The 288,358-nt window shown below is 35.6% G+C and overlaps 23 protein-coding genes, 10 long non-coding RNA genes and 1 other non-coding gene across 47 annotated transcripts in view; 15 read left to right on the plus strand and 19 right to left on the minus strand.

Moving 5' to 3' along the window:
• Positions 1-1,204: 1,204 nt before the first annotated feature.
• Positions 1,205-2,256, plus strand: LOC143259142 (uncharacterized). The gene is made up of 2 exons (XR_013032947.1): positions 1,205-1,516; positions 1,637-2,256. It is a non-coding gene; the product is annotated as an uncharacterized LOC143259142 (long non-coding RNA).
• Positions 2,257-3,803: 1,547 nt separating this feature from the next.
• Positions 3,804-41,212, plus strand: LOC117229421 (uncharacterized). The gene is made up of 3 exons (XM_033485855.2): positions 3,804-4,291; positions 32,789-33,001; positions 34,450-41,212. The coding sequence occupies exons 2-3, from the start codon at positions 32,817-32,819 to the stop codon at positions 36,620-36,622; spliced, it is 2,358 nt and encodes a 785-aa protein (XP_033341746.2). The 5' UTR covers positions 3,804-4,291; positions 32,789-32,816; the 3' UTR covers positions 36,623-41,212.
• On the minus strand, positions 7,387-8,014 carry LOC143259143 (uncharacterized). Its single transcript, XR_013032948.1, has 2 exons — positions 7,862-8,014; positions 7,387-7,773 (listed from the first exon to the last, which is right to left on the minus strand). It is a non-coding gene; the product is annotated as an uncharacterized LOC143259143 (long non-coding RNA).
• An 88-nt stretch (positions 41,213-41,300) lies between the features above and the next one.
• LOC117229423 (hexuronate transporter) lies at positions 41,301-61,082 on the minus strand. The gene is made up of 10 exons (XM_076520080.1): positions 60,893-61,082; positions 48,383-48,494; positions 48,011-48,134; positions 47,321-47,473; positions 46,433-46,543; positions 46,189-46,351; positions 45,485-45,683; positions 44,262-44,540; positions 43,962-44,159; positions 41,301-43,064 (listed from the first exon to the last, which is right to left on the minus strand). Exons 2-10 carry the CDS (start codon positions 48,486-48,488, stop codon positions 42,862-42,864), a joined length of 1,536 nt encoding a protein of 511 aa, XP_076376195.1. The 5' UTR covers positions 48,489-48,494; positions 60,893-61,082; the 3' UTR covers positions 41,301-42,861.
• On the plus strand, positions 48,438-53,862 carry LOC117229424 (uncharacterized). Its single transcript, XR_004492552.2, has 4 exons — positions 48,438-49,270; positions 49,680-49,930; positions 50,060-50,240; positions 53,438-53,862. It is a non-coding gene; the product is annotated as an uncharacterized LOC117229424 (long non-coding RNA).
• A 5,389-nt stretch (positions 61,083-66,471) lies between the features above and the next one.
• Positions 66,472-69,351, minus strand: LOC117229563 (uncharacterized). Its single transcript, XR_004492582.2, has 2 exons — positions 69,071-69,351; positions 66,472-67,973 (listed from the first exon to the last, which is right to left on the minus strand). It is a non-coding gene; the product is annotated as an uncharacterized LOC117229563 (long non-coding RNA).
• Positions 69,352-69,448: 97 nt separating this feature from the next.
• On the plus strand, positions 69,449-81,443 carry LOC117229562 (UNC93-like protein). Of its 2 annotated transcripts, XR_004492581.2 has the most exons (9): positions 69,449-70,268; positions 75,004-75,375; positions 76,522-76,946; positions 77,364-77,569; positions 77,768-78,159; positions 78,280-78,412; positions 78,493-78,630; positions 78,755-79,345; positions 79,713-81,443. XR_004492581.2 is itself a non-coding variant. In XM_033486114.2 (8 exons), exons 2-8 carry the CDS (start codon positions 75,184-75,186, stop codon positions 78,973-78,975), a joined length of 1,707 nt encoding a protein of 568 aa, XP_033342005.1. In that variant the 5' UTR covers positions 69,449-70,268; positions 75,004-75,183; the 3' UTR covers positions 78,976-81,443. The 2 variants fall into 2 exon arrangements, 1 of the variants encoding a protein (XP_033342005.1); XM_033486114.2 differs by having other exon boundaries at positions 78,755-81,443.
• Positions 73,441-74,701, minus strand: LOC117229564 (uncharacterized). The gene is made up of 2 exons (XR_004492583.2): positions 74,286-74,701; positions 73,441-73,942 (listed from the first exon to the last, which is right to left on the minus strand). It is a non-coding gene; the product is annotated as an uncharacterized LOC117229564 (long non-coding RNA).
• Positions 81,444-81,871: 428 nt separating the features above from the next.
• slgA (proline dehydrogenase slgA) lies at positions 81,872-124,642 on the minus strand. Of its 2 annotated transcripts, none has more exons than XM_033486023.2 (11): positions 124,082-124,642; positions 95,654-95,862; positions 92,135-92,316; positions 86,709-86,773; positions 86,284-86,468; positions 85,923-86,097; positions 85,585-85,695; positions 85,367-85,498; positions 84,630-84,829; positions 84,454-84,542; positions 81,872-84,297 (listed from the first exon to the last, which is right to left on the minus strand). In XM_033486023.2, the coding sequence occupies exons 1-11, from the start codon at positions 124,385-124,387 to the stop codon at positions 84,092-84,094; spliced, it is 1,860 nt and encodes a 619-aa protein (XP_033341914.1). In that variant the 5' UTR covers positions 124,388-124,642; the 3' UTR covers positions 81,872-84,091. The 2 variants fall into 2 exon arrangements, with proteins under 2 accessions (XP_033341914.1, XP_076376196.1); XM_076520081.1 differs by lacking the exon at positions 124,082-124,642 and adding an exon at positions 122,333-122,377.
• Positions 124,643-125,691: 1,049 nt separating this feature from the next.
• On the plus strand, positions 125,692-127,370 carry LOC117229469 (uncharacterized protein F58A4.6). Its single transcript, XM_033485958.2, has 3 exons — positions 125,692-126,580; positions 126,653-126,767; positions 126,932-127,370. The coding sequence occupies exons 1-3, from the start codon at positions 126,204-126,206 to the stop codon at positions 127,226-127,228; spliced, it is 789 nt and encodes a 262-aa protein (XP_033341849.2). The 5' UTR covers positions 125,692-126,203; the 3' UTR covers positions 127,229-127,370.
• On the minus strand, positions 127,367-131,092 carry LOC117229456 (bleomycin hydrolase). 3 transcript variants are annotated; one of them, XM_033485938.2, is made up of 4 exons: positions 130,901-131,092; positions 129,147-129,460; positions 128,245-129,069; positions 127,367-128,032 (listed from the first exon to the last, which is right to left on the minus strand). In XM_033485938.2, exons 1-4 carry the CDS (start codon positions 130,902-130,904, stop codon positions 127,817-127,819), a joined length of 1,359 nt encoding a protein of 452 aa, XP_033341829.2. In that variant the 5' UTR covers positions 130,905-131,092; the 3' UTR covers positions 127,367-127,816. The 3 variants fall into 3 exon arrangements, with proteins under 3 accessions (XP_033341829.2, XP_033341830.2, XP_076376201.1); XM_033485939.2 differs by lacking the exon at positions 130,901-131,092 and adding an exon at positions 130,235-130,372; XM_076520086.1 differs by lacking the exon at positions 130,901-131,092 and adding an exon at positions 129,668-129,810.
• Positions 130,070-130,895, plus strand: LOC117229459 (uncharacterized). Its single transcript, XR_004492556.2, has 2 exons — positions 130,070-130,209; positions 130,346-130,895. It is a non-coding gene; the product is annotated as an uncharacterized LOC117229459 (long non-coding RNA).
• Positions 131,093-131,825: 733 nt separating the features above from the next.
• On the minus strand, positions 131,826-133,900 carry POLDIP2 (DNA polymerase delta interacting protein 2). The gene is made up of 6 exons (XM_033485940.2): positions 133,658-133,900; positions 133,167-133,322; positions 132,974-133,073; positions 132,511-132,852; positions 132,207-132,412; positions 131,826-132,127 (listed from the first exon to the last, which is right to left on the minus strand). Exons 1-6 carry the CDS (start codon positions 133,750-133,752, stop codon positions 132,016-132,018), a joined length of 1,011 nt encoding a protein of 336 aa, XP_033341831.2. The 5' UTR covers positions 133,753-133,900; the 3' UTR covers positions 131,826-132,015.
• Positions 133,901-134,087: 187 nt separating this feature from the next.
• On the plus strand, positions 134,088-139,561 carry LOC117229455 (glutathione synthetase). Of its 3 annotated transcripts, XM_033485937.2 has the most exons (5): positions 134,088-134,563; positions 134,953-135,067; positions 138,464-138,683; positions 138,809-139,166; positions 139,253-139,561. In XM_033485937.2, exons 1-5 carry the CDS (start codon positions 134,273-134,275, stop codon positions 139,412-139,414), a joined length of 1,146 nt encoding a protein of 381 aa, XP_033341828.2. In that variant the 5' UTR covers positions 134,088-134,272; the 3' UTR covers positions 139,415-139,561. The 3 variants fall into 3 exon arrangements, with proteins under 3 accessions (XP_033341828.2, XP_076376199.1, XP_033341826.1); XM_076520084.1 differs by lacking the exons at positions 134,088-134,563; positions 134,953-135,067; positions 138,809-139,166; positions 139,253-139,561 and adding exons at positions 135,946-136,583; positions 136,648-137,054; positions 137,134-137,595 and having other exon boundaries at positions 138,464-138,680; XM_033485935.2 differs by lacking the exons at positions 134,088-134,563; positions 134,953-135,067; positions 138,464-138,683; positions 138,809-139,166; positions 139,253-139,561 and adding exons at positions 135,946-136,583; positions 136,648-137,054; positions 137,134-137,595; positions 138,203-138,280.
• On the minus strand, positions 138,015-139,785 carry LOC117229458 (uncharacterized). The gene is made up of 2 exons (XR_004492555.2): positions 139,597-139,785; positions 138,015-139,389 (listed from the first exon to the last, which is right to left on the minus strand). It is a non-coding gene; the product is annotated as an uncharacterized LOC117229458 (long non-coding RNA).
• A 69-nt stretch (positions 139,786-139,854) lies between these two features.
• On the minus strand, positions 139,855-141,081 carry LOC117229460 (uncharacterized). Its single transcript, XR_004492557.2, has 2 exons — positions 140,945-141,081; positions 139,855-140,462 (listed from the first exon to the last, which is right to left on the minus strand). It is a non-coding gene; the product is annotated as an uncharacterized LOC117229460 (long non-coding RNA).
• A 153-nt stretch (positions 141,082-141,234) lies between these two features.
• LOC117229454 (rabphilin-3A) lies at positions 141,235-147,131 on the plus strand. The gene is made up of 10 exons (XM_033485934.2): positions 141,235-141,374; positions 143,562-143,720; positions 143,802-143,940; positions 144,059-144,535; positions 144,610-145,094; positions 145,156-145,340; positions 145,416-145,675; positions 145,770-145,916; positions 146,154-146,577; positions 146,833-147,131. The coding sequence occupies exons 2-10, from the start codon at positions 143,641-143,643 to the stop codon at positions 146,958-146,960; spliced, it is 2,325 nt and encodes a 774-aa protein (XP_033341825.2). The 5' UTR covers positions 141,235-141,374; positions 143,562-143,640; the 3' UTR covers positions 146,961-147,131.
• Positions 147,132-147,303: 172 nt separating this feature from the next.
• eIF2Bepsilon (eukaryotic translation initiation factor 2B subunit epsilon) lies at positions 147,304-149,989 on the minus strand. The gene is made up of 2 exons (XM_033485863.2): positions 148,997-149,989; positions 147,304-148,646 (listed from the first exon to the last, which is right to left on the minus strand). The coding sequence occupies exons 1-2, from the start codon at positions 149,684-149,686 to the stop codon at positions 147,429-147,431; spliced, it is 1,908 nt and encodes a 635-aa protein (XP_033341754.2). The 5' UTR covers positions 149,687-149,989; the 3' UTR covers positions 147,304-147,428.
• A 530-nt stretch (positions 149,990-150,519) lies between these two features.
• On the minus strand, positions 150,520-154,263 carry egh (beta-1,4-mannosyltransferase egh). Its single transcript, XM_076520085.1, has 3 exons — positions 153,983-154,263; positions 152,355-153,163; positions 150,520-152,255 (listed from the first exon to the last, which is right to left on the minus strand). The coding sequence occupies exons 2-3, from the start codon at positions 153,156-153,158 to the stop codon at positions 151,689-151,691; spliced, it is 1,371 nt and encodes a 456-aa protein (XP_076376200.1). The 5' UTR covers positions 153,159-153,163; positions 153,983-154,263; the 3' UTR covers positions 150,520-151,688.
• Positions 154,264-156,293: 2,030 nt separating this feature from the next.
• RpLP2 (ribosomal protein LP2) lies at positions 156,294-157,646 on the plus strand. The gene is made up of 4 exons (XM_033485862.2): positions 156,294-156,435; positions 156,951-157,123; positions 157,297-157,398; positions 157,476-157,646. Exons 2-4 carry the CDS (start codon positions 156,952-156,954, stop codon positions 157,544-157,546), a joined length of 345 nt encoding a protein of 114 aa, XP_033341753.2. The 5' UTR covers positions 156,294-156,435; position 156,951; the 3' UTR covers positions 157,547-157,646.
• LOC117229687 (small nucleolar RNA Me28S-Am982) lies at positions 156,815-156,889 on the plus strand. The gene has a single exon (XR_004492615.1). It is a non-coding gene; the product is annotated as a small nucleolar RNA Me28S-Am982 (small nucleolar RNA).
• A 337-nt stretch (positions 157,647-157,983) lies between the features above and the next one.
• On the plus strand, positions 157,984-169,085 carry Chc (clathrin heavy chain). Of its 2 annotated transcripts, none has more exons than XM_076520083.1 (16): positions 157,984-158,040; positions 158,225-158,496; positions 159,630-159,837; positions 160,110-161,068; positions 161,490-161,924; positions 162,039-162,492; positions 162,563-162,882; positions 163,026-163,291; positions 163,388-163,622; positions 163,726-164,108; positions 164,197-164,494; positions 164,608-165,048; positions 165,143-165,705; positions 165,806-166,028; positions 166,132-166,207; positions 166,339-169,085. In XM_076520083.1, the coding sequence occupies exons 2-16, from the start codon at positions 158,455-158,457 to the stop codon at positions 166,476-166,478; spliced, it is 5,043 nt and encodes a 1,680-aa protein (XP_076376198.1). In that variant the 5' UTR covers positions 157,984-158,040; positions 158,225-158,454; the 3' UTR covers positions 166,479-169,085. The 2 variants fall into 2 exon arrangements, with proteins under 2 accessions (XP_076376198.1, XP_076376197.1); XM_076520082.1 differs by having other exon boundaries at positions 158,034-158,149.
• Positions 169,086-169,472: 387 nt separating this feature from the next.
• On the minus strand, positions 169,473-170,856 carry Pop4 (ribonuclease P/MRP subunit POP4). Its single transcript, XM_033486011.2, has 4 exons — positions 170,680-170,856; positions 170,457-170,596; positions 169,832-170,222; positions 169,473-169,751 (listed from the first exon to the last, which is right to left on the minus strand). Exons 1-4 carry the CDS (start codon positions 170,693-170,695, stop codon positions 169,615-169,617), a joined length of 684 nt encoding a protein of 227 aa, XP_033341902.2. The 5' UTR covers positions 170,696-170,856; the 3' UTR covers positions 169,473-169,614.
• Positions 170,857-171,375: 519 nt separating this feature from the next.
• deltaCOP (coatomer subunit delta) lies at positions 171,376-174,634 on the plus strand. Its single transcript, XM_033485933.2, has 8 exons — positions 171,376-171,528; positions 171,711-171,750; positions 172,369-172,592; positions 172,672-173,063; positions 173,138-173,305; positions 173,382-173,695; positions 173,788-174,104; positions 174,176-174,634. Exons 1-8 carry the CDS (start codon positions 171,526-171,528, stop codon positions 174,263-174,265), a joined length of 1,548 nt encoding a protein of 515 aa, XP_033341824.1. The 5' UTR covers positions 171,376-171,525; the 3' UTR covers positions 174,266-174,634.
• Positions 174,635-175,288: 654 nt separating this feature from the next.
• wtrw (ankyrin repeat domain 61 water witch) lies at positions 175,289-186,995 on the minus strand. Its single transcript, XM_076519470.1, has 7 exons — positions 186,676-186,995; positions 182,085-185,611; positions 176,227-176,562; positions 176,031-176,163; positions 175,736-175,956; positions 175,527-175,674; positions 175,289-175,441 (listed from the first exon to the last, which is right to left on the minus strand). Exons 2-7 carry the CDS (start codon positions 185,046-185,048, stop codon positions 175,386-175,388), a joined length of 3,858 nt encoding a protein of 1,285 aa, XP_076375585.1. The 5' UTR covers positions 185,049-185,611; positions 186,676-186,995; the 3' UTR covers positions 175,289-175,385.
• Positions 176,715-179,611, plus strand: ArgRS-m (arginyl-tRNA synthetase, mitochondrial). Its single transcript, XM_033486284.2, has 5 exons — positions 176,715-177,303; positions 177,586-178,744; positions 178,875-179,002; positions 179,076-179,299; positions 179,394-179,611. The coding sequence occupies exons 1-5, from the start codon at positions 177,268-177,270 to the stop codon at positions 179,542-179,544; spliced, it is 1,698 nt and encodes a 565-aa protein (XP_033342175.2). The 5' UTR covers positions 176,715-177,267; the 3' UTR covers positions 179,545-179,611.
• LOC143259144 (small ribosomal subunit protein uS9m) lies at positions 180,530-187,187 on the minus strand. Of its 4 annotated transcripts, none has more exons than XM_076520090.1 (3): positions 187,026-187,187; positions 181,246-181,408; positions 180,530-180,686 (listed from the first exon to the last, which is right to left on the minus strand). In XM_076520090.1, exons 2-3 carry the CDS (start codon positions 181,379-181,381, stop codon positions 180,595-180,597), a joined length of 228 nt encoding a protein of 75 aa, XP_076376205.1. In that variant the 5' UTR covers positions 181,382-181,408; positions 187,026-187,187; the 3' UTR covers positions 180,530-180,594. The 4 variants fall into 4 exon arrangements, with proteins under 4 accessions (XP_076376205.1, XP_076376202.1, XP_076376203.1 ...); XM_076520087.1 differs by lacking the exon at positions 187,026-187,187 and adding an exon at positions 182,067-182,206; XM_076520088.1 differs by lacking the exon at positions 187,026-187,187 and adding an exon at positions 181,811-182,060.
• A 3,494-nt stretch (positions 187,188-190,681) lies between these two features.
• On the minus strand, positions 190,682-196,195 carry LOC117229631 (water witch). The gene is made up of 2 exons (XM_033486218.2): positions 196,056-196,195; positions 190,682-194,426 (listed from the first exon to the last, which is right to left on the minus strand). Exon 2 carries the CDS (start codon positions 194,386-194,388, stop codon positions 191,488-191,490), a length of 2,901 nt encoding a protein of 966 aa, XP_033342109.2. The 5' UTR covers positions 194,389-194,426; positions 196,056-196,195; the 3' UTR covers positions 190,682-191,487.
• Positions 196,196-196,437: 242 nt separating this feature from the next.
• On the minus strand, positions 196,438-200,532 carry mRpS9 (mitochondrial ribosomal protein S9). The gene is made up of 10 exons (XM_033486285.2): positions 199,866-200,532; positions 199,641-199,773; positions 199,433-199,536; positions 199,175-199,348; positions 199,001-199,086; positions 198,856-198,931; positions 198,645-198,770; positions 198,526-198,568; positions 197,733-197,848; positions 196,438-196,572 (listed from the first exon to the last, which is right to left on the minus strand). Exons 1-10 carry the CDS (start codon positions 199,953-199,955, stop codon positions 196,564-196,566), a joined length of 957 nt encoding a protein of 318 aa, XP_033342176.2. The 5' UTR covers positions 199,956-200,532; the 3' UTR covers positions 196,438-196,563.
• A 432-nt stretch (positions 200,533-200,964) lies between these two features.
• LOC117229662 (tyrosine-protein kinase Wsck) lies at positions 200,965-204,514 on the minus strand. 2 transcript variants are annotated; one of them, XM_033486283.2, is made up of 5 exons: positions 204,331-204,514; positions 203,969-204,242; positions 203,732-203,886; positions 201,913-203,651; positions 200,965-201,830 (listed from the first exon to the last, which is right to left on the minus strand). In XM_033486283.2, exons 2-5 carry the CDS (start codon positions 204,133-204,135, stop codon positions 201,750-201,752), a joined length of 2,142 nt encoding a protein of 713 aa, XP_033342174.1. In that variant the 5' UTR covers positions 204,136-204,242; positions 204,331-204,514; the 3' UTR covers positions 200,965-201,749. The 2 variants fall into 2 exon arrangements, with proteins under 2 accessions (XP_033342174.1, XP_033342173.1); XM_033486282.2 differs by having other exon boundaries at positions 203,969-204,514.
• Positions 204,515-205,944: 1,430 nt separating this feature from the next.
• Positions 205,945-212,404, minus strand: LOC117229661 (serine/threonine-protein kinase VRK1). Of its 2 annotated transcripts, XM_076520092.1 has the most exons (12): positions 212,100-212,404; positions 211,997-212,033; positions 210,405-211,858; positions 209,788-209,958; positions 209,482-209,607; positions 209,190-209,386; positions 208,855-209,098; positions 208,573-208,776; positions 208,269-208,492; positions 207,930-208,186; positions 207,714-207,847; positions 205,945-207,625 (listed from the first exon to the last, which is right to left on the minus strand). In XM_076520092.1, the coding sequence occupies exons 4-12, from the start codon at positions 209,951-209,953 to the stop codon at positions 207,558-207,560; spliced, it is 1,620 nt and encodes a 539-aa protein (XP_076376207.1). In that variant the 5' UTR covers positions 209,954-209,958; positions 210,405-211,858; positions 211,997-212,033; positions 212,100-212,404; the 3' UTR covers positions 205,945-207,557. The 2 variants fall into 2 exon arrangements, with proteins under 2 accessions (XP_076376207.1, XP_033342172.1); XM_033486281.2 differs by having other exon boundaries at positions 211,997-212,404.
• A 302-nt stretch (positions 212,405-212,706) lies between these two features.
• Positions 212,707-222,182, plus strand: LOC117229660 (uncharacterized). 2 transcript variants are annotated; one of them, XM_033486278.2, is made up of 12 exons: positions 212,707-212,901; positions 213,618-213,760; positions 215,088-215,442; positions 215,528-215,722; positions 215,802-215,917; positions 219,547-219,758; positions 219,832-220,468; positions 220,588-221,005; positions 221,084-221,305; positions 221,386-221,561; positions 221,643-221,789; positions 221,867-222,182. In XM_033486278.2, the coding sequence occupies exons 2-12, from the start codon at positions 213,653-213,655 to the stop codon at positions 221,957-221,959; spliced, it is 2,679 nt and encodes an 892-aa protein (XP_033342169.1). In that variant the 5' UTR covers positions 212,707-212,901; positions 213,618-213,652; the 3' UTR covers positions 221,960-222,182. The 2 variants fall into 2 exon arrangements, with proteins under 2 accessions (XP_033342169.1, XP_033342170.1); XM_033486279.2 differs by having other exon boundaries at positions 215,118-215,442.
• A 15,359-nt stretch (positions 222,183-237,541) lies between these two features.
• On the minus strand, positions 237,542-287,375 carry LOC117229654 (uncharacterized). Its single transcript, XR_004492604.2, has 6 exons — positions 286,983-287,375; positions 242,081-242,289; positions 241,848-242,021; positions 241,440-241,630; positions 240,052-240,177; positions 237,542-239,441 (listed from the first exon to the last, which is right to left on the minus strand). It is a non-coding gene; the product is annotated as an uncharacterized LOC117229654 (long non-coding RNA).
• Positions 287,376-287,417: 42 nt separating this feature from the next.
• LOC117229658 (uncharacterized) overlaps positions 287,418-288,358 on the plus strand; it is a 233,565-nt gene continuing 232,624 nt past the window's right edge. Inside the window, exons 1-2 of the long non-coding RNA XR_004492607.2 lie at positions 287,418-287,551; positions 287,693-288,092. This is a non-coding gene — a long non-coding RNA (uncharacterized LOC117229658). The remainder of the gene's footprint in view (positions 287,552-287,692; positions 288,093-288,358) is intronic.

Genomic DNA, 288,358 nt, shown 5'->3' on the forward strand with positions numbered 1-288,358 from the left:
TGACTCAAATGTTGAATTGATAAGTAAGAACTACGTTTCACGTACCGAATACCGGACAAGGTATTAATTAACATTGTTAGTTGATGCATTCCGAAAAAACTACATAATAATTGAAGACGAAGTGTTGGAATCTTGAGAACATCTTTCGAAATGAACATCGATCATGAGAGATTTGTGATACTTATCTCTTAAATACTAAAGACATTGAAACTTATAGAAGTACGATATAGAAGGACAGGGGTCATTAATTTATTACGTTACCTTCCGTTACAAACGCGTGCCAAATTAAATATACCTGAAAATGAAAGTTTTTTGGCGAACGTTCGAAGAACGTTGAAGAACATAGCCTAAAAACGATGTATTATAGTTAATTTTCTATTGCTGTCGATGTCGGATATGCAAGATCGATACTTTCTCTATTATCGTTTGTTCTGAAGCGTTGCTCCCAGAGAAACTCAAGGGCGTTCCCAGGGCAGAAAGCACAGAAATCGAAAGTAACGAACCTATCACTATATCGAGGGCTCTCTATTCAGAGAAAGAGTAAATTGGTAGCCGCCTGCCATTGACCTTCTATCGGTTTCTTTGCCGCCATTTACAAGCGTTGCTCCTGGAATAAATTAAAGACCCTCATGGAGCAAAGGCATTTGTTATTCATTTTGTAAAACAACATGCGATGATCTTGCAGTGTCTCATTTAATTTTTTTTCACTTAAATTATTTTTGACTTATTTCTAAACGTAAGAACAAATAGTTGATACTTTCACCACATTAAGGATAAGATTATAGTTCCGGAACTTCATTTTGTTTATTTCGTACAGTCAAGCGACAGCACTGTGCATTTATTTATTTTTACTTCTTATTTAGCGGTTGGAATAAACCGCCATAATCATATTGGAAGGTAGATGGCGCACTTGACCGTGCGCACTGTGGCGGTAAATTTGAATGAGATTTTGAAAAAAATCCATAGTATTGTATTTGATATTTGAATATTTCTATACTAGTAATGTTCGTAGAATGATGGATTAATTGGAAAGAAGTTTTAATAATTTAGTTTCGGTTGCTCTTTTATGATTATTTCAAGAGGTCGCTACCTTCTTGTACGACTTTTTTGATTGACTAATTTTAACATAGATAGCGCAACGGAAAGACTCCTCTATTCTCTTTAATTTGTTTCTATGGAAGTTTATTCACTGTGCAGCATAAAACCGTGATGTGTACTTAGCCTAAGAGGTGCATCAAATTCAAAATGGAGATACCGCCATTATCGTTGGAATAATTCATGGCCATAGGCTACCCTAACCTAAATCTAACGAATGGATTTATTTTATTCAAAAGAAGAATAAGATTTTTAAATGTGCATTTTAAGTGCAGATAAATAGCAATTGTGGACAATACAAGTAAAAATATTATTTTGTTGATGCACATTTTTCATTAACTAATTATTCTTGATATAGAGTTACCTATTTGTGGAAAATACGATGTCATCGATAAAATAACCTTAAAAGGAACGTACAATTGTAATATTTCATACTTCAAGGGTGACAATTTTTACTTTTGTGTCTTTTCAATGACAATTATCTTATATTACGTAACTGATTATCTGCCACATAATTTCTGTTTATACTTTTTAATTGTAGCAAAAGTCGGAAGATACTGGATGAAAGTATGCACAAAGACAACAGCGAACAAATTTATAAGAATTAAGCAGGTTGAAGTGGAAAATAAACAGAAGGCGCTAAATGGTTTGAAAAACTACAATTCGTTGAAAACAGAACTAGCTAGAACATGTCGTAAATTAATGTGAAAAACAATCTAGGCTAAAACCATAAATTTAGATTAATAGCAAAAGATATAGAGGCAAACAAAACATGGACCAAATTAAATATACAGAATTTACTGAATTTACACAATGATTGAATTTTTTAAGTATACTACAAGAAATAACAGATTTTGAGGTTATCTAATCAGTAATATGCACAAACGAGATTAAAAACAGCATACCTAGTAATAAATAATTTGCTAATAAGTATAATCAATATTAAGAATTAAAAACCAATTAGGAAATAAAGTCTATAGTTATCTACACATGGACCAGAAAGTAAATTATGCAATAACAGAATTAATATTAAGAAAATTGGAAACAATACAAATTTTATGGCTGAATGGTATCATCAGTGGCATTGTAATACATATAGATAATCTACTGTCTGAAGGATAAGTACTGTTGAGTTGAATAAACATTAATATGATAAGCCTATATGAGAAAGGTAATTGATTAGCCATGAATGAAGCATACAATGAGATAACATAGTTTACATAGTTATATGCCTACAGCTCTTTCAGTAAATTCTTTTTCAAATCATACTGAGCTCTTTCAGTAAATTCTTTTTCAAATCATACTGAATGAACAGCTATAAATGAACTGTCCGAGAATAATAAATAATCTAAATATAATAAAAAAAAAACTATAGATGATAATAATTGCCAGGCACAATTTCCACCATCAGTGATGCCAATTTTGTCATTAGATTGCAGACGCGATAAGTATTGCTTCACCCAATATCACGGGTGACACCCGATTCCATTTGTAAACGTAATCGCTGCTTGATAATACCTTCAATTCGTCATATATTTTTTTCAAATAATATAAAACCTTATTTAAACGAACCAGATTCATCTACAGGTTCCACCAGAATAAACGACTACTTTTACGTTAATACAATCGTCTTCGATTATTAATTTTTCATTATTTGCCTATTAAACAGAATGAAATTGGGTTGACTGACGATAGCTAAGGCTGTGCACGAAGTTTCCAATTTCATAATCTATTATGTCATTTTAATGTAGATAGACTACTATTTTCCAAACACTTCATTATTTCGAGTGACTCTAGGATTTACATAACTAAATGTTTCTTGCATTTTAAAGAGGAAAGAGACGTATTCAAGACATATACACGATTACCAAAGTGGGAGAGGTATAAAATTATTCAAATAGAACAATATTATATATATATACTCAATTACTATGAATTGGATGGAATTCGTTCAAACAAATTCGAAAATAATAACATTATAATATAATTAACGTGGACTACGTTATTTTACGAATATTTTTAAAATTTTTTTTACGAAATAAATTAACGTTCTAGAGATATGCTTTCTATGTAAATAATACATTCATAGTTACATTTTACATTCTTGAATTTTAAAAAATATATAATTCGCTTGAATAGGCCTTAATACTCGGATAGCCTTCTATAATTTTATGTAACTATTTTCCTCAACATAGTTTTTGCCGTACGTCTCCTAACAAGTTAGTCTGTGTTTTGATTTGAATGAAGCATGTAAAGATTCGAATTAATTGTCAGAAAGACGATTAAATGACGCTGTTTATGCTGTGGGTAAAAGTGGACCCACCCAAGTCTTAAACAACTAAGCGAGGTACTTACGACTGGTAGAAAAATGAAAAGAATCGAAATTGTGTAAATGGAACGGATCAAGTGCAGGGCTGGGTGTGTTTCTACAGAGATATTTACACTCTGTTTCCCCAAGTATCTACGTCGATACGGAGCGTGTACTATTTATACGACGCGAATCGAGAAAGAAACAAAACGTAGAGGAAACAGAACGAAGGCAAAAGGAATCAGGCAGGGATCGCCGAGCATTGTGGACACTTCGAAATTATCAAAAACGAGCCCCGTTGACTTTTATCTCATAGTTCCGGGAACCATGGGATTAACAGGGCTGGTGGGATGAAAGGGGAGGGGGGCGACATTTCGTCCAGTCGAGCTCGAGGGATAAACGGGCCAATCGCAGCGCCGCGTGGTGTCGGTGGACGGGAGAGTTCGGCCGCGACGAGGTAAGCACGGTCCGGTTCGTGAATCTTTCGCAATTCGCTTCTGTGTCCGACCAGTTGCCGAGAAACGCTGGCTGTGCGATGTGAGCGTCCGCGCTGCAGTTTATATTTATCGTATATAGGCAGAGCGGTCCGTTTCGACGAGCGTTTTTCGTCGACGGCGTGTTTCTCTTTGGTCTCGTTGGTCACGGAACGCGTGCACGCCGCGCCACACGGTCCTCCACGGGCCCTCGTAACAGAAAATATGCCAGTGATGCGTTGGATTTTGGGAAAGCCAGTGCCCAACTGTGCCGTTTGACAGTTTCACGTTAGCCAAAACAAAAGCTCCCCTCGAACCAAGTATCGTGATCGAAGGAATCCAGCGCGAGTCGATCCGGGTCCACACGATCCAAATGGAGTGAGCCCAACTCACTTCGCTCGAAGAATTTCGTTCGGTGAGTGTTTAGGCATTTTTAATTAGTGCGCGTTCGCCGGGTGGGGGATAATCGATTTTCGATTCGATATCCAGGCGAAGTGTAAGCACTTACACGTTTCTTCGGTAGCTCTCGCTTTATGTAAGACGGTTTTAGCGATTGGGAAATATGTAGTCGGAGATAGGAGAGAATGGCACGCTGTTTAGTCCTGTGGCCCGAATAGTGTTCCTCGTTTATGTGATTTCAAATTATTTGAATAGTTGTTTGCTCGTTGTAAAGGTATTTCATCGTTGGAGCATGAGTACATGGTTGTACTTAATTTATATTTGAAAAATCTAACTGTGTTAGGGACGTTTTTATCGATAGGAACTAGGAAAAAGGTCAAACAAAAATATGGTTCCCATAACTGTCATCCAAAAGATCTTGCAATATCAATACCATTTGAAATTGATGTGAGAAAGTGGATATTTATCACAACAACTTTTACTTCCGTATATACGTCATATTACATGGTTTCTTTTATTCGAAAATAATTGTTCAATCATTTTTAAGTCAGAGATAAATCTAGGTCTATCTTTCCTTTGTTATGAATTATAAATAACGTATAACAATACAACAAATATCAAAGTTCATCAATAAAGGAAGAATAATTAAAACTTCGGTCCGCCATAATTTAAAAGTAAAAATGCAAATTAAATCAGTAAACCTTCTATCTGTCTTAAAATACCGGTGACACGGTTTAAATTCAAATGTTTTCCCGCCCTTTGCTCGTTTTAAAAATGGCGGATGGTAATGAAGAAAACGGACAGAAATGGAATAGATTAATTAATAATTATGTAGATACACATACTTAACATTTTTTATCTTTGTGAGAATATACATGGTTTTGCATTTTTTCCTTTGACTAAACGATACTATTGTTCCTATGTTAAATTTTCACTTTCTTCTTTATTTCATTTCAAATTGACACCCGCAAACTTAATTATTTTTAGAACGGTCGTAATATTTTAACAAGTGACGATTGCTTTATGGAAATTTCGAGTGCTGTGGCTGCTTCCGGCGATGACTTTGTTCTGAGAATTTCATTTTAAAATGTGAAATACGCGCAATAAGCCAGTCCGAGAATAAAATATTTTTGTCGACGTATTCGAATGCGTTATTGAGGCTAATTATCTGATTTCTGTTATTGATAACTGAATCGAAGGAGAGATGATCACATTTCAAGAAATAATAAAAAATGTGATCTAATTATTGTTATAGTATAAAAATACAACACACGCTTCTTAAATTCTAATTATAATTGAACAATTCTGCATGGATTTCTTTTCTTAAGCCGTAATTAGAATTAGAATTTAAGAATATTCCATACATTTTCGTCCAACATGAGCTCATTCACTGTTACTTGAGAGACACGTGTTTTCTGAAATGGATTTTGGAACCAATTAAACCATTCAGCGATAGACGAAAATTCCGCTACAAGCGAGTATAGCTGACGACATTCTTTTCGTTGACGTCTTCAGCACATACAATGACTTTCATTCTACTACCACTCGTGCATGATGGAACCTCGATGACCATGTACATATATCGCTTTGCGAACTCACCGTTGCCCGAAACGATGATGGAATGTAGTTAATTGTGTATAACGATCGATTTCATTATTCACTGGCCGTGTCGCTACCTGGGCAGATTATAGTATTGCTCATAACCGTTTGAACGACTTAAATCGTTCGTACTTGGAACATAAAATCATTTCACACGATAAATTTATAGCGGGTAGTCGTTAAATTATTTATAATATGCTCGTCTTCTTCCCTGTTCGTTGATCCGAACAATTTTTACGGCATCTTATAATTTCTGCACAATAGGCACACTTTGCGTGGTATTTTTTGTCGGCCATCGAAAAGAATTTCCTGAATGTCAATCATGATTAGACTGCGGATTTTTATGCAAATACAGTCTTTTGTAGACTGATTTATTGGAACGTGAAATTCAAGCAGAATTTCGCTTGCTCTATTGTAATTTCATTTGTAAGAAAATCCTGCCAATCTATAATTCATTTCTTTCGTGGAATTTTCCAAAGCAAAATTACTTACGACTGAACGAAGTAAACGTTTAATTGACTATCTTTTATAATTAATGATCTTTTCAATGATAAAGGTATATATTAAGTCAGCTGTAACATTTAAATCTTCCTCAGTCGAATAGCTATATTTTTTTACAGATGGACGAATTAATCCTTTAATTGTATATCTTTCTTAATTACTCGTTCTTTCAATGTTAAAGGACTTTTGGGACTATAAGCCTTAGATTGTAGCTTCAAGCCTCAAAGTTATGCAATCCAATAAATTAATTGTCCATCTTTTTTAATTACTGTTCTTCTCAATAATGAAGGATTTTTGGAACTAGACACGTTAGATTGAAGCTTCAAGCCTCAAAATTTAAATCTGCTTCAGTACATAACTTCGATAAAAGATGGACTTATATGTGTACTCTTCAGTTAACACGGTATAAGGTTAGCGCAGTGAAAGCAAGCTTGAAAATATGAAATAAAATAGAAATATTATGCTTCGAAGTTCTGAAATGTTTGTGTGCACGGCGCACTTCAAAATACATACGTATGTGTAAACATGCGATACAGATAAACTTTCTTATAAGCATTCGTGCCGAATAACGGTTGTTTTGAACGTCTCGAACAAACAATAACAATTATTATGTGCATGCAACTTATTTGTTCTGCATTTACGTCCGCAGAAATCCTGAATTTATAAATCATTTACTTGCACTGCCTATGCTGTTCGAAACTTTTGCATGCCAGTGTAGCCGCTCGTGCAAGGGAACTCTGACAAACGGCTATAGGCCCGATTTCACATCGCAGGAAACACAGTAATTGCGTTAGAGATTCTATCGTGTTGCGACTGAAATAAAAGCAGTGTAATGAAACCGCGGATACCTGTGCAAAACGAAAATTTACTTGGGAGTCATTGCACTCCGATAGAAATGTAATTCGTTATTTCGCAATCTCGATTATATAAGATCGCAATTCTTCGAATCTACCGCAGTGTTAACATCGCCGAATTGTGTTAGCGCTGAAGATACATTTACCAAAACCGTCGTCGTTGTAAATCCCTCGTTTTACATTTATTGAAAGTAGAACACAATTGAATGCTTCATTCTAGAACATAGAGAATATAACATTCACCGTGGAAAATTTATGAAAAATTGAAACAGTTTAAACGAACTCAATTAAAACGTCTTAAACAATTTAAATCTTGAGGCACACGCTTTCGTGAGACACAACAACAACAGCGTCCGCGATGTTGGCAGAATTATTTAAACTTTTAAGTGCATGTACGGCAGCTGTTTGTATGTACACGTGCACACGTTACCCGTCGTTTAGCAATGAAACTTGAGAATCGTTGTGAAAGGTTGGAGCTCGAATCCTCAGATCACGGTAAATTGTGCCGATAGATCATCTATCATAGCGATACATTGGACTTCACCTGCAAAAATAGAAAGGCTAGCTCGATCGATGATCTTAACCGGTGATCGCGTTCAGCGTTAAGAAAGTTTAAATTTTTGCTGTCTTACGTAATCGATCTACGACCGAATCTTATACGAGCTTGCTGTAGCCGATTGGATTTCATTGTTTATAATGTCAGCGATATCGCGAATCGGATGAACACGGTTCCATTGTCCTCGTAGGTGAATACTCGGTGCAGGTGTCTTTCATTTCTTCTTACAACCGCGGTATTCTATTGTGAAAGAGTTGTGCAAAGAATGATACTTGTTTCGCTTAACTCTAGACGATTATTTAATTAATTACAGCAAAGATTGACAATTAATGAGTGATGCTTACGTGGCGGGTTAATATGCATGCAATTAGACGGAAACAATTTTAACATATATATATATAAATACAAACATAATGGCAACTATTCTCAAGTAATTACATATTACATCATTCGTCCACGGTGGTATAATTATTATGTCATCCTTCATAAATATACATCGTTTGACCAGTGGTAAATCGAAGAGTTCCTGGAAGTGAAAATCGCAAACGAAACGTGTCAGATTAGCGAGCCAGTAAAAATTAAAATGGTAAATCTTTGAGAATTAAAATACGTTTAATCTTTAATCTAGTTCTAGAAATGGCTGAACTAAATGGTATTACTTATTTATTTATTACTAATATTATGTAGTAATATTATGTACTAAGAACATTGATATCAACATATATAGTGTATTGGCACAACAATAAATAAATAAATAATACATTGTTCAACCATTCCTAAGAGAACTAGATTAGGAATTAAAAACGTATTTTAATTCTGAAAGATGTGCCATTTTAATTTCTACTGTACCCTATCGAAGTTGTACACATATTTGTTCGTTCAGATTTTGTCCATCGATATGGATTTATACGGGATGAATCATGATCGCAGCGGATTTTAAAATTAGATTTTAAAACTACTTTGAAACGATACAGTTTGCGAATAAAAGTCGAACATGATTCACGACGATGTCGAGCACGGGAGCAAACGTGACTCTACTTAGGCGAGCGTCGGCCGTCGACTATGGTCTTAAAGAGTTCTTTCACTTCGGTAATTTTCCTTTCTTCGTTCCCGTTTGTTGACTTTGGAAGCGAGGGAAACAATTATCGGGATCCGCTCGCGAATTCCTTTGGTACACTGCAGAGTCGAAGAAAATTTTCTGAAAAACACACCCTCGTGACCGGCGATCGTGACAATTGCTTCGGAACATATTTAAACCGTCCAATTTGGTTTCACATTAATATCGTGCTCGGTGTTCTAGCTCAAAGGTAATTAACATACGAGAGAATATAACCGCTTCCGATGAATTCCAGCTGCCTTGGAGTTCTTGTTAGCACTTGCAATTATATATATATCTAGACTTGCCGTATTTTTATGCGGACTTGATTGCGAAAGGAATGTACCAAGAAATACATATGCTATTTCTGCAAAGTTTCATTCTGATATTGCAATCAGTTGGAAGAGTGTTAGAATGTTGAAATCGGATGACTTTAAGATTATAATTTATTGGAATTGGCCTTCACTACTGTCTTATCTCTCTCTCTCTCTCTCTCTCTCTTTCTGCTAGAAATACTAAACCGAGTGGTTTTCAACATTTAAACATTTATGAGCTAGGAATTTTCCAACAATCATCACAATTTCAGTAATCGTAAAATAAAGTATCTGAAGTGGGTCATTTTGATTTATTTGTCACGTTTTATGTTCAAGTCGGCTATAAATCTTAGGGTAAATAGTTAGCATAGTAAACCAAGGATTTTTGTGCTGAATAAAATTCCCCTCATCAGTCGTAAGCTACATTTATTAATCATTTTAATCCTTTCGATATATAGTGGGAACAACTGTATTGTTTAATTTGCAATATTTAGGAAGTATTTGATCTATCATGATCTTATATGATTTATAATATAAATATTAATGTAAGTACAAGCAATATGATCTGTATGGTATATACAATGTAAAGTCATGAAAATAATATAAAAAGTACATTTTGCATTTTAGTCAGCATTGAAAGGGTTAATAACGCTTTGCTTAAATACTTGTCTTAATGAAGAAACGAATTTTTAATTCTTTAAATGTTTCTACTTTCCCGCACTTGACCTCCTTTCTGTGTGTCGTAATTTTATAAAATCTTGTGAAAGAAATTCTTTGAAAGAAATTTGTGATTTTATCATCAAGCATTACCTACACTTTTCTTTCTGAGATTTGTGAATGATCCCCGTTTCGAAATGTTTTTTCAAGTGTTTCCTGAAGATTCGAAAACAAGAACATAAAGTCTGAGACTTCGGATCGTCGAAGAGAGACCAGAGAGTTTCGCGGGAGGAAGGAGACTCGAAATAAAAGTACCGCCGCGGCTTTATTATTAGGATAGATTGCTGGAAATCGAAATAGCTTGGAAAAGTACTGTTTCGACATCCGTAGTATAGTTCTGTGGAAAAGTTTCTGCCATTCTTTTGCGGACAGTGCACCAGCTAGTGCTGATATTCGATAGAAATCTAACCCGGTCAGCAGTGTATCTCATTCGCCTGAACTTGAAACACACCGCCTCATGCCGGAGCTGATTCATGCGGCAAAAGCCTCGGCAGAAGTCTCGGCAGACGTCCGACTAAATGGCATTTTCAAATGAAACGTTATCGGCCATTTAATACTGCGTCGATAAAACTATAACGGTCGCCGAGCTTCCTGGAAACTTGGACGGTTTTCAATGCTTTATATTTAATCGCGGTCAGTTTCCTGCGCGATCGTAATCGATATCGAAGAAAAACAAATACAAGTCGTTTAGTTTTATTTTGAGAAAGTTGCTGCGCTTCGAAAGGTATTCGAATACATTTTTCAGAATGAAAACAACCCTCGATATTGTCGATGGGAAACGTAAAGTATTCGGAAAACTGGAAAACATTCGCATGAAGGCGGAAATATTCTACAAACGGACTTCATAAAACATCGATATACAATCGATGAGATATTTAGCAACGAAGAATTAAATTCAGTCGAACACGAAAATTTATGTTATCGCGCTTCATATAATACTATGCAACTCGCTTGGTGGTCGATACATAGTTTTGCCCAGCTAGTGATCGCATTCCATCCCCACCGACTATTACGCTAGTCCTTATCTTACTAAATAAGCTCTCCACATATGTATCTTATTCGTACTGGTGTTGTTCCTAGCACTATCTCTCGAGCCATTCGGAACAGAACTGCGATCGAGGTTTGAATTGGTCCGAGCTTCAACTTATTGCTTCAAACTATCGATTTGGCATTACCGTTTGGACGATGTACAATTTCTTGTATTATCATGAACGTCGTTACGAACGGTTATTAATAGACTGCGGATTTTTACGGAAAATTCCTTTAATTTTTCTATTGTTTGAAATGGCAACGACTCGTTTTTGTCTTAAATGCATAAACGCGTTTCTAGGCTAATTGCCAGATAAAACAGTAAAAAGAGAACACTATTTAGTTATTCTTGGACAAGTCTTCTAGTAAACAAAGTTCCTCTATTACATACCTCGAAAGAAGTTCAAGTCGTTTGGTGAAGTTTTAAAGAAGGTTACTGCACTTTGACCCCTTGCCCTATGGTATCAATATTTAAATGTGAAAGTGAAAACGTCACGCAATAGATATAAATTATCTTTCGTTCTGTAAAACGAAAAAGAACTCGTTCTGATAATTTGTACTACTATTAACAATATTTAAAAGTCAAAGTAAAACGTCGCGCAATAGGTATACATTATTTTTCACGTGTAGGAGTTTATTAGAGACAAAGAAATGCTAACGAACGTAGCACTAAAAGAAATCGTAGGGGTTGAAGGTGTACTTTTGGAGCGGCTGTAGAATGTAAACGGGCTTGTCACCTGTGATTTGAGAATCGCTGCCTAAAAGAGGGTAGGATGTTCAAGGTGCTCAAAAACGGGGACGACTCTTTGCGCATCTGGTGAGCTGTTATGTTTGTTTCAATGTGGTTTTATGACACGGCTATTGAGAGGGGAGACGATCAGGTTGACGAACACATGAGCACTAGATTTTAGCGATCGTAAACTAATTTGGTGAAGTTTGCTCACGGTAGAGCTGCCATTTTTGTATACACTGTACGATACAATGGGCACGATAGACACGGTCCAGCCTGCAGGTGTGAGAAAGTTCGCCAGTTGTCATCTGAACAAAGGATTGCCAGGAAAGCTGAATAATATTTGTCGGGGCAAAGAACGGTAGCAGAATTATGGGAAAAGTATATTGTGTCGAGAGCTTGGGAGCGCTATGATACTATTGATATAATTATTAACACTAGAACGACCAACCAGTCAGACATGGTTGGTCCCTGATCGTTTTCTTTCACAGTTAATGAAATTATAGAAACCTTTTTGTGAGAAACATGTTGCTCTAACTTCTCTATTCAAACATATATTATAATTAGACTGCGGATCTTTGTGCAAAATAAATCTTATCTGCAGCAATTTCAAGAAATAGAAGTTCAATCGAAAGTTGTTTTTTGTCATTACAATTTTAATCAATTTATAACAATGTAATCATATCCTTACATTATTTTGATGTTTCTGTTATTTTATTATTCGCCTATGCATTTGTATCGTAAATGCACAAAATCTGCAATCTAATTATATAAGAAATCATGCGATGTTTGAATAAATGCAATCTTGTCGTTGTTACGAAACAGTATTACATATTAGTCGCGTTTGGGGCTGTAGTATTAAACATAAATTAAGAATAAGTTCGTTTTATTTTTTAGAACATTAAAAATGTAGGTCGAAAAATAAATTGCAAATTTTGAATAACCTTAAGAAATATTCTTTTTCGATTGCGTTATTAACACACTTCGATTAGAATTAACTGAAAAAAACTTGGAGAATCTGGATGTAATACTTGACTTGTACTCTGATTAATCTGGTTGGGCCTCTTCACGGACTGGTTTGATAGAGGGACTCGGACAGCCGTAAACAATTATGTGTACGCTCTGATTCCGTTTCTCTTATGTTGTACTAATACTGTCTGGCAACGTGAACACCACGAGAGACGACATAACTGGAGTCAACCGATGACCGAATTGTGAATCTGTGAATGAATCATTAGTAATGATCTCAAAGTAAGCGTAGCGTATTGCTAATTGTAAGTTATAAGTAGATTTGTGTATGTAGATTTTATGTATCTATAATAAAAAAAGGTTGAGTGAATTTTTAAAACAATGAGAATATTGAAAAAATTTAGGGACATCTATGTATTATTTTCAACTCATCGAAATTATTTAATGAAGAAACAAATTTCTGTTTGGCTCACGTTTGTTGCGGTCGATAAAAATAATTTATATCGCGTATAGAGCCGCACCTTAGTTACAAGAGTAACGCTAATTGTAAATAATAAGAGCAGCACTAACTGCAAGAATTTTTAATTTGATCTGAAAATTGGCAGTAGGTCAAGAGTTGCTCTCATCTGCTGACACTATCCTCATTAGGAGTATAATGCGATAAGAGTCTGCTGACTACAAAATATGATCACTTGGGTCAAGTGGCATCAGGTTAATTGACAATTCGTTACGCAGTTGCTCGCCGATGTTCCTTTTACAGACAAATGCATAATAATTATTTAGTGACATGAACCTGTCGAAGAAGTTGAAGGAAACTTCAAGGCAGTTTTTCATAATTTCAGAAAACACGTTTCTAGAAATTACTGTATAAATACATATATGGAAAATGATGAATCAATTAAGAAATGTTAAGTTTTAAGTACAATCAGGTATTGCTCGACTAACAGTTCTTAAGGTTAATTTAAACGTCTAATGTTCGTGAAGATAGTTAAGAATTGTAGACGTATTTTTTTGAAACAAATACAGAAATGCTAGAACGAAATTCTCGAACCTCCCAGTGACTCACAATGTCGAGTTTTAACAGGCAATTGCTCAATTAACGTCACGAGGAGAAGCGTTGGCAATCATAACCTGGACACGTGTACGAGATCCTAATCATTTATCGGTCTCATCTACACATTACCTAACGCTTGAAACATAAATCATATTTTAATAATTAAGCCACGATCCACTTGCAGGCATTTAATGGTTAATTGAATATGTATCTGTCATAAAAATGAAAGTATTAATGGAACGTAGCAGTGGTAGACCGGAATAAATATGTATAATTCATAGAAAGAAATTATAGCAAAAATGATCTCACTTACTTATGTAAAACGAATTAAAATGCAATTGATCATAACTGCATCATGCATATGGATGAAATCAAGATAAGAAATGTTAATGCGAGCATGTGTAAAACTGTATTCTGCGCATAAAATAATTTCGCAAAAAGCTGTCGAGTTTTTACACTGTCGCATTTTCTTTCGATTCAAAATGTTGTTCGTTCGTACTGTGTTTTCACAGGAAGAATTAATTTTGATCAAAATCTGTCGAAGATTCGATCATTATACGTAAATACTATAAGATTAGGTCGCTGATGTAACAGACGCAAAATAATTCGAAGCATTCGTTACAGTATTGCCGTCGATATCGATATGAACGAAAGAATGTGTCATTTAGATAATATTCGAGCACTTTGAGTTGAATCTAATCAAACGATACTAATATGTACTATTAGTAAATTATGCAATAGTTTCGTAACAAGCACAGCTCGATAGTATCACATTTTATTGATAGAACTTATGAAGCTCAATATTTTTATCGCTTGATATTCCTAGTATCTTCGAAATATACTTCCCTCTATTTTAAAGCATTAATCTACAATCTTGTAACTAGTTATCATAAGTAGACTGCGAATTTCTATGCAGACTAAAACTTTTCCAAGTCAATTCTATCAAATAGAAATAAATTGAAAATGTGCAATATTTTTATAGTTTTGTGTTTCACCTATCGGTTTTCCTAATAAATCGAATCTGTAATCTGAATGTAACTGATATTTACGTTTTGTACATTTAACGTTGTGCAAGAATCGTCTACTAGAATTAACGCAAAACTGGTATAGTAACAAGACGGCAAGAAAACAGCAATTTAAATATTTATGGTAAATAGCGGTTTATCAGTTTTCACACATTGGTAAACACATAAATATTTGTCTCAGTCACAGTTATTATGGCGTACCAAATGATTCCGAAGTGATTAAACAATCCCTATTTAATAGTAGAAACGACAGACCTGTCCCAATGATTAATTCATGCCGCCCATATCTTTCGACAGCACGGAAGGACTTTGAAACTGCACGTGTGCGCCGATGAGTTGCCAAGCCAGCAGTAAAATTTGTTTATTGAGGTTGTAGTTATACTTTTTTTTTTATTGCCCACTGGTTACGTGTAAACGCGCGCTTCTGTTTGTTTCGAATCAGGTCGTTCTAGATAGAAAACCACAAGTGTCTAACTCGTTCTTTATCGGCCTATAAAATCTGTATAATTTACATACGAAGCGAAACTTTTTATTAGAATTTATGCTCATATTGGTCGTTACAAGTGTACATGTATTTATTTTAACATGTTCAATGTAATTCCCGTCATTCATTTTGCTCTGTCTACTTAACTGTGTAAAGCGCAATTCGGGATAAAATATGCCATTTAGGAAAGGAAGTTAGGAAAGGATCGATCAGTTCATATTTGAAAAGTTTTCTGGAAACTGATTTAGTTTTTAAAAGAATTAAAAGTACAAAAATACAGGATCAATAAAGTTTGGAAAGGATTTATTCCTTCATATCTGAAAAATTGCTTTGAAATGGATTTATTTTTAAGAAGAATAAGAAGTGAAGAGAAAATATAAATGTTTTTTGCAGATACCAATGTCAATAAGTGTGTAATAAAGAGGTATCAGGTTCACATTTACGGGTGTAATGATAAAGAAGCGTTTTGTTACACATATATGTATTTATAGGCTAGAAGCTATTTATATCCGACGCTGGAAAAGTTGTTTCAATTGATAATTTTATGCATAACGGAGAGTCATGTTTTCAGGCTTTTCGTGCGAATTGATAATACAGAATGGAACACGGCTTAATTAAAGCAAGCGGAGATTAGATCGGACTTATGCGTCGATGTGTGTCAGCGTGAGTGTTAATCGGCGGGCTCCACTCGAGTCTTAAAAATTGTATTAATACTACATACATCTACGTTGTGTCATTAATACTTTAAATTTACAATCGGGCATTATCTTGAACAAATATTTGTCTGCAAATAATAAATTTCCGTGGGATTGAAGTCACGCTCGATCAGAAGTTAAGAAAAATAGTGTTTTTTGAAAATTTTTTCCTCAAAACTTTTAAGATCTTTTTCAGCCAATGTTCCTTTATTTGAAAGATCAAGCCTTGTATTACTAATTGTTCTTTTTTTTTTTATTTAAGAATGTGTAGAAAGTACTTCTGCTGACGTACTACTCTCCAAAGCATTTATTTGTTGTTAACGACGAAACATTTTACCTTCGTGAGACGGTTGGCTGTCACTTCATTGCGAAAAGCTTAGTTCAGCCGAAACAAATTATTTCAGGCTAAGACCCTGGAAAGTTCCTGACGGCATGCATACAGTTGATGACCTCGAGTAATAAAATAATAACCATAGAGAACCAGGTCATCAGCAAGACCTGCTGGCGCCCGTCCGGGAGCCACCCTAAGGGGCCTTTCCACCGATGAAAAGCCCGTCTAGGGGCCATTTTCTGACAGCTTTGATTTTTTTTAAAGATTCTTGACTGAGCATGACCCCTTAAAGTCTATTTTTTCGAAAACGGAGTCCTAGATAAAAAAATATTACACCAAATTTGTTTCTTATTTTTTCACCTAAAATCACCTTCTGCTCGGTTGTATTACGAATTCCGGCCCACCCTGTATGTATTAGAAATAATAAGAAATAGTAATATACGAATATGGTTTTTTTATTAAGTTCTTATTTAAATGTATTAAATAATGTGAAAACTATTGTGAATCTATAATTATTCACACAACTGTAGTTACAAAATTCGCATTAATTCAACTAAATCTATTTATTGCTTTCTGCTTTTGTTCTTCCACGTGTACATACTTATTACCTGCTGCTGTTTGGCTCGCCGTATTATGAAGTCAAACAACAGTATATCACGTGCAGTCACCGACTAATCATTGGGTCTAATGAATGTGCAACCTGCGGGTCGAGTTTACTTGTAGAATACAACAGTCTTGCGCGTGGTTACCTGTTCCGAGTGGTGCATCGTGGTCATATATTCACGCCCAACAAAACCGACACCTCTATTATTGTGATTTATTGTTATACAGATGTTTCACGTAGGAAATTCATCTTCCGACTTGACAATCTCTAAATACTTCTGAATCATCTTCTGCATGAAAACAACTCGTGAAGTTGCACTGCTTTAAATGGTGCATGCATTACAAACGATATCGTTATTCTGAATGATACTTGAATCATTCATTTGTGGAAGGTTATGGCAAGTGGATAACAATACAGGTATTGAAACCAGGTGTTAGAACTTTTAACAATCAATCGGAATAATAAGAACGATTCATTCGAAACAGAAAGGAACAGATTCAAAATTCAGATGAAAGTTTCTTGCAAGCCTTTTGATTTTTCAGTTAGACGCGCATTCTTTCTGAATTCGAACTTCTGCACCAGTCATTTTAAACAATAGTCTTGAATGGTATGCAGATAATTGAATAGCTCAGAAATTAAATCATATTTTGATTTTGTAAGAACATTTTTTTTCATACCGTTTTCATGTTCAACCTATTGTAAGTTCCTCCTAGTCATTGAAGTTATGCATCGCCTGTTTCATTGAAATTGTTTGTAAAACCGTTGTCAAAGTGAGCGTGGACCGTCGGCAACAAAACGATTCATCCGGTTGTGGGTTTAAATAAAACGAAATGGTAATTTCTACGAATATGTGGCGCTGGTAGTGAATATGATACGATCGAAGTAGGCGATTCGCAATGATGGTACAATAGCGATAGCGTAGGGCCATCGACCGATCGTAAAGTGTTAACGGTACCTTACTGTTCCACACATCCACACACTTCCTATTATCATAATTATAAATCGACAATACCTCTTACGAGCCACATCGAATCTTTTAAAGCTTTCCACGTTGTTATGAGTATCAAAGTAAATTGGAGCGGGAGTGACCTACATAAAAAGATGCTTCATCAAGCTCGAATTAAAACTCGTATTTGAAATTTACTTCTTGCGTTCGCATTTTTTTTTAAATTACTAATTTAATATAAAATACCATTTTCTTTTTATTTAGATGGGTACTATGAGCAAAGGAATAGTATTTCGGGAAAATTAGTGAGACGATAATTGCAGTGTAATATAAATTCAATTTTGGATTGTTTAGGATCGGTTTAATGTTTGAGTTTGCCACCGTTTTAACGTTATACGGACGGTTCAGAAGCCAGTCAGTGTGTAAACAAAGTTTATGCGCAAGAAATTCAATATTCATTACGAAATTGTTCCACACATCTTTAAGCAATTTCAGTGTTCAGCAGCGTTGCCGGACTATCGCGTGGATGTTGTAGTGCGCGAAATACGCTTCGGTTGTGTACAAATGTGATTCTCATCTATTCGGTATGCGTTAGGTACATAACTCCGGCGTAAAATTAAAGTGTGAAATTATTTGGAACGTCAGAGCCGTCTAAATAGAGAAATTTACGTCATTAACCACGGTTTGTGAACCAGGAACCCGCATATAAAACCCGGCACACGATGTCCGCCGGTGGTATTCTTTTTTTCATTCGTTACATGCCCGTGTTACGGTGCCATCACGCAGCCGGAAGTAGATATTCTAACAATATCGTATGCGTAGACACGCATCTATGTACTTCTATTTCAAAACTTGCAGGTTGCGAACGTAACCATGGTTCAGGCGCGCATGAATCGATTATTCCGGCGACAGCAATGAAAAAAAATATGACGATCAGATTTCTTTGGGCAATTCATCGATTTTTGGGTCTTTGATTACTTGGGTTTTTCGACGTACTAATTAAGTAATACATTTTTACATAGATCTATCACAAAGAGCAATCTTTTAGCTTCAATTCGTGACCACAAAAGTTAAAATATTCCCACGGAAACATACTTTAAAATTGTTTCGAAGTAACCATTTAAAATCCGATCATTGTTCTCCGAGTGCTCAAACTTAAATTAATCTGTCACGAAGTGCAATTTTCTAGTTTTAATTTGCGACCACGAAAGTGTATAAATGTTCACAAGAAAATATTTGAAAATTGATTCGAAGCACCTCTTTAAAATCGGTTGACTTTTTAGCGATTGCTCTATGTATAGTCATTATATTTGGACGCATGTGACACAAAGTGTTTGCGACGAGCACACAATTTACTGGCAAAGATGCTATGGACTCTTCTAATTGTCAGATGAGGTTTATCTTCGGGTACGAGACTCTCGTAAAACATTGTGTGTGTGTGTGTGTGTGTGTGTGTGTGTGTGTGTGTGTGTTTCCACACAGGAAAATGTATTAAGTTAGGATGAGATAGCATTTTAATAACGGATCGAGTCTCACATTCATTTAGCTCGTTATAATTATTGATCAGCAGCTGTTGGGGAGAATACTGAACGGTCCGATCGTACAGTTACATCATTACAGCGAGAACTATTAATGATAACTATACAGATAAGCGTACAACTTACGAAGTTCGTTAAATTTATTAATACATATATTCTTCAGTCTTAGAAATTGTAAATTTGTCGAAATGACTCACCTTAATTAATCCGATGTCTCAGATCCGCGAAAACCCGATTTTTTACACCACCGAATATTGTTTTTAAAAAGAGGATCAACTCTTTGGATGCGTGTTGAAATTAATTTGAATCTTTTGGTCGCATAAAAGATTTCTCTCGGGCAATTCTTAGATAATTTAATTATGGACAGCAATCCCGCGAAGCTTTCTACAAAGAGTAAGTGTCTTCGTTCTCTTCTGCGTACATCCTTATGGAAAAATACCATTTTCATTTCGTGTGTGTTAACTTGATACACTTCGCTCAATGTTATAAAATACTTGATCCCGGAGTCACGGATTGTAAGAAACCGAGTTGCTTTAATCAACGGTTGTTCCTTCAATTTTATGCAACATTGACGCAATGTCCTCGAAGATATTGCAGTTTCTACGTGACCAACGTCAAAGGAAATTCTTCGACGCATATGTCGCAGACAGGTTCGATCGAGCCGGCAGCTATATTTAAATGAACGTACGATACACTTGCCTTAAAAAAAATTTATCGTTTGCCTAACTTACGCAATTTTATGCTTTACAATTTCATAGAATGCGGCAGAGATTGGCAGCGTTCACCTGCAAATGTACAGTATTTGTGTGCACTCTATTATCAATGCAAAACTGCGGAAGAATTGCAAAACTTCTGACAAATTATAAATTGATGCGCTTATTTGCAGTTACTTCGGTTTGTTGACAGCATCTGACGATAAATGGCTATGAAAACTAGCATTGATTGTTAGAATGATACTTGCGGTTGCAACTGTATAAAGAATAAAGATTGAAGTTCAAGGACGACTATACAACACTGAGATGATTAATAGCTCACTGATTGCGTTCTCGATGATTACACTCGAGTTTGAATCCTTACCTGGTAAGATAATTTTCATAAAAATGACTATAGTACACTGGGGCCATGGTGGACGTCGAATAAAGTGCCGAACTTGCGAAACATCTCCAGAAATTCGCAATTTGCCTCGACGTGCGTCAGCTGATATTCGCGCGAGGATATCAGATATTTTTGTGCGCGCAGAAAAATTCTTTCACGCTCACGGGACTCGTCATGTGACACACAATTTTCACGATTATCGTTCCGGGCGATTTAGTTAGAATGATTTGCATACGTGACGCGGGAATCGATAATGAACGACAATTTCAGCGATCCGACAATAATATATTGTTGAGCGCACTGAAGAAAATCGCTGTTTGCAAACTAAAGATCCGTACGCAGATGCAATAAATTGCATTGAACGGATTGTCATTAGTGTCAACACGGATTACGCGGTAGATAAAGTGTGCAGTGTCGTTGCTTATTCGAACAGAGATTTCGCGCTCACCTCGCTCTTTAAACGCGAGCGTAAATGTCTCAGGTTTTAACAATTTTTTGCACATTCCCAACAGAAACAAATTAATTTGAGTAAATTTTAAATTCATTCTCGATTTTATATGTCTTTCTACGAACTGAACTTCTTATGCAATATTAATGTAAGCACCGGTTTAGATTGCTTCGTGCGCGAAACAAGCATTTAGAATCATCCTTAGTGCAAAATAATTCAAAGAAGTTAATTTAATCGCGAAGTCTTGGTCATAGAAATAAATTTAACCTTTAACAGTCGTGATAAACCTCAAGCAGAAAGTTTAAAACGATGTGCTAATCTAATTCTAGATGAACCATCCATTTTATTGTATTCTTAGCTAGTGAATAAAATAATAATAATAATAAAAAGAAAATAATCTGGAAAATTAAACTTTTACTACTAAATGAAATAGAAATATACAACATTGGGGTTATTCTTGATCAATTAAGGGTTAAGAGTGTTAGTTTCTTTCGAGGCTTTTATGAACAAAAATATATTAATTTTGCACTTACACCAGGCAGGTAAATACAACAGAATTTCGACATAATTTTATTAGTTGAACGAAGGTACGAAGGTACGTCGTATGAAGGTAAAGAAATTTCGTTCACACGAACATTCTTTTCTCTTGATCCTCGCGATATAGTGACTGAACCCGCAAATTAAGTGTTCGAGATACACTTGTTTGTCGCGATAAATATTGAACGCAAAATCAAAGAATTCGCCCGCTCTTTGATATCTGTGATCTCGTTATCTCCGGTAGACTCGCGGTCGGCTCGCTCTTTCTTTTCTTGAAAATATCCGCTAATCGTTCGCCCGCCTACGCGCAAAAGAAAACAGAGATTGTCTCGACGAAGTACGATTTGGAGATACACCTTGGCATTTCGTACCTTGACACACTTGTCTGAGAGACGGGATGCGCAAGAAATTAGAATTTAAGAAAGTAAAAACTAATTCTGCCTCGACCTTTTCGCCCGAACATTTTTAGCACTGCTGAAACAGCATTGCCCACCGCTCAAATGTGCTTAATGTTGCTCGAAAGTGTTCGCGCGACAAGGATGGTCCCGTCGATCACAGGTTTTCGAACAGTTTCATTGAATCGAGCAGCTAGAATTCCATCTAGCACTGTAACTGATCAACTGCTCTGCTATCCGAACATCCATGTCGCCTGATTGGCTCGATATTGTCGATATTCTCGTATCGCCAAGAAATATTTTTACCACTTGTTATTTGAGGCATTCTGAAATCTCACTTCCTATTTAAACTATTGTTTGATGTTGCTGATACTTAGACTTCAGATTTTATGCATTTATAATAGAAATGAACAGAAGAAATACAAAACAGTAAAAACATTAAAAGAATTTAAAAACATTCTTATATTATTTTCATCCTAATAAATCTACTAAGAAAGCGAATCACTTTCAATTTCACTCGAGTTTGTAGCAAGAAAAGTTTTATTTTGCATATAGGTTCGCAGTTGTGTATTACTTATAAATATCATGCAAATCAACAAAATAAGTAAATATTAGTAGCAGTTTATTGATAACTTACTAAAATTATCTAGATATTAAATAATCGCTCATGCAATTCCTGAATCGTGCAATCGATGCAAAAAATGTATATTTCGCATATGAATATCTTCTTGCTAAGCCTGGTGATTATTTATGTTTAAAAAAGGACGTTTCGTTCGAAATAGACGGGTCACAAAGACACCGTGGAATTAGTCGTTCGTGCTTCCAAACTTTTCGTCTTATTGCTTTTATGTGTCGCGTTCGTCGGCGACACGTGTCCCACGCGCTGCGAGACAACTTGCACGCCTATCACCCAACAGAATTTCGTCGAAATTAACATGGTACAGCCCCAAGCTTCCCCTCGGCGATGGCAGCGAACAATGGTTAATCTATAGGACTCGTGGCACCCTCCACGTGTCACGAAATACGAGAAATGCGGAAGCACGTGTGAGTCAGATCTAAGGGGAGCCTATTTCCCCTCAATTGGCGTAGAAATAATTCTGCTCGCTCAGCGGCTAGCAAAATACGGTCTTTATTGTTAGCTACCTCTTGAAATGGCGATCAGCGAGCCGTGAGTCGAACGCAATCGATCCTATAACAATAAGAACGTGAAATAGAAATTTGTCGTGTCAACTGCAAGAAGTTGAAATTAATTGAATTTCGATTTTTAACCATTTGCACTCGAATATGCCATCTTCGGCGAGATAACAAAATTACTGACGATCACGGTACTTTCGAAAGTAACAATTTTTGTCGATACAATCTTTTATCAAATTCTATCTGAGCAGTTTATATTAATGAATTGATTGATTTAATTTATTTATCTACTAAAAAATCGATCACATTTAGAATCTGTATCGATGCAATCTTTCATCAAATTTTATTTGAACAGTCTAATCATTTCCAAAGTTTTATCATTTTGTATTTTCTTTAAAGCGTTGCTTGTTACTTTGCGAATAAATATGATCGAATTTTTGGTAAATAAATAAATAAATAAATAAATTGATAATACTATGACTAGACCAACAACTAGAACCCCAGTTGCTTTTGCCATTGAAATCTAAACCTCCCCGCACAGTTTCATTAAAGTCGGACATTGTTTCTACTTGAGCACTTCGTTTTGCATATTTGCATTCACTTCGCGTTATGCATCGATAACCACCATACAGTGTTCTGGATCGATCAAGGTCTCAAATACTGATGATAATCGTCGATAGGAATCATTCGAGTAGCAAATAATTTGGCATCAAGTAGTTCTGTGTCCAGTGGACCGTAAAATTCAATACAAATGGTAAATTGAGGATCAGAACCTTGATCGTTCGTTGCAAAAAGCGGCTAGAAAGGTCTAGTACGTTCAAGGACACGTGCGGGACCTTCAACGACCTTCTTATCAATATACCACCGTTTGAGACGATTTGTAAGAGTTTACTGGACCGTACAGTAAGCAAAATGGAGCACTGTTCGCACCGTCGTTTCCTTGGGTAAGCATACACGTTTTTATTTTGATTCATCGTTAACTGGTGTGCAAAATAAATGAAAAAATACGAGATGATTTTTACGGCCAAGCAAACGATCCAGAAACAGGTTGCGGAACAAAGTTAGAGCTTTAAAAACAATGTATTTTTAGAATAGGATCTATTTTACGTTGCGTATTTGTTCTGAGGTTGCGCTATTTAAAAAGTGAAAAGATCAGTTTACTAGATAATGAAAAATTCATGTTCTTTCTGTTAGTTGATTAATCAAATTATTTCACAGTACTGTAACGCACGAATAAATTGCCAAACTTAATTTTAAGAGTCCTTGAATGAATAAATGTTGATCACTCGATTTACTGAAACTTCTTGAAATTGCAGCAAGAAGTATTGGAAGGAGAGCTAAAAAAGGGAGGGGAAATTCTACGATTATTGCTTTGTCTGACTCATTGCGAAAATGTTCTACCTGCAGAGATAGATTTGTTATCGCGCGAATGAAATTTACACGTTTCATAGATAGACTTTTATGGGACATCGTAACACGTGTCGCGAGGATCTGTGTAACCGGTACGCAAACGAGATCCTCCTTGAAGTTGCCAGCGTTCAGATAATTGGTGATGCTCGTGTCTTCCAACAAGCATCTGCAATTCGCACGATAATCTTGTCCACGTGAACACCGAATCAATGTAATCAACCCGTTTATAGTATAATGGCATCTGTTTCGAATCCATCCGCGGCGTCACGTGCACCGATCTACGCGAACTTGATTACTCTGATTAACTTCGCAGCTATATTCAGCACCTGTAACTTTATGCAACCTGTCGCAATTGCAACCGTTCGACTGCGAATGTTTATGCAAATATCTGTTTTCGGAACAACACTTTCAGGAAAGTATTTTACCTTCGGAATTCTATGCCCGTGACCATTTCGTAGAGGAAACTCGAACGGTTCATTCCCAACGTATTTCAATTTGTAATTTTTAACTGGAATAGATAATATTCATTGCGAAATCGAGAACGATTAGCGAAGGAATATATTTGAATGAAAAAGCGTTTAACATTGGGTTTGTAAAAAAGTGTTTTTAGAAAATGTTCGGTTACGAAGTCTTATTTTACACTCGGAACTCTGTGAACGCTGCGAAAGAATAACAAAATTTGTTGTAAATGAACGAGACCGAGATAACAAAACGTGTGCTTTTCGAAACTCGCAAATGTTTTGGCACACGCTATTAACAATTACAATGTATGGTATTAGAATAATACAAACGAAAGCTGTAGATTTACTTTTGCAAATGTTGAATGGCCGCATTCGTCAGAGAATCACCTCGTGAATTAGTAACAATGAAACGACTGTTTTATAGTTGAGTCATTTGTGCGTACGAATGAATCGCTAATGCGTCATCTAATCGCACGGGACTTTACCTGCTTTTTGTATCTACGTTAACTCTGTAATTACAGTCTTAGGTGTTTTACCTGACATCCTGTTATCAGCTGCTAGCTTCTTTCAGGAAATTTGTTTTTAATTACATTTCATTGTAAATAAGTCGAACAATCTAACCAAATGATAGATCGATAGCGTTTAAACGATGGTTTTAATTTGTTATTAAATTGATGCAAATCGGAGTGCATGCAATAATTAATAAAATGCATTCTATTTCTTTGACCTCGACACAAGGTAATCAGGACACAAGGAAATATGAACGACGCAAATTTCAAAGGAAATAGTTGTACTAGAAATGATCACTTAGAAAATGTTAACTTATTATCATAATGGTCTTCATAATTTGCAATTCGGACGTCGGAAGCTTCGAATTTCGGATCTACCTCCTTAGGAAGTTGCAAAGCTAACAGGATGTCGAACACTTTCGTATTGCGCTCGTAACTGAAAATCTGTTCTCTAGAACTTTATTTTTACGTGCTGTATGTTTTTTATGTTACAAAAAGCAGTAAAACTCGCAAACATGGCTCGACGCAATTCGAAAATAATCGACACTTCGATTAAACAAGCATACAAGTCAAGAACTGCGAACGGATTCTCTGTTAGTTTAACAGTTTAGGGGACGTGCGTGTTCGAAATGATAATGAATTATTGTTTCCGGGGAATTATACGCGTAATAGACGGCGTCATAATATCGTTATTATATTTTCTTGTTAACAAGATCAATTTAAATCCTCCCTCTTAACTGAGCACAAGGCATATGTCCTGTCGCTTACCTTTCGAACGCAATTTCATCTTGAAATACAGACTTCATCGCTTATGTGTTTCATATACATTCATATACAGATCGATAGCCTCATTTCTGCCGCGTCAGACGTGTCGCAGCATTCCTCATTCAGTGTTACTAATTAGCGACAGATTTTCTACATTAACATTATACATCTACCGCAGTGCAAGTTTACTCTGTGTATACAAATGTTCTCTTCCCCTCTTCTCACTTCAGCTATTCGTCACATTTATGACAATTTCTTCTTAGGATTGAATTCTGCAGTTTCGGGAAGCGATGACTTCACAGACTAGTATGATGTTTGTACAGAAACTGCAGAAGAAACAGCTTCAGCAAGAATTTGTTCAACTCACGATTTACGTACATTTATTTTAGTGAAACATTTCAATAAGGCTCGTTTAACACGTACAATTAGATCTACCGAGCCCTAAACGCGACTAACGTGCATTGTCTTATAACAATAATAAGATTGGGTTTACTTAAACTCCACACGCTTCCTATTATAATATGTATATGTATACTTCAGTTTATCGAAATGTTCACCAAAAAATTTCCTCGTAAAGATGTTTCTATAATATCTATGAATGTGAAAGAAAAAAATCAAAAACACTTTGGTTCCGTAGTGTTAAACATACATACAAAAATTACACATTTGTCTACATTCCTCACTGTTAATAAAGCTCTTCGTTTAAATTACACGAAACGAATTGTTGCCGTCTAATTCTTATCTCTGAATTCATACAAAAATTCTCTTCGAATGCTTTCAATTTTTGAGAGCGTTGAAAAAATCGAGCTGAAATTCCGACGTCAGCGATTCTACTACAGTGACGTTCGTTTTTGCTTCAGGTCTGATCGTAAGGTGTTGAAGTTACAGATAAATACAACGGTAAACGTTCAATAGTAACCCTCGGGGGTAGGCACAATTACGACTTTAAAATGTTTAAAAAAAAACGTTAGGTGACGTCAACCGGTGTTGACTTTTCTCGTCGAGACGTGTACAACATTTGTTTTCGATGCCAAAGCTGAGGCCACCCGCCGTTTCTCCTCGTTTGTTACGTTTCGAGCGGGCTGTTTGTTCGCGCAGATGCGTTTTCTGGAGCAGGAAAATAATTGTTATCTATATATGTGCCGCGCCGCCTCGCAATTGCAGTCCAACGGCAAAACGAACCCGCAAAAAATGTTTACGTAAAAATCACAAAGTTCTTTTTCGCAAACGTTTGAAATTCGTATGATCGCCCGACTACCCATGGCACATTATTTTCAATTTCAACAAAGCAGTGATTCCAAAAGCCGAAAATTCTAGAAATTCTGAGCTTGCAAATGCATCTACGAACTTGCAAGAGTCTATAAATATCTACTAGCTATTTCGACGATTTGTAACTTTCGGAAATCAAATTATAGATGATTACGTTATCGTATTAAAAAAATTTTAACTACGTGACATCGTATCCTTATCGAATCGTTTATCTTTTAAAATGATTGAACAGATTCTGGGTTCATGAAGACCCTCGTTCATCAATTCCTACTTTTTAGTGTGTTGTAAACAACTGTCCACTTAAGTCGGTTGCCACAAGCACAGAAGTCACACAAGGTTTCAGAAAACCTAAGTCAAAATAGATTTTAGCATAGTCGACGCGACAGAGGGGTGAAAGATTCTCGCTCCATTAATTCCCGTTCACATTAGTCAAGCGGCTTGACTAATGAATGTCCCAGCAACAGATGGTCCATCTAAACGAGTTGTGATAATTACGATTTAGTATAACGTTCGATGAACCTGCTGAAAAATTGGTGAGGTTCGATTGCTGAAATATCTGTGACCCCTACACACTTAACACATTATATTTATTATCGAATATATGATCTGCAATATTGTGTATCCAATGTTACGCTTTCAATATTCTACATTCAGTATTATATTTTCAATATTGTATTATATATTCAATATTATATTTTCAACATTCGATGTCCGATATTATGCGTTCAGTATTCGTGATCCAATATTTAATGTTCAACGTACAATCGTTTAATATTTAAGTTTAATATTTCTAACTTTTACGTGTTTAATGTTTAAATTGTGAGAGATATTTAAATAAATTTCAACGTTAACTATAAATAGAAGAAAAATCCAAAACACAGTGGCCATTTCGGCAAACGTTCCAACGAATGTCAAAAGGCTTTTACATGTATTTCGTTTCCGAGGAGACTAAACTATCGTTTCGAATGACACTGTCGGCCAACATGCACGCTGTCATCGACTATAAAATCCGTGTTCGCGCGGTTGACAACACTTAGTTTCGAAGCATCGGCGACTTTCGTATTTCTGTTCCGCGACGCGTGGTGCAACTAAATTTGCACCCCGTTCGACAGTCCAACACGACTGCATCGCATCTCAATTTCATGAACAATTGCTCGGTCTACTTGGGTACACGTTTCTATCGCCTTACGCGTTCTTTGACATTATAGCTATCCTTGGCGTCACGCGACGCCGCAGAAGCAACATTAATATGTATGCAACGACAATTGTCCTTTCCGGAATAAATGCTAGTTTTTCACCTACCAGCGACTTCTTTAGTCATAACTCGAAATGTTCGAGGATTTCATAGAATATTGCGGTTACCGTTGTCTACGCTTTGGATGTATAGTTTGACAGCAGAGACTGTGTTGGTTAATTTTACAAGATTGATTGCCATCGTTCTACCTTTGTCAGTGCCAGCCAAGTCGCGACGGTCGTAAATTAAGAAATGCGCGGAGTTATCTCCCGGAAAATCTAACGGAACGGGTACATATGAATATCAATGTTTGATTGTTTACCGGTCGTCCTTTTGGCTGCGTTTCCAGTGTCGCATTTTTTACTTTGCCGCGAAAAGTAACAGTTATTTGCGAACACTGCCCACGTTAAACGCCACGTTCCCGCGACTTTGAGCTTATTCTCGCGGACATTAGCGGACGGAAATATGTGAGCCACGAGTTTAGAAAATATCTGCACGTGCGAGATTGAAATCGACAGAAAAATTAAAGGTGCTATTTTTCAACACAGCGTAATACGATTGAGTGAGTAAAAGTAAATCGGCAGGAAGGAAAGAAATCTTTTCGTAAAAACATTGTTCATTGTCAATGCCACAAAATTGTTAAAAGAGGAACCAAAGAATTTGATCCGCAATGCTTGAAATTATTGCACGAATCGTACCTGTTCCTGACAATTACGCAACAAACGTTAATTGATTTCTATTCTATAAAAGCTGCATATTGAACACATACATATATGCGTTTCACCCCTTGGGCACATTTGACGACTGAAACTCGCCATGCACTTGTTTTGCCTAAGTTACGGATGACGAACCTAATTCGTCATTTAAGCTAGTTATTCGAACTTCTAACTACTTCGTATATTACATCGCTCAATTGAATGAATTGAACTTCTATACTATTCCGCGCATCAGCGAATTAAATACGTTCCAAACGCGAGAATTTTTTCAAAGAAATCTGTACCCAAGTGATTAAAGTTGAGTTTATCGAGAAAGAATTTTATTCTTCGTCACTGACTCATCTTTTACATAAGACATTTTTGTATATTTCCCTGCGCCGCAACAGAGCACAAAATGATCTTACATTGACGATGATTTTCCTTGTTCCAGCATACATCGTAACGATATAATGATTCAATGTGAATCGAGTATTCAAATAGTTCGCGTTTTATTTGTTACTTGAAACGTTTTCTCATCGACGTCGTAAATCCTCCGTCACTTATACAATATGTATAACGAGTTCGAAGAAAGAATCGCAATTAATTGTTCCAGCCATACACGGAAACCGTAAACGCGCTGGAACACGGAGGACGAACGTCAGCGAATGAATTTTAAATATCTCGCCTTAACTGTTACCGTATATCAGCGTTATGGGAGCATCCATTAGTCGAAATGCAGGAATAATCGACCGCAAGGCGTACCGACACTCTACACAGATATTTTCATAGCGTGTGCCTACGGGAAAATCCGTTAACTCTAAATATAAACCGACGGGCAGCACTTCACTGCAATATATTGAGGTCACGCAATTTTCTTTTCATCGCAAAAATCGGCACGTTTCGCACGCGCTCGATTTTCGGCCATTCAGTTCGCCCCGGTTGTGTCACAGAAATTTTATCGTGCCGTTTTTAATCGTAAAATGACGTCCGTCGTAATTCGCCATCGAGTTTTCACTTGGCCGCGGTCCTAAGTAGAAATTCGAGAAGCTTCATTAATTGCGCGATAAAATTCGGCAATGTTGAAGGATACGTATTTGGCACAGTTTGTGCATGCAAGCAGTGTTGCTATATTTTTTGGGGAGCTCCTGAGGCGAATTTTAATTTCCACAACTCATTTGGTGAAAGGAACGAGGCACTTTATTTTGCTTCGGTTGAGTTTCGTTAATGTGCGGTTGATCAATGAAATATTGTGCAATCAATTATTGCAAGAATAATTAATAATCATTAGCGTCTTCGGTCTTTAGTGGCTTAGCATAAGAGCGCTAAATTCTTGCGAACGACTTACTAATTTTTGAGACGTGAAATGCACTTTGTTTCGATTGAATTGACTTGTAAAAGTATAATACGGGACTGAATATTGTAAAATCTTTTGAATTATAATAAATGCAATAGGTAGATTTTACGAGTTTAGCGTAAAAATAGGTAGGTGTAATTTGAAATAGTAACACGATTAAAGAAATTTATCAATCTCGATATATTATATCTTATTGAAATTATTAAAGGAAGAGCAAAATTTCTATTTTTATTTTGCGTAAAAATCCACAATCTAATAATAAGAAATGTAATAAAATACAAAGTACAATGAACTTTATTAATTTTCGCAAGGATCACAAGTGAGATACGAAGTATAATAAAATACAAAGCGTAATAAAATGCAAAGTGTAAGAAAATACAAAGTGTAATTGAGCTACACATGGTTTCGTGTAGTTTCCATTGTACGAGATTTACTGCAACATGAAAGGCATTCGTGCTAAACCCCATTTACGTCGAATATACGTTAAAAGTGAAAATTACATAAACATCCGCAGTTTGCTTGCCATAAAACTAAATTTATCCTTGCGCTTTGATTCACAATATTTAGTTATGCGCTAAAATATTATTAGATAAGCTGCGGGAACGTTTGCACTCAGTATACGTCGCATAAAGTATTCGAGATTTTTTCTAAAAGTCATCTTGAAAATAGAAATCGAGTTCTTTTTGTTAATATTTCGAAATGCGTTCTTTGACTGACGCAAATAATACCGCGGGTGTGCCTGATTCACAGAACGCGGTTGGAATTTGTCCCTATCGTATCGTTATTCTGATTGGATTACTAAATGACGGCGATAATCATAGATATTTCGACAACAGGCAACGCCTACCGAAGATATTTTGTCCGCGAGCAACGTAGCTCGAAAAATGCACGCTTAATCGATTTCAAAATACTAGTTTTCAAATGTATGCGTCCTAAAAGTTGCGAATTATTAAATTCACAGTACTATTTAATACAATTTGATATAATTTCTTGTTATTCTTAATTCGTGCAACTTTCATAAAAAGAAAAAACAGGTATAAAATGTCTTCCCCAATCTCAGTTTTTCAAAATTTACAAAAACTTCTGTGAAACATTTCTATTTTACAGCAAGTAAATGTATTAATAGTTGCTTCGAGTGCATTTTCAATGAAAGATGCACAAAAGAAGATGCTCGCAAACAAAATCCGCAAATTGACGAGTGTCAAGAAATTCTGCAATCGAAGATACGTTTCGTCGGCTGTGTCCGCACTTAACGATCAAAGAAAACCCGGAATTCAATACGCGTGCCAATAAAAACAATCGCCGTGCAGATTTTAATTTATTGGAAACAGTGGCAGACAGTCGTCGACGTTTTTTATAAATAGCCAGCCGGGAATCGGAGCCGTTCCCTCGCTTCAAATTAGAGATCATTGTTAACAAACGAAAGGAACGTTCCGCAGTCATCATTACCCGAGGAATCGGTTAAATTCTCATTAAAATGCGCATTGCAATACTTTGTTTAACCGGACGGCCTTCGATTAAAAACTGCTCGAGCTCTGTATAAAAAGCCGGAGCAGAAGAAACATATTACCGATGACAAATTGTTATATGATTAAGCCCGGTAGGACTGTCGCAGGTTTACTTCGAAGTGTCTTCCGACACTCGGTTAATTAATTTCTCCGCGTAAAAAGGGGAATGTATTACAGAAACGTGTCATTAGAAAATTAAAGGAATCATGATGCTGCAGCTTTCGCTATGGTATAATAGATTCAGAAGCGTGACTTACAAATAATCGACTTGTACGCAGTGTTCTCCGACGAATTTTATAAATTAAGAGAAACATTAACCCGTGAATTGATCGAACGTTCTTCTCGTATATTATGTGAAAATATTAAGACGGTGCGATGACGTATACAATTCTACGAGGACGACAATCGTTCTCGAAGATCTGCGTTCAATATGGTTGCATAAAGACCTGTTATGCATTTACGGGTTATAAATTATATAGCGATCGGCAGTCTACTGTGACAGCTTTTGAACGACTGATTCGAAACTTCTTCAGTCTCGCAAACCGCATGCTTCAGTCGAGTGCACGCGCGTTGCTCCTCATAATCCGATGCTAATCAAATCTTCGAAACGTCTTCGAATCATTCTCGCGTGTAACAGTGGGATTGTTATTGTTCTAGGTCTCTGTGTGACATTTAGTATACATGAATGGTTGGAGATTCGCCAGACATCGTCGGAGAAGGACCGGTCTCAGATCTAGGAGATCTAGAAGGATGGTGGGATAATCCTAGTATCGTGATCTGGAGTTTCGCCCTATTCGGCTGTTTCCTCTTGAATGTCACGCTTCTATTGGCATTCCTCGTGCGTCCGTCGTTGCGGACTATATCCAACAGGTTGGTGCCCGTTTCGATTATTTCCAACGGCTTCATTTATGCGTTTCATTCATCTCGATCGTATTAATCACACCCCGCGAATTTCGTATTAACCGTATTAATCACCCATATCTTTCCAATGTGGCACTCAACTTGTTAATCCAGAAACACTATAAATATTTAATTCAGCTCTCTATTTTATTTAGTTATTAGATTTCAGTTTTTATCTATGTATTCAGTGTCTACACATTTTAATAGACATTTTAGTTTAGTTGCTGTTGTATATTGGTATTAAACTGTCTCTATAATCTTGATTTGTGTATTCAAATTAATTTGTAAACACTGCGAACATTTTCTGTCGCAATTTTGTATAATTATCGGTCTACGTTTCGAGACGAAAAAGAATACAGATATGTGAATCGACTTGAGAAGTAAACATTGCTTTTAATGCAATCGAAAACAATGTTGCAGAATTATCTGTATCACTATGGTTTGCGTTCATTCGAAGTCCACAGACTTATTTCACCCGATAAAAATGTTGCCTGTGGTCTCCAGTAATTTTAATTGCGCAAGGATATCGATAGATTTGAAGAATTGAGAACGACAGGACGATGTATTATTCATAAAATACCGATATTCCTCTAATGGAATTGTTCACGAAAGGAGGAGGATAAAAATACCTTCCGATAAATGGAATGCCACGATTGGATTGCGGATCTCTATTATTTACAGTTCAGAAACAGTTTTAAAGCTCAATCGAATGCAGATTTCAATTATTTTTACTCTGCGAGAACTGCTGCTATAAAAATTGCATTTAATTAAGGTCAACAATGATCGAAACGTCGTTTTAAAATGCGACCCGTACGGTACGCCTGCAGAACTATTGCACAAATGTATAGTTCGAATCCTGGATTGGGAACGCAATTAAATGAAGACAATATTTTTATAACTTGTAACTTGACTACGGATTTTATGCATTTCTAACAGAAATGAGTAATTGAAATACAGAGTAATAATAAAGATATTGGAAGAATTTAAGAATATTATTAGACTATTTTCAATTTGTTTAAACAATTGGAAGAATAGATACACCTTCATTTATCTTCTTTTTTATACAATAGATGCAACAAATTTTTATTTTCCATAAAAATCCATAATCTATATAGCTGGATTCATCTTATTATGTATTAATCAAGTAAAAGATAATAGAAAAGTGGCATATTCTGTAACGTGATGATATACCAAGTGGCCTAACATTTCTATCTTCTATTCTTTCTTCTGATGTTTCTTGACCAACTTCGCGAGCCCTCTAACATTATTATTTGTCATTCTTTCTTCCAAATATCCATGTTTCTCAAGTATCTTTGCAAACCCTCCAACATTTCTATTTTCCTTTCTAAACCTTCACATTTCTCGATCATCTTCGCAAGTCCCCCCACCCAATTAACAGCCAATGTCGTCTGTTCCAGATTCGTCATGAACCTAACCGTGTCGAATCTGTTGGTGTGCGCGATCATGAACCCGCTGCTGATCATAGACGCCTCCTCGTCGTCGCCCAACCCGCAACTGGTCGACGGATCTTCCATGGGGAACGTTTGCGCGATGTCGGATGGTGCGGTGGCCATCGTGACAACATCATCGGTCTTCTCGGTCCTGTTGATCGCTGTGGATCAGTACTTCGCCGTGGTGGATCCACTCCGCTACCGTGCGCGGGTGGACAAACTGAAGTGCGGCATCCTGATCATATCCACGTGGGTGATCTCGATCATCTTCGGCTCTCTGGCGTTCTTCAATCCGAATCCTCGGGGATTTTGGCTCTCTTGCGCACCAACAAGCAACTCGTCAGCTTCCAACAACTCTTCCTTCGATCTCATAACCGAGCCCACGATCGCGATCCTAGAGACTGAAGCCGGCGAACTCAACGCCACTACGATCCCGGAGATGCTGGAGTCCGTGGCGTCTATAAGGATCAACGAGGACATCGATCTGATCGAGAATACCACCGTGATCTTGGACACATTCATCAGCAAGTCGATCACCTACGGTTTCGTGTACGCACTGGTCTACAGCATCTTCGCCTACATTCTACCCTTCGCTGCGGTCTGCTGGATCTACGTGAGCATCTACGTTGCAGCGCACAGGAATTCGGAGCGGGCCAGACGAAGCGGATCGAGGCCGATCCTCTCGTCAGCCAGCTTCAGCGAAGAACAGTACGGTCCCGGGAGGCTTCTGCGTCTGCAGGCCGAGGTAATCGACGATCTCCGCAAGCTGCCAAAGATATCCAGTTTGTCCTCCATCGACGAGACCAGCGAGACCATGCAGCCGACGGGACAGGTGTCTCGAAGAAGGTCCTTCTCTCCGCAGTTAGAAATCGAAATATCGCAACCCGTCGAGAACGAACAGCCTCCATCCGGGATCGTTTTCACGGTGGGTTCGCAGAGAGTGAAGATTTCCTCGGAGGACATCAGTCAGGAGCCCTGCGACGGAACTGGTGCCGAGGATCTAAAGAGAGATGCAGAGAAGCCTGATCAAGATGAGATCTTAGAAGACGCCACGGCGATGGAGAGCAGGCCGGTCACCTGGAATCTGAAGAACTTTGCGGAGACCAGCGATTCGGAGGACGACGCTCGCTTCGAGTGCTACGAGACCTTGGATGTCCTCGGCAAGAGTTCGTTCCAGTACGACCGGAAGCTCTCGTCGCCTTTCTGCGGCTACCAGTCGACCTTGCTGCACAGCTGTCTGAAGAGAGACGTTAGAGCGGTAAGGGAGGAGGAAGATGATAAAAATGAGTCGAAGCTGGACGGGATTATTGTGCAGGATCAGACCAGGGAACGCGTAGCAGACATGTGCCGATTGGACGATCCCTGTGTTGGAGAAGGAAAACTGTCGACGGTGTTCACCAGCGAGGATGTCGGGCCAAGCAGACGCAACAGCTCCAGCACCATCTACAATAAGACTGAAGGAGGCTGCAATAATGCAACTGAGCTGTCCTCTTGTCTGCTGGCGCCGATCGTGACGATCACGCCGGCCCCGAGCAAGAGCGAGGCTCTGCATCGCGTGTCGAGCGTCAGAAGCACGTCGAGCTACATAAGTTTGCTAAAGGACAGAATCAGCAACGGAGCCATTTTTAGACACCGCGAGGAAACCAGGGCGGCTAGAATAAGCGCCCTGGTCATAGTAATGGGTCTAATTTGTTGGTCGCCGTATGTGATACTGTTGGTAATGAACAATCTGCCTCGACCCACTGACCAACATCTGCCACGCAAATACGACGCGTTGGCCTCCAGCTTCTTAATTTTGGCCGCCTACATTAGCCCGTTGTTGTTCGGCTATCGGTCGCGACGCGTGAAACGCGAGCTCAGACGGTTCTTCTGCTTCAGGCGCGAGCTCTCCTACAAGAACAATAGGAGCCTAATGGCGAAGAAGGTGCTGAAAAGAAGGCACAGCAGCACCCTAAGCCATCTCGAGGTCGACCACAAGTACAACATCTTCAACTGCATGTACGGCCGGAATCGGTGGCCCAAGGAGAAAGTGCAGTTCGTGCAGGTGCCTGATACAGCTCTGGCTGTTGAAACTTGCAGAAGCAGTTTCTCCAGCGGTGCCAGCACTCAGATATCCAGCACGTCCACGGATGATGGCTGAATAATTGTGCTAAGACTTGGACAATGTTCCAGGTGGAATTTCAGACAGGATTTCGGTTCTTGAAACGGCGCGAAGAACTTTTACCCTGAGTAATTGTTAGGGAAGAGATTTCCAACTGCTATATGTTTCTGTTATGGTTCTTTATGTGCCAACCTTTGTGCTTTAAATCGATTCTAAAACTATAAGTAATTGTTGTAACTACAAATTACTCTGTACATGGAGAAAAAGAGACATTTCTACATATTATTGACTTCTAATAAAGCATTGAAATAATGCAGTTACAGATTTTTCACATTCACATACAGTATGTGTTATTCAGAACAGGATGTTAACAAATAGAAGTTTTAGTTTCCTGTTTTCAATTTTTACTCCATTTTGTATTGTAGTTAATGCAAAGAATAAAACATAAAAATACAACATGAGTTCTTGCAGTGTTAGTAGTGATACTAATTGCATATGAGTTGCGAATTAGGTCCAACATAGGTGCTGGTCCAAATTTGGCTACCTTAATAAACATGGTTGTGCAATTGTACTTCGGTAGAATATCATTTCTGATGTCCGACATTATTGGACTAGAACCGAAATAGAACCGTAAGTGAAACAGATAGTACTTGAAAGAATATGATACAACTGATAACAATTCTATCATCTTGATAGAATTATTAAGAATAAAGATTCTTCGTATCAGTTATTCAAAATAAAGGATAACTGTTTTAATCAGCATAAAAATTCTTCGTAACTGTTTTAATCAGAATTTTTAGTTTTTCTGAATAGTTTGAAGCCCTGGCTTCTGGTACTGATCACAATTGTTCAGAGTACTTAATGCGCTGTGCCTCCTGTTCGGTGAAAATATGCACTCGTCCGTTACTTATTGAAAGTCTGTACAGTTTCTGGCGTCCATATTATTCTAAGCTGAATGAAAATTGGAGAAAGAAACTCTCTGTTTTTTGAAATTGGAAAGGTTCTCATGGTTCAGAAAATTTCATAGTTTCTGTTACTAAGTTTGCGGTGCAATATTAAGTCAATTTGCATACAATTGCGTCCAAGAGTGGACACGTTGTCGTCAGAAATGTACACAAAGCGCTTGGCGTTGACACTAATTTACATGGTACATCGTATACAGAGTGACGCTAATATACTGTCGAATAATATAATGTGACAAACACAGTTGTAACAGAGTTAGAGAAAGACTTCGAAGATATAATCGGTAAATGTAGGAAAATCAACGTTGAATATCTAACATTTTAATCTAGACTTCGTGTTGTCAAGAATCACGAAAAGTGTGTTGTATGTTAGATATAAATCATATTTAATCACACATTTTTTACTTTGGATAAGAGAACGTGTAACGACGTTTTTATACACTTCGTATTGTTATGAAGTAGAAAAATATCAACGTTTCTTGATTCTAACTCTAAGACGTTAAGATAACTAACTCTCTTTTCTGTTGCTCCACGAGTATGCAGTGTTTCATTTGAATCGGTGCCAAACACTTTGCGAATGTCATTTGTTGGCACGTGTATGCATCTATGAATGAATGAATTGTCAAAAAAATTGGCTATCCGTTCATTCATTTTTCGATTTTAGTGAATTGAATCGTCGACGTTCTGTGAGACGTATTGATCATCTCGGTATGAAAATAGATCATTGGTCACATCCGTTTTCCATAAATCACCTGAGAAAGAGCGAAAGAAAAATGACACTGTCTGCAATAGATAAATACTCTCTTTAACGTATTTTGTCGTATACGTTTCATTGTAACAGAAAATGACAGAGACAATAAGAAATCAATAGGTAACATTTTATGAGTCTGTAACATGTTGATCGCCGCTAAAGTAATTACTTATGTAACTAATAAGTTTTTACTGTATGGCAATCATCATAAGTGACTGCCAATTAAATTAAAAATAATGAAAAATTGTTTCAAGGGATAAATGTGGATATCGCGTTCTAAAAAAAATGTACACGTCCAAGTGAACTAACAGATTATCGAATGTATTGCTAAAATACAGAAATCGGTTGCTATTTTCGAATGTCAGAAAATACGCGAATACATTATCGTCGACGAATTGTTAATCCCGCAATGATCCGCTTATTCATCTTCTTAATTAGTACGTTGAAAAACTCAGCGTTTGCAGTAGCGCAAAATACAGAGTTACGTAATTCGAGCATTCGTGTTCCTACACACACGAGTTCAAAAGACTGCATCGTAAATTTCTCGTTCCAGTAATTCTTTACAAACTTGTCTCCAAGGCTTTTGACTTTTTACATTGATGAAAAGCTTGATAAGCTTCGTTTTTACGACTGCAACCGGACGTTAATGAGGTTGACCGACTCAAGGTTACTTTACGTACTTAAGTGGCGTCGTAAACTACCTCCTGTCGCTCGGTATCGCAAATGGTACCAATTTTTGTAAAACTTAAAGGAGGGAATTTCGCTTGGATATTTAAAAACATCCAAACAATGTACTAGAACTCTCCTTTAAGACAGTTAAAATTTCAAATTGTTTGATCCAGTATTTTCTTGTTAATAATGTGAAACAGCCAGAACATTGATCGAAGACAAGATCTTCGAAGTTTGAAGTTATATTTCGAGATAATTTTGACAATATTGCAAGTTTTAATTACGGATTTTACAGAGTCGTTACTAAAAAGTTGAACTGCAAGATTTTGAAAAGAAAAATCGTTTTTTTTTTCACTAGAAAAAGTAAATTTCCTCCTTGAAACGACTGCCTTTCAGCTTTCTGGAAAGCTGATAGTGAAAACTGTCTGTGAAAACCTTTTATGTATGTAGCCTTTTAGTCACTTTATTACTCTTCTCCCACCGATATCAACACTTCAACCACTCGTATGGCAGCAAACGTATTAACAGTCGCCGTTAAATTACAGTTCAATGATCATATTTCCATTCCGAAAAAATTGCCAATCTAGTCACAACATTTCTTTCACGAACAGGAACCTGAAAATGACTTCACTTGATCCATATTTATTTTCTGGTTGTATATCGAATGCGCAAACAGTACATATGTAGGTGTTTACGTTCATTTGTTATTAGCAATCATTTTATTGTATCTGTAAATTGTTTCGCTCTTTTTCTGTGGAAGATAGCATGTTCTGGTTTAGTAATGCTACAATTTTACTGTACAATGGTTCAAAGTCGTTTTAAGTGGAGAGAGAAAGAGAAATTATTTTATGACATGGATACAATGAACTCTATTTGCAGCGAATTATATGATCGATTCGCAATATTTTCTGCGAAATAAATTATTATTTTATTGAAAGAGCTCGGAAGTGAACGAAAATACACTACGATTGTGTAACATGAATGAATTAAGGGACTTTAACATTTACAACGATATTTTATGTTGTACGTTGTTCTAACTTATTGGACGTTTTTGTAATTAGATTACGCAACCGCTAAAGTACGTCAATATTTATAAGTCTGTACCGATGGTGTATTTCTTCTGTTTATTTATGTGAGGACGTCGAGCCCGCGATGTTAATAATTATTAAATCGTGTAGGTTTATGTGTAGACGTTTGAAAACTTCAGAGAATTGAAACCGTAATGAAGAACCTTGTTCAATTTTAATTATTACTATTCGAAGGTTTGCAAAGCAAACTGGGTATTCATTTATCACTTCTAAAGTACATTGTGAAAGTCTTAAGAGTGAATGGAACTTGTAAAATGGAACAGAGAAACATTGAGCATTGATGAACGAACCAATTGTGCTATGGGTGTCCTAATTGTGAGCTTTGTGTCCACTTTTTCTGGACAACTAAAATAGCCAACGAGGTTCCGATATTTTTATTTCAATCTACGTTCATTGTGACTTTCTATTCCTTTTTGTGGGTTTACGAACAAGCTGGATGCGCACCGGTTGTTCTGAAACAGTTTGTGAAATCGTAGACGTGTATTTAGTGTTGTGAGACTTTAAAAAGTAACTGCGATTGCGGATCTTCTTGCGCATTGCCATCGATTAGAATCTAAAATCTAGGGGAAATAATCTTTGGTCTACTAAACAATTCAATTGATTGAACAATCCAATTAATTCAAATTGGAGGATACAATTGAGAAAACTGCTCATGGGAACTCGTAGACTACTGTCCAAACCATAATTTCCTTAAACTTAAATGATCTAATAGTGATTTCACACAAAATTTCAATTTCTGCTTATCTTATTTTTTCTGTTCTCTCTCGAAAAAAAAAGTTTTGTTAATGCATACATGCACAAAGATCCGCAGTCTAATGATAGCTCTTGGATGACCTATTTATTGATGAACGCGGCGAGATATTTCCGCAGGCGCCGCCGTGTAAATATGTATACATTTCGTGACAAATCTCATGCGGATCTTTGAAATGTCAAGGATATTTCACCACTATTTTGTACATTACAAATACAAGTACCTTTATTTATATTAAATAGACTGTACATACAAAAGCGACGCGATATCGATTCCGTACATCGCGTCGCTGTTTCGGTTCGTTATTGTGTCTGTGTGCGTGTGTTTTGAACATGTACCTTTCCATATCTCTCTGTGTGGACACATGTATACATGTATATTAAACAAGTTATTTTTAATACACTAAAATCGTGTTACGAATTTTTACACCCTTATCTCTCGTAAATGAAACAACCGTGAAACGCACACAAGCGTTTCTTTTATTAAAAATCATACGTCTGGACAATGTAGCTTTTATTGTGCTTAATACAATTATCGGAAATTGTTGCTTGAATCGTTTTGAAAAACGCTTGAAATTATGTTATATGCAAATCGTTCGATTCAAACATATATGTATATATATTTGGTGTGGCTCGTAGAAACATAAAAATGATAGTTCAACCCTTACACTATCACTTGTTTCTTACTTTCGAATTCAAGATAATTTTCATGTTACGCACTCGAATAATCTGATAAGGATTAAATGCGTGGTAAAACATTTTTTGAATTATGTTAAGGGACAGGGTGCGATTGAAATTAGTGGCGAAACTTTGGCATCGTTTCCCTAAGGGGTATAAAAAAGATTTGAAAAAACTTCTCCGACAACTATTCCACCCCTATTGTTTCTTTAAACGCTTTAAATATTTCTGCAATATTCTGCCTTGAACACAAATGATATATGTATATCCTGGAAAGTGAAGTGATCCATTTGCATTTTTAGAAAGGGTAGAACATATTATTAAAATTTTAATATGGCATAAGGGGTGTTAAGTTCCAACTTGTAACAATCTGTGCAGTTAAAGTAAGTCTTAACTGCCAGAAGTATTAAGTTGGCGAAAAAGTTTTGACAGTAAAATCGTATTGATCTTATAAGCATAAATCTCCATATACTTTTCGGAACAGATTCGCGTGATTGTGTTGGATTGAGAGAAATAAACGAATGCACTACACACGACCGAACAGAACGAACCTGATTTTCAACTTATGCTATTTAATCGAGAGTACCCTAAGCTTATCTTATGGATACCGCTGGTCTCTTATAGTAGTCTAAGAGCTGACATTCATCGTCGCATTTAACCAATAAAGAGTCAGTCTAGCACGTTACGCAGAATTCCACAGTTTCGAAGGTCATAATGAATCCGGACCAAAGCATAGTCTCCGAAAGTTGAATTCTGCAGGTATTATACATTAACGAATTCATAGCAGCTCGCCTAGCCGGCGTAATGACGATCCTGCTTTTCTTCTCTCTTGCCGTGATTATTTTCATTCTCGTAGCCCGTACAGTCCAGTTTCCTTCCATCAAGACCAATAGCAAGGAGTGGAAATAACAATTCTTATATCTCTACCCACATGTTTATGGAAACGTTTGTTACACGTTGGCGAGGTGCTTCCGATGAAAACGAGACTAAATGTAAGCCGACCCCCGACTTATTTGCATTTCCAAGCTGTTTTCCAGCGAAAGCAAAGTAATTTCATCTGTGATACGAGCACTGGTACCGAAAAACATGCCTGAAAATCTGGGTGCTTCAAAATTTTCGTTCTCGTCTGATCTTATTTTCTCTTGGCCGTCTCTTTGTTCCTGCCGAGTAAATAAATCAGCTGGCATCCTCCGCAACGACTAACGCTTTTGGACAAGATACGATTCGAGCTTCTGCTGTACGATGCTTCGATCAACGTATTCTGACAAACTGTCATGTACTCTGTCGCTTTTGTTTTACTGCTGCAATAGACAGCGAATCGTGCAGTAGTTCGAGTAATTCCGGATACTATTTACAATTTATGATACGCGCGTTTCCCCGCTATAGCCTAGAGTTCTCGATCTTGAATGGCCGTTCCGGATATAATCGGGGGAGTTCTAGGGTAGGTATGCTCCCTTCGTCGTGCGTGAACATGCTATTGTCGTAGCCTAATGTTGGCTTGCTGGTGATTACCGGCGTCGGAGGGTCCTCTACCTTCGTGGCTCCGTCCATCAAAAACATCGTAAAGAAGAACATGATGGAACCTGCAAGAATGGAAGAGGAATCTGTACTATGAGACATCTTCGAAACCATTCATGAAACATTGATACAGTAAATTCTTCCTAATTGACTCTCAGTTTGGAAACAAAAATGGACAATTTGGGAAGAGGAGATACGATTATTCGAGCCTTGCGATTCCTTTTTATAGTTACCGATTGTCAAGAGCTCTAAAAACGAGGATTTACTGCATTTTAAAAATTTCTATGCTTGTTTCCTTATTTTAAAGACGTGTTTCAGTCTTTCAAATATTTTATCATCGCTAACTGTAAACTGCAGGAAATACCTATACATTTATTTCTGTTTGTAGCAATTTTAACGAGCTGAATTCAGCATAATAGTATTTTTGAATTCTTTAAAATTTGATCTACTTGTTTTTCTCATAAACGCATAAAATCCACAGTCTGATCGTCACTTACCGACGTAACGATTTTGATCCGTGTACACTGTTCGAAAAATTCTCGTATTATTGCTTCGTAAATTCAATTGGATCGGAATTGGCATCGAATTGCAAGAAACATAATGTGCGGATCGCGGATTTTTATGCAAACGTGACAAGAATGAGTAGACGAAACACAAAAGAATATCGAACGAATTTAAAGCTCTATCTTCAACGCGTCAAAATTATCGACCGAAGAAACCAATGTTTATGCAACTTTTATTTCTTGCAATTGTCAGAAATTATATTTATGTTGCGTAGATATCCGCAGTGTCGTAATTGGGAGAACAATTTGTAACAATATTGATGCGACAGAAGGCGAAATAAGGATTCGCGTTCGGACAACATTGATCCAATGTGTACGAGGATGAAATCGATGCACGCCGCGGTTAAACGATCCGCGAACTGTGTTACGGGTTATTGTTAACTGTTCGCGATTACTCACTGATGCCATAGAATCCAGCGTAAAATATATAAAGGGATTCTCGGAAGCCAATAGCCGTTCTGGTCGGCTCAACGAGTATCGGCAAGTTTCCGCCAATATTGTTCATCACGAATAAGAAAGCACCGATAGTCGTTGATCGGAAGTGTAGCGGGACTATTTCCACCACTACGGCGAAGACTATGCCGAACCACATTTCGGCTGCAATTCAAAGAACGTTTGCGTGTAATTGTCTGTTCAGAATACGGTGGCAATTATATGTATGTATCCATGAAGCTAAAGAACATCGAATGAAAAACTTACCGAAAAAGTAAGAAATACCAAGAGTGATCATTGCCCATAGAGGGTTGAAGTACACCGAACCAAATGCGAACGGTGTCGCTACTATTTGACTGATGGCCAGACAGGCCACCCTCGATCGGATTCCCATTTTCGCCACGAACTTGTCACTGACAACACCACCGACCACGACACCGATGCTGCCTATCACAATCGTCACGGCGAACAACCACCAGCCGAGGTCGTAGTCGGGGAAGTAATCCCTGTAGTAAAGATCGCAATTGTAAGCGAAACACATGCCACCTGGAAAGGAGAACAATGGTGTGAAGTGATAGAAACACTTATATAATGCTTGAAAGATTTACACAAAGAAATGATCGATCTGCCAAACCAGAAATTCTGACCTCGGACCTTCGAATAATACATTTTTCTCGAAGTTTCTTGAACCAGAAATATTTCAGAAGATGTATGCAGAACGATTTGTTCGAATTCGTAAAAGTGGCGAAGTCGAAGATGTTGAAATAACCGACGAGAAAAACTTTGAACGCGTTCTTCGCGAAACCTCATTTTCGAAACTATTGCCACGATACCTTAAGTTCTAGTGAATCAATTGACTTGAAATTTCTAGAACATCTGCAGTATGTATTCTGTTATCTTGTGAACCAAAACTTTTTAATTCCGTCGCCTTTTTCTTATTCCATGAACATGCTAGTGGCGAAAAAATATTTAGAGAACCAATAATCTCTATTCAAAATACTACCATTTTGTAAATAGTCAAGATTACTACACTATTTTGGTTCAGATCATAACGAGATTTATGTTATACAAGATGATCTGGTAATTTCTTGCGTTAGATAAGCGGGGAAGGCCAAATTATGACATTTTTACAAATTTTTGTAAAACACGTTGAACAAAATATAACTACACTACTTTGTATTTCTCTTATCAATTTCTGTCATAAATGCATAAAATTCGCCGTCTATTAATTACCTATACATACATGTATCAGGACCTAATTTATTGATTAAATTTTAATAGATCTCCATCTTTAATTTCTATCATTTGATAACGGTTCAAAAGTTGCAACAATTTATCTGCAAAACTTTCAACTATCCACGCGTTCGAAATGTTTTGCATTCGAAATTATGATAAATAAACGAGTAGTAGTCGAAGTAAACTAGTCACGTGGACGCCAATATAACCTGCGAATGTATCTCAATCCTTCGCGCTAAGGTATTGCCGTTTACCGCAATGTCTGATGCTCGCAGCCAAGCAGAGAAGTATGATCCTCGGTTGCAGGATCACTTTCCAAATGGGTGTTCTTTTCCCATCCTTGTTCGTTTCCTCTTCGCCGATCGTCTTTCGCTTCGGTTCGGATAACGTCAAAGTGAAAGCTGCTATAATCAGCCCGATTATTCCAGCTCCGTAGTAACACGCCCTCCATCCCTGTAGAAATCAATTTTAACGCAAACGTGTACGCGATGCGTTTATGGGGGCAAAGTGTACGACGCGCAAGCGAGAGAAGCTTTCCAACTTTTCATCGGTTTCTGTCGCGTAACGCCGTCTACCGATAATTTATTGTTTATTCGACGAGAATGAAGCTTGGACCATTCGATGGGGCAAATAGTAATGAATATTCTAACTTTTGTTACGGATGCTCTTATAATTGATCACTGCGGAATTTACGCACTTGTGATCAAAATGAGGAGGTGTCTAAAAAACTAAAGAAAGAGAAAACAGGAAAAAGAGGAAGAACGAAACGGAATTCTGTAATGTTTGCAAATTTTTACTTACTATTTCATTCTTGATATTAACTACGCAGTGGGAGAAATATTTGGAGAAATTACTGTACTATGTTATTGTACTATTTGAACAACTGGAATTTTTCTGTTAATATAATTATTAACTAAATGGATGAAAAAGAATGTCCCTGTGACGTAACGGTGCTTACCAAATCTCCGATGTTCAGTTTAGGCACGTAACGACCAACGGGAAACGCTATTCCGTATCCTCCATAGATTCCCCAGTTGAAAATCGACATAACAAGCCCTCTTTGCTTTTCTGGGAACCAGTCTGAGAGTAGCCCCGTTGCCAGAGGATTGCATCCCGCCTCTCTATACGAGAAACACGGAGAAGGATAATAGGAACCAGAAGAAAAATTGACTACCTCGTAGATCAAATTGCATTTGTCTCACCCTGCAGCCAATATCATCCGAAGAACAACCAACTGCCAGTATTCTTTCACCGCTCCCATCAGTACTATCGCGATACTGAAGATGAGGGTGCATATTGTCAGCAACCTTACCCTGCGAATCAAAGGTACGTTCATTATCTGTTCTAATCGGCGAGCTCATATTATTCGACGGCTATGGAAACAGAGATTAACTTGCAAACATGTTTGCTATCAGATACTGTTCTACTTCGGCGAGTTTATATTAGTCGATGGCCATGGAAATTGAAGATTAACTTGCAAACTTATTTTAAACAGACCGCGTGCACAAAACAAACTCGTAAAAGAGCGAAACAGTTACGCAAATATCTTACAATTGCGCAGATAATATCAGAGCAGAGGATGCGATCGAAAATTTTATAACTACTGGAAGCTCCAAGTTAGGGTGCTGCATTCTTTTATGCGCCTCGATCATGCGATAGCGATCTTTGTGCCATTGGAAGACCGGATCGAGACTCGTGCAGATAATTTTCTACGATTCGACTCGGTTACGTGTCATTCATTTGCTGGAACCAATAGGGACGCGGATAAGATCGCATTCAGGATTTCAATTCCTGCAAATATTTATATAGAGTCGGTTCGTCACCGAGCAAATACGGAACAGTTACGTAATATGACGAAAGATACACCGGTTGTCTAACGGTGTGTGTAATATGCAGCAGTTTTTCCTTCTGAACGTAGATTAGTAGCGGTGTCAGGCGCATCTAAGCTGGTAAGACACAGCGACAGGATCTGCGTACGGCATTGCCAAGAGGCGTTGCAACGGTAGTGGCAACCTCAGCAACGGTATAGGTTGTGTAATTCCCGGAGAAGTAATTTAATAACGATTCGAGAGAGAAGCTAACAGATTTACCTATTATATTTATCAGCTGCGACACCCAAGACGACGCCGACTATCGTGAACACCGCGATGAAGCTCGGGCCCGCCAGGATTTGATAGTCCAGACCAAGGCCGTTGTAGTTCCATTCGCAATAGCGTGTGCCGTTCAGCTCCAGGGACTCGCAGCTGCAAAACAACGGAACACCTTCAACGATCGCGTTCGATTTGGAGCGAAAGTAAAGCGAATGTATTCGGAGTTTATTCTATTCGCAGTAACCATTGTCGGCGAAAGCCCCGATGCAAGTCCCGCTAACAGGATAAAGTTCTTGGTAAATTCTACAGATCACGTGCATCGAGAACGTCTTCATCGGCTTGCAATTTATTCGTCATAGCATTAACACTGTGATGGAAGGAATAAATCACGACTCGATAAAGGTGTTGTTCATTACAGTTATTTACTAAAATATCTTCTTCGTAATTGCACCGAATGACTTGAATTTTTCGCAGATTTTTGAAGGAATAGTTTACTAGACAATGTTCAAATTTCGTATAAAAATGCTAATTGATTGGAATGAGAATGGAATTCAAAAGAAGATGAGATACAAAAATATATTAAGTCATTTAGTGGCAACAAGTTACTAATTGCGAGGATATTTTTGATTCGATCAAGACGTCAGTTTTTCGGATGATATTGACATTTAGAGCTGAAGTATCGAAACTTACTAGCTCTCGTTCTTGGCAGCTTCGCATTGAATCGGGAGCTCCGCGATGGATAGCGTCGTCGAGTTTAATTGACAGGAAATGTCACCATAGTGTAGATCTTCCGCCGTGGCTTTGCTGGTGACACCTTGGAAACGAAAATAGGAGAACGCTGTTAGCCTAGTTGGTCTAGAAATGCCCGATTAAAATTGACCAGCTGCCCAATACAAGGAAAATAAATATACATTGGTTTCTTACAAGCTGGAAACTTCTACGGAATTAAACCAAATTAGGTGTCTAAAGAGAAAGAGGGAGAACAATGATGGATGAAGGACCAATTTGCAAATATTTTCTTAGGGTAGAGGAGGTACGACCAGTATCGCATGTATCACTTACCGATTAAATAATGACCTAGCTCCCCGAGCACGTACCCGATGGAAACTACACCCAACGCGTATGGTTTGTACAGGAATTTGATCTTCTGGAGCGCCGAACTTAACATCGTTACCTGGAACAAGCGTTATTCCAGCTTCACGAGAAGTGCTAGAAACGTTTCTTTCGTTGGCTGAAAAATGTATCATATTTTCTTTAATTTCCCTAAACAAAGAAAAGTGAATTCGTAAAGAACGTTCAATGTTGAATTTGCATAAACAGTTTTTTATTAATCAGCTGTTTTTATTAATCATTTGCATAATCAGTTATTTTTATAAACAGTTTTACAAATCCGATGTTGAATTTTCTTTTCGAAGAAATCCTGTCATCCCTTAGAATAGAAGAGCTCCTAGATGGCGGACAGGGGACGGTGGGTGTACATAAATATTTATTTCGGTGAATGAATAACGTTTAGTCATCAACATGTCGGTCAAATTTAATGGCAGGCAGCCCGACATGTTAATAGCTTGCTGTAAAATATGGATTGCGCAACGCGCGGAATCATGACTCCACGAGTCCGCATTAATTATTGGGAGAATTATGCGAGGCAAGGCGTTTACATACTTGTTAACGTTTACTCAATCGTAAATATACCGTGGCCGATTGCATCTCCGAACGTTATACGAGGGGGAGCCGTCGTTATTCCGTTTTCCGGCGATCCCGCCGCGTCGTTGCGCATTCATGTTTAATATTGACCACGCAAATTTACGGCTCGACAACTGTAAATCGCATCCGGCGATGCTTCCAGCGGGAATCGGGCCTGCAGGAAGTAACCTGTGTTTTTGGATCAACAAATTATTGCACCGATAGTAAAATCGTTGACGACGCAGGTTTAAAATTACTGCTTTCAATGTAAGTCGACCGACATTAATAACCTTGACATATTCTTGCACGATCTTCAAATGAATGCTCTTGGTCCATCCTCTGTTTCCAGTAATACACACTTATCATTTCTTTGTGATTCTTTCGATTCGATGTATTTGTTTAACATATGGGGTTGGAAGTGGAATACGATTGAATGGATTGAAGTGTAAAAGGAAAATAAATGATTATTAACCTTCGTGTAGCTGTTTTTGAAGAACGTATGAAAGTTCGTGGAAGTAAAATACTATTTTGGAAACAGAGATTAACTTGCAAACATGTTTGCTATCAGATACTGTTCTACTTCGGCGAGTTTATATTAGTCGATGGCCATGGAAATTGAAGATTAATTTGTACGTGATTGAAGATAAACGATATCTTTCTTTCTTCTATGTTCTAGATATTTATGCAAAGTAGAAATTTTCTGTGTCGACGACACGAGACCAGAAGCTAAATGGAATATTTCTTTCTTCAATCACCTATAGATACTTATGCAAAATAGACATTTTCTGTGTCAACTGCATGAATGGAAGCCAAGTAGAATATTTCTTTCTTCAATCACCTGTAGATACTTGTGCGAAATAAAAATTTTCTATGTAAATTGTACGAGAAGCCAAATAGAATCGATTTTTCTTCGATCATTTAAGAAAGGTAAAAATAAATCTATTGATGCACCCCATTCTTTTTGTCTTTATATGTTTTAAACAAACAACTATTTACTTAAAAATTCTGATACGATAATGCAGTTATTAATTTAAGGATATTTTCTCAAATTATTAGAACGAGACGAATAAGATAGAAGATGTAGCAAATATCAATGAAGACATTTAGAACACGTTGGATTGTTAATATTAGCTCAATAAGCACAGTCGCTTGGAACGTCATGGATTTCATTGTTTGCAACGTTACACGGCAATTGGCTGGTTTCAGTCGACACGGAGCCAATGAACTAATAAACAAGGTAAAACCTCGATTATTACAATCCGCGTAAGTGGTAAATGCTGGATAGAAATGTTGGCGTGCATTTCAGTAGGACGTCAACACGCGTGCGTGTGACTCGGTTGCCTTGAACCAAAATCATTGAGACAGAACAGACATGATCGTTTTAATCATGTTAAGCACTTTGTTTATATTAATAACGACGAAATCGTTTTCACTTGTTAAGCGAAACCAGTTTACAGATTATAATGCCACATAGAATTCATTTCGATTAATCAACTTAACAAAGATGATCAGAGATTATGCAATGTTATAAACATTATATCCGCGATTAGAAGAACGTAATTTATCGATCGAACACATTTGTTTTCACACGCGTACTCGCGTAGCTATACATGCAACGCACACTACTGATTATTTTACAATTAACAAATTACATCGACCGAAGAAAATACGAAATTAACGCACGAGCCAATGAAATAGTACGGTGTAAAAGTTAGCAATGATTCATTGTAGCAACTACACCCACGAACAATTTCCATGATTCCTCGTCTTGTACGACGCGCGATTTATGATCCTATCTTTTACAAATCATCCTGCGGCCTGCAAATACTCGTGACGTATAAAAACGATAATGCAGCGGCAATGTAACATGGCTAATTACAACAATGTATGTCCAATGGCACTTGTTATCACTCGAAGACCTGTTACTCAACGCACGATAATTTGCCGCAATTAGGATCCATTAGCGGAATCGGTTTTCGCGAAATTCCGAATCATGATTTCAGAGACGGTTGCCATGGAAACATCTAGTTTGGTCCATCTGCAAATAACTATTAACGTCAATTCAACTTCCTTGAACATTATGTAATCCATGCTTTGCTGATTTTTACAGTGTTGAATTCACTGTGTGTTCCTTTCTCTATGCGTCGTCACTAAGCTGTTCAACTGCATTTTATTTTTATCTGATTCAGTAATAGATTGCTTCGTTACTAAGCATTATTTATTGTTAATATCTCTTTTGTTAAAAACATGGACTATCGAGGCTGTAAGTATTTTTTTCATCGTGCTAATGTAAACATTCTTCCCTCTCAAAAAACTGACGTAAACAGTTGATAAAATAGTGAGTTTCTAAACCCCTTCCACCTCGTAAATTGATTCTAAAAAATTATAACTTTTATCTTGATAATAGTAAAATTTATTTCATCCAATTTGTCTTGATGGGGAACAAAAGCTGTGTTGGTATTGAATAATATTTTCATAAATGGTTAAATAGCAATATTTGAAATGGCATCTTTTCGATACAATGGTTTTACGACAAACGCTTTTTCAGCCTTAAAAAGCGGACCATAAAATGGTAATTAACAATAATATCAGAGCAGATCAATTTCGGGCACCATCCATAATCGTCCTTCTGCGAGATATCAGCAAAAAAGCTAGCAGATCAAGGACATTTTTCTTAGAACTAGTTAATTTCGATTGAAACCGAATGACTCTGGAAGAGTGGGGATCGACGATCGGATCATCGACCCTTCCAAGGAGGATCCTGACGTCACATTGTCTCGAATCTTCGAAGGATAAACATGGATTTCGAAAGTACTTCCTTGGTGTTGCTTACTTTTTTCTCGTGCTTCATTCGATTCGGTGTAACGTAGCTTGATGGACAATGCCTAAATTCGATTGTGGCAGGTTCTCCTGCGTCTGCGAATGTTTTTCAGAATGTGATTCTGATGCTATATTGATACGCACAAAAAAGGGTCGCCTCGTCAGGTTTACGTAAGAATTTTTTTTCTTTATAATTCTTAATAATGTGTCATAAAAACCTATAACAACGGCAGGAATCGTTAAAGCTTCTACGAACTGAGCTATTTACTGTCAATGATTTTTGTCGGTGACTGCAGACTCCTCTGTTCACTTGTTCTACTGTGACTATGATGGTCTGTTTCTACGAATTTCGCAATATAATTTTTATTACAGTGAGGTACAGATAAATTGCTGCAAAATTGTTATGAAAAGTAAAATTGTTTTGATATTCATTTTAAATGCAATCTGTTACTAAGTAGCAAATGTAGTTCGCTCCTGCAGAATCATCCCCAAACTTCAACCCCTAGTTTAAACTGCTGCAAAATTGTTATGCAAAATAAAATCGTTTTATGTACACAGTTTAAGTAAGAACGACATGCAATTTAAATTGCAATTTATTACTAACTGGCAAATGTAGTTTGCTCGCGTTGAATCATCCCTTAACTTCTTCGTCAATTTTAAACTGCCGCGAAATTATTTCGCGTACACAGTTTAAATACGAATTTCATTCAATAAAATTGCAATTTAATACTGACTGACAAATGCAGTCTGTTCGTGTAGAATAATTTCCTAGTTTGAACTGCTGCAAAATTATTATGCAAAATTTCCGTAATTTAAGAAACTAGTGTCAGACAAAACGTTGTCTCTTTCGTCAAATGATTTTCAATTTACGCGAAATAAAAATGTTCTGCATTTGTTGCAGCAAATGGGAGTTACTTGGGAATTTTTCCCTTTCTTTAATTCTAATAAATCAAAAATAATATATCGATACAGCTCAATCGTTTTTTGTGTTCCACCTTGACATTATAACCGTTTCCCACTTATGAATCTTGTCTGCAACGGTACACAAATCTTTCCGTTCGAGGTAGGAGCAGTCTCGATTCCGTTAATTGGCATGTAAAAATAGAGTTGTCAGCGTTTTTTCCACAGCGCAGTCCGTTTTATATTCATAAGCATGCTAATGTTTGACGATAACGTCGAATCAGAGTTCGATACGCATTGGTTAGTGTTTTTTTCCAAACATCGCCTAACTCCACCCAATGATTTGTGGTAACAGTGAGGGGCCTTGAGGCCGACTGCGTAGCGAATACAGTAAATTCTCTCCAATTGTCCTATAATTTGCAAACAAAAATGGACAACGATTGTCAACAGCTATAAAAACAAGGCGCAAGGCTCGAATAATTGTATCTCCTCCTCCTAAAATGTCCATTTTCGTTCACACTCTGAAAGATAATTGGGAAGAATTTACTGTAACGGGGAAATTAATAATTGATCAAATGATTGATGCCGTGGAAACTACTAATAAATATTTTAACTCATAACGAGTCACATAAAAAATATATACTCTTATATACTCTCTATATATACACATATACTCTCTTTGACATTGGTAATAAAACAATTTGTTAATTTCAGATGTAAAGTAAACAGCGTGCAAACCGCAGTACAAATATTATTTGACTGTCTAATTTCTGACAATTGATCGAAAAAAGTTAACTCATCTGGAAGGAGTACCTTAAGAAATATATGGAATAATATTGTTTAAATAAAATTATGAATGATCCTAAGCATTCTCAGTTATATTTTTGTCAAAAGGGTCCACCGTTCGGGTGTTAAGCTGTGTTCTCAAGGAAAACCACAGGAATATGTGCTGCGAAATCTTCAGCAACGAGTGATTGTACATGTTGCAAGTGCACGAACCACTGTGATATCCTGTCGGAACGAACAACCTGTACCGTTTCTCGGCGATTAATTGTCACGCTCAAGGAGAAACGGGAAATGTATTCAAGTGTATATAGAACGAGCAAAAAATCCGGAAAAATATACATGCAGCAAGAACACGATTAGTTCTGCCAGTCGTTTAGCAGAGTAACTGATAAGGATCACTCATGATCCTGTCTCCCAAGTGTTCTCCATTTGTTCTATCCCCCTTCTACTCATTTTTCCTGTGAATGCTGAAACGTTTCCATAAATTGTCGCTTGCAGTATCGAAGCGATTGAACAATTTAAAGTCGAGACTATGGCACCATAATATGTACTTCGCATACGATTTAAAAAAATAACATATCTGTGATCTACTGAGCACAAGTTAGCCGCAAATGGCACTTTAGCTTGATTTGAAATCCACACGAAGCAGAATTTCTAACGAATTGATTTAAAAGTTTGAAATCGTTGTTTACTGTAACACGCGGGTGAGTCACTATGTTTAAGTATGCAATAGTTAGGCCAGCTCCGGCCGGAAGCAGCGGACAATAGGTTCATTTCGTCTTCTCGAGAGGCTGGCGAACGGAATTCTCGACTTTTTGATTTACGAATGAATTATATTATCAGCCGACACACGTGTGCACGTGATTAGTTTCCCGGTTGCTCGATCGTCGACGGTGATTACGGCAATTAAAATTTTACTCAATATACCATTATTCACGTCGTTATTCCTTCACGGCAATTAAACATTCCGACCGATCAATACGCTATTGCATTCCGTGGAAATCATATGAGTCGGTGAGTCGGCGTTGGTATCGTCCAATAAGGTTTCATATTTCGAACGAATTATCTAATAACCGTTAGTGAATGAGTAGCGAACAATTTTATCTTGAATATAATGGAGATCATCTCAAGAACGATCGCTCGTAGAGTGTTTCCCTGTTTAATGCGTTCAAGGCCGTGAGAAATTTAACGCTTCCGGAAAGAACCTTGACCGTGAATTGTCAATCGTACGTCCATGTACCGGGTGATCGAAATGATTATAATTTATCTATTAACTTGAGCAGCTGCTAAAAATTTGTGATATTTATATCTTGGAAGTCCTGCTCGATTTCGCGGATTATTGAAAAATTATTATTGTTACAGTTTCTGAGGAGATACGGTATACTTCTTCGCGATTGTTATTTCCGTTATTTACCGTACAAGAACGGAATTGCGGAAAACAGCTGCAAAGTATTAATGACTCTCCGTAAAAAGACTCTCATAAATATTATATAAAAAATGACTAACACAACTGGACCGTGACATGGTTTTTGTCCACCGAGAAAAAACTGTGGCAACTAATGGAAAAAGTTGAATATGGCACATAGAAAAGTATATATCTTCGTTTTTCTTTCGCATGGTTGGCTTCACGGAGCGCATCCACGATTTTAATATGAATGTTTGTGAAAGTGCATTTCACGATTTAATTTAGTGCGGAGATGACGTTGGTATAAACTTGTATTTTCTTGTTACTATTAACCAGAAAATTATCTTTTATTTTCTCGTATAAATTTGCAAACTTACGGTTTACAGTTAGTGCTCTATTAAGAAATTTCTTAACCTTTATTTCAACGACACTCCAAATTCTAACGAACGGAATTCTATATTAATAATAATAATAATAATAATAATAATAATAATAATAATAATAATAATAATAAAATTCAATCTATAAATTCCACGAATATAAATTCGTGGGAATTTATAGATTGATTAAATAAATTTTCATTTCGATTAAGAATATATTATACTTCTTCAATAGAGTACATATATACATATATATATATATATATATATATATATACAATGCTACATAATTATAGATTATAATATACTACATAATAACGTACGATATACATAATATTGTAGAATATATGTTATATAATTATAAATTATAATATGCTAAATAATTATAAATTATAGGCTATACAATATTATCAATATTTTATTTGACACGTCACCGTTCGAGTTTTAGCCCCAAAACGTTGATACAAATAAAAACCGAGAAAGTTAGAGATCGCGGCAAATACAGCAGCGATCGCGGTACACTGAAAGGGGTGTTCATTATTGGAACAAGCAGACATTAAGACACATTAATACTTAGGTACCGAGAGCAGGATAGAATGTATGATCTCCGTCGTCCGAGTAATTGCACAGCTTTTTTCACGACCGATTGCAAAGGATAGCTCATGCAACGGAAACGAGAGCAGCGGCGATGACAGAAGTGCGATTAGTCGGCGGTATGGTTTTCTATGATCGCTGTCCGACATTAAATCGAAGGCTAAACGTGCCTCATGGGCGTATACCATGTAGCTGGAATTCTGATTGGATACGGAATAGCGGGCCTCTCAATTAGTCAGCACGCCTCGCACGCGTTCAAGAACGCACGGTAGCACCGTTAATTAATGGAGCAATAAATAATCCTAATAAATCCTACTTCTGCTCGATTGATAGTGTCACATTTTGAATTGACAGGTTTATCGGTTACCATCCTGGCGGCTTTATGCAGCTTTGGACCAGGTGCTTTCACTATGAAACCGTGTTTCATTCGCTTTTTTGTCCACGTAGCAAGCTATTTTATATTATATTATATATATTATTGTTATTATTATTATTATATATATTATTATTATTATATTATATATATTATTATTATATATATAATCTCCTATATACAGAGTGTTCGAAAAATCATAGTACAACCGGCAAAAAGATGATTCTACATGCGAAAATAAGTCGAACAAAAAGAAGGCTCCGTTTTCGAGAAAACTGAGTTGTAAGTGCAGCGCCGCCACTCGATTCCTATTCGATAGTATTATTTTTTTTAACCTAATTTTTCTCAAAAACGGAGCTTTAAATGAGAAATGTTATTGTCACTTTTCGACTTATTTTCTCATGTAGAATCATCCCCTTGTCGATCCTATGGCGAATTTCTGAACACCATACTATATATCTTATTATATAATTTTCTCTCCACAATTATATGAAATTAATTCTAAAAATTGATTTACAGTTTTAAAATGACACTCGTAGGTGAATATTAGTGTGGCTTAAAGGGATAGTAGCATAATTTCTTTGAGATTCACAATTTTCTTAGCAACGTTTTAACATCGTTTTAACATCGTGTTAGTAACTTTTATATATATTTACGAGAATTTTTTCATAATTTCCTATTGTTCAAAGTGGATGATTTTATTAACTGCTTAAAGTTCATAATAATTGACACGCTGTAAGAAATTGTACAATGTTTGATCTATTTTTAATAAAAAGTTGTGCTCATATAAATTGCATAAATGATAAACAAGTTATAAAAAGAATGCAACGTCGAGCATTTAGCATATTAAACATCAGTAGCGGACTGCGGATCTTTCGGATCTTCCTAAAACAAAGTGCATAGATAATGCAGATCGTATTCATAAACGATTATGCTTTGATTAATTATCTCATAATTGTGCCGCCACGTGTCGGTCTTCAGAAGGTTAATTAACACGGTTACTCGATCTTGTTCGCAGATCGAATCTAAACGAATCTAAATCATTTCGACGAAGTTACACACACTACCATAGAATTCCCATGTCCATAGAATTCTCAATTCTACGACAGAAAGAGTACCAACGTGGGAGAAGACATCCTTATAGATCATCGTTCGAGAGCAAATTCGATTAACACTTCCGCTTCGGACATAATTGTGATTATAGTGCTTCGTTAATAGACTGCAGATCTTTATGCGGTTCTAAAGGCCAATTTGCAGATTCCAGCATTAATCCAGTAATTTGTACGCTCTCTCGATCAAATGTAAATGAAACTAAAATAGTATTGGTGCTTTTTTTTTATTTCTATACTGGATTGCCTGCCATCCTTGGTGTTATGCACGCTTAGAATGCATCTCGCTGCATATTGCTTGTGCATCTTTACGCCTTTATAGCAAACGATAGCGAAGGAAGTTCATCCAATATATCGAAATGTACTCCTTTATTTATAATTTATATACATAATTCGCCATTCAATTAGATGTTAGTCTGTAACTCACCTAGTTTTATGCAAAAACGAACGCCACATTCAGTGATACTCGGGACACTTCATATTTTATCGTTCATCGAATATTATATCGTTTCCAAGTATAATCTCCGGGGTTTCTAAACGCCGTGAATAAATTAGTTAAATGATATAATATAATTCAATTGAGTCGACGCGTTGAATGTCGTTGCTTCAATAAATGGTTGATGGAGTTTTTCTGTCCAGACTTCAAAATTGCGTTCGTATATTCAGTATATTTTTTGTTAAGGGGATTGCAATAATAACGAACATTATGCATTTTACTTTTCCAATTTTTATCTCATTAATCAAATTACTCTCATTTTACTTTCGTTTAGCAAAGTGATAAATGATATTTATAGAAATTGCGAGGTGAAAAATCACAAGTTGGATCGCAAAATGTCAAAAGCTGTAGATTTACGTAAAATCTGTGCGCTTTACGTGTACTCTAGATTTGTGTATATTATGTGTAAATTTGCATGCAGATTCAACTGTATCGAAATAGGGAAAAATTGTATTTCGACATATTGTTCCGAGAGTAAGATGATTCAACCCTCGTGACAAAATTAAATATTCAATGTGCATCTGCAACGATGCATATGTCAGCTAAGGTGTTATAGTGCGACATCGGACATATCGGTCCATTGAATTCGCGAATTTTTCAAAGCTTGCCCGAGTAATCGTACCTACTCGCACATATCTATTTACACTTGTGCAATAACCATTGCGCAAATAATGCAAAACAATACTGCAATCGGTGGTCCGATCTGTGCTGCGGTGTTCATTTATCGACGCGAGAATCAAGGCCTATATCGTTGTAAATTATTCGATCTACCGTATTAAGCTGAAACTCGACGCCGCTGAGCTTTTCGTAAGAAAATCCGTGAGTGGTGCGCTCGGGAATGAGTTCCGGAATGTAAAACGTCTGCGATCGTAATACTACGATCACGCGTGTCCTGCTTTTTTGCATTTCAAATACTATGGAAATTTACTGCAATTGCTCCTCGCAATTGTTTCGTGAAACTTCAGGCGCGCGTGCATTGTAAAACAATTTGTGTACGTTGCGAATAAAAAAGATCGAATGCAGCTCTATTAATTGTTTATATACGGTAAATACCGTAAATATTCGAACACATTTTAGAACGTTCGTTCAACTTGAATCTTTATCATATATTAGACTAGTTTTCATTAGACAGTGAGTAAAAATATTATAAAATATTAGAATTACGAAAAATAAAACAATTAAATCGTTTCACCTTTTTTTATCTGAGCTTATATTGGAAACATAAACGATACGTTCCACAGATGTTAATAACTTGTATGAGTACTAAAAATTTCATCGAAATCGGTTGACGTAATTAAGAGCTGCAAACAATCAAAAATTCGTGAAAATCGCAGTTCGGATAAAAAGATTCAAAAACATGGTTTTTATTTTTTTTTCTCAGTTCGACCAATCGTGATTTTTGTAAGAAATGTCACAGATTTTCTGTTTCACATTTATTCGAATGATAATAGATGCGTTCGTGAGAAATAATTCAATGTACAATCGTTTTAGGGTTAGCTCGGTAGATTCGTTATTAACACGTTCCGTGCCGAGCTTTTTTTACTCGAATCTTCACACTTTGATATTTTACTAAAACTTGATGTAATACGTGCAATTATTAATTCTCGTACACATAACAACATAACAAAAACTTATCAACGCCCATTCTTGCGGTGGAAATTGTTTCTTCGGTTCTAAATTTCTTGTAAACAATTTGTTCAGTTCACTAAGTAAACATGCAAGCATGTACCATCGATGGTACACGTGGCACGGAACGTGTTAAATGAACCCTCGGATTTGAAAGAGCAAAACCGCAGGTTTAGTTTACCTCCGGGAAGTCGTGTAATAATTCTGTATTGAATTGTGTAAAAAAAGACGATGGTCGTCGAATTAAAAGGGAAACAATTAGATCGCAAGCACCATAACCTTTACAATGACCTTTGAATCAATCTAAAGCCAGGGGACCGTAGAAATTCCTCGTGCAGAGGTTATTCAACTAGACTTCATTCGCAGGAGTCGTGTTCGGTGTTGAGAATTGTAATGCTGGTACGTAATAGTAGCCTCCCTTCACCTTGGGGTCTTTGAAGGATAACGAAGTTTTTATTGATTGCTCGCAGATTCGTTCAATCCTTTCACGAAAACAAAGAAATGGAGCTCGACACGTTTAATTAAAACTTTTAATAATACTGCTTTTGAACTGTTTACATTCATTTATTTTTATTAACTCTTGACTGGTACGATGACTTTCACAAAAACGACTGATATACCGAGGCCATGATAGAGCCTAAATAAGAAGTACAAAATAATTTGTTAATCTATTTCTTTAGATTCGTTGTATTTTATCCATAGCTAGGGTATAAAATAATAAAAGCACGGAAAAGTAAACTTTCCACTGTAAAATAAAATGGGACACCAGTTAGGGGTTAAAAATATTCAGAGAAGTGCAGTAACGAGTCCAAACGAATTTTCATTCAAGACTTTCGACTGCGGATTTTATGCATTCATGAGAAAACTCGGTCAGTAAAGTACAAGACAATGGAAGCATTGGAAGAATTGACAAACACTATTATGTTATTTTCAACTAATTAAAATCGTTGGCAGATGAAATACATCTTCATTGATCCCCTTTCTAATTTCATTTGATTCAAATCATTTTTATTTTGCATAAAAATCCGCAGTACACTTCCAAAATGAATTTCTTAATTGAACATTATTTAAACGCGTTAGATGTTCCTAACATTACAACAAAAATACACTGTTGCATCCGAAAAAAAAGTCTAGAAAATCGTTCCACCTAAAAAGCAATTCACCTAACCGTTACAGTTAACCAAAGCAATGCGTATAATAGAAAATTTTACTCTTCCCTGAAAATTAACTTCCCCAAAAACCGATGGCGTAAAACGACTCTCAAAATTTTGTTCGGTGGAATAAGTCCATAATAATCGCTCACTGATCATCGGGAAGGCAAAGCTGCCGTTCGACGTTATAATAATCTGTTTCGTAGACGTTGTGTCAGCGAGAGATGAATCGGCATGATCGATACTTACGTGTTTGCAGCGGCCGCCACACGGTTTCGGTTAACTCTCACGAAATTCCAGGGATAAACTGTCGGGGAGTCACTGTTCAATTCGGTTCACGGCACAATGGAGGAACGTGCGAACTCTCCGGTACGTGTACGTGCGTATATGGAACGCATCGATCCCTCTGACTGCGAGGGATGGAGCGTTAAATGAGAAACAAGACGTCGGTCAACCTTCATTTATAAGAAAGTGTCCAAGGATTGGACCTTCCGCGGATAGGATCGAGGAAGGGGCACCACCGACAGAGGCTGCACTAATAGGTAAGTATTCTCGCGTGTTTTGCTTACGGTGGGAGCACGGAATACGTACTCTTGATCTTCGATTTCCAAGGTCTTCTCCGGCGATCGCTCGTGGATTGTTCCTGTGGAAGATGGAAATCGCGAGGAACCGCTCAAATTTTCGATTTTTGACGCGTTGAGCTGCGATGGGGCTCGCGAAAGTTGTTCGTACATCTTCCAAAACAGTGTGACCCTTTTAGAATTGGTCCAAAGGACTGGAATTCTTTTTCAGATGTTGGAGGGTCTGGATCGATAGACAACGAGTACCAGAAGTATTTCTAAGAATTGCAATTGGTTGGAATGAAAGAAGAGAATTTAAAAAATTGAAGAAATTATGTCTCTGAACTTTTCTATCTGAGCCTAAAGCGAGAAACTGCGACTGATACAATCCTTGATTAATTTGGTGGCAGTTTTAATGTACGATGATATTCGGATCTCAATTACAATATAATAACAACGAATACTTTTTGCGATGTTAAACAAATATATTTTTGCTAGACAACGAGTACCAAAATAATAATTTGATTTAATCATTTCGAATAATAATTTCAGATGAAATTGTTACATTGTATTAACCCGTTATATTAATTTGATTAAGGATGAAGTTGTCAATAGACTGAGAATGTTTATGCGAATTCCTATTTTTGTAGATAATCGAGATAAAGAAATTTGTTTCGTCAACTGAAAGACTCCTTGGAGAAAATTAATGTAAAGATGTCATTTTAATCTCTATTAACATAAATGTTTTCTTGTAGTTTACAGATTTGCAAATGCCTCGAATGTATAAGAAGCCGCATGCACAGCAGTTTGTTAGCATAGATTATTTAATGAAAATCAAGATAATAGAGACAATCGGCTAGAAGATTCCTAATGCGAAAATAACGTATAAATGTCATTGATCATAATTAATATACGTGTTTGCTTGTAATTTATATCTCAGCACGCGAAGCTGCAGCCTAGTAATGTGTTAACAATAGAAAGTGTGAGCCGTGGATTTCTATTCGAATTCTCATCTTCATTTACGAATGTCAAGATAAGGAAGACAATCGACCGAAAGATTGCTTACGGGAAAAAAAGATAGAAATGTCGTGAATCGTTAATACGAATGTCTTCTGACACTTTTGATTTTAACTCTGCAGTAAACCTTGAATGTAAATTCACCTACAAACAGAATGATCTCCTCAGTTTTCCGGGTCTTCGGAACGTATTAACTAGTCTGAAGTACTCAAAAAGATTCTCAATTGTTACTAAATTGGGCTGTACGCGCATGAAAGATGAGAGCTAAGAATATGACGCTCGAGAGAAAATGTGAAACGTGTTTTCTGATCGTCGAAAATGAGGCCGTCTATAAAAAGTACGCATAAACAAAGGCGTTATTCACTGAGCATAAAGAAGCCCGCTTAAAATGAAGAACGAGTGCATTGCTGTAGCATCAAACACTTTACTAATCTCGATTATCACCTCTTTGTAAAAATCGATTTGCGACAAAATAGCATCTTGTGACATTAAAATACAAGATTTCACTTGTGTAGATATTTCCCAGGCTCTGCATAAATCGGTTATATTTCTTATATTTTTATTATCGGTCTACGATCGGTTTTGCTAGCAAATGTTGAGTAGTGAATCATCGTTTTCACAGATCTGACACAGTAAAATCGTTCTTGATGCTCGAGCATTCCAAGCAATCGCTAAGGTAATCTTCGTGCGATCCTCATTCGATCGGCACTTGGCTTTTTAATCGCTTCTTTAACAGAATACGATGGACTTTTATCGAACTTGGCATCGCGCTTGTTTCAGTCAGTCCGTAGATCTCTTTTTACGTTGCCACGTATCTTGTTCAGCGATTCTCACATCTATGAGAAACTTTAATCTCATTAATGCTTCGTATTTCCAATTTATTAGATCCTTCGGACTCGCGTCCGCAGCAAAATAAAGCAATCATTGTCCGTTCGTTACAAAACATCGTATCTGTTTCTCTTCAAACAATGTTCTTTATGATTTCATATCTTAAATAACATTTTCGCTATTGGGTTCGTTTTTGGAAAATCTTCGAGATATCGCATCCTTTGTTTAAACCGTCCCACGTTTAAATCGTCAATTTGTCTTTTCTTAATTTCGTCCTCGTCTCAAAGTATTCCAAAATGTCTGGAAGTTTACGATTTCGCGAAAATGTTAACTTAACTATCAAATACCAATTATAGTAAATTCTCCCTAATCGACGCTCAAATTGTGCAGAAAAATGGACAATTTGCCTTGCGGCTCGTTTTTATAATTACCGATTGCCAACAACTATTAAAACGAGCCGCAAGGCTCGAATAATCGTATCGCCTCTTTCCAAATTGTTCAATTTTGTGCACAATCTGAGCATCAATTAGGAAGAATTTGCTGTACTGTTTCCGGATGGCACAAGTAAAGAATAAAAATCTTGCTTTCATCGATTTTGTCATTACAGTATACTGTGATTTCCAAGATGAAGAGAAATGTATAGTAATCTTTAGGGGATGTTCCCATTCCGAAGAAACAAAATTGATACATTGCCTGACATTTTCTGTCCGTATCTCCGATGAATCTGCAAGGTTTCAAAATATTTGGAGATTCTCACAGATTCGGAACGGACCGACGAAAAATATATTGTCGTATCAGATCAGTAACGCGAAAACTGTTTTTCTACGGGCAGACGATTGTTTCTTTTGCCGAGGGTTTATGGTTGGGTCAAAGCTCAACAGAGTATTCTCGTAAACCATGCGCGCTTCTGCACGGGAATTGCTTACTGGGGCATTAAGAACGGTTGATTGCGAAGAGGACACGGTCCTTTGGGACATAATGAGTGTTTATTGTGGCCGAATTAAGCGGTTTTCCGCGAATGCCTTCATTTTTAGTAAGAAACAAATACTCCTTCTCCGAAACATTTTAACATTAAAAGCATTGACCGATGTTCTACCATCTAATTAACGTTTTAGGCACGACGCGCCACTATAGTGGCTTGCTCTAGTAGCTCACTCGCTCATCGTTTGAACCAAATAATCGTCTTCATATGCATTGTTTCACACTTCTTTTGTCTTCACATCGATTTACAACAGTCTGCAGGGTGTCCCAAAAATGTCTCGCAATCCGGAAATGGCGGGTTCCTCGGATCATTTGAAGCAACTTCTTCCTTTACAAAAATGTTCTCGGAGGCACCGTTAACGAGTTATTAACGAAAAACAGTGACCAATAAGAATCGAGTACGGCTGACGCGAGGCGGCCCAGCCAACCAGCGCGCGAAGCCCAGTTCCGCTCATTGGCTCGGTCGCCTCGCGCCAGCCGAGCTCGCCTCTCATTGGTCACTGTTTTTCGTTAATAACTCGTTAACGGTGCCTCGGAGAACAGTTTTGTAAAGAAAAAAGTTGCTTCAAATGGCCTGAGGAACCCGCCACTTTCGGATTGCGAGACATTTTTGGGACACCCTGTATATACAGTATCAGACTCTGTACAGTGCATATCAGACTCTGAGGTCCAGAGAAATAGCCTCGCGCAGAATTCAGCCGTACCTAAAAGGTTAACTTTAATTGTAGTGGACGCATATTCGAAATGATCGATACTAGTTTAAAAAAGAAAATCGTACTCTCAATACGAGTATTCACCGATACTTTTAATGCCTTACCAATCTTAAATGTCACCTCCATCATTATAATTATAAATGCATAAAACCCACAGAGTCTACTCACCACTGCGATAAACTTATCCATTTAGAAATCCGTTCCATTTTGTCGGAGATTCAAGCAGACGACGTTGTTACTCGCGACGAGATAACGTCCCGAACGGCCATAAAGTAACGCGTAATCTCCTATTATTACAGTTTGACAATCCTTGGGGAGTGACAATTATCTCTTCCCAGCAAGGAAAAATGACTCGATACCCGACCGAGAGGTGATTAACCTAGCATTTAAAAAGACATGCATGGCTTATGCTCGTTGCACTATCGGCGTAACATTGACACACTTAACTACGATTCTCCTGTCAGGTGTTTATCAGCTCGACATGCAACAAAGGAGTTCGTGGACTCTCCTTGAGGCACGTTATTGTTCCAAAGATGGTTTAATAACAGAACTCGGCCAAAGATAGCGTACGAAAACATTCGCAACGCATCATGGCCAGTGAACTGTAATTTCCTAGCTTCTTCATCTGCACGATCGGTTGATTTTCCACGAAAGGATCGCGCGATAAAAACATAGAGCGAGCATTAGATCGTTTAGCACTGTATCGATGAATAATTCATCAGAACAATTTCGAATTGCACGCTCCTTTCAAAATTAATATATTTTGTACGATGAATTTCCCTTATTGCGTTAATTTAATGATAGATGAGCGACGACATCTAAGATTAAATTAAAAGGCAATCGTAGTACGATCACGGACTTATATAAAATTCTAATATATAGATAAATATACATATATACATATATAATTTTAATATAAAGTTCTAAATAATTCTTTCTTATAAAAAAAATCTTTAAAAATGCAGTTCGAATTTCGTCAGTATCTCTACTCGTTGCTGAAAAGCAAGATACATAATTCTACCAGAAAATTGAATAAAAGCTGTAGAATAATTTTCGATTGCAAATTGTAAATTTATCGCGAGAAAATCAACATCCATTCTCGGAAATAAAATTTCACAATTTTTCTACAACGAGCTTCGGCTTCCCTTCAATTCAGGAAAAAAAGCACGTTCTCGTAATGCACAGATGTGAATACGTGTGATCTGTTGCCGACTGCATAATCATAGTAATTTCAACGTCTGCACGCAGCATTCTGTGTCCCGGCATGGTTGCTGTTCTAATTATCGACACTGGTATTTAACGTTTGCCCGGCCACGCGTTCCGAAGTCTTGCTCCCGTTCCTGAAAATCAGATTTGGTTCAAGCTTCGGAGTACATATCTCGCCGGCGAATCGACTCGGCTTCCAGACCATTGGAAGTTATGGTCGCGAAGTGTAGATATCCGGGTCAAACATAACACGCATAACACCGCGCATACCACGCCTGCGAAACGGAAGGCAAGTGGCATTGAGCTGAATTGAAAGGACCGATCGGAGGGGAACAGTCGCTAAAAGTAAAGCACGCGTGAACATTTTTGACCTCCCTTGGCCTCTTCTGCGCCGACGATGAGTTTGCTTCGTCGCTAACAGCTCCTAAGTCTGATTCGAAACAGAATGTCGCAGCGTTCTGTCTGTTGAATGATGAAAAAAAATGTGCAGAAAATAAATTGAAGAGATTAGATAATTCGTCTCTCAGCTGCGAAAAATTGAGTCTTTATTACTTTAAGCAATTATAGCACATATGAGGATTGTATGAATTTATTTACACGCATACAAGTGATACATCTGCCCAGATACTTACATAGATACACTTGGTGACTTTAACCCTTTGCACTCGAGTGACGAGTCGGAGGTGCCAGTAAAAATTGTTATACCATTTTTCGAAATAATTGTAACAGTGTCAGATCTGTTATACTTAAAAGAAACTGTTAAAACTGCAAGTATTGTACTTTCCAATAGGCTCAATTTCATATGCATAAAGTGCATTGAATCATATAAAATGGAAATACTGTAGATCAGAAAACATCTTCTGGATTTCGAATTAAAATAGCTTCGACTGCAGAAGATTAAAAGCACATTAATGTTTATGTATACATATATTTGTACAAGATATTTTTCAACAAAAAATTAATACACGTTTTATGAATACGAGGTATACTACCCTAAAAATATCGGAAAGAATCGCTCCTCTTAAACAACAATCGCCAAAGTCGCCTTGTTTTTAGTGGCCTGAAACGATTCTCTTCCTTAACATCTCATTTTTACCAAAGGAATCGGAAAACACCCTAAATCTTAATTTGGAATTATTTTCTAAATTTAATTCTGGTAAAGTTTAAGTTGAACTTTTCTTCGATTGACTTTTTAAAATTTTTCCCTTAATGGCCTGAAACGATCCTCTTTCTTAACATCATTTTTACCAAAGGAATCAGAAAACACCCTAAATCTTAATTTGGAATTATTTTCTAAATTTAATTCTAGTAAAGTTTAAGTTGAACTTTTCTTCGATTGACTTTTTAAAATTTTTCTCTTAATGATTAGAAAATTAATTTGATTAAGATAAATATTTATATGCATTTCTTTCCGTTCACGCTGTAAAATGTGACGTTACAAATATTTACAAATTTACAAAATATTTACAAATACTCACGTATTTTATCAACTTGAAATAGGAAACAAAGGAAAACACGGTCTTAGATTCTCACGTATATTTTCGAGGACTCGCGGAACTCGTGGACAGTTAAATAAAAAAAGTAAGACCAGTCGCATTGATAAAACAGACGTTGCTTAATCACATGGCCTCGATCTAGAATAAATCCCCCAAGGAAGTGGACATGTTCCGTCTGAAGTTCCCGCTATCAAAGTCATTCAATTAACGTTAGATACATTCCCAGCGTCCCCTAAAGCTCGAAACAATCAGCAACGCTGCGCAACGTTTTTTCATAGTCTTCTACGACTTTGACCTTTAATTAAAATTCCCTTTGCTGCGAACTATGCACGAGACACATTTTCTTCCGTCGCAAAATAAAAACACATCGAATAAACTGCGACCAACACATGAATGTTCGCCGTGAACCGTCATCAAAATTTTGTCGTGCCTCGCGAATTAAGTTTTCATTTCTTCGCTCTAATAAAGGCTTTTTATTACCGGTTTCCGGTGCAACCTGAAGTCTCTTCTTACGGCGAGCAGGATATGTCTGCAATGCAACATCACGTCGATTATAGTAATATTAACACTGAATATTCATCGTCGATACGATTGCATACTACTGCATTTTTATATATCCATAAATTCTTCGCACTTTCATTTTCCCTTCTACGCGATCCGTTCCGTGACTCCATTAGGAAATAGATTTACACGCAGTCAGCATCGATCAAATATCTTGATTATCATTGACAAGTGGAGCAAAATGGCGAATGACAACGTGGTTTAGTTTCGAGAACCAAAGATTATAGCGAGCAAACGATGTTACGGAAATTCATCGAATTTTTTTGATGCGACAACGTCTGTAACTTTTTCACATCGTCACGTGGTACAGTTAGATCTTTTTTAAGATCTTCGATTTTCAAGGTATTTATAATTGGAAAGCCTCCAAAAAGATCGATGCGTTAAAGCACCAAAATAAAGTTACAGTTGAATATAAATAAAAATAAAATGTACATACTTTTAAACACGAGAACAATTAAGCCACTACAGGATGTCCCAAAATTATGGTACTTCCGAGAAATGAGGGGTTCCTGAGATCATTTGAGGTCATTTTTTCCTTAGCGAAAATGCAATCCGCGGTTTCGTTTAGGAGAATATTTTATCACGACAATATTCTGTTGTTAATTTTGTTATTAGTTAAAGTGATAGAACAAAATAGAAAATTTTCGTTTCGAACTTTTTTATCCGAGCTTATAACGAAAATTTAGAAAATGCGTTTTGAGAGAGATTTTTTTTTCTTTTGTCATCCTGAGCAATAGCAAAATTTAAAAAAAAAACAAGCGTTCTCGTCATGGTCTAACGGACCGTGCACCTCCAGCATTTCCAGCATCTACAAAAAATTCAAATCATTCACAGTGCAGTTATAAAAAAGTTACAGCATCTTAAAAGCTGTTTCCCCGGATTTCGCTGTTTTTAAGAATTCAGCTACTTTCCCGGATTTAGCTATTTTTATGAATTTAGCTGTTTTCCCGGATTTAGCTGTTTTTACAGATTTAAATGTTTCGCCGGATTTAGCTGTTTTTACGGATTCAGCTTCTTTCCCGTATTTAGCTGTTTTCTCAGATTTAGCTGTATTTACGAATTTACCTATTTTTACGGATTTAGCTGTTTAGCGACTATCAAAATCGCGATGTCCCGAGAATCGGCAATGGCGCGAACCAACTGCGACGCTAAAGGGGTTTCGGCGCAGCGAGACCCGCGTAACACGGTCGAACAAACGTTCCATCGTCGAATCGAACAGAGATCGAATTGTTAAGACGATTTCACGCACGGGATCTCATGGATCGCGCCGGTTGACAGGCTGGTGCTTGCTGGAACAAAAGCCCTCGGACTCCACCGGCGTTTGTTCCACTCGCGTGCGCTTAAGATTCGCAGGAATCGAGGAATGAGGATGCAGTACGCACTCTCCCTGTTATCGACCATATCGAGTGAGGAGAATGGAGCCAAGGGAGAGCGAGCCACGGCGAGGATCACCGAGTTCAGCCGAAGGGAACCTCGCTCTCGCTGTTGTGCTTTCGTTCGGAGGCACCAGGAACGATCGCCCGCAACCCTTTGCTACCCCTCCGACGCGTCTCGATCGTTTCTGAATTCGACGATCGACAACGAGATGGTCTGATCTCGCGACCGCCAGTGGGGTCTTTTCATAACGAATTCTCCGGAGCATCGTGAAACGAAGTTCGAGCAAGAAGAATCCGGATAGAGCGTTCGTACGGATACACTTGTTTTCATTTTCGTCTCGTCGCGTACCCGGGCCGTGGAAGTTGTCCGTTCGCTCGTGTGTCTAGTCGAGGCTCGAATTGCTGGTGCGACGTGCACGCGAAGAAAGATCGCCTCCAGGTTCTTCGCAGGCAACTTTCCTCCAGGCTGTTTATATCCGTTCGCTTGCTCCTGCGGTTCCCTGTTAAACCTGCTTATCGATCACTGTTCGGTACGCACAGCAGAGACAAGTGTTATAAATACGTTGCGAATAATGGTAAAGGTGATGTGCGGACGCGTTGATCGTGCCTTCCGTACGTGAACCAGTCGAATGTTTCGGAATCGTCGCCGCGGTTAGCTCGCGGCTACCCTCGCAGCGGCAACGGCCACTGACAGTTCGGAAAAGCTCGTGTGTTTATACATGTGTTCTATGATACAGTGTTCCGTAATAAATATCGTCCGTCGATCGTAAACCCGATGCCATAGTAATCGCACGTCGAGGATGGTCCCGATTGTCCAGCTGCTGTCTCGTTGTCGTGGAAACCACCATGTTGTGTCCTCGTCCATTGTGCGGCTCGGCTATCAGAAAGTAAGCCTGATCTTATTTTCGAGATGCTTGCTCGGCTCGGTGATTCATTGTATCATACATTTTTCTGTAATTTCCGTCGTCCTGTGGTCAGAACATCCTTAACACGTTGCGTTAACACGATTTCGGGTGCACGTTTGAAAATCAATTTTAGCTACGATATAATCGTGTACGTAGAATTTTATTAAATTCTGGAGGAACTAACTGGGTTGCCGGAGTAATCGCTGCGGTCGAAGTTGATATTTTAGGTATAATTGTATGAATCGGTGGGATTCTCTGAAAATTTGGGGGATTTTTGTTCGGCAGTCGCCGCGCGTTTATGGTTCTTTTCCGTTGCTGAAACTACCGCCAGTGAACTGTGACAACCCCTTAATACGCGACGAAGGTCGCAGGTTTCGAAACTAATACATACTTTGCAGATGAACTGGTCTGAAATCTGGAAAGCATATTTTTTATACGAAATAACAAATTGACCAGTTTGAATATTAGTGTATGTGACTTCTATTAGAGAAACGTAAATCCTACTATTGCAGGTCCTACAATTGTTGCTAAAAATTGTTTTAGTTTCTTGTAGTTCGCAGAGATATCTAGAAAAAAATTTCAAGTAGCAAAACGGTACAGTATGTAAAACGACTAGCACGATAAGATAGTAGGTGTATTATGCAAATTAAAATAACAAAATGAGTAATGGAAAAAGCAAATAAGTGTAAGAGGATGAAATATTACAAGTATACTTATGGAAGTTAATTAATTCCGTGTAGCTGACATTCCTGAGCGTTTTGTATAAAAAAGGAAGGTAAAAAAAATCAATATTATTATACACGGCGGTGGTCAAAAGGTTTGAAAAGTATTCATAGCAGAGAAAGGAAGAATAAGTTAACGGAGAGAGAAGAAGCGTTTTGCAGTGACAATCAGTTTCATAGAGATGAACGTATTACGATAAAAACAGAAGAGTGCAATAAACGAAATTAATATTTATACAGTAAAAATGGAAACACAAAGTAAAATGATCCCCATAAATATGAAAAAAATGCTGAGCAACAAATTTGTTATGTTCTACTTTGTCTCGGGTTCAGAAAGAATCGTCTTAAAATTGTCTCTACGCCTTTATTGAACACCCAGCACTGTATTTGATTTGTTAATGTAATCATCGATTTCCTAGCTGTAATCTAGAACGGCTAATAGCATCAGACTTCATCACATTTATATAATTTTGTACCAATTGCAACCTGAAGCAATTATGCTGTTATTGCATTGGATAGTCAATCTATTGATCCTATTTGTATGGTGTATTCTAATAGGAACATAATCCCGGGAGCTTCGTGTGCTTTACTATACTCCCTTATAGGCGATCTGTCAAAAAATAACCACTCAATGCGTAATTATGTTTCATTGATACACTCGCATAGAAATTGTATGACTATTAAATATATTTTTGAGGCCACTCATTTACCAAATCGATTAAGTCCATAAAGCAAAGAATAGAGAAAAGTCAGAATAGTATACGTTTGCTTTTGAAATATAAAGTTAAATAAACATTATAGAAGATTTTATTACAGACTCAGATTCAATCAATAGTATTATATAACATTACTACACTAATAAATATTATTATAATAAATTGTCTAATACATAATTGTCTGTGCATGTATAATAATAAATTGTCTATTATTCCACAGCCAACAAAATTTGTATCATTTCGTGGTATTAAGCCCAACATGAAGGAAAATTATTTGAGGTATAAAAAGCCTAAGAGACAATCATGTGGTTGGGCAGCCATATTTTAAAAAATTGTTAAAATAGAGTTAGTCGATTTGGCCTGTGAACAGTTGATTTATGGAATATTAAATTTGCACATTTTTTTAGCGGATTTGCAAGAGTCGTCAACTACTGTCAACTAATTACAAGTTTCAAAAAATAATGGAATGTGAAGTTCAACAAAATCTCGTACAGTTTCAGTAATTTTTATTTCTCAAAAGAGAGTCCTGCTTAAGAGTACGTATAAAAGGAGGAATTTTTTTGACAGAAATATCCGCAGGCTAATTATCGCGAATAGTAAATCAAATCTAAAATTGCTCGACATTAAAGCGTTATTTAAAGTGAAGAGTATTCTACGCTAGGATGATACGAATATCGAATATCTGCAAAGCGTTCCAAAGATAAACGATCAATATTTACACTATAAACACAAACGTACACATGAAACGCTTTATTGAGAAGTTATAATAAAAGCATTGAACGCGACAACCACAGTGTCATATCCTGTATTATAGTGACATTTCCATAGCGACACGAGTTAGAGTATACAATTACCAGACTTCAGAAATATATACGATCTACAAAAATCTTCAAAAAATTTTAAAGCAGAGAATTCGATAAATTTAAATGCATCTTCATTCTGGTTCAAAGTGCTGCAAATAACAAAAGATGTCATATAGCTTTGAATGCTCTAAACACCATAGAAAAATCTGTACAAAGTGCATCGGATTTATCCATAATAAACGCGTATAAACTTTCATTAAAAGTAAATTGTAGATTGTAAGAATAAATGCAGAATATAGAACAAAAAGTGGTTTCACGCGAGACTTCATTTGCAGAGAAATTGAATACGAGTGTTTGTCGAAACGCGTGACACTTAAAAGGGATCGGCTAACAAGTCTGTTTGTTCATCGTGTGCAGTTTCAACTTAAAGTAAACATAAACGCACGTGTAGCATGCATGTTCACGAAGACGACTTTTCCGAGAACAGAATTGTGCAGAAGACAAATTCTATATTCACAATCACACAGCTTCGTTTCTGCATAACGAATCGCATCCTCGTGCAACAATACTTCTGATTCCTTAGCCGTTAATAGACAGCGTATCTCGTTGCAATTATTTCAACTGCGGATCGGCAGAATACAAGAAACATTTCATATTAACGCGTACATACTATATTCTCATTCGTGATGTTTCTTCTTCGTGTGTAGCGAAAGGAATTTTTCAGTCCTCGACAATCAGTTGTTCCTGCATTCTGTTCCTCATAAAATAATGTAGAAAAATAAATGTCTGATAGACTAACAGTTTAACAGTCTGACAAAATGTGTTCAGTATTAAACGGTGAAGAAATAAAAATGTTGATGTATTAATTTATACTTGTTAAAATTATTAAAGAAGGAAGAAACTTGCGCTTGGCTCCTGTTTCTTGATACAAATTGTTTTTATTTTGCACAGAGATTCCGTAAGTAATTGCAGGTCAAAAATCAAAATTTTCTGCAGCGAACATCAGTCAAATAGCTTGAATATTTGTATCGTGAATAGTAGCGCGAAGTCCGCAATTAATTTTGCTTCTGCACAATTCGCAAAATAAAAACACCTAAACGGTGGGCATTTACGTGTACGCGATAAAAATGTCGTACAAAAGTTGAACGAGGGAGAAACTGTAATACGAGCGTTTTTTCTGAAAAGAGCGTTTATCGAGGTAGCGAACTTCCACCAAACTGCTTGGTTAATTAGTCCTTGAAAACGCGAATTTGCATAGAGGTCAGCAGTCCAGAAATACCATTTATTCGGCGGCGTATGAATAAATAATGGAATCGTCTCTGGTGACCCAGGTCTGCTGCTATCCGAGGGTTGATGAAATATTCTTTGCTTCGGTTTCGCCTCGTAGCATCCGGTACATCGGGAGAGAACATTTGCTGGAAGAGTGTTGAAATAAAATCGTTTCGGAATTACGCAACGATATGTTAATGCTTGTTAATGAGCTGTAACGCCGCGGCACCGATAGCACTCGCTACATTTTAACCCGTTCGAAGACGGAAGCTGCAACGGATCGGCAGTGCCGCTGACCAAAGTCAGTTCGACGGATTTGCATTGATCTGCATTTTCGATATGACAGCCTGTCGATTGTCGCGCTATCACGATTGGTCGAAAACCATTCCGCGGGGCTGATATCAAGGCCGTCGCCGCGGCGCAGCGCGCTCATTATGTTAACAGTTGTTCCGCCGTAAGTTCTCGTTCAAGGTTCCACAAATGACTTACCGTATTTCTATCTCCTTTTTTTTCCCCTATTCGCCGCATAATTGGAGGCGCGTCTATACTCCGGGAATCGTTGGCTAAATTATGCAAGACTCCCACAGAGTATCGGCACCACGGGATCGGCTTACCGTTTCGTAGCGGACACCTGCAACTGCCGTTCCACAAAGCTGTTCCGAACAGAATCGAACTGAATCGGTCGGCCTACCAGGAATCGTTTTCGCGGCGAACGATTCTTCTGGGTTTATGCAAGTTTCTCGATCGCGTCCGCGGTTTCGTCGAGTCATGCTCATCACCTTTTTTTCTCTACTGAGTATTTCTTGTTGAGACGTTGCGCCGCAGACGAGAAGAACTGTATCAGAGTTGCAGCGTTAATTAGCTATCGTGAAATTGCTTTGAACGTTTTGCGATATTATACTTTAATGAACCAAGTATAAGATCAAGTGTTTGATGCTGAAAGAGTGATTCGTATCATTTTGATTTTAGTCTTATATTATTTAGTATATATAAGTATATAAGTATATATATATATATATATATTATTATATTATTATATATATATTATTATATTATTATATATATATTATTATATAATAATAATATAATAATATATATATATACTTTCTTGATTTTATACTTGGTATAAAATGAGCTAATAATAATATTATATATATATATTATATTATTATATATGTACAGCTAAATAAATGATTTGGCATTCCAGGTGTCATCGAAACCAATAAATGGAGAACTGAAAAGTCGAAGGGTATGAGAATCGCAACGATGGTAACTGCATACTTCCTCGACGATGATTCTGTCCAGAATCAGAGAAACGCCGGAACGACTATAAGGGAGACGATTCAGTAAAAGAAAGAGAAAGAAGAGAAACAGAGGAAATCGAATCATGGGTTCCTTGCCAAATCTTCACGAGTTGTCTAAGGAAAAACTAGAGAGTCCTGCTTACAGGCCAGCACCGATTGGTGGTTTAGGACCTATACGACTGCCAGCTCAACCTCCACCATTAGCACATACACATAGACGCGCCAGAAGTAATGGTCATCACCATAATCTGTGGGATAATGATGCCATGCTGGAGGTAGTATATATCTTTTTACAAATCTACCCTAACCGTCATACCGTTTTCTTACGTCCTTTCATAAAAACGCTACCGATAGGATCTTTTTACAATGATGTTAGCTAAATGTCATTAAAATGTCATTAATCTAAAAGGAACTCAATTTTTCGAGTTTAATGGACTGTAGTGAATATTTGTTACAGCTACAAATGATTCTCGCCAATATAATTTATGAATTTTTATTTATCTAGAATTAGATCAGCAAAGCTTTTGGCATTTTTTATTTAGAGTTTATCATGAACTCAATATAACAATTATTATTGAGAAGATCATCGTTAAGTATGATTAAATGACAGCAACTTATTATTATATTCATTTGGAATATCTCTAGAAAATCGAATAACTTTTCTCCGAATGATTGATTTTTTAAATTGATATCGAAATTCTTTTCACTTTTATAATTAGTAAAACCACTAGAAATCACTGGCAACGTACGTGTAATATTATTTTTCGCATATTTGATATAATAGTTATAAATCTTCCAATATTAAATATCGGAACAAATGATTCGTGTCGCTTTTCTTATGAGAAGCAATGTAAAATCTGGCACGATTTACTGCTCTTTTCAAATGTTCGAATAACACCAATTCATTCAGTGGCAAAACACTCAAACCATTCGTCAAAATTGTCTACAGATGATAAAATTCTTAAAGTTCCAATTCTGACACAGGTGGCGTCACTTTGTAAAACCTATAAAATTTTTAATTTAACGCCATCACAAGTAGTGGCGGAACGCTGAAGCTGGTTGACAAAATTATCAACAGTTGATTTTGATTTGTTTTGCTACTACGTACAATGACGCTATTGGGATTTTGAAGAGAGCAATAAATTCGTACCGGATGTTACATTGCCTCCTATAGGAAAAACGGCATGAATCATCTGCTGTATATATTTGCAATAACATATAAACTTTTTTTGTATGATATAGACGCAGAAAAATCTCCTCAACATTTCTGTATCCTCAAAACATTTGTTTAGTCCCTCAATTACCATATTTAGATCAAAATCATTAGAAAAAAAGAATGGGGGTATCATTCAATTACCCGGCACAGTTTCGGTTAATTATCAATTCGATTGATACTGCATGAATAAAATACTGATTTGCAGCACATGGCAGCTTACTCTCCCATCTCTTGTCGCTCCACAAGGACATCTGCTTTGTCATGGCGTCGACGGGACTCGATGAACTCCTCTGCAGGAGCATCATCAGTACGACGTCTAATTGCTGCTGTAAGAGCGGCTCCTTCTGGTCCCCGACCGCCGAAAAAAGCGATACTAAGGCATTGCGCGGCTCTTCTCTTAGGGCATGCAAGCTGTTCAGCCGCCACGTTGCCCATGTTCCCGTTGCAAGCTGGTCTTGGTACATTCAACCCTCATTTGGGACCGATGCTCTTAGCTCTCCTCTATGCGACTGCTACCATCACCAGCTGTTTTGCGCCGATACTCATGCAAAGACTCGGGACAAACCTCGCGATAAGTTCCAGCCACGTTGCTACTACTGTCTTTGTTGGAGCACATCTTTATCCAAAGTGGTAGGTACTTAGAAAACCGGGTCAAATTATAGGGTGACATCTTATTCTAATATTTGAAAAAAAGCATTTATTTCAAATTCTGGAGATACAGAATAAATGCTTCTTTAAAGGGGACTCCTCCTTTTAATGGTAACTTGAGGATATCTTTTCTTCAAAATTCCAAACGTTAAATTTTATGAAAAGTAATTAGCATAGGAAATTAATGTTCTGTGAAGGAACCTTCCTTAAATTTTTATTAAAAGTATCTAATCTTTTTGAACGTTATCGGATAACTTCGTTAGGATATTTTGCTTGGAATGGTGTATACTCCTCAGATGAATCATCGACAACATCTGGTGCAAAGATAAAATTTATGAATGGAGTCACTCGACTCATTAATTGTAGTTTATACTTAATGTTTATGATTTTGTGTAACAGGTATGTGCTATTACCCAGTTATGCGGTACTGGGTGCTTGTATAACACCGAGTTTCATAGCACGAGTTTCTCATGTTAACTCATCAGCAAGTAGTTTAGCTCTGGTATCCGCTGATCCTGAAGATCCTGATGAAACGAGACGGGAGTGCCTTCTGAGACGACTTAATAGAGGAATTAAATTAGCAGAAGACATAGGTCTCGCACTGGGTATGAAACAGTTGAAACAATTTCCGCTTTTATTAATTTCATTCATTTACAGTTCAATTTAAATTTTAGTAATCTACTCTAGTTTTTCATTTTAGCAAACAACTAACTAACATTTTAACTAACATGTTATTGTTTATCTCTAGTTTATGAAACAAGTAGAATTTTATTTAAAATTTAAATATTATATATTTATTCCAGGTTGTTTAATCGCTGCCATACTCGTAAAACTGACAGATTCAGTCCCACTGGATGCACTGAGCAATGAAACAAATGATGTCTGCGGAGCAGAGTATTGTCCAGAAGAGATTTATTTTGAAAATGGCACAAATAGTATACCAGTATTACCAATTGGAACATCCAGAATACTGATCAGCATATGGCTTGGTCTTGCGGTCCTAGGATTAAGTATATCCTGCGCTTTTCTTGATTCCAGAATGAAGGAACCACAGAATGTGAATGAGAAGCATAGTGCTCAAAACATCCTTTCATCCGTGAAGTCTGCATTCCAAGATCCTAAATTGCAGTTGGCTGCACCACTGACACTTTTTATAGGACTTGAGCAAGGATTCATCTATGCCGACTTCATAGAAGTAAATATTACATAAATTTTTTACAATTCCTTGATCTTCTAGTACTTCTACATATATCTTGGGATTACTCTTTCTATTATATTCTACAATGTAGTAAGTACTTAATTATTCATATTGTAGGCATATGTTGTTTGTGCTTTGGGAGGAGCTGGCACAGTAACTCTAAGTTTTTTAAGTTTGGCATCTTTACAAGCTCTAGCAGGTGTAACATTATCAATGTTGTTAAGGCACATTAAAAGATACTTTGTTGTAGGTATGTATCAGTTATCACAACTTTCTAGTTTCAATATACCAAACTTCCAAGTTTAATACTTGCTATATTCCTTTTGCAAGTTGTTGGATTTGTATTCCATGCCTGTTTATTGCTTGTTTTGATGACATGGAGACCATCTGGTGATGATCCAGCTCTCTTTCATGTTATATCTGCTGCTTGGGGAGTTTGTAATTCTATTTGGGAAACCTTGATATATAGTAAGTATATTAATATTAAATTAAGTCACATTTATATGGCTATGAATACTTTATGAATTATTGATATCTTTTATCCACAGTTGTTATTAATAAAGTTATTAATAAAAGATTACTAATTTTCCAGCATTAGTGTTGGGTTTATATCCAAATTCTTGGCAAGGACCATTGTCAACATCTCTTTTTTGGAGATGGCTCGGTCTTGCTCTGACACTTGGATTACATGGACTAGTCTGCACGCAATATAGAGTACTCGGCCTTGCTTGTGTATTACTTCTCTCTGTGGTTCCTTACATATGGCTAGAAATTAGACTAGCCAAGAGAGGTAAAAGTTTAGCACCATTGTGACTGGGAGATTCGATTGCAAGTGATCATGGTTCAAGCACTAAGACAGAAGCACGCTACAGAGATTGAGACAAACTCGTTCTATTCAACTTAAGAATGGCGAAGAGACATAGTAGAACTAGAAAACTTATTGCGCAACACAGTACAAACATCACAAAAAGGGGCACACGACGGAGAGCTCACAGTGTTGCCTTCGCAAATAACATTGAACAATGTATAGCAAAAGACGTTCTGTCACAATGTTCTCCGGTAACAACTGATAAACAGCTAAAAAGTCCAAAACCTAGTGACAGTGATGTTCTTCCTGTCTCTTCAAGCTGAATTCATAAACTTTTTGTATCTCCCACTTATAAGTAGACTGGGAAACAATAAGGTCAGTTTTGAATTAATGAGTCAACTCAGTTGCATCATTATTTCATTGTTAATTTATAAAGGAGTGTGCACTCAAAAAGAGAAGGGCAGGAATGCCTTATTTTTCCTCTTCTACTTGATGGTCAAAATTAATTTTCTTTAAGACATGCTTAATAATTTAACTTTTAAATGACCTAATCCTTTGACACATAAAATCAAACGAATATTTGATCCATTAGTATCAGCTACTTAATAAAATTAAATTCGTTACAAATAACTAAATGCTGTACAATACACATGCTGTTCTTTAGTTAAAGTTTGTATAAACTGAGAAACTTGAACCACAGTTTACCCAGTCTACTTGTTAAATGCGTTTTTGTTTTAAACAGGTCTTTCTTCAAGTTGAATGGAACGGGCGTATGAGTGATTAAAGAAAACTTCATGCAGCAAATAATAACATGCTCTTACGAGCTAGCTGTTGTTCCGAACAAGTACCATCGATGTAATACCTTGATGTCGTACAAGACTGAACGATAGCAGAAAACTATAAATACACACATATGTTGTTAACGATCGAACATACCAATCATAGTAGTATTTCTCTGACAAATCATTAACTGACGTTCAACGTCGAAACGTACCTGATGTCTTTCAAATCCAATTAATTCTAATCTATCCAAGAAATGGAATCCATGAATCGCAATCTACCCTTTATCACAGAATCGAAATGAAGTACCATAAGAAATGTAAGATAGAGTCCATAGTTCTACTATAGTTATAAAAATCAATATCAAAGATATGTATATGGGAAAATGGATAAGCAAGTTACGAATTTATTGTATGGGCGACGTTTTTAATTTTTTAAAAGAAGAATCTTGCCGTTTTGCGTTAAGAAATATACTATACGTTACACGATTCCGATGTTAGTACATCGTTAATATACTCGTCTACCGATAAACTGCAAGAAGAATCGAATAATTCCAAGTCAATAATTATACTTATTAACATTTAAAAGAGAAACTGAATGTCATAAATCTTCTTTGAACGTGAAAACGTTCTGTGTTTTCTACATTATCTATTTGTTATTTATTACTTTTACAACTATATATATATCGGAGAATTAAAATTTAAGGGTAACATATTGTGAGTCTACCTTTGTAATAATTGTTCGTAATAACCTTGAGATAAGTATAGCACGTAAGATTACTTGAAATTAATTCATATTTGTCCTGTTTTTTAATATATCATCTTCCAAAACACAATCCTAATCACGTCACAAATACATATTATTCATTTGAATCATTGTTCCTTCCCATAGAATTTTTATGTACACAAATGGTAGCCTGCATCATTACATCAAATAATACAGCTACATTTTCTTATAGATTCTAAGATGAATGAAATTGTAACGATACAAAAAAAGATATTGAAATACAAACTATTACATGTTATCTCGGGTAATGTTACAATATAGAAAATCAACATGTTTCATGTAATTTAGTGAATAGGTATTTATATGAAATATTTCCTAATTAATAGAAATCACTGAAACGAAAAACAAATAGCCGGACTATTTGTAATTTTACAAAAGAAAAAGACATATTGAAATACAAAATCACTCTCCTTGTTACTAATATAATTTTCAAAGTACGACTGATCGTTTGTATTAACTCATGATTCAAGCCAAGCTAACAAACATAAAAGATTAATTCGTATAACAGTATTTGTATGTACACCGATCTATTTTCAAATATTAAAATTAACTATATCACTGAGATCTATACAAGGGAAGATATAAAAGGGGACGCTTTACGAAGAGTCAACAAAATGTAAGAAAAAGAAATATTGTTACTTGTTGTAATGCTAGGACAAGAAACATTACTTCCAATGCATCACAAATATACACAGCAATAAAATTGCTCATTCTGGTCTCACTGTTAAATAGTAGCCCTCAGCTATTGAATCGTGCTTGTGACGTATACTGACGGTTAATTTCGTTACACGGAATGGAAGCGAATGTTTATGTCCTAGTAAATAAATACGGATTTATAAACGGTATTGCAAAAGCATATATTAACTGTATTTCGTGAAATAATAAATATTATCTTATTTTATATTGATCAACGTTTCAATTTACTTTCATCTTCCACCGTGACACACTTTTCAATCATCGAAAATGTATTACTCGATGATCGGATTCAATGACAGTGTCTCTACGAAAAAGCAAATACCAGAATATTATGATAACCACTTTTTCAATTATTAAATTACATATATGTATATATATAATCCTGTTCACAATAAGTCAATATTACTATATAACACTGATTGTTAAAAACAATATAGTGAACACCATTGTACTACTTTCATCATAAATATATTATTCACACTCAGGCAAATAGTTATTATAATATTCGAGCCAAGAAAGAATATCTTATATAGTTTCAGTTTGGCAGTAGAATGCACGGCCGCGTTAGTAAACGTTCTTCGCGTATAATCGTTATGTATTGACTCGTACAACTTCGTACGAAGATAATATCACCGTAACTTCACATTCTACCACTTCTTTTATTGACTAATCTCGTGTCATTCACTTCAAAATCCATGAACTCATTCCATCATGGCATATAGTTTATACTTATAGCATATAAGTTTTGTAACATTATCTACCTAAAGTATTGTCATCATCACGAGACGTGTAGAAGTTAATTAATGTATCGACACTTGAAGTCGAACACTAAATATAACAAGTAGAATTATACCTAAATCACTCACATTCCACATACCATTAGCCACATAGAAACTTTTAGCTATAGCCAGTATAACTTCAACAATGCCCCTTTATTCATTGTTTTTTTTAATTCCTTTCTAGATTTCCAAGTACAACGTCATCCCATGATTTACTTAAACAGAACAGAAACTGTAACAAATGTACAAAACTTTTGTTCTACAAAAAGCACAGGTTTCTATTCGACAGTTGCAAATACAAACTATTTACGCATTCTGAATGCAAGTACACATGTATAGTAACTCAGGAGATCATAAAAAATTGTACGTTCATATACCATCTAAAAAGAGTTAGGAGTTTACAACGATCGTATGTGTAGTTTAAAACAATAATAATCAATGAAAGAACCCCTGACAAACAAAGGAAGCTACCCTGATCTCTAAAAGAATACTGACGGGAAACTATCATAGTGTTATAAAACTGTGTGGAAATTATTGTTTGAATCATTCTCATCACCAAGAGAATATAATGTTAACGCTTAAAATCTTTCAACACATATGAATCCGTCATTTGTCATTTCCGTTTGAAACGATAAAAATTCTGCTGAGCTAAAGCACAGGTTTCGTCACTACATACGTAAAACTCTTCTTTAAAACTTGAAAAGAATTTATTATCTATAAATTATAAATTTTTTTTCGAGATTTTCTTAAAATTAATTTTAATTCGTGAAGAAAAATTTTGTAACAAAGAACCGTGTATTAGCTGTATTAATTCCTGGGGCGCATTATTGAGACAACATCGTGTAATTAAGACTAATATTATCTGACAAGACAAAGCAACTTTAGGCTGAAGCAAAGTGAATTAAAAACCTATACGATGTGTCACAATTACATACTTTTACTTCAATTCCTAGTTTGCAGTTTATCACTGTTTCAGCCCAAGATTACTTAATTTTTTTCCATTTCAACATGCGTAGAAATAATCACATACTAGAAAGTGGCTCTTATCGCACGCTTACAGCAATTATTTACCGATAACGTTTCCAACATTTTTTTTTAACTTCTTAACAGTCGTCATTAAAACAGTCGTCGTTAAAAGCTCGTAAGACCCACTTTCTCCAGGTATGTGCGAACGCTTCCATTCAAAAATTAAACAGACGCTGCTACGACTTGCAGTCCCTAGTATTTGCCAATACTATCACTTTGGTAATAACCGTTCATGGTAACTACGCATATAAAGCATTGAAACTGGGCTGAAAATTCAATCCACACGAGTATTCCACTTAATTAAATGCAGTTCACTACACGGGGTATAATTTTACAGTTGCATATTTTCAATACGGAAATAATATCTGATCGAGAGAAATACTAAATTACGTACGTCAACAAATATTTAAACATGTCCACTATAAATAATCGTGCACGCACGCACTACGAGATTCTTAAATAAAACATTAGTAACAAAGCTAGTACGTTTCAAACAATGGTATATTTATTCCTTTCCATTTCAATTAGAATTTCATTTTAGAATCCAATTGATCAAATTTCGTATTCCCTTGTGGAACCTTCTGAACAATGACCATGTGAAAATGGTTACCGTGAACGAAATTTCGATTCTTTTTTTCGTGGTTTTCGTTTTTTGTAGAAATAAACTATAATTGAAAATATCGGTGTTCAATGACTGGTATCGTGAACGCTATAATGAACACGGTATTAATTAACGAAAGCGTAAAACGTGTTGATCATCTTTAAAAAAAGTCATAGCGCAGTTCACTGAAAAGTTTTCTGTAACGAACATAAAGAGCAATGAACATAGTTCTACCACATGGTGCGATTTTGAGCAGTTTTGCACTTGATAACGTCACACCGAGGAAATTTTGCGTAATGAATAACACTGCAAATACTTCCATTCACACACACGCGCACGTTATTCTGCGTACCGCAGAAGTCTTTCCTGTTTTTTTTTTCTTTTAATAATTTACAATCACTACTTAAGTTTGATACTTAAAATCTGTCTGTGCATAGATTAGGAATCAGCTGCTCAGACCGGGGTGTAGTTTCCTTTCGGTTTATAAAATATCTGGCCGCGCACAAAGCGTCTCATTATCTCTGACAGCAAAAGACGTTTCTCTTTCTTGATTTTCTTAAGTATGCCTCGGTTCTCTTGCGCGCGCCGTGAAAGATATGGCAATACTTCTTTAACTGGGCCGTAAGGAATATATTTGTATGCTGAGTACCCTGACTGACCTGAAATATAGTCATCAGAAAATTATACTATTTCTTGCTTCCAAAACACGCCTCTACAATTAAGACCTTCTTCAACCAATAAGTAACGCCCAACAGCAAAGATTCTGCATTTTATTTTTATTTTAATCACGTTACTAAGGATTAAGAATGTTATACCTAATGGCATTGTTATGTAGTCGCACATGCCCAACAACTGGCCGAAGCAGATCACTTTATCTTCCGGTGAGATTCCTATCTCCTTCATTCTGAAATAATAATGCGGCAGTTAATTGGTTTTACAGAGAACTGGAACAAAATTATAAAAGTTCGCAGGAATGTTTCACATTACATACTTTTCAATCGCAAAGCGTACTGTATCCTCATTATGGGACGCGACCATAATACCAATCTTTCTGGGATCCTCGCCTTTATCTTTGTACTGTTTCATTCGCCTTAAGCACTCCATAAGCGTCTTATGATAGGACTCGGTGGTAGCCTCATACGTAGGGTTCGTTGGATCAGGGTAGCCCATCGCCGCCGCCCTTGCTCTTTCCTAAATAACGAAGTTACATAATCGAATATTGTGCAGTTAATAATCAACATCAAATAATGTAAATTTACAGGCTGATGAGCTGTAAATGAGTGGGATGAGTGAAAAAACTTAAACAATATAGCTTAAAGAATGAACACCTCGAAACACATATATACATTTAACAATTGCCGAAATATTTTCCTAACGTGCAATTATGAAAAAAATTATGGATATGTGGAAGGTAATTTTTAAGCCCAATCTTAAAATTTAGACATTGTAATAATAAATTTCTTTTGACATTTAGAAGACGAAATCGATAAACTTTTGTAAATTACAAATTCTGAATAATGCTCATTAGTAAATTACCGCTGTAACTTGCGTAACTACATGTAAGATATGATTCACTACTTAAAGTATTCATTTTCGCTACTCACTTTAAATAATTCACGCTTAATCGCCACTTAATCAGTATCGTGGGTACTAAAGTCACCCTCTCCGCCATAAATCTTTCAAACAGCTTCCAGGTGTCCAAATAAGTAACATACATGACTAAATTACCTGTTCGATGTAAGCTCCGCGGACGAGTTTAGCACCGAAGTAGAAATTTTGACGTTCTGCTTGTTCAAGGTCCGTTTTCACCTCGTTATAAGCCTCTTGTAAGTATGTCTGGTAGGTATTGAACACCACGGCCTATGAAGTAGACCATTGGGAGTCAGAAATCATTCACTGAAAATTTACTAAGTGATAATGACATATCAATGATTTCAAAGCATTACCTTATCTGTATTGTACTTGCGCATCATCTCCAACGTCAGTCGCGAAATGGCTGGTTGAAAATAGGTTTGTTCGGCATCTATCATAATGCGCACGTTTAATTTGTCAGCCACCTGGGACAGAAATTAACGAACCTGTCTTTGTCAATCAACCAAATAACTTGTACTGCATTAGAATGAGAACTCCCCCCCCCCCCCTTCTCTCACTCACTTGTCAAGAAATTGTACAAGTACAAAATTTCTTTTTATTTCTTATATCATATTTTACACAATATAACTAATGCACTATTTCTACTTCATTTTCCTATTTTATTTTTCCTATTTCTATTTTATATCCATACCGAAACTATAGTGTTCAGGCGTCTAATCATGTTTCTAAACATCTCTTCTTCCTTCGATGTCAACTGGGACATAAGCTTCACCATCTTTCCTGTTTTAATATCAGGTACTTGGAAAGTCTCGCTCAGCTCGTAATTTTCGTCCAAAATACCACTCCATGGGAACAAGTGAATGACACTGAAATCAGATGATATTCATTAGTATCTGCAGAAGTTAATTTTCTTTTTTAAATTACACGTACACGTTGGAACGAAAACTAATACAGTACTTTGCTGATGCAAAAATTAGAATGGAAAGTAAGTTACAATTTTAAATTCTATTAAAGTCTAGCATGTTACAATCTAAGAATTACGACCAAATTACCCCTCTTTGTCCGACTGTATCTTTTGAAGAAACTTTTGAACTGGCGCCTCATCTTTGATGTGTGCTTCCTCGAATTTTTTCATGAAGTCATCTGGTTTCGCGTGATGGGTTAAAACAGCACCTTCACCACCAACCACGTCAGACATGTATTGTCGTGCCCGCATAATTACCTCAGATAATTGAAGCTGCAGAGGTATAAAACAAATATTTTAAAAAAACAATTCAAGTTACTCTCCATTAAATTTTCTTCCAATTATTCTTAACACAAAAAATCCTTGTTGGGAAACATACCATCATAACTGTAGATAGTAAGAAACATTTATAAATTATTAATTATATAAAATAGTCTTTTTTAGAAGAAATCGTAAGAATACAAAATCGTTTAGAAACTATTTCTGTAAACGTTTTATAAAATAAATACGTACCAAAAGCTGTGGTCGACCAAGAGCCGTCAGCTTAATTGCTGTAATACCTACACCCATTGAAGCACCTGAACAGAAAAGTGAAGACATAAAACATTTGTCTTGAGCAAAATTTGATAGTGTATCTTGTAACTGATGTGACACACAAGAGGTACTGCAAGATATAAGATATTGTACGTTTAAATTGTAAAAGAGTCATTTCTCTTCATGATGACAACTACGTACAATTTTAAATGAATAAATGTGCCAACGACGAATGTGTGTCGATGTGACCTAAATTCGTTACGCAAGAGCTAAAATGGAACAAAAGTTCGGCAACCCTTTAAACCGCTGAGGGTTAAATAGAATGAAGACTTAACTGGATGCACCATTAGTTACAAGGTACCCTCTCTTGACCGAGGAGAACATAGATATTTACGGAACGAATCGGAAAGGGTCTTTGTGCTTGAAGTGTCTCTTCTCGTCAGGACAAGGATCGAGGTAGATATTAGTTTGTAATGCGTAGGATATTTCAGGTTTTAATGTTTGAAGAATACGTTTCACAAACAATAGATACATATAAACAACAATTTTCGTGTTCTCCAATGCATTGTTTGGTTTCTTTCCCCCTATAAAATGAAAAATAATATTTATATCAACCGGTATACCTGCAGAATAAAAAGTTTATTTGCTCTACTTATTATTAGACTAGATGAAGCATGATCGATTCTAATTTTGCTCAGAAAAAAGTGTCGATGTTTGTGACCGTTATAAAAAATTAAGAGACTGTTACTAGATCGTTGAATTTTGGTGAGCAAATGATCAGCAATTTTTTATCTGAAGAACGCTTTGCAAGTATCGTCTATGACGCGCTATCGTTTGATCGAAGACCGACAACTGTAATTGGTCGGGCCGAATTACATTATTCAAATGAACTGGAAACTTTTTCGGCTATTCGAGGCACCGTTATGCCACGTTATTTGGACGCTTAAGAGAATACAAGATTCCCTAGGGGAGATATTTATAGATGCTACGTCCACGTGTTCTCGCCGAGCAAAATTTTCGAAGTTTTGCGTCAAAAATTTCCTTCAACAATATCACCAGTTTCTAATTAAACCGATCTAATCCGCATAAAATTAGTTCGATATATTCGAAAATTTCTTAATTACAATTATTCGGGTTATTTTTTTCAGAGCGCAATAACGTAATTTTAATTTAACTGAGTAATTTAACCAAGCTTCAATGAAACTAGATTTCTATCGAAGTAGAATTGCAACATCAAATTTATTTGCAGTGGAACGAGCTTTGACAGAGTCGTACATCTTCCGAGAAAGAAATACCACTGGCCTATTTGCTTTTACAGAAACATCTTTACTAGAGCAGGACAAGCCCCTGATTATCTATTGTTTGATGCAAAATTGAGAACACTGTCGCAGATGTAGAACTACGAGAATGCACAGACGGTTGTCGAAGCATTGTTTATGAAGATACAGATTAAGATAGGTAGTTCGTCTAGCTAGGTCAACAAAATGTATTACTCTACATTGCGTTTATGTAAATGTGGTCTTCAAATATTATCACGACACAGCTTAATTATCACCAACAATTTCATTGAAAAATATATAGGAATAGTCTACTTCTAATTGTAAATAATACATCACAATCGAGACTTTTACACTAAGAATGCCAAATCAGTCGAAGATGCATTTAAATTTTTCTTTTACAATTCTTGACATTATAAAAATGTTTCTGCGAGACATTTTTTCTCTATTCAAGCTCAAATCATAATAGAAATTATACAAAGTTTAAATAAATCCAATCTTGCTATTATTATAAAATATTATAAAATTCAAAGTGTTAAATGTGATTTTCTGGATAATTAGGCCGAAAATCAAATTCGATTCATTCTATAATTATATATTAATATGCCTTAAATATTAAAGCACTTGTTATTTTGTGGTTTCAAACGGTACGTCCGAAATTGTTGAACGCTCCGCGGAACAGATTTACGCAGCGCTATATCATCTTATCATTCAAGGGAACCATAATTCTGCTGCAGCTCGCTGACAGAAAGAATTACTGCCCCTACACCTTGAAGGGAATGCGCGTTAGTTAGTGGAAACGTTTGAAGATCTTTCACGCGGTTTGTTCTTTCGTTCATCCTTCCCAGTTTGCCTTGGGGACTTCTACCCTCTCAGAGATTTCATTACTTTAGTGCCTTCCCTCGCCATGGCAAAGGATTCGTTTGAGTAACACATTTTCGTTGCGTAATATCCAAAAGCATTTTCCTAAATGGCCATCGTTCTCAAGAGGACTCCAATATCAGGAAAATTTCCATTTTAGCAGATTTATCAACCAATATTTCTCTTCAATTTCTCTTACCATTAATAATGAAAATTAGACGTAATAGAGATCCTCGTGCAATAAGCTGATCATTCGAAATTTTCATAGGAAATTAAAGTGCTAATTCTTTTATAATTTGCAGAGAGTCACACCATTAAAACAACGCGCGAACAAATGGTTTTAATAATAATTATTACAATGAAATCTTCAAGTATTATAGCTTACAGCTTCTTGCTTCGTTATCACAAGTTTTTAATACTTAAAGAAAATTTCTTTTTTCTGATGTGAGCCTTCAAATCTTCAGTAGGTACCATGAATCATTGAAATACAAGTATTTTGTCCACCTTCTTTTTAAAAAAGATATATACAGTTTAACAATGATTTCTACTAGACTGTAAAATGCAAAATGAAAATTGTCCAAGCCACTAACAAAAGCAGAAATAAACTAAAAATGAACCTTCTCTTTCAATAATTTTAACAATTCAAAAGTAGAGTAAAAATACTCTTAAATTCTTCTAATGTCTTCATAGTTCTCTATTACACCTATTAACTTATATTACAAATGCACACAAAGTTCACGATCCAGATTGCATGTAGTAACTCGTTTGCATCTACTGCAGCTACAATTAAGTTCAAAGGAGTATGTTAACCTCAAAGAACTGAAAACCAACAAATGGAAAAAATTTCCTGATCGCCTCTTGACCCATCGCTTTTTAATCAATTTTATTTGAATAATTGCCATGTTCCGCCAGGCAATGACGGACGTCACGCGTTTCCCATCGGACAGACGGACACGTGAACGGATTAGCTTTGTTCAGAAGTGCAATGTTCATTGATAAAAGAAATATGTGGTTAAATAACTAAACTATAAGTGGTGTGTTGCCGGAACGGCTCGCGAGACTTTAAGTTGGCCTTGACTTGTTTAAATGAAACACGGCATTTTCCATCGCGTGTTCTGCGAATGATCTCATGGCGGTGGTAATGACCTTTAACGCTGCAACCTTCGAGTGTCTCGAACTCCGAATGTTGATACCAGTAGTACAGATTAAAAATGTGATGAATTCTATACGTTTCTGTTGTGCGGATGTTTCCTCACTGGCGAAGTGTTTTTCCACGGTCCCGAGCATTGAACTACGTGCAATGAATTATTAATGGAACATTCTGTCCTGGAATCTTGTAATTATGATTGTCTACGGCAATGACCCAATTCTTACGAATTCATGGTACTAAATTACGCTATTGTAATATTTATTCTTGCCCTATCTAATATTTGATTAAATTCTGCAAGTTTAGGCAAGTTTGAACTTTTCTATGCAAATTTTATCCGAATATTATTCCTTCACTTACGTTGCAATTTTACAGAAACGACGTGGACGTAGAAACTGGGTGGACGCAATACAAAGAAAAGAGCAGCCGAGATTGTGCGATATTTTGTCTCCAGGTTAATGCTTGCAGTAAATTACTAAAAAGATGGAGCTATAAAACTCTGTTCTGTACTTTATCAATGATTTTCTGTGCACTCTACGAAACCACAGCGGCTCAAAAATTCCACGCTGATTTTCCAGGTGCCTTTTGAATCATGCGACCGAATACCGCATAAAGTTCCGTGTTTAGAATACCAAGTTCAAAACTGTCATAATTTACAGCTCACAATATTGCGTCAATTAATCATACAGCAGCAACGGTTTTACAACCTTTTCCAATGTATTCCGCGCAACGATTACTCTAAGCTCCAATGATTTACGTGACAGTGATGGCCATCGGCCGCGATAAGCGGTAATATTGAAAATTAACGATATATAAAAAATTCGAAAATCACAACATCTACCCTTTCAACCCATCGAAGTAGCGAAATTATGTACGAATACATTGTGTATAAATTGTTGTTTCTTTCTTAAATTGTTGTTTAATCCTCGATAATTTCTTTCTCGATAAAAATACCGATTCCTAAGCGTTACTGATATATATATTATTTTATAACAATGTGCAAGATTTGATTTATTTAAACTTCGTACGATAACTATTGTATTATAATGTATGCATAAATAAAGAAGTTTATCTAAAAATTTATCATAGAAATATTTTTGTAATATCAGGAATTGTGAAAAAATAAAAATGAAAAATTCTTTTTTGACTGATTTGGTAGTTCTAATGTTAATGAACATTTCGATAAACTTCGAGCCAGTACTTTCCCCACGGCACTCTTTATCTCTTCGCACAGACTTACCGATGTCTGGCTCACTAATCATTTGCATTTTGACCAGACTGTGTGGAATCAAACGTCGGAACATTTCCCGACACGTGCAACGTTATCTTCCACCTCGGAAATCACAAGCATTCTGGATTGCATTCGTATTAAAACGTTCACATACATACATGTTTCATGGGATCGGAGGGAAGGAATCGGTATTGATATTTTTTTCGCAGCAAATTCGAAGCTGTACCGGTCTCAGTGGTACCAAAACAGGTTTGAGAATACTTCGGAACTGGAGCAAAATGATTCGTGAAATACACATTCATTCATTCGGGCATCAATAATCTGAAAAATATACATAATAAGTAGGCTACAGATTTTATGCATTTATGGCAAAAATGAATGTAATGTATCACAGTGAAAATTATGCTTGGCTCACACGTCTTGTAATTCGTACAGATTTCTATCTTATTCTTAACATTTAAAATAAATTCGAGGCATCTGTACAAATGTTTTAAAATTTATTCCGTGTTAGAAAGTGTCCGAATATTTTCGTCGCCGACTGGAAGTTTTTTACGAGTTACAAAAATCACGAATAAGCAAACAGTTCTTCGAAGAATAATTGGAAAAGACAATTCTCTGCTTTTGTCAAAAATTCAATGAATAAATGGACAAGGCAATAACGGTACGTTATTTTTCATTCATCTCAAAAAAAGTTTTGCCATTTGTATTAAGATTTATAGTTTTCGCGCGCGGTTCTAAAATTGTTTGCTCAGATTCTACCACAAATCTTCACTGTAACATTCGCCGGTTCTTCTTTTAGCATAATAGAGAGGTTATTTAGGCAGTAGAAGAGAAACTTCGGGCGTGGCAAGTACAAGACTATCTATCTGACGCAGTAACATTGACTTACCTGCAACAGATTCCAGACATCTAATAAATATATCCATGTTCCGTTCGCAAGAAGCTTCGTTCAGGTAGAAGTACGTTCTCGCCGAAGACACCTTGTACCGTCGATCAGCAAACGGTTTCGCCACGTGATACTTCTTCAGGGGCCCTTCCCTTTTCTCGTCCCCGGCTTCAGACACAGAAGCTCTGTAATCCATCAATATACACGTCATTGCTTTGAACATTCCCTTTTCATTTACCGCTGTTTACGCATCCATCTTTCAATGCCGATGATGCAAAAGACTATACGACAAGTGCAGGTGACATGGAACAGTGCAGAGAATCTCGTTGAAAAAATAACGATCACTAAAGGGAACTGTTACACTGCGGATTTTATGCATTTTATGTTTCATGCATTTACAGAAATGAGTCAAAAAAAAAAATTAACACGACAGATTATCGTACTTGACCATCAAATTTTCGACAACAAATTGTAATTAAAAATCCAGACGGAATATCTAAAAAATATATTGACAAAAATTGATATATAAAATTACTAATGACGCTAAACATACTCGGTTATACTTTTGTCAAAAAGATCCGACGTTCGAGTATTAAGAGACGTAATCAATTCCTACTTAAACTTTTGCACTAAATTATTCAGTTTGAATATTAAGTTCGGATTTTGCCAAGATTACCAGCATTTACACTATCAGAACACACTATACCTTGTGCAATTGTTTCAAACAATGTTCCCAGTTCCGAGATTACTATTTTTCCAACGTGCTTTAATAACGAAAGTTGTTTTCTGAAAGTTTCCCTCCGGTTTGCGTTCAGAGAGAAGAATTTCCATGTCAATGCAGTGGCATAACTTTGTCACGCGCGTACTCATGAAAAATTTCGCAAGCCAGGGAATCAATAAATTCTTCTATCTTGCACAGTCGAACACATCCATGCCTTTCAAGCCCAGATCCACGGTTTACCGCCTCTTGTGTCTTCTATTCCTTCGAGACTTATTTGCATTTAATGCCGTTGACGATAGAAAAGCTTTATTTATGCTAATACGATACTTAATAGTTAAGGAACTGTAATATTCCCAGCGGAACTGTGGACGGTTGCTTCCCTTAGGTGTTTTTAAAGGTGAATTCAATATTTAGACAAAGAGGAAAATGAGAAATCAGAAATTGGTGTAATGACTTAACTCTTATCGAAATTCATAATAATTTGAATTCAAATACTTAACATTCATTTACTTTTATTATAAATGAGGAATTATTGAGCTACAAACACAAACTCAATCTTCGAAAGTGCAAAGTGGAAACCAGCAACATCACTTAACTTCTTTTCGAGCAAGAACGAAAATCATAAAATTCAATAAACGCCGACCTCGAAAAGAGATCAATCTATTTTTTAATGACCCTATAATGTTTATTAGCGTTGCATTTATATTCAAAGAATGGTATTACTGAAGCATTACTTCAACCAAAATTAATTTCATACTACTGCAATGTATATAAACCTTTTCACCCTTTACCTCATAAAAAGACAGCGCATCTTTCTGCAAAATTAAAACTATCTATGTTAATTGCAAAAACAATAAATTAGACAAAAATGTCCTTCCTCTTTTAATAATTGTAACAAGTTGAGAATAATGTAACGGTATCCTTGAATTCTCCTAATCTTGTTACAATTTTGTATGTCTTGTTCATTTTTTCATAAATACATAAAATCCGCACCCTATTGATAATTATTAGTAGACCGTGGATTTATGAAAAAAATTGAATAAGTTAGATACAGAACTGTGAAGGCATTAGACAAAATTTAAGGATATTTTGTTCCATTATCTCCAATTTATTACAATTATTAAGAAAACAAAGACATTTTTTTCCGTCGAAATTGTGTTCCTTACAATTAAATGAGACAATTTTTATTTCGCATAAAGATTCGCAGTTCAATCGTTATCTAGGAACAACCTGAATGATTTCAAACCAAACTAGTGATTTGTGAATCCAATGAAAGTTGATTCAGCAAGTGGCTCCTTCACGTCCTCTAGAACTCTATTCGCCATAAAGCTGAAATCTCCTTTTATGGTACCAGCGAGATGCTAACATAGTAACCTCTTTCGGGATTCTTCCGAGAGTCTTCGCGAGCGATACCTTCCTTCAGATAATTTTCAAGTAAAAACCGTCACCCTAATCCCGTCGTCATAACCGTCACTTTTACTTGAAAAATAGCTTTCTTCGCAACAGGAAAGCGGTTCTATGCTTGTAGGACACTCGACGTTGGACTCGTGGAATTGTTTTACTCGCATTCAGCTTTCTACCTGTTGCCTATTCGAGATAAACTCGCATACAAACCGACACACTATAGGGTAGAAAGCACCCAAAAACGGTAAAAAATATTTTTTTATTCGACTCACATATTTATGCCTCATTAAGTATTTATGTCTTACTAAAACAAAATAAATAATAGAATTCATCTTCTAATAGCATTTACACATAAAAATGTAATTACAGAATACAACAATTAAGTATAGATGTTTGCAAACCGTTTTACAAGTAATGAAAAGTAACTAGTAATTTTTGGTTAACCCGGGCATTGCCCGTTGCTGGTAAACTTCGGATTCACGCCTGAGACATTAATGCGTTCGATTATGCACGATGCTTACTTGATTTCGCGATTTTCTTGTGCGCTCGCGTGGAAATGAGAGGATGAGGTCCTAGCCGGGCAGCGAGGTGCTAATTTGTCATCGTATTCTACCAATGAAAAGCCGTGAAAGTCGTGCTGTTCGATCGTGATCCAGTGGATCTCAAAATATGAACGTCCTCGAACCTTTCGTGATAGCGTAAGCAAGAACAGTAGCGTATTGGCGCGATCTGGACTACGTAGTTAACACTTCATTTACTGGAAACCTATTAACACTTTAAATGCTGAACATCAACACCAAATTTATCATGATTTTTTTGTCTAAACATCTTAGATGTTCGAATATATTAAAATAAAACTGAATTTTGAAATCTTTATCAAAGATTAGAGTCAACCATATGTGATTGACATAACGAGTTAATAGGTTTTTCAATGTCTGAACTATGTCTAAGAGAAGCTCGATAATTTTTTTCCAAATAATAATTTCAAACGAACTTGTTACATTACATTGATCTAAATAGTTTCGTGGATTATGAATGAGATTGTTGTAGTTTTTGAACTATTTTTTAAAAATTTCTTAACTGACCTTCGATTTTACAAGAACTATTAAAAAAATACTATCAGAAACGGTGAACTGATTTGAGCTCTAAACAATTTGTTCGTGTGAGCTCGAGGAATATTACAATGAAGCACCGAAAAGTCTATTGTATTTTTTACACGTGTTTATAACATTGTATATCTCCGGCTTACGTTACGGCAGAAAGCTTGAGTAAATCCATAATTCTTGGATCCACTGTGGATCAAGTGAATCCTATATGCACGCGGTTTGTGCACGTGCGATAAAGGTGGCTAATGATGATGAGCAAGTACAACGGATACAAGAATGGCGGATACGTACTGTATTTCACGTCTTTCAGCTTCCTCTTGAGAGATGTCCTCTTCGACAGAGTAATCAAGGATCGGCTTCACGCCAAACTGTCGCAGCCTATCCAGGACAGGAGTGATCTGCACCTCGTCTTCGCCGGCGACAAAGTGACCGTAAAATGTAGCCTTCATAAGCTTTGTGAAAAGCTTCTCGCCAAGAACCTGCTTGGCTATTTTCATTAGCTGAAACAGAACAGATTTTTCCCTTAAGTGAATCGTTGATGGCCAGAGATCGATAGTTCAATAGGTTAAAGATATTTGAATAAAATTTGGTTAACTAGAAGGAGCTCATCAAGAGTATACAGTAAAAATAATAGTTAGCATGTTAGACTAAAATCAAATATACGAATTGTACTGACACCCAAAAGGTTTAAGTTACTGAGATAGGGATAAACAGTAGACAAAATATTTAACACGTCAGACAAAAATTGAATGTACAATTGTGTACGAACACTCTTAATAATTCTAATTAATCTCTAATTACTGAGATAATCCGTTTTAAATATTCGAGGAAGACTGAAATAAGATACAAAGTTCATGATGATGACAAATCTACGGTTGCAAGAAAAACCGCCGCATGACACGTGTTTTCATTTTCGAGATATTGTCAGTTATGATTAATAATTCTTCATAGCAGTAGCGTTTCCTTATTCTTTCGTTTGGTTGAACCTATCGAATATTGCCATCATGATTTTTTCTAATAAATACGTAAAGTCTGCGTACTGCAGCTTTTCATTAACGCATAAACTTGGAGTTTCCTCATATGTAAAATTGCTTACATGAAACAGCAAGCGCAGTAATGATTTTCGATTAGAGGACAGTAAAATAATTTAAGTATACTTTATACCCAAATGTAATTAATGTGTCCTAAAACTTTAATACAAAACTAAAATACAAAGTACAATGCGAGTATAAACAGTAGAATTATGTAGTATAAAGAGAAAGTGCAAGAGCAAAAATTTAACATTCCTGTTCTTAAAAAGTCACTGAATCATTGTTGCATAGAAACGAGGACATCCAGGCGAACGGAAGAAGAACTTGGCAGTGAGGAAATGATATTCACGTGGTTGAATTGCAATGAATGAGTTGTGTTTGCTTTTGATGATCGCGAACTGTGGACAACATGAGTCACGAGATATGAGTTATGATCTGTGCGCACCGGTGTACGGTATCCGCGCGCAAATTACTATAACCATTTACCTCGCGCGAATGAAAAACGGCGTATGATGTTGTATCTGTCATGAAAAAAACATTCCGTTTTTCAGATCGTAAATCGCGCCTCGTGTTACAAGCAGTTTCGAGCGATAGTTTCCTGATTTCTCTTTCTCGCTTTACCCTTGTAGGATGGAAACTGGCTGGAACGGTATTTACGAAAATTAGTACTTCGAGGCGACTGTTGACAATGTTTTTCTTAACTGACTGTAATACGGCCAGGCAGACGGCCTTTGTATTTCGGCGAGGGCGACAGGCACGTTGCCTCTTTTTGGCGACAACACTTGCCTTGACGCGGGCAAGCGAGTTCATTGCCCTCGCCTACGTATACAATTTTATTCGAAAACGGTTACATCGAACTTATTTCGCTTGCCTGTTCTTGATAGTACGCGAACTACGACGACGCTCTCTTCACGATTTCTTCGAGAATTAATTAAAGAGTTCAAAAATTAATCCCATCCATGATGATCCCATTTTCTGTGCACTGCATATAGTCGAAATTTTTTTTGACGATCCAGCGACCTTAACAGAAGCATAAGAACGCGTTTGAGACGGTAAGTGCGTTCCTTGTTTAATTTTTCTTTCTCGCAATTTTTTTTGCAGTCTTGCTCAAAAAGTATAAAAATAATATTTAAAAGACATTTGATGTTAATACTGATAGCGTTAAATAAAATGAAGGATGCGAAAACATTTTTAAAATATTAATTAGAAATAACTAGTTTTTAACACGTCATATTAGACTAAAAACAATTCCTTTGAAGTCATGTATCGTCCTGCGATCGATATCACGTTTGACATTTTCAACGAAATAACCACAAGTGATTGTTCCCAGGCATAATAACTAATCGCGATAAATATTAACAGTAACTTAACAGGATCGATAATTTCACAAGCTCTGTCGACAAACAGTTTACAGAATCGACCCGAAATTATGTTAAAGTACTGAGCTCGTTCAGCACCGTACTGCTTTCCAAAAGAATCTTTTATTTTTCATTGATCACCGTGCCTCTAATAATCAGACAATAAATAATAATAATACGACAGGTTTTTTTAACAAAACATCTTCATTTCTATAAACAATATTTTACATAGTTTTTTCAAGAGCAATGAATGAATATGATCAATTTTACGAGAACTAGATAAAGAAATATTTTCAATTAAAATTTCCGATTCTCCCAGCACGAGTTTAACCGATCGCACGATAATTAATCGAATAATTCACATCCAGTTCAAGCAGGACACATCTGAATCGCAAGAGAATAAAATATTCTCTCTTCATCGTGAACCAGAAACCCCACAAAGTCCGCACCCTATTTTCCCAACACCCTGTACATATAGTCGCGTATCCGTACTGATCGATAGACGGTACTGATAAGAAAGATATAGGAAAATGAATGCTCCAGAAAAGAGTGATCGGTAAATATACATTGGCCGACACTATTGCATCTCCGCATGCGATCCAACTTATCGGTGCTTATGCGAAAAATGCCCTATGACATTTTGCGCGATCCGTTGTGTAGATGCGATATCGACCGGATGTTAACAGCATCATTTCAAGGCCGACGATAGCTGAGACATTGAAACTATCGTTGAGCTAGAGGATTCAGCAACTCGAGAAAGCGGTAGATGTCTCGGACTGTCCTAATTGTAAGAATCTTGCGGACGATGCGTTTGCTGAGACTATAGCCAGCGGATAAGTTTAGCATTGAGCTAGGAGTTTCCACGGAATAGCACCAGAAGAACAGGTGATAACGAGAAGACTGTAAAATATGATCTCCTTGAGACAAATAATTGTCTTATGACTGTGCCAGGACTCAACTAGACTCTGGAACCTAATTATCATTTTTCAAATTCTTCAAGTGCAACTTCTACTCGAACGAATAATTTGAGTTTCTCCTATATAATATGAGATCCTAGCTTATTTTCGTTAGAAACGTCCTGAGCGTCGCATCGACACTTCTTTGTTGCGTATTAACCCCTTACTACAATGATTAGACCTTTCCCAACGCAATAATTTCTTAGAAAAAAAAGAAACTTTATATTTATTGCGCGTTTACATCTGATTGAATGTTCAAATATTGGTGACAAGAGAATAGAAACTGATTCCGACTTAAACGGAACAACATTCATACCTAACAGCTTATTACTAGAAATTTCCACTACGAGTCTGACTCATTAAAGTACGGCAAGAGGTTAATCCTCGCGAGGCGGTGGCCAGGTTAATTTTGACCTGGAGTATTTACGATGTCCACATTATTACTCAATTTTCGACAATTAAATAAAATAGACAACTGTTATGTTGGGAACAACAGAAACGTTAATAAGTCTGCAAAAAATATCTTTAGAAATATGTTTTGAAAAATTTCTGAATAAAGCTCAGAATTGTCGTTTATTTTTCGATCGAGCTGCTCGATAAAGAGAATTCGCAATTCCTTGAACATCGTCCTAATGAATTATAGTTTCAGTTAACAAGGTATATAAAGAGTACCTAGAGCCACTAGCAACCCTGGAACCACTCAACTCCAGTCTCCTGTTTCTCGTCTGTTTACCAGGTACGTGTTTTTCAATAAAATGTCGTGACCTATTACTTCATATTAATCATATTTTTATTTATCGATCGGTGAAAGCCTCGAACAATGAACCATTCAATAAGCAACTATGTACCTTCGAAGCATACTAAACTTTTAAATATATCGTTTGCTCCCAAATTGCTGAGTAACAAAATTGATCAATTCCGTAAATAGTTAAAAATTTATTTGTATGAATCATACCCATCTGTGTGTGACAAATAATTCACTTAAAAGTTGTTGGAAAAGAAACTTCACAAAATTGTGTAGTATCACATTATTCGTGGGCGGTGCGGCGTCACAATTTATCATGTCATGCAGAGACTGATTTTGTTTGCACACGATTCCGAGAAATAAACAATTGAATTAATCGTCTCTTTTTCTAGCTAGTAACGCAGGTTGTAATGTATGATTTGGTAAAAATGAAGCTTTCATTCTTTCACCGTGCGATGACAGTTTATGTATATCCACTTTTCGTAATGCACATTTCACATGCAACGTTAGTGTTCTGGTAACAAGCATTGACTAGAACCATATAGGTCGCGTGAAATGCGTCTACGAACTCTGCCAGGATCAATACGGTCTTGGCAAAAAGTTCTTAGACGCTGGCTGATCGATAACTGCTACCCCTGTTGCATAACCGAAATAACTATAACACCACTCATTCGTGGAACTCGATACTGAACACCATGATCGTTTCTCAGTTTAAACAGCAATTTTCATTCTCTGATTTCAAATTATTCGCAGTACTCAATCGTCGTTATTAGACTGCAGATCATTATGCAAAATAAACATTTTCCAAGACGATTGTAAGAAACAGAACTTAAATAAAGGTCAATTGCTTCTTCGATTAATTTTGATAAGTTGAAAATACTGTAACGATATTATTAAATTCTCCTCACGTCTTTATAATTTTATATTTCAGCTACTCACATTTTCACCAGAAATACATAAAATCCGCAGTCTAGTCATTATTTTCGCAATGAACTTTTGAGAATTTAAAATACAAAAATTATATTTCTGGGATAATTATAATTCTCAAATAAATAACAATTCTCAATGAATCAACGAAAAACACATTATCCATAAGTTTCCAAATTGATTTCGATTTCTCGTTAGGCTCTTTGTACAACATTCTTTTTTTGTAGCTTATGACGCACAATGCTGACGCACAGAAGCGTCCTCTAACATCGTTGAACAAATTTTTTGGTGATTGATTCTTCCATAGATTTGAAGATTGAAGTTATCTCTTTATATAGACAATCTAAATTTGATATACAATTTTTTGACGATTTTTTTTATCGAACTTCGAACGTAAAGTGTACCGCTACAACATCAGAAGCGCGCGCGCAGCACTATGATTAAACTTATTCCTTATTTCAGTTCCACAAAACAGCTGTACAAAATCGTACCATAAGTTTTATGGGATCGTTGTAAAAAGGAAAGTTTAATCTTCGAAACCATAGCAGAAACCGTGAAAAAAATTTACCAACGTTTTTTGAGACGTTTCAGTTTATAGCAGTCCCATAGTATTTCGAAAAAGTTGAGAAACTGTTTCGCGGAGTCATGTTCGAGTTATCGGTATACTTATATGCATGGTACAGTTTCCAAGTAATTTTATTATCTCGAATGTAAATAGTGACTCGTCGAAAATGTGTCGTGCACTTGAAATTTTCACGTGTGAATGGACTGCAGTGTTGACGATACTTATTCATAAATTCACGGCGGAGTGCACTAATTGACGAAATCCACAGAATTCCGATACCGTCAGCAGTGAACTAATCTTGCATAATTTGTTCACCGTGAATGAATGTGCAAAGCACATAAATAGCTCTTGCAGTACTGCGTCGCTCATACTTGTGCGTGTGTTTACCTATTAGGAAGTTATCAGTAAAAGTATACATATATGTATAACGCTGGCAAACTCTAATAATCTTCAGGACACTTTCTTATCACGGCTGCATAAACAATATAGTAGCCAACGTACACAACGGTCCGACCCTGTAAATATTGTTAGTCATCGCGATTAAACTCGTCTCGCTCGTAGATTTCACCGTCTACTCTCGTGAACGATTATTCGAAAGGATTGTAAAGGAACACTTCACCGACGACAAAAATAATACAAATTTTTCATATTTTCATATAATCTTCGTTTCCATTTTTTGTAGCTATTGTTTCGTTAATATAAATGAAATTTGTTTATACGTACTGGTGACAGGAACGAAATCGAAATAAAAGTTTTGAGTGCTATCATATGATTTTCAATTTGTTCCAACTATTAGAAGAAAAAGTATTAAAGAAATATATGTGGAAATGAAAACAGAAAGATAATTACAAGTTAAAACAATATACAAAAATAAAATGAAATAATAGTTTCGTGACTAGTTTTGCGTTTTAATATGTGTATGTAGTTGTATTTAAATTTAAGATTGCAAACATAAAACACCAAAATCTTTAATGTAAAACTGTATATTGAAATAGAAGGTATTAATATAACTTCTGTTTCGTACACATTCCCGGAAATGAAGTGATAAATGGAATCACGACAAAGATTTATTTTATCGACATCAAAGATATATGTATTTTCGTTCGGTAGCATGTGATATAAGATATTAAAAAGGCACACACTATGTATGAAGCAGTATTGCTATAATTGGAACATTCTTTGTGCAAGATCATCCGCCGATGATTAATCTGCATAAAATCTAAATAGAATCTAAAATTAGCGGCTAACAAAGTCGAAGCTAAAAATACGGAAAAACGGCTGGAAATAGAACGGCGGTGTTTTCTGTCGAAGTGGAAAATTCCTTTTTGACACTCGGTCCCTACGATCTCAACGATAAATTGTTTCGTGAAACCTATCGAGATCGGATCGATGGAGAAACGTCCCCGCAATTACATTCAACCCTTTCGCGTTTGCATCATAACAATTGGCTGTTCTATTTCGGAGCTTCGACTAATTACGCCTCTTGTTGTTTGGCTAACTTGTATCGATTTCATAGCAATATGTGTTAATTAATTTCTTATTTATTCTCCGTCATTCCTGACACTTCATGCACGACTGCGTCTACTCTGCTTAAGAGTAATTGCTAATTGAACAATAATTTGTATTCACTTCTAAAGCATTGTTCAGATAATTAAATATGAAGTATTACTCAGCTGATAATTAAATTTAAAGTACTATTCAATTGATAATTAAATTTGAAGCATTAATCAGCTAGTAATTGAATGCAAAGCAGCATTCAGTTAATAATTAAATACAAAGCAATGTTCAGCCAATAATTAAATATATAACATCACTCAGTTAATAATTAAGTACAAAGCAATATCCACCTAGTAATATAAACCAGCATTCAGCTAATAATGAAATACAAAGCAACATATGTACAATCATTCAGTTAACAAATAAACACGTAGAAGTGATCGATTAATAATTAAATATGAAGCAATACTCAACTAATAAATAATAGAATCAAACGGTACTATAATCTTGTGGATTGATTTAAAGAGAAACTACTCCGTATTTTGTGAAACAATAGAACAGTGAAAGTAACGTATACTTGTTCCGAGTGGCTTAGTCAAATTTTTGAAGTTAGTCGTCGACATTTTCCGACAATCCCGAAATACTCAAGTGCTCCGCTCAGCTCGAATATTCGAGCTGAGGTTTGCTTTTTCTGAGCACTCGGACAGGCTGTCAATAACGATCAATGCGTCATGAAACCACCGGAAGAATGCCAGAATTTAGGATACATGGCTGTAAACTTATAGGAAAGAAGTTTGCACGGTGACGGTCACCTGGGCAACGCTTTAAAATCGATCTCATGAAAGTATTCTGCTAAAATATACAAGTTGTTCTACAAATAAAATTATTTTCCAGTTCGTTTTCTATTAGACAATTATTGTAGGCAATTCGTTGCGTTTGCATCCATTAATTAAGGTAATTTCGTCGTTTAATTCGTTTTAACAATTGAAAAAGAATTTCATTAAAATTTTTCAACTTGAAATTTCGTCGAAGAGTTATAGTTTTTTCGTTTGATAATACTGATACTGTTTTCTTGTTATTCAATAACTACCACGATCGTGTTTCAATTTTTACTAATGTATGCGATTGACGTTCTCTTCAAATATTATTGTTAATTCTTAAGAAAGCGACCAATGTTAACATATTTTCTAGTGTACTCGGAATTATCACAAAATTCGCAACCAACGTTCTGACGTAAATAAATAAATTGTATTCTGCGTAGATTCGAAGTGCGCATGGTTCGCGATGCGCAGAACTGGATGAGCGTAGTAAAATTCTTTGCCTTCGTTGACCTATTTTACAAAGTCATCAATAAAATCACACATGAAACGGCGCCATTAGATTCGTCCCATTACCCCCGATCTTGCAGGAAAAAGTGCCCATCTTTTCGGAAAAGCTGCATATCCCTTAGATACACAGTAAAAGAAATAGCATAATTTTTGTGGAAAATAATAACATTACTTTTGTAAAATGCACAATAACATCATTTTTGTAAAAAATTATAACACCATCCTTGTAGAACATAATTCAAGCAGAAGATGTTTCAATTTTAATATTCCAAATAACTTCACATTTTTCTTACAGGAAACGAAAAACTAAAGAAACTATTAGACTTTATTTTTAAAAATCGTCTTTGCTCTAAACATGAGCTCTGTACATTCATTTGCAACAAAATTGCAAGAATTTTTACCATTCTCGAAACAATACAATTTTTTCTCTCATTGAAATATTTTTTCCTACGTTAGCCAAATGGATACATCAGTCTCAATTAAACAAATAAATATTTCCTGAACTGAACTGAGTTCATTTTCAATTCTTTACAATTTTTCAATCAACAACGAAACTGGCTGCACAGCCATGAGCAATAACAAAGTGCTACAATAATTTATTTAATTTCTGTATGCATGACCATGCTGGACTCCAAGATTTGGCGAGTTAAAAACGTAGCGTAATATTTCAGAACTGCTGGGATACAGCAGGATACATTCAGATACAGTCAAGATATTATGATTATCTGTAAATATGTACCCAGATGTGGAATGCTTTGAGTTCCAGTTTATTCGAGAATTCTTTAACACAGCCACAAGATTGGCACACTACAATTGAGATTAGAATACCTAATACTTAATTAGAGAGTTTAAAAATTAATTTCGTCCTAATTTTTTATGCACTACATGTCGTTGAAATTTTTGTTTCCACTAAGAAATGTTAAAACGATCGAGATACGTAGTAATTGATTGGTGCAAGGTCGAGGCAATATGGTCGATGTGTAAGTAATACGTGTAAGTGGAAAAACGATCATCATTAACGAAACGCAAGGGAATTATGCTGTAGCACGATAACGCCCCATCACACATCACACACCACACACCACATATCACATACCACACACGACAAAGACAGAGTATCAATCAGCTTTGCTAAGCATGCTAAGAATTCTTTATAATTTTATTTATCGACTTTTTTCAATATACTTTTTAAGGTACGCCTTCTGCACACGTCAACCTTTCTCTAAACTTTCATAAAACATGAAAAAATTTCAATAGTAATAGTCCTCAGGATCTTAAATAACCCCGCAGACTGTCAAATAAGAAGTGAAAAATTATTTAAGCAATTTATCTACAATTTCATCCATTACTTTAGTTTCTATCAATCACCCAGGAATATTTGCACAAAAATATAGTCTAGCATTTACCAATGCAGATTTTTATAAAAATTGCGTGCATTAATTGCAAGACGCAGAGTCTACAACTATTTCCTTCTCCAACCATTCTGATGAGTTGAATGTAAGACAATGAACTTTTTAAATTCTTCAAATGTTTTTAATGTTTTCTAATCGACAAATTTGTATTACAAACGCATAAAATCCACAATCTACTTATGAATTTGATAGAATTTCGCCATCATCGTCAAGAACCACATGTGAGAGTGAAAGCCCTCTCGGTTCATAATGATACCGATCGTTCTAGCAGACTGTAATACAACAATTTACCCACTATTTCATTCGAGTATCCACGCACGAAGCGTACGTGTTCGCTAAAACGTGTATGATAATAACCTCTTCCAAGGTCCAAATTCCACAGACAATTTGTCAGTAGCACTCTTCCCCTCTAACCACTTTCAAAGTAACGAATTCCTTTTGTCAGTATCGTAAACCTGTTTCCGAATGTGCTCAAACTGTCAAGACTGAACTTCTATATTCTGGACTGACAGATTATTCGTTTTGAATTCGAACAGAATAAAAGGCATTTACACCCTCAGTATTGCAGCTTCATGACGTAAGAAAAGAGAAAAAGAACGGTAACAAACATTAATTTCCACTCTCTCGCTCTCGGGTAAACCTATAACAATACATCACACCTGGAGCAATCAACGTCGAATACAAAGCGTGCGAAAGTTCGTTACAGTCCAGCAGCTACAATCTGCTTATTCTTCAAAGCACGGGGGCGGTTATAGATAAAGAACGACAATCGAATCAAAAATGACTGCAGCAAATTCTCTGATCTGCGTTCTCAGAACATCACCAGCACTTTATCGTGATTCAAACACGTTCCGCGAATCCCACGTTCGCATTACAGACTCACTAGGCGATGCGTAGCAATTAGCATCGCACGTGTCCCTTCCACTGATTAATATTTCCGACTGGGACTAGTGAATGGACTTTGACTTCATTCAAACGCTCCGACGGTTCTAAACAAATCATTACCAGGCTCAGTCGTACGAAAGAGACTAGGGGTTTCTTTATCACTTGCAATTCATCATCGTAAATAAGTAGTTCACTTTCTTTGTACATTCGAATAATTTTTTATTCGGATAAAATATTTTCATAATTTGTTATTCAAGCAAGTCATTCGAATAAAGATTGTAAAATTATTGACTGTGTTTGTTTTTACGTAATTTGATAGCCTTCATCTGCACCTACAGAAAAATTAGTTATACAACAATGATTCAGTCTACCCAAAAGTAACAAACTTTCCTATGCAACATTTGAAAACAGGAATATGGAAGAAATAAACCCATAAATTATTTTTTATATATATATATATATAAAAAATACATTATATTATTTACTCAAATCGATTGTTTTAATAAAATAAATTTTATTCGTTAGTCTTCACCTATTACTCGTCATCTAAAGAAAATTTTTCCCGAATTTGCTACCGCTATATAGCTTCGAAACATTTAAATAGACCTTTGCACAACTTTTCAAGGTCTTTTCAAGGTCATTTCAAGGCCGATTGAATCAACGCCTTTATTTGTTGAGATTTTTCATGGACCGGTTGGAACAGCACACCCCGTGCCATGGTCCTGTGTAGCCGAACGCTCGACTAATCTAATTTTACGGAATTTCAATACGGTCGGAAACAATTTAGGATAGATTCACAGGAGTATGCGAAGTTGAACGGACACGTCTGTTGTGCTTAAAAACCCGACGGCCGTTTAGCACGTTGTTCAATCACGAGTAGCTCGACGTAATAATGTGCTGACTCTGAGCGATCCGTAACCGGTTCTGTGGCTAGACGTTAATCTTATTTGGCCCATTTTTTTGGCGTAATGTTAATGGAACCAGATAATTCGTCCGTAGAGGCACGCCACAACGAAAAACTCGTTTCGTCCGGATTCTCATTTGCCGATCCGCCCGTCAAGATTTATTTGATCGACTGTTGTCAATAAACAGTGCAGCATCGGGCATTCATAACTAGACTGCGGATTTTGTATACAAATTCTCATTTTCATACGTTCTTTTACAAAATTTAGGACAACAGGCATATTTCCTTCGCCAACCAAAAGATCATTCATTGTAAAAAGAAAACGATAATGCTATCAGATCTTGTTAATTTATACACTTTCGTGGATTTTTGAAATCTGCACGCGCCATAAATGCATAAAAATCTATTTATAACATACGAAAACGTTTTGACGATTTATTTGAATTTATTGGAATCATTCGCGAAGGAAATTCTCTTCGAACTTGGCCAAGGGAATGTATGTTTGCAGAAACCTCCGAAAATATATCAAGTAACGCACTTGTTAATTGATGGTTGGTTTTGTATGTGTTGCTTGTAATTGGTTATTATTTTGATAAGAAATTTCGCGATGACAAAAATAGCAAATGTCTCGTGTCTCGTTACTCAAGGGTTAATAACGATAATAGAATATGTATACATACAGTTCGAATCAGAAGTATACTAACGTTCAAAAGTCTCAATGCAGTCGTAGCTTTTTAATTGAATCACTTTTTGTCAATGTGTATAAAGTGACCATTTGTGATTCACTGATTGAACAAACTTACTTTTCTAATATTATTTCAAACGAAATTGTCTACGTCAAATTTTCTACGTGTTCTATTGTTTCTCCTATTCTTGAAAGAAGGGACTCCTTTGTTGCATCGATATTTTAAGGTGAAAGATAATTAAAGAAATTAAATCAGTGGAGTGCCCGAAACATCCTTTGAAAGTTACTAAAACTACTACTAAAAGTTACCAAAAAATTACTACTAAAAGTTACCAGTTGTTTTCGTGGCGCAAAAGTTGTTATAAAAGTTGTTTAGTAAAAATATCTGTAAGTTGATCTCTCATGTTTTAAGTTGATGTCTTGTGTTTTAAGTTGATACCTCACATTTTTGTTTGAATGTTAGAAAATTTTTGGTCTGCAGTGTACGGCTTACTGTTAGGAACTCTATTCTTTTAACACCTCGAACGTTTATTATTGTAACGTTTTAAGCTAGCCATTTTGGATCACCAATGTCAGACGACTCGTCTCGCGCAGATCGTCATACAAATTGCTCGCGGATCGATCTGATGAATGTAACAGTTACGTAACCGCGACTACTATATCGTAATCACGAAGCGACAAGCTCGTACAACACGTAAATGACGCCTTGGAATTCGCACCAGACGATAAAACCGAGCAATTAATATTAAACGTATTGGGTTCCTTATTATTATGTATTTAAGGAAAATGATACAAACCGAATAATTCTGACTGCAACGCGCTAGTCTTAAATTCTTAAGTACGCGCCTATTTCGCAAAACTCCGCATACTTCAAAAACGCCGCATACTTCACTAACCAATATTTTCTACACTTTGAACGCAGTTACGTAAATGCACTAATTACCACACAAACGCAACTGTTTCTTCTTATCCATTTCAAATTGTTTTAAGTCAATAAATATATACCTTGCTCGCGTTACTTCAACTCAAAGCCCAAATAGCACATATTTATTGAAAGTCGCCAAAGAAATGTTAATATTAATGTTATTAGTTAAGGTAATTTAAAGAATATGTAAAAGAAAATTCTCTGTATGAATTTTATGTGCGATAAAATGGTAATAATAATAGTACATATTTATTTGATAAATAACGTGATAAGAAAAATCTCGGAAGAGTCCCAATGTGTAATTGGCTAGAAAAAGAAATGATCACCTAATTAGTACACGGGTTACACGGGGCTCCCCACTTAAGACCTAAAAAGAAGTAAAACAAGAGAGAGAGAGAGTTGTGTGCCCAATCTTATGCAAACCAGTTTGAAGTGGATCGGAATTTTTGAGATACCGAAATTCTTGCCTTAATGGGTATACACAAACATACAGGGTGTCCTGTAACTGATGATATAACTAACCGGAACGGAGGCGATTCTACACGAGAAGAATTCTACATTTTTACCTTTACATTTCTGTGTAAGATCACAATGAAACCTTACTAATCTATTCTAAATTTTTTTTTAGATTAGGTTGATGCATATGAAATATAGGATTTTTGTTACGTTTAAACACTTGCCTCCCCGCTTACGTTATGTTGTTTCTTATTGCGTAACATCTTTTACAGTATTGTGTATTGGTAGCGACAAAAAGAATTTTTTGAAAATTCTATATTTTTGTCATTTATTTTGAGTTGTATGCGAGTATAAATTCTGTGGATATTAGTGTAATTTTTTAATAAGCAAATGGATCATATTTTGATTAAATAAACATCTTTCAAGAAAAAGTATGAAGTTTTTACGGTTCATTTTAAGAATCCGATATTTCATCTACCCCAACCTAATATTAATCATAGAAAACACCAAGAAATTACAAAAAAGATTGTTCTTCAAGCACCATTTTTACTAGAAGAAACTTATTCTTCTCGGGAGACGTGCGAAACGAATAATTTTACATAGATATTACCGAGTTTCAGGACTCAGCCTGTCCAAAGAAGAATTCGATCTCGGATTGTGAAAATGTTTCGCTGGAATAATGTGAATTCAGCAAAGAAATTGACAGAACAAGACTAACCTACGAGCGAACGATTATTTCCCAGCGAACAACTGGACCATTTTAGTGGCGACGTAACTAGAAAAAGTTTCCTACGATTGTGTAACAATTCGTACACTTGTAACTACATTGTTGACTCTAACAATGAGACCGATATAAGTCTTGGCACACGTAGCGAGGTAGCCGTCTAGATAACGCGTTTGCTGCAATCAAACAAGAGACGAGAGGATTACGAAGCGTACAATCGTCGTAAATCGTGACCAGTTATCGTTTAAGATGTTTAGGTAAACGCTTGGAGCTCTTTCATACGACGATACAAGTGTTTCGATATTATTTGTGTGGTGGATATTAATGTACTTTGTTCATTATGGAAACGTTCACGCGATGCTATTTTTGACGAGTATACTCGTCGGAAACAGCTATATAACTGGTTGAAAGAGGCAAGACATTTTCATCTGCAAAAAAGTACGTACACGGATTAAAACACGGATATATTAATTACACGTGTGATGAGTGTCCCTAAATACTTCTGGCATGACGGTTCGACAAGTACGAGCGAGGGGAAAAAACTTTTTCGCTCGAGAATGGCGAAAAAAGAAGTGACGCACCGGGGACCATAATCGCGACCACAATCGTTCATCGGCAGACGATTCTGCTGATCCCGATGACAGACAAAAGATCGCAAGACTCGGATCTTCTTCGTGGTACGTTTCGCTCGACGTTGATACTGCCGGAACGTGGCAGCTTGGAGCTAACTAGTTGACCTTGAGACTACTTCTCACGTGTCGTTTCAGTCGAATCCAATGAGAACCCTTTCTCCTTCTATCCTGCTTTCATTCATTTGCGCTCGAATGTTCGCCGCTCCGATAACTCCTCGAGCAGAGACGAGAAGCTTTCATTTCGATGACAAAGAGACCGGTATTTTTACAGTTCAATTATCGGTGTCTGCAAGTAGTTACGTCCGTCTATCCTGGGTTAACGAACTCCACGGAGTCTCTGTCAATTAAGAATTAATCCTTCCACATTCTAAAAATTCTAGTAATATTCCATTCATTCTAACATCGTTATATTGCTTTTAACTTACAATAGAACTCCGTTTATATGAACCTGACGTGGAAACAACTAGTTCGCATAATCATTTAGTTTATACAATAATAGTAATCCACCTGCCACTCACCGCTAACTGTGATTTTTCATTTATTTAATAGCTTACGTCCACCAGACACCATAAAAATTTAGTTTATATAAATCGAGTTTGTATGTACAAATGAAGCCCATATAAATGGAGTTCACATGAACGAAGTTCCACTGTATATGATTATTGGGGGTTTTACAACCCCCATTACGGTATTACTACCGTAATCAACGTGTCAACGCTCATAATAAAGATTTTTGTAAGCTGTTAAATTACTGCGCGGCGCCAGGCGCCAAGGAAAACGCGTAGGTGCGAGTCCGTTACAATATACGATGCAGCGGGGCTGCACCGTGGCGCTGCATCGATGTGCACATACGCTTGGCCGATTGCAGACTCACTCAGTAACCCTGAAATGCTTACGCTGACTCAAAGTGGAGGTCTGCAGACCGTTGCCTCATGGCGGTCCCGACCGCTGTTAGACTTCGGTCAGACGGTCGCTAGACGATACGCCACCGTTTCGACATCTTTCCATAAACATCCACGCGACCATCACGTTTCACATACTGATCGACGCGTTTAAGGTCGGTTCACACGTGCGAAGTTCACCGGAATCGTTGAAATATTCATTCGAATACACGCAGTCGACGACACTTGTTCGATTCCTTCGAATCTGACTCGTATACTTTGGTTCGACCACTGGACTCGCGGATCTTTGGTCATTTATGGTGTGAACGAAGTTTTAAAATGCGAGAAAACGTAAACGTTCACAAATTTTCAGAAATTTTTCTGAAAATTTCTTTATACTAAACGATGTTCTTTGCAGCTGCATTAATTAGCACTTCCTCGACTTTAATGATTTTTTTAAATAGAACGAGATCATTTTTGTTTCTTGCATGTTTTCGTTTACTTTTATCCCAGAATTTTGATAACAGAAGAATCAAGCTTTGTTTACATTTAAAAGAAATGAATAGCATTTGTATTTAGTAGATTAGGTTTATTTAACAGTTATAGCACATGGAATTAACAACTTTTGATGTCCAAAATAATCAGGAAGACATGTCTGTTCGAATAATAGAGTAATTGCTTAGTTCTAATTATACCGTATATCTTTATGAAAAATCAAAATTGTCCTACATCAATTGTACGAATTATTTCACTAAAGTGAACGATGCCCTTTTTGTCTAATGTTTATACACGTTGGTCTTCGATGTAGACATTTTTATCGTAAATGTATAAAATAAAAAATAAAAAAATAAAATGCTAGACTGGATCCATATAAATTTACACAATAAATCGTATTCTACAGATTTTCTTCCATAACTAACAAGCTCTAACCAATAGCTCGTTTTTAAATTAACTTTGCATATAATTAAAATATAGCTTCACGATTATCGTCAGCCGATCTCGATTTAATTATAAATATACGTTTGTAGCGCCAACAGCATTGTGAACAGACTATAAAGAAATAAAGATAAGAATAAAGAAATCTTTTAATTTGCTTCTCGCCAATTTCTCGCGATTATACGTCGTGGGTATGCTTCGACGATTGATGGGGGCAACGATGAATTCATTCACGATTACGCTTATCACTTCCTGGTTAATGAGTTACTGGATTAATTACAGAGACATTTTGTTTCTCAACGGTTATAATCCCGATTAGTCCGTCTAGCACGTGATGACTGCTTCGTACACGAGTGTTCCCGAAGATTTGTTATTGAAGCACAGCGGGAAGGACAACAAACCTTATTATCAGAAACTCTAATTTGCCCCCACAGTGTTTATCAGGCGACTGTCTAACGAGCGACTGGAAAGATTTCATAATCTGGAAACAGTCTGTCGAATGAATAACTGGAAAGTTCGGATCACACAATGACGTCTTCGATCCTCTTACATCAGCACAAGAAATAAATTCTTCCATTTTTATAAACGCGTCATCTGCTAACCGATTACCTTACAAAACGGGCGATTAAATGCATCAACCGCTGACTGATTTCTTTACAAAAAAAACTCCATCTGTATCCTTTCCAGTAATCATGCTCATAATAGCACGACGAGCGTGGAGACCACCTACAGTCCAAGACGCTCGCATTAAAGTGCGCGTCGTAGAACATGTTAAACGTGTGTTTTCTTGGAATTAGAAGTTTTCTTTGTCGAAGCTGCGATCTTCCAAGAAGGAACATTGGACTCAAACTTGTTCCGTTTGCTCTTACGTGATGAGAAAATTGATCCTTTGTCATTCAAATCCCACTGTTTAACCAGAAATCATAGCTTTTGTCAACCTGTAATTTCTGTTTTCTTAATCGCAACGTGCAACACGATAAAGAATAATAATCTATAGTCTTGTGCATGGTGTCCAATTTTGATTTATTTTTTCTTTTCGAAATTATTTCATCCTGAATACATAAAAAATCAATGAAAAATTGACGAAAATCGCTAATAAGTGCATTCGAATGATTCGAAAGTTGGAACGATCGAAGCTTCAAGACACTTACTTCAAATAAATACAGAAATCAAGAATTTTTTAACCGTCGCGTTTTTGGCATTGTTCTGGTGTTTATACAAAGATATCTTCACATTACATAACCAAAACGATCCAAGTTTGTACAAATTGCTGTTTCTCCACACTTATTGAAATCTCTGAAATTTGTCATTGAAATGGCGCATAACGTCACGAATGTTACGGTAATAAATTATATTGATGTGGATGTGTGTAATGGGCGTTGGTTACGCAAGATCAAGGACAAAATAATATTTTTCTCAATGCAAAACTAATAGAATGCGATGCATTTTTACTTGCAAACACTGGAAACATTTTTCGAAACATTAAATATAATAATCGTCTATAGGAAGTACAATTTTATTTTATTTGTAGTATATTTCATTTGATTTTAATGCGATTGCATTAACTAAAGTCATTAGCGATCACGTGTTTTACAGAATTAACATGTACAATTTCTCAATTTCTAAAGAGAAGACGTTATTTTATTCGAACAACGTTTCGAATAAATTCTTCGAATAAAATTTTATTCAAAATATTATGCGAATAAAATCTTATTCAAAATAATATAAAATTTTATTCGAATAATTCATTCGAAATATTTTTATAAGTCCACGAGGTACATACAATTTTATCTGAACTCCAAGCACCACCACAGATTTCCAAATGATATCTTGTCAATGTAGCTCTCCAAGGGAGTCAGCATAAGCCAGCAGAAATGGAAAAACATCGTACATGTCTAAAGATTACAGCACCAGACTCCTTAATTTTCCATATGTTATCAAAGGCACGCGCGATTCGCTGCTCCCGAGTTGTCAATCGACTGTTACCAGATAGTTTCCCATTGCCAACGATTAGCATTGCCAATCTTTGCTTTGCAATCTGCCTCGTGTGCTAGCTTACGCAGTTTTCGAAAATTAATAGTTATCCAGGTTGTCATTCGCGGATATCGTCTTCCCTATCATCAAACATACAGCGTTCAGCGTGATCGTACTTCACGATCGTACTACAGGCAATACGTGAAACAGCTGTTATTGTAATTCCACATTGTTTCCTCTCTGCTAAAAATAGCTTGGCTAAAATTCAGCTCGATGTCAAATCTATCATCATTTATCCAATATTTTATATAAAATGTAACTGACCAGAGCCCCATCGATTCAGCCTGTACTTGCATCCAGACGTGCACGTTATTTATATCTAGCGTTATATAAAATTTATGCGACGTCCACGTGACTGGACGGAAATGTTACTACATAATGGCGAAGTTAAATGTCGTAGGATGATGTTTCCGTCAGAGATTTAGTGTTTATTCAGTTTTATTTCTGAAACGATATATAGTTTAATATCGCCGATAACAACGATTTTATTATGTCGTAAGAAATGTAAAAATACATTGATAATGTTGTGTATAGAACAGTATCTTCGTGATCTCGTGGTATTGTTCATAAAAATGTACGACTTTAAAGTGACAATAAAATGAATTCTTTTACTAAAATGTACGAAACAAAGGGTTGTTACTATTGCGACAATTTTGTACTTATATATCTTGTTGTATTTCTTTCTCCCTTAATTTGTCTCGACAAATCCGTGGAAATATGTTTAGCATAAATAGATTGCTGGTCTTATTGGATTTAGCAAAATTTTCGGAACAATGTCTAGCTACGTTTAAACACAATTGAATACAAGTATAGCTGTGTTTAGCGAGTGATTTCATCATATTTTTATTGTGCACGCGCGTATCAGAAACGCGAATTCATAGAGAAAACGAATCTCAGTTCTTCCTTGTTCCCCAGAAGTCAGCTGTAATACCAGTTTCTGAAAACAATTAGCCATAATCTGGCCGGAATCAGGTAACCGAGGGTTAAGAGACACTCACCACATAGATCGACGGTCAATAAAAGATAAGCAAGGTATTGTCGATTGATTCGACGACTGTACAAATCGTTCATCAAACCGCGATAAGAACCGTATATCCTGGTAATTCCAGTTCGCGAGTTGTATTCGTAGCTTACTAAGTATTAATGAGTTATACGGGAATTACGAAGCGATTTGTCATAGATAACGGTCGGAATCGAGTCGTGTCGAATCGAATTGAATCGAATTGAATCGAACTGAATCGAATCGAAATCAATGTCACGTCCGTATCTAGATTACTACGCAAAAATTTGATTGATCATTGATCCTCGATCTTGTACCTTTAGGCTTTCATTCCGAGTAAAATTGATTTGTTTGAACACAGTCCTGATTAGCGGAAGCTAACAATATTAATCTAATGCAACTGCATAATATTGGTCATGATGTATCGGATGAAATTTTAATGAAAAACTGATGTCACACCATTCTTACTGACAAAACGATCACAGCCAATAAACCAGATATCACGCTTATAGACAAAATAAATAAAACCGCATACATCACTGACATGACAGTACCCAATGACCACAAAATGTAAAAATAAAATACATAGAAGAAAAGAAAAATACATTCCACTAGTTCAAGAAATTAAAAGAATATGGAATCATGAAAAAGTGACAATAGTACCATTCATAATATCGGCAACAGGCATCACTCCAAAATCGTTCATACATATGCTACACTTGCCAACACGCATCCATTCACATAGACAAAAAGTAATCATTCTGAACAAAACGACAATAGTAAGAAAATTTCTACAGAGAACACCTACATGAACTTTTGGCATAGCCCGTTCAAGATAGGCACAAACTGGAGAGGAAATCCTCTGAGAACTTGCAAGGAGGATAATAATAATAATAATAATAATAGTAGTAGTAGTAGTAGTAGTAGTAGTAGTAGTAGTAGTAGTAGTAGTAGTAGTAGTAGTAGTAAAGAAAGTCGCCCACACAAAAATCGTTACGAAATGTCTGAACAACCAGATACATCTGGCAAGCATTCTATCATTTCTAACGATAGAACTGGTTCCTCGGTCTCGGGAGGTCGTCCCGTCTTCCGAAGATAGTCCACGACTATATAGGGTTCATATTCAATAAAATTTCCGGCCTGGAGTTTTCCATACTCGTCGATGCAACATCTGGCAAAATCACTGGTCGTTAAATTACGACCGCGGCCGACATCTCGTCGGAGATCATGAACTTGTTCGGTACTCTCCCGTGGCGATAGCACTCGTCCTCAAGGTTACGTTTCGAGATTAAATTCCATAACGCCGTCGAAACGTGCTGTGTCTACCCCGTCACGTCATCATTATCGTCGATATCGCACAAGTTAGTCGACCTAACATCTCTCGCCCCATAACATCCCACACGTGAGGAGGACTCCGAATTCAACAACACGAACGTTACGCGATGCGGCTGTGAATCATTTCTTGACAATCAAGGGTGGCGAAGTACCATTCGTTCCTTTGACAATGAATGTTTTTTAACCTTTTGCGTTTGAAATAGTAGCGCTGTTTTTATATCATGAATGCAAAATAAGGAAACCAGTAAGCATTTGAAATACTTTTTTCTTATCTTTTTAGTAGTTCTATTTATTCATCCTTTTCCTTCATTTAAACACTCTGCTATCACTACTGTTCGCAACCAATCTTAATTCTTGATCTTATTGTTATTACTGCTATTATTCTCACTATTACTATTATTACTACATACCATTACTTCTCCTATTGCTATTATTATTGTTACTCATATTACTACAATCTTTATCATCTAATTCCCATATTAGTACTGATTGTTTCATTCTACGAATATCCACTTTTCTGTCTTTCTCTCTTTGTCTCGTATGTCCGCTACTATAACATTCTCTGTAACAAAGGGTCCATCCCGTTGACATAATAAACATTATCATTATTATTATTATTATAAAATATGGGAATAATACTGGGTTTATTTACTATTCGATCTAAACGTACGACAAATCTTTGCTCGAAGATAACGGTACATTGTGTGATTATTTCAAGCGATAGCGTCATCACTGAATTTCCTGGATTTCAGTAAGAGTGTCTCGTTTACATACTACGCGCAATCTTTAAAGAATTTTTTCGTCAGAATCGTGTTCGATAACCCGGGAATTACAGTACTCGACACAGATAAGCATCGATACATGATCGATAACGATTGAATAATCTTATAAATAGAACACTCGCGATTCCGCGAATTCTTTCGCGGCTGGCGCAACCATTTTTCGGGTTGCCCAAGCGCCGTTTCTGTTTTTGTTTTCCGGCTTCGGCGATTGGTTTTGTAATCTGATAAGCGTTTTATGTCTATCTTGCTAGCAAGGTCCTTAAGGCTTCGAACGTTTCGTTCATTTATCCTGTTAAGATCCCTATTTGGCGAGGTGCCTATTTAGCGCGTAGTCGCGCATAATTCGCGTCTCATCCCGTGTATTATATTTCTCCGTAAGGGTTTCGTGAACGAGCAATCGATCGACTTTAGAGTGTTAAACAAACATGGGTCTCCCGGTCTGTTTGAGATGATGTTCAAACGCAACAGTATCTCCAGACACCTACCGGGGCAGCTATCGCCATAGATAGGTTAATTATCAGGGACACTTGAAAACTGCCGGTTGATAGAGTGCATATCGATCCGATGGAAAAGGGGTAGGTCGATAATCGGTGTTCGACCGGCACGATCAAGCTTAATTCTTGGAAATCCCGAAACGACAGTCCGAAATCGCCTGATACTGTTTCAATTGGTCACGTCGGAAAGTTCGGTAGTCTGTCGCAATACAATTCGTCGGCGTAATTGCAGGTGAATCATCCAGATTAGCAATCGAACTTCCTCGAGGCGTTATGCAATAGCGAAGTGGCTGATAAAACTGTTTCATGAGTTCCCACTCCTATATTATTAAACAAGTTCTTCTGATTTTGCATTGTGGACACCGGTGTGGCAATTGGCCTGTTAAAAGACGAGTAATTGCCAGGTCAACGTATAACAACCGCACAGTATTCGCTTAATGAAGCAAAACCAAGCGAAACACGGCGGCGGAATGATCGAAGAGAGCGAGGAAACGACGAATTTGTCGCAGAAACGAAAAGGTAGCCCGATGAAAAAGCTCGCGTAACATTCCATTCGCGGGATGGTTGATGGCGTCACGTCGGGGAATAGTGTCGCACTTGAAAAATCAATAATAATCGATATCGGCGGCTGCGGGCCACGTATCCGCGACAGAAAGCGAATCGCCGAGAACGCGTTCCTCTATTTCCGTACCCAGCAAAAACCGAGCTATAATTAGTGGGGAAGAAGAGAATTTTCGTTACATACAGAACGATGTATAATGACCGCGACGATAGAGCGAATACACCGAGAACCCGCGAGATCTTCACGCGTACCGGCAATAAAACAAGCTGCGGATTTTGATTCGCGAATCGCGTTCACCGGTGTTGATTCATTTAAAAACATCTCCCTTTTTCACCTCGAAATGGTATTTAATAAATTGCTGAGATACCTTCTAAAAAGCTGTGGTCGGAAATATTAATGAGAATTTTCGAATTAGACATCTGCGAATGAGAAGTTACATACGCGTATTCAGAAATAGTTTCTGTAATTTACATTGTGTGTGTGGACGATGATTTTTCATAATTTATTAATACTAGAAGAGACTATAATAACTTGTTTCTGATTTTTTCTGTTAGTGTTACTCAGACGTATACAGGTGTACCACACTAAAAATTAATCCACTTGCAGGTCACTTTCAAATAAAACTCATTCCTTTGCAGATTAGGTTCACTTGTTGGTACTTATTCGTAATAAAGTTCATAGTAAATTCATATTAAATTAAAAGATAAATTTATAATTAAAGGATTAATTTAATTTGCAAAAGGGTGAATTTGATTTGCAAAAAGAATATGATCTACGAACGGGTTAACTTGTAGTGCAGAAAGACGAATATGATCTACAAAAGGATTAGTTTGGAGTGCAGAAGTGTGAATATGATCTACAAAAAATTATTTTGGAATACAAAACCTATATTACAATATAAATCGTATAAAGTCTGAGGAAATCAAATCTTGCTATTGTTACGAAACAATATGTATACACATTAATCTCATCTAGGGTGCGGTAGTTCTACTAGTGTTAAAGACTAATTTCCACGAAGTCTCAATTTATTCCGATCAAGGATAAAACCACCGCGAATAAGGTTGCACAAGAATGATAATGAAATTTTCTGGAAAATGCAGCATGCTCGAGGATCTGACTGCGATAACGTCACTTGTTCATCGTAACAGTTGTCGGTAACGACATTTAGAACAGAACCCGAGCTTAATCCTGTCCTCGAACCAGAACAAAAGCCTATATAAATTAAAATCGATATAATACGCTGCGGGGAGAATGGATTACCGTGCCGCGGACGCATTCGGACTGTCATTGAATGGACGGATCACAATAAAATTCTTCAAAGTGTAAATACGTGTTCAATGGGTCACGTAGAAAGGAGTGTCGCGGTTTGCTGAAACTTTGTTGTACGAAACAACGTCGGATGCCGTTCTTGAAGAAGCAAACGTAGTCGTCGCAAAGAAATCGTTAAACTGTCGCATACCCTTTGCAACAACTTCGAATACAATTCGCAGCGTGCACCTTGCTTTATCGCGTGTGAACAATATAATCAATTTTCCGATCGAACATGAAAAGAAATTTGCATGTGCAACTATTTGTTTCCCTATTATGTCAAGTATCGCCATTCTGTCGTTTTATGGGTAAGAAATAAATTAGGATCGAAGAATAAGAGCTTGGAAGTCGCGTTGTGTAATACAAGTTTTGTTTTGTGTAATTTAATTAGCTCATCATATTCACCTTTTTGCAAATAAAATTCACTTATTTCTAATAAAGTTCATATTCAATTTAGAAATTGAATGAAATTTTACAAATTTGGATGAATCTGATTCATAAAAAAGAAAGTAAATTAGACTTAATTAATTTCAGTATAATTGAAGTGCGAAGATGAGAATATAATCTACTGAAAAGATTCGTTTGGAGTACAAAACCTGAATTTTCTATTCGATTTTACTAAATATCCGACTAAATTCGACAATTTTTAAATTCGACATATTTTTGGAAGCTGCGCTGTGATACAATGTTTTCAACTTTTCATGTAAAAAGATATAATAATTAATATAAAAATACAAAAGCAAGTACAAATTCACTTGCAAAATTCAAGAAATTTTACTCCATTAAGGAGGCACCATTGAAGAATTAAATTGTTATTAAATACTATTAAGATAGATTGTATGGCAAATAGTTAATGATAAAATGGCCCCGGTGCGACGGTTGCGCAAGAATCGGCAAGGGATGGAAGCTTTTGTGTCAGGGTAAAATGCGTCGCTGTTGACAAAATGCCTTCGCCATTGTATTAGGTGCAAGGTGAGGACATGCCGCTGTAAAGCCCGTGTCACCCAAACCTGCTGAAGTACAGGGTTATCTACTCAACTCGAAACCTATGTGTACAAGAACTAGTGCAAACAGCAATAGTTCCAGCGTGTGGGACTTCAAGCATATTCGGCTCGACGACTAAGCTCGATTCCGATCGAGCCGACATAAGCAGGTCGAGGCTCGATCCACTTGGTCTCGATTCCGATCGAGTCAGAATAAGCAGATCCGCTTAATTCTATGAGTCAAGGAAGATCCGTTCAGATCGAGTCAAAACTATCCAGATCGGTCCGATCCGAGCACGCTAAATAAATGATTAGATTCACTAGCCTCGATAAAAAGTACATATGTACATATATTCGATTTAAATCGTGAGCATGAAGGCAAGAATCGAAAGAATTATATTTGTGTAGGTTCTACTAGAATGTTATTCGAATATAGATTTATATTTAATATAGAATAATAATAGAAACTATTTAATCAATTTAAGAAAATTGTTCACAGTGACTGTCTCAGTTGGATGAAAACTTACAAAAAATGAGAATAACTAAATATTAGTCAATGAAATCTACTGTAGATCAATTTCGTTTATTATTTATTATACATATAATTCTATATAAATTCTATTTAATTTTAAAGGTTTCGAACATGAAGTAGAGATAAAACATAAAAGTATGGATTAAAATAAAATTATTATTATTATTATTATATTATTATTATTATTATATTATGCAATAAATAATTCTAGAACAAGATTAAATGATTATAACAGTTAACCAGCTTCTGATAATTGCTGGGTACATCTTCAAATACTTTTTTCCAGATACTTTGTCATATAATAGAGTCGAAATTCTTAATTACTCTAACAGGAAAAATGATAAACAATCTCAGGTATCGAAAACGCAAACGTTCTATGTTAAGGATGGGACCTCTAGTGTTGTCAAGCAAGTGTTAAGTCAATGAAACTGATGCAAGTATGTAGACTGTTGCAACGTTGTTACGACTATAGAACTCAGTTTCATTAGAATATATGACATTTGCTTTTTTCGAGGATGTGGGAATACCGGATCTAGAAGAGAAGCTTAAGAATACGAAATTGAAATCTAATGAACAAGATACTACTAAATGTGAGTTTGATTCATTTCTTTTTTCGACTGGAAGTCAAATTTTTTTATTCCGCAATCGATATTTAAGTGTTGAATTAAATATATGACAAATAAGAATTTTCATTGTCGCCAAGTGAAAATAAATACGATGAGTAGTCAATGAAGAGAAACTTGTGTCTCCAAGGTATTTAAAAAAAATATTGAAAGATCTTTTTGCTAATCGAGTATGAAAATAAAATGATTTCATTTGGGAAAACCAACTTTCTTCCTTTGGATGAACAGGATTTGTTTATTTTAGCCTCATTGTTACTTTAAATACCCTAACAAAATAATCTGATTCCCGCAGCTTTCGATCAAAAAGTGCAGGTATGCTACAGTGAACTTGCAAATTAACAATTGTCATTCGTGAAAAGAAGTTTTAAGGCGTAGTAAAACGTTACTGCATAATTATTACATTGGTTTGTGTAACATATGTTTTACATTAAATAACTGTTGGAAACTTTATTACAAAAAAGGATACTTACACGTGAGTGAAACAACGTATTGAGGAACATTAATTTCGCTCCTATCAGAACAGAAATCTTTACGTTCTTCCAGTCATTCCCAGGGTGTTACGTAATTGGTTGCTGGTAGAAGTTTGCCACAATATTGCTAGGTCGATTCAGTGTATTAAGCATTACTAAAATCAATAACGCTGCATGCCACGTCGTCGTAGCATGCCATAAACTGCGTACAAATCTCGATGCTTGTAATAAAACGTCATTGTCCGGTCTACGATTAAAACGAAAGAACGGTTACATCTGGTTCGAAGAAAGCGACCGATCGATTCGTTCACATCCCTAGGATTTTAAAACGAAACGCTCCTACTTGTTAATTATTTTCAATATCGCGTACACAATGCATATTTTCGACATGTGTATCCATGTGTATCTTTATGCATGTATGTGTGCGTATGTACGTATGTATATATATATATATATGGATGTATGTATGTATGTATATACACACGGCGTTTAATTAACGAACGAAGATTACACGGGAGCGACTTCCTTCTAGTAGTAAAACGGCTCACACACTTACAAATGTTATCAACGTAATCCTAACGACAGGATCGTTACTTTGATATGTACAATTTTACTAGACGATTTATTGTCATACTAGATGTCGTACACTTCGGTCAACCTATCGGAAGGATGACAATTTTCCTTGACTTCCAGATCATTTCGAAACTACAATGATTTGATACACAATGAATGTCTGTTCGTCATAGATTTTTCATATTTCGCTACTTACGTATACAACGCGGTAAACTTCATAACGAATAAATTAAATGAATTGTTCTTGAAAATCAATACTTTAAGGATAACTGTTAAAGGACAACACACACCCTTTGATAGTCAATCGATTTTTTATCAAGACTCAATGCTCTCAATGCTCTCCCAAAATTATTTTTCAAAAGTCTTCCAATATATCCCTAAAATATAACTCAATTAACTTGAAATTTGACACAAAGCTCGATTATACAATTATAGCTGTTTAGGATCGTAGGATCTTTTTAAAATATTATAATTTCTTCTTTATGAGCAAAAAAAATGACTGTTTTAATATATGCTGTAAGAGAAATTGTTTTTCTTCCAAATAAAATATTGTATAGAACTTAGAATGGTTACCATTGACGTTCTTCTGCTAAATAGCCTTGACAATACCACGTCTATATGATTAATTTCACGATATTTTTCTTGAAAAATTGCAGGTTATACACATGAAATTTGTATATAATTTAATGTATACATACGTATACACATTTTATGATACAAAACATTTTTCATGAGATAAAAATTTGTTTCATTTTATCTGTTTTCACGATTCTAGGCGTATGTTGCCACTTGAATGAATTGGCAAGAAAATCACTAATTTAGGGATAAGTGTTAACCGATGAAAATGAAAAACGACTGAAAAGAACGAACGAAACATAAATTTTATAAACAGTAATACTGGCTTGTTATCTCGATTCATACGGTCACTTCACTACAGTTTTAAGGGATAAAATCTTAAGAATAACCTTCTGATGTCACTGTAACCGGAACCACGGTAATGGACATGTTCGGACGTAAAAAGTCAAACTGAATGACTTGAAAATACGTTACAATAAAAGCAAGGAAAATTATGCTGGTACAGGCAGTAAAAGCAATACACTTCTAAGAAATAATAGCGTGTGATTAACGTTAAACGTGTCCATGCAGGACGATGCAGATATTGGACAAGGAGCTTACCTTCATATTGTTCTCGGCAATTAACTCGATAGAACATAGTTGATAAACAACGTAAGCACGTAGAAGCTCTTTGGTGGTTTTGCTTTTGAAAGCTGCTACTGGATCGTTAAACTTCAAATCCAATGGGTCGACCTGTCGTGGAGCCGGCTTCACATCAGCAGCAGCGCCGGTGTATTCACGTTCGTGCACCTGCACCAACTGCACCGATGGTTTCGTTACGTTCTCGAGAAACCCGACAGGAAGTGGCACACACTTCCTTAACTTTTTACCGGCACTGCAACGCGGCACCGTTCTCAAAAACGCCATACCTTGCCGTCGCGTGTCTAATGTAAGAAATGTCAGCAAGCAACGACAGACGCTTTATTTCAGAAAATATGCAACAATCCAAAAGTTTAACGTTTAAGAGTCCCTCTCAGATATATCACTGAGAAACGAATAATCGTAAATGACTCGATATTACACTGTGTAACGTAGAATGGATAAAAGCTATTTCTCAGTGACAAGCGGGGTAAGTCCAACCTGCGACGATCGAGTCGGGGACCCCAATACCAATAGAGGTATCTCGTCAAAGCTTAGGCCGAATCGCAAGGTGGGGTACTCGTAGACATCCAGCGACGTACGAGTCAACCGCTTGCCTCGCAATAAAACTCCTTATAACGTGAAATGTATTTGAAAGATCGGCCAGAAACCATCATTAAAAACTCTGCGAATTTTTCGAGACGGTCCCTTTTTCATTTTGTTATAAATATTACGCGGCAAACAGAATTTCAATTGTCGTACGTTGCCCCAATTACTATACCGCAACAATAGATACCAGGGCTCTGATTGGTTCATCGCAGAGGTGTGTTCGGATTGCCAAGCGTGATTGGTCGGCGAAATTTTGGGAAATGCCAATAACTGCGCCATGCTGTATCGCGCACAGTGGCGCAAAACACATTCTACATTCCCCGAACCAGCTTGCCTAATTCCAATTGTATGTAATCTATAACGATATACGCTACATTTACTGGTGAATGTTTTTTTTTTGTAAAATAATAATTTAAATGCATAATTCATGATTTTTCAATCGAAGAGCATTTGCAGAACATTGTATGAAATGAGTAACTACATCGTTCAGGTTTCGTTGAATTTTGATTTATTTAAAAGAAAAAGTATAAGGGACATTATTATGTTTTTATTTTTAATAGAACTTCCATTATTTTAGTATTAATGGCAATGCTATATATATATATATATAATTAATAAATAATTTATTAATAATTAATAAATACTGAAGATTTTATATAACAACAAATTTAAGTTACTCATACATAACGTAGAAATATTTATCAATTTCTTGCAGAATTCATATTTCAAAGTGGTGTTTATACAAAATTGAAAAACCTTTATTTTGTGTATAATGAATTAAGCAATTTATGGAAAACCGTAATATATATTACTATATGTATTATGCATGTTAAACTGCATAAGGCATAAAAATTCTTCATTTTTAAATGGATTATATATTTTCTACAGTAGCCAATGAGAGGATTTAATTCAAATCAAAGTATCTAAGTGTTCTTTTGAGGTAAAGCAATATCCACAGCATCTTTTTTTCATAAACACAATTGTTTCTGTAGTAACAAACACTATTAGTTATTAACTTCAAATACTATTTTATAATCAGAATATCTAAAATTTTCAATTGAGATAGTAATGTTATTCAGATTCTCTCTCTCTTGTTATCCCTACCATTCTCCTATCACACAATACACAATTGCATACACAGGCAATTGATTTCCTAACCTCAAATCATCTAAAATCTAAGAAACAGTGACCGTTACCACCGACAGTTACATAGTAGAATGCATATTTACAAATATTTACGAATGTGTCAGAAATGTTAAAGATCGAAAATATATGTTGGCTGAATACGTTTAGAAAATTTATACTGTCCATCTACGTAGTGACATAAAAGTTGTAATTTCATTAATGAAAAAGATGTGCTGTTCATAACAGTATTTGTGATAAATGATTGTAATATGTATTACTTATATTGTTATGTTTCAATAAGTTTACCCAAAATAATAAAACAATATTGTTATGCAAGTAAAAGTGCAATTATTTCGACAAAATAAGGAAAATGGATAATCCTATAAAGTTAATTATACATAAAGGAAGCACAATTTTTGACAGTGTTATTATTACATCTTATGCACTAATTAGATATGAACAAAAAGTGAAAGAAAATAGAGATACAGATCATATGAATACCGATACAAATCAATGTAACGGACACAAAGTGGTTAAAATAAATGTGATCTGTTTAAATAAGAAGGGATATAGCGCTTATCTTGTATCAGCTTATGTTACAACATTATTAAGTTCGCAAACATATCATACAGCTGCATATAAAAAATTGTTAAAATATTCACAACACAGGGTCCCAGATGAGACAAATTCGATAATAGTCTTAATGAAACTTCGTACACCAAAGAAACAATTTTTAGATTATAAAGGGTAAGAAAATCTTAATATTACTTTAATGTTACAAAAAATAATGTATAACAGTATTCAATGTTTCTGTTTTAGGAATGATAATATAACACAAATGGTATTGGAGAGACGAGAAGTTGATCATGCTATGTCTTGGTTGTCTACTCTAGGTGGAGCATTTTCTGCTTTAGGAGATGAATATCAACACTGTGTGAGTTGAATAGCACTTTTAATGAAGTACAAGAAATAGATGTAATACAATGTAGAATGTTGAAATATTTTTTAATTCAAACAATTATTTAATTTACCTTTTCTTTTGTTCCATTAGTAAAGTAAGTTACATATAAAATCGAAAATAATATATTTTTTATACAGGCTGAAATGGCAGGAAAAATTTCTGTAAAGCAATTGCAATTAGCAATGCGTCTTGGAGATCCACACTTGGTTGCTCGTTGTAAGTTATATGCTGCTCTAAGTTTAATCCAACAAGGTCATATAAAAATACCAAAAATAATTATAAAAAGTATTTATAAATTTGCAATTAATCAAAATGATGTTCGCTTGCAAAATATGTGTCTTGGTATATGGGCTAAACTGAAATATTGTTTTAAAAAGAAAATTAATCATATAGATTATTTTAGTATTAGATCAATACATCATCTTGACATTTAAAATTAAGCACACAAAATTTTATATTTATGTTCGAGAATAAATGAATTGATTAAAATATTTGTTTCCAAAAATATATTTTTCTGAAGTTATTAACAAAGGATGTAACAAAAAAGGAAACAGTAAATATTATACAAAAACTAAAGATTAAATGTTTTTATTAACCAAATACTTTTATGCAATTCTTATATTCTTGCAGTTTGCAACTACACAAATTTGAAGCTCACGCATACATTTAAATGATTATTTCTATGATTTCTAAATCTTATTAATTATATATATTTAAAGAACTTCTAATTTTTGGTTTTTCATTATACTCAACATGTATAAAGTATTGTATTTCAAGAATTAAAGGTAACTCAAATATAAATGAATATCAAACGAAAAGCAATACCACTATCATTAAGAAATATATTAAATTATAGATATATCAGACGGAAATTATAGATAATCATTTCTTGATCATTATGAATTAACTAAAAAAATGTCAAGAACAAGCTGTTCTTCGTTATACGAATGTGCTTAGAAGTTTATTTTACGATTAATAACTGAAACCGATCTAATTTTTAAATATTTAAGTTTAGATCTTCATTAGCGGGCAAGAGTACCCATAGGATCCCACGCAGGTAAGATAATAGGTTCCTGTTTAAATACTTCCAAAACATCTGTAGGTACTAATTTTTTATCAATGACTATTTCAAAAACAAATTCAGAAAACCAATCTGCCGTTAGTAATTCATATCCTTTTTGACCATGGTCGTCTCCCCAAGAATTTTCTACCCGAAACTTTTTAATTTTGCCGTTCTCCTGAAAAAGAAAAAGACTGATTATAATTAATTTTGTACATCAATATCGTTTTCAGAATTTATATTGAAAAATACAAATTATGTGTACGTAATATAAAATTTCTAAAGTAAACGTGAATACATTTTTAGTTATAATTTTATAAAAGATTATTTTAGCTATTAAGGCTACCATAAACTTCCAAAGAAATTCAATATGATCCTTTATAAACTTACGTCAATTGAAACTGCAGTAAATACCATTGCATGCATCATCATAGAATCTCCGTAAATCAATCTATCTGCTTTAGTAAGATTGTCTGTATCTGTCCCAAACATTAATTTTAAGTCATGTGATCTCATATCGACAATACCCTGTTTGCTTATTACACGTTTATTTATATCACATCCAAACCATACAGGCTCATTTCGTTTTATACTTTCTGCGGCTAATTTCATTAATACTTCATATGGTTGATTATTGTATAATGTTGATTTTCCACCTACTACATTTCCCAAGTAATCTATTGTATAAAGTTTACCATATGGATTAGATGACCTTGGATCTGTTACTAAACATACTTTATCATCAAAATTATAATATGGTTTTACAAATTTGTTATAAAACTCCAATGGTGTAATCGGTCCAATACAGTTATAATTCTTCGATTTATCATAATATTCCCAAGTGATTTTTTCTGGCGGAATGCCTAAACAGATACCAATTATTCGATACAATACACTCATTTGTTCTCGAATCTTGTCTTCTAATTTTTCGTCTGATGCCCCATTAGACACCATATCCCTGAGAACTTTACAGTATTCTCTCAATTTACTTTTTAAGATACTGTTCATTTGAGAACTAGATTCACAACTGTAGGATTCAGGAAAGCAACTTTTAGGAACCAAACCATGACGATTTACAATATTAACAATCATTTCCCATTGTCCTCCATCATATAAAAGATCTTGTAATAAGTATGACACTAAGCGACCATCTACTGGTTCATTTCTCATAGCACTTTTTACAGCATTATGTAAGAAATAATTGCAACGCTCGACCTATAAAATAATTGATATATCCATAAATAAAATACTTTTATCTTATACATAAAGTATTAGTCTAGTACAATATTAACCTTATCCCAGAAAAATAGATATGATTGACTAAATTCAAACTCATCCAAATTATATTGCTTCATAAATATAGGTCTTATAACATTTAGAATTGCAAATAACCAACATCTTCCAGATCGCTTTTGATTTGTAATAGGTTTTCCTTCTGTTTCAATCTTATGGGTAAAGACATGTTGTGACTCCTCCAAAACTTTTCGTGAAATACAAGCCTCTATAGGATGTGATCTTGTACATATATTTTGTGCTAATATATTGCGGCTGTCTTCATAAAACTTTTCACGTAATTGAGCTAATACTTCATTCGTAAGTTCTGCCACTAAATAAAAAGAACATAATGAAACATTAGTAATTTGAGCAAATTGAAATTATATTATTATTATTAATTTAAATTATGATAATGTAGAACATATTTTTTTTAATTAATTACATTCAAGCGCCATTCCCACAAATGACAAAAGAAAGAAACAAAGTAACTAATTTCATGAATTGAAACAAACATAAGAAAAACAAACAACTCATTCACCCTTAATTATTCATAACATTGCCCATTATCAAAAATTTCGGTAATTGTCACCGATTTCAATGGCATTGAAATATGTTGTCAAGGTCATCTTTCTTAACAACTCTTTTCCATACATGTTACCGTCATTCGCTTTTAGTTTTCGAGATATTCACGAAAATATATTTTGTGCATATAAAAATTTATGCGAGACGCGGAACATTGCTACCATAATTTCCGCCTCCTCATGGACCTAACCGCACTAATATCATCTTCCTTGTTTTCTTCTTTTTCCTTCCCAGGTAATCGAAACGCATAGACTAGGCTAGCTAGATAGGCTACCTTGACGTGTATGTATATGCAGAAACAGAAATATTAGATGAGCGCCGGTCACTGCCTCACGCACGCAAGTTGACACAACATGGACATATAAATGAAATTCAACGTAGTAGTAGCAAGTTTTTCGCGAATATCTCTTAAATTAGAAGCTAGCAGTGGTAACATGTATAGGAAAAAGTTGTTAGAAACCATAACCTTGACAACATATTTCAAAGTTCTTGAAATCGGTGAGGATTACTCTATTGTAATTACCAAAATTTCTAATATGCTCTGCATAAGTGTGTAATATAAATATGTGATATATAAAAGTAAAAATTAACAAATAATTTTAAAACATATAAGATGTGTGTGTACTATTCACAGCAAACGAGAAGACACCTATACCATGCGGTGCCATAAAGCTTTCTTCATTTAACTACAGATGATGTGACGCCATTAAACACGAATCTAAACAATGATCTAAACGCGATCACGCTGCATAGTATTAAACTGGATACAAAATTACAATGAAATAATACAAAATTTTAATATTATATAATTATTACAAATTAAAATTAATATGGTATTAAAATTTAAAAAACAATATGTAGTTATGATTGTATGAAATTATACCGAGCTTTAAGGATATTATATTAGAACCTAAAGAAACTAATTATATAATAATAATAATATTGTTTGTCAACAACATTAATTTTGCTATTAAATAGCGCGAAAATAGAAAGTATACATGTCAAAATGGCTGATAAAACCGGGGAGTGGCTAAACAAAATGTCTGACTGGATTCTACTTTCATCACAATATCAACAAAATTATATTTCCATACTTATAGATTAGTACATATATAATGGTATAAACATACACATGTAAAACAGAGTAACAAAAACTAAAAATATAAACGCAAGTAAAAGGGTAACTCACACATAGTGTTGCACAAATTCTTCTCACTTCGACAGTAATGGGTTCAATGGATTCAATACACAGTGCAGTTTCTACTGGTTCTATATGGTCGGAGCGTTAGGACAAGAGGGGAGCAGAGGTCCCAGACGTTTGATCGTTCTTGGAATTTCTATCCAAGACCAGTGGTGTCCATTGGTGCCTAGTATGTCCAATGGTGTCAGGGATTCTGTTCGAAATTTGCTCCAAGTGGCGGACAGGAGACCTCACAAATAGGATTGGACGATTCTAAAGGATTGCCAATGGATTCATTGGCTCATCCAATCCCATTTGTGAGGTCTCCTCTCCGCCACTTGGAACAGATTTTGAGCAGAATCCCTAATACTATTGGACATACTGGCCTTGAGTGGAAATTCCATGAACGGTCAGGATGCTGGGAGGTCTGTTTGTGAGATCTCTACTATAGCACATTTCAGAGCAGTCTCACGATTCAGACATGATACGTCGCGTCAGATGGCGTTGATTGTCGTATAGCATGTAACATGGACTTTCATGCCACTGCTATCCCCACTACTATTCTCACCCCGAATCACCTGCGCCGGTTTTCCTCACAATCTGAGCACATTGTGGGAGCCCCACGTGGTCTCATGGTTCGCCGTCGATTTCCTGGTAACAATGTCCACAGCCTTCTATAAGGGTGATTTTGGAAATTAGGACAGGTTACACATTTGTACTGCTCTTTTTTAAGTAAAAATAGAAAAAGATGATAGACGAAAAATACGATCTCTGTTTGTACCAATTCTCCTGCCATGTGCCATTGCAGTTTATTCTCGAATGCAACCAATCCATCTTTTTTACTATCCTGCGAATAAAAGTACTGACCCAATTTCGTTAAGTATTGACAAGTATTTGCAATATTTATTTGATTAATACTAATTACAAAAAGCAATTGTGTTTATATATTTTATTTAAGCACTTATAATAATCGACCCTATTTATAACATTTTTTAAATTCATCATAACAGTCAGTATCATAAATATTACTACGTAAATTAATTTAGTTTTAATACATATTGAATTTTCAATAAAGCAGACGAATTTAATTATAATTATTTTTCATTTAATGCTGAAAAATTTAATCATGTACTTGTATTTGGAGAAGGTGGTTCTTCTGCTTTTGATTCCAAAGAAAATGGTGGGATCCTACAATCAAATGCATACCCATCTTCTCTTTCCATTCTGAATGTACCCCTAAAAAGATAGAGTTTTAGCCTAAATCTAATATTTTTTAATTAGATATGAATATATCAAATCGTCAGAAAATACATACCACATATGTCCACTTGCAGCTTGTAAACTCACATGACTACTATATTGAAAAGCAGGTAAAAGTTTTGACAAAATAGGTTCTTGTCCAACTACACCTCTTCCTCTAACAGTTTCTAATGTTCCAGAAAGACTAAATATTCTCCAGTGTCTTTCACGTAACTGTACACTTAATTCACCCAAGTTCTCCAAGCGGATACAATATCGCCACTATGTAATATATATTTTATGTTGTCAATAAACAAGCTTCATATTAACTTGAGTCTGAGTCTTTTTTCATCTGACATACTGTGTGCCATAATACGTACCCAATGTATAGCTGCAGTTTGACTGCCTCTACAACCCATATAAAATGGTATAACAGTAACACGAATATTTTCGGTAGTCTCCTTATGTACATCTGATAATTCCAGCCATGGATGATTCTTTTTCTGCCACGCCTTAAGAGTTTCTTGAGCAACAAAACATGGATCTTGGTCTGGTTTATATATTAGGAATTTATCAAAAAGTTCATGTTGTAATGCTGTTTTCTCATTTGTTGTATAAGGTAAGATATCTTCGTGAGCTACATAGTCCAACCCTGGTATTGCATATAAACTACGACTACTTTCCTGGTTTCCCAAAAATGTTACTGCTTCTGTTTGAGCACGCTATATATGTGTAAATAACATTTATATATTGAACCATTTGCAATAGACGGATCATAAATTTATAAAATTTATTATTTATAAATTTATGTCATACAAATATATTTTAATTTATTATACTTACTATGTATGGACAATCTCTCTGATCAATTAATACTTGATAAAATGTATGAGTTCTACCTTTTACTTCTTTCTCTACACTGTTAAAATTACCACCTGCACTTCTAAAATCATATATTATTTGAATTAGAATTATACTATATACCTATAATAATAAATTATCATTATTTTAATGTAAATCAATATACTAAAATTACTCGTCTCTTTTATTTGGAATATCTCTATCGTAAACCTTTGCTACCCATGGAAATAATATTACACCACGATAACCAAACACTCTATGTAATATTAGTTGGCCAGTATCATATTTTCCTTTTAATTTTGGTGTCTCCAACTTTCCCACTTCAGCCAATCTATATTACAAATATATTCTATGAAATTATAATTCCACCTTTAATAGAATATACAACGTTTTAAAAATAATAAGACAAAATTATCTGACATAAATCCTGATTATTATATATATATATATATATATATATAGATACGTACAGTATGAACAAAACAAATATGTAAAAAATCTTTAATCATAGACATTAATTACACTTTAAACTACAAACTACACATTCAGAAATGTTAAATTAATATGATTTTTAAGAATTCTTTATAAATAACCACACAATGTATTTAATCATCTACTTGCAATAACCATATTAGTAATATTTAATATAAAAGAACTTTACGTCACCTGATATGTCTTACGTGATAAAAACAAGACTTTTCTGGTACTTTAAGAAGGTAACGTTTCAATTTACAAGCAATCAAATTTCGCGCAAGTTCCATTCTTTTTTATTATTGAAATCAAATGTTTAGTTTAATTTGAATGGCATAAAAACGAAAATACATGACAGTGCTTTCTTGACATTTCATGAGATTTTTATTGACTACGTTGTAATACGCACGTTATATACACAAACTATTTGTCGCGTATTTACTGTAAAGGCGAGTTTTCATGATAGAAATGCATACGTATGTAGATATGTACAAACGCGTTGCTGAAATGAAAATAAGTGAAAGAATGCCGCTCTGATTGGTTATTGAACAGATTTACTATTGGTCAGATTATGAGGCGGTAAGACTTGTCTTGTTCCTGTATCTTCTCGCATGATGTCTTTCTAACAACAAACCATACAGTCTATGATTTACAGCATGACCGGTAGCTGTGAATTGAAAACAAAATATTAAATTTTGTTAACAGAATAGACAACGTATGGTTATAGTTTGAGCATACAAATATTTTTATATAATATTTGTTTCTACGGAACACTTGTACACAAATTTATCGAATGTAATATTAAATGAGATGAATTTGTCAGCAATTCAAAGATACATTCTGTTGCACTGCAAAAGCAATATCAATTTTACTACTTGTAGAAAAGTAACGACAACTTTAACATCGTATAATCTATCATTAGTGAAACCTGCATCTCTTATAAAATTAAATTCGCAACATAATTGTAATAATTTCTTACATAGTAGTAGAATTCAATATGAGGAAAGTAAATCTGACATTAAAATTAATAAAGAGAAAGGTACCCTCCAATTAAAAAAGAGACCTAAGAAAAGACCTTTCCCAAAGAGTGAAGACATTGGTGTAAGTAATTAGTAAATAGTAATCATAGTATTGATATTTTTATTTTATAATAATTCCCTTATATTGTGCATATGTAATTAGCTTATTTCACACATTCTTTTCTTTCATTTTGTCTTTCTTAGTCTCCAATAAATTATATTATAATACATTATACTAGCTTACATTATATTATATTATTTGAAGAGCTCCCTTTTTCTTAAGGGCATAGGAAATCAATTACAGTGTTATTGCATTCATACTATTATGCATTAATATTGCAATGACAGCTTGGGAGTGGACAATTCTGTTTAAAAGTTTGTTCTAAGAATCAAATTGCTTCAAAATACCTACGTTTATGTTATCGTGGAATAATTTCTATTATTATATAATATAGTATTATATATTTATAGGTATGGAATGTAAAAGCATTAGCTACTGCAGAAGAATATGACTTAGAAAATTTAGTACATGGTCTTTTAGAGAAGAAGTTATATGTACCCGACACAATCTGTACGACAACTAGCTGTAAGTACAAAATTTGCATATACACATAAAAACTTTAACATTAGAATGGTATAAACATGTTTATTATTGATCAATACAACAAAAAATTTGGATAAATTTATATAGTAGAGTACTCTTAAGTGTCCATTATACAGCATTACCGTCTCAATCGTCGTGAGCAGTGTGACCAGGGGTTCCAGATGCCTGACCATTCTTGAAATTTCTATTCAAGACTAGTAGTGTCTAGTGTGTCCAATGGTGTCAGAGATTCTGCTAGGAATCTGCTCCAAGTTTATGAGAAGACCTCATGAACGAGATTGGATAATTCCAATGGATTGTCAATGGAATTCATTGGCATCATCCAATCCCATTTGTAAGTTCTTCCCTTCATCACTCTAAAGCACATTCCCTTTTTTATTATAAAGTTAAATAAATTAATTTTATCCAAGATTCACGGATGGCATGCTAAGCTTCCACACATGTATTAGATATGAATGAGTATTTTTCTCACTCCTACTTTCCTGGAAGAAAGTCGTATAATGGTCAGTTGTCTAGGATCCCTGAGAGTGACCCAGGGACAGTGTACCCAGATTGCAACAGAAACCAATGTAGGGAACTCAGGGTAAGGGTAGTAATGGGGAGAACACTGGCATGAATATCGACGTTACATACTACACGATGGTCAAATTTCTAAAAACTGGTATATAACATTAATTAAAGGCAACATACAGTCATACTATACTACTACTTCATTAATATTACTTGAATATTTTTATCATAAAAATATGTGACAATATATTATTTAAGTACTTTATTATCAAAATTGTCAAATCATCAAATTATCAATCTTTAAAATTATCAAATAGAAAGAGGAAGACAATACAAGAAGATATAAAAAAATGAACATGGAGTTGTTACTTAATTCATGCATATCGGAAAAAGAATTAGAAGAATTAATAGAGAAAGCAAAAGATTGGGCACTAATACATGGAATGTGTATGAGGTCAAAAACAAATTTTAATAGAAATACTCTACAATTTGCACCATTTATATTGATGCCATCCCCATTTCCAAGAAAAGAGTTTGAAAATGCTTGTCAGATTCAACCAAAATTAAACTTACTTATACATAAAGTAGCACAAGATTTTAATTTTTTAAAAGAAACGTTAGAAGAAACAATAAAAGTTGACAGTTTCACTAGAGAGTTATTTAAAATATGTGAAATTATAAATGCTGAAGGAGGTTCTGCACAAAAGATATCTCTTGGTATTTTACGATCTGATTTAATGTTAGATACAAATTGTCCAACCGAAGACATGAATAATATATCTATCCCCTACTGTAGTTGGAAACAAGTCGAAATAAATACAATTGCTTCTGGTTTTGGTTGGTTAGGACCTGCTTCGACAAAATTACATAGATATGTGTTGACAGAACTTGGTTGTCATGAAAAAGTAGAAAATTTGCCAGAAAATGATGCATTAGAAATAATATGTTCAAGTATGATAGAAGCATGGAATATGTATGGTGATCAACGGTAGGCTCATAGTTAATTGAATTTTACAGATGAAGATATTAAAAATTATTATAATTGTTTCCAGAGCAGTCATTTTATTTGTTATTGAAGACGTTCCATATAATATATGCGATCAATGCTTTCATGAATTTGAAATTAAAAAGCAAAATCCAAATATCAAAGTAATTCGTCGAAACTTAACACAATTAACTGCTGCAACCAAATTGGGATCCAGTAAGAAATTGATAGTAGATAATTTTATTGTAGCTGTTGTATACTATAGGTGTGGGTATGAACCTGGACAATATCATACGAGAAAAGAATGGGAAGTAAGATTACTTATAGAGAGATCTTTAGCAATTAAATGTCCCACTATTCAGTATCATTTAGTGGGAACAAAAAAAGTTCAGCAGGTTCTTGCAAAGCCTGGTGTAATCAATAAATTCCTAAATAATGAAAAGCTATGTGCTGAAATTAAAGAAATATTCACTGGTAAGTGAATCATTTTTATGATACAAACAGTAACTGATTTTGTTGTTGACAATGTATTACATTGTATTATTTCGTACAGAACATTATTCATTAGATTTTAATGAATATGGAAATGCAGCTATAGAAATGGGGATTGCAAATCCACATCGATTTGTACTCAAGCCTCAACGAGAAGGAGGCTGCAATAACAAATATGGATTAGATATAAAATACTTTTTAGAATCTGTGAAATACAAACAAGACAGGGTAGCTTGGGTTCTTATGGACAAAATCTATCCTCCAATTCATAGAAGTTATATGGTTAGACCAGAGAACAATGCAATTATAAAACCTCAAGAATTAGTTTCTGAGCTAGGAATATTTGGCATAATTATTGCTGATGAAAATAATGTGTATATTAATAAGCAAGGTGGACACATGTTGAGAACTAAGTTAGCTACTGCTAATGAAGGTGGGGTAGCAACAGGATTAGGTGCTTGTGATAGTCCGTTCTTAGTAGATTAAAACATATGAATCTTTAAAATTCTTATGAATTGACAATGTAAGTTAAAATCAATGTTTAATCAATTTGTAACATACCTCTATAATGAATTATAGTCTATTTTCATTTATTCATTAACATTTTGTATGTAATTACTCTAATTACTTATATTACTGAAATTTTTAGTTTTTACTTATTTCTTAAGCTAAACATTGCTATTGTTATTGTAGCTTATTTTTGGTGATATGCTTGTGACTTACATTGTAATCATTGCTTTATACTGGTTTCTATTCTCTCACTCTTTATAACATCATCTTTGTTTGTTATCTAACATTTTATGTTTCCTTTCTCTACGGATATATTATATATATATAAAAATAATAAATATTATATATATATAATTTTTTTATAAAATTAAATTAGAAATTTAAATTAGAAATATAGACAATGAAATTTTAATTCTAACTTAAATTTCTCACTTCGCAGTTAGCAGTCTTTATTTTATCACATATTGTTTCATAATATAAAGTATAATAGAATAAGAGTATAAAAACATAAATATAACTATAAACTTGTTTATAAAGTAGTGTAAACTTAAGTATTATCATATATCCTGTGCTAGTATAAGATAATTTGACACAAGAAAATTCATTATAAATCCTAACAGGAAACTGAAATATTATTGTTGAAATACTAAGGTAACTTGTAAACAAAGCCATAGATTGCATTTTCGCCAAGGAGAAAGTTACTTCAAATGACTTCAGGTACCCCCATTTCCAGATTGTGAGACATTTTTAGGACATCCTGTATAATTGTAGTAAAAGTAAAATTTTAAAATATGTACTGAATAATGTACAAATTAAAAAGTGTAGTATGATATTAAAAAATTAGTACATATTGAATTATTTATCATGCATTACATTTGCAGCTTTACCAGATGTCATACATGCAGTTGCAAAGTATGAAGTAGAATTTGAACCAAGAGAAATATTCTTTTTTCGGGAAGGCACTGTAGTGATGTGGAATGTCACTGATCTTGAATATGACAGTATATTAAAATTTTTAAAAAATTATGAAGAGAATTCTTATACAGAGTTCATGATTCAAGCAGAAAGAGAATTAATGACATATGCTCATACAGATAGTGGGTAAACAAATTTATATGCTTTTAGAATGTATCATAAAACATTATTTTTCATTGTATTTAATTTATTTTTCCATTTCTAATTAAATCTTTATATATTTATATATTGTTTTATATAACTCTTGGCAGGAAACAAAGTCACATTAAAAATGGAAATATTATGTTATCACTGACTGCAACAAATCTAGATAAATATACATTTTCAAATGCAATTGCTCAATCAGTGAAACTAGGTATATGGGAAGCATCATTGGATAATTATATAGACTCCATAGAACTTGTCACTGAGGACTTAAAATTTGGCAGAAAGCTTAGAATAAGTCAGCAAGAAGTATTAAAAAAACAGGGAGAACTATTTGCATTGAGACATTCAATCAATTTAAGTTCGGATTTGTTAGATACTCCTGACTTCTACTGGGAAAGAGACGATTTGGAAATTTTGTATCAACACACATGTTCATATTTCAATATTACAAAACGTACAAGAGTAAGTTGTTAATAGGTGTTGATAAAGAATATTTCTAGTTTTTTAATTGTTATCGAAGATGTATTTAATCTAATTTTACACTACAGGTTATTAATGAGAAAATAAGTCATTGTGTGGAGCTTGTTGGAATTTTATCTTCGCATTTAAGCGACCGTCATCATATCCGTTTAGAATGGATGATTATTGTCCTTATTATGGTTGAAGTTGGTTTTGAAACAATACACTACATAGACAGATATTTAGGTTAACAATGTAGTCAAATAATTGAAATTATTTATTATGTATATTGTGCATATTTATAAAAAAATCTAAATATGCGTTAAAAATGAAATTAGATATGTAACATTTTTAATATTTTAACATAATATAATAAAATAAAAAATTAGTACATTAGATACCATGATTATTTGTTATTTAATTATCTACCTACCTGTTCACATTTTTAGGTAAAAACCTTCCTTTTTTTAAAATTAAAACTGCCTTTTTAAAACATGTAAGAACTCATTAAAATTTAGATGAAATTTAATATCTATGATTTAAAGGCTTAATAATTTTAGTCGGCTGAGTTTCTTTCATCTCTGTCGTGTATATGTATGTATACATAAGATACAGGCGACGCAACGGCTACAAAGCATAGCACGTCAATAATTGCAATATGGGACAAGGACATACATTTTCCTCAACACGGTGTTTCTGATTACGTATAATTGACGATAAATTAATATTGTGTATTCATTTACAATGAATTAACAACATTTCATTTCGATTATTCCTATTTTGGATTTTTATGTAATTTGTTTGTAATTCCATTTTTATTGAACTTGTGTACATACTATATATCATTACTATTTTGTATAAATATATTACTCATCATAAATGTCCCACGTCAAAAGTAAACAATATATTTATACAAAATAGTGATATGAATCTTAGTTTTACAGATATACATGTATGATATTTTACAAACAGTTTGAGATTCGATATATATTTTCACACAAGTGTAAGTGAGATACCTAAATTATGAATTATTATGGCGGAAATAAATATTAAGATCTTTAGAACCGGCATGGGGATCGGTTTTAAGGATTTATTATGGATAATAATTACATATATCCAATAATTTTTTAATCAAATGAGCTAAAGTATGTATTAATCTAATATTACAAATAAAAGATCACGAGACTTTTTTAATGAATATAAACATGTAATGTTTGTACAGTAAGAGTGGCAGAGTGTAAGGGAGATAGTTTAGCAACCTAAATATTGTAAACCGAGTCCCTTTTCGTATCCGGAAGTCTGAAAATAAAATATTCTGTTCTATTAATATATATTTACGACATTGTTAATTAAATTATCCGTTTACTTTATTATTTTCTATTTTGTATTCAAGTTGATTAAGTAATCCAAATAACATTTCTTTTTAAAAAAAACGTATGACTAAGAAAATATTTAATAAATTCTTTAAATACAAATTTATTGAAATATAAAATAAAATATTAGTTCATTCGAAGTAAAAGAAAGATAATTTTTACGTGCAAATAATTGTAATAACATTTGTTGATAAAATTTTCAACATGCATTTAAATTACTGAAGTCTGTAAAACGCATATTGAATTTTCATTATGGGCTCAAATAAAGAAGTTCTCAACTAATTGCAATTTCTGGAAATATTCTTTTACACATTATCTAGTAAAGTCCTTCGTACATCTCAAGAAAAATCCTGGTCGTATAGTCCAATTTTAAAAAAAGTTATTCGGTTTTAAAAGGTGTATACTTACTTTTGCTCATTACTGTATACTATTCGAGAACATAAACATTTTTTTAATATGTTATTTAAATAATAATGTTTAAGTTTAGTGCGGACTTTCGATATACTTGTCAGTAAATTTCCTAGATACATCCCTGTGAATCGCACGCATGCCACGCACCCTCTTGCGCCAGTATCGAAAGAGAAGTGGAGTCGTAGGCTAGTTTCTGCGATAATACATAGCACTGCATAGCACCCACTTGTCGGCTTGCTGATAGCGTGGCAAGTACAGTTCTATACTCTGTCCTCCACGCAAGTCATATCCTGCGGACTGTTTCGTAATTAGTAAAGACACCAGTTATCCGCAACCGTCGTACTGCCTAACATTCGATAATTAAAGTTTGGTGTGACAGCTTGTCCTTTAATTAACACTCACATGACAGAAGAAATTCACAGATTTCGTAAGTATATGAATTATTTCGAACAACTGCTCACTTTTAATAAGAAAATTCCTATCGCTTGTACCTTATTGGCGGATTAATAAATAAATTTTATTAATTGACAAGACAGAAGTTTCACAAAGCAACGTATGTCCACCGTTCTTTCCGAAAGAATTTTTGAAACACTTTGTCCTTCATTATAATAATCTATCTTACAGCTAACAATGAAGTAGATAATGTCTGATATCTTTATTGTGCTACATTTTCTATGAGAAATGGTTAAATGAATGATAGTTTACAGTCTAGAATACGTAATTGCGGTACATTTGATTCGCAAGGTACGCGTTAATTCGTTTTATGTAGTTTTGGTAATATTATGTACGTGTGTAGTGTCGGGTAAATTGTTTGCAATGCAACGCATGAGTTATGACGATACGTGTCACAAGTTTCGATTGATCGCCCTTCAACATAGGACTTTCGCGCTCATTCTTTTTTTCAGTCACTATAAGACTGCCACGCGTCCGACACGAGCTATCCCTCCCTTCCTCGCCCTTTCCACGCAACCACTTCCTAACATTTTCCCTTTCTGTAATGACTAATGTGACTATAGTCCATATGCAACGCAATGATTTCACACAAGACCTTATCTGATCAACACGGTGTATTATAATATAGATTTGTGTTTTCTTTATTATTTGTTCGTGCATGTGTTTCTTTATAATAATTACAAAATTACGATAATTACGAAAAAATATTTGGCGATAAAAATATTTGATTTCTCTGTTACGAGAATAGCTTCCTTCCGGTTTTTAACCCATTCAAATACATTCTGTTATATTTAGAAGATATTCTCCCGGGTTTTGTAACTATTAAAGTTGTTCCGTAACAAGAAAATAAGGGTCGACGCAAGAACCATTGCAATATCGATTATGTACAAATATAGATAGTCTTCTTTTAGAAACTTAAATCACGTAGAAATGAAAACAGATACTTGTTGCGCCCGTATTTTAAAATGGAAGCTATTCTTTCGGAATACACCTTATTTTTCGAACAAACGTTGACACAAGTGCTATATTTAAATCGCAATCGTAGATACGTCTATCACGAATGTATCCGTATATAACGAATTTCAAAGGAAACATTTGTCCGAAGCAATTTTTGAGATTTCTCCCTGTATTCGTTATACTGATAACGTGCATAATCTAACTTTATCTTGTCCATACTATTTTTAATCAATTGATATTTCGTGCAAAAAATAATTAATTCTTCACATAATAACAAATTTGATTAGGAATCAAAAAATATAATAAATATTTAACGTCTAATATGTGTATCCCATAAAATAAATACTTTAAAAGAACTAATATTTTTCTGAAAGAATAACTAATATTATTATGAATTTGTAAGACTATTATTTATTATTAGTATTTTATTTAATACTCATATGATGATACGAAAAATAATCACATGCTTTTACGTTTTTATCGACAAGATAAAAAAATAAGTGTGTTACAATTTTCTTCTCTGAAAGTTTTTAATTGTTAAAACTAATTAACTATAGTAAATGTCAGAACGTGTTGTAAGAATTATGTACGTAAAGTTGCTTTTACGTTTTTATCGACAAGATAAAAAAATAAGTGTGTTACAATTTTCTTCTCTGAAAGTTTTTAATTGTTAAAACTAATTAACTATAGTAAATGTCAGAACGTGTTGTAAGAATTATGTACGTAAAGTTGCTTTTACGTTTTTATCGACAAGATAAAAAAATAAGTGTGTTACAATTTTCTTCTCTGAAAGTTTTTAATTGTTAAAACTAATTAACTATAGTAAATGTCAGAATATGTTGTAAGAATTATGTACGTAAAGTTGTAAATAACGTGAATGATAGAAATTCTAGCATGCGGAAAGAGGAAATGTTTTTGCGGCAAAGAATATCAGCCACGATCGTTTCGAGGAAATGGCATCTAATGAAGCAACTAATTTAAAAAACGTACATTTAGAAAATATCTTTTTTATTAGTTTCTATACCTTCTCATCTCACACCAATTTTGTGTAACAATTCCAATCAATCGAATAATTAACAAGATTTCATTATAAAAATTTCACTTCCGTGGAAAAATAATTTTATAACATTAATAATTTAGTAGTTAAATTTTATCTTATTTTATATATCACAATTCTCTTTTTACGTATATTTATTTTTCGTAGGATAAACTACATTACACAATGTTCATAGTATATTTAAAATGATCTAAGGGTTACATTAATCTCTTTCTCACTAATCACTATGGACATCACAGTAAAAGATCCAGGTAGAGGAAACAGATGGGTTTGTCCAAATGATCGTCATTTAGCATTGAGAGCAAAGTGAGTATAAATAAAATATATTTGACAAGTATATATAATTTATATTCTCTACTAAATATATTTATTTTGTTCTGTAATCAGATTGCGCATAGGATGGTCTGTGAAGACTGGTGCTCTAGATTCAAAATGGGGTAATTATTCAAATTCTTACACTGCTGGTTCAAATCGTTGTGCACAATCATTTGTATTGTCTGAAGAAGAGCAACAAGCAATCATAGAGGTAAATGGATTCATTAATAAAAGACGTTAAAGTTTAAAATCACGAAGTTGTAAAGATAATAGTAAAAGTATAAATTGAACGTTTACATATATATGTTATCTTTTTGCTAATATTTTAGGTCATTCAAAGAGCTGAAGCCCTAGATTTATCCGAACAAGAACGAATTGGTAGATTAGTAGAGAGACTAGAAAACATGAAACGTAATGTTTGTATTGTCACTGGAACAAGGATGAATGAGAGAAGAAACTGTAGTAGCCGTTGTTCTAACAGTGCGCATTGCGTATGTTCCTGTGCTCTATGTGGTGAAAAATTTGGAGCCGTACTGGGTGCAACACCAAATCTTTGCAAGGACTGTCGTAAATACATATGTCAAAAATGTGGTATAGAAACTACTGAACTTAATTCGGCATTTCCAAGTACAGTTTCAACAAAAAGTGTGCTAGATAGAACAACTATGCAACGAATTGTCAGACGTTCAAATAACAGTCAAAGACAATTTCTTTGTCGTATATGCGCAGAGACCAGAGAAATGTGGAAAAAAAGCGGTGCTTGGTTTCTTAAAGGCATGCCAAAGTACATTTTGCCCGAGAAAAAGGTATTTCAATTCACCCTAGTAATAAAGTAATTGATTGAATAAAATAAATATATTAACATATTTGATTAAAACAGGAACGTGGATGGTCGCGAATTGGTCACAAGCAGATGTCTTGGACTGTTGGAGGAAACAAATCTCTGGAATTAACAGAACCTCACGATTCCTCTTCGGATGAAGAAGTAACGCGACTTTCGCCATTTTCGAATTCTGCTCAATCAACTAGCAGTGTATCTAAAATATCACCGGGACAGCGATCCAACGACTTATCACCGTTGAATAATCGTGAAGAATGCTTAGATCAATTAGATAGGTCTACTCTTTCAATTACATCTCAATGTAGTCGTATTTCACCAACTTCTTCAGTTGCGAGTTCACGATTGCGAACGAATGGTAAAGCCACTCATGATCCCCAATTTGAACAACGTGTGTCTTTCGAGGATGAAATCATCACTGAAAAAGTTAAAAAATCCGACAATCCCAGCGATATAAATAACGATACTCGTAGAATAGAGTTTAACTCATACAATCAATTAAAAAACTCTCAGGTACAATCTCTCAGGTACGTAAGAATGCTAGACAAAAGAGTAGAAGTTTAGCTAACATCAGTTAACACATTGTAGATTGAATTCGTCAACGGTTCCAATGAAACTGGGAACGACAATCATTCCAACGGAACAAGTACTAGAACAGTTTCAAATCAAAGAGAAATACATGGGCCAGCACGCAAGTCAATTTTACTTAGAAAAAGAGAACCCGCACAGCAACAATCAAATCGACTCGTCACACCTACAAATGTTGGAGCACGGTGACTAATATTCAAAATAACAGTCAAAAGAAATGTATAATTATAAAATTAATCTTATACTACTATGATACATAGGAGTGGAGGAAAATTATGGAACTCTAGAAATCTCCTTGCAATACGACCCAGCGGATCAGTGCCTCCAGTGCAAGGTGGAACGAGCACGAGGCTTACGACCAATGGATATTCATGGTCTCGCCGATCCGTTCTGCAAACTGAACATATTACCAATAGATCCAGTAGCGAATACGGAACGTCTTCGAACAAAGACAGTCCACAAAACACGGAATCCGGAATTCAACGAGACACTAAACTTTTATGGAACGACGGAAACAGACGTACGAACAATAACAATTTTTTACTCTAATAACAACTAGGTTGATTATATCGATGATTAAAGAATGCGAACAATTAATGATTGTTTCATAACAGATATGGAATGGCAAAGCACTTCACATCCTGATACTCCAGGACGATCCAGCAGGTCAAGACTTTCTAGGAGAAGCGAGGTTTCCCCTGCACGAGTTACAACCCCGTCAAACCAAACATTATAATGTCCCATTACAAGATTATTATCCAGTATGTATAATTAATTTCATCCTCTATAATCAATCTTAGATAGCTTGAAAAACGCTAATTAATAGAATATTACAATTAATAGTTTATAAATTGTTCTCTACATTTGAGTTAGTATTATTCATATGATTATAGATATGATTTTTCTAATTATTTCATCGTGCCTTCAATTTCTCGCGACGGCCGACTTTACTTACATTATTGCAGACACTAAGATATAAGAGCTCGACGTTGGCATAGGTGAACAATGAAGAAGCTGCATGGGGTGTGTTTTCCAGTGGACGGGGAAAGATTGAAGTGGCTCTAAGTTACTGTACAAGACGTAGAGCATTGATGGTTATGGTTCAACAAGCTGCAAATCTACTTCCAATGGATAGTAATGGATTTTCTGACCCATTTGTCAAGTTGTGCCTTATAGAAAATGTGACAAACAATCAAAAACAACGTGTCTTTGACTATTCAATTGCACGTATCACAGGCAGAAAGCTCATGTCAAAGAAAATCATAGGTCGTAATTCTCAGAACACAACAATCAAGTGGAAAACTTTAAATCCCAAATGGAATGAAGAATTTATTTTTACTATGCGGTTGACAGATCTTACAAAACTTGCATTACACATTACAGTGTGGGACAAGGACTTTGGCAAGAATAACGACTATCTTGGTAAAACAAATATAATAATATATGATAATAAAAAGTAGAATGTTTACCAATTAAATGATTGTCTTAAGGACTAAAAAATTGATATAGTATAAAATAAAAGTGATCACATAAATACAATATCAGAAGCATATAATATATACATATAATGAAATAAATGTCATTGAACATATTAAATTTTAGTAAAATTTAAAAAATTATTCACTAGTCTAGTACTTTATATTGTATTCCACTTATATGCATTGTATTATTATTTAGGTGGACTTGAATTAAGTTCTAACAGCAAAGGAGCCCGACTAAAACATTGGATAGATACAATTAAATTTCCAGATCATCAGCACCAAGCTTGGCACAACTTAACAGATACTGTTTTTCCCACAGAATAATAATTTATACTTCCTCTTTTGAATACATTATTTAAAATATTTTAATAAGGTTACTAGTTGATACACGTTACCATATACAAAATATAATTTATTTACACTTGATCTGTATTATTGCTCAAAGTGTATTACCACAAAAAACTAATACAATAATAAAGACATTACATTAAATAATGTGTTTTATTTTCTTCTAATTTCATTGATATAATACATTAAAAAGAATTCTTTTAAAAATGTAATAGTGAGACTGTAGTTTTTATGTATTAATAGCAAAACATAATGAGAAAACACATTTTTGCCTTAGCTTACATAATCTCAGTCTGGTAATAATAAATTCCACTTTAAATTAGTTTGACAAAAATTTGTCAGAAATTTTTTTATTGTAAATAAAGTCATATTGATTAAAAAGTGTAGATTTTATACAGTCTTACCTAAAGTATATCTTAGAACTTTCATTTGAAGATTTTCATATCAGTCTTCAGGTTCTTCAAGCCAGGAAATAAATGATTTTATTGCAGTTTTGATTTTATTGTTTTGAATTCCACTGGATCTATACCAGTTTAAAATCTTTTCTTCTGATAAGATGTCTTTTTTGTAAAAAACAAGTAATAAGTTTTCTAAAACTGGTAATAATTCTTCAGTTGAAGTAGCAACATCTTCTATTGCACGTAAACAATGATCTTGAGCATCTTCTGTTTTGACATAATTAAAAATAATTGGCCGGAAGTAAGTCACCATACTTTTCAAGTAGTCTTTATATCTTTGATTATTTATAGTTTTTTTCAATTCTGAAAAATAATGAAATGGTAAACTTAATATAGCTTTAATAACATTATATGTTACTTCACTCATGGTAATGTTATATGCATATCTTGACGAGTTTATCTCCAAAATTATGTTTTCACACTTAAGTGTATCTTGAAAACCTCTTAACAAACTATCAATAACTTCAGATAGAAACATGTCTGTATCATCTGGAATTGGTGAATTGTATTCAGAATCTACATTGCTACTTGTATCATCTGTAGAATAATCATCTTCTGCATGGTAGTCGTTATCAGATTCTTCTGTATGGTAATCATTAAAGAACTCAAAGTCATAATCCATTTCAATTTCTGACATCTGTATAGTGATAACTTTATTGTCTTTCAATTTTAATATGGAATCAATATATTCTATTCGAGCATCAATATTTGTTCCAGGATATAATATACATTTATTTATTTGAGTGGCCTTTTTAATAACACAGTTTGGAAATATTATACTGTTTGTAATAGTACAATTGTCTTCAATTTTAGTATCTGATAGTACATAGGAATTTTTTATTTTTACATTACAGCCTATTAAACAATTGTGTCCAATAACAGATCTCGTAACAGAGGTATCATTTCCTAACGTACTGTTTTGGCAAAGCACACTATCTTCTTCTAAAGTGCAACCTTTAGCAAGAGAGGCACTTCTGTGTTTGTAAGTGCTTCGTGGCATATGAATAAAATTTTTTAGAAATGGAATAGAATTCGGTGTAAGTGGAAAACTATGTCTATTCAAAATATCACGATTAAGAATCTGGTATGCATTCCATGATATAATTGGTAGACTATACTCTTCAGGATTCAATTGTTGCCAATAAATACGGGAATTCAGGATTTCTTCATTCATCAACACTCCTCGAATGAAATCTTCCATTGTCTATTAATGGTATAGAAAATTATATATTATTTAGTACATTATACAGAATGCCTCACTTCCATTACTTTCTATGAACATACATGAAAATTGTGAATAATATCAAACAATACAACTAAATAAATAGTGATTCTACATATAAAAATAAAACAAAATAACAAGACAAGATTTTTTAATTAGTAAGTTAATACAAAAGTTATTATTTATTTAAATCTACACAAAAAATATGTTCTTAAATTGTTGTTATAAAGGAATTTAGTTTTATTAAATAACTTTGTATCAATTAATCTTTTTTCAATTATATTCAATATTCTTCTTTGACAAAAGGGTATATTTATTTTTTAATAACTTACTTGAAAATCAAAATTATCTGAGAACAGTGGAAGTACAGCAGGTGAACATAGATAAACGTGAGTATCCATATAACAAGTATTGATCTCAATTTCACTGTGATCTAAGAACCAATTCAATTCTAACTTTACTTTCTTCTCATCAAATTTTAATTTACTGTAATGTAGGACCTTGTTGCTAGTTTTATCAGATACTAATAAAACTGTTTCTTTCCTTAATAAGGAATTGTTTGTTGAGCCAAAGTTTCTCATCAACATAGTGATTGTTGCACCTTTATCTCTTTCAAGTTTAGAGCGATGATTGTTTAAAGCATTCATAAGATCTGCATTAATAAAGGCATCTCCTCTTATTAGTATGAAATTACCACGAATTGAACCTTTCGTATCAATATCTCTAAGAGCATCACCCAAAGACAAACATCCCTCTGATATGATTAGAGAAACTAATATTCTTGGCCACTTTCGTTTATTTATATAAGCTTTTATTAAATCGATATGACGGCTACAATAAAGAAACAATTCTTGTATTCCACACTTGATCAAAGTTTCCATTAAATAATCTAAAAGCGGTACGTTTATGATTGGCATTAAAACACTTGGATATATATCTTGCATAGGTGTCAAATTTGTTACAAAATCTTCCGAAAGAATTACCGCTTGAACAATGTCTTTCTTTCCCATTCTTGTATTCATTGTGTTTCAAGAATTCCTTAATTGCATGAATCTATCATTAAATATAGGTTATAAATTTTTGGATACTATCTTGTTTAATGTGTTTAAAAACAATTATCATTGTCTATCACTAGCTCTAGTATGTACACCTTTTCATTTCACTTCTATGTCTTTTTTCAAATATAATAAGTTTCAAAACACAAGATTAAAAAATTCTTTTGTAACATATGTAAACAGTATGTATGTATATTAAGTTAAGTTGGTTGGTAGTATTTAAAACATATTGTATACAGTATACAGATCCTACTCCTGCACGCTTTTCTTATTCCCTATGCTGGCACGAATATATTTACTGCGCATCGAATCCACAGTGGATTCTATCTCAGCAGCAAATCGTTAGCCAATTAAAGCAAAGAAAATTTCTATACCGACTCTCGTTAACAGATCAAGCTGTGACCTGAACGTGTGCATGAGTAGGTCCGTTGACGAGAATAGGAGTAGAAATTGCTTTGCTCTGATTGGTCGAGGATTCGATGCTAAGACAGGATTCACTGCGGATTGAATGCACAGTAAAATGATGGGAACGTTTGCAAAAGCTATGGGAGGAAGAAAAATCGTGCAAAACCTGAGTCATTGGTATTACTGTATATTGTACATTCTGTGACTATTATGTACAGGTTAGTACAGTATGTATGTATCATACATTTACGTATGGTGTATAGTTACATCGCAAGCTTTGTAACCACATATTGACAGCGTTGCCACTTCTTTTAATCGATACATTTTCATTTCATTTTCAATTTAAGATAAAAATTTTTAATTACACGCTGTATCAGGAAATAAGTTACAGACTATTTCTCCTGGCATATTTTTATTATATCATCATTCGTAATGCTACAGATCTATGAAGTATTTGCACTTGTTTTGTTAGTCCGAAATAAATACAGATATTTATATCATGAACTTTTTATGAAATTAAATTAATTGGAATATAATATAGTAACTTACATTGCATTAAGACTGTAATAAAAAAATATCAATGGAAATAAACGTTAAACGTATTTTTGGCTAATTTAAAAAAACTTATACCTATACCACTCTCACTATTAAATATTATAAAAAAACATTTTGTTTTAACAATTACCCACATGTTTTACTCAATTATAAACATTTTATTAATCAAATTTTATTTTATATGTATAAAGTATATGTAATAATTTTTAAAATAAGATAGTAAAAAAATTCGTATGTGTTATGATACTTGTTATTCAAGTAATATGTACATAATTACTGTATACGTAATATAGAAGTAGATTTTATACATATAACTTCTATTCAATATTACAGATTTATGAAAACACAATGCAGTACATTATTGCTAATTAGAAAAGCATATCTGAATGACAATTGTAAGCCAATTATAAGATTTATAACATGTTTGTACACTCCAAATTAGCCATTTCAAGCATTTTTACTATCATAATACTATTAATAAATTATGCTATGCTTTTAAAAGAAAAACTGTTTAGGCTCGTTTATAACAACATTGTTTTAAACTTTTTTATAATTCGTGGAAATTAATTAATTTGGGCAAATAATATTTATTTTATAAAATTAATCCGTACGTAAAAAAATGATTAAATTTCTTCCCTAGAATAGTTTATAATGTTTGTACAAAATTTGTATAATTTTCTTACGTATTAATATTTCTTATACATATGAATATGTATAAGTAAAGAACTATAGTAAAAGACTTATAAAATTTTGAAGAATTTTGGATTGTTTTACAATTCGTCTACTTAAATATCTTTAAATAATCTACTGGATTCATTGACATATTAATACTGGGTCATGAAGTTAGATCAATATTATGCATTGATACTAAAAATCAATTAACTCCATAGGAATCAACGTGTTAATAATTTGAATAATCATATCTATACATATATAGATATGTATATGTAATATATACAATCGACCAAAAGTATTCTAATAAATAGTAAATATTTTAGAATACTATTATTTATACTCTCAGTTTTAACTGTTTTTTAACAACATAAAATTTATGTTTCTTCCCAAATAAACCCCATATAACAGCAATATTTTCAATGATTATATTGAAAGGAATAGTTGATAATGCCCCACATATGCATAATACAAAACGAGCAATGCCAAATCGATGTAAAGAAAATGATTTAACTACACCAAAAATGTACATGTAAATATTCACTGCACCAATAAAGGCGCATAGAAAATTTATAATTGCAGGACAAGTAATGGGATAAAGTCCAGCTAATATGACATTTGAAGTAGACAAAGGCATTGTCACCCATGAGTAACAAGATATGCCTAAGAGTAATTTTTTATTTAATGGAATTGCTTTGGAATGTACAACAAGCAATATACCTTGTAGCCACCGTTTTCTTTGTTGTACAAAGTCCCATAACGTGAATGGTGATTTTTCCCACATTTCACCATCCACAAAATTAAACGTGTAACCTTGGGTAAATGCTTTCATTGCAAAAAAGCAATCTTCTGCAACAGATCCATCCAATCCATTGTTAAAAGAAACTTGTCTTTCCGCACTCATCTGCAATATTAACATGTTTTTCACTTCTCCTTTGTTAGAAAAAATATTTATTTAACAGTTACATGCCATTTAAGTTTGTGTATAATATGTAATGAATACCTGAGTAACAACATAAGACCCTTTCATACTGAAGAATGGTTTATGAAACATTGTGAATTGTAGCCTTAATTTTCCCATATCATCTGCTACTCTAAAGCTATCTGCTAATGTAGTAATCCAATTAACAACATCTTCATTTGCATATGTAATTAATCCTTGACCAAATTGATGTTTTCCATCCAATACAAAGTTTAATATACCACGAAGAGAATTTTCAGTCATAAGGGTTTCTTCATCAAGATGCACAATCCAATCATTATCTGCTAATTCATTCACTGATTTCTCTAAACAATATTGCAAAGCTCGTGCTTTGAATAAAGCGCCACTACTTGTGCAATAATTTGGTGGAACAACCACTTCTCTAATTCTTTGATGATGGGATAACCCAATTGGTTTATCAGTTACTACTTCAATTTGAAAGTTTTCTACACCAGTTTCTAAACATTTATTTAAATTTCTCATTACATTTTCTTGCACTAACTGAGGATAATCTCCTCGTGTTACCACTCTAATGCAAATGAATGGTGCAAGTAATGGTGAACCATTTAAGATAACTTTATCTGGGAATGCATTATAAATTGTCAATCCAATGAAATTAAATAAAACTTGAGGGAACGAAAGAAATGTAAGTGTTCGCAACAGATATAATGTAAGTGCACCAACAAATCCATACTGAACCCATGGATCTAAGTCTACATATTTATCACTGTTCCAGCAAACTCCACCAAAAATTAATTCAAAAGTAATTATAACAATGCATAGTAGAAAACAGTGTAAAATATGCTTGAGTATACTGTTCAACATTATTCCTGAAAAGTATAAAATACATTATTAATTATAAGAGTAACAGACACTTGTTAAATATTAAAATAATAATTTGGGAATTTATAGAATCAATTCATAATATAAGGTTTTTATATTATATAAGAAAATGTACTTATTATTCCCCAAGTTTTATAAAAATTTCAGATTATTTATAAAGTCTACATATAAAGAAAAAGGATTTATGAAATTTGTTAATTACTGATCTTGTAACATATTTTATTATTAATTAATAATTAAATAATCGGTTTGAAATATATTATAATATTGATATGCTTATGTTAAGACTAAAAGACATTCATTTACAATTATAGTGTGGGTGTCATTTTTAGAGAATGAAAATGAAATCAACTTTTAGTAAACTTAAATATAATAAAGTGAAAATATTCAAGCAAATATATCTTCTCTCAATAATATGTATTTATTCCATAACAAATTTCTCTATAAAATGTCAAACATATAATAATGGTACAATAATTAAACAAAATAAATTTTAATAAGTTTAGAGTAAAATAACAAAAATAAATCCTCTAATCATAATACATTAATAAATTCCAAAATAAAAAATGCAATGCAAACATGAAAATTAAGATAACCTAATCTTATCCATATGTAGGTCAAAAATTACATAACGTTTTTGATAAGTCTCATGATTTATTCGAGTGAATGATATCGACTGATATCGACGATATCTATCCCAAATTATTAGATAAATTCCCACTTATGGGACTATCCTACTACGTATGGAACGATTACATTGTGTATCTTTGAATCACAATGGCTTAGTAAGATGATGTGTCATATACCTTTTCCTTTGGAAGCTCTTCTATAGAAAAATCTTATGATATATTGTTTAAAAAAACTGGTTCTTTACCCATTGCCTGTAACAATTGGTAAAATTCTCGCAAGTAACACAAGAAACACTTTACAAGTCGGTACAAATCGAATACATTTTCATAGCTTTACCAACGTTGCGTTCACATTGATTTTTGTTGACTAACAGTATGTATGTATGACTTGTTTGAGTTGCGATAAATCACAGTACAATGCACAAATTAATTCTTGCTCAACAAGATAATTACGCTCTTCTATCAACTGTGTAGTAAATGGTACTGATTTTTGGTACAAAAAGAAGTGTTTTGCAATTTTAGTTTAAGATAGGTATTTATATTTCTATATCTAATATGTATTATCATATTTCGGTTTAAAAATTTAATATGAACAAATTTTAAAAGTAGAATTTGTGTGTGTGTGTGTGAAATTCGTTTAAAATTGGATACATAAAAACAATGTTGCAGTATTATATAATTTTTATTAAAAATACCACAAAGATTATTTTTAGTAATTTCGTATAAATAGTATATAATTTTTAAATTTGTTTATTATAAATTTAGAAATGTTTATCTCAACCTAGAACATCTTTTGTAGAAAAAGCGACTTTTCTAATGGAAATTCTCTACTGTACATATGTACATATTCTACTAATTGTAAATACAAACAAACACAGATTATACTTCAGTTTATCTGTGTACTTTCTGTATCATGTATAGGATTTTTGGGGAGATAACCGCGATAAGGAATCTATACAAATATTCTTACAAGATTAAAGATCTATACAAGGTTGAATCATATCATGAATAAAGATAGCATTGTACATATAGGGTGTCCCAAAATTATTGTACAAGCGGGAAATGTGCTCAGTTCCTGAGATCATAAGTGGAACTGGGCTTTGATCGCTCGTTGGCTCGACCACTTCGCGCCAGCTGATCTTGCCTCTCATTAGTTACTTGTTTTTCGTTAATAACTCGTAAATGAAGCTGCGGATTGCATTTTTGCTGAAGAAAAAGTTACTTCAAATGACCTTAGAAACCCCTCATTTCTCGCTTGTGTTGGGACACCCAGTATAAATTACCTATAGTACAATTAACAATTTGTATCATAAATTACGAAGATATATTTATTGCGCAGAATTTTATACTCTCTACTTTCTAATAGCATTTGATCAATAGATGAGAGAAAATTTAAGAGACAATTCTTTGTGACAAATAAGAATGCAAAAATGATAACTTTGACTTCATTTGAAAACTATTGTAAAGTAAAAGTTCGCCAACCGAAGTGCGTACGGAATTCTACTATATACAGCGTATGTATAGTGTCATGGAAACATGAATCTCGGAAGATAGTTCATTGTGACGTGCAAGATAATAATTCAAAATGGCTGACATGGCATCAGGCTTCAAGTTCAAACCTTAGATTCTGTCCATTCATATCCATTATTAATCAACCTGTTGTGTGAGCGTAATTTTTAACATTTTTAACAATTTTTAACCAGTTTTTTTCCTTCACGAGTTATTAACGAAAAACACTGACCAATCAAAGACGAGTTCGGTTGGCGCAAGGCAGCCGAACCAATCAGCGGATCTGGGCTTCACGCGCTCGTTGGCTCGGCCGCCTCGCGCCAATCGAGCTCACCTCTTATTGGTCACTGTTTTTCGCTAATAACTCGTGAACGAAGCTTCGTAGAATATTTTCGCTAAGGAAAAAGTTGCTTCAAATGATCTTGGGAACCCCTCGTTTCCCGGAAATACCATAATTTTTGAACACTCTTATATCCGGCGCTCAGCCACACAGGTGACCAGATGGATGCCGGATATATCCGGCGCTCGGCCACACAGATGACCAGATGGATGCCGGATGTATCCGGCGCTCGTACCGAAAGGGTTAAGAACCTTTTAATCAATTTAATTTTTTTTTACAACTACGTCCTTTTACAAATGTATTAATTTTCAATTTGTATTTATTCATAAATACAGTGATATCTCAGGTTTTGCACGATTTTTCTTCCTCACATAGCTTTTGCAAACAGCGCATCCAATCCGCAGTAAATCTTGTCTTAGCATTGAATCCTTAGCCAATCAGAGAAAAGCAAGTTCTACTCCTATTCTCGCTAACAGAGCACGCTACAACCGAAGAGTCTTGCAAAACTTGAAGTATTATTGCAGCACACATTGATTTACATGAAAATTATCAGTACGCATGCGTTCGTAAGTTTGTACAGTGCTAGCTTTAAAACTACAAGTTATGTACAATCACATTGTATGTCATTTCATGTCTCAGATGGCGCTACAAACGAAATTAGAAATGTGTTTCCCTCCTTCCTGTTTTCGTCTTAACGGTTCTTCCTCTTTGATCAAAGCTTCAGCGTGGTCACATTGTCTGTTTTGAGCGTGATCCACGTTTCGTGTCGTAAGACTTAAAGGTAAGTACAAGTTTTAATAATATCTTTTCACGAATAATATTGTACGCTTTGGATTTATCATACATTAATATGCAGAGAGGCAGAATTTGTTTACAAACTAACAAATTATAGTAAACGATGATTTACGATACGATGAATCTTTCAAACCATGTGTATCTTAAGATGATATATATATATATTAACATATTCAACGCAAAAATTGTAAACTAATATATTCTAAGCATTCTCTTTAAAGGCTTTTCATTGTCTAGATGCCACTTTATTGTATATTGTGAAGTTTGCTTCTGAATTGTATTTAAACGTAATTTACTGGAGTATAAATTTATTCCACTGTATTTACATTTTATTTGATACTAAATACTATTTTACTAAAAATGTATGTACATGATGATTTAAATATTCACCATCTTTCGACTGATATTTGTGATGGTACTTTTTCTTACTGAAGTTATTTAATTCCTGAGAAAAATGCGTTATTTTGTAGAACAGCATAATAGTATAATTATATTTTTCAGAATGCGTTACGTGGCCGCTTATCTTTTGGCTGCCTTAGGAGGCAAAGCTTCACCTAACCAAAATGATATCGAAAAGATTTTATCATCTGTCGGAATTGAATTCGACCCTGAGAAACTGAAGCTTGTTATCTCAGAATTGAATGGAAAGTCAATTGATGAACTAATAGCACAAGGTACTATATTTTCAATCAAATATTATCTTTCTTTTCAAACAGATAAAAATCGTTTGCAAATTCACAGGAATGCATTTTAATTTTTTAATTAGGTTTAATCATACTGTAACCATTTATATTCTAAAAGTTTTTAAGTAATACAAAATTTTCTAAAATATTTTTCACTTTTACAGGACGTGAGAAATTGTCATCTATGCCAGTTGGTGGCAGTGCAGTTGCTAGCACTGCTGCACCTGCTGCTGGAGCAGCTGCTGCTCCAGTTGAAGAAAAGAAGGGTAAATGTTGTTCAATAAGATACTTGCACTTATTTCTTACGAAAGTATAAAAGTTTCATTAAAATTCTTCTTAACAGAGGAAAAGAAGCCAGCAAAGGAAGAATCTGAGTCAGACGATGATGACATGGGCTTTGGTCTTTTCGATTAAATTCCATAACAGCGACAGCTGTATAATGACTATTTGTACAACATGTATATTATACAGTTTTGATAGAATCACTAAAAAATAAACTGTATTTTTAATTCTATCATATCTAATCAATAATTTATGTGGTTCATAAGCGTCGTGTGTACATTATCCATCCATTTACTATCCACAAATTCTATTTTATGCAGTACTTTCAAATAATTTAGATAGTCCAAATATCAAAGATTAAAATATCAATTTAGAAGACAGTGAGTTTCTTATAAGTTACACTATTATTTATATTTAATAAAAAGTTAGTTCTTGAATAGTATACGTTTTAACCAAATACCATTAAAATGTTTTAATTAAAACGCATGCACGTGTGAAACATACTACGAGAGTAGATACCACGTATACACTTATGCGCCGTTGCAGTTTCATTCACAGTAAGGAGTGGGGGATGAGGATTGGAGAAAGGAAGGGGTGGCGTACGAGATTTACCAGAAAATCGAGTTGTATGTATTCTTACGCTGATGAATATTTAAATGAGCGTGATTGGGATGATGTTAATCGGAATTGTTAAGCGTTTTGTTGCATGATTTGCATTCCTGTTGCTATTTAAATGTATTTAAAATTATTTGGCAATATCAAGATATAGGATCGATCGGAACACTTTTGTACTTGAGGAACTATTTTTAGATAGAGGGGCGGTCGTTGGCGGCCATGATGGGTGTCAGCGGCAAGTAGTGACGGCATTCGCTTTCCGTCAGTTGGTTTTGTGCGCTGATGGTCGGGCTGAGGTTTTCTGATTGAGAAGCGCACCACAGGGCAAAACACTTGTACATAGAAACGGTATACAGCCGCAATATTATCTTAATTAAATAACAGCGGCTGGAAAACCTCGGAAAGGTATAGAAAACATCAGAAAAATGACGCAGTTATTACCCATAAGGTTTCAAGAACATCTTCAGGTAGGTGACCCGTTTTCATTCCCGGTTCATCAATTATTTCGACACGTCGTCAATGATTTTCGCATTTACAATTTGCATCTTCAATTTCATCCTACGTTCTCGACGTTTTATCGTGCCGTTTTTCTGCTACTGCTCATTACATCGGCGTTCAAACGGAAGTTCCGTTAAAACCTTCCCAATTGACGTTACTTTGACAGGTATAATATCATCGCATGTTTTTTGAATTACGAAAATTTGAATAAACTGTATAAGGATATTTATGATTGAATGCGTAGAGGTTAACTGATCATGGCATCGTCGTATATTGGAAAGTTGGCAAGAAAAATAAATTGATTTTTTTTTTTATCAATGAGGGCCACGTCTACTCGGCATATACGCCCCTTATTTCCGTCTTTATATGCCATAAATTTTCTAATTAAAGTGATTCTCTTTTCCTATATAATTCAATGCAATATAGACTACACACATTATTCTATATGTCACGACATTAATTTTTCTTTTTCCAAGAGGTCCACATTCGTAATGAATTACGTTTTAACAAATGAAATAACGTATTAGAAACTACGAATTGTACCGTATTTCAATTAAAGTGTTTTTGATTATTATTTCTCGTGCAATACATTAAACGATTTATTGATTTCTGTACAATTAATATGTAGGAGTAAATTTTATACATCGTTCCCATCATTATATTCTTAATTTCTGTTAAATTTTAAGGATTAATGAAATTTTATAATTATTAAGAATATCTAACATCATTATTTTACAATATCTAAGATTAATGCTGATGATAAATAGTGTTTTTAAAATTAGCAGTAATATGTGGTTATGTTGCACTGCCATTTTTATAATTTATATTAATCACAGTAGAGCAAATTGTTTATCTAAATAAAAGTATTGAGTAATGGATAAAAGATAACTTTAATGTCATTAATAGACCATATCCCCTGATGTTCTATTTTATAATATCAATCTCAATGATGATGTGTTAACATGATGAGTGAAATAATATTATTGTAGTATTATTCCACAGTGTGTAGCTTTCTTGATTTAAAAATTTTCTAGTGTATAACTTTATAAAATAAATTTTTAAATATCATTATTTTTAAGTTTGTGTTCTATATTTTTTATAGCTTACTGCTGTGGGAATTAATGCTAACAATGTTAGTTTTAATACACTCACTATGGAATCTGATAAATTCATTTGCGTTAGAGAAAAAGTTGGTGACACCGCACAGGTAGTCATCATTGATATGAATGATTCTGCTAATCCGATCAGGAGACCTATTTCTGCAGATTCTGCGATTATGAATCCTGCAAGTAAAGTCATAGCTTTAAAAGGTAAACATTACTTATTACTTCATATATGTATAGATGTTTAAGAATTAGTTGGTTGAGAAAACAAAAATCAATAAATGTTAAGAATAGATTCTGATTGCATTATATAATTATGATCTTTACAAGGTATTTAATTTTGATGACAAAATATGATATTAGAATTATATTTATAATTATTATAATCGATGAAACAAGGAAAAGGAATTATTAGGAAAATAAAAAATTCAATTTTAATGGGAGGATTAATGATACATATTTTATGTTTGTTACGACAGCAATGAAAACACTTCAGATTTTTAACATAGAAATGAAATCGAAAATGAAAGCTCATACAATGACAGAAGATGTAGTCTTCTGGAAATGGATATCATTGAACACATTAGCATTGGTAACAGAAACTGCAGTTTATCATTGGTCGATGGAAGGAGAGTCAACTCCGAATAAAATGTTTGATCGACATTCTTCATTAAATGGTTGTCAAATAATTAACTATAGAACTGATCCAAAACAGACATGGCTCTTATTAATTGGTATTTCTGCTCAGCATAATAGAGTGGTTGGTGCTATGCAGCTTTATTCTGTTGAAAGAAAATGTTCTCAGCCAATTGAGGGACATGCTGCTTCTTTTGCCCAATTTAAAATGGAAGGAAATGCAGAACCAAGTAATTTATTTTGTTTTGCTGTTAGAACACTACAGGGTGCAAAACTTCACATTATTGAAGTAGGTCAACCGCCTTCTGGTAATCATCTGTTTCCAAAGAAAGCAGTAGATGTTTTTTTCCCACCAGAAGCTGGAAATGATTTTCCAGTTGCAATGCAAGTCAGTTCAAAGTATGACGTTATATATTTAATAACAAAATATGGCTATATACATATGTACGATATTGAATCTGCAACATGCATATTTATGAATCGTATATCTGGAGAAACTATTTTTGTCACTGCTCCACATGAAGCATCTGGTGGTATAATAGGAGTAAATCGAAAAGGTCAAGTATTATCAGTCTCTGTTGACGAAGAAAATATAATTCCGTACATAAATGGAGTATTACAAAATCCTGAACTTGCACTGCGAATGGCTGTCAGAAATAATTTGTCAGGAGCTGAAGAATTATTTGTGAGAAAATTTAATATGCTTTTCCAAAATGGCCAGTATGCGGAAGCAGCAAAAGTTGCAGCAAATGCTCCCAAAGGAATATTGCGAACTCCGCAAACAATTCAACGATTCCAGCAGGTATTTCTAATTTGAAGTAAATTAATCCTCTGAAGACGAATGGTTTTCAATGGTCGTGGCAGACGAATGCAGGATCATTTTGACCTATAATAAAGTTTTTAATGCAAATTAGTATTGGAAAAGAAACATATACTTTATTTGTTTTTAGTTTTCTGTACATTTAATACATGAAATAAATGTATTTTTTGTATGCTCCTTACAAATAAATTTATTAAACTTTTGTTATTTTATACTATACTTTGTGTCTAAACTAAATACCGTAAGGATGTAGTGTATACGAGCGATAAGAGGTGATATTCGAACGCTATCCTAATACGAAATGCTACCGCATTCCGAGCTGTCTTATCGCTCACGGGTCAAAATGGTCCTGTATTTGTTAATGTATATAACAGAAAAATAACTATTTGTATATATGTATTAGGTACCAACTACACAAGGACAAACATCGCCTCTATTGCAATACTTTGGAATACTTCTAGATCAAGGACAATTAAATAAATATGAATCTTTAGAATTATGTCGTCCTGTGCTCTTGCAAGGACGAAAACAACTTCTTGAGAAATGGTTGAAAGAAGATAAGCTGGAGTGTAGTGAGGAATTGGGAGACTTAGTGAAACAAGCTGATCCAACTTTAGCTCTTAGTGTTTATTTGAGAGCTAATGTTGCCAATAAAGTTATACAATGTTTTGCAGAAACTGGTCAGTTTCAAAAAATTGTACTGTACGCCAAAAAAGTTTCGTACACTCCTGATTATATATTTTTGTTAAGAAATGTCATGAGAATTAATCCTGATCAGGGTGTAGCATTTGCCCAAATGTTAGTTCAAGATGAAGAACCTTTAGCCGACATCAACCAAGTAAGCATTGCAGCAGTGTTTATAGTATTTGTTTACAATATTTATAATTATTATTATTATTTAATTACAATATTTGGAATATTATTTTTTTTTATAATAATTATGTATTTATAGATTGTGGACATATTTATGGAACAAAATATGGTACAACAATGCACAGCATTTTTGTTAGATGCTCTGAAAAACAATTGGCCAACTGAAGGAGCTTTACAAACACGCCTCTTAGAAATGAATTTAATGTCTGCTCCTCAAGTTGCGGATGCAATTTTGGGAAATCAAATGTTTACTCATTACGATAGAGCTCACATTGCACAATTATGCGAAAAAGCTGGATTACTACAGCGTGCTTTAGAACACTACACTGATTTATATGACATTAAAAGAGCTGTTGTTCATACACATCTACTGTCTCCTGATTGGCTTGTTGGATTTTTTGGAACATTATCTGTTGAAGATTCTTTAGAATGTCTGAAAGCAATGTTGACTGCTAATATACGACAAAATTTACAAATTTGTATTCAGATTGCAACAAAGTATCACGAGCAGTTAACTACTAAAGCATTAATAGGTATTTATCATAAAGTATACGCTATTTTAATTGTATAAAGTCACACAAATAATTCTGATGTCTGTTTCAGATCTGTTCGAGAGCTTCAAATCATATGAAGGACTATTCTACTTTTTGGGATCTATTGTCAATTTCAGTCAAGATCAAGAAGTACACTTCAAATATATCCAAGCAGCCTGTAAAACGGGACAAATTAAGGAAGTTGAACGAATTTGTAGAGAGAGCAATTGCTACAATCCGGAACGTGTCAAAAACTTCCTTAAAGAAGCAAAGTTGTCTGATCAATTGCCTTTAATAATTGTTTGCGATCGATTCGATTTTGTACATGATCTTGTACTATATCTTTACCGAAATAATTTGCAAAAATACATCGAAATTTACGTTCAAAAAGTAAATATAATTTATATTTACTAAGCTTTAATAAATTAGATGTGTATTAAATTTTTGTTTATATAAATGAGAGGGGTAGAATATCTTTAAGCTATATTAATTACTTCAAATTTCTACTTACTGTTAATACGTTCCATTTTTAGGTAAATCCATCACGTCTACCGGTTGTAGTGGGCGGTTTGTTAGATGTTGATTGTTCAGAGGATATCATAAAGAATTTAATTCTGGTGGTACGTGGACAATTTTCGACTGATGAATTGGTAGAAGAAGTTGAAAAGAGAAACCGTTTGAAGCTTCTGCTTCCATGGTTGGAATCTCGTATTCATGAATGTTGCGTGGAACCTGCAACGCATAATGCATTGGCAAAAATATACATCGACAGTAATAATAATCCTGAAAGATTCCTTAAGTAAGTTTACAGAATAATAATGTTATTATATTTTAATATAAAGTATATTTGAAAATATATCATTACTTAAATTTAATATTATTTTTTATTGTTTAGAGAGAATCAATTCTATGACAGCAGAGTCGTAGGAAAGTACTGTGAAAAACGTGATCCACATTTAGCATGCATTGCATACGAACGTGGTCAATGTGATCGGGAATTGATAAGCGTGTGCAATGAGAATAGCTTATTCAAAAGCGAAGCAAGATATTTGGTAAGGCGAAGAGATCCTGATTTGTGGGCAGAGGTTCTTCTTGAGAGTAACCCATACAAAAGACAACTAATCGATCAGGTTAGTTTAAATAATATTTTAGAGCGTGGATTTTTAAAAATTTGTCTAAAAAAACTTTCATCACAGGTATAAACTGTACCATTACCTTGATATTTTTTTATAGGTTGTACAAACAGCTTTATCAGAAACTCAAGATCCTGAAGATATATCGGTCACTGTGAAAGCATTCATGACTGCTGATTTACCAAACGAATTAATTGAGCTCCTCGAGAAAATTGTACTTGATAGCAGCGTATTCAGCGATCACCGCAATTTACAGAATCTTCTAATTCTTACAGCTATAAAAGCTGATCGTACACGAGTTATGGAATATATTAACCGATTGGATAATTATGATGCTCCCGACATTGCTAATATTGCTATTAACAATGAACTCTATGAAGAAGCTTTTGCTATCTTTAAAAAATTCGATGTCAATACATCAGCCATACAAGTTTTAATTGAACAAGTTAATAATCTAGACAGAGCTTATGAATTTGCGGAAAGGTAAGGTACTAGATGTAATAATCACAGTATTATGTCTCGTTTGATTATATCTGATTCTCTTTTTAAACTAATATACGTATTCATATAGGTGCAACGAACCGCCCGTATGGTCTCAGCTAGCCAGAGCACAATTACAACAAGGATTAGTTAAAGAAGCCATTGATAGCTTCATTAAAGCAGATGATCCATCAGCATACGTAGATGTTGTAGAAACTGCTCATCGAACTTCTCATTGGGAAGATTTAGTGCGTTATTTGCAAATGGCTCGCAAAAAAGCACGTGAATCTTTCATTGAAAGTGAATTAATATATGCATATGCCAAAACCAACAGGCTTGCAGATCTTGAGGAATTTATCTCTGGGCCTAATCATGCTGATATACAAAAGGTAAGATATTTATTTATTATGCTTATACAAATTAGAACTATCAAACAAATTAATGATGTTCTTTATTTTTTAAAAGCTCTTATGCATATTAGTGTTAATTTATATTGTTTTAGATTGGTGATAGATGCTTTGATGACAAAATGTATGATGCTGCTAAACTTCTGTACAACAATGTGTCCAACTTTGCACGATTAGCTATTACACTTGTTCATTTGAAAGAATTTCAAGGTGCTGTTGATAGTGCTCGAAAAGCCAATTCAACTCGTACTTGGAAAGAAGTTTGTTTCGCTTGCGTTGATAGTGGAGAATTCAGATTAGCACAAATGTGTGGATTGCACATAGTTGTACATGCTGACGAACTTGAAGACTTGATTAATTATTACCAAGATCGAGGACATTTCGAAGAACTCATTAATCTCTTAGAAGCTGCATTAGGACTTGAAAGAGCGCATATGGGAATGTTTACTGAATTAGCTATACTTTATAGCAAATATAAGCCTCAACGTATGAGAGAGCATCTTGAACTGTTTTGGTCGCGCGTCAATATACCAAAGGTATGTTTTTGATTACAAAATTAATGAAAAAATTGATTCTTAGAAAAAGATAGAAGTTCTTTATATATTTTATGCATTGTAATGGTATTTTCAGGTACTTCGTGCAGCAGAACAGGCACACTTATGGGCAGAGCTTGTATTTTTGTATGATAAATATGAAGAGTACGATAATGCAGTACTTGCAATGATGCAACATCCCACTGAAGCATGGCGAGAAGGTCATTTCAAAGACGTGATCACTAAAGTGGCAAATGTAGAATTATATTACAAAGCTATACAGTTTTATGTTGAATATAAACCTCTACTTTTGAACGATATACTACTTGTACTCGCTCCCCGTATGGATCATACAAGAGGAGTTGCATACTTCAAAAGGACAGGACATTTGCAACTTGTAAAACCATATTTAAGATCCGTTCAGGCTTTAAATAATAAAGCAATCAACGAAGCATTGAATAGTCTGCTTATTGATGAAGAAGATTATCAAGGTCTCAGAACGTCGATTGACGCGTTCGATAACTTTGATAATATCGCACTTGCACAGCAATTAGAAAAGCATGAGTTAATTGAATTTAGAAGAATTGCTGCATATTTATATAAAGGAAATAATAGATGGAAACAGTCCGTGGAACTTTGCAAGAAAGATCGATTATTTAGGTACATCATCTCACAATATCTTTAAACTTCATCATATATTTTTGTTAAATAACCTATTGTATTATTTAAAATGTATATTTATTTTTATAATTTTAAACAGAGATGCTATGGAATATGCAGCAGAATCACGAAATGCTGAAGTTGCAGAAGAATTACTAGAGTGGTTCTTAGAAAGGGGATCAAAAGATTGTTTCGCAGCATGCCTATTTCATTGTTACGATTTATTACACCCTGATGTTATTTTAGAACTTGCATGGAGAAATCGCATTTTACACTTCGCCATGCCATATCTTATTCAAGTTGCACGAGAATATATAACTAAGGTAATAGTATTTATAATATAACTCTTTCTATTACAATAATTGTTTACAATACTACTCATATTTACTTTGTACTAGAATAGTAATTGATACATAATCTTCTTAGGTCGATAAACTGGAAGAAGCCGAAAGTCGGCGTATAGAAGAAACTGACCATCAAGAACATAAGCCTATGATTATGCGTATGTATTAGTTTTATTTATTTACACATACGCTAAAAAACTGTCACGTAACATCCGAAGGTTAAATATGTAATACTTCAATATGTTTCACATGTATTAATAATAATATTATTAATATTCTATGGGTATAGCGGAACCACAGTTGATGTTAACAGCAGGACCAGGTATGATGGCACCTGGTTATACACCACAAGGTGTATATGGAGCACCTCCCCAGAATGTTTACGCACCTGCTACTGCTGCTGCAGCGTACCAAGGTTATGGTATGTGAAATACAATGTGCAACGGATTAAATAACACAGATCAACAAAATCTACTTTTCTATAATATATAGGTAGAACAAGATTATTTCAATAGTCCATAATAATTATTATTAAATGCTACAACAATATCATTAAAAAGAAAGCATTGCCGTGAAACGATTGTAATATAATAAAAATAATAAATTCGAAATAAAATACAAAATATTTAAGCGCGAATTTCTAGTTTATGGATAATTATTTATAAAACGATTAATTTACTGTTAAAATAATCAAGTACATGTGGATCATTGTTTGTTATGACGGAACATAATGAAATTATTCAAAAAGAAAAGATATAAAAATATTTTGCAAATCACGTCATATATGGATCTTTAAGCCAATACATATACAATAGTTCATTTTAGCCATTCGTATTATATTCAGATTTTGTCGAGTTCAATTTAATAATTTCATTTGTTAGTTTGCAAAGTAGTCATGACAGTTTTACAGATTTATCAATGTATTGTATACGTATGTGCCTTTGTTTTAAGTATTGACAAATTTTTAGTTTAGGATAAAATAAAATTAATGGTCTTAAAAATACATGTAAGTTTCACTTTAATAAATATCAAGAAATTATGAAGTGCTTCCTTTTTGGTAAAAAAAAAAGAGAAAGAAACGAAAAATTGGCAAATTATGTGTAAATGACCATTAAAAAAACATAGATATTCGAAGTTGACGTTTGTTTGTATCCATTTATGAAATATGGTGAAAATATTATTCTGATACACGAGTTTTAGTAATAAAAGGAATCTATTTATCTAGATTCTTTAAAAAATTGTTGTCACAGTAAAATGTATGAGCCCCAAAATACTTAGCAAAGAAAATGAAAAAATTCGTCATATATCAGTACATCAGTATAACAGTGAAAAGAAGAATGAAGCTATGAAGTCTGAACTGTACGTAATGTATCTAGAAACTTTACTATAGGAAGATATAAAATACGTTTGTATGTCCACCAGTATATAAGTTTAGTATTCGTGTGTGTTGCTGTGGCATGGATAAATAAAAATTTAGTATTTGACTTGGCAGCCAAAATGTGAAATATAGAATAGTAACATTGTTATATGCTCTACTAAAAAACAAATAATAATGAAGGTAGTTCTCTTATATACTCAAACTAGGCAGAAAACTTGTATAATCCATCGAGAATGAAGAGACTTTTTAACAATTTTGTCATATTGATGTATCGATATATGCACTGCAACTTGTTTATGTTGGCTTATAACATTATTATCTCTTTTTTACACGTTAAATTAAAGCATGGTACACCTATAAGAAAACGTTCAAAGGTGTTAAGATTTATGAACTAATTGTAATTTTGTTTACATTAACGTGTTCAGTCTTTAGAAATGTAATTTGAAGTTTCTTTTTTACTTATTGTATTTGGTTAATATAATGTATGTATAGTATCCTATTCAGATGTATTGTTCGTTATATCATTGTATTAATGTATAATGAAATTATAATACAAGTATTAATGCAAGTTGAGAGATCCGATTCAAATGCATATGTAGAACATGACAGAATCGTATTGTTGACGTTTCTGATCGTTAAATAATTTACAATATTATCTGTATAAAATGCTCTTCTAATAGATCAGGATAAATGTGAAAGATATGTTGGAAAACTGAAACCTTTTTTTCTGGCACGTCTTACATTTAATGTTCCTAAAAGAGCTATCTCATTGTATAAGACATTTTGAGTAACAATTTTCTGTGTTATACATCTCACGATAAGCTAGAAGTATACACTTAGTAAATTGTGCTCATTATTCATAAATATAAAGCGAAAGTTGAAAATTAAGGAACCATAATATGATAATGTAACAGTACATTCTCAATAGTAATTGAATTTGAATTCACTATTAATCGAGTTGTTCTAGTACGACAAAGGATGTTTATGCAAATTCATAGTTTTATAGTTACGAAAAAAGAATTTAATACACAATTCGTTTATATGTAATTTATTTTGCATATTTATAACTTAAAATTATTTTAATATTAATTAATTATTAATTTAATATGTACTTCTCTCATTCTTGTTCGTCTCACGTATTTGTTTCTATTACTTGTTTTCATTTTTTCTATTTATTTTATAAAATATTTTCGTGTAATTTCCGAATTTGCAATTAAAATTAATTATAAAAGATGGAAGAAGTGTGGACATAAATAAAGAAATTTAGTTTGTTATTTCCTACATAAATTGATATATTTTATAAAATATTTAATTAACATATATTACTTTTGTAAAAACATCTGAAGTCTATCAATTACGTTTGAATAATGTTCGTTACAATAAACATTATTGTGTATCGTAAGACACTTTCGTTTGGCATTTATTGAATGCAGTAATTTTAGCTGGATGTGCTAAGGGGAAATGTTAAAATTAGATGATGCGAACGAGAATCTATTACATTCCTAATAATCACTTCATCTTCATTGAAATTATGTAATGGATAAAATTGTAGATTGAAAAGTGTATTTAATGCTGTTCTAAAAACACATAGTAATGTAATTGTATTATTGTTTGGATATTATGAATTATAATAAAATATTAGCAAATTTGGAAAGAAACGTATAAAAACTAGTTGTTAATTATACGTATATACATATATACAATCAAAGCAACGTCTCTGTATTAAAAATGAGTATAACATGTGAATTGTCATAATTAAATTTATTTCAATAAATAATGGTATCATTTGAATAGAATCTTTTTATAATAATTTTACATTTTTGCACAGTGGTGCATATGTTTCTCATATTTTTAATATAGAAAACAAATCTAAAAACTTTTTGTTTATATTGTATAAAAATATATTATTTAGTATATATGTAATCTTTCTACATTTTTAGTGAATGAAATGATAATGATTTTAGTAAGTTCTCAAGTAAAAAATTTACATCTTAAGATAGAGGATATTACATTACTATAAATATAATAAACGTAAACTGCAAGTATACCTTTTCATAAAATGCATATTTATTAATTTATAAATATTAAATGAAGGTGAGTTTATTCTTTTGTATTTTTTTAAATTGTAATAATTTAAAAAATGATATAAATAATATACATTCATATAGAATACATTTAATTTGTACATTACAGTTCATATACACGTCCACCTTTCAATTTTTTTATTGTTCTCTCTATGGGTTTTACAGAAAGATCTTTACCGAATAATTCTAACTTTACATTTTTTATATGAATATTCAAACGAACAACATCCTTTGGTATTGCTGAAATGTATGTAAATTTGAACATATAATATAATATAATATAATATAATACACATTAAATAGAGTATTTTGATACGTACTTCGAATAACATTGTCTTTGCCACAAATTCTAAAAGTGTTTTTAGTATCTTGAATAACTATACCACTCAACCCAATTAAACTGGGGCATTTTGAGCCTACAACTGATATTTTGGAACCATGGAAATCAGCTTTCATTAATTGCTGATTAATGTTTTCCCAATTTGGATCAGTTGGACTTACTGGTACATTAATGAAAAACTTGCTACCTAACATTTGTTGCATATAATTTAACCATAATTGATTCAGTGGTAATAAATCATTATATTTCATATCATTTTTACAACCAATTTTACGTAGTCCAAGTTGCATTCGTTTTCTGCTTGTTAATAGCTTTCCTTTACATCTTTTATTTTTGTTCCATTTATTTTTATGTTTAGTGAGAATAAAAGACTGAAACATAATAACATGTATGTATAATATTATTTTTTATATTTTACATAAGCAAACATTTATTAATATTCGTATGAAAATAACATTTTATTAATTAAATTTAAGCATTTCATTAAAGGATTTTATAACTTCACAGAGAATAAGATATAAATTCTTAAATAATCATGTAACATAAATTAATTCTATTAATCTAAAAAGGTAATAACAGTGTAGTAGAATTATATTTAACTATACCTTTCTTAATCCGTCTGCTATAGAATTAGTATCAGTGGATGGTAATGTATTTTGTAAAAAATTTGCTATATATTGTTCACTATTTTCACAAGTGCTGATTTGTTTTGTTATACTTTTTGGCAATGTTAAACACACACCATCTACAAATAGTAATAAATATTATTTACATTATAAATAATGATGTTCTCAGTGGCTGTTGGTATAATATTTTATAAATACATACAATTCAATCCTGACATCGTCACAGAAAATGTATTTTGAAAATTAGAATTCAAAATTGAACATTTGCAGAAGTACTGTTTTTATTAGGTTAATCGAGTTTCCAAAACATTCGAGGATACTGTGTGTGTTAGTACAATATATGTATATGTATATTGCATGCAAGAAGCGGTCACATCATTGGAAGACAGGACATCATAGCAAAATGTATAACAAGGTATTCCAAGTTATGTTACTTTCAGGAAATGAGGGGGGGGGGGGGTCCTGAGGTCATTTAATGTATGAACTTAACTTCTTCCTTAACGAAAATGCAATCTACGATTTTGTTTACGAGTTATTAACGAAAAATACTGACTAATGAGAGGTGAGCTCGGCTGGCATAAGGCAGCTGAGTAGCCAATGAGCGCAACTGAGCTTCAGCCGTCCATTGGCTCGGCCATTTTGCGCCAGCCGAACTCGCTTCTCATTGATCAGTGTTTTTCGTTAATAACTCGTATACAAAGTCGGGGATTGCATTTTCGCTAAAGAAAAAGTTACTTCAAACTTCAAGTGACCTCAAGAACACCTCATTTTCCGGAAGTAACATAATTTTGGAACACCCTATATACATTTTGTTATGATGCATGCATATTCACCCAAAAATTTAAAAATAATGTCTGTTGTACACTTTCTAAACTATATTGTATCTACTTTGTGGCATTATGTTTTTCGTCATGCCACACGTCAGCACAGTGCGCCCTCTGCTCGTGGACTCGTATTTGTATATATGATGTGGATGGAGGATTGACTTATATAAAAATTATATTAGGTTAATCGTGCAACTTGTAACGTATCAAAATAATTCATCAAAATGGTAAGCACTTATCTATCATTAAATTGAGGTCATTGTCATTTTACGCGAACATTGAAATCTTTCTTCGGCGAGATCGTGTCTGTGCACTTGCCACAGATGTCAATCACCCGCTCATGACTCTTACGCGTATGAATAAGAAATTAAAATCCTACATACGATGAAATAATTCGTTATTGTTTTAGGTACTTATCGCCGCAGCGGTCTGCACTAAAGCAGGCAAAAGTAAGTAATACCTTTCTTTTGTGTGTAATCACAACAGTCCATGTATATCTGTTTCACGTTTCATATTTCTTCACATTCATATGATCATATTTCTAATTATCAAATAATTATAGACTTATATGCCACTTAACCCATATGAAGGTAATAGAAATAGATGCGTTTGTAACTCTCGTTTTGTAATACATGCCCAAAATTTCATAAAAGAAGTCTGTTGAATTAGTTGATAATATAATAAATTAATTAAGATATTTCCGTAATCTGCTTATTAGTACAAGCGCTATAGAATTGAATTAGTTCAAGACCAATAGATATGTCATATTTCAAAGAACAACTATTTATGAATTCTTTCTTTTTAAATAGCGTAAAGCATATTTATTAATTTAATGCTATTAGGTCATTCAGGAAGTTCTGCGGTTTTCATAGGAATATATAGGTTCAAGGATATAATCTTTAAATAATGCAAAAATCTACTGGAGGAGTTGGGGAGATGTAAGAAACCATGGAACTGTTTGAGCCTACATGACCTAATACATTTCTATAGTATTAATATAGGGCAGAATTTATATTTCTATATATGTCACTGATTTAAATGCTAATATAAATGTAACAAAATTTCAGCCATTATTTCTCGTCAGTTTGTTGAAATGACAAAAGCCAGGATAGAAGGTTTACTTGCTGCATTTCCAAAGTTAATGAGTTCTGGTAAACAGCATACATTTGTAGAAACAGAATCTGTAAGATATGTTTATCAACCACTGGAAAAAGTATACATGTTATTAATTACAACAAAAGCTAGCAATATATTAGAAGATTTAGAAACATTGAGACTTTTTGCAAGAGTTGTATGTATATTTTTAAATATAAAATTAATAATTATTTGTCATTTATTTACATATATTAGACATTTAATTAAATTTATAGATTCCAGAATACTGTAATTCAATAGATGAGCTGGAAATAGCTGAGAATGCATTCAATTTGATATTTGCATTTGATGAGATTGTTGCTCTTGGTTATAGAGAAAATGTGAATTTAGCACAGATTAGAACATTTGTAGAAATGGATTCGCATGAAGAAAAAATATATCAAGCAGTAAGAATGACTCAGGAAAGAGAAGCTAGAAATAAAATGCGTGAGAAAGCAAAGGAATTACAGAGGCAAAGAATGGAAGCAAATAAAAAGAGCGGTGTTAAGAATCCTGGCTTTGGTAATTCATTTGGAAGTAGTAGCAATTTCACACCGACTCCTAGTGTAGTGGGAGATACTGCTAACTTTGTACCGGAACCAGTTAGACCTGCATATACACCATCACAGTAAGAAAGGTTATAGTACATTCATAATAATATTCAATAATCTTGTTTTAAAATCATTTTCATTATTCTCAAAGGAAACCAGCTAATGCCGGGCCAGGTGCTATGAAATTGGGAGGAAAGTCTCGTGACGTTGATACTTTCGTTGACCAATTGAAAGAAGAAGGAGAAAATGTTGTGACTACACCTTTATCAACATCAGATGCAAAACCATCAATTGCCCCACAGACAATTCATACAGAACTGTAAAAAATTGCTTGATGTATTTTCAATATTCTGTAATGGTTTGATATATTATGTAAATGTTTTTCTCATTTTAAGAGTTCATCTACGTCAAGAAGAACGACTCAATGTACGAATTGGTAGAGATGGTGGGTTGCAACACTTTGAGCTGCATGGATTGGTCACACTACATATTTCAGATGAGAAATGGGGACGAATTCGTGTACAATTAGAAAATAGCGATTCAAGAGGAATTCAATTACAAACACATCCCAACGTAGACAAGGAACTATTCAGATCGCGTAGCCAAATAGGTCTAAAGATTCCTGCAAAACCATTCCCATTGAATACTGATGTTGGAGTACTGAAGTGGCGTTTACAAGCTCAGGACGAAACAGCGTTACCTATTTCAAGTAAAAATAATTCGATTAAACAAACTGTAACCATATAAATGAATTTCTTTCTACCTGTTTACTTAATCTTATATTATAACATTGTATTACAGTAAACTGTTGGCCTTCTGAAAATGGGGAGGGTGGATGCGACGTCAATATAGAGTACGAATTAGAACAAGTTAATCTTGAACTAAATAATGTACAAATAAACATTCCTCTGCCCATTGGCTGCAATCCCATAGTAAGCGAATGTGATGGGCAATACACACACGAAGCTCGACGAAATACCCTTGTGTGGTCTCTACCAATAGTAGATGCATCTGCAAAATCTGGTTCAATGGAGTTCTCAGCACCTTCTTCTACTCCATCCGATTTTTTCCCCCTTAACATTTCATTTTCGTCGAAGACATCGTACGTCAACATCAAGGTACAACATATTTTACATATTTTTATTATATTTGGATTTTAGAGGATTGATACAATTTGTATCTTTTTTAGGTGACAGAAGTTTTGCTTGTTGAAGATGAAAGTCCTGTAAAACACTCAGTAGAAACAGTTTTCTTTACTGACAACTATGTAGTGGTATAAATACACGGAGAACAAGTTAGCTATTTGTGTTAAATGTGTACAAGATTACCAAGCTAATCGCTGGCCATCGACACTTCAATAATAAATATTTTTTGCTTAATTATCATCGCAATAACAATTTTGTTGCATCGATTTCAAGCACTGTTTTCGTCAATGATGGGGTATACTAAAAGAATACTAAACATTTATAAATACTAGATACCCTATAAAAAAAGAAGTTCCATTTAATACTTGGCTAATGTCAAACCATTAAAGAAAACTGTACATAAATATTTTATAATTGGTAATGAGGAAACGTTGAAAGTCTTTTCACATTTTACAAGTTAATTGTATTGCCTATAAATAAAATTTCAGTTGTAGTAGTTTAAATTTTTAATTCAAGAAATTGTTTTCTTATACATTTTAAAAACCGTTATGATACTTTATCATAAAATAGAAAATTAAATATTAGTGTATGAAAAAGTATAGCAATATTTTTTTGTAAGGTATATACATAAAAAGAATATATATATAACTATAAAGCCATAATAACAGCAGAAAATAATAAATAATCATGTTTTAACAAATAAAAAATTTATTAAAGCATATAATTGCATTGAACCTTTTTAGTTACTTCATAATAGTATTATTAATAGCATTTAATGTTTTCATATTATTCAATTTTAAAACTGAAACATATTTATTGCTATATTCGTTTTATGTAAACATTGATAAGAAATGTAATTATATATGCTATACAATATAGAAATAAAGAAATACATTTCCGATACAATACATTTACTTTACATGGCCGACTGCTTCTTCTTGAAACCAATGTTAATATAAGACATAAATGCTTGTGTATATGTATACAAAATATTAATCGACAGTTTTTAAAAAGGTTTGTGGAACCTTCATTGTTATCTGCATTTACCACGTATTAACAATTAACGAACGTTGCTTCACAAAAATGGAAAGTATATTTCGTTTGCTAATTAGTACTCGGTCCTTAAGAGATATGTACTATAAATAATTATACAGAAATGAAAATAATATACGTTTATTAAAATGTTAAGATATAAATATTAATTCTCTATTTGTGTAACTCTTTGAGTCTATAAAAGCATATAATTGTACTTTGTTATAAGGGGTCATTAACCACTTGTTGTAATAGATAATTCTCAATAACTGCTTTAGCTGAAACAATGAATAATGATTTTTTAAATTAACGATCGTTATAATACATCATTCAAAGTATTTTTTTTACATATATGTTATTTACCAGTCAATGAATTGTTTAATACTGCTGCATGATAAGCACTTATGTTATGTATATTACGTTTTGTAACATCAGCTCCCCGTGACAATAATTCATAACACACATGTGAATGGTTACCATGTGCTCCATACATCAGTGGAGTATTTCCTTCCTAAATAAAATTCACTATTATTTTGGAATTCTTAATCAGTTAATAGTATAATAATTTGTACCTCATCGCTTGCATTTGAATCTGCCTCATGGTTTAATAATAATTTTACAAGATCATGATGTCCATAAGCAGCTGCCAAATGCAAAGGTGTTTCTCCATTAACACCACGATAGTTTTTATTAGCACCAGCTTTAAGCAGCTGTCTTGCACTCCCTAATTGTCCATATCCAGCAGCCCACATAAGACCAGTTAATCCTTTTTCATCAGGTAAATCCACGGTATCTTCATATAATTCGTTTATGAATTAATATATTATCTGAATACAAACAATATATAATTCTTTTAAGTTACCATACTTGGATGTATTTGTTCAGGAGTCAGTTCTCCTTGCCCAGCCAATGTGTGAAATGTAATATCACTATTACTATAAAGTTGAGGTATTTCTGTCTGTGTATTACCTCTTTGCAAATTTGTGAGTAAAGTAGGTGGCTGAAAAATATTTTTGAGTAAATATACATCTTAATACATCTCAAGTACAATATAAGTAGTTACTTTGTAAGGTTGAAAAGCGCTTGTCCTTGTAGCATCTTGCCATGCCCCTGGTGCCCAATGCCATTTATTTTCTATGGGTTCTGATTTACATCCAATATTTACATTTTCTGGCTTACAAATTAATGGCCTTGGTCTGATACCAATTGCTGACTCTGCTCCATCATGTGTATTACCTTTACTTTCGATAGCAATAGTAGTAGTGGTAGATGTATTTGTACTAACTGCTATTGTTACTGTTGTAATATTATTGTTGCTCAACTCTTGATCTGACTCTTCTAGTTTTTCTTCTTTCATGATTAATTCTGAATGGATTTGATTCTCCATATCGTTACTAATTTGTTAATGAACAATGATTATTACAATGTATATGAACACAACTGAAAAGGCATAATAAATTCTATGTGATAAAGAATAATCTCTTGCAAATGTTTAATTTTCATCTTTCAATTTGTTTATATACTGGCCGGTATACAAAAAAAGAACATGCTTACCTATAAAATATTTTAATACTTTAACCTAAAGAGTATAATATGTTGTGTTTTGTTTAATTCCTTCCATGTGACCGTGTTTAAGAACAATTCTATCACCTTTCCGATTTTATATGGGTTACATTAAATTTTCTGCATAACGATTACATGTTTATTGTTGTAATTGATGTATATACACACACACACATAAACATTTTTCTAAATCTGTTCATACACTGTAAAATGAAGTTGCTTAATACATCTTCAGTATTTTCAATTTAAAACATAATCATATAAATTTAAATTTAATTACATGACGTACGATTATGACTACAAGATATTTATTAAATTTAATTTATATATTTTCATTAAATATGAATAACAATTTCTTGTGTGGTACATTATGTAGAAAGTGTCACGAGCGTGATGAGGCTATGAGAGCGTAATCTTTTGTGAAAACAAAATTGTAATAAATGGATTTTTTAAAAGATATCCTTTAACATTAATAGTAATCTCTTAAACAGTTAATGTGACTGATAAACACTTACAGTTAACATAATTGTATCGCTTCAATATGAGTAATAATTTGAGATCTGCAATATTGAATAAGGTACTACATCATTATTTTACTTTGACTTGAAAAATATAATTTTACACATTTAAAATTATTAAATGCAAGACAAGTTTCCATTAATTTTATGTAGGTTATGTTAAATTTTTTTGTTATTTACCGGTCACTTCAAAAGCTGATTAAAAGCATATTAATTATATGTCATCATGTTGCAATACATTCTGTTTAAAAGTTATTTTATAATTTTATGTAAAGTATACAAAATTTGTGGAATAAGTACGATTGTATGCTATGGAAACTTATTTCTGTCTTTCTTTCTAGGTTATGAAATCGTTACATAGTGTAAACAATGAACATCGACATAAGATTTCGACGGCGCTTTATGTAAATCTCAATCAAACAAATGACACGTATTATTTTGCATTTCCATTGAAATCAATCTACTATAATGCAATGGATGATATACAAAACATTACAAGAAATGATTTTGAAAATACTATTGATCATATTACAGTAGAAAATAATATTGCTTATTTTGCTATACCAAGAAATCAGTATATAAAAACGATTATAGAAAATAATCTTTCTGGTCCATCACCACCAGTCATTCCCGAGAATAGTAAAAATATTATAGTAGAATTTAGTTCTCCGAATATTGCTAAACCTTTTCATTTAGGACATTTACGTTCTACAATTACAGGGAATTACATTGCTAATGTAAACAACTTCTTACAAAATAGAGTTAAGAGATTAAATTATTTGGGAGACTGGGGAACACAATTTGGTTTTATTCAACTAGGAATTGAACTAGGAAATATTGATAGTAATGAAATTAATGCAAATCCTATTAAGTCTTTGTATAAGGCATATGTATTAGCTCATGAATTAGCTGAGACAGATCCAACAATGAATGACCGTGCTAAAGAAATATTTAGGAAATTGGAATTTGGAAATAGTACTACTTACAAAGAATGGCAAACATTTAAAGATTACACTGTACAGGAATTGGAGAAAACATATAAGAGATTAGGTATATCATTTGATGAGTACCATTGGGAATCTATGTATACTGCATCAAATACAAAGAAGATTATTAGCTTAATGGAAGAAATGAAATTATTAATGCTAGATAAAGAAAATAGAAAAGTGATAAGTGTAACTGCAGATAGAAATATACCACTTATTAAAAGTGATGGATCTACTTTGTACATAACTCGAGATATTGCTGCTGCAATTGATAGATTTGAAAAAAATAATTTTGATGCCATGTATTATGTAGTAGATAATGCTCAGACTGATCACTTTTTAAATTTAATGCAAATTTTAAATCAAATGAAATTACCTTGGGCAAATAGATTAAAACATATCAAGTTTGGAAGAGTTCGTGGGATGAGTACAAGAAAAGGAACTGCAGTATTTTTGGAAGATATATTAAACGAAGCACAGGAAATTATGAGAGAAAGACAAATGATAAAAACTAGTAAATATGTTTCGTTTCTATATTTGTAATACTATTCATGTAAAAGTTTCTTTTAAAATTTAAATAATTCAGCTCAATGTAGATAAGTCAAATTAAATGTAACATAAAATGAGTAATCATTTTCTTTCAGCAACTAAAGTTTCTTTAGATGAAATGGATAAGGTTTCTGATATTTTGGGTATCTCTGGTATACTCGTTTATAATTTGATGCAAAGAAGAATGAAAGACTATGAGTACAATTGGAATTTAATGTTTCAAGTAAATCATTTTGGTAACTCATTATTTTTATTAGTTATATGTTTTATATCTACATAATATAAATTATTATTAGATGAAAGGTGATTCTGGAATAAAATTACAATACGTACATTGCCGCTTAACTAGTTTGGAACGCTACTCTGGTGCCACTTTAACGACAGAATGTGATCCAAGTCTTTTAAAGGAACCAGAAGTTGATGACTTAATTATATTGATCAGTAGATTTGATGAAATCATACTTCAATCTTACGAACAATTCGAGCCATGTGTACTAGTGGTATATCTTATGCAGTTAAGGTCAGTATCACTACAGTCAATGAAAAATAATAATTTTGTATATATCAAACAATTCAAGATAGTTCCTCATATCACAACATTTCTTTTAAAATAGTAATACAATTAATAAAGCATTAAAAAAGTTGAGAATGAAAGGTGAACCATCAGACGTAGCAAATCAAAGATTACTGTTATTTCATACATCACGACTGATTCTCGCCGAAGGTATGAAATTACTTGGTTTAACACCATTAGAGAAAATGTAAATGAAGTATTCTGTACAATGTAGATTATTTGTTATATTGAAAAATATATATAAAAATTTATAAAGGATTATCATGTTTTATATTTACAGCATCTTTTTCGATATTTATTGGTATTATTCGAAAGAGGAAAGTTCAATGCAGTATGCGAATGTCAGGCTATCATTGACAAAAATCATCTAATGACATAAAACTACTTGGATTTTATTGCTTCGGTACCATGAATTTTTACCTTACTTTCTAAGATTTATATTACTAAATATCTGCATAATTCTCATGAAATCTGACATTCCTGCGCTGCATTGAACCTTCTTATTTTGAATGATACCAATAAACATCGAAAAAGATGCTGATTTAAAGTAGTAAGTGTCACCCCATGAACCTATGTTTTCATCTTATTTTGTTGGTAACTGTGTCCTCTACCGTTACCTCCACACTAGGGAACCTGCCACCTGTCTCAGAATTGTCTCTGTATCATCTGTAGACAATTTTGACGAATGGTTTGAGCGTTTTTCCACAGCAGGAATTGGCGCTATAGGGAAGTTTGAAAATTGCAGTAAATTCGTACCGGATTTTACATTGCCTCTTATGGGAAAAGTGGCACGAATTATTTGTTCCGATATTTGGTATTGAAACATGAAATCGAAAATGTTATTACAAGTACGTTGCTGGAGATCCTTGTTGGATTAATAAAAATGAGGATCATTCGATTTTCAGGAAATGGGTGTGGACATTTCTGTACTTTTAGAATATTTTTGAGCCGTCAAATTTCCCCGAAAAAGGTAGATTCAGAACAAGTAGAATTCCGATTATCCATATGCTTGAAAGCGAAACAATGTCGAATAATGATCATCGATAATCATCCGGATAATCGAAACTCTGCTGTATTTAATACAATTTTAACTGATTGATTTATTGATTAGCTATACTTCGTCGTTCAACAAACGAAATTATCTCAATGTTGGTTATCGAAACAAATAAAAGATACTTTACAAGAATTAACAGAAATCTATTCGTATAATTTTCAATGTACAGAAAAATGAAAGAACAATATTAACGTTTCTTCCACGTGAATTTTCTTCGAGCTCCTTCCTGTCCAAACTTCTTTCTTTCACGTCTTCGAACATCCTTTGTCAGAAGGCCAGCTATATAAGCACATAAAACACGTTTTAGAACACATTTTCCATTAATCTTAAGAATATTTTCTAATTAAAGGATCTTATTAGAATAATTCTTATTTTCATAACAACGAAAATTTTGTTTAAATATACTTATTAACTGCATAACTGATTCTGGAAATCTTTCTGGTTCGAAAGTATTTTCGCAATATTTTTCTTAACAATTTACAAATTAATGAATTCATATTGTGCACATGCAGTAAAAAACGTTCTAAAATTTTTGAAACGTAATAACATAATGTATACATTTTTCATGTAGTTGAAATAACTAAAGCGTTACCAAATGAATTTAATGACCGTTCTCAATGCCACTTTGTGAATTGCACCTAGAAATTAATGCTTTAATAAAGAGCGCGCAGTAATAACTCCATGCGGGTTTCTTTGTGTATTATATATATATATATATATATATATAAATTTCAAAATTTATTACCGAAAGCTTGCTTTCTTCCCTTTCTAAATTAGTGGTTTGATTTGATCTAAATTATAAGTAAATCTGTAATGAAAAAATTTATATTTTTCTTACCAATTCTCATTTTTTCTATCATCTCAGCATCGACAAAGTTTCGAAGCCCATGTGCAATTCCCCAACGAACAGCACCGGATTGTGCAGAAGGGCCGCCACCAGAAACGGTTGCTTCAATATCAACTTTGCCGCCCATATCCGTAAATACTAATGGGAATACAATCTGCAAACAAAATCAAATCACGTTAATTACACGGCAAGAGAGTGCTCGACTCTTATTCAGAAATGAATAAATTTGATTATCCACGAGAGAATCGAGAGTACATGAATCCGAACCGAATTCGAATGTTATATACAGTTTTAATAAAAAGGATAATATTAATTTAATTACCTAAATAATTTAGAATTTCTTACAGTGAATCGGGTCCATTGATAATTTTGATAAAACTATTCGAATAATTGTTGTATTGCGTCAATTTAGCCACTATACAACCATCGAGAAGGACTTTATGAAAAGAACAACGGTTTAGGAATCTTCCGATACTAATTATTAAATTAAGTGGTTCGTTATAAATATCTATCTGAAATGTCATAAATATTATTTATAAAATGTACAACTACTAACATCATTATTTCGTTACATAACAATTACAAAGCATTGTTAAATTTGTATAGTAGGTGTCCCTTTTTGTTTTCACTTTCACCTCCACTGTTCGTTTTCCCCTTATCGATCGTTCTCAAAATACTTCGTTTTCAAGACATCCTCACAGAAGGTTCATTGATCGAGCCGTTTTTTTTTGTTGCAATTATCATTTAATTTCAGCACGAATCCGAAATTGATATACGGGGCCGAAGTATTTGCGTATGTTCAATGTCAGTACCTAAGGGGGGACGTGTCAGTTTCGTTTTTCCTTGGTCAGATTCTTCACAACATTTTCCAACGTTTTGTTAGTGTCCAAAAGCTGCTCCTTCAACGACTTGATGGTTTCCTCGTAGGACTGCAGCTTGTTGGCCAGGTTCTCGACGACCAGCTGCAAATTCGAGTCCGAATATTCCTCGCTTTGCTGTCTCATCCACATCACGTGGTCGCTGAGACTGATACTGTCATCGTTCATGAACGGTATATTCTTCTGAGCGATTTCGTACGCCGCCTTTAGGATGTCCTTCGGCAGCCTCTTCTCCAAAGGGTTCAGCGGTTTCACCACTAGAACTCTCTTCCTGTTCTCCACGTTGATCTTGTGGTCGGACATCCACTTGCGAAAAGCGTACGGTATGGAACTGTTGTGAAGGACCATCTCCGTGAAGAGGATCAGTTTGGTCTGTCGCACCAGTTTCGTGAGGCCGGCATGGTTCCTCAGCCCTTGAATGTCGTGGACGGCGATGCCGACCAGCAGGTTCATCAGGATTACGGTAACAAACACGATGAACAAAGTGAACAGGATCTGCGAGCAAACCGAGAGAGGATGGTAAATCACGAACGGTCCCTCGGTCTCCTGGTCGATCTGCGTGATCAGACCCTCGAAGTCCAGCTCGCCGGCCATCATGGCCAGCACTTTGATCAGTCCGGTGAACGGGTTGCCGAACGATGGTTCCCCGACGAAGATCACGCAGAAACTAACGGTGAAGCCTATTAGCAGCCCGGAGTAGGCCAGCAACAGTTTCGCGAACTCGAACTGTATGTGGGTGAACATGGCCACGTAGGTGCCGAAAGCCGGCAACTGGCCGACCATCAGCATCAGGTTGGTCCACGCGCAGAGTATCGCGAACGCTCCGACGTAGTTCTGCCAATCGTAGGTGCGGCCGGTGTACACGAACGAGGTGACGAACACGCTGATGATGACGACACCGTCCAGGACGTTGTCGATGTTCGAGAAGTACTGTTTCGCCGACGTGTATACCATGAAGCCGAATATTTTCCTGGGTATGGAGATACAGGTGAAGATGAACAGAAGGTACCACTGGATCTCGATGGCAGGCCTCCTGAACAGAAAGCCGGACAGCCGTTTGCTGTTGCAGATCTTCGAGCTGCTGGCGTCGTCGTAATTGTAACACTTGTAGGCGAGCGCGGTGAGCACGTAAGTGGTCATGCAGATCACGGTCATGGCGTACAGGAGGATCCTGAGCAGATAAAACTTACGGATCTTCTCCCATTTCAGATGGAGGAAAGCCATCACCAGCGGATGCGACAGCAGGTCTTTCCGGCGTTCTTGCACGAAGGTGTTGATGAAGCTGGTCTCGCATTGGTTGCCGCTGGGGAACAGCAGGTCGAAGTGCAGCCTCATCTCGAACTCCCTGTTGTGGGGCACGGGTCTCCGGAGCGTGATCGACGCGTCGAGCCTCTGCCTGAAGACCTGCAGGGACTCGGGTATCTTCCTGAGTATGATGTTCAGAGCGGACAAGCCCGCGCTGGTGGTCGCGCTGACATCCGCGCCAGCCCAGATCAACACGTCCACGCAATGGGACTGTTCGTTGAGCGCGGCGACATGAAGAGGAGTGAAGCCGGTCCGGTCGGCGGCGTTGACCAGGGCGCCGCGTTTCAGCAGGACGTCGACCAGCTTCGCGGAGGAATGGGTGGTCATCACGGCGAAATGTAGCGGCGTCCTGTGCGCCCTGTCCACAGCGTTGATGTTGGTACCGGGCGAGTCGAGCAGCAGTTCGACGCACTCGATGGACTGGACGAAGCAGGCCACGTGAAGAGGCGTCTCGCCCATATGGTTCTTCTCGACGACGCTGGCTCCGCGGTCCAGCAACAGCTTCACTATCTCGACCGCGCCCGCTCTGATCGCGGAGTGTAACACCGGCTCGACGATCTCCTGATAAAGGCAGGTGGTCGGTTTCGCGCCGTTGTCGAGCAACACGCGCGCAGCGTCCGCTGAGTTCCTGTGAATGGCGAAGTGAAGAGGCGTGTAGTAATTGATCGGATTTCGGCAATTCACGTCGGCGCCCTGTTTTATCAGGTGCTCGATACAGGTGACATTACCGCTGAGGGACGCTGCGAGGACCGCGTTCATGCCGGTGCAGGGCACCGCGTAATCGGGGCACGCGCCGATCTGCTCGAGCTTCGGCAGCAGGTGCGTCATGCCTCTGTAACAGCACCACACGTAGGCGATGTTCTTTATCCGTTCGCCGGCCGGTAACTCTGGCAGCGCGTTGCACTTCTCCAGCTCGAGCAGCAGCTTCATCTCCGCGGTGGTGAGGATCGACCACATTCTCGAGGTCAGGTCATTCCCGTTGATGTGAGCCTGCCGGAACACGTCCAGGTTGTCGTAGAACAACGACTCGTCGACCGGCGGCGGTGTACCGGCGTCGATCTCGATCCGATCGTTCACCGCGTCCGTCCGAGGAGCGTCGTTGAACACGATCTTCTCGGAGTTGCTGTTCTGTCTGTATCTGACGGACCTGAACGTCGGAGCTAGCCGCGTTGACAGAAGATCGTTCGAACGGTCGTTCAAGTTGGACATGGAACAATGCCGGACCTTTCCATCGAGGGCCTGCGGCAGCTTCAAGGTGTGCACGGTCGCTTGTTGCTCGTCGAGCTCCTTCTCCACCCGCAGGTCTTTGTCTTCGTCGAAGTAGAGGCAGGAACGTCGGCTCTTCAGTCTGGTCAACGAATAGTGTCTGGTTCGCTTTTCGTGGCTCGTCAACGATTTTATCATCCTCGTCCGGATCGTTCTGTCAACATCGTCGTCGACCACCTCTGCGTCGTTCTTCTTCGCCGTTGCTCGCCGATAATCGTTCTCGTCGAATGACAGGCGACGATCCCTCAGGCTGGTCAACGAGTAACACCGCGGTATTCCCTCGTTGTTCACCGACGATGTTCTCAGGCTGATTTTGGGCAGATTCTCCGCTATCTTGTCCTCCATTCCTCCCGTTCAGTAGCCCCTTTTCGCCGTGGACGTGGAAGAAACTGCGACGTAACGCAACGCACTCTCCGCTGTCGCGTACCGCAGCCACGGTGGAACGTTCATGCCAATCGTCATACCTCGGCCTCACTCTTTTCTTCGTTTATCACGTCACGTCCCAAAGTCATTTGGATCACTTTAAGAGAATGCTCCCGTCATTACGGTACACGCGACTGCTGGTGTCACTCGTCCGAGTGACTTATATTGGTCGCCTCCGTATGGGATTCATTCTATATATAAGCTGATAGGAAAAGACACGCTTCCATTCGACGGATTGTCCTTCGTCGAATAGAGACCTTGAACTTAAAAACCAACGGAACAGATGTCACAACGCTAGCCGGTGTTCGTTGCGACCGACAAGACTTTCTCTGGCTCGGTCTTCGACGGAGTCTCCTCTGCCCTTTGTTCCCCCGCGGGTCAACGGGATTCTCGATTCCCTTTTTTTTTTTCCTTGAAAGGTCGATACTCCGAACTCACGGTTGTCTTCCAATGCTACCTCAAGTGCCGCGTCTCCTCGTGGCTATCTGCGCAGAAAGTTTCGACATATGGTCTTCGTTCTCCTCTTTACCTTTCCTCGAACACTCTGAACGCATTTGGATAAAGAACGATCTCGAGGATTGAAATCAACGTGGGTTCTCCGAGAAAAAGCTAGCTGTTGCTCAACCGCTTATTTCGTTCACTTCAGTCCGAGCTTCTACAAGTACTATCGGGGCAGCTAATTGTGTAAAATATAAAATCACGTCATACCTAGCAACTAAGTTATGCAAGAACGTCGGTCATTAGTATTGATTGGTTCCGTCATATGCTGAACAAAAATCACTATGATCGAACTACGATTGAACGGAGCTAATTTGCCCGGTGCGGCGCGCGCGTGTTCGCCGTAATCGCTCGAGGAAAGCGAAACGGGGAAGAGGACACGAAGAATTACGAATTCCGCACGACGCGATTCCGGTTCGCCCGCGAAACGAGCCATTTGCATGCGGAGAACTTTTCAACTTTGTATGAGATATGTTGTCGCAATTATGGTAATTATTGTGCGCGAACTGCCGGTGCATAAGCCTTGCGAGCAAAGCGGGACTCGACACGCTGAAACGAACGGCTCTCGTAAATTTTTTAAGAGTGAATCTGTTTCTTCGTATCGCGGAGAGAAAAGTGATAAAAAATTGAGTACAGTCCCGTCGATCGTGCTTCGATCGAAGTGTTTGAAATTGTCAATGCGAGTCGCGTGCGTAAAAAAAAACAAAAAACATTAATATCGTAACTACTCGTTTCTGCACGAACGAAAGGCAATATAAAATTCACGAACAAATAAATTACATGTATATGTGTTCCGAAGCGCGCGTGGCCATGTCCATAAACACGTTCTTATCGAATTTAAATGAATTATTTACGCGTGTCTATGTTTTAGTGTTACTCGAGTTCGCTACTTTACTTTTAGTTAGTTACTTTACTTTAGTGTTACATCGAACAACGTTAGAAATCAACGAACGAAAACCGTAGATTTTTCTGAAGATCTGACATTATTCGACCCCACGATCAACTTCAATTCTCGATAATCGAATACCAAATAACGATTTTGAATTCTTACATAGGGCAGCCGCCATCTTCCATTGTCGCAGCGTCTGTGCCGATTGCTTTTTTGAAGATTATAGTATTCGATTACAGTTTTACTGGAACGATTCACTGTCACATCAACGAAGCTGTACGTTGATTTCACTGGGTGTGCGATTTTCGACGTTTCGTACGTCAAACGAACGTTTGCCGATGATATTTCGAATCACTGATCGATTGGGATCGATGATAAAAGAAATGAAAAATCAAGTCGAGAAGTCGAAACCGCGGAGACACGTAACGACTGGACAAGAGTCCGCGCGGATGTGAGCCTTTAGACAGATCCACCGGACTTAAAGATGTTCCGTAAAATCTAGATACACTCACGGAGCCTGAAACACAGCGTCCTTGTTCAATTCCATCACGGTTGGTAATTGTGCGCTATCATCGTGCAGTCCGTAAGATGTTCATGATTTCAGACGAATTGGAACCGGTTTTTCTCTCTCCAGCAGTTCAGAACCGTTTCACGAATTTCAATGGGCACATCCGAATATGCTGGATCTAAACTAGGTTCTCGCCGCCATCTTGGTCATCGCCGTGCATTGAAATACTTTGCACAATGTGCAAATCGTCGCTGCACACGCGACACCGTTTGTTCTGTTTAAACTCATTCAGTATCAATGAAATCAAACCATTTTTATTTGCATAAGTGTTTAGTAATTACGAAGGTCGAAATAAAAAGGAATCGAACCTTTGAAAATCGTGTAAACTATCCTCGTACTGTGAATGTTTATGCATTTGCAGACAGTTCAAGTACGATAGTAGGCACGATAAAAGATAAAATGTTAAGATAAAGAACAAATAAATTGATAGGGTGTTTTCCAACTGGGAAAATAAATTCGAACTTGCGAAACGCGTTTTAAGCTACGAGTTTGTACTTACAATATTATAATGATTACCATTGTAGTAAGCGAGGGTGGCCTTTGATTACACACACAATGTTAGTAGTTTGCTAAAGTTATTGTTTTAAGTTCGATGGTCCGAACCTGTGCCAAGAAACAAGGCATTGTTAAAACGTTCACGTATTGCGAAGGATTATTTTACGAGCTCTAGGATAATCCTCGAGCATGAGTAAACCAAATTCGTGTTCAGCATTGCGTATCACAAAGCAGAAGTCATATTTTATCTTGCTTCTTGAAGGACATACTTAATACTTATCGAAATGAAGGTGTTAATGGCTCTTTCATTGATCCATTTCAAAAAGATACTTTTCGTCTTGTAAGCTAGTCGATTTTCCAGATTTTCTAGAATCAACTAATAATCGCGTGTTCCATGAGGAATTTTATATGTTTGTTATCTGCGGTTCAAAAATATCGCACACGCATTAAATCTCATTGACTTGCGTTCTGATGAAATTATCATGCCGGTATTCAAATGTCTATTACCCTTGGTAGAACAAATTGGTTGGTAACAGTGTCACACGTGGGATCTACGGATCCAGCGAAACGTAATCGTTTTTCATTACCGATACATTAACTGTTAAGTGTGATCAAATAATTGAAATCATTGGGACAATTTGTAATGATTGACAACCTTTTCTATGCACAGAAGATTTTCATATGCAAATGGCGTGCAACTAGACTAGTCAAGGCGGATCAACGACGTGCACTATCGTTCGAATTATAATTTGCTGCGTCGAGAAATTAGGTTTTTCAACATATTTTGAAATGTAGTTGACAACAACTGAAGTTAGCAAAATCAGTCGACTCATCCTTAACATGACTAGACAAACTAGAGGATGCATTTCTGGAATAGAAATTGTAAATCATTTTGGAAAATTTACATTTTAACAATAGCTCACGGATAGTAGAATGAAAATCGAGTAGATTATTGAAACTACTGTTGATATTTTTGAGTAGACTGTACAACATCGGTGATGCAACCGAGAGGGGGGTGATTTTATATTAAAAAAAAAAAAAAAACAAATCGAAAACAAAGAATAAAATTTTTTCAATTGAGGTTTTGTCGTAGCGAAAATCGATTTTGAATATTCAGCATTTTCGACCATTTTTGCATTAATAAAGTTAGTAACTAAATCACAGGTTTTATTTTCACTTAAATCCACTTTGAATCCATAGACTGAAATGAGTAACGCAGTACATAATATTAGCACTAATTGTATTAGTACTATTTACAAGTAACATGTGATATGTATCGAGATCCATTCATCTAAATCATAGTTACTTGTATGCCTACTCGCTGAATATTCAAAATCGATTTTCTCGATAACGAAGCCTCAAATGAAGAAATTGTATTTCTTTTTTCGAGTAGAATCACATTCTTCTCGGTTGCACCATCGACGTTGGGACACCCCGTATACTGTGGTATTTATCTCATTCACGAATGTATTTCATAATAAACTGTAAATGATACTTTTCGGCAAAACAGCTAAATTCTTGCTTCGGAACTTGTTGACCGAGCTCGAGGCTATATCGACAAGGATAGCTAAAGAAGCACGTGTTTGAATGCTTAATTACCGAAAGATAGACCGAGGTATCGGATTCTGAGAAGTAGTTATCAAGCGTTTTTGTAATTAAAACTTGTTAACGATCATTCAAAGAAAATGTTTCTCGCGAATTGCATCGACGCAATGTTTTTCTCTTATTTCTGTTCAGAATACCATGGAATCATTTTAATTATAAACTCAATAAGTGAAAGTTGAAAGTCTAACCCGTGGTAAGACACGGATTATTTTAGGTCAGTCAGCATCCACAAAAATTTCCACGGGAACAAGTTCGATAAATTTTTTTATATGTCCTATTAATTTTACACACCAGACACAAGTAAATGTCAAACGACCGGTTTCAAATTGTTTATCCTGCAATTATTAACAGTAGATAGATGTATTCGAAAATTATGCAAAATGTAAACATCACTTTTCTGAAACTATTCAAGAATGCAGTTGCGCAATGTTTCCAGAAAATTTGTAGTCGATAACTAATTTGCAGAAAGTATATTTGCGTTCACGGTCTGTTGATCTTTTCACAATGGATGTCGGAAATAAACCGTGAGAACCGTTAAATTCTATACATCCGATTAACGTGTCGATTTAGATTCCGCCTCCGTTCGACATCTCGTTTTTCATTTCGGTAGATACACATCTTGCGAAACGTGTTCAGGGTGACTAATATTTCGTCTCTACGGGTAGAGGCCAACACGATTGGGCAATATTATTCGTAACTGCCACGTAGGTGAAACAAGATCACCATATACTTCCGAAGTAACAAGATTTATTTTCACATAAAACACCGTGGACGACGATGGCGGAATTATTATTATTTTGCACGTGTCGCGTTCGATAACTTGCGAATATCAGAAAAGCAATGGAATTTTATCGCGAAGCTCGTGCAAGGTGAATATTTTTGCGATGAATTAATTTTTATAATTTATTGCAACAATTCTCTCAATTTATTCTTTTTGCACAAGATGAAGTGATCGTTTATTTAACAAAGTATTTGCTTAGAAACATTTTAAAGCACTGAGGAGAGAAATATTCCTATTATATTATTTTATATATCTTTTGTATATATATGAGTCACCTAATGTTACATCCCTAAATTACTCGAAACACTCTTTTATATAAGAAATGCTTTGCGAGTAGCTTAAGGTGTCACAATCAAGAGATTTACGACGTATCGTGAACCAGTCTTAATTACATCTCTAATAATTTTACATAATACTTCTTTCGAAAGCAAATAAATTCCTTTCAGAAGTTACAGAAAAATTTTAAGAGCAAACACGCTATTGTAATACTTTTGTATTGTATACTTTCTAAATAAAAATATCCGAGAATTCTAGAATATAAAAATTTTTCTTTCACATCGTTTAAGACTTTGTGTTGTTTTACTCACCTATTCGCGTATCATTAATTATTCCAAGTATAACTTCCTTAACCATTGCCAATGACGCAATACTATTTATATAAGAAACCGATTTAGATTTGAAATATGCGAACTCGTGTTCGCACAAAAATCGCTCAGCCCTTGTGCAAAATATGTTTTATTTATATCCCTTTGTACAGTCATAAAAAAATAAAATGTATCAGATTCGCAGTTCAATCGTGTCGTATTTACAATCCTCGTTTATTTACGTAATAACAAACGATGTATGTTCCTTGTTCTGTGTCGTTCTATCAACATTCGATTTTTACATGGTCCTTACGATATTCATCTCCTGGACGGAATACGATCTTTTAATACATTATATTAAAATATTTCCCAGCTCTATCGAAGAACATTTGTACATTAACGTAAACATAAATTGCCATCATCGGTGAGAATGGATCCGCGTGTGCTATGCGTAAAGGTCATCTCAGGAATCAATAGGTCGAATGTTAAAACAAAAAACTCGTAATGGCAACTGCGTGAATTATGCAAATTCAAAACGAGCCCGTGATCGAAAAACAGCGTCCTTCTCCATTCATGCACCGCGTGTAGGCACCCAATGTGATTTATAGATACACGCTTCTCCGAATTTCGAAATATGTAATGCAGAATATGCGAAACTCTACACGTTTGTTCAGCAATCTTCCACGACGGTTTCGCGCGTCGATTTTCATACATCATGCATTCTGTGCCTCGTTCGCCGGTGTTCGAAAATTTTGCCGGATGGCAAGAACGTAACGCCGACGGCAACGGTCGATTTACAATAAACAATCACGTCAACGCTCGTAACACAATGTTACAATTTCTTCCGTTCCCGCGGCGCGTATTTTCCAACCCGGGAGCTCCTTAGATCATTCGCACGATACGCGGTCGCTCGCCGAGATTCCGTGAACGTAGGATTGAGTTTAATTAGCCTTATCCTCTTCCTTTTTCGTTCCGTAACGCTCGTCCGTCATCAGTACCAGCAATAGATCCTGAAGAAGCTCCTGATTCTTCTCGCAAATTTTCTTCAGATTCGTCAGCTCTCCCTGGACCACGGTCTCATCGGCGAAGACATATTCCTCGGCCGGTGTCCTCCTGATCGTTGAATAAGGCTCGCTCTTAAGATAAGTGCAGTTGGTGGTACTCTTCCTGCTGCACAAGGTCCCGGGCATGTTCTTCCGTTCCTTGGCGACTTTGTGGGCAGCCGACAGCAGATCGCGCGGCAATCTGGTCTCTCTAGGATTCAGTGGCCTGACGGTAAGCACGGCTCTGAGAGGAGACGGCAGCAGCAGAGCGGTCCATCGCAGGAACTTGGTCAGCCTCTTCGGCATCAGGCCCAGGAAGAGGGCAGTCTCGACGTCGCAAATTAGCTTCGTCTGGCGGACGAGCTTTGCCAGGCCGGCGGTCTTTTGCAGTCCCTTTATGTCGTGCACCGCTATGCCTACCAATAGATTCATCAGAACTATGGTGACGAACAGGAGGAATAGCACGAAGGACAACTGGGCGGAGACCTGAAGCAAGATCCAGGAGGTGCCGCCCACGTCCGTGGACTTCCCGTCCTCCTCCCCGGGGAAGAAGAGGTCCTCGAAGTTTAGCTCGCCGGTCATCATGACGAGGACTTTGATCAGACCGATGTGGGGACTGCTGAAGGACTTGGAGCGCGGGAAGATCACGCAGAAGCTAGCGGTGAAGCCCACCAAGAGGCAAGCGTACGCCAACAATAGCTTGAAGACCTGTGCTTGGACGCTAGTGAACATGGCCACGTAGGCCCCGAAGATAGGCAGTTGGCCTATCATCAGCATCAGGTTGCTCCAGCCACAAAGAACCGCGAACGCTCCCACATGGTTCTGCCAGGGGTAAGTCCGGCCGGTGTAGATGAACGAGGTAGCGAATACGCTCAGAATCACGCACCACTCGACCATGTTCTCGGCCTGGGTGAAGAACTGGCGGACGGAGAGGTAGGTTGGGATGCTGGTAAGCTTGCGGATCGCCTCGAGGATGGTCAACACCATCAGCGCGTACCATTCGACTTCCAGCAGCGCAGGATGCCTGTAGAGGAAGCCGTTAATACCCGTAGCGTTCGCGCAGAGCGGCGGTTGCGTAGCGTCCAATTGGCCGTGAGATTCATTGTAACATTTGTGCGCTAGAGCAGTCATTACCCATCCAGTGAGTATGAGTACGTAGAACAAGTAGAAGATTAGCCTGCCCACGTAATATTTGCGGATCTTTTGCCACTTTAAGTGGAGGAACGCCTGGCAGAGAGGATGCTCTAGAATCTCCTTGTACCCTTCCTTCACGAACGTGCCCAGGTACCTGATCTCGCCCTGATGCTGGTGTATCAGGAGAGGATGGAAATCGAGCCTAAGCTCCACCTCGCCTGTGGCAGATCCGTGCTGATGGAGCGTGATCGATGTGTCCAGCCTCTGCTTGAACACATTCAAAGACGTCGGCGTCTTGCGTAGAATGATCGACAGAGCACTAGTCCCGCCTTTTGTTCTCGCGCTTAGATCGGCTCCGTGTTGGATCAGTATGTCGACGCATTGAGAAAGCTCGTTCAAAGCAGCAACGTGAAGCGGCGTGTAACCATACTTGTCGGTTTTGTTAACATTAGCCTTCCACTTTATAAGAAACTCCGTAACATCGTAGGCTAATAAAGACCTCCCCAGAGCGAGGTGGAGAGGCGTCCTCTCGTCGTTGTCTTCAATGTCGGGATCGCAACCGCCTTTCTTCAACAACACCTCTACGCACTCCAACGATTGGGACCGGGCAGCTATGTGCAAGGCCGTCTGACCTCTGTGGTTCTTGAAATGAACATTCGCACCCCTTTCGATTAGGATTTCGACGTTCTCCACGCAACTGGCCTCCGCGGCGAGATGCAGAGCGGTGTCGCCCTTTCTGGTCATCAGGTCCAGCTGACACCCGGCATCTAGAAGCACCGTTAGGCAGTCTGGGTCCCCCCTGTCTGCCACATGGTGTATAGGCCCGTATCCGTTGCAGTCTAGGCTGTTCAGAGCTGGATTTTGTGGCGCTATTAATCTCAAAACGTTCAAAGCGTTCGTCCTGGCCGCTGCGTGCAATACACTTTCTTCGGAGCATGGCGATTCCTGGCGGATTCCCAGGCGAAGGAGGTACTGAGCTACTTCAAATGCGTCTCCGAACGCAGCGTAATGGAACGGCGTGCGGGTTCGTTCCAAGCTCATGATCGCCCCGTTCGCTAGGAGATATTCCACGCCTTCCAACGAGTTGCTGAACGCGCACAGGTGGAGCGGCGTGAGACCTTGTTCCTGTTCGGTGTAGTTCAAATCAGCTCCAGACATATGAAGATTGACGATAAGATCTAAACGGCCGACGAAGCTGGCGTGCAACAGGAGAGTGTTAATTTCCTGGCGCTTGTACATCTTCACGACTCGTTGGGGATTAGTTAAGTCCAACTTGCCCGCTTCGAGATCGTCTAGGAGATGCAGCCGACCGCCCACGCTTCTCATCTGCTCCGTCAAAAGGTTTCTGATTGTACCTTTGTTGACCTGCAACATGCAATTCATCTCCTCGGTGCAGGAACTCTCGCTGGCACACATCGAATAACAATGTGGCTCCTCGATGGGCGGCGGAGTGCCATACTCTAGAGTATGCTCCTCCGACGACCAGCTCGTTTCCGGCTCGGAGCTGGGCGTGTTCTTCGTCGTCAGCCATCGTGTCAGCAGCAACGACGTCGAGGTCATCCGTTTCGGTGTCGTCGGGACCGACACCGTCACATCCTCCATGTCGATGATCCGCTCTATTTGAACCTTTTTTTTCGGCGGCGGTGACGCCGAATCACTCGCCATCCTCCGCGCTTTGTATTTTACGCGGTTACATCATTGATCTACAAAGATATCGTTATGAGTACTAATTGCGCGTTGCTTTCGTTCACGTGATACAATGTACAATGCTGCATGAACGATCCCTGAACGGAAACTTGGAATCTGATAAATATCAAGTCGAGTCTTCCGCGTATTTCTTCTTGTGTATAACAAAAATTCTTTTTACGAATATCTTGATGAAACGTGTGCTACCAATGCTTTCCAAATGTATTCCGTCATTGTTACAACAATGGTATCAGGAAGAATACATGAATAATTAATAAATGTTTTCAAACATTATTCAGTGATAGATTTTATTAATAATTATCGTAGCGAACCGTGTGAATAATTTTACGCAAAAAACATCACAACGAAGACGAATTCTTTTTTTAGAAAATGTTAAAAATATGTGCAACCGTTAAAAATATTTTTGCAGTGGTATATAAATGTACGAAAAGAATTATAAAATTCTGATATTAATGAACGATAATAGTAGATTCGTTAAATAATTCAAGAGAGGTAAAAAAATCTTCCCCCTAATGATGATTTTTTTTAATCCTAAGGAGTACAGACAATGTTCTTTGATGACGTCTGAGACTGGTCAGAGGTGCATTGCGTGAGGCGCGAATGTCAATTGGAAAATCGAGCACATACACTGATAACTGTGAAGTGTCGCACCGTTACCTTTAAATTGATATTATTTATATACAGTTCGAGTCCTTCAAGAGCGAAGACAAGAACATTCTCGACATTCCGACGCTAATTTAGAGACACGAGAAAGGTACGTAAGATGACGTTTCCGTAAATTCCGCATTTTTTAACGATTACGATAGAGACAACGTAGTCCTGCAACAATTTTAACATTCATATAATTCTCGAATAATAATATATGCCAATATTATTATTGGAATTGGGAATCGAAGAAGAAACTCCTGAATTTTTAATTTTGTTTGCGCGTGAATATTTCGTTGATGACGCAGTTTTCATATATGTGCACGAAATTCGTAGATTTCGAAAGTGGACATGTAGAACATCGCCATAACGAAATAAATTAAAATATTAATCATTTTTAAAAGACTAGTATGTATATTGGGAGCTTCGGGATAACATTCATTAATAAATATAAATTTAACGAGACGCAATACGAACCGAATACTTTACTTGCGTTAAAAAAGAAATTTATATAATCGATTACCATATTTATTATCACACTGTAATTATTCAAGTAAAGAATAGAAACTGAACGGACACTGATTTCTCTATAAAAATTTTCTTCTGTCACAGTAATAACAACAAAAACTCGTTTCTCTATTATAAAAATTTCCAAACAAATTCAAGTGATCTTCGACCACCGACGATGTTTACATTTCCACACTTAACACCGCCAAATAAACACTCTAAACTAGAAACTGCTACTGTTTCTCAAGACCCTGCAATCGCGAGCATAATTCTAGCACCATAAAATTTCTTAAACAAATGACATCGTTATCGCTTGTTTCACTGTTATCGTATTATGGAATTTATAACAGATTCAAGGAATGAGTTAACCGTAGTGTTCTTGGATTAAGAAGAAATCGCGGAAGACGATAATAAATCGTTTCGTGTTGTTGGATGAGAGATTCAAGGATCGATTTTTTGCAGTGGCCAATTACCAAAAGAAAACGTCGACTATAAAACCAATCGAGATGTTTCTCGCGTCCGATGAACTTTATCGATCTGATCGAACTCTCAAAGTGCCGGTGGTCTCATAACAACATCGTATGCCTGTCGTGCTATCGGACGGCTCGATTAATACTGAGCTCGGATCGAGAGCTTCCTGCATGTACCGTCTGTCCTGAGATCGTAGAGATCGCGATAAATCGCGTACATGAGAAATTCCAACGATTCCCATCAGTCTCGTATTGCTGTCATTTACAGAGATTTTCGGTCTCCATTCTCTTGCAATCTTCGATTTGCAAATTTTCTTCAAGAATTTGTTTGTGTTGTTGCCATAATTTCTTTCAAAACTCGCTATTTTCTTCCACTCGTATAGTTATGATTTTTATAGTTTAAACTACAAAATAACGAGTTCCCCTGTTTTTGTTGTTCCCCTTTCGATTTATAACTTTGAGTATTTAGCTTGTTATTAGAGAACTGTGCGCATTGTCTTCAAATTCCATATCAATGGCACTAAAAATTTGAATAACCCGTATGAAACGAAGTTTTCCTTTTTGTACTATTAATTCTGGGTTTCCTCGAATTAGTTATGTTATCGTGGAATTCATAGATGATGAATCTTCTTTTTTCAAATTGCACAAGTTTTCATCTGCATAATTGTAGCACAGTTGCAAGGTGGCGATAAGTCCATCAAATTCTTCCACGAATAACGTTAATAAATCACAGAAATATGGTTCCACAAAGAGAGAGAGATTTTTTTTTACAATCAATAAACACTGATAGGAAATTATACAAATATGAAATAGTTAAACTTTAGACTATTTCGGAGAAAAAAAATGTTTTCTAAGGCAATTTATAATCGCCTTCTTTGAAAAAGCAAAGTTTCGCAATTTTTCTCAGTCCTTATTCTACATGAAAATTGCTTCCTTCATTGGCGTTAGAAAGAAGTTACAATAATGAAGATAGGAAGTACATAGTACAAAATATATCCATCATGCACATGATTCCATATATACTCATAGTAATCTTGAAATAAACATGTTCAATGTTAACAATTGTATTCAATTCTTACCTGTTACATGTTTTTAGGGCTTAGTTATAAAAATTATGATTTTTTTGTACAATAAAGATAAATATCTTTAATAAATTTATATATCTTTGCGGACGCAAATAGATTGATTGATTGGTCATTCAATGTAACAAACTAGAAATGTAAAAATCTCTGAAGCGATAAGTGCAAATTATTATACACAATTTCTCGACGTTGAGAATTTGTGCAACGCACAAATCTTGAAATTTGAGTGGATATACATACATGTGGAAACATTCAAGATGTTAAAAGTGAACAGTAATTGCATGTTTTTTCTGTTTTATCATTGCTTAACTATTTATCCTTGAAATAACAGTTTTAATTAGATGCGTATTTTTCTTTATTACGCAATTTTCATAATGAACTTTGATTGATTGATTTCTTATTAATTACATTATTTAACTTAACAAGCTAAAATATATACATAGATACCAATACTTAAAAGCAAATTTTGATATGAAAATTTGGAATAGGAAATGTTTATCTTCTAAGTATTTTTAAAGTAACAATAAATAGAATGAAAATACAGAATATTTACTATTATTTAGTTCACTTGTTATTAAAATTATTTACAAAAACTTACCTGTTCACGGTACTGCACAGTCTCAAAGAAGGAAATATCCTTTCCGTTGATGGTAATAATTCCAGTTCCTCCGCCAGTCACTTTAACTTTTCCTATTGCAGATTTTCTTTTACATGCTAAAAAATATAGAAATTTCACTATATTCTATCTGAATGTACAGGTTGTATAAAAATATTTGCTCTTGGCTGTCATAGGCATATTCTACATCTTTGGTCGGAGATTTATAAAAGAAAGTTCCGCAAAATTGTCCTTAAACATGATTTTCAAACTCAAAGATTTTATTATTGCATTGTATAGTACTCGTCGAACTCAATAGTTCTCATAAAAAGTAGTAGCAGCTACGTTAGTATTACACGTTAAGGGCCGCACCGTGCCGGCACCTGCGTCCGACACCAGATTCTCTGTTTACAGCAGACGCGGCTGCCACGCCAGACCTTATTATGTTGTATTTACCGTGCAACACTAATGAGTTTGCTATTATATTTGATGAGAACAGTTGAGTTTTTATCCATGATTCCTTTGACACTTTTTATCCTCATGATGTGTAGAATACAATGCAATAAAAAAAGTTTGATCTTGAAAATCATGCTCAAGGACAATTTTGCGGCAACTTTTTTTTCGCCGATCCGAAGATGTAAAAGACGCCTGTGACAGCCAAAACCGAACATTTTTATATACCCTATACTTTGTTTGTGTTCAATAGGCAATTAGTAAATAGAATTATTAGGAATAATTATTATTAGGAAAAATTAGGTATTAGAGATAAATAAATGTGAATATTTTACATACTTACGGTTAGCTACGACAAAAGGCCTATCATTACTATCATATCGGAGCTGTAACAAAAATATATATCATCATTCGTAAACTAAACAAATTATAATTCTGACATATATTATTATAAAAACACACCTTTGGTATCTTCATATCGCTACTAAAACTTTGCAATAATTTTCTGTATTTCATAATGAATTCAGTTTTATCAGCAGATAAGGGATGCTGTACCAATGCTTCCAAAGATTTAGTCAAATAATCGTACTAGAATAATTGAAAATATGTAGTAAATCTCTAAGGAAATGTAGTATGAAATTAGAAGACAATGTTAAAGTTATATTTCACTTACATCATTGTCACTAATTATTTCTAATAACTTGCTTTCCAGTTCATCTTTTGATAACCAAGTAGATCCCAATACATCTCTACAATAATTGATAATGTTAAGTATTTTTATAAAACAAAATAAATATAATGATATTATTTTAACATACAACTTATTTTCTCCTGAAGGTAACTTTCCTTCTATAATCATTGCATCTTCCTTTTTATTTAACTGTTCTATGGACTCTGCAACGTTCTACACATAAGATTATTTTTCAACTACAGAAAATATTACATTTATTTAAATTGTATTAAACAAATATCTATAAATTAATATTACTTACATATAATATTTCATAATAGTTAGGTTTGCAGGTATAGAATAGGAAATGATATGGTCTACCAGTACCATCAAATGCTGCTTCTGGCTTATGTCCAAATATTTTTAGTGGATGACTCATCATCGGACGTGCATTCTTATCATAAATCCCAGAAGGAAACAGATACCTTATAGCTCTCTATACAATTTATTAGTTTTTATTAATAGCACATTAAGTACACAGATAAAAAATTATTCTATATTTATAATAAATACAACATACTTGAATCTTTAATTCATTAAAAGATTCTGGATCTTCACCCATCATATTAGCTAAATGTCGCCTTCCAAGTTCATACTTTAATGTCTCCCTTTCCATAAATGTACCTGATAATAGTAAATAATTAATGTTTACATATATTCGCGTAAATAACATCGTGAAATTTTATAAAAGATACATGCAATATTCATCTGTACAGATTGTGACTTACTATATTCTTTGGATCTCTCCAAATACAATTTCATAGCCTTACTGATTGTTTTAGTTGGCTTTTTCTCTTTTTCACGAAATAAAAGTTTGCTTTTTTCAGTTTCCTCTGTGGTATAAAGTTTAGATATAACGTCCTAAAATCGTTAAGATAGTGACATAATCAATTTTCAGGTTATAAGAACAGATTATTGTCAATGACTTAAATGATACAATAATTTCAACTCACCGAATGCCTATTTACATTTAGTACACCTGCAACTGCACTGCTATTGTTGACATTCAATAGATTTCGTATATTTGTAAAACGTGCAAACATTGTTGCAGCTATCTCCACGGTTGAGTACAATTAATTATACGTTTTTAAACATGTAGTACTTAATACAAATATATTTGATGAGCTTTTCTTGTTCTTTCAATTCATATTTTAAAAATGATGCATGTATGCTTGATAAATTTATTTACTTTCGTTCAGGTTTTGTACAGATGCTGCATGCATGCATGATACACAACATTGACGAACATACAAATATATAAATGCCGCAAGCTTCGTCGGTATAATCACGGACGAGCAGTTCAAATTAGGTACAGAGGCAGGTAGAGGGCAGTGTAGACGGCCGACGCGTCGTGACCAATCATAAACATGAAAGCATCCCTGACATCTCTGCTACTCTCTACCCCTACACTGCTGAACTGCACATACGTGACGTCACGGATGGAGTCAAGCAGACCTTCCAGTATCCAGACCTCTTTACTACTTTCTTCCAGAAAAGTAGGAGTGGGAGAATCACCGATCACAAATGGGATTGCATGATGCCAATGGATTTCTATTGGCAATCTACTAGAATCATCCAAACCCATTTGTGAGGTCTTCTCCCCACTTGGAGCAGATTCCAAGCAGAATCCCTGACACCAATGGACACACTGGCCTTGAGTGGAAATTCCACGAACGGTCAGGATGCTGGGAGGTCTGGTGGGGACGGTTGCGAAAGGTAAGGGAGGTAGCAAAATCTTGCAAAACCTGAAGTATTACTGTATGGGTGTATGCATGTATATGTCACAATTGGACATTAAAAAAATGCGGCAATATTTGAAACGTATTATAGTAGAAAATTATATTGATTCATTTAAAATAATTTGTATCTATTTTGTGTAGATATTAAGATATTTCCAAAAGTTCTATGGTTAAATTAAAATTCGATGGTTTGTCATTTTTAAACAATTTTTAATGAAATATCAAAAAATATCATTAACGCTTGCGTTAATTTAGTTTTATTACTTATACTGAAATGGACAATATGTAGGAAAAATAAAATAAACAGATCGTATAATTTGTGCAAAAATATTATAAGTCTTATATTAAAGTATTTTTCTTTAACATTGTGTACAAAGTTAAATGCAAGTACATTACATATCAAAACTTTTTATAACGTAGAACACAATGAATACTGATAGTCAATATATTATATATACATATATAAGGTTTGAGATCATTTTATTCTCTTACATATAATTTCTTAAGAAAATGAGTTATAAATATATGAATTTGATTATAGCATTTTGTAAACATTTTACGAATTAAAGAAATGATCACGCGTTTATGTAATGTACACCTTTTAATACACAAACAATGTAAAAAGTCAGACTAGGCAAAGAAAATGCAATTAAGATGTGATAAAAATATATAGAATAATAATTTAAAATTATTTTATAATAACTGCTCTAAAGGAGATATACGACATACATAGTAATAATGTTTTTCATGAAACAAAACATTGTTAAGTACTCTGCTACTTTATGAGCTTGAAGATATTTAATCCTAACTGCATTATCACTGCTTCATAACTTTTCTAAGTAGAAAATTATCTTTCGCAAAAAAATGTACTCTTTTCAGCCTTATTCTAAATTTTGTGGACGGATAGTATCATACTAGCAATACTTGTATCGCAGTTAATTTTTAAAATAAATATAAAAATATAAAATGTTGTAAAAAAAATATGGTAACTGCATATATAAAGTAAACGAACATAATGTTTAAGAGTACTTTAAATATATGACTATGTACAACACTTAATAAATATTACGTAAATATTATAAAAATATGAGCTTTTGCTCATTGTTGAAGTTGGTATACTTCTAATTCTGGAATATACGGTTCTGTAATCGAAGTGATTGGACAAATACTTAAAGTGTCCTGAAATATAAAACATGAAGAAATATGTATTAAGGGAAAGATATGTTATGTTTAATATAAAACAATTACAATTAATATTTACCAATCTTATAAGTTCTGAAAATGTTGGTCTTTCTCGACTGTCCGTGTGCCAGCAAGATGACATAACTTCGTAAAGTGGATCAGGAGTATCTATTAATTGAGGTAATCTAGATCCTTGTTCAATTGCTTCTTCTACTTCACTGTCAAGTGTAAAATTAGAATATGGTGTGCCACCCATGCTGAGCATTTCCCATAAAAGCACACCAAAAGCCCAAACAACACCCGGAATGTGTTTCTTTTTATTACCAAGACTTTCAACAGCTGTCCATCGAGTGTACTTAATTTCTTCCAATGCATATTTCGAAATGCCATGACCCATGACTTTAGGTGTCCAATCATTGCAAATACCTATGCTTCGTGCACATAGGTGATCATGTACAATTTTACAATTTTCAAGATGTTGCAAAGCTGATGCTATCATGGATCCCATAGGCAGTATCTGATTAACTGGAAATATATTTCCAGATCTTGCAGCTATCAATCTATTCTTCAAAGTCTGAAGTGGTAATTCAAGTACAACATACAAAGTATCTTGTGTTTCACAAGTTCCTACAAGATCTGCAAGGTATTTCATTGGAGAGGCTCTAATACAAATATCTAAATCTCTTAACATTCTTCTTTTATCGGATGATTTTAATAATTTGTCTGCTATATTATGAATAGCTACTGTAGAAGTTGTACCGTCTTTCTCGACTGTACCTGTGTGGATAGTACCAAATCGTCCTCTATGTATTACAGTGTTATTAATTGTTAATACATTTTGTGGTATAGCCCATACTTTATCTTTTAATTCTTGATAATGATTAACTCTTTCAGGTACATCATCTGGAATGTATGCTATATTCTCAACTTCATATAGTGGTCCTTGCAGTGTAAGTTCTTGTTGCTCTGGAAGTTTTGTCATTCGAAATTTTTCATGGCGTCTCCGTAAAGCGAAATATAATACTACTGAAGCTATTAAGAGTGCTCCTAGAACTCCAATTGCAACACAAAGAACAATTGTTATGGCATCCATTTCATTATTCGCATTCACGCTATAATTTTTCATATTAGTGAGTAGATCAGAATAAGCAAATTGTTCTTCCCTTTGAAATCTAGAAACTACCGCTAGGCCTAATCGTGGAACAATCTGAGTATTCAAAGGTGCATTATAATAACTCCCAATCATTTTACCATCTCCGACTATAAACTTTTTGTATTTATAAAAGTCAGAGGATATAAATTCTCCTGTGATATAATATCCTAGCCCTCGCTGTATTGATTTTTCATAATTATAGTATGTAATGTTTGGTCCTGATGGAGGTATTACACTAGGCTGAACAACAAATACTTGATATGCACTAATAGGCCCATAATCACTACTCCCTTCTGAGAGTAATACAGTCATTGTAGTGCTTGTTTGTCCTATCACTTTTGGAATAGCAGGTTTATTAGGTGGAGCTATTAGTGTCCACCCTGAAACATAAGCAGGCTCACTACTTCCTTGAGTATTTTTAGCAACAATAGATACATTATACTTAGTCCCAGGTTGTAAGCCTTGCAAAATAGTGGTGTTTGAAGCTTCGCCTTGCACTTGACTTTCTATTGTTGGTAACAAATCAGAAGCATGTGTTTGAATAACCGATGCCTTTAATGTATAAAATGTAATATTTCCATTAGATATATCTGGTGGTTCCCATGTAATTTTTAAGTTAGTAGGTTTACTGCGAACTATCTGTATACTCCTTGGTGGGCTAGGACCTTAAATGTTGATATTATCCTTATATTAAAATCACGAATATGAAATGTTAATAATTTTTTATAATACTTTATAAAGGTACCTTTCTGTCCTGTGGAATATATACTCATTGCATCTTCACTACCACAATAATTATTTGGATCCGCGGTGCAAGGAAGGGCACAAGAGGTAGATATACCATGTCTTCCATAATTACTACCGCAAAAACATTGTTGACCATTCATTAATCCAGCATACCTAACGAAGTACATATAAAAGATATTTGTGTTATTGTTTTGTTTATCATCAACGCATAAAAATGTACTACTGTAATACTTACATATAGTAACGTGATCGACATTCTTTGATACATTCCGCTGGTATGCTAGCGTGACTTAATATTAGGGTTGGTAAATCGGGATCTAAGACGGAACTTTGAAAACAACCCTCGTATTTTTGACTAAGTACATGCGCGCAAAAATAAAAAAGTAACGACAAGAGTATCATTGTAAATTGTATAAGAATATAATACAATTTTTATAATATCTTTTTCATCGATGACACTAAGCACCAAGTATAAAACGAAACATTCTTTACGAATGCGTTACCCACATCTGAATCAATAAACGAATTGTGTCACTACTACTACACTGTGGATGAAAGAACGAGATTCATTGTAAATTGTATTTTATTGTTTCTTACAATTTGACAATATTGCCTTGTAACACTTCTTGCCATGTCTATTTGAAATTTGAAATGTTCATTAAATACTTGCAGTGAATCAGAAAAATGTAATTTATAAGAAAAAACTTCACGGGCGTGGTTGCATTATTCAGGATCTGGGTAGGGCACTCTTGAGTCTAGAGGGAAAAAGCCGCCTAGATGCATATTTATCGAACACGCCACTAGGAGCATTGAAATTGTCATTTGCAACAGTGATATTAGTATCTTGGTAGAGTGTAGGGTCTGTGGCGTACATAGATGCACATGCGCAATCATTTGGTGACAGGGTTACGATTTACGATTCGAGATTTAGATCAGAGGGGCTTGACTCTTAGTAAATTTTTGGGACACTGTTTTGACTGCCATCTGAGCTAGTTGCAAACTTGGACAAACTAAAATTCAATATGGCGATTTAGAAGCGATAATTTAAATTCTAGATTTTAGAGCTAGAATGTATCAAGTACATTTTTTTCGAAATTAGTTATGTACACCATCGTAAAAACTAAGAGAAGCAATATAATGTGGTGTACATAACCTAATTTCGAAAAAATTTACTAACACATTATAACACAGAGGAAAAGAAAATAATCAAAGTTAAAAACTAATATGGGAAAAAAAGTTTTTGTTTTCTATTTTATCGATGATAGAATGGATGAATGTAAAAGAATCTAAAATTAAAATATATGTACTTTAAATACTATTACAAAGATATTTTATGTTCAGTATATCTGTTCACTGCAGTTTGCTGATTAGTTTGCGGCCAGCTTGGCTTTGTTCAGAATGGCGAGAATGACGTTCGTCGATACATAGTTTACCACAGTCCATCGAATGCGCATGCGGGCGGGAAGCCATATTGAATTTTAGTTCGTCAAAGTTTGCAGTTAGCTCAGATGACAGTCAAGAAAGTGACTGAGACTAACGATAAGATTCGAGACGAGATACTTTATCGAGACCAGGCCTTCCAGACGAAAGGTAGTTCTTGAAATAAGTGAGAGTGAGGAAGCGAAATTGGGAAATAGCGAAAGCAAGTGCGCGAGTTACTACCTCACTCTTACTCATTCTAAGAACTGCCTCTCGTTTACTCTCTTCCTGGTCCAGTCGAGACTGACTGAGACTGCGATTGCGCGCAGACACCCCGCGTTCCCCTCACAAAACACCGGCTATGCTTGATCACGATCCATGGCACTCGCGAAGCGAGCAAGGCGCAGGCGCGATCGATCACCGTCGTTTATATATTATAATATGTAATATACTAGTATCTAATATACATAGTGTTTTAAGAATAAATATATTACGACTATTAAGTATGGTATCGGTTTTTGGAAACCCGTTCGTCCTCTATCACTGTCCTAGTTGGAACTCTTAATATTCAGAATTATAAATTTCTTTTAGGAATCTTTATATATTTAACGATTAATATTCTCATTATGCTATTCATTAATTTTAATGCATTTTTATTTACTTAATGAAACGATACATTTAAATGTTAGTAGAATATTAACATTTGTAATAGTTATTAATGTAAAATTATGCTCGCATGAAGGAAAATTACAAAGATAATTCTATTAACGAAATTTGATGAACAACATAATATTATGGAAGAAAATACAAATGCATGTGTATTTATTGAATTACAATACATTTTTAAGTCTTTAACAACACTGCTTTTGTGGCACAGGTACATGTAACTTAAGAAGATACAGATACATTATTATAAACTTACGACAAAAAAATCACTTTCGTCTATACAATGTACTTTGTTAAGTAAATATATACATGAATTGTTTGAGTTTGATGTAATTATGTTTTGTAGATGTATGGGCTCGAAATCGATATAAACTATATTAAATTATACAGAAACATGATTAGATATAAAACGTAGGTATAGGAGACTGGTTTTTAAACATGTGCTTTTTAGTTATTTTAATTATTTTTTTCAGTTATACTACACACTCATCTCTTTTGATACTAATTCGTGAATATAATAAACAAACGCAAGCCACTGCATGTACGTACGCTTATACATATAAGCAATTAATAGTTCAATACTGGTCTGTTGAGAGTGTGGTACAACAGCTTACGAATGCAAATCATTTTTACACACATTTCACTACATGTCATTATTAGACTGCGGATCTTTATGCAAAATAAAAGTTGTTTGCATCAATTCCAAAACATAGGGGACAAGCACAAGTCATTTTCTTCCTTTAACCATTTTAATAAGTTCAACTGAATACATTAACATTCTTGGTTTCTTTTGACATTAACTCTGTTTTAAATTATACCTAATCATTTTTCCCATAAATGCATAAAATCCACAGTCTAGTCCTTATATTGTGTCGAAATATACTACCTTTTTATATTACTGACAATATTCGTCAGTTTCATAATCGTATTACGATTTGATATTAATATCATCAAAATCATTTACATAATTTTTGCTAATATATCGAATTTTACATTTTCTCTGGGAGAGAAAGAATTATCACTTGAATGATTATTATTAAATTATTATGGCAATAATGTACAAATATAACATAGTTTTAAAAATATAAACGTATAAGCTACGATCATGTCAATGAAACAAAACGAATATTTAAAACATTTTTAGAATCTTATGTACATTATTTCAATATTAGAAAGTCAATTCGGCTGTAACTTGTATAAAGTATGATTTCTCGTAGATATTTTTCAAAATTAGGAAATGGTTTAAAATTTGGTGAAATGTATATTTAGCTTAATATTCAGATCATATGTTCACCATAAGAAGTAATTACGAAATACTTACATATTCAATATTCGCAGAAGTAGTGATTTATTTGCTATTTTCTATGAACGATATCTCAGTTCTATTGAAACTATATTTCTAAGAGGAAGCAGTGTAATTTCTGTAATTAATACCTCAACTGTTCATAATTATTTGTTCGCCGTATAATTAGTTTTACAAAATCTTATATTAATAATATAATTTGTTACACAACAAATTATAATTATAAAGCAGTCTTACAAAAATGGGTGCATTATACACCTGAGACATTGCTAGAAATTTGTCCTTCTTACAGGAACATCAAGAGTATATTATTATAAAATCTAAATAAACAAATTGAGAATAATACTTAATTGTACACCTTTTAATTAGATAACTCGCTGGTGGTTCCATTGTCCAAAAAATGAAAACTACGATAGCGATCGAAATCCAATTCTGTTTATGACGATGGACCTCTTTTCCTTTTGTTACTGTCTAGTTTTTTATAAGATTTTTTATTCTCGAGTCCTGTGAATAAATATAATCCTATTAAAATTCATAATCATGATTAGTTCTTAGTATAAAATTCTATGCTTAACAAACATATTTCTCGTACGTTTTACTTTCGCCACTCGAGAACGCGTTAAACGAGGCGATGATTTACATAAAAGAGGGGATGACGGTGAAGTCTTCTTTCTCAGTTGAACTATTTGCTCCATTGCAGGAGTCATCCACTTTGCTTTAACGTCGCTGGATATAGAAAAGTAAATTTATGATAAAAATCTGAATAATTTATTAAAATATAATAATTTTGTAGAAGTAATATACTTACTCTGCAGATTTTGACATTGCTCTATATCGAAATGTGCCTGATTGTTTCTCTTTCATCCTCTGTATTACGTTTAGCATAGCATATGTGGGTAATGATGGAGGTGGTGGAGACGGTGGTGGTGTAAGCGGTGAAGGAGGAGGAGGCTGTATAGTAAGTTTTGCTAATTTGTCAGGATGTAATGCTAATACTGCCTCCCAACTAAATTCATTTCTTTCTACGGGATTTAGTTTAGGTTGTGTATTTCGTGTTATACGAATCTACAAACAATAATGTTGATTGTCATTACTTAAATTAGTATTAAAACTATAGAAGTTATTGAAAGTTAAATTTATTGTTTACCTCGCCGTTAACTGGTCTACAAGGTTTCCTTTCTCTCAAATATGGTCGTTTGAAAGATATTGGAAAAGGAATATTTTCATTAGATTCTTTTACACGATATAAGCATGTAGGAACATCATTCTTCTGATTAGAACCAGATTGAAACAAACTACGAAGATAGGAATAATTAGGTTTCGTTTCAAATCCTAATTCAGTAATATACTTCATGTATTCCACAATAGAAGCTGGAAAGATATTAAACGTTAGTAATTAAATTTAAAGAAAGGTAATTTCTTCAATTGTTTATGAAAAATAGTAAACTTACGCGGTGGAGGTTTTTTCTTGGAAGGAAAACATTTAGCCATAAATAATGGTAAGTCTGAAAGTAAGATTTCTTTCTGTGCATGAACATCATCTGGATCTAACATTGATGGTACACTATCATTTTCTTTCTCCCAAGGTAATCTACCACATAACCATTGCAATATATTATATCCTAACGTTTCTAGATCGCCTCTTCTTGAATGTGCTGAAATAATGTACGTTTGATATGAAGTAATAAAGTATATACAAGAAACTTTATATGTATAGTATTTTTAAGACCTACTTCCATGATGTGCATCTCTTGATGTAAATTCTAATGTCCCTTCGTGTGCCCTCCTTTCATCGTGAACAAATGGCTTATGAATACATGATCCCGTACGAAAACGGTAGGCTAATCCATAATCAACTAAATATGCCCGCGACTGTTTTGTATTTTCACCTTCTTTGCACAAAGATAATAAAATATTTGATCCCTTAATATCTGCATGGGCATATCCGCGACTATGGATGTATTCAAGTGCATCTAACTACAAGAGTTAAAAATAAATATGAATCAAATTAAATTATAAAATTTCACATTCATTAAAAAAGCTATTCGGTTTGTCAATAATTGAGTACCATTTGAAGAGTAAGCCTATTAACATGTTTCAGTGGTAATTTTCGTCCATTTGATAAAAACAATTTTCCAATATCTACACCATATCTTGGTATTACTAGAAATCTGTATTTTTGACCTCTATATAAGTGAGAACCTGATCCTTCGTATGTTGGAACACCTATTTGTCTTTTTCCTTGTGATTTACACCAATTTTCAACTGTAATGTAGAATAAAGAGACATAAACAGAATACAGGTTACATATATTGCATACAAACATTGCACATTATATCATACATAAAACAATTACTTACTCATTTCTTTTCGAGCTGCTCTTATATAAAAATTCATTTCAACAAACAATGGACCATTAGTATGCGGTTCAATCTTTATCACATATTTTGCATTTTGTGTTACTGGGGCGTCAATGTTCTTCGATGCTACAACATAAAAGATACAAAAATTTGATGACGTTAATAAATAATATAAATTATAGATCAAATATCACTACAAGAAAAATGTATGTAAAGTAACAAGCATTAAGGAAATGTCTTTCTTTTCATTTATTATGAGTTTTTATAACTTTTAATAGAGCGTATCTAATTATACAAAGATACTACCTAAATATATATCACCAAATCCACCATATCCTATTGCTTGTCCTAATTTCCATTTGTTTTGGGTAATATCTGTCAATATTTCTCCTTCTGGTAATTGCTCAGGTAATTTACAACCTGAAGCTGCTACTCTTTTTGCAGGAATTTCTTCAATTCGTCTTGGAGCCATTGTCACTACATTAAACATGTACATGCAATATAATATTTTAGTATCTCATATATGTATGACAAAGTCTATCATTGTGTACTCAGAAAAAGTAATGCCCAAAAATAATTAAGAAGGTTCCAGTAATTATTGTTTTATATAATCATAATATTCTTCATATACATTTTGTATTATCTGCTATATTACATATGCATATTATACAAAAATGTATAAATAAATATATCATTGCTTTGATAATAGGCCAATGAAAGTGCACTTAAATGAGAAAGCAGAAACATAGAAAATATTAAGAAATTATAAGAACATTAAGAAAAAATATAATTGTACATTTTGTACGTGCAAATTCATAGTTTGTTTGTTCATATGGATTTGTAAAATGATTAATGCGAATCTATATGATAACTGAATATGTGAACAAAATATAAAAACATATAAAGTATAATACAATACTTACATGATGTAATTTCAATAAATATTTATTTCCCTACTAAAATGGATATTCAAATTCATTTCACGCTTGATTATTTAACGCATTGTACACATTCACTGCTCTCGTATCAACGACCGGTATAATACAGTGGTAAGTAAATGTATTATTTAAATTTTTTAAAAATGGGGTTATCTAATAGATATAAATTATGCGGACATTATTGCAGAAACTGTTCACATCATTTTTTATATTTTCACAGTAATTTACGTACAGTTCACAATAATGCTTTTTAATACAGTTTTGTTTTTCTTCCGTTCAAACTATACTAAAAAAATCTAATTTTCTGGATTCCATATCCCACTGTCAACCAAAATAGTGAACTAGTAATAAAAACCGTAAAATATTGTCTTATTCTAGATCTTATATCTTAAAAAACGGGTTAGATGACACTGTGTGTAGTACAACTGATTGTTTTGCACAATAGTAAACAATATTACTTTGTTGTATTTTGAAATTCTATCAATCCCCCATGAAATTCACTTCATTCAACTTAAGAATGCATCACACTGCCATTTCACGAGCTGATGGGTTTAACGGAATACCGAAGAACTAGAGGGCGCTCTACAATTTCAAATGTGTGGATATGTACATGTACATTATGTATGTTTGTATGCATATTTTAATGAATTTTAACTATCCTGAAATGCATAATTGCATGTCTAGATCTGTTTTTACAATGTATCCGTTGGTAGAACGAATTTATCATATTTAATTTAATTTCTTAATACTACAATCGTATGGTAAATGATATCTTCCGATTTTAGTACCACATAGCTTCACTCCTACATCATTCTGGGCTGCAGCTTGCTAAGCAGTCGAAGATGAGGACAGAAATTGTATTGCTCTGATTGGCTGATGATTTAATGCTATGAAAGGATTCACTACGGATTGGATGCGCTGTGAAATGGTGAGGATTCAAACGCTTGGTTAGAGAGGAAGAAAAACGTGAAAGAGTTGGAGCTAATACTATAAATTTTCACAATGATATTACTTTCCACTGGGGCCTTATTGTACTTGATGACAACATCGAATACATATATTCGATGGACTTAGAGCATATGTATATGTACCTGGAAGTAGCATTTACTACTTCATTACTGCTGAGTATGAAACCACTCCGTAGAAAGAAATAGATACAAATTCAGTATAGCCTGTCTCTTTTCATTGGATACGGATTGGCTGATGTTTCTCCCCTCTTATTTTTTTTCAGTGCATACTTTTTAAAGTCAGGGCCCGGTCCCGTGGTCACTAGGCGTTATACTTTTAGAGGTTATATGGTTATAGCAATAACGCTATATGCCAGGTTCCAGAGCGAAGCGGTTTGTGTTACCTTTGGGTTTCTTTTTACCATTTTTACACGTACGTGCGTTTTTTGGAATAATAACAAATTTATCTTCATCAATAATAAATATCTCTATCTGTAAAATAAAACAAATGACGTTATTTCCATTGCGTTTACCTTATTTAAAAAATCTTTTTCATATTAAATTAAAAGAAATAATAATAAATTAGTTAAATTATATATATAATATATAAAAAGAAAATAGAAAACTTGCATATAGGTACAGGGTCCCGATACTTCTTTGTTCGATCCTGGATTAAAATGAGATCAGTTATACTGAATTTGAATCTATCTCTTTCTACGAAGTAGTTTCATACTTAGCAGTGATATGACATAGATGCAGTCTCCAGGTATACAACAGGGTGTCCAAAATTATGTTACTTTCGAGAAATGAGAGGTTCCTTCACTTGAAATAACTTTTTTCTTAGCGAAAATGCAATCCGCGGCTTTGTTTATAAGTTACAGTAATAGGACCTATTCCTGCATTCCTGCTTTTTTTATTCACTAAGCTGGTGTGCAGATTTCCACCATATTACTGCGCATCCATCTCCGGAGTAAATCCCGTCTCAACAGTGAATTATCAGGCAATCAGAATAAAGCAATTTCTATGCGTACCCTCGCTAACTCAGCAAGCTGCGGCCTGAAGCCACGCAGAATGTAGGTCTTACTGGTTCATTCAAGATCCACGAAATATCTAAAATACATAGAAAGGTGTCTAGAAAGTTCGTAGCTCTTAGCAACTAGTGAATTATGCAGTTATATTATATTTATTAGTAATGTAATTTATGTAAAATTAGAGTTCATGATCATAAATTTATTCGATTTTTATATTGTACATATGTACTTAAATCCATACATAAACAATACGAAACGTGATGCTTTTACAATGTATTGATGAACACACGGGAAATATACCATCAACCATAGCCTTCTAGAAGCGAACAGCGCGTGAAGCCGTAATGGACGAAAAGAAGTGATTACCAGCTGAAAGATTGTGAAAGTGAAGTTTAAGTCTGCGTATTTCGTAAAATATCTATTCAGACCTGCAGGCTCGATAGAATGACATAAAGCTTTTTAAAGCGATGTTTAATGTATTGCTTCTATTTTCAAATATATTATGTAAGTATAGAATTAGTTCTTTGTTACAATCATTTAACGGTTAGAATATCAAAGCATCCATTAATGTCTTCTCTGGCATCTGTAACTGTTATTAAGAAGGACTTGTTTTTCCTTAATACGGTTTCTGCATTAATAATTTTTTAAAATAAGAAGTGAAATACGTATATTCAAATATAAAAATTTATCTAATTCCAAATGGACGTCTATATTTGATTACATGCCAAAAAGATTGTTACATATAAATGATTGTTACTTAATAAAACGTTTGTGAAAAATTTCACAAGATATTTGTATGAAGCGTTTTATTTATATTTGTATTTTACGCACAAGTTATAACTGACTTATTAATCACATAGTAATAGTATTGCAATTAATTTATAATAGGAATTTATAATAGGGATAATCAACAGTATCTGCTTTTAGATACTGTTAGTTTTTTCATGAACATTATAAATTTATAGTGTTAAGATATAAGGACATATATAATTTATGCTACACACGTTTTTAACATAAACTGTTGATTGCAATGTAAATTATTGTGTATACAAATGAAATATTATGTCGAATCTAATATTCACAGATACCGAATAGAAGCCATACATTTTATGTTAACTGCGAATATTAATATGCTGTTTTATATTTTTTAGTGAGACCGAATAGAAGCCATACATTTTATGTTAACTGCGAATATTAATATGCTGTTTTATATTTTTTAGTGAGAGCACTGCCATAGTACTAATTAAAATAAGAAATGTCTTATCCTGGCCAACCTCCAATGGGAATACCAGGCATGCCACCTATGCCTTACATTGTTGGTGCACCTCCGCCAATTATAGGTGGTGTAATGCCTATGGCACATGTAAGTAGAAAGAAATTCGTTATTTCAGTATTTTCAGCATGACTATTTTTTTATGCTCTTGGACAATTTTGTCTTTCAGATCTTTTTCACACTTGCTACATGTTGCTAGATATCCAGTACATAATTTTACACTACTAAAATTTAAATTTACAGGGTGGAGTGGAAGTCATAAAACAACCAGAATGGAGGTGATTCAATGTAAAAAAATAAGTAAAAGATTTAGCATCACATTTTTTCATTTGAGCCTTTGTATTACAAGTATTGTTAAAAATATTGCCCCGTTGCTGCATACATATTTTGCTTAACTAAAGGAAAATTTTAGAATAAATTAAGCCTTGATTGAAAAAATCTCATACAAAATTTTGTACTTATTTTTTTATTCAGAATAACTTCCATTCTAATTGTAGTATGATTGTTGTCTCACTCTGTACTTTTATCATCATTAATATTTTCATGTTTATTATATAGTATAGTATAAAATGAAATTTTGTATTACATGTTACCATTAGTATCCTTCTAATACTTTGAAATATATCTTTTTTATTTTCCTGTTTTTATATTTAACTTGTTTGCAGTTACTGATACTTTCTATAACATACTATGTAAAAATTGGTTGTAAAAATACTATATAAAATTGGTTTTATCTTTTAATATTAATATTTCTATACATATACATTTTTCATTTTATAATTCGTTTTTTAATTTAGTGAAAGCTCTAGATTCAAGCAACTGACTGCGAAAGAGTTAATTCAATAATATGTATTATTATAATCTCTGCACGCTTGTCATCAAATGTGTGCCAATTTAAAAGCTTTCTATGATACATCTTTTATAAATTTTCATTGACGAATAATATGTTTTCTATTATGTTATAAAAAATGGAAGAAGTGCATGTATTCTCTAATATAAACAATTTAAAGTAAGCTACTTGATGTGTTAATTAATATATAATATGAATCTATGCAGTAGCTTACTGTAATAATTGTTGCCAATAATATCATAATTATAATATTTTATTTATGCCCATGTATTTTTTTTCGTTATGCATTAACAATTTGTATATAGATTATTAATGTAAAGTGAAGTGTTCCTCAAAGTATTCAGATTGTAGAATTGCTATATATGGGTAGAATGATAATTTTCTACAGCCGACACCAATATTTATTATAATACTTTCATATTTAATGCTTGCATGAAGCCATATTGTCATAAGAAATACTAAAATGAAAAGAACTGAAATAATGTGCAATTAGGGGGAGGGGAGATTCTGGATTCTGCATGAGTAGAGATGTGCATTATTAAGAAACCTACCATTTATAAAACATAGATGATTCCAACACCCGTATCTGCGATGCAGACCTCAGCTCCAGCTGTACGGTATGCACGTAACCAGAATCGTCATGACAATAATCGACGGCGTGAGAGAGAATCTGGTCCACCAGTTACTGTGTTTATTGGTAACATTATGGACCGAGCACCAGATGTGATGATTCGACATATCCTGGGTGCATGTGGCCATGTTCTTTCATGGAAGAGAGTCCAAGCATTTGGATTTTGTGAATATGCAGGTCCTGATGCAGGTCTTAGAGCAGTTAGACTACTTCACGACATGGAAATAGGCACCAAAAAGCTTGTTGTGAAAGTCGATGCAAAAGCTAAAGTTGTTCTGGATCAATTTAAAGGTAACATTAAGATTATAAAAAATTGTAGTAATTCCATAGATGTATCACGAAATATATTTTTATACATTACTTTGGTTTATTATAGCGGAAAGGAGAAAAAAATTAAGAGGGGGTCAGTCTCCCTTACAGGATGAAACTTCTACAGAAGGTACAGAAGGAGAAGAAGGCGAAGATTATATGGACGAAGGTATGAGAGTAGTGGATGCAGATGCACTAGCCCGTATAAATCAAATCATAGCCGAACATGCTGCCGATTTGGAAATGGCTCAAGTTGCCCCTGGTAATATATTTACACTCTCACAATATCCTTCAAAACTAGTTAAGAAACTAGTTAAATGTGTTTGTGTTATATGTAACAGAGGAACATCAAACAAAAATGGTTGCAAAGTCGTTGAACTTGGATGACGCAGAAATAGAAGAAAGTAAAAGAGACTTGATTACACGGGAAATTGGAAAATTCAGGGAGGTCATGAAGGTAATTATTTTTACATTTATTTTTCTTCTTATATCACACCTATTTCTCTGCCCTTCTTTCTGGTCATATTGTCGGATGTGATATACCAAAATCTTAGAAGGTATTCTGAATTGTGGTCCGTTAGGATTGGGTATTAAATTTGAAAAATTTAGGTTTACAGATGTTAGGAATTATTATAGCTGTTGTCACCAATCATATGATTTTTTTTTCTTAAGCATTATAAACATTATTCTACAACATATGGGAAAAGATCTATTTATTTTTATACAATTTTCTTGTACTCCAAGCTATATACTGTGATCTTTGTATATGAGACTCAAATGCATTTCTTAGGTTTTCTTCAAATTTTTCTATAAAAAGGTGATATTTTATTTAAAATTATATTATTTCATATTTTTTATCTTACATTTGTGTTTGTTGTTTATTTGAGTCTAGAAGATAAATTATAAAAATATTACTTTACTAAAGTATGTTTAAGAATATGTTTGTAATACTTCGTAGTTTCTATTCTATTATCTTCATGATACATTAGAACAAATTTATTGTTTCATTTATTTCATTGAAGAGAAAGTAAAATTATTCTGTCTACATAGTAGGAGAAAGTACCAATGATTATTTTTAATTACAAAATGATTATTTTTAAAGTTTATTTTTGGATTTTAAAAAGTACTTGTACATTAGAGTCGAAACATTTATATATCACCTTTTGTCCTAATATAAAATTTGTTTTAACTAAATTCAGAATTCACCCCTGATTTGATGTATGGGTTATTAACATTGATCTAAAATTTGTAAAACTTGCGTCTCTATAAGGATGTTTTCATAATTTGTGCAATATGATGAAATATATTGCAATTATGTCTACAGTACATGTTGAACAATTGATAATTAAATTCGTAACATATGTATATATATATATATATATATATTTATATATATTGTATATATGTATATATATAGTATATATATATGTATATATATATGTAAAAAATTGAATAATACATTTGGGCAGATAAAAGAGAGTTACATGTGTATAGTTATAAAGTATAGTTTTTAAGTATATTGTGATAAAGTGCGTGTGTGCTATGTTAGCTCTAAACAATTGGAGCCGTGACTCGTTGCTATAATTATAATAACAGGCAGCGTGCGTCGCACACAGCAAACGCACACGCCTAGGAATGCTGTGTGTGGGGACCACTCTTTCACTCACTCATTGGCTCTGAAGGGAGTCAATCACAGCACAACCCTCGTATTTTCGCAGGCAGCTGCAGCCTCGTCGGTAAGTCAGAGTATATCCAACCAACAAAACATGAAAAACAAGAAATGTGCAATCTTAAGACGGGAGAATCTCATAACTCTACAACATGCTGACATCATGTAGCCAATAATTTTGACTCTTGGAACTCCATTTTCTTATCTCGTCGCAAATAATTCTTCGTTACTAATAGCACTGTACTGTTGTATATTCAGTATAATTTATTCTATACAATCAAATTTCTTTACCTGCTTCTATACTTATTGTGCTAAACTGCTAGTACTAATATGTTTGTAAGAATCTATGTTCTGGATGATTTCTCTCTGATTCTTTCAGTAAGATTTATTATAAAATGTGTTTTGCTCATAGTACTAGACATTATTGACTGTAGGAAAGAATGTAAGGAGCAAATGTCAAAAGAGTAGTAGTCAGAATAATAGACCTACATATTTTGTTTACATCAATATCTAGCAGTCTAGTACTTGTATATAGAAGGTCAGTGAATTTGCTATTCCAATTGTTTTTATGAACTGCCTAGGATTGATAAAAATATATTATTTTGATGAAAGAAATTTGACGCTGACATACTTTATAATGTACTTTTAGATAGATTATTGATAGGATCGAGACTTTCTGAATCCTACACACAATGAAATGATTTTGTCATCACAATGGCGACTGTTCAGTTGTTGTCTTTATTTTGTGTAAACAGCTTCTGTCAGCGTCTCGATCAGACATGTAGTACCTAGGTGCGCGCTCCTCCATTCTCCGGTACCACCACACTGACTGACCAAGTCAACTTCACACCGTGAGTAAACTCCACAACCATGAGCCAACACAATCATTCGGTTCTTGTAGTTTTGTTAGTGAACTGCCCATCTGAATACCTATGACCACTGATGTTTCATGTTTCAACAGTCTGTTTTCTCTTCATATGTGCATCTATTTTTATGCACTCAGTTACTCTATCCTTATTAGTTTAAAAGAGTATGGGTTACTGTATGGATGTAAGGTTCAAGAAAGCGCAAGTCGCACCAGATACTTGAGATAGGCATTTTCTGATTTATCACAGTTATACTTTCATCATTTTTATCATTATTTTGATGCACTCTTTAGCTTCCTATAAAAACCATTATATAAACGCGGTTGTTATATTACTATTTCTTTCAGCCTATATCGTAGGGTACTCCAAGCAGTAACCCATTACTGTTATTATTATATCGAATAAGGATAAACCATATTAATTTATTTCTATGACGTTACGTTGATAATACGGGACGATAAGGGTGGGCAAACTATTGTGCATTTGATATCCAACAGTTTGCTGCATCAGCTGCATAGCCAGAAGAAAACAAAGTTGACAGACGTGTGACTGTTTCTTGGCAAAAGTGAAAGATGTTTTGGTGGAATCCCTTCTTCGTGATGACTCCGCTTCTGATTGGTATAATACTTTCTAATAATTTTTGAGTATTGACAAGAAATCTAAATATTCACCCCTTTCGACTCTTAGACTTACATAGTTTTAGACACTATTGATTTACAGGCACATTTGCAATGTTGTAAGTACATTGGGTGGCCTCTACGATGCATCTGTTAGTATTAAGGTATTTTTAGTTTAAGTAGAGCTTAAGAAATTTCTTATGCTTGTTTCCAAAATTTATACCTGCACTTAGGTAATTGATATGTAAACAAGATTTCGTGTAAGATGCTGCTGACCGAGCATGCTCCAGTGGAGTGAGTATAACCACATTGAGATGAACAGAATTATGATAATTGACATGTGATTAATTTTTGTGCAACTAGTAATCGTGAAATACTATAATTGGTATTGGTAACATTGAATACTAAAAATATTGTTCATACAAAATTTAAACGGTAAATTTTATACAATAAGTTATTCACGATGAAGTTAAAATGAACTTTTGCTGCAAACCATTTGTTCTGAACAAATAAGAGTTCGTTATTTTATGATGGTATAGTATAAAACAATATATGTATATGTTTCATGTTTCAGTATTAATCAATAAAAATCTATATAGTATTTTTCTAACATGTACTACTTCGATGGATATTTAATATAAAACATTATATCTCTTCTCAAGCATACATACATATACATATTTATTCATGAGGACATTTATTTTGATTTTATGAGAAAATTCGATAATATTACACTATTCTAATGTAATGGCATTATCATTACATTATATACGCATTAACTAACTTTACACTTACAGTAACCATTTACTCTACCCTTTTATTTTTTTAACTCAGGAGAATACGATTGCTAGTTTTTGCGTTTTATTATCACAGCCTGATAAGCTTGCTTTCGACTATTTGGTCTCACCTGTTTTTCCGTTTTTGTGTTTTATAGAAGCAGGAAGAGGAGAAGGCCCAAGTGAAACGGAAGAAAGAAGCAGTGGAGAAGGAAGAACGGGAGAAACGTGAAAAGGAGCGACGGGATAGGCGAGATGGTAGCAATGCTAAAGATGAGCAAGACGGTGATCCTGGTAGTCCAACGTCTCACAAGGGCCGTAGTAGTAGTACAGGAAGTAGTAGAAGGGACAAAAGGCGGTCTAAATCCAGGTATCATAATTATACAATGTTATTTGTGGAATTTATTTTGAGAACAGCATAATCCAGTGATATATGTTTTCAGGTCCAAAGAAAGAGATAGGGACCGCCAAAGGAATGACAGAGATCGTGATAGAGACAGAGATCGGGATAGAGACCGAGAAAGGGAACGGGAAAGAGACCGCGATCGCGAAAGAGAACGTGAACGAGAACGTGAGAGAGATAGAGAACGGGAAAGAGAAAGGGAAAGAGAAAGAGATAGGGAACGAGAAAGAGAACGTGAAAGAGAGGAGGCGAGAAAGACCGAGCGAGAAATTATGCGCGAGAGGGAAGAAGAGGAGGAAGCCAAGGAAAGAAAGAAAAATGAAAGACGAGCAAGAGAAAAGGAGGCGGCTTATCAAGAGCGTCTCAGAGATTGGGAAACCCGGGAACGTCGTAAACAAAAGGAGTATGAAAAGGAAGCTGAAAAGCGTCGAGGGAAACGGGAAGCACGCGAAAGAGAGGCGAAACGGTTGAAAGAATTTCTTGAAGACTACGACGATGATAGAGACGATGCTAAATACTATAAAGGCAAAGAACTGTCGCGTCGTTTGGAAGAGAGAGCCGTTGAAGCGGAAGCCGACTCGCGGGATCGTTATGCGGAGCGACAGGAGCTCAAATGTCTACGCGATAAACTTTATGCTGATGCTTCTCATCCAGACCCAGCGGCTGAATTCGAAAGAGTAAGATACTTTTAAGCTCTAGCATGTGGTGTGTTCCGTATACGCATAATATTTAAGTTTGTATGTCAAATGTTGTTATCGACTAAGATGAATTATTTTGATGAATTATTTTGTTTCAGTTGAAAGCCGAAAGAGAAGAGCAGTACAAGCCTAAGCCAGTAATTACGATAATTGACGAAGAAGATGAGAAAGTAGTGAAAAAGGAAAAAGAAGTTATGCCACCTATAGAAACTGAGCCTATAGAAAGTGATAGTGATGAGTGTGTGCAATTTGATGATGCTTCTCAGACGGAAGCACCATCCAGGACTCCCCCAAGACATCATCATCATCACCGTAGGCATCATCGTCATCACCAGAATCATCATCACGACGGCGATGAGAATGAGGAAGTTGTAGAGGCGGATAGAGAAAGTGTGAAGTGCACGAGATCGTCACCTTCTCATCAAGCAGTCACGCCGTCAACTCAGTCTATTCCACCTACACTAGATGAAGATTCTCGGATGTCTCTTGTTAGTGAACCAGAAAAAACGAGTAGTAGTGAGTAAATTGTACATTTTCTTTTTCGTGAAGGCAATGAATTTCGTGTTTGTATTTATCATATCTATTTTATTATAGGTAATTTTGTACCGTTTGCTATGGGAAGTGGAGGCAATCGTGGAGGTGATCATGGCGTCGGTAACAAAACTCCGGCTAGTCCAAGTGCAGCTGTCAATGCTAATTCACAACAGACAAATCAAACGAGAAAAAAAGGTCGAATCGATGTCAAGGACGTGTTTAACAATGACGATGACGACGACGGTGCTAATAACGCGAAGAAGCGCAAACTAGTTCCTTTAGGTGAACTATTCAGCATTAACTATAGATATCAAAATATTTTTCAGTTAGAGAGTATAATTTATATGTGAATTTTGCGTCAGATTATGGTGAAGACAAAAAGAAGAAGTCTACAGAAGATGCTCCTAAGCCTGGCAAAGAAGAAAGTACAAAGAGTCAAGAGGAGAAACGGAAGCATATAAAGTCTCTTATTGATAAGATTCCTACTGACAAAAACGCTTTATTCGGATATCAGCTTGATTGGGCTGTAATAGATAATGTAAATTTTGGTTCTAATTCATGCATACTTAGAATTGGATTATATTTATTCATTGCAGTAATATCTTTTTTATTTTATCAGACGTTAATGGAGAAAAGGATAAGGCCATGGATCAATAAGAAAATTATTGAATATATCGGAGAACCTGAACCTACGTTAGTGGATTTTATTTGTAGTAAAGTAATGGCTGGTAGTTCTCCTCAGGGCATACTTGATGATGTACAGATGGTAATTTATTTTTGTTAATATGTAGTTGTGATTTGAATTCAAATAATTCTAATAGTGTAATGTGTTGTTTGTTTTAGGTATTAGATGAGGAAGCGGAAGTGTTTGTAGTCAAAATGTGGAGGTTATTAATATACGAAGTGGAAGCTAAGAAAATGGGCTTAGTTAAATAAATGGAATAACAATTAAAATACTAATCGATATAAAATTTATACTACACATCAAATTCCTTTGGTTAAGATGTAATATTTAGGTTATATACTGATATACAATTACCTATGTATAATTTGTAGGATTCTCCGCTAGATGAAAAACATGATGTTGCTCGATTGATAGGTAACCTAAATGTGTAGTAATTAAAATGTTAAATACAAATTGTAATTACACGATTTATAATTTGAGTTATATATTACTAAATTTGCTTATCCATGAATATAGAAGATCTCTTTTGTTTCAAGCTGCGTCGATCTAATACTTTTTGACATTTTTACGGATACACATGCATAGGGCTTGTAATTGTAAACCAATCAGATCAAGCATCTTTGATAATTAGTTACATCTTACATCCACTTTAGATAGGATTTTATAAACTAATAGAATGAACGTACTATTCTAATTTCACTCATCGTATATTTTGTATATATACATACTTGACCATAAATCATGGGAGATTCAGTTACAGTAAATACGATTACTTATTAAAGTACTTGTAATTTTTTAATTCAAGATATTTCTGTTGTGCATTGTGCTAAATAAATTGATTTCATAATAAATAAATTAATTGTTATAAAAAATCGATTGATGTGTTGTATTTGCAAAACGTATAGCAATTTCAAGAAAAACTTTTTGCTTGGAACCGATAAAACGTCAGTGTTTGAGCACATTTAATTCACAATTACTCTTATTACACTTATCAACACTTTATCTTATTTTTCGGGGCGATAAAGTGCCAGTACGCTGTCATTAACAAAAAGTACCATGCTAAGACCATTATGTTGTTGGTGTGTATTTAGTCGAGCGGCATATACATATGTACGAAAATTGTAATTAAAAAATACATCAATTAAAAATTTCAAAATTTTTAACAATTTAATATGTATAAAAAATTAAAAATGGATTTTTGAACAAGTCAATGAATAGTCACATAATTGTTTAACATAAGCATGCCAAGTAAAAAATGTAGCTTAGAGTCCGTTTCTGCATTACTTAGGATCCGTACGGATCCCAAGTCTGTGCCGTCACCGACAAGCAGGGAAGAAATTGCTTGAATGCTTTCACGCAAGTCGCAAGCATCGATAGTTTTCGTAGGGATATAACGCGGTAACAATGTAGTTTTAGAAGCTGACAACGCTGTAAGCTTAGCCATCTCAGATACACTTTTCTCTGTGCAATCAGATAACTAATTGACCGTTCCACTTAGGTAGAGTCCGATATCGTACCAGGTTCAAATTTGTTTTATTTAAAGTGACTAAAACCTCATCTAATTCTGACCCTGAGATAAAAAAATATACGGATCTTAAGTCTGTGTCTGTGGCCAAAATCAGCTGTTGGTAATTTTTTTCTACAAGCTTCAGCGTTCCGCCACTACGTGTAATGGCGCTAAATTAAACTTTTCATGGGTTTGTGGCAGATGTATGTAATTAATGTTTTCTACTTAATCGACAATTTTTAAATATCGACAAGTTTATGAATTATATTAATGAAGTTTTTGTCAGCATGTAAATATTAATTCAATTATTATTGTTACCTACCAAGGGGTATTCAATTTATAACAAATCACCTTAGAGTGAACACGTATATATGAAACGGGAATTATTTATTTATTAGTTTGATAATTTCATATCAAAATACTTAAATTTAAAAATATCAAATACCTAAATAAATTATAAATGCTGAATGAAAATCAATTAGTTTATTTATTCTATACCCCATAGATTTTTCATAGTAGCGCCATCTGTCCCAAAATCTGTACTCTAACAATTATCATTTGTAGATAATTTTGGCGAATTGTTTGAGCGTTTTTTCACAGCATAAATTGGCGCTACTTAGCTGAAAATTCATGCCGGATTTTACATTACTTCTTACGAGAAAAGCGGTACGAATCATTCGCCCTGTTATTTGATAGTGGAACGTGAAATGAAAAATTATTTATAATTAATTAATTACAAATCAAAAATGTAAAAAATTGTTATAGATATGTGGTCGAGATTCTCCTAAATATTTTTATACCCAGAAACTATTTTTCACCCCTAAATTGTCAGATTTCATGCTATTTTCTGAACACATATTTTCTTTGCGACAAAAATCATTTATATCTGTAATAAATATTCAATGTTACTAAGTTATTTAGATTATTTCCAAAGGATAGAAAAGGGAAGACGCTATTTCCACAAAACATTTTCTAGCCGTTAAATTTCCCCGATAAAAGAGATTCAAATATGTACTCAGAGCAGAAAGACCACAATTAATCCAAAGCTTCTTTCAAAGTTCCTTAAGTATTATTTTTATTTAAGCTTCTTTCAACCATTATAACGACGCCAATGCTCGAAAAATGGTTTAAAAGTAGAAAAAGACGAAAAGTATTCGTAGTCACGGGAAGCTTATTGAAATTTATCCCAGTACTAATTTTCAAACATTTCATTTCATTAAAAAGACTCGTTTTAATTTCATGTCACTTTTATAGTTACAATATGTCGAAAATAGCTTGTTCTGTCATTTTTAATGAAACGATTTTTAATTACCACTTCACGCACATCAGAGTACATTTTTAAATTGTCAATTTCTTATCAATTGATATTTACTGGTTGACGTTTGCTGGTTTCAAGTTGCATACATTTTAATATCCACAAGTAACTAACACGTGTTCCGCATGTGTGCTTGTATGTAATAATTATAATTACAGCAACCTCAAAACACAAAAATGTGAAGTCGGCCAATTGACTGGCTCGACAGGTTTAGCGGTGAAAATTCGTGTTGCAAACGGTTAAATGAAATTTGAAAAAGCTTTCTACGAGCAACATTTAATAATGTAAAAAAAAATGCAGGGCTAAGAACGGACGGGCCGACGGGAGGGTTAAAAAATGAAAGATCGCATTTCCTTGCACCGGTATAAAATTCTTCCGTCGCGTAATGTCTTCCACTTCCGGCGCTTTTTAGAAGAGCCGCGCTGATACGTATCGCGCGATTCTCGCGTGTAATCAAAGGGGTGAAACTGCGGCAGGTCCGACGAGGGGCGGCAACAACGGTCTGGGTGTTTCCCCGAAAAGAACACGCACAATCGCGAGATCTATTTGCAGGTGCACGGCCGCGCGCATGTGGCCTCTAGTAGAACGTCGGGCGAGACACGGGCGTCCTGGCCGCTTGTAGCACCACTTCTCATATTATTTGTCGTTAAGTGCATGAAAGCTTTTTTCGAGGGCTTAATACAAGCTCTCGGTTAATAGCGGAGCATTATTGTGTTCACGGGGACACGAGTGCGCCGCGCAGCTTAAAGTCCTCGCTCTCTTCTTTGGCACTACACGAAAAACGCAGGCAGCCCAACCTTTTATGGATTCTTTGTCGCGACGCGATTATGTACCAGCCAGCTTCTCTCGTCGCCACCTCTTTTTCCTGCCTTTTCTTATGTATTTATACACACGAGCTTCGGCTGTACACGCCGGTTATTTCCTTTTTTTTCTTTTTTTTTTAGCTGGCTACACAGGCTCGCCTCGCCATGTCTTGCCGTCGTCGCGTCGCGAGGATGCCAGGGAACCAATTTGTTTCGTGGAAGACAACTTCCGTTTCCTTTCGCTCCGGCCCCGAGCGTCTACCGAAAACCGTTAAAACAGTTAACATGGACTGAACCCCTTAACGTGCACGCTCGAGTTGACTCGAGCGCGCTAAACTGGCCAAACTGTGCACACTCGAGATAATTCGAGCGGCGTTGTACTTTATGTTGCTATAATTTTTCACACTCGAATGCAATCGAGAATTGAAAATAACGATGTGAAAGCAAAAAGCAAAAACAATCGTTTTATTGATATTTATCATTTACATGGGATTGTATAAGCTATAACACTTACTTATTCAAGTATAAAATATATCCTTTTTCTATACTTATCACTTACGACTTATCTCTTCCTTGTGAACCGCTTTCCGACAATGTATTCATATTCAGATTCTGATTCGCTCATTTTTCAATATATATTTTACTAAAATATAACAACAACAACAACAACAACAACAACAACAACAACAACAATAACAACAACAACAACAACAACAATAATAATAACAACAACAACAACAATAATAATAATAACAATAACAATAATAATAATAACAATAATAATAGTAATATTCTGAAAATTAGAAATCATACCAATTGTATAAATATCCATTATTTTTGTATTTTTGTAATTTTCTTGCCAAGACAACGTTCTAAATTGTGTTTTTTTACATGAAAAAAAATTGATTTTTTTTGGCCGGCCTTTTTAAAAAAAACTGTGCATTAAGGGGTTAATGAATATAATGAATGCATCATAATCGAACGGCGAACAAGAAATTGACAGTTTCTCGGACGAATTTAGTGTATAACAGTTTATCGAACGATTGCTGGCTAACGTTCCACCGTATTTGATCAATGAAATAATAATTGACCCTTCTTACGTTCCGTTGACAAGCAATAAAGAATGTCCTGTTCAATTTGCATTTTGTTTTATTATCGCTCGTTTCGTATTCGCGGTGAAATTTATCGCGAGGTTTATATTAAATGTTATTTAGTATCAAGTTATCATTATCAATTAAAATCATTTGCTTTTCAATTTTGTAACCGCCGTGGTTATGATCGCGTTACGTAAATTAATGTAAATGGGGGGAGGGGAGGGGGGAAGGCGTATAAATAATTCATTGGCAGTGGAAATCATCATGTTTAAATACGAACGGTTGGGAGGATGATTACTGGTCAGCTCATTATTAAAAGGCCAATGCATTATTAAAATTTCACGTTGTATTGGTTGTTGACCGCTTCAACGCGATTTATCATAGAAGGTACATTATATTTATTATCTATGTAAATTCAATAAATTTCCATACTCGGACATATTTATCGCGCGGGCACTGTATCATTACAGTTGGGAGCATGGACAAGTATTTTGTCCGAACATTTACGGAGGGCTTAATGAATTTCTATTCATTTCCATTGGAGGTACGTGTTGACGTCGCGAGAGCGATCGAAAGGGAAGCGTTTCGTCCGGGTCCCGCTAAAGGAGAGTAAAGCGGGGCCCGCTAGTAAAGCCATTCTAGCGGGCCCTGCCTTAGACACGGGGACGTTGGAAGGACGGATGAAGTTTTATATATTAGGGTGTCCCATAAGTTCTTTCCTTTTTTCTGATGCGAAATGATTACACGATATTTGTTGTTTAAAGTTGATTTATCGAGTTATATATGAACCGTTCTGTTCTATTACCTTCTTCCATCTTTCAGGAAGCCTCATTATGCCGTCTTTACAAGATTGTTGAGGCTTATTTGCAAAATATTGGTCAAGGTGCGTTTTTATTTCGCTTACGAATTTAAACCGTTTTTCACGGAGAGAATTTTTTCACGAGAAGAACAAGTAATAATCGGATGGAGCAATGTCTGGGGAGTACGGAGGATGAGGTAGAACGTCCCAATCAAACTGCAATAATTTTTGTCTTAGGACCAACGCAACATGTGGTTTTGCGTCGTCGTGATGAAAATTTGACGGTGTGGAACTTCGAATCGATTCATATATTCCATCTTGATTAAATGCTTATGTACCGTTGTTCTGGATATGTTAGTGGCATCCGCTATCTCGCGCACACTATATCGCGGATTTTCAGCGAGCATATCTTTGATAAGGTCTGCAACCGTCGTTGTTGGACGACCGCTGCGGTCTTCGTCTTTCAAATCATAATTGCCAGCTCTAAATCTCTTAAACCAATTGCGGACTGTCCTAATAGTCGTAGAACCATCGCCGTAAACGGTACAAATCTCATTTGCAGTGTTCTTTGCCCTATCACTTTTTTTTAAAGCAATGAAGCATAACATGCCGCAAATGTGCTTCTTTTAGCTATCCATATTGAACGGCGTAGAAAAAATTTTATAAGAAACTTTGTCACCAACGAAACGTACTGTAAAAGAGCTCTGGGATGACTGAAACCGATATTCTAAACAGCCAAGAGGTAAATCTGCGTGTTTATATAGACACAGCCAGTTAGATTCATTAATAGCGCGGCGCGGAAAGAACTTATGGGACACCCTAATACATATATTTGTATGTAAAAAAGTAAGGTGAAATTGTCATTTAAAACTTCCGGGCATTAGGAAGGCAGGTAATTTTTTTTTCCTAGGTTGGTAGGACTGTCTGTAACATTTGCCAAGTGTCTGTTTGTCAAAAGGTTTAATTATCTCCGAGTTACACGTGTTTTTGTAAACAACCAAAAGTGAATTTTTCGATTTTTACAATGGGTGATTTTGTTGAGCAAAGAACTTGCATCAAATTTTGTTTGCGGAACGAATATTCTTGTGCGGACACGTTGAAAATGTTACGGAAGGCCTTTGGTGATCAAACTATGGCACAAAAAAACGTTTATAAGTGGTACAACAAGTTCAAAGCGGGCCGAGAACGCGTTGAAGACGAACCGCGCTCTGGACGACCATCAACGTCTACCGACGAGGGCCACGTCCAAAAAAATCGAAGATTTGGTGCTTGAAAATCGTCGACTGACAATGAGAGACCTCGCTGACAGTGTTGGAATATCATTTGGCTCAGTCCAAACCATTTTGAAGGATGATTTGTGTCTCAAACGCGTCAAGTCTCGATTGGTGCCATGTCATACTGCATTGGTTCTTCGCGACTTTTTTGCCAAAAACTCGACTCATATCGTTCCGCAACCACCGTATTCGCCTGATTTGGCTCCGTGCGTCTTCTGGTTATTCAGCAAACTCAAAAAGCCAATGCGGGGACGCCGTTTTGACACGATTGAGGAGATAAAAACCGAATCGAAGAAGGTCTTGAAGGCTATACCGGAAAAAGACTATTCCGACTGTTTCGAGGACTGGAAAAAGCGTCGGAAACAGTGCGTTTTATCGGACGGGGATTACTTTGAAGGGGATGAAATTGATTTGGAAGAATAAACAAAGAATTTACATTTTATAAACAAATTCACCTTACTTTTTGATCACAGTAGTATATACAAACTGAAATGGATCGGCTACTTGCGGGAAAGGAGACTCCATCTGGCGGAGGGGGCAGGCGGTAGCACCCCACATCAAGTCTATCTAGAATTTCTGACCTGTCCACGTGCATCGAAAGTTAAAAGCACGATCGTTCGAATTGTATAAATTATTTCTGTATTTTTGTCTCTTTGTACGATTCGATACCGAATCGATAAGAAGTTGATAATGGACAGAATTATACTCTGTTTGCATTACGCTAACGAGCGGAATAACGAACGATGTGCTGTTGCGTTAGTTGTATGTATAGTATTATTAAATAGTCCATCAATTATGCATACGAAACTGTGAACTTTGCATGAAAAGTGAGAAACGCGTTGAACTTTATCAAATGGTACACCATATCGAATCGCAAATGCTTATATCAGCAGCGTAATACTAAAATTGACCGAAGGGTTTGAGAATACATAATTAGCTGTGTCCAGTACGAACAGTTTTCGCCACGCTAATTAAACAATTAAACGTACGGAATCGCGTACGGGGCAATTAATTTTGAATGTGCTTCACGATCACACAACTTCACGCCTGAAAGTACACACTTGGGCGGTTAAGTTCAATCCCTTACAAAATCAGCGATACCACTCGTCATGCTGAAGCTTCTTCAAATCTAATGTGAATATGGTCGCAACATAATAGCTGTCTAGCATATAATGCAATTGTTGCAGGTAATGTGCTTGGGTAGAGTACACCATAGTCATTGAATTGGCCGTGGTAAACCGAGAGCTTGCTCTGCTAGTTTCCCTACGCGCGCGCGCTGTTTACCGAGATATTACAGCACTCTGGAAAATACGGAGCGACGAATTATTAATATAAACCTACCTGGAACCCGAAAATTGGACGCGCCTGAAATATAAACACCGTTGCGTCATTTCGAAACTTTTGGGTCAAACTGTTTTCGGACACGATGAATCTCATTTTGGACAAAATTGAAATGGAAAATACGATACGAAAATGTGAAAATATAATAAGATAAAAATATTAGGCGACTCGTTTATCTTCGTGCGAAAATTTTAACGCCGAAGTAGAGTAGAACACCTTTTAATACATCTTTGACTCTTTTAATTTTTAACTCATTCTGAAATCTTTAGTTTCATTTAAGAAGGAGAGGTCCTCAGTCGCGACACTTGCTTTTTGGTGATATTTTGGTAGAACTCGTGAAACTTAATCTAATGATAACTGGTTTATAGTTTTTGGGATGATTAATGTTAAAATTGTTAGTAATAAAGCCAGAAAGAGCGCACTGGCAGGATCGAGTCTTCCCATAGGTTCTTCTTCCTCATGAAGTAATAAAAACGAGAAATGTAATTCTATAAAGAGCTATTAATAAAAATAAAATGTATAAAATAAAATATGTAGAGAGATAAATATATTAATAATATATATAATATAATATAATAATATATATAATAAAATATAATAATATAATATAATAATATATATATAATATATATAATATATTAATATATTAATATAGTATAATTACTTATACTACTATCTTTTGCTAAAAAATTCATATCGCAGAACATGCGGTCTCTTATTTTCGCGATATCATAATGTTTCTTGTACTCAGCGGATGTTATAAATTCATTCAACGCATTGCAACTCCATAGCATTCGTCGAAGAATAGTCGACGATGAGATCGACCGTAGTGGATGGTATTTGAATCTTTCTGCATCCCAAACAGTCCAGTAAAACTAAGTTTGTTCGAATATATTGCAAGAAAAATTACTTTTGAAGATGATTAAAAATATTAGCGTCGGCCGTGCGTAACCGGCCGAACGCGTTAACCGAAACATTTTCCACATCGAAAACACGAACAATTACGAACGAACGACGGCACGTCCTTTTTCATTATTTCGCGAGTCCGTGTCCCAGGAGTTATGTGACACGGCGTTGAGGGGAAATCGGATGGTGTGCGTTTAGCATTTTCCGGAGGCGACGTGCTCGCCGGTCCTAGGATCGACGAGCAAGAGGGTTGCGGGTCGTTCGGGAAGGAAGGACTCAAGGAATCGTCGCACGTATCTGCCAGGAGAAGATGAAACGGTAACGAGTGTAGTTCACGGTAACTAAATATTCGCAGGATCGCATCCGAGGGCGGCGAGCGGCGGAAAAAGGAGCGATCGCGTTTGCGAGGGTTCCGCAAGCGGCGCGGCGTCGACGGGTGGCGTCGCGACGCTGCGTGGGTGCACGCCGACGTCGCTCTCGCGGAGACAATTTATTCTCACGGTTTCGCGCGCAATTTGCTACGGGCACGCGTAACGAGGATAACGAGGATCATCGAATGAAATGCGAACGTCGCGCCGCGGCTGCGGAATTGCATTTCACGCGACATTTGCGATGTCTATCGTCGCCCTCGGAATATATTTTTCACGGGCGCCCTCCGGAAGCGGAGGCGCCGATCCTCGGCGCACAGAAGCGCGTTCGAGGAGCATCGGCATCGCCGGATATACGCTGTTTAATTCCTCCTATCTGCCGCCACGGCCCTGTTGCTTCTGCTCCGCGCCAACCGTATCGATTCGCCGCGCTTTCGTGAACAATTTGTCGGGCAAACCCCATGGTACCGAGCCGCAACGCGATTAACCCCCCATTGGTTACCCGAGAAACTGCTGGCGATTCGTGCGCCGGATCAAAGTCCTATCGGGCCTCGAACATTTTCAATCTTACCCTCGAAACAGTCCGCTTTAAATTAATTGCACGCTCCCTTGACCCGCGTCGACGACGACGACTCCACGATCTCCTGGTTTTTCACGGTTTCGGCGGACCCGGAACACTCTCGAGCTTCGAGGGTGTCGGTGATATCGTGTCGATGAAAACATTGTTGGTGAAATAATTGTTGGTGATCTCAAGGTAAGCTTCGAGAAAAAGGCTTTTGCTTTTCGAAAATACTGGAATATCATTTTCACTAAATTTTGTACTAGTGTGTATTGAGCAAAAATAAAATAAATATAAATAAACATAATAAAAAGATCTATATAAATATAGATATTTTAATATGTCAATGTTTCTTCAGATGCACACGAAGAACGTAGAAATAGAACAATGGCATATGGCGATTAATGCTATGCTTTATACATTTATAGATATGTCAGTATTGTATTATTCAGATAATACTCTTTGGTATGAAATAGTATAATATCTCCACATCATGTTCTTTTAAAAATGTCTCAGTATTGAATTACATCAGCGATATACTCGATGTAACTTATTATTAGTTTCTAAATTCTTATGGAATATTATTAAAGGAAATTATAAATTATTTTTAATCTTTCTATATCATTAATTAATGCAAAGAGGAAAGCAGTACTTGTTATTGAGGATCTTTGTTTCTAGCGTAATACGTTCGTTCTCATAATCTTGGTATTGCCATGCAACATGGTTCAGGTCTTCCAATTCTGTTCGGCACTGGAAAGCGCACTGTAGATTATAAAATGAACTCCTGTTAATAAAATGTTTAAATTGTAATGATCGGAACGACATCTATTAACAAAAACTATAAAATCTCTGGAATGTCCAAGTCCAGTGTATCTTGGCTTACTTTTATTCTCGTAATTATATAAAGCTTTAACTATTGGTTAAATATTAATTTCAATAGTGCTCATTGTTTCATCAGTCGCGACTATTTCCTGCTTTACTGCGAATTACACGAAATTGCATGAATTGCGAGAAATTAATTTTCGTGGTGAAAAACGGCGGTGCCTGGTCTGGGTCGAGAAAGCAATTCGTACAACCGGGAAAGAAAGTAGCCGCGATAGAGTTGTTCAAATATTTGTAGCTCCTCTTTCGCGGAGGAGGTTTGCGATGAAATTACTGTGTCCGGCTCTAAATAGAGAAGAGCATGTAACGAGGGCGACCCGAAAGGAATAAGGCCGCTGCTAGTACCAGGTCCCTGTAACTTACCGTCGTGATCGATCAGTACTGTTGAAAAATATATTTCACTTGTGATGGATGGTAGTGTTCTGGTTTCTCTCTCGGCACAGTTGCAAGCGACGGATGTGCACTTTTATTGACAGTAAAGCTTGCAGATATAAAAAAGCTTTCTGTATTTATGATGGTATGTAGGTGGCTACTCATAACAATGTTTACGCTGGTTCTGCCGCTTTAATAGTTCGGAGACTGTTGATGCTGGCGGAATTTCGTGTTCATTTGCAAAAAGAAATGGAATTCGAGGATGCGTGTACATAATGTGCAAGCATGTTGGACGTACAATGATTTATTCTACTGGAAGATTTCCAAAAACAGAGCATTTCTGAATCCAGGTATTCGAGTTTCCAGCCAATTTTTGGAACGGTGAAATCATCGTCTAGAGGCAGATTCAACGCTCTGACTGCCACGGCGACAACTTCAAGGATTTCACAAAATTAAAGAACATTATTTAAGCAAATTTAAATTGAAAAGTTAAGCCACACGACATCGACTACTGTTTTAATATTCTTACAATTTGTTGATCCGAATAAAATTGGAAAGATACAATGGATCAGCTTAAAAATTAATTTGCAGTCGAAGTGTTGATCATTGTATGGATGTCCAAGGTCGTTCGTTCGAACACTAGAGAACGGGACAGATTTAACAACGTTTAACACGTTCCGTGCCGAGCTTTTTTTACTCGAATCTTCATACTTTGATATTTTACTAAAACTTGATGTATTACGTGCAATTATTAATTCTCGTACACATAACAACGTAACAAAAACTTATCAACGCCCATTCTTGCGGTGGAAATTGATTCTTCGGTTCTAAATTTCTTGTAAACAATTTGTTCAGTTCACTAAGTAAACATGCAAGCGTGTACCATCGATGGTACACGTGGCACGGAACGTGTTAACCAAGGTAAGTCCTTGAACTGAACTACGTTGAATGAGCTTCGAGGACCAACATATTATTGAGCCATGAATTTATCATGAAACAAGCTACACACTCACCCCAATGAGATCATACCTTATTAGGTATTTATAACTTATATATTATATATATATAACTTACCCCTTCTTATTAGAGGGGGTAGGTTATATTTCTTCGGATGCGATAGCCTGTAATGCTTGGTCCCAGCAGATCCAGTGTAGACGGTTGAAGGTTGAAGAGTTGTCGTCGACGGAGGTGGTCAGCTAATTATTTTTTTTCTGAATAATGAACGGTAGGGTGAACAGGTTTGGGAACCTCTGGTCGGAACGGTAGCAATCTCGCGTCGCCGGTGGGGCCTTCGCTTGGGGTGGGATATCGGGTGACGAAAAGGTGGGCTGACAGAAGAAAGTCGGATGCACACGTGAGACGCATGATGGTACGTATGTGGCTAAGTGGCAGGGGGCGTAGAAGGAAACCAACGGGCGGGAGGGTTGAAGCGGATCGCGGCAGTGAAAGAGAATGACGCGGCGCTGGGCGCAACAACCACACAAGCGCGAAGATGAAGAAGCAATTATTCTAATGGAGGCTTTGGGAGGATTGTAGCCGGGACAAGTGAGGTAATCCATGAATAATACCTGCACACTTCCACTGTTCTCACTCCATAGACTACAACCTCGCGTTACTCCTCGTCTTCTCGTCGCGCGTAACGTCGCGTCGGCGTCGCCCAGCCTCGCTTCTCGGTCGCAGTTGTCTGTCTGTTGTCCTTCTCCAGCACGCTAATATTATGCTGAACTCCGGTAATCCTTAAATGCCAGGCCAGCGCCGCAGATACAGTTTCGGAGTAGGGTATCTTGAATAACGCGGCCGGATCCCCATCCGGTCTCTCCCGGCTCTCATCTTTTCCGGACCTGGCCAGGTTTGTTCCCGATTCAGCCTGTCCGACTCTCTTCGGATGCTAATTGAGAGTGTACGCCCCGCCGTTCCGTTCCAGATCTAAGACGGATCGACGTGAAAGGGGAGCAGAGATCGAGAGGCCCGACCCAGCCTGGCCCTGCGGATTCAACGGGATTTCCATCGGACCGGGGATCATTCCCCATCTTCGAGGACCTCCTCGACCCATTCGATCTCTCTTTCCCGCTCTCCGGGGTAACAGGATTTTTTGGACGAGCCTCGCTAGCCCTTTTATCCGGCTCCATTCGCTGAACGGAGGTATTTTGAAAGAATGATCTGTTCACCGTGGTTATCGTGAGCTTCGGATCTTTTATATATTAACCCCTTACCGTACCATATTGCCGCATCGCAGTTGCAATGATTAGAATCTTTTCGAGTGTGATCATTTTTTTTTTTTTAAGAAAACGAAGATTTGCGTTTATCGCGCGTCTACAGTTATGCGAGCGCTTAAATATTAATGACGATAAAACAGAATTTTATTTTGACTTACTAGAATGGAATAACATTCAAGCGGATTACGTATCAGATTTGTTAAAATATTTTTGGTGTTCAACATTATCGCTGTTTCGATCCTCGATCTTGACTAAAAAATGATTATAAGTTGCTGCAGAAATAATTGTTTTCAAGTTGCTGAAATTATAAATATTTTCGATTAGTACTTTAAATATTTTAATAAAAGTCGCGGAAGGTTTAAATAAATACAGTCTTTTCGTCGTTATAAAGCAATACGCGATAGTTACTTTTAGGATCGAGCATGTTTGGTGTCAAACAGACACAGTAATTTTTATTATTTAACACAGGAACTACCAAGTCAAAGTGTTTCGTTCCTGATTCTTTTAACAGTTCCTTATATTATAAAAATGTTTCTACGACAAATTTCTCGATAAATTGTTGTTATTCGAGCATTATACATATATTCGAACATATAAAACCAATCTTGTCATTGTTAAAATACAATATATGTATGTACTTTAGTCGCGTTTACGGTTCGGTAATTTTAGTGTCAAATTACATTTTTATTCCTCCCCTTCCGCACCTATGAAATTTTCGATCCGGTCGAAAGTTTCTCCTGCATCGTGTCAAATTGCAGAAACCGAACATTCCCGACATGCTCTATGTTTGAGTTTAATCAAGGAGTTAAAGCAGCGTCAAAGATTAGCGGGTGAACCGCTAAAAAATGGTCCCCTCGTTTCGAGGATTACCATTTCGACCTACATCGCAAATGTTTCTGGCGGTCTTCGTTGCCTTGACTTCTTGATTAAACTTAAACAGAATAGAACGTCGAGGGGGTGTTAATTTTGTTCAAGTTACTATCGCACAGTATTCGTTTCGAAACAGAGAAAAAACTTCTAATCAAATGAAAACGCATACAAGATAAAAGTTGATCGTAAATCGTAACATCGAATGGTAGTAATTCCATTCGCCAATGTCCAGTAAAAATTCAGGTTCCGTTCACCGTTTTGCATCGCGAAATATCTTTTGAAATATCTTTTGAAATATCGTTCACACCAGCTAGCGAGGCAGTATATTTAGTACAATCAAACAATAGGTGTCACCAACGGGGAAGAAATTATTCGTATTAAACATTTAGCTTTTTAATTTGCGGTGCTGTATTAATATCAACGGTGGAATCCTATAATTTTCGAGCACCCTTGCAGAGAATGGCGCAGGTATTCTCTGTTTAGCGTGACAATTAATAATTAAGCAGTTCCAGCAATTTAAACAGTGTTAATAGTTCGGAACGAGGTGTTGCGAAGCCAGACGCGCGGCGTTACGGTAAACGACGCCGAAACTCGTTTCCTCGACCGTGTAATACCGCCGTGAAAACGCGAATTCACTTTCGCATCCCCGCATCCGAAAATAATGCGTATACGTTATTATGAAAACTTCCGCGGGTGCTTGTGCGGAAGTGTTCCGCGTCTCTCTAGCGGAACAGAGCGGCATTCGGCCGCGTTATCGCGACGATATCGTCGCTTTTAAGAAATTAAACGGTCCTATTCGAAAATATACTCCCCGGGACGATACGATGGCCTATCCAATATTTTCGCCTAATTCTGAAAATATGTGTGAGATTCTATATACCGTGCGCACCTTGAACATTGTGCTTTCGTCCCGTTGTGTCTAAGCATATCGAAAATTGCTTTCATGGAACATGAATTGCGATGGTTACCGAAAGAGATGTGAACAGAATTTGGGGAAACCAGATGATGGACATACTATTGGTTTGGCAACTAAGTAATTGCCGATTTCAGTTATAGATGTTTCTCACTCTCATTTTGACGATATCCGTAAATGTTATATTATAAAATTATTATTATTATTATTATTATTATTATTATTATTATTATTATTATTATTATTATTATTATGTTATTATTATTATTATTATGTTATTATTATTGTTATTATTATGTTGTTATTATTATTATTATTATTATGTTATTTTTATTATCCGTGAATGTTAGCAACTGGACAAATTGAATGCAGCGGATCAAGGAAAAGCGACCAGAATTGGTCAATCGTAAAGGTGCCATTTTCCACCAGGACAACGCTGGGCAGCACACGTCTTTGTCCACTAGGCAAAAATTGATGGATATTGGTTGGGAATTGATGTTACACCCACCATATAGCCCTGATCTCGCGCCATCGGATTACCACTTATTTCGATCCCTGGACAACTCCCTTCGTGGTAAAACTTTGAATGATAATGACGCTGTAAAATCTCACTTAACTCAGTTTTTGGCCGAAAAGGATCAGACTTTCTACGAGCGTGGAATTTTCAAGTTGTCATTACAGATTAAACTTCATTCCAAGTAAAAAAAATTTTGTATTTCATCGAACAAATCGGCAATTACTTAGTTGCCAACCCAATAGATACGCGTTTGTGCAATAAATGGGTAATTGGTATAATTTGTACGAATAGATATTTTGTCATTACATCTATCTTTTACAAGTTTCGACGCATGTGCCGTTGTCCGTCACAGATATCTTTGAACGTGTTGTCTTGTTAAATTCGTGAAGAATGCGATTGAAAACGACTACGTTGACACTCATTCTTCGGCTTGTTTCAACTCTTAACCTGATTATAATTAATATACGATAATGTAATTATGTGAAAATTCACGTAATCCTCTATCAGCTTATCATGCTTCAACGTAAATTTACTTGCACTTACTGACTCGAGAATGCGCAAAGTTTATCGGAAGAATAGTCGGCAGTAATTGGCAATCAGTTTAAGGATTAAGCAGACGATATTGTTCGTCATGCTTCGAATGCACTACATTGTAGACCGACGAGTGACGTGGGTTCGAGAGAAGGGAAATAACAGCAGGTGAAGATCTGTAGACGTTTCTCCTTTCGCGTTCGGCGGAAGGGCGATAGTTTTTCGAGGTTTCGCGCGGACAATGCGGAAAAGAGCCGCCATTAACAGGTAGGAAGTGTTGCGAACGGGATTTTTGCGACAAGAAAACCAGAATGAGAACGAGAACGAGAGGGGAAGTTCGAGAGAAAGGAAGGTCGCGGTACAACACGTTCAAGGCGTACCATTCGCGATGTTTACGTCTCTCTCTCGTCGGACTCTCTCTCTCTCTTTTTCTCGCGCCGTGTTCTACCCTCTCTCGCTCTCTCTCGCTTCTCTCTTTCTCTCCGTCGCGTTCGGCATCCCCGTGTCTTTATTCTTTCGCGCGGCGGCGTTCCAGCCGGCGCTACGCTTTCCACCCTTTTCTTTCCTTTCTGCGTCGGAGAAAACACAGGTGCACTACTTTATATTACCATTCTTTGGGAAACCGTGGGCATACCACCACAATTTCTGTGTCTAGGATAAAATCGGAAGTAATCATGAGAAGTGGGGATCTCGAGAGCAGCCGCCGCCTAGCGCGAGCGGGTAGCGCGAACGAGCGAGGCGGGTGAACCGGGCGTGGGCGTAGCGGGTGAAGCGGGTACGCGCGTACACCCGCGTGCAGAGGCAGCACGTTGCTGTTAGAATCGAGGGGCGAGACGCGGGACAGAACGAGGCGAGTTGAAAGGGAACGACGGAGAGCGGCAGAAGTATGAACCGATGAAAAAGAACGGGAGGAACACGGCCGTGAGAGGGAGAAGGACGGGAAAAAGTAAGTGAACCCCAGAGTGCAGAGTATCAGAGCTTGTGCAACGCTGCATCAAGCGGCTGACGATGCACTTAGGGATATTAGTAAAGTCCGTAGAATGAGAGCCGGCGACGCGGTGTCCTCCTCTCGCGTGGCCCAAAATGGTGCTTTTAACGCGTTAATCGCCGCGCCGCTAAGGACAAGGTTAATGCGGGAACGCCGCGGCGAATTGAATAAAAGGATCCCCGCTTTAATTCGAACTTACCAACGCGATCTGCGCTCCGGCTGACGCGAATCAAAGGGCTGACGATCCTAAGCTCGGTTTTTCTTCGCTGACCGTGCCCCGGTTAAACGCTGTCCTCCAATTCTTCGGGCATGCGGATTGTAAAAGTTGACACGATTCGTGAAGAACGTCGCAATATTAGTACATTCGCACGAACTGTTTGGACCGATCGATAATAGGGGCTGGACGAAGAGAGAATACAATTGTAAATTGTGTATGTCTTTTGATCGATGTTAACACTCCGACGGCTGCGCCGAGAACCTTGAAAATATCGTAGACTTAAAGTATTTTATTCGATTAAATGAAAATTGCAATGTAAAATTGTATGATATCTATTACTTCTTCAACGTTTTTACCTATTGCGAATCTTAATAAAATGAAGAAATTATAATGGATTAGTGGAAAATTGAATTTTTTTTAATAATTCTGTCAACCACATATGAGAGATGCGGCGGTCAAAATAATAATAGTGTAATTATGATACACTTTCTTCATAGTGCAATTATGATATACTTTATGAATCATATAAATAAGATAAATTTGGTTAGTAACATGACTATGATACATTTTTTAAAGAACTGCGCCGAATGGATTTATGTAATCTCACAGCAGTATAACAGATTTCACTTCAATACGACTTTGTATAGGAAAGTAATGATTTCTGCAAAATTTTTGTCGAGTTGCTGGTAGATATGTCAGAAAAATCTTCGGTATATATTCTTCTTTATAAGTGAGAATAAATATACTTTGTATAATGAAGTGAACTTATGTTTGAGCGCTTGAGCTCAATTATAACGGGGAAGGACGGGAAGAAAGAATCACGTTGGAAAGAAAGTGATTGGCGAACAATTGAATCCAAAGATTTACTTACTCCGTGAATATTTTCTTCGGCTCGTCGCGCGTAACACCGGAGCAACGGTGACAATATTCTTTCGTGGCATGTCGTTCGCAGACAACAGAATGGAGGAGTTTATTTATGCTCTCGTTACGGCTGCGACTGTAAATGAGAATTATTATAGAGAACGATAATTACAAGGCTTCTACAGAGACGATGGTATACCGAGGCAGCTACGAGAATTAAATGTTTCATTTATGCTCGCAGGTCCGACTTAATCGGTTTACGTTCGTTGGGAGTTGGAAAAACCGCCTAGACTGGAAACCCGTAGAAAGATTTACTACCGCTTGAAATTCTGCAGTTTTATGTACGCAATGTCCCCCGTAACTCAGTATTTTATTCTGCAAATTAATTGTCAGACGGGGTTCATTCTTTTATTTCGTCTGGTTGGCACTTCCACGTTCGAATGTAATTGCTGCGGGTGCAGCGTTTTAATATATTAGACTGCGATCTCGCCATATTCATTTCTCCGAAGTCTTCGAATTCAACGTATTTAACGCTAAGTTTACCGAGCATTAACATCAGCTATTTTATCTTGCCTCGTAAAAATAACGAGCGTGCATTTATTCAAATTCCTAGCGATTTTAATCACAATGAAACAAATTCATTCGATAAGTTCCATATAAACGCGTCTTTATAATTTCAATCATCGTAAATTTAAAAAATTTGTCATATTTTATCATATTAAATTTTGTAAATTAAAATCTTATAAATTTGTAAATCTAATGTTAAACGTCTTTTTTATCTTTGCCATGAACCACGAAATTTGCACGATCTAGTTTTTACCAATTTATAAAGAATAATTTAGCAATTTTTGCCCAAGAGTAAATTGCCTCGATGCACTATTAATTATTAATCACGTGCAGTGTTTGATCAGAGAACACACTCTATCAGATAGGTCTATTTGCTTTCACCGCGTTTGCTTTCAAACGGAATTTGGTATGTGTTCGGAACTCTTTATCCTATTAGAATGAATAACATAGTACAATACGAACTGCAATTTCGTATAACTAGTGGTATAGTAATTTCGAAGAATGATACAATTATTATACACTTTATACGACAAGGACAAGGGATGTTATGCTTTAGATATTTTGTGACAGAGTTGTTATAACGGTACTTGTTCTATATTTGTTCCTTATGCATTCTTTTTTAGAACTGTGTTTAATAACCTTTACCTTTTAATCATCAACCTTAATTACCATAATCATAAAATGTTTATTCCGTAATATTAGCATTTTAAATAAGCGAAAAAAAATAGAAGATAAATAAAAATAGTAAATAGCGAATAAAACGTGTTTTTTTTAAAGAGACCTGTAGACAAATTAATAAACCGTGTGAAAGTCCGTGATGTGGAATTACACCTTGTAAAATGAGATCCACGTGCGGCAAGCTTGTAAATCCTGCAGTAAAGGCCGAGAGGTAGTAATGCGAACGCAATTTCGTAATCAACCATCCTTGCGTGTCCGTTTAATGAAATCAATAAGTCACAGTAATTCGACAAGTTGATTCAGTCGTCAATAAATAGCCGGCCAGCAATGAACATTTTCGGCCGCTGCAACAAATTAACAGTTTATCTTATAAATTGACCATAAAATGTTGGGATTGGAGTTTCGCGGGATTACCAGCGCGGGGGAATGTAATTGATTCAATATCCTGCGACCGTCGGCCATCTTGACCATCTCGCGCTTTCATTTATCCCCGCAATTTGATTGCACGGTACCAATTTCGCATTCGTTTACCGTAACTTATTCGCTCGTTCATTTATTCACCGTATTAATCACTGTTTGACCTTCGGGAGTCCGAGTCGCCGTCCATCGAATTTCCCTGGGATATTTCGACACGCCGCGGCCGCAGTTAATTCATGGCGAGTGTGTCGCGGACCGTATGGAAACCCGATTTTTCGAATTTTTCCTTCGATCTCGGCGGAATCCGCGTCCCACGACCTGAAACGGATAACCGTAAGTCTGCAAAATGAAGGAGGCCAAGGGCTCCCGACCACTACCTGTTGCTATCGTGGACAGTAAGTAACACGAGCCACTGGATAGATTTCGTTTCGTCGGTTGCTTCGGATTTTAATGAAATTTCTCTCGGCCAGGAACCGAGGATGAAAGCTGCTCCGGATTAGTTCGCGGTGATTCCGAATTCTACTTCCGTTCGTTCGAAAAATCCTTCTGACATTTCTACCGTCCAACCGGTCATCTACAAAATTCCCTGAAATCAAAGCACATCGTTGAAAAGATCAGATGACACAGAGCACTCTTTCGATACTCTTGCGGTTGTTATTTCATTTTTGAAATTCTTGTTCAACTCTTGACTGTTTTCTCACTTCAAACCGTTCTTGCGACACTCTTGTGCATATTATAGTATATTACCTTTTTCTGTTTTATTTCTCATTTATTTCTTCATAAATCTCTTTATATCTTATTTTTTATTGTACACTATGTAACGAGAGGTTTTTCCGTTAATATCATAATAATATTATTATTATTATGTATATAGACTATATATATATAGATATATAGACATAGATTATTATGTATATATTTCTAATAAATAAAACGGATATGTTGCATACGACTAGCTTTGTACGACAGGTATTTTTCAGTTCTTCTAATTTTAACGATAATTTTCATAATTTTGATATTTCATTTCTTCGATAAAAGGTATCTACATTTTTTTCTTACATTATATTGCTATATAAATAAACATGCTTCACACGAACAAAAATAAATTTTCAGCATTTTGTCTTCTGTCGAGTCGAATACGAGCTTCCAATAATCTAAGCGTTCTGCGCTTAAACAATTAATTCCGTATAATTCTTGTTTGAAAGAAAATCACAGTAGATTTAAAATAACTCTCGTACAGACCGAAATTCGAAAGAACTTTTTGTATCCCGTGCACAGGAGAGCTGATAGACATCCGCGCGAGCATAATAGACAGGAAAGTAAAGGTTAATTAAGATTCTCTACTCGGTCTGCAGCTGGCTGAAATAGTTCCGGGATAATTCACAATTTCGTTTGACTGGTCCGGATACTTCTGGGACTGTTCCCCGCCGGGTTTCTCGCGCCAGTTACAAATTGCAGGTCCTGCGGCACGCAAAATGTGTCCTTGCATTCCTTCGCATTCCTTGTCCCAGGAAACTCGGATTGACGGAGCTATCCGCGAGGCAAACGGCCGGCGAGGAAGCGTAGCCGCGCCTTAACCAAACTCGGGAGAAGCACAAAGACCCATAATCTTAGCTAATTGCGGGCGTAGCAAGAAAAGCGCGACGCGAAATGACTGGACGGCCGGGGAAACGGGGATGGAGCGAGGCTTTGAACTTGAGCTGCTAGAAAACTGGCGGATTCAGCGCGCAAAATTCAACGCGAGCCCGCGGAGAGGGAACCTTGTCATCACTTCTTGTTCAAGCCCAAAAAGGGAATGGATCCGGAAACTTTCCAACTTTATTCCAGCCCGGTTTCGGCCACCCCGAGATTCCCAAGTAAGCGCGTTAGTTCCTTTGTTACTTTATCCTTAATGAGAACAAACAGCGTTCGTATAATGACGCCCACCTTGAAGTTTCGTCGTTTTTACCAACGGCCGTCACTCTTCGATGCGCTCTGCTCCTTGGCGACTGCTCAACGCGGTCGCTATTCTATTTAGGTGACACCTTAGACACCTCAGAGCTGTTCGCCTACTTGCAGCGATTTTTGGCGAAGTGGTCGACATAACGTCAGGCTTCAAGTTCAAATCTTAGATGCCATTGGATAATATCTACTCATATCCACTATCTATCATCGTGTTGTGTGAACGTAACTTTGAACATTTTTTTAAAACAATGGTGTACGCGTGTTGTTTCAAAGGCTGCAAAGTGAATCAAAATAGTGGTGAAAACCACTGATACCACTAGTAGGTATTTCGTTACTTTTAATCTGGGTATTAGCTAAATATAATATTTCATATCACATATTTGATTTTTTATATATTTCAATGAGCTTTCTAAAAATTAAACATTTTCGCATATTCATTGATGTCGAACATTGAAACAGTTCAACACGTTTGGAACACTCTTTCGATATTGCAGATATATTATACTAGCATAGCTTATACATCACTGTGACATCATGTAGATGATTCGTATATGGTTATTCATATATTGTCTAAAGGTTACAGAATACTAGTTTCTTTTTCATTTCTGTTGGTTCATGGCCGGCTTCTATGGACTGCATTTTTTTTACTTCTAAAAATAATTTAATGCAAATACGGTAAATTCTCTCGAGTTAACCCTCAGTTTATAAACAAAAATAGAGAATTTTGAAAGAGGAGATTCGATCATTTGGACAATTCGAGAGAATTTACTGTAGTGACTATTATTGGCAATTTTAACTAATTATCTAAAAGATAAATGTAATAAACGTAGAATGTCTCGTTAAGTGATTAAGGGACGAAACAATGGAGTCATGGAGAATTACAATAATGGACTGTAACCATTTTCATTGTTTCATTTGTTAATATTTTAATTGTTATTTATTATTAATATTATTGTTCGTCGTTTTCATGAATATTCAATGTATTTCATCATTACGTAATTAATAGATAATGATATAATAACCGATGCCAATTAAATTATCGGCAAGCGCTCAACAATGATATGTATTTCGATTATGCGCTTAATGTTAATCGCCGTTATGTCATCGTATATATTTTACAAAATGCACAACAATTTATTGACAGAGACATTAATTATTGAAAGAATATTCTGAAAGTATCAAAAATGTGTCTTTTCTGTAGATTGAGAATATTTTGTGGAAAATTTTGTAGAAAAGTTACGAATATTTTCTAAACGTTAATTAAGAATTTCATTTTATACTTCGTGTTTACTGCTATTACTGCGTTTACTTAATATTGTTTACATTCTTGAGCAGAAAACCGAGTAAAATATGCAATCTTTTCAACGAAGGAACGCAGCATATTTTTTAGACTAACACGGATGTTATTTTTCTAAAAAAAGATTATTGTGAAATCAAGAATTTTGCTCCTTCTCTGGGAGTGATTATTTATATTGATTTGTGTTCGCGTTCATATATTGTCTAAATAATTTAAAAATTATCCCTTCCAGTCTTTACAAAGTTATTGCAACGATTTTGACTCAACATTTCTCTTCGACTGCACATAGATATCAGACAAGGATCCTTCACAACAAATACTATTTCTGTAGTGAAAATGAATGGTCACCTTATTCCAGTATTAAATTTTAACGATGGCTAAATAATGCGACGCCCCATGCGGCGTGCAACGATGATATTCCCGATCATTGAACTCGAATGGGAAATCTTGGTCGAGAGTCTGACCGTGGTTATTGCAAGTTAAGGGATTAATTGTCACTGTCGGAAGCAAAACACTGCGCGGGCCACGCGAAGGGAGGACAATTCAACGATAATTAACGAATCTCCATGGAAACTAAAGCGGGCCGATAGGCTTCGATCGCGGCCAGTGTAACCGGGCCGAGAGTTTCAATCTTCCGTTCGCCAGCACGGGGAGCAGAAAGTGCACGCTCTGCTACCCTGACATAAATACTGGCCGTGGACCGAAGCAAAACTTTCAGCCACAGTCGAGGGACCGGTGCCGGGTTCACTGACCAAAAAGGTCTCCCTCCTTTCGGAAAAAGGAGCTCCGAGTGGCTCGCTACCATTTCCCGTCGAGGGCCAAGAAAAGAGATGAGCTCCGGAAATTTCCTCCTTCCTCTCCGGTTTCGGGCAATTGGACTTCTACACGCGCCGAGAACCGCAACTAAGCACGCTATCTCTTCTTTTCCCGGCGAACGGCACTCCTAGCTCATAGCTCGTATGCACGCACATGCAGAACACAAGAAATTTTTATTTAAACAAATGCAGTCAGTGACCCCGAACTATTCGTACATTCGTTTACGCTGTTATAATTTCGTATAAGTGTATCGTACAACAACGATTCGAATTTTTAAAAATCCTTTATGTTGTACGGCCCAAACGAGGTACAGGAGTATATAGACCAATCGATAAGTTATAGACATAGGCACAGGCATTGAATCCGTAAAGACATTGCAACTTGTGGACATTTCTGCCTTAGTTCCGTCAGCGTCACTCAACGTTACCGATAGTTCACGAAAAATAAGCACGTTAGCAAGAAACGAACATTCTGTATATATATATATTTATTTATATATATTATATTATTATATTTAATATTAATTAATATTCATTATATTATTATATATCTATATATATTTATTTATATATATAATATATATATTACTTGAAGGCAATAAGTGTATACGGCGCGAACATTTAAATGGTGGAAATAGTATTTACGAATTGTGTACTACAGAAATATAATATAAAGTGTAACTATTTTTATGGACAGTTGAGCAATTCTTTCTACTAATTACATAATTAGCGATGGTACACATATAGCAATAGTTTTATAAATTTTTTCTTGCATGCCATAAATGCATGAAGATCCGTAGTCCAGTCATTTTGAACGAGTTTACTCGTTGTTGATAAGATCGTGGGAAACTTCTTAGCGTGTTTCATCGCATGCCGCAATCATTATCGAACCATCGTGCGGCATATCTTTATCGCGCGGATATCGACGAAAGTTCGGTTCTAATTACGATTGTTATTATCAAAGAAAGTTCGTCGGGGGTTATTCCTTATTTCAATCAATATAACGAGTACGGGTCGAATTGCAATATCGAGTGTCGAGTAGAGGCGAAAGCGGGGGCTCCTCGCCGTCTTCCATCTTAGACAACGAGTTGCTGGATTGAACTTCCTAATGCTATCCCCAGTCTTCAATTGGTATATAAGACTCGGAAAAACTTCTTGAACTGCTGGAAGTATCGGTCAATAAAGATGTATAGCCGGACACACACTCGAAGACGCCAATAAGCGACTGTTATTTGCACTAATTCTTGATGCAACTTCTGGAACTTTCTAGCTATTATTATCTAGAGATTTTCCATCCGCGGATACGGGAGGTCAAGCGCCTTCGGGGAGAAACTTTTCCCTCTTCATGCCGTTCCGTCTCTTTTGGAACGATTCACTCTAAACTCTAAAGCGCCCATCGCTATGGAATTGCTTTGTATCGAAAAGACGATAAAAAAGCTACAGGTTTTATATGCGCGATAAACTGATTCACTTCGGTGTTATTGCGTAATGCTTGAAGTAACAGTTTCGCCACGAATGCATATAATCCGCAGTAATAATGAACAGGTAACAACGGGTTTTAATTAATCGAGGATTAAAGTAGCTCTTCCATCGCATTGGGTTCGTAATACGATGAAATTGACAGGAAAACCTGACGCCATTCTATTTCCATGCATAATGAATTATACTTCAAGTATTTGAATCGTCAATACCGAAATACCCCGTATATCTAATTTTTCGGATTATAGTGTATCTAATTTACGAATAGAAATTGTACAAAATCACGTGAATTTCTGTATCTAATGAAAAAAAATACCGTTCAAAAGTTTGGTCTTTTGATTTTGTAGCACATTGCACATCAATTATTGAGACACCGTTTAAAAGTTTAGACCTTCGATTTTGTAGCATCCTGTACATCAATCCTTTTAGATACTCGTGGAAGTACTATGGAACTACGTTTATCGAACATCATTTTATTTCTATGTCATGTCGAACATAAATACAGTTCAAAAGTTTGGTCCTCCGATTTTGAAACATCCTGTATACCAAACATCTTCCATCCTAGTTAAACTAGTTTAAGAACGAAGGCGTCGTCTTCATCAAACATCATTTTCATTTCTACGTTCAGTTAAATGAAAATACCGTTTTAAAGCTGGGTCTCCTGATTTTGGAACACCCTGTACGTCAAACTTTTTAGATTCAAGCGAAAGTAATTTGGGAATAGGGACCAACAGGGTCAAGCTTATACAACGACATTTCGTCAGGCGAGTAGAACACCTTCCGAAGGTTTGGCTCGTCGATTTTGAAGCAGCCTGTAGACGAAATTTTTCGAATCCAAGTGAAAGTATCCTGACCGAGATTGCGCGCGTGAGGAAGCAGGCGCCCCGACACGATCGATTAATATTCTTCGTCGAAATCTAGCTCCCGGAAACTTGCGTCTACCTCTTGCCCTTCTTGGAATTCCGTGAGCGCATGCCGTGAGATTAATATTGACGGCTTCGATGGCGCACCGATATGCACGATAGAGCAAATTTAATTTTTGCGTCGGAGCGAGGAACGGCGGACGGGGATCACGGGGGTTGTTGGATTGGGGGCGCAGGGGATGATTGGGGGATGCTGTGTACCGGACGTTCGCCGCCGGACTGCGGACTTTCTTAGCTGCATTGGTTACGGCCGGTTGCGTATTACGCGGCCAAGAATATAATTAAAACTTTACCGCTGTATCCACAGCAACGATCGAGATATAAATCAACAGACTGGTTCCGGTATCGATTGATTCTCGCCGAACCCGATGCGATCGAATTCATTGGCTCGTTGGAAAATCTTACTTTACTCGAGAATATCGTGCAAAATTCTCGTAGCGAGCCACAAAAATGTGCGTATTTAAATGTTACAAAACGAATAGAAATTCGAATAATGATTTCTTCGATTTATCTTTCATGAAACGTGAGTCGATCGTCGCCATGAAATAATAAACCTTATTACGAACAGACTGCGGATTTTTGTGTAAGATAAAAATTGTCTGCATTAATTCCAAGAAATAGAAACTAAATAGCAGATTCTTTCTTTCTTTAATAATTCAGATAGATTAAAAGCAATACGTTGTTATTTCTTAATTTTTTATCATAAGCGCATAAAATTCGCAGTCCGATTATGAGATTAATAAAAATTGCAGCAATTGTGAGGAACTGAAGTTAATCAGAAGTCTGATTAACAATAAAATCGCTTAACAATTTTGCTAATTTGGAAACGGTGTATATTTCGTTGTATATTTTTGTATGCAAATACAAAAATGGAACAAGATAGAATGGATTGTTATGTTATTCGGATTCAAGGATATCATGTTTATCGATCCAATTTTATTAGGTTATTTCGTTTTCCAGTGATCAATAAAATAGAGCGATCCGAAAGTCGTGCTGCGCAACTCTATGAAAAAAAAGGCGTAATACATGCTGGAACATTGCACAAATCCTGTTGCAGGTCGTTCACACAACGCGGGAGGACAAAGGGAAATGTACTGTGTCGAATAAAAACTGCGCGGATTATCTTTTCGATCTACCTGTGCTTGTAAAGTCCAGGTTCGATTTTGTTGGTATACGTTTCATTTGCGAATTATTGTATGCCAAGTTAATATTAGCCGATCGGTTTAGCTGAATGGAGTAGCTGTTACCTATTACTCTACTTTTATGCCTAAAATATATTCATTACTAGCTATAATTATATAAGCGCAGAATTTGTATTACAAATTTTGTATGAATACAATCTTTAATAAAATGTAACACAGTTTTACTGAGACCAATAGTAAAGAAAATAAGATTGTTGAGATAAAAGGTCGGTTAATATGGTCTCTGAAGAAAAATGAGGGAACGAAGAATTTCGTTTCAAAGACAGAAGTTTCACCTTGGTATGCTAAGAGTGAAAACGGATTCTCTTGGCATCATGAATATGATATCCAGACATCAAAGGTGTGACCCTCCACCCAAAAACATGCAAACGTTCTATCTAAATTTTACTGCTTTAAATGTCTAGTCCGAATCATTAGCTGTTTTATGAGATAAGCTAATCAACGTTGCCCTTAAAAAGATCGATTGAAAAGTATGTACAAAATTAACATTAAAAGTGACCGACTTGCATTAAAAACGCGTCTCTAAAAACGACAAGAATTAATTTATTTGGACACTTTTCACCATTTATATTCTAATGAGAATTAAAAGTAATCTGTTAAATCGTTTTCTCTGGAAAAGTCTTTATGATGTCAACATGGTAGGTTTAGTATTAACATTAGCTGTCGTGATCTCTTTGAAACGTGTGTAAGTTACTGTAATTATACTGTATATGTTCGATTTTCTTTATATTTTGTTGAAACAAAACACTGTCATAAAATATATAAATCAATAAAGAATGTCAAACTGAAGGGTGTCCCAAAATTCATGCAACAAGTAATTTTGATAGAAAACACAGGTTCATAATTAAAAATTGTAAATTTTTATCGATTCACAAAGAATACGGTATAGGCTAAATGGCCTCCGCGGCTTTGCTGGCGCATACACACTCTTTTGTTGAAATTTTCCATGACCGTTTTGCATAAATGTGGCTGAATTTCGTTGATACAGCGCTCAATTTCCTTCTTCAAGGCGTCGGTGGTCCTGGGCTCGTTGGCATAAAACTTCTGATCACCAAAACGGGAAATAACACGACCCCAGGAAATGTCTCATTATTTTCAAAATATTGCTCAACAATGAAAACGCTCTTTCGAAAACGAAACGTTCTTTCGTGTAGCGTTCCATTTTTAATAACCCTGAACTGTCAGCTGTCACGCTGTCTTTTTTTCGTTGGCAAACGTACCATAATACCGTACAAATGGCGCGAAATTCTAATCTTGCATGAATTTTGGGACACCCTTTCTTTGACAACATTTTGTGTTGCGACGACATACTCGTTAAAAACAGCTAACTGGTTAATCGTCTATTATAAAATTGTTAAAAGCATAGACGGCTGTCACGACTGTTCAGATTCAAGAATGAACATTTGATCCAATATTCTCGGTGTCCAAGATATGTTCAGGATATCTGTAAAACGCAAGAGGATTGAAAGATATCTTAGCTTTCCGATTTCCACTTCACTAAATAAATTGCTTTGACTCTGTCTACTTTGGAGGTCGCCGTCTAGGCAGTCGAAGCGTCAACGAGCAACGTATGTAGACGCCGACGATTTTCGAGAACCGCTCTGTGAACGGTGACGAAACGTCGCATCGTCCGGCCGGTGGCTTGTAACAAATGCTATCGGCGACAGGCCAATCGCTCCGGAAAGATGTTCCAGCCAGCTGAAGGGATCAGGTCCGAATTGAACGTTCGGGTAATGGGACGCCGGGCCTGGGTCGCGTTTGTCATGCAAATATGCTTCTCCGAACGCGCAAAAGCGGGCTGGTGATCACCGAAAAAGACGCGAAAAAAAACGACGAAGAAGAAGAACGGGCCGGCTAAGCCGGGGAGTTTTCTAATTTATCCGAAACGCGGGGTAGTCAGGCCCTGCAAAGTCAGGTGGCTGAGGCGAGAGCAAGAGCAAGGCCAGCAGCAATATCCATTAGCGAGTGCTAGATACCCGCAACTGTTTCGCTAGGAGGGACAAAGAGGGCAAGAGGCGAGCCAACGGTGTTTTGGTTCCGCGATAGACAGAGGGGCTGCCAGAAGTGAGCGCCACGAGAACCGAGGGGGATGAAGTGGAGGAAGTTAAAAGGATAAAAACGGGCCAAAGGTTCGAACCGCGCCGCTGGATATTTCGGGGGGGGGGGGGGGGATTGTGTATTATAATCGGCGGGACAGGACCTCGAGTGGCCCTCGAGATGTCTGGGAACCCGCGCAGAAGGAGAGGAAACACTATGTCGATGATTGCCCCGCGGCTCTTCAAGCATCCTGACATTTATCTGCTCAGGGTGTAGTAACTAGGTTGAAACACTGTTTGTGTCTCTGAAAACAATTTTTCGTCGTTTATCGAGATCTGTTATTGTTCCATTTGTTTTCCTCAATCGAAACACTTTTATTTAGAATAAAATAATAAAAAAGCTAAACGACCATATAATTCTGGTTTGAAACATTCGAAAGATCAGTTCTTTTACTGTAAGAGTGTATAGTGCCGATGAGTTTCACCTACGTTTACTTGCTTTAATTTTAATTTCTTTTTAGAAAGTGCATTTTGTGTTCCATTTAATCCATTTTATTCCATAACATCCTAGGACACAAAATAAAATAATATTAATCTTACGAGTACTATTTGTTTATTCATTCAAGTACATGCTAACATTATTTGCTAACCTTAAATTACATAAATTTTCTTTACATCTTCAGCTTAATATCATAGTTTAGTATTTTATGACAAAAAATAATTGAATAATTCACAATAAAAAGAAACTGAAAAAATTACAAAAATTTCTGAATAAAAATATCTTAAGCACCAATGACATAATGAGAAAAAAAAGTTTAGGGTACCTTTCGCCAATCTTTTATCTTAAAAGTGTAACATTCCAAAGCTGAACAAATTGAAACAAAGGTTAGAATTATTGCATTAACAATAAGCTTGTATATTAGTATAAGGTAGGAGTAAATATGATTTAAAATGCAACATGTATCTTCGTTTTAGAGCTAAAGTAACATTGACTGCAAAAGATTACCGCATAAAATAATAATGAGTCCAGCACAATAAATATTTACGTCAAATCGTGCACAGCCTGGAGAAGGATGTTTCTCGAGACACTAACAAATGGTTTCCGTGCGATCGCCTATAAAGTAACAGAGTGCCGGAACAATATTTGCGATTGAAAGATTCGCGATCATTATTTTGAATTCTTTATTCCGAGAATTTCCGAAATGCCGGTCGCGAAGCGTGAACTTTTCATTTCGTGTCTGGGATACTTTCGCGTGATTTGCCAGTAACTTATGTACAAGTAATTTCTGTTCCGTGATTTTAAGTGGAAAACTTGATTTCGAGGCACGTTCCGCGGAAGATATAATGCCGCAGAAGTAAGAGTCGTTTTTCCTCGCACGAATGCTGTTACATTCTTCGAAAATTCTTTCAGCGGAGGCAGGCCCTGGAATATCGATGCTGCAGAACTTTGAATCATACATCGCACGTTTTTGACGTCGGCGTATTCCTCGCGCCACGATCAGTGAATTAAAAAAGGAAATGTTCGATTCCGACGGTTTTCCCGTTTCCGACGATTCGATAACTTCCGCTGCAATTCTTTCCCGAACTGTTAGACGCTGGAGCTAGGATTATTCGGATTTCTGTCAATTATATAGCCTGAGTCATTTGACTCTTTCATCTTAACATTTCGTGTAAACTGCAGGTTGTATAAAGAAAGATTCCGAACGAGAGATATCGTTATAATCATAATTATAATATATAATTATTATTATAATCACAAAAATCTTATTAAATCTTTTGCTAAATAATTCTGACGTATAGCCACATGGCAAGTTGCTTTTCTTTCTCCGTCAAGTATTATAAGAAAATATACTTTGTTCTTCAAAAATCCTGTACTCGTAATTCGCAGATTTTTTTATGGTGTTACCTCATCTGTCATCTTAACTTGCACTTTAGAAAAGTTCTTTTTAGTATCTAATAATTGTTTTATATCATTGTACAATATCTGACACTCTTGTAAATAGTAACATTTACAAATATTTTTATATTTCATTAAATAAGTTTGTGCCCCAGGGAGAATCCGCGCGGCTTGGAAATGTAAGAAACAATGATTTTATTGCATCCTTGGACGCGTTCAAGGACCTTCATTATCTAATTATGTTTAAAGGAGCACGTTGCAGCGTGACTAAACTGAAATGTTGATTGGAAAGCGTAATTAATTAAGCGTGATAATATCGATATTACAGTGTATTTTGTCACTGTACGATCATAATACAACACCGTCATACCAGACACCGTAAGGAGTACGGTATAAAGTGGCATGCGTTGATTAATGAACGAACAGGCAACGGCATCGTTATTCTCTCGAAAGTAACCTTATAAGTAGTAAAAGACCGGGGAATTCATGGATCGTATCCGTCCTTGTTAAATGGACGCCTATACAAATTGAATCAACGTCAGTTACAGGCAATCATTTATCACCAGCGTTCTTAAGGACGGTTGCTTATCCTATTCGAGTCCCTTTCCCTTTCCAGAATGCTGTGTGAACGCCCAAACAATTCATAATAACCTGCTGATCATTAATGCGAAGCACAATGACACCACAGCGAATCGAGCCTCGTCGATGGATTCCATTTGACGAGTGTGAAAACATTTAAGAAAGTAAAATCAAATAAAGTTAATTCGTTATGTGTGTGCGCATGTGTGTGTGTGTGTGTGTGTGTAACAGTATAAAACGAAACAATCGGTTTCATATCTTTTATTTAAAAATTCTTGATATTATGAAAACTCTTGAACTCGAGCGTACGTTGTAATAACAACAGCGAAAAATCTAAATAAAAACCGTATTGTCATTTATATGAAGCAACACGTGTTAGTCAGCTTTATAGCTATATTTACCTTTGCTATACTAAATCATGGCTACTGAATAATTCTTGTACGAAGCAATTAAATATCCCAAGTTAGAGCTATGCGATATGTTCTTTTTTTAAAAGTGTAACATATTGATTTGTAATGCAATCATTGTTTTACAATATACCTCTTCTCTAACAGGATCAAATTTGTCAAGGTTGAAGCGAGCTAAGGATAGTTTCAAAGCATGTTAGATATTTTTGGAGGCTCGAGAAGGAGCCATGAATTATCTCGTTGGCTGAATATTCGGTTGGTAATGCTGGGCCAGAAACATGGCCGTAATGCAAATGTAATTAACCATCTTGCTACGCATTTGTATCCATTTGCCATTTTCACTTGCCATTGATTGAGCAAACGTTGATCTATACCACGCGACAGATGTCTGACCACAGACTGGTTTATACTATTAACCGCTTGCCGTGGCAGATACTGATCTACACTACTTGCAGATGTCTGATCAAACACTAGTTTGTATCACTCGTGCGATGTCGGTGTTTTCTCTAGTTCCGCTTCAATTCTCATCCCCTTGTTTCGAGTACGTATTATTCGAACTGTTTTTCAGTAATTTCGTAAATTGCTTTTGAAAACGTACCTCCAACAAGCAGTAACGAAGTGATGTAGGTAAAACTGTTTCTGTTATTGGAAACAGAAATGTTATCATCATATTTTACGAATGATAAATTTTGCATTTTGAGAATCTTTCTTCAATGTGGAGAAAAATAAGATATTAATTGATTAAGCATTTTTCGCTTTCCAAAATTCTTTCAAATTACATTGCAAGAGTGAGTAGCTATAATTACATAGTACGCATTTATAACAAATGTTCCCAGATAAAATAACCAAGATGTAAAGAAATTAGAAAAATTTTAGAAAATTGCTATCTTTTCCTCGATTTATTACAATTATTAAAAGAGGAAACACATTTTTATTTAATTCTCGTTTCTCACAATTGAATTAGAAAATAGTCATTTTCAATTACGCGAATAAAAACTTAATTTGAGGAGGCATTTTTGTTGAGGATAACGCGATAAAAATATTTCAATAATGTGCAGCAAGAAAATAACAATATACAATAGAAACAGTTCCAAGCAATTCCCGCGACAATGAATAAATTGTGTTCACTCGCTGTCAATTGAATGACTAAAATGTTTGAGCAACGATTCGGTCTTCACCAGGGTAGGACAATGAAATTTTCTCTGGAGACCCGTTTTTTCTTCTGTAAACGAATTCACAGGATCGACGATTGCCGCCATTACACGACAGTCTATCAATGTAATACGCGGATCGTTTCTGGACCGGTGCATGTAACCGTGTAAAAGCATCCCTTGTCCCGGATTCGTCGTTTTCTGATACGACCGATGGAGTTCAATGTGATCGAACGGCGACCCGGACTTCGCCGCAGCTCTGTTGTCCTATTTTTTTCGACTTTTTACAGCTACATCGCCGGGGAACTTGAGGCGTTTCCCCCGATTCAGCCTTCAGCCCGTGGAAAGGGTTGGGAAAAGTCGTGGTCAGAATCGGAGTCTAGATTCGGGTGTTGCAAACCCCTAGGAGAATGCGAATGAATGGCGGGGGTAGGGCACGACACGAAAGGGGCGGTCGACCCGAAGCTCACGGACCAACGACCTAGACAGTAACGCTGCTAATATGCAAATCTTATCATCAACGATTTATTCGCGGATCCTTCTGTTTCTGCTAAAAGGTCAGAACTTATTCCCCCCTCTTTCACCCTCCTGCATTCCTCTATTAGCCTGCGTTTCTCCCTCCGCAGTGATGATCAGAATATTTTTGCGCTTTACTATCCCTCCCGAAGAAAGTATTAGATTACTGGAGACGGCAGAGAGTGGAAGATATGGCTAAAGGTTATCCCAAGAGTCTTATTTAATTATCTTCTATTAAATCATAATCTGATCAAAGGAGAAGGTTAGAAAACCGTTATTTTCCATTTCTTCGTAATTCTCGAAGGATTTAATTTGTCAGGATGTCGATTAAATAATAACGCGAATGCCCATAAAAATTTCGACACGATGCTTCGATGCGTATAAAAATATTTAAGGGTCTCTCACATCCCGTACATCAATCGATTATTCGTTAAATAATAATATTTTATTAATTCACTAAATATACTATTAAAATGCAACACAAACTACTCTCGTATAAATTTCCAATCGTCTCTCACTTCTCGTATATCTTCAGTTCATAATGAACAATATTCTATTAATTTATTAAATTTACTATTAAAAAATGTAACACAAACTTCTATACACAATAGTTTGACACACATACAAATTTTTAAATAGCCGCTCACTTCGCGTAAGTGATTCGATCATTCGATAAGTAATAACATTTTATTAATTTATTAAATGTACTATTAAAATGTAACACAACGCGTTATGTTACAATTTATAGTTAAAATACGATTCATGTTTATTTAGTGTCGAAGCAAGTGCCAGTGAACGTACATACAAATGTTTAGTAAACTTTCCCAATGTTTACACCTGTACGCTTTCGTAGACGATAAATAATCGCAAATGCGAAAATCGTCTTCGATGCTCGGTACTTGACTGGTTCATCGGGACAGTCGCTCTATCGTTCACCGGAGATCCAGTTGACGCTATCGAACTGCTAAACCATGACCGGAAGTTGAAGAGTTATAGCGCGCCGGGACGTGACAAAGAGTTAACCTGACTATAGCGGGCTTGCCATGGAATCGACGTAAAGTGGCCGGGTCGGCCGTGACAAATAACCGTGTACGAATTACGAACGACCTTCGGATTTAAAGTTCAAGATACGCCGGGCAAACCGTGGGGAGAGGAACGTGTCCGGATACGGCCGGAACGGGCTTACCATCGCGAAAAGACATATGGCGGCGACTCAAGGACGTTATGATGGTTCATTATCGGATATCGGAAATTAATGGCAATCAAACGGGGTGGAGCAAAGGGGGGCCGCTGGTGGTGAAGTGTGCTCCGGTCCCGGCGCGGCGTTCGTTGATATCGAGAGGGCCGGCGGCGTAACGAGGTGCTAATTAAAGTTCAACTAATGTAACGGGCACTCGACTTCTCAAGATATATCGGATATTACGTTGATCGAGTATCATTAAAATGCCCCGCGGCGCGTTTAACAGCGTGTCCCATAGACCTACGGCACATTGTCGTCGATATTCACCGCGCGAGAACGTCGTTTGAAAATCCATTTCTCCCCGGCGCAAGCTGCTGGCCGAAGATACTGTTTTTATTTCGAGTTGTAAACGTGCGCATGGAAATTTCGCGGTCTTTATTGAGCACGTGGACACGACACACGCTCGATAACTTTTACAGTCGGCGCGCGGCTCCCGACCGTGAAAACGATCCAAATGCTTTTTAACTTTTGCCCGGTCACGTTAAACGTGTGTCGAAAATTTCTTATTATTCTGCTTTTTGCTTGTTTTCGCACCATCAGTTTTATATCGGCTGCGCAGAATTCATTGAAATAAATAGTCGATATCATCAACAGTTTTATAGCTTTAATCGGTGTACGCGGAGACGTATCGCGTACTTATATTGCTACTAGATTTTATGGATTCATGACAGAGATTGCGTAGATTGTGAGCGAAACAGCATACACAATTTGAAAAAAATATTCAATTTATTTATTCATTTATTCACTGGAAATCATCGTGCCTTTAGTACAAAAAACAAGATAATATGTAAGGAAAAAGAAAAGAAAAATTATACAAAAGAAAATATTATCGCTCATAAAGATTAGTAAAAATAATTATTGTATAATATTTTGGAGCGATCTTCTCAAAGATTGTTCAATTATATCTGGTTTTGTGTGTATGAAATTAGCATGGTTAATTAGTACTAAATCTAACAATGTGACACTTATCCAGATTGAACGACAATTTATTTAACAAGCACCATTTTCCCGAAGCTTGACAGGGTCATTCCGAATTATTTGGCTGCTTTGCTGATTAGAGATCTAATAAGTTGTAGATAATATAAAAAATATTCTCAAATTCTTCTCACCCCTTTACAATCTTATTTCTGACCTAGTCACATTTGTCAACAATGCACAAAATCCGCGATCTAGTGATCAGTATCAATATAATTTTATGCAAATTCTATTTAACCTTAGGCCAACTATAAGCTGGGTTTATGTTGATCCAAATTGTTTACGTGTTAGTGTTTACTGAATTAGCAAGGAGCTTTAAAGTAATCTTAGAAAGCTTTGTGTAAAGAGAGAAGAAGTATAGCTATATGTCTAAAAATATATACTTTCCATCTATAAATAAATTTTTGTAGTAAAATTAGCGCATCTGCCTCCTTTTCACCTATTTACTATACTAATAAAGTATCTTTTTTTTTAGTAAAAGAGATAACATGTAACCTAATAAATTTAAATATAAATCTGGCGAAAAATTATTTGTTTAATACATAAATAAAGAAATGTTGTTTCGGATGAAATATGTCCTGGTTTCGGCTTCGTTAAGCCTTTAGTTAATATTTTACTTTACACATATAAATACTATAATGCTGGTTTACTTTAATTGAGAGGGCAAAATTATCCAAACAAGGTTGGTATTACGAATCGATGTACTGTAATAGTCACGATTTTGCTACAATAGACGCAAAGATATACTGCTGTACGTTACAAGGGTTCGGCATCGATAGTTCTTGAAAGGGCTAGACTAAGATTGAGTTGACCCTTGGCGACGGGATACAGAAAAGTCAGTGAAAAAACAAGAGTACAAAGTGAGCGAGGAGAGGGACAATAAAAGATCAAATAACTCTTGCCTTCTATCCTCCGGAGAGCACCTAGGTAACGGATGAATATCGTTTTCGTCGATGACTTATACCTAAATCTTACGTTTGGGACTACTGAATCCCAACGAGGAACGAATTATACTGCTGCCCCGGGGAAGAATGTCGCCACTCGCAACTTCACTTCGACATTCCGATATTTGTAGCATGATACCGCTTTATGGCGTCGCGGGAAACTCTGCTCTCATTTACGTTCCGTAGACTATTTCCTCGTGACATCATTTCTCGTTTTTACACTTTAGTTGCCGCTGATGACTTGGCACTTTGCGACCTCGTGATGACTCTGAAAATTACTACACTATGGTTCGAAACTATTTCTACATTGTTAAATTCGCTGGTATGTAATATTAATAGCTAAAAGTTTAACTATATTCTGAGAAAATCCGCTCGGTTTCACTTTTTCTTTATAAAATGTTCGGATCAAAATTTCTGGATTATTAGGTATGTTATAGATATTAGCTCTTCGTACTCTGATGAACAATTTTTCTATTATCAATCTACATCTGGACAGTCTAATTTGTTCTGTCATTTTATATTTTTGTTATAGCGTTACTTACCATTTCACAAATAAATACGTTCGATTTTTTGGTAGATGGTCTGAAAAAATCTTACGACTATAAAGGGTTAACAAAGCGTCAGAAGATTATCTAGAAACGTTTAGTATCATTCTCTAGTATGGTTATTGTAGCGTTATTTTTATTATTAAAATCGAATGATGAATGAGAAGCGAGAGGCGATTTGAAATTGTTATTAATTCGTGTCAAAATGTTGTGTATGAAATATGTGTGTCAGTGTCTTAATTTTTTTACTGAGTATTATTAATAAAGTATTGTTATCAACAAATAACAGAGCGTAAAAAATAAATTAATGACGCTAGATGGTTGGAATATGATATTAAAAAGTGAAAAATATTGTAAAAAATTATGATAATGTTTCTACTTTGTGGAGTCAAAATAGCTTCGAGTGCAGAGCGTTGATGGTCTTCTGAAAATCGCTGCTCTTACGGGCAAGTAGTTGAACAGCTCTGCCATAAAGTATACTTTGCGATTTATATATTTGCAGATTCGTAATTTGATGTAATTTTTCATCCTGAAATTCCTGCAGCCAGCGCCGATAATATTCCGCCGGAAATAAATCCTTGCCGCCAGATAACCGCCTCGCAGAGTGAAAAGATTAATCGTCGGTCGTCGCAAATCATTAACCAGCAATTATACACTAACAACAATAGTCACTAATGCTTTTCCATTTACATAATTGATGCAGCTTATTCCTCGTGTCGCCGCTTAGACGACAAAATGTGCGTGTGCCCGATGGATCGTTCCTTTTCCATGCCGTTGAAACTCGTTGCTGCTTTTACTGCTAGACACTCTGTTCGGGTGATCTAAAAGCGGATGGCGTGTTGCCGGGAATAAACGGACAAATATTTGGTAAATATATTTTTATTTGGCAAATATATGGTAAATATATCGTAAATGAAATACTTGACTGCTTGGACCGTAGTCAAGAAACAGTAGAAACGTCGAACATTAACAATTATTTCTTAATGAATTGTTCGACGCCAATATCAATTTGACTGATAAACTAACAAGCCGTCTTTGATAACAGAATTCAATCATTTCTCTTGAGATTACAACACATGAAAGAAAATTATTGAAGTTTTTCTGCATTTTTTTCATATGAAAAATTACAGCTATTACATATTACAGTTATTGTATAATCAATAAGTATTACAACGGTGAACATTTATTATTATAAAAATTTTCATGCTTTCAAAAAAGCAAATTTTCGAACTTGATTTTCTCAAAAACTAAGCCCCATACGAAAAGAAATAATTCTGCATTTTGTTAATATTTTTCATGATACAGTAGCAAGCAGAGACACAACAGTCTGCGATTACTACCTCCCTTTCTGCAACAATTCCAAATAGCAGAAATGAATCTTTCATTTAAACAAGTAATAATTTAATATCGTTTTTACCGTTTCGTTGAACGATGTTGCAATTTCGTGTTCCGTCTCCGATCTCGTAGTTATTAGCCTACGAATATTCATGCAACGCTACCAAAACTGAAGATGAAAGGGCAGTTAGCTTGAATAAAATAGAAGAGTCGTAAATCAGAGAAATAACGAACCCTGCATTCGTTGGAAGTCGAAAGTATTTTTTGGCGTACTACTCGCGCCATTAATGTATAGAATCTTCATCCTAACTGTTATTAAATATGGAACCATTTTCGTGAATGGAACTGCAAAAGAAAATATCGGAACCGCGACGCTATTTTTCTATCGGGGATGTCGTCGGGGAGTTTTAATCGAGTCGAGGAATGGGAACAATCAAGGGACGGAAAGAAACATAGTTGGATTTAATAAACATTCCCGGGTCGTAATCGGCCGTCGCCGGGTACAGGGATCAATGTCCCGATTTCCGGCAGGAAATCTAGATTCCTGGGTAGATTAAACTCGCCGGAGATATGCTCATCGTCGATAAGTGACTTTAACTTTCGGAAGCTGTTCATAGTTCAGTGCGTGCATAATGAAGATTCGCGAGGGAGTTACGAGAAAGTCATTGGAGAGTCTTTGAGCAGCGCAAACAGGAATAACGAAAGTTTTCCCTTTGATCGAATTATAGGCGATGACGAATGTTAATATCGTTTTTAATTTGCGGATCTCGCGTCCACTTGGGAACCGAGTAGATTCTGAAGCGTATCTTCATTTAAAGCGGACATTATTCATTCGGACTGCATTGTTTACGAGCTGTTTGTTGAGCTCGCACGGCAGCGATATTATTTATTCTTCGCAGTCCGAGAGTACGTTTAAGAACCATTTCGATTAAAATACTGTTACAAACGACTATGAACAAATTTTCTTCTTTAATATAATTTTGAGCATTGTTGTTACACATTTATATTCGAATAATAACATACATTGTAAATCGGGTTTGTACTAATATGAAAGTAACATTAAAGTAAAATAAATTAAAATAATTTCATAAAATGTAATAAACATTCTACACGATTTTTACGCTCCATTTTGTGTTTGTAGTTTAATAAACGTTCACAACTGAATAATTGGTTATCTTGCGAAGTGACAAAAAGGTGTGCATTTGTTACATGTTTATACATTACGAATGTATACTTATTTAATGGCTTCAATTAGCAATACATTCCTTTTACGCCGTCAATGGACATTCTTCGATCAGATTTTATGAAAACCAAAAGTAACAGCGAGAATGAGAATACTATAATTAACTCAAAATAGTTCGTTTGTACTTCGTATCTGTGGCAAATTGCGTTTGTCGAACGGTATCAAGATGACACCGGATAAGCTAGGCGACCGATGACGTTCTCATTTCAAGGATTACGTGCTTAAAAGGATTCAATTACGCGAACGCAAACCGGTGAATCGTTGAACGTTTGTTCGCTGACAGGGGAATGAAATGTTTCGACACTCGCAATTATTCATGGTGTCAACGTTTCCGTCGGTTTCACGCCGTCTCGAATAGAGATTCTATTCATTACCCAGCACCTATCCTATTGGCCCGACATTTTCTTCTGTTGCAGACGGTATGGAATGTTAATGCGTCCCGGTTGAAACGTGACAAATGGACAGCGATGCTCAGCGTCGGAGATGCTGTAATTTTACGTCGGTATCACTTTCTTCCTCTACAAGGACGTCAATGAAGAATTATAATACTATAAACGTTACAAATTAATACGTTGGTATTAATTTGTTATATTTGTTAAACGCGTTATTCGTCGATAACGAAAAATGTTTATAATCACCTGCAAATATTATCATCCAAGGAAATAATAAAAGCAAACAATTATCGATTTATTGTTTGCTTTTATTATTTCCTTGGATGATAATATTTGCAGATGATTATAAACATTTTTCGTTATCGACGAATAACGCGTTTCGAATTCGGTTTCACTCTGCAACAAATATTCTCGTCGTTGTAAAAGTAATCAAGGTGTTTGAAGAACCGAAACAAATTCAGATACAGTAGAATGATTGAGAAAACAGAAAATAATTGTTTATATAATATTTTATGGTAATATTATATGCTATAATATAATATTTATTGATATACGGGGTGAGTCGGAATTTCTTAGTACAATCGAGCATTAGGTGATAATAACAATACAAAATGTTGAAAAAATTAGTATGCCCAGATGAAACAGCTGTGTGGCAAATCGCTATTAGAAATTCCGTCACGATTACATGGCCGCGCGATTTCGATCAGAGATCGAATGTTTCACGGTTTGTAATGTTTAGAAGTATGTATATATTTTACCACGCGAATGGTCACAATTGACTGTAATGTGCTGGCCTTCTGATGGTGATAATATATTGTTCGTAGCTGGCGATGATAAACCGACAGGGTGCATACGATGACACTGGCTTGGATGTTTAAATTGAACACGATGCTGGATCGACGGAAAACAGTATACATATTTCAATAGATGTAATCATTGATGGCAATCAGGGTGAAATTCCCGAACGTAGGCTAACGCTCTCTATCACCGGTAGCGAATTATTGTTGCGGAATATAAACGCAACCATTAACATCTTGCGAGCCGGCTACGCCAAATAAGAGGCATGCATGTAGCTAGCATCTTCGCGTTACTTTGCAAATATGCTGCATTAACAAGTCTTATTTACCTGACATTAACAATTCCCAAACTGACAACTAAGGATAACAGATTTTCACTTTAATTTAGTCATAGTCGGACGACGGATTTTTATGCTAACTGAAAATTGTTTGCATTGATTGCAAGACTCAGGTTCTACAGAAATATTTCTTTCTTTTCTGAATAATTTTAATGAGTTGCAAATAATACAACAATGTTTTTAAATTCTCAAAATGTGTTCGATTCTTAAAAATCTGCAGTTATAGCTAAACGGAAGATAATAACCTTGCAAATACGTTGACCTTCAAAGCACTATCTTCAAAGCAATCATTATTCAAAACTTATCCTTAAAATTATTATTCTTTTATTTCAATTATGATTATTCAAAAGTTATATTTCAATATAGTTGTTGTGCTTTTGCGCGTTAAAAGTCGAACGTAAGTAACAAAATGATTGTGTTTTACAGAAGTTATAATCAAATTTGTATCCTTATCGTAGTTATCGGAATGTTGCTAGATTATTTTTCCATCGAGGAAAAATTCTGCCGACTTTTAACAAATAAAATAACTAAATAAATTTAAATATTAAATCTCTTATTCAACGTTACTAAGTTCTTTAAAGCCTACAGTTATGCGTCAACAAAAAGCAACAATCATGCAAATAAATCGATCTTCGAAGAAATTCATATTCAACAACAATAATCAAAGGTTCTATTATGTGTCCCGATGACTTCTTGGTACTTTTGGAAACGAACGCAGTACAATCGCTTCCATAAAATTAATTAATTTTCGTCAAAAAACACATCGGTAAACGCGGTCTTATGTGTAAACGAGTTATGCAAACCGAAGGCCCGGAATCGTCGATGGAAAACCGATATTCGCGGCGGCGGAAATTGAAAATGATTCTTACATGGCCGGGCATCAAAGGTTTCGCGGTGCCGTTTGCCGGGATTATTCGGCGAACGAGCCGCAGAACGATAGCACCTTTGGATCGTTGATTTATTTCGCGGGGCCTGCTAACGAATGACAGCGGCCATTACCGACATGCTGCCGCGTGCAGGTCATATTCGCGCGCACAAAGGCCGAGCACCGTTGCATTGTAACGGAGAGTACGTCAAAGACACTCGTGCCACTGTCACTGGCCCTGTGATCGTGTAAATGTCTAATACTATGTACGTATACAACCGCCATACGTTACTTCTCGTGAATCTGTGTGGCAATTTAACGTCATAGAATATGATCGCGCACGCACAAAGCCCTTTGTCCGCGGAAGATGGACATGTCCAAGACTGCCGAATTCACCTGCAACGCAACGTGTGATTTAATATTTTCAACGGTTGCAAATCGTTCTCATCATTTCGTTCGACCCTGAATAAAATGCTCTTAAAACGGTTTCCCAATGCCGATGTTGAGTTGATTTGAACGAGCCAGAATCATTGTGGTGTACGTCACATTTTCCTCATTATGAGGAACAAGGTGCGTTAGTTTTTACTAATACGTATATTGTTCACTGACCAAATCTATTGTTCAGACTATTTAGAGTTTAGTTAATTTATAGTAACTTTATAATGCATTTCACTTGTCTTTTTAACAATTTAGCATGTACAGATTGCATTTTCCGTTATAAGTGGAAATTTTAGAAAATGTGACTTACGCCACTATGATTCTAACCCACACATCTAGAAGAATTTTAAAGATTCTAACTTCGTGACTACGATTGGTCTTTCGATAGTAAACAATTATACTGTGAATCTTTGATTGGTTGGTTGTCAATAGAATATTTGAACAATCGTGAGACAATAAATTCATGATAGTTTTCTCTGATATTTAAGCTGTTTTTTGCTTTATCTTTTCGTTTATTTTAGAAACGCATAAAAATTGATGATGTACTGGAAATACGCGTGAATGAAGATAATGAGTAAATTGTGTTCTAAAATGAATCATCGATTTAGTGTCGATGGATCGATGAATCATCGAGTTTGTCTTTTTGTATAAAAACTAACTTTTATTTTTATTATTTTTGATATTTTAAGGAATAGAATAGAAAAGTAATAATGAGAAATAGTTTGTAGTTTTTGGATGGATCGTATAAACTAAACTAACTATACAAACTAATTAATTATTGATTTCGCATAGCTATCAGTACTTTAAGAGATTATTATAGTATTTTAAGAAGTTGTACGCTAATTTATATTAACATGCCAGGTTCCCAAAATGGCGTGTTAATATCTTTCCATTCGCAGAGCCATTTTTACTCGACGCGTTACCCATTATGGATAATTAGCTAAATTATTAAATGTGGAATATTAATCTGTATATTGTCTTCATTTTTAATTCTACCAACAGTCCTCGGCATACCTGAGGGGCCCGTTAGTATCATCATGAAAGTTGAGTTTCTATTTTTGTCAGGCAGACGCGTACCCCGTGTCGTTCCTGTACTCGAATTTGAAATTCAAATCGGTGTATTGTGGCTACGAATTTGCGTACGCATCGCGCGATTATAAAAATATTTTCTCATAAATCTATGATATAATGGAGCTAACAGAATTTCCGTTTTATTACGCCATCCGTGAAATATCGCTATTCAAACTTTCCGAGTGAACAATTTGGGAGCATGGAATTTATCTGTGAAAGTCATCAAGAATAGAATGCTTTTAAAAATACACACAATAACAAAAAGTAATAATAATCTATTGATTGAGGTTATTGTTAATAGCCTATTGAGAGTAACAGTTGATGGAGATTAGTCTCTTCCTTAATTTATAGTCAACGATAAACGCTTTCTAACATCCAACAATAATAACCTGATGTTGGCGCTCTGCTAACGTACACAACAAGCGTACGTCGTGCTCCTTATGCGGGCGAAAGTGCAACGATTTACGTAGTCCAGTTTGCCGATTATTCCTATGCATTATCTGCATGTGCATCCAGCACCGCCAGTAGCGTAGGCGAAAGACAAATCCGGCGGACATTACTATTTGCCATCGACGATCTTTCGACGAATCGATCTTTAGACAGTCGTAAAAAGATGATTTCAAATCATATTGGACCTAAAGTATATTATTATTTCACCAGTTTCTGACAATTGATTGAGATTTTGTGATGCTTATGAAAAATTTGAACTACAAGGATCGTTACTTCTAGTTAAGACTGCGGATCATTGTGCAATTTTAAAATGTATTTTTAGACTGCGGATCTTTATGTAAAACAAGCTGCAGCGATTCCATGAAACAGAGGCTAAATAAAAATGTATTTCATCACTGTATTTTAATCAATTGAAAATAATATTACAACAATCTTGAATTCTTCCAATATTTTGTTTCTAATATTTCGTGTTTCATCCACCTATTTTTTGCAAAAAATATAATGTAAGTACAAGTAATATGATCCGAATGACATTCATATAACACGAATTTGTTTTAATCAGCACTAAAAGTATTAAAATCTATACGAAAACTAACGAGTTTAGAAGGAGTACTTTAAAAAGTATATCGGCAGAAGATTACTAAGTTAAATTATAAATAATTCAAGCTCTATGAGCGACTTTAAACGTTTGATATTTAATGAAAACTATAAATACACTTAATTCACTTAAAATTTTAATGAAGGAAAGTCCCGCGCAGTTTGCATTAAGCATTGGCGGTAGAATTATTTAAGATTATTTAAATAATCAATTAAAACGATATTACTCTAACGGCTATAAAACGATTTAAATCAAGCAATCTGAGCGATATTCCCGAATCAAATCTGAGAATACGGATGTTAAATCGATCCCGGCGCGGTGCGTCGATAGGACCGATATCGGCCGGCGTTTCTACGCCATTGGCATCGGTTGTTTCCTTGCCCTTCTACACACCGTACGGCTATGTATATAATTTACAACTGTGCAGCGAACTGGGTGTATCCATATCCCATTTGTATTCGGCATTACGGACGCATAGATCGTACGGGAAATCGCGTTTCTATTTCCGGCAATATCATATCCGTCACGGAACGGACGTTTGTTGCTGGTGGCTGCGGTCGCGACGCTTTCGATTCCGCGGTCGTTCTCCGGCTCTCCGAAGAAAAACCGGCTGGAAAGCGAACGGGAATCGAGGCTAGGCACTGCTACACGATATTACGGCGACGGAATTAAATGTATATCCGATGCACACAGATCCGTGGAACCGTTTCACGGAGCCCGGAGCCCACCGCAATGACGAAACAATCAGCAAACTGTGTCATCTTTGTTCTGGCCCGGCCGCTAACATCCTACGAGCTTATATCAACGGAATTCCTTCTCCTGATCTGAGCCATCCAACCGCTGTCTGTTCCAGTGATGAATAATTGCTCGATATAGTCGCGCAGTCTAAGATAATTTGGGAAACTTGCCCGAGGTTCCTTTTTAATTGTGTTTTAAAGAATGTGGTCTCATCTTTCGTTTCCACGTTTACGAACAAGCCGCGACGTTAAATAATGTCTGAAGTCTGAATGCTGAATAAATGTTAACAATAAGGCTTCTTAAATTGATTTTCCCAAAAAGAAATTGCTTTGCCATCCACAAATGTGGATAAATTTGTTTCCTCGTTTACGAAGAAGTCATAATATGAAACAACAATTAAATCGATGCTTCGAACATGTAAGTATAGTAGGTATAGTTGTAAGTATATAGTAGGGCTTCGGTATATGCAGTATGTAAAGAAAGCACCGTTAACGCAAATCATTTACAGTTCAAGCGTTGTTTGCGTTTCTCTCACGGGACTTCTTTCCGTAAGTGTTCTAAGATAACTCGTTCTAAGGAACTTTTCCCTCAACTTATTGCAGCAGCTCCTGAGGGCAACGTTTCGTTTCGTAAAAACTCCTTTCAAGTTCGAACAGAATTTGAAGCAGAAAACGAAAGATAACTATATCTCGATCCGTTGGTAAATGAAAGTAGCAAACGGAACGGATTGCTCGGGAATAATATCCATCTGCTTTATGATCCGCGAGCGGTCGAAGCGAGATGAGGATACTACACAATTACGTTTTGTTACGAGGATCGAAATTCAATAAAATAAATTGCACGGCGAGGGAGTGATACATCGCAAAATTCTGTATCTCCGTGTTTACATCGATAGAGAAGGTCGGACCGGGTTCACGGTATCCGAGTAGAAATGCGTAAGGGTTTCATATATTCTAGCTGGCCTGCCAAACAAAGATCAACCCGATAGCGGTATCAACCGAACGGACACATACACGCGTACCACTATCAGTTTTACATGTGTACACCGTGCATCCTCGTTCAATCTCCTTTATGTCCGGCAAGTTTCAGGAACTGCTTTGCTTTGTCAATCGATACAGCCGTACAGGTCCTATCCGCTGCGATACGTTTGTCCCACCGGTTCTACCCACCTTGACCCTACATAGTTCGTTTCCCGCGTCTGATCTTCCACATGGAAGTTGCTTACTGCCTACCGTTGGCTGAACTATCATCCGGAACGCTCCTCACAATTTTCTCGAAATGCTCCGATGCCCTTGAATCCATCGCAATTATACGCGAGCGAGGTGTCGCTTTGAATGCGATAGTCGATCTGTCCAAGCACTTTCGCTCGTTTTCATTTTTCATCCGATTGAAGATGTTTGACTTTTTTTTACGAAAATTTTTCTACGAAATTAGATCAGGGTTAGCTGAGATTAGGTTTCATTCCTAACTTTTATACTTTCTATTTTTTTCCTAACTTTTATACTTTACTACCTTTAGTACTTTCCTTTGCTATTTTTTATGTCTGGCTTGGATTTCCTTTGCTATCTTTTATGTCTGGCTTGGATTTCCTTTGCTATTTTTTATGTCTGGCTTGGATTTCCTTTGCTATTTTTTATGTCTGGCTTGGATTTCCTTTGCTATTTTTTATGTCTGGCTTGGATTTCCTTTGCTATTTTTTATGTCTGGCTTGGATTTCCTTTGCAGAATTCGATCGAAAAAGTTAAACCGGCGATATTAACGTTTGAATAATCTAAAATGAGTGATTTTTAAACCTCCTAAGCGATTTGCACCTTATTTCGACATTTTTTGACATGTTTTGAATGCGAGATTCAGCCTGTCATCCTAGAGCATCTTCGGATCGATGATCAATCTGATTAGTAAGACTTCGATTCGACTGTACCGGCATTAAAACTTCAATTCACTGTTAGATCGTTGACGTCTGTACTTTGCGAACATTTCTGAGCAATTTCATGTAAATGCTCGCATAATTATGAAAATTACAAGTCTCTAAGGACGATCATTATAAATAGATTGGTCTTTCTGCAAAATAAATTCTCATAGATAGCGTCAAATTTTTATATTTTTAAGCTTTTGAAACTGTGACATATAGCTTTTTTTCTTAGAGAGATGTGCCATTGCTGAATACGAGACGAAAATAGTGTAATTACTAGACTGATTTTATGGATTTCATGCATTTATGGCAAAAATGACAATTCATAATTTAAAACAATGAAAATATTAAAAGAAATTTCCTACTTACTAAAGTGATTCAAGAAGGGAAAAAATGTGTGCTTCGTTTGTCTTGCAATTTGGGTAGACAATTTTTATTTTGCATAATGGTCCGTAGTCTGGTAATTACGAAAACATGAATGACAAGAGACCGCTTTACGCACTCTGGTTTTTTTTTCAGGTTGGCGTCGGGAACGCCGGTTGATCAGGGATCGGAAGAAATCTCTTAAGATTCCTTAAAAGTCGAAACTCAAGAGGTGGAAGGGAGGTCTCCGGCGTAACTCGGGGAAGTTCGTTCCGCTAGATTCTCCTCGGCTTCCATGTACCTTACCTCCACTCGAACCTACGAGAGCCAAGAATGTTAGGGGGTGGCGGATAGGTTAGATACGCTCGTAAAACCATCGTCCCATAAAACCGGCTAGTTCACCGGCTACCGAGACGCCCATCAACCATTCCTTACATGGTCTAATTCCGAGCCGACCTCGCATCCTTCTCGCGTATGTCTCATATACGCTCGTACGTGTGATCATCGTCCCTCCGTGAGGGTGCAATACGCCTCGGCTGTGTTCGGGAGCATCTTCCGCCGCTATCATACTTCTGGAAGTGTACAGGGTGATTTCAGAAAAGAGTCGAACGGTTCGGGAACGATGCTTCAAACAGCCGAGTCTCTATTTTGTAAGCTTGTTGGACACGTTGGGCTAGAGAGACCGATATCTTTCTCGAGCAGATTCCCTGAAATTGGAGGTTTTTTGAAAAATTTCGGAGAGCTCGACAAATTGTTTTGGCAATCGAAAACACCGCGACTCGATTGCGCAGGATTTCCTCTTTTCAACGAGACCGGAACAAAGGTCGTACGATTTTTTGGAAACATTTTGTGAAAGGTAGAGCCGCAGCAGATCAATTTGAAACTTGTGGGGCCAAAAATCGAGATCCGGAATAAAACAAATTTGACGAATCTCAAAACGTTGTAACTTTGTTGTGGATGGTTATGTAACAATCGTTTTAGGCTCATTTTAGTGGCCTAAGTTTCTACTTTGCCCATGCGATGATTATTTTCGTCTAGAGTAGCTGTGACATTTCTGAAACTCGGGTTTTTGGAAAATTTTGGAGAGACTTGTAGAACGCATCAAATTTTTTAGGCGATCGATACCAGCACGGTTCAATAGCGTAAGGTTTTCTCTTTCCGACGGGTCCAAAACGGTCATTGCACGATTTTTTGGAGCCATTATGTGGAAATTGAAGCCACAGCAGATCAATTTTTGATCAAAAACCGTGGCAAAAACTTAAAAAAATTATATAATGATGGAATAAAAATGGCTGAGTCGGTGTAAATAATCAGTGCGTGATTCTGACGTTATATTAAGAAGTAAAAATAATATTTGAAAGATCATTTTCAATTTACATCCATTAACGAACGCGACATCGATTATTTTCTATGAGAACAGATAAATTATCTAGGTGAACGTTCACGAACACTTATTATAGGGAAAGAACTACATCTGTCTTCGTTATACCTGTCTCATTCGATTAAAAATGAACGTAGTGACGCTCCCATGGCACCATTATTAAGCTCACTTCAAATCTGGTAGACCTCAGGACATTTATTTTACCTTTTTCATATTGAGCAACGATGTGGCTTGACACTATTTCAATTAAATTTTGTTTTTTAACTTTTATAATATTGATTCTACTATAAACCAGAGTCATATTTCCAACTATAAAAATGAGTTATAAAATAAGTAGAAGAAGTAATAACTAAAAATAAATAAGGAATGGACAAAGGTGTTCATTGGTGTACTATCTAATACCTAATTTTCGATTTATGTTAAATTATATTATGTATATCAAAAAAGTATGTGCCTGAAAAATATAAAATACCTGATAACACCATGTGTACACTTCTTGCAACTAATACCGTAACAAAATATCGTGAACATATTAAAATACGATATTATAAAAGCGTGTTTAATTTTCGAAATAAAACTAAAGTAATATCTTCAAATATTACTAAAATGCGAAGAAAGCGATGCATCTCCACTTTCACGTGCTATAAAATCGAATGGGGTCATTTTGATCTCATGGCATGCGCTCGCATGTTGAAGCAAGCTTAAAAGATTATTGAAATTGAAGTTGGATTATACGAAATGAAATTAATTAGAAGAGGAAGTCGACGCGGGAAAATAACCCCTTCCCATTTCTCTAAGCCTGGACCATGACCATGCTCAGCCAAGGGTAGTCCAGAGTCACAAAGGAGGAAGGAGGAGTTCCCTCGGGCCCGGAAACCTCAGGAGAACTAAGGACTTTCGCTTGCAGACTCCTTTTATAGACGCGAGTACGGTTCGCAGCTCTGTTGCGCAGAAAATTGCGCGGTATACAGTGATTCAACATCGATAAATGTCATATACAGTGACTCTAATTAACCCTTTGCGGTCCAAATTGTTTCCTCCCATTTATTTCAACGTTTCTTATAGCGTTATTCTTATATAAAACTATGCAACCTGTCTGCATCTGCTGAGAAATACTACAATTATTCTTTACATTCCACGCAATTGTAATTGTAAATAGTGTAAATCAGCGAAATAAGTAACAATTAGTGCAAAAATTAATGTCTAGTCGATGAATAAATATTCTGACATCTTCCAAAGGAGAATAAATATATTATTATATTGTTACAAATGAGTTGAAACGACATGATTTTTATTTAAGAAATAAAATAATTACTTCATGCTAGATTGTAGATGTCGAGGTGATTTTTTTAAAAATTGCAATTCGCTAGAAGAATCACCGTATTGGCACAGTTTTTCTAAAGAATGTTGTGTATTCTGCAAACTATTATTGAATACAATTAATAGAAATGCAGATACAAAATAATTTATAACGTCGAGAGTTAGTAACAAGTCTTCGGTTTGAATAAATTCCATTTTGCATGGACGATTGAATAAAGGGTTGGACTTTAATGTTTGTGCAATGTACCAGTTATTAAATGCATTATTTAAATGGAATATAATTTGTAAATGCTTTTTCTGCATATTTTTCTTGCGAATTCACAAAGGACTGTAAAAAGCTGTATTCTGCAGTTAATTTATTACGAAAAGACAGAAGAAGTTGACAATTCATAATTTCCCATTACGAACGTCGAGAATTGTCATCTCCATTGTCCTATTTTGTTAATTTTCAATCGAATTTAACAGCCACAAATGTTTGATAACGAACGAGAAAAATATTAAACGAAGGGCAGTGAGCAAAAAAAAACAGAGACCATGACTTAAGCAGAATGAAAAGTTTAAACTCCAATCCAGAGAGGTTACATATTTCCGTTGTTGCACATTGTTGCGGTAGACTGTCATGTAGGAATACCGAGAGTTCAACTTTAAAATGTAATTTACAAAGCCGCGAACAGTATTGAAAATTGGTATTCCCGCGAAATAAATTCGATGCGAAATAATGTTCGGCAAACATTTCGCGTTTATTCTGGATCGTGTCATTTTCATTAATAAAGGCTACAATGAAATATTAATCGTCGGTTACGCGATAAAGCACTTAATTCTGGACACGTGCAAATAAGTTCTGGGTCTATTTGAATCCCGGATAATCCGGCGGCGTGGATTCTGTGGATTCGCACTCATGCCAAACTAGCAGTCACTTGGACCGACTGCACAATCTATGAGAGCGACCGGCGGAATTTCATTAGCATCGAACTGCTGCCATTGAACTGTCCAAGTCTGCTATTCGTACCAGGACTTCTTCCTGGCGGACTTGTCTATCCGTCCTAGAAAGCTCTCATACGAGTTCCAGATGCCAGCAGCATCCATCGATAAGATATCGCGTCTTGGCCAGCTCTGACAACAAGATTAAAAAATAATAGTGCCCTATAAAATCGTTTGAAAATTCAAATTTCTCGCTGTATTATAAAATAAACTCGAAAACATGCTTTATTGCCAATATGTTCGATAATTATAAAATTTTCAGTGTTTCTTTTTATGAGAAATTTATTTCTGTTAAATTACACGCTTTTGAAAGCATTGGATTTTTTGAATGTAACGTTATTGCGAAATTGTTCCTTTTTATATCGTTTAATTAGCTGGTTGTTGGTATGTTTCATATGACAAAATGAAAAAATAAAATACAAAATTGTAAAGACATTCGTTAAAATTATTAAAAGCAAGAATTCATTTTTATTTCGTTCCTGTTTCGTAAAATAGAGTTAGAATAGTTTTTCTTTGCACATAGATCTAAAAATTCGACTACACATTCAATAATTAGATTTAAAATAAATTTAAAATACATTTTAAGTAAATTCAAAATAAATTTCAGCATCTATTAGATGGTTTTCTTCAGCAAGAACATTTAATTTAGAAAAAGAACGAAGAGCATCCGGAATTCCGGTAAAATCATTGCAGAAAATGCAGTCTCGAGTATATTTCCCAATTTGCAACCGTAAATGTATTGAGGACCGCGTAATTAAATTTCATTTCGGACCCATTTCATTACGTCGACACGGGTAACAGTTTTGTTAAGGTTTCGCCCGGGAATTGCATTAATCTCCTTCGTATTCCGTGCACGTACAATGTGAGAATGTCTTATCAAAGTTGATCTTGGACTATTCCCAGCAAACACAAACTGTCGGCATTTTAACGAACCAATACAGTGCCAAATGTAACTGAAATCAATCGATACGGTCTCCTGGCTGTCACTACGCAATTTGTCTAAACCAATTCGATATTGTTCCTCTCAACAACAACACGCCCTTACTAATAAATAGTTTTTGTTACGTGTTCCGTGGAAGCTGAAACTTCGTGATAGGCTTTGTTGACGGGAATTTGTGTCTTCAGCTTGCTACGAGATCTCATTGTGTTCGGTCGAGGTTCTACATTTTCCTTACACAATATTAATGTTACCGTTCGGAAAATAGTTTCTGTTTTCGAATTTTTATTAACAATCGCTGTTTATTTATTCGACTGTTTTGAATTCTGTGAGCAAATTGGTGAATTATCCTGGTGTATCTGTTAATCATTTAGTCCTTAAGCTTGATAGGGAATTCTTTAGTTTTGGAGAATTTTGGGTTACCTTGAAATCACCAACAATGTTTTTTCATCGACGCGATTTCTCCTACATTGTTTATATACTGAAACCGCCAATATATTTCAATATATTGAAATCGCCAACAAATGTTATTTCAAGGTAACCCGGATCACGTGGTAGGTAAGATCCGGATATTTAAGAAACTCCCACGAGCCAAAGACTACGTTCATGTATCTCGACCGCGAGGGGAATAGGTGCGCAATTAACATAATACGTAAATCCGCTTAGCGGGTATAATCTGTCGGTTCAAGTGTCATCCGAAAACAGCGGAAGACACGTTACCGTGATCGTACGGCAAGGAGGTTGCGTGTGCCGGGATTACGACGTTAACATGCGTGTTACACAGTGTAAGCGCGTGTTAACGAGGGCGTAATTCAATTCAAAGAGGCAGCTACATTGATTCCGAGGAAACTGCGAAGTCAATGCGGTGGTTCCTGGAAATAAGACGACGTCGGTGACCGGAGGATCTGGTACAAAGACACTTAGCGATTCAGCTTGAGTCCATTCTCTTCGTTCTAGTTCCCCGAAATTCGAGAAAGGATTTTTCGAACACTTCTCTTTGACTTGTTTCTGGGGGTAGTAGACATTTCAAATTTAAACAATACCTGATGGTATTTGTTTGACTTTTTGACACTGCAAGACGGAATAGGATACTTCTGCTAGTGTCATCCTCAATTTTCTTTCAACTTTCTCTTGAATTATTTTGTGGATCTACAGTCCTCGTTTGAAAACACGCAATGCTATGATATATTTGTTTTGACATTAATCGCAATTAACGATTAAAGTAGAAATCCTCCTCTCCAGTACAAAAAAAAAACACAATACAGTAATAAACATGATAAAGATAATTCTTAATGGAATTACATTAAAGTATCCTGCCACTTCGATCAAAAAAAGAACAATTATTAATTGTCTCTTTCATTGTTATCTCTTCAAGATCGACGATTAATTTCATCAGTTGATTTTTCGACGATTTATACTTTTAGCAACTGTTTTCATCAATCATTAACAATTTGAATCGATTGGTGTCCAACATTGAGTACATTCAGAATACAGAAAAAATACAGAAAAATGTAGGAGAAATGAAAGACGATTTTATAATGTTTGGAATAAAGAGAATAACTTTTTACATTTTTCTGGTAACTTGTTGAAATCTTATGCTGGTACGAAACGAACTTTTCTTGAAAAACAAAACAACTTTCTGAATGACTCAATATATTTGATTGTCAGTAAAAAGGTACTTGCATTATCTATGTTTCGATGGTAAAACAAAGAATTGTTTTGCAAGAGTCATTGGTGAAATGACGATACGATGGAATACTATCATTTAAAAATGAAACGAAAGATGTATATATACCAAGAGTAACAAGATAGCGATCAACTTTGCCCTGCGAAGTATAATGCAGCAATCGTTCTGAAATCTTTCGATCAATACTTCGCAACATTTTCAATCTTGTTATCACGACGAAGAACACACCGCAGGGCTCTAATCTAACGCTAATGGTATTAAAGTAAAAATTTAGAGTACAACGATTCCGCAATTTGCCTCGTTAAGAACTGCACGCACAGCTTATGGATTATCCCATAGAAAAAGCTGCGCGGACGAAGATGGACGACGCTCAAAGCGAACGAACACCGAAGCTTCAAGGGAAAGTAAAGGATCAAGAAAACTGTGGCGAAGTTTGAACAGAACAAAGTAGTCGCTAAAGGAGAATCAGGAGCCCGAAGAGGGGACACGAGATTCAAGCAAAAAGAACGCACGGAGAGGTGCGGCCGAACCAGAAGACAACAAGACAAGAAAGAAGGAAGAGACGAGGTGGGAAAAAGGAGAAAACTGAAGAAAATTGCGCCGGCTTTGAAGTTAAGGGAAACAAAAATTCGGAAAGTGAACGTGAAGTTTCTCAGGCAAAACGAGTCTAACAGACGGCGAACTCGGGCGGGGAGAAAAAGAGAATCGAAATCCGCTGAAGATGATCCACAAATAAAAAAAAACCGAAGTGTTACTGTTTACTACAGAGACGGAAGGTAACAATTATTCTACACGATTCTCTGCAAAAAAGAAACTGTCGTAGATACAGTGACTCCCATTAATTTTCGGACACCTTTTAAAACGTAATAACTTTTTAAAAACTGGACAAAACGACTTTTTTTAGATGATAGCTTATAGCTCAAGGTCGACCGATTTCGATGAAATTTTCAGCATGCACATAAGTTATCGCGATCTACAAAGCGCATTTTTTAAATTTTTGTTGTGGGCTCGGATAAAAAAGTTGAAAAACTTCCTATTTTCTTTTGTCACTTCAAGCAGTAGCAAAGTTTGAAAAAAAGCATTTTTTAGTCCTTGTCTAGTAAACTAGTCGCTCTATCATCTAAAAACCATTCAAGTTCAGTTTTAAAAATGTTATTGCGTTTTAAAATGTGTCCGAATATTAATGAGTCACTGTAGATTGCGGACGCTTACGCGTCCGTCTTTTAAACATATTGATTTGACAAGAATAATATTACGATATTTTTACAGATGCCTTTTACTGTCTAAAAGCATCAAAATGAATTTCTTCAATTGTTATAGATAATCAGCAGACTGCGGATTTTTATACAAAATAAAAATTGTCTGCATTGCTTTCAAAGTACAGAAGCGTACGTAAACATTTATTTCTTTTCTTAACAATTTTAACGAATTGGATGTAATGCAATCGTGTCTTTAAATTCTGCAAATGTTTTGAATTTGAGCTACTTATGTTTATCATAAATGTATAAAATCCGTATAAAAATTGTAATTGAAAACAGTTAAGTCTACGCTGTGGATTTTTGTGCAAGTTCTTCTTTTCATACATAACTTCATAAAGAAGATGTTTCGTCGACTAAAAACTGTCTTCTGATAAAATTAAATATTAATCTATATCGATATACACGCGATCCTGTATTCGAAAAATGCACATGTAAAAATCCACAATCTACTCTAAGGAGAGCAATAGCAGAGAACGGATGAGCGTTTGACACCGAAAGCTGCGAAGAAAGCGGAAGACGGGACCGGAAGAAGCCAGAACTGAATTGTCGAGCGTGGAACGATACAATCAATCAGAATCTAAAAATAAATAGTCCATAAAATCCGTCGGACAAAGTTCGAAGAAGAAACCTAATTTCGTAGCGATAGGTGAGGGAGCAGGACGAAACCGGCGCGCCGTGACGGCTACAAATAAAGAATGAGACAGAAAAATGGGGGGGACGGCCTGGGAAACGAAAGGAGCAGGTAAACCTTGAAGTGGAATATAAAATCAAGTAGCGCGAAAGAACACAGAGCTAAGAAAGGGGACGGAAAAGAGGTATGGGGGAGAAGAAAAAGTAAAACGGGAACGGAGGAACGAGTCAGCGGTGAAAGAGGCAAGCGTGAAAGGGAATGGGAGTCCAAAGGGAAACACAGAGGAGCAGCAAGGTGAGATGGAGGATCTCAAAGAGAAGAAGAGGGTGGCCGACGCTGGGCCAGCGTTCGCTAACGTCCCCAACCCATTCCAAAGTCTATTACGGATTCCGTGGAATTATGCCGATTAGCCCGGGATCCCGGAATTTACACCGGACTAACGCTCAATACTAGCCTCCGTGGCAAAATCTCATCTCGTGGAAATAATTAAAACCCGCACCCACGCCACGGCACGGATCCCTCGAGCCGCGCGGCTGCTCCTCATCCAGCTACCTGTCGCTTCGGCCGAGGCGGCGTTCTACGCGTTCCAAATAAGTGCCGCGGCGACGGATTAGAAGCGACAACGAGCCGAACCGCGCCCGGCGCTTACAAGGAAAGTTTCCCAGGCGTTCAATTAGTTTTGAAAAACTATTAAAAGTTACAATATCCCACCTCCTATTAATTAATACGAGTGTCATACGGAAAATTTGATATTTGTTAGAAAAAGCGAGTTAGGACCCGTCATAAGCAGCTCTGAAAATGTCTTTAACACGTTCACTTTCAGCGTCACACGTGTGTAACGACCACGATTTTGTATTTCACGTGAAGAGCATCAAATCAATTTTCTGAATATAATGATCTTAAATTTTAACACATAGCATGATATTTAGAGAATTTATGGCTATTCTGCGACGACATTTTTATCATATTTCATAAAAGGATACGATGTATTTAATACACACTATAAATAGAATAAATATGTAACTATATGTATGCTAGTGACACTAGTGATTTGTGTTGTCGCATTTTACAGAACTTTCAATTCATCCTTCATTGTGCATAAATTAACTGCTTTGACCATTTCTGCATTCAACGGATCATTTATTAAATCAGTAGACATCAGAGATGAAATCCAAGCATTAAAGCAGTCATCGCTAATTACCAGGTTGTCGATACAACGTTAAAAATAGGAAAGAAGAAATAAATGTTTGGCTACACGTTATTTGAAATAATCTGGAATTGTGTGAGTTCGTTCGGTCATTGACTTGTTGGTTCCAAAATAATAATTGTCTGCATCGATTGCAGAAAACCGGATAGAAAATGTCCTCCTATAATAATGCGAATAAATTGAAGACGACACGGTGACACTTCGATTATTCGAACCGGTGATATTTGTATTAGCGATTACAGTAAATTCTCCCTAGAAGGCCCGAGAGAGAGAGAGAGAGAGAGAGAACTCGCGGCAGTCGACAGAAAAAGACAGCGGCCAGCATGCCGGTGTACATTAACACAAATTCAGAATAATGCTAGAATAAAAACGATGCCTTAACTGTTTTATTTCTAATTTTTTGCACATGGTATTTTTTTTAATATATTTGTCAGATTCTTCCAATTAAAATGATACCACACATGACATGCTTTATACCATATTTATTCATTATATGTAGCACGTAACTTATTTTATTTCATTGCACAAATTGTAATTATAAAAAAAGAGGACGAAAATTCGGAGGCCACATGCCACAATTCGACGGAGAACTTGACTATCAATGGTCGCTGTGATTGGTCACGTACCGTCACGATTTTTCTTACCTAACTCACACCCAAACAGACCATTTTGTGTCGTCTTCCCTGAATTCTAGTCAAAGGAACTGCGTCGCGTGCCGCATCACACACTTGACCGACTTCGTCGACCCTTAACATCGACGTAGCAAAAAATCACATAGCATAGAACTAGCATAAGCAAATTCACAGCAACCTGAAAAAAATTTAGCGTCCTAAAGAAAATTTACTGTATCTATAAACACGTTTCGTGTGTGAATAGCTCAATCTAAGGCGACCTATATGCGACACTATGCAGCATTGCGCGTGACAATAAGAAATTGTTCCATTATCCGAATGTTTATGTTCTCCAGATCAGTTCGAACAATCGAGGTTCTATTGGATAAACGAATACTAGATCTTGAATGAATCGTGCAATTTGTTGGTTTCTTTCCCTTCGTTCGCTCAAACGGAAGCTAACTCAACCAACACTTAACGAAACAAAAATTATGTTCTTAAAATACGAATTCGAAAATCCGAATCGGGTCACACGCGAAATGTTGGGCGTGTTGAACCATTCGCTTGTAAAGAAATGTTTAATGAGCGGATAGTAAGCCATAGCGCGCGGAGGACAGAAAAAATCTGTTTACAAAGGAGCGTTATTGCCGGCGATTAGCAATGGCGCCGGGCAGTTAGATACGATTACGGGTCTCCGGTTCAGGTTTTACGGGCCCGTGGGTGAGATGTATACATATGTATGTGTGCCTATACGTGTATATATTATGCAAATATGTTTGTCGTGCTTCGTGACGAAACTCGGTCGGCGATTCTGTCGGAGCGTGGCCAGCACCGATGGCCGAGTGCCGATAGCATTATTATATTATTCGGCTAATGTTATTGCTGTGTTACGCGGCAAGCCAATTAATAATGCGGATGCGGGCCAACATTTCCATAGGGTCCACGCGCCACGGGGACCTCCTGTGCACTATCCGGACGGGATCGACTTCTCGATAAAATTGATTAACGCAGCGCTAGCAGCGGCGAACCGCACTTTACCGTTTTAAGCAGATCACGCAACCGGCTCCGTGGAGCACCGACAGCAGTAAATGGAGTAGAAGCCGGCCGGAACAAAAGTTTCGCCGAGTCTATGAACCTCGTCGAAGGAATCACGATATCCACGGGAACTTCACGGATCCTGCCGGCGCGGCGCGGCACCGAGAACCCGAAAGGTTTCAACTATCCGTTGTTCCCCTCTCGAGCCGGACGATTGCGAGATCACCCGGTTTCATTTGCCATGAATTTTGACGGAATCTCCGCGAAAAATAGGGGAACTTCGGCCGTCTGTCCCTTCGCCTCTTTGCATTTTTATGATTCTCCGATACTGCCACCTGTAAAACTGAAACTGTCAAACATGGCGGCGATCGGACGTACCGAGCGCGACGTCGATGCTCTAAATCTAAATAAACGGGGAGCAAATATTCTCCGTCTTATCCTTCTCTTTCTATGTATGGTGAACGCTAAATCTACCAGTGCGGTCATATAACCAATTTTTAAACTTTTTTAAATTCAACGTTTTCGCTTTTCTTCAATTTATTGCACGACTTCTTTTGCAATATACAGCTCTTTTTCTTTCATCTTTTCCTGACGATCTTATGTTCTTTATCGTGTCTGCAGGTTTAGTGTTAAACGAGATATTCAACAATTTACTGCTACGAAGATGCAATCGATCAAAAAAGTCACTTTAAAGTGAAGCGACATTTTTCAAGGCAGACTAAATGACTCTAGACTTTTCAAGAACTTATATTCTTTCAAGAATTGATAATTGTCAAGAATTCGGGACGAAATTGCTTTTTACTGAATTCTGTCGAAGAGTTTTTAACTAACTAACTAATTTTTGGAACATCTCAATAAAGCTGAAGCAGTTCCAATCGATTTTTGAGAATCGATTCTGTTTTAAAAGGTTAGTCAATGTAATTCTTATAGTTTTGGATCATCTGGTCCAGGATTTAATGAATTTCGAGTTAGTTGGACAGTTCAGTAGGCGAAATTTCGGCAACGGTGAGGAAATTCAGTATATTTGATTAAAGATTGTTCGCTCTTAAATTTCCAAGGCCTCTTTGTCTGCGGGTAGTATTAAATTTCCCGAGGTGGCCTCCCAAGCTAAACGCTAAACGTAACACGACAATTTTTGTCCTCGGGACAGGGGCCATAGGCTTATGGTGGTTCGGAGGTATTAAAAAAACTTTCTTTTTTGTTACGAGGTAACAAGTTATAATATCGCCGCGAAAACTTTCCGTCGTCGTTCTGTTCCAGCGACTTTTTACTGCGGTCGAGTCGTAACTTGGTTGGAAGTTTCTGGTGTGGTGATGCGTGCCGACGGATTGACAATAATAAATGTATGGGGAAACAATTTTTTCGTCGCGCGTGAACACACAGAGAACCGACGTTTTAATATTCGCCCGCGCGATCGCAGTTCTCCCGGCCATTTTACGCCGTATTTAGTAATAAATGTATTACGACTGCAATTCAATAATAAACAATTGCACGTAACATCGATTGTTAATAACAATCAAATTCTCGTTATTAATTAATTATAATTGATTTCTGAATTACACTTACGCCGCTTCAACTGTTATTACTTATTATGTTAATGACTTATGCGGGCCCTGTTTCATTTGTCACAAAATGATGGGCAATTAGCATAATTAGGTGCACAACAAATGTGCATTAATAGACTGTGCGGTGTTTGCAAAAGTTTTGGAAACATGATTGAGCTTAAATCGGTGGAATGGAACTATCTTGCTTTGGAATAATCAACAAAAGTTTATTAAAACTGTTAAAAATAGTAATAGAAGTAGAACAAGTTTTTTATAATTCATTTATAATTTTTCACTGGTTCGCTTGAAATCACTGAGCTCGTTTAAATCGTTAAGGTGCCCGAACGAGAGAAGTTCGAAGTCATCACGGCAGAGTTTTTAAAACCATCACATCGAAATTTATTCCTCGAGTAGCAGACTCGTTTCAGCAGCGTTGGAATATTCTACGCTTGGATATTTATCGTTTTGGAATGGGATTTTTAAAATGCAAATTCCAGCCTGATACTGTCACCCTGTCGTAGTTTAGAAAAAAAAATGCCAGTCAGATTGTTCGTTAATTTTGTATAAACGCAGTTTTGTGTAAAACATCCACCAAAATGGAGTTTTAATGGTCTCTCTTTCGGGAAACGGGTTACTTCCATCCCCGTTTCGTGTAAATTTTGCATTCTGTGTTCATGCAACGCCGGCAGAAAATGTTGCGTATATTGTTATATAATGTTTTGTAAAAAGAGAACATGGTGCCGTTGCAAACATTTGACTTTACAGAATCAGTTGTACGTGAAAAATACAGCATAACATTTAGATTGCTTTTTGAACCGTGAAAAAACTAGCTGTATCGTAAATAAATTTCGGAAAATATTTTTGAACATTTTCCGATTTCCGCGATTCAACCTCTGAATAGTGAATACCGTGGATAGCATAAAACATTTTTGTTCTGTTCCATTCATTGTAGTCTGAATGCCACTGTATATTAACAACGATCCCATTAAAATTGTGCATACCGTTGTCATTCTAAAGACAATTCCATTTAGTCTTTTAAACTCACCGGAAAAATTGTATTGATGTACAGTTAGTCCATCTGAAGAAAGCCGTAATAAAAAAAGTGTGGCCTACATTTGTTTTATTCGTGCATTAACTGAAAATAGTATTTAGGTGATTACCTTTACGTGGAGCTACACAGTAAAACTGCTATCGAGAAAATGATAAATATAAAACTATATTTGGAAAAATGTGGTTATGTCAAGGTTATTTAAAGAATGACCATAGTAAAGAATAATTACACAGTCACAGATGATAGAATCAAGGAAATTGTAATGTTGGTGGGTAAAAAAATATTTAAAAAGAAACTTTTCGCTTTCGATAAAACCGCACGAACCGATCTGTTATTTCTGAAAAAAATGTACAAGGACCAAGATCAATCCGCTAGTTTATCTTGTTGTACTGCTGAGCCTGTTCTTAATTATACTTAAGAATTAGTGCAAAGCGAGAGGCAAGGAGAGAATGTGCCAGGGTGAAACGTGGACCGTTCGCCAGCAAGCTGTAGGAGCACGAGCGAAGCTTTCTTTTCAGGGTGCGGTATGCGTTAACAGCGGAACTGTTTTCACTTCGTTACGACTGATCATTTCCATGTGACGCTAGGAACGTGTCTATTAGGGGTAACGTTGTTGCGTAAAACGGACTCATTAAAAATGTAAGACCTCGATAAAACGGGGAAATACGGCGGCGACACGTTATTACTCGGTTCCAGAAGATTGCGGCTCCGTCGGGCCTTAACTTGCGCCACGGCCTGGCTCGGTTACAAAGGTCGACGTTTTATGAGTTTACACGTAGTGTAAGATTCGCGATAGAGCGCGGAACGTGCTTCGCTCCTCTTTGCCTTTGCCCATGGATCCAAGCGACCGGCCCGGATCTCCTTTTCTAATACACATGGTGTTCCAATACAAGTTTTTATTTAAAATACGATAGCCCCTTACTAGGTTTTCTTGGGTTTACCTGTGTCTAAAGAATACAAACATTTTCTGCTGTAATGCAAAATTATACCGTACACTTTATTCGACAGATGCGTGCAGTGACGGATAAAAGTAATCGCAATCCTTTAAAACGCAATAACTTTTTTGAAACTGGTTTAAATGAATTGATTTTTTTTTAAAGTTAGAAGTACTAGTTTATCGTACAACGACTGAAATACTTTTTTTAAAATTTTGTTATTACTTTGTTATAGATCTCGCCAATTTATATACATGCTGAAAATAAGTAATAATACAATTTAAAAAAAAGTATTTCAGTCTCATTTTACAGTAAATTAGTCCCTTGAACATTTCCCAAAGAAATCAAGTCGGTTAGTCCAGTTTTAAAAAAGTTATACTGTCTTAAGAGGTGTTCGAAGACTTTTAACACCTACTGCAGGTGTTTTGAGGTCACACGGATCGATTGTAGAACCTTATGGTAAATTAAAGTTTTCTGTGTTGGTGTTTCGATTTTTCATTTAAAAAAATTCGAATTAATTAATCTAGATGTAGGACCTCTGCAGACGACACACACATATGCTGATTCATATTTTGTATAGAAGTCGAGGTGTGTATTTCTCATATTTACATTAGCATAGATCTAGGCAGTTCCACTTACGCGACAGAGCAGGTTGGAGTCTGTGATAAGCTTCAAATGAAAAGCTCCTGTCGCCAGGTGTCAAGAGCTTTCGAGGGTTTACTTGAAAATATTATTTAACGAATGAATTACTGTTTCTGTATTTTAGAATTTGAAGTAGCAATTCAAAATATGAAAGAAGAAAATAATTATTTTGTAGCAAAAATCGCAGAGGGCGACAAGCAATTTTGTTAATAAAATGTCACAAATGAAGATTTTATTGTGAACTTTTCTTACACAATAGAATCAATATGTATTTCTTGGATAACTAAGAAAAATCTAAGAAACATCTAACGCTCGTATTAAATTTATTGTACAGTGAAACACTTTTATGGCAGGTAATTTCAAGGTAGATATTTTTATAATGCCTTCAGTGTATATAATGTAATAATACAGTTAATATGGCAATAGAATGCGATCGTATTAATGCCAACGGCGTATTAGGTAGCCTCAGGCCGCAGGCTAACCTTTATTAAACATTCTTGTTTAAATTCTTATCAGACAGTGAATATTGAGGAAGAAACAGCGAGTTATTTAAACCATTAATTTTGCATTGTAATTTAGAAGGAATCTTTCTGCCTAAGAAAATATTAGGTCGACCACAAAGTTTGCACAGTTTTCGAGTAACTAAAACAAAAATTGAACAAACTAAAAGGTTTACCTAATTCTAAACTCAAATTTAACCCCGACCTAACCCAGACCAAAAGGTCAATTTAATAATATTGCGCTCGACTCATCTAGCGACGTTAAAAATTCTTCCTGGCAAATAACGACGGCAAAATTAGTTTCCCGAAATTAATACGAGTATGAGATAAGTGTTAACTTTTCAGAAAGTTAAACAGCTACAAACTTTTCATTCAATGGATTTCTTTAAAGGGGACTTATCTCTTCTCTTCAAATTAAAGGTAATTTAAAGTGACACCGTTTACGCGACCGTGCACCTGGCTGTGTGATTTAAAGCAGCACTTTTCTTTCACGGCTAACCTGTAAGAAAATGTGAATATTCACCTTGACGTTCCCCGCTGTGTTGTAAAATCTCGTGGGAAATGTAATCGTAGCTTTCGTTAAAAAATGTACAAATATTTCATTCCAATAAAGTAAAGAAAGACCAAATAAACTCGAGGATTTTATGAAGTAAAACGGATTGCATGTGTTACAGTTGTGAAATACGATTGTTATGTAACGTTTCACGTAACGATACATTCGGTTCATCGGATTACGGGAAAACGAATCGCAAAGGAAAGAATTAAACGATGTATTTTGTGAAGATATCTTTTATAGCGAAATGGTCAAAAATCAGAAGTGATAGCCAGAGAAAAAATAAAAATCCAAGGCCAGATTTATATCTGGTGTGTACTCTTTTATCAAAATTATTATTGTATGTGTATCAACTTGTAAAGAAACTATGATTTTATTACTAGACTATCGACATTTATACTTAATACCTGTTGCCTGCAATGAGCCTCAGAAAATCAATTGTCCTCGGTAAATAATCTTTGAAAGTCATGCATAGATAAACAAATGATTCACATTTAATTATACAATTGACATACCAATCGATTCCTGTAATTTAGATTGGCATCGTGTGCGGTGTTCCGACGAAGCTATTCGGTCCCTCGTCGCGGCAGCGTAGTCTGCATTTTATCACTTAACCTCATTTTCTTTGGTTTCTCTTACTCACTTCATCACCGGATGCGCGAGAAACCAAGACGCTCCTCACGGAAATCTAACTCGTTTCTACTAAATTGAACATTGTAAATTTAAAATTGTCGTAACAATCATCTTACGAGATGTTAACCAAACACCTGCCGCGTCGGTCGCGTCACGAGACAACCGAATTCACAATCAGATGGCGTTTTGAAATTGCGTCCCGCCAGAAGCAACGCTGCGTATGCGCGTTGCAGATTATGCGCAATCGAGTGTCCTTCGACTTGAGCGATCAAGATGCTTACTGAAATTAACCTATCTGTGTTCTTCATCCAAGAAACGTTTTGAATGCACGAACTAGAAACCCGTACGAACATGAATGAATCATCAAGACTATCGCGACGCGAGAGGTAGCTTAGCAGCTATTCGCACAGCTGCAACGACAAACTGCATCGCGTTCTAAATACGTTCTATGGTATCGGTGCATTCTACACTATTGACTACTTATTGGAATGAAATATTTGTACATTTTTTAACGGAAGCTACGATTACATTTCCCACGAGATTTTACAATACAATGGGGAACGTCAAGGTGAATATTCACATTTTCTTACAGGTTAGCCGTGAAAGATAATTGGCGAGACACTCGAGGTGCGAGTCGGTCGACGAAAGTGTTGCGCCTGCGCAGATCTGTCGGATAGTTTAGAACCGGTTCAAACGCGGCTCCCTCGGAAAAATCATGTAATTTAATATGACGTATATATATAATTTTGGATTGAAACCTCGCAGGCAAAGTATTTCTATCGAGATTCAAATTATCTTTGATTGCCGTGGGACACTCGTACGATGACTTTTAGCGACGGGTTTTCAACAGACAGATTGAGAGATCGGCGCGCGCAACTAAGACACTCTTTGGCGGCGCCATTTTGAATTGTTGTAGTGCTCAAGAGTTTGTGAATCGTGGGTGCTGCGTCATGGACGATTTTGCTGAATTTTCCGGACCAGTGGCGTGCAAGGTAGGAAAAAATGCTTCGCAATTGTGTTTTCTTGTATGCTGATTCAGAATACATAACTTGCAGCAGCTGTTAACCAAAATTTGTCCAAAAAATTGGGCTTCAATGGACGCTTAACCTCGGAGACCGTTTTAGCATCAAGACACAAAAACACGTATAGTTCGTAAAATTGTTACGTTGTCAGCTTTCCCATTAACGTATATCTCCTTGATTCAGGTTGGATTCAATTTAAATGGTCGCGGATAGTCGTTAGCTAGCTCTTTGGAAGT

Source organism: Megalopta genalis, chromosome 3 (assembly GCF_051020955.1).
Source record: "Megalopta genalis isolate 19385.01 chromosome 3, iyMegGena1_principal, whole genome shotgun sequence".
Lineage (NCBI taxonomy): Eukaryota > Metazoa > Arthropoda > Insecta > Hymenoptera > Halictidae > Megalopta > Megalopta genalis.

Bases quoted from the DNA above. Each gene is read 5' to 3' on its own strand.
- LOC117229421 (XM_033485855.2), top strand. From the start codon at position 32,817: ATGGTTGGAGATTCGCCAGACATCGTCGGAGAAGGACCGGTCTCAGAT. The intron at 33,002-34,449 runs GTTGGTGCCCGT...CGTCTGTTCCAG, and splicing joins TTGCGGACTATATCCAACAG to ATTCGTCATGAACCTAACCG.
- LOC117229423 (XM_076520080.1), bottom strand. From the start codon at position 48,488: ATGTTAAGTTCGGCGCTCCAGAAGATCAAATTCCTGTACAAACCATAC. The intron at 46,544-47,320 runs GTAAATCTGTTA...TTTGATTCGCAG, and splicing joins GCAGCTGATAAATATAATAG to GGTAAGGTTGCTGACAATAT. The intron at 46,352-46,432 runs GTGAGACAAATG...TTTCTCGTATAG, and splicing joins CGGATGATATTGGCTGCAGG to AGAGGCGGGATGCAATCCTC.
- LOC117229562 (XM_033486114.2), top strand. From the start codon at position 75,184: ATGGGTTCCTTGCCAAATCTTCACGAGTTGTCTAAGGAAAAACTAGAG. The intron at 78,160-78,279 runs GTAAATATTACA...TTCATATTGTAG, and splicing joins TCTATGCCGACTTCATAGAA to GCATATGTTGTTTGTGCTTT. The intron at 78,631-78,754 runs GTAAGTATATTA...CTAATTTTCCAG, and splicing joins TTGGGAAACCTTGATATATA to CATTAGTGTTGGGTTTATAT.
- slgA (XM_033486023.2), bottom strand. From the start codon at position 124,387: ATGGCGTTTTTGAGAACGGTGCCGCGTTGCAGTGCCGGTAAAAAGTTA. The intron at 95,863-124,081 runs GTAAGCTCCTTG...GTTCTGTTTCAG, and splicing joins TTGCCGAGAACAATATGAAG to CTAATGAAAATAGCCAAGCA. The intron at 86,098-86,283 runs GTAATTTGGTCG...ATCTGATTTCAG, and splicing joins ATACAGTCGGACAAAGAGGG to TGTCATTCACTTGTTCCCAT.
- LOC117229469 (XM_033485958.2), top strand. From the start codon at position 126,204: ATGGATAATCCTATAAAGTTAATTATACATAAAGGAAGCACAATTTTT. The intron at 126,581-126,652 runs GTAAGAAAATCT...TTTCTGTTTTAG, and splicing joins CAATTTTTAGATTATAAAGG to GAATGATAATATAACACAAA. The intron at 126,768-126,931 runs GTGAGTTGAATA...TTTTTTATACAG, and splicing joins GAGATGAATATCAACACTGT to GCTGAAATGGCAGGAAAAAT.
- LOC117229456 (XM_033485938.2), bottom strand. The intron at 129,070-129,146 runs GTTAATATTGTA...ATTATTTTATAG, and splicing joins ATCTATTTTTCTGGGATAAG to GTCGAGCGTTGCAATTATTT. The intron at 128,033-128,244 runs GTAAGTTTATAA...TTTCTTTTTCAG, and splicing joins TTACTGCAGTTTCAATTGAC to GAGAACGGCAAAATTAAAAA.
- POLDIP2 (XM_033485940.2), bottom strand. From the start codon at position 133,752: ATGGAACTTGCGCGAAATTTGATTGCTTGTAAATTGAAACGTTACCTT. The intron at 133,323-133,657 runs GTGACGTAAAGT...TTTGTAATATAG, and splicing joins TATCACGTAAGACATATCAG to ATTGGCTGAAGTGGGAAAGT. The intron at 133,074-133,166 runs GTAATTTTAGTA...ATATGATTTTAG, and splicing joins ATTCCAAATAAAAGAGACGA to AAGTGCAGGTGGTAATTTTA.
- LOC117229455 (XM_076520084.1), top strand. From the start codon at position 135,946: ATGAACATGGAGTTGTTACTTAATTCATGCATATCGGAAAAAGAATTA. The intron at 136,584-136,647 runs GTAGGCTCATAG...AATTGTTTCCAG, and splicing joins AATATGTATGGTGATCAACG to AGCAGTCATTTTATTTGTTA. The intron at 137,055-137,133 runs GTAAGTGAATCA...TATTTCGTACAG, and splicing joins AATTAAAGAAATATTCACTG to AACATTATTCATTAGATTTT.
- LOC117229454 (XM_033485934.2), top strand. From the start codon at position 143,641: ATGGACATCACAGTAAAAGATCCAGGTAGAGGAAACAGATGGGTTTGT. The intron at 145,341-145,415 runs GTGACTAATATT...TATGATACATAG, and splicing joins CCTACAAATGTTGGAGCACG to GAGTGGAGGAAAATTATGGA. The intron at 146,578-146,832 runs GTAAAACAAATA...ATTATTATTTAG, and splicing joins CAAGAATAACGACTATCTTG to GTGGACTTGAATTAAGTTCT.
- eIF2Bepsilon (XM_033485863.2), bottom strand. From the start codon at position 149,686: ATGAATACAAGAATGGGAAAGAAAGACATTGTTCAAGCGGTAATTCTT. The intron at 148,647-148,996 runs GTAAGTTATTAA...TACCATTAATAG, and splicing joins CAGATAATTTTGATTTTCAA to ACAATGGAAGATTTCATTCG.
- egh (XM_076520085.1), bottom strand. From the start codon at position 153,158: ATGTTGAACAGTATACTCAAGCATATTTTACACTGTTTTCTACTATGC. The intron at 152,256-152,354 runs GTATTCATTACA...TTAATATTGCAG, and splicing joins GGTCTTATGTTGTTACTCAG to ATGAGTGCGGAAAGACAAGT.
- RpLP2 (XM_033485862.2), top strand. From the start codon at position 156,952: ATGCGTTACGTGGCCGCTTATCTTTTGGCTGCCTTAGGAGGCAAAGCT. The intron at 157,124-157,296 runs GTACTATATTTT...TCACTTTTACAG, and splicing joins TGATGAACTAATAGCACAAG to GACGTGAGAAATTGTCATCT. The intron at 157,399-157,475 runs GTAAATGTTGTT...TCTTCTTAACAG, and splicing joins TCCAGTTGAAGAAAAGAAGG to AGGAAAAGAAGCCAGCAAAG.
- Chc (XM_076520083.1), top strand. From the start codon at position 158,455: ATGACGCAGTTATTACCCATAAGGTTTCAAGAACATCTTCAG. The intron at 158,497-159,629 runs GTAGGTGACCCG...TATTTTTTATAG, and splicing joins GGTTTCAAGAACATCTTCAG to CTTACTGCTGTGGGAATTAA. The intron at 165,049-165,142 runs GTATGTTTTTGA...TGGTATTTTCAG, and splicing joins CGCGCGTCAATATACCAAAG to GTACTTCGTGCAGCAGAACA.
- Pop4 (XM_033486011.2), bottom strand. The intron at 170,223-170,456 runs GTATAGTTAAAT...ATTATGTTTCAG, and splicing joins TAGCAGACGGATTAAGAAAG to TCTTTTATTCTCACTAAACA. The intron at 169,752-169,831 runs GTACGTATCAAA...CATACATTTCAG, and splicing joins CAAAGACAATGTTATTCGAA to CAATACCAAAGGATGTTGTT.
- deltaCOP (XM_033485933.2), top strand. The intron at 172,593-172,671 runs GTATGTATATTT...TTAAATTTATAG, and splicing joins TGAGACTTTTTGCAAGAGTT to ATTCCAGAATACTGTAATTC. The intron at 173,696-173,787 runs GTAAAAATAATT...ATTGTATTACAG, and splicing joins AACAGCGTTACCTATTTCAA to TAAACTGTTGGCCTTCTGAA.
- ArgRS-m (XM_033486284.2), top strand. From the start codon at position 177,268: ATGAGTAATAATTTGAGATCTGCAATATTGAATAAG. The intron at 179,003-179,075 runs GTAAATCATTTT...AATTATTATTAG, and splicing joins ATTGGAATTTAATGTTTCAA to ATGAAAGGTGATTCTGGAAT. The intron at 179,300-179,393 runs GTCAGTATCACT...CTTTTAAAATAG, and splicing joins GTATATCTTATGCAGTTAAG to TAATACAATTAATAAAGCAT.
- LOC143259144 (XM_076520090.1), bottom strand. From the start codon at position 181,381: ATGGGCGGCAAAGTTGATATTGAAGCAACCGTTTCTGGTGGCGGCCCT. The intron at 180,687-181,245 runs GTAAGAAAAATA...GTGCTTATATAG, and splicing joins GATAGAAAAAATGAGAATTG to CTGGCCTTCTGACAAAGGAT.
- wtrw (XM_076519470.1), bottom strand. From the start codon at position 185,048: ATGGAGGACAAGATAGCGGAGAATCTGCCCAAAATCAGCCTGAGAACA. The intron at 176,563-182,084 runs TGACACGTCCCC...GTTCATTAACAA, and splicing joins TGACCAAGGAAAAACGAAAC to ATTAGTAACGATATGGAGAA. The intron at 175,442-175,526 runs GTAAATAACATA...TCATTGTTTCAG, and splicing joins ATTAAACAATTCATTGACTG to CTAAAGCAGTTATTGAGAAT.
- LOC117229631 (XM_033486218.2), bottom strand. From the start codon at position 194,388: ATGGCGAGTGATTCGGCGTCACCGCCGCCGAAAAAAAAGGTTCAAATA.
- mRpS9 (XM_033486285.2), bottom strand. From the start codon at position 199,955: ATGTTTGCACGTTTTACAAATATACGAAATCTATTGAATGTCAACAAT. The intron at 198,771-198,855 runs GTAAGTGAAATA...CAATTATTCTAG, and splicing joins AAATAATTAGTGACAATGAT to TACGATTATTTGACTAAATC. The intron at 197,849-198,525 runs GTAAGTATGTAA...TATATTTTTTAG, and splicing joins GCCTTTTGTCGTAGCTAACC to CATGTAAAAGAAAATCTGCA.
- LOC117229662 (XM_033486283.2), bottom strand. From the start codon at position 204,135: ATGATACTCTTGTCGTTACTTTTTTATTTTTGCGCGCATGTACTTAGT. The intron at 203,887-203,968 runs GTAAGTATTACA...GTACTTCGTTAG, and splicing joins TGTCGATCACGTTACTATAT to GTATGCTGGATTAATGAATG. The intron at 201,831-201,912 runs GTAAATATTAAT...TTTATATTTCAG, and splicing joins TTTCAGAACTTATAAGATTG to GACACTTTAAGTATTTGTCC.
- LOC117229661 (XM_076520092.1), bottom strand. From the start codon at position 209,953: ATGGCTCCAAGACGAATTGAAGAAATTCCTGCAAAAAGAGTAGCAGCT. The intron at 209,608-209,787 runs GTAGTATCTTTG...TTTATGTTGTAG, and splicing joins ATTTGGTGATATATATTTAG to CATCGAAGAACATTGACGCC. The intron at 207,626-207,713 runs GTACGAGAAATA...ATTTATTCACAG, and splicing joins TCGAGTGGCGAAAGTAAAAC to GACTCGAGAATAAAAAATCT.
- LOC117229660 (XM_033486278.2), top strand. From the start codon at position 213,653: ATGTCTTATCCTGGCCAACCTCCAATGGGAATACCAGGCATGCCACCT. The intron at 215,918-219,546 runs GTAATTATTTTT...TGTGTTTTATAG, and splicing joins AATTCAGGGAGGTCATGAAG to AAGCAGGAAGAGGAGAAGGC. The intron at 221,790-221,866 runs GTAATTTATTTT...TGTTTGTTTTAG, and splicing joins TACTTGATGATGTACAGATG to GTATTAGATGAGGAAGCGGA.